Below are 214,888 nucleotides of genomic sequence, written 5' to 3' on the forward strand. Positions count from 1 at the left end.
TAAGATTTGGAGTGAAAAGAGAGGAAAATGGCATGTAGTTTTAAACAGGATAATCAGGATAGTTTTCTTTACCTAGGTGTGTTTTAGCAAAGACTTGAAGGAAGTGAAGGCATCCACCTTGCAGAGGTCTGGATGAAGAGCCTTCCTGGCCAAGGAGCAGCCAGTGCAAAAGCGGTAGCATATCTGACATGTCTGTGGAACAGCTGGGAGGCCATTGTGCCTGGAGCAGAGTAAACATGGGGAAGGACAGTAAACATGAGAACGGGGAACACAGGGCCTGGAAGGACATTAATGGTGCTCTGAGTGAGGCAGGGAGTCATCATAAGGTTTTGGGCAGAAGAGTCTCATGATATGACTTCTTTTTAAAAAAGGATCAGATCACCCTGCTGCTGTGTTGAGAACGGACTTTAGCAAGGCAAGCGTGGAAGCAGGGGGACCAGTCAGGAGGTTTCTGCAGTAAACAGGTGAGAGATGATGATCGTTCAGACCACCATCACCAGACTTATGAATGGCAGCAGTGGCGGCTAGAAGACAATAACAGAGGAAGATTTTTAAAATTGCGAGAAAAAATTATTTCAATACTAAAATACAAATACACAACAAAACTATCCATTGTGACATGAAGGAAGAATAATGTCATTTTTGACATGGAAGAAGGCACCACAAATTACCTCCCATGGACCATTTCACTAAAGGAAGATACTAAAAAGTGTGCTACACCAAAATGAGAGTGCAAACCAAGAGGGAGACGTGGGATTGCTGATTCTAAATTAGACAAAACTCTTACAATTTTGACTGAATAAAAAACACAACAGCATCATGAATTCTTTTTCACTAATAATCTTTTTCTAGCTAAACAAATAAACTTCAGAAGTACTTATAGTTTTCAACACAAAAAGACATGTCCATTTGAATATTATTTGAATACTATTACTGAATACTATTATTTGAATATTACTGACAGGTTGACAAATTAGTAAATACGACAACCAGTCAGATCTGTAGATTTTGGAAAGAATATGATCTATTTCATAGGACATAGCAATAAATTCTATCTGGGTGTCTTTAAGATTTTTTTGTAGGAATAATACTTCTAAGAACAGTTTTAAACAAATAATATAATAGACAAATATAGTTTTACTCAAATCTTAAGACTGGATGGGAGCGTAAAAATTGAGACTTTTGTAAACTTTTCCAATCATCATTTTATCAGGGTGAGTTTTATGATGCAGAGATTCTCTCTTTTATGCAACTGTAAGGAATGAGGGAACATTTTCCCAGTTTGATTTTTCTCAGATTTTTTTCACCAACTGTTAGAAAGGCCTGAAATTTTTAAGGCTAAGGATTGGAGTTCTATTAGCACTGAGGGAAAAAGATTGGCCAACCCTTGAAGCTCAAAGCTTACATTATGAAAATTAAAGGGCAGAATGTGATTATTGAAAAAGGAACTATAGGGCACGTAGTATTTTGAATCTACAGGATCCAGGAAAATGGGGAATCATGATAAAAGAAGAAAAAAAATCCCCAGGATTCTAGTGAAAAGAACCTCCATAATGGCAAGTATGCTACAGTTCTAGATAATCACCAGCCAGTTTAGAGCAAGAGGGTAGAGGTCTCTGGGAGGAAATAAATATGTTACCTGATATGTTGGATATAGTAGGAAGAGACCAACAGAGTGTAAGGAGAAATGCGTGATAGGTACATAGAATTCTAAGGAACTAAAAAAAGGAGGTTTTTACTGATTCCAGAGAAAACCAAAAGTTATAAAAGAATAAAAAATGTAAGTTATTATAACTACACAGCACAGCTATGAATATTATTCATATTATTGAATATGAATTTAACAAAAAATTACGATTTAACATTTTGAAAAATGTAGAAGTGAAGTGGGGATAGGAGGCAGGAGTGTAAGAAATCTAAATGTTCATTTTCTACTACAAAGATGTCAGTATATAATATCTAAACAGAAAAATATCAAGAAATAGAATAGAAGCATGTTATTTAGAAATAAGCTGGTAAATACAGAAGAAACAGCTACAAGGGTAACTTGGAGAGCAGGAATAAAAACTGGGTGGTTGGGCTGAGGTGGGGGACCAATGGACCTTTAATGAGCATCCCCATCTCTGTCATCACAATCCATCAACTCTCCGGGTCTGAGTTGGTGCAAGAAACTTAAAGGCTATATAGGGCAGGTCTGTGGTTCATCAATGCAAAAAAGATACTTAGGATTGGGGAGGAGATTAGTAGAGCAGATTTGGGCAGGTACTTAATGGCCTTACTTCTGTTCCTCTTCCATGAAGTTTCGGGGAAATAGGCAAGTTTGAAACAAGACAGGATAAGGGACAGACAACACTACTTCAAGGTGCAGTCAGGTATTTAAGGTTTGGAGGTAATGTTAGTTTTACTAGTGACCTACCCCCTTGACTCTACACAGCCCTTGGCTGGACACCTGAATCAATAGATTTTTCATCCTCCCTGATGTTGACCTATAGTTTCTGACCCTAGCTTAACAATCCACCTTGTCTGTCCTGTTTTCTGATTTTTCTGTGGTCCTCCTCTTGCCTTAACAACTTCACTCTTATCATTAATGTTCCTAACTTTGGCCTGGAAAACTGATCTGATTTTCTGCATTCTTGATTTTCTTCCAGTTTGCTGCATCTGTTACTTCCTTCATGCTAATCTGTTTCTTGGGCCACTGGTAACCTAACCTTGATTCTTTGGTTGCCCCATTGGATTCAGGATTTGGTTTAGTACTCATGACACTATTTCTGATTAATGCTGCCATGTGCTCCAAACTTTTCTCCTGACAGTGGTATTATTGTGCCAGTATTGGTTGGCTACTTCTTACAAGTGGTATTGGCCAAACTACACTTATGCAGCTAAACCAGAGGACTGAACAAGTTAGATCAGATGCTGACAATACAGAAATTAAAATGTGTTCCTAGAATGAACAAAGCACAATCGGAGACCCTTAGACCCAGACAGATCCAGACAGAACTGCTCTTTGTGTCGCTCCAACCCCAATCCCACAGTCAGGGGAGAGATTTTCAGAGGAGGAAAAAAGTCCAAAGAAAGAGCTGGAAAGGTCATACAGGGACTTCAGCTCTCAGAGGAGTTCCCTGAGTTTACTTTAGGGTTAGGAGGTTTAACTCTCAGGGCTCCCACAGTGTCTGTAAACCTAACTTCATGTTGGAATTTTAGAAAGCAAAGGATACTTAGGCCTCTGGATAGTTCACAGCCTCTCTAAATATCAGCACCACCTCACAGTGGATGAAATAGCTCTTGCCTGATTAAAGTTCAGTAGATTAATATTGAGACACTCATATTTGACATCAGGGATTCTTTCTTGACTTTCTTTTGCCTGGTTTTATTCAATAGCCCCGGAGTGAGTTAATTAAGATAAGACCAGAAAAAGAAAAAAAGAGAAGGAAGAAAAGAAGCAATTTAGTGATATACTGGCTCTAGGGGAAGGAAATCCACATAATTGCTTGTTCCTTCTTAGAGAGTCCTTTTAATAGATGGTAACTCTCATCCCTTCTTGGAAAAACAACAAAGAAAGGACAAGAAAGTACTGAAGACAATACTTGCCACTTATTGAGTGTATACTAGGTGCTAGGTCTTTGTACACATTAATTAAATTAATTCTTATATTAACCCAATGAGATGGGTGACATTTAATGAATGAGGAAAGTAAGATTCTGAGCCATTAAATATTATAATTTTCCCAAGGTCATTTAGTTGCTAGCTGAAGAGATGGGACACAAAACAAAGACTATATGATGCCAGAGACCATAATCCTAACTTCAAAGGCATATGCTCTTCCCAGCAACATTGGGAATAAAAGGAAATGATAATTTAAACTTTTAGGGGAACGATTAGGATTTAGATGATGTTCAAATCCAAAAAGAAATCATCTCCCTTTATCATTCAGTCAGGAAGTCAAAATATCTCCCAGGAAATCAAGTGAGAATTTCAATTGAATTCAACTAATATTTTATTGAGTGCCTTCTAATACCAGACTCTACACTAAGGTTTGGAATATATAAGAGTGAGTTAAGACAGGCATAATTTCTGCCTTCAAGAAAGCTGCAGCCATTTTAAAAGTAAAAAATATATGTATAGGGCTTCCCTGGTGGCGCAGTGGTTGAGAATCTGCCTGCCAATGCAGGGGACACGGGTTCGAGCCCTGGTCTGGGAAGATCCCACATGCCGCAGAGCAACTGGGCCCGTGAGCCACAATTACTGAGCCTGCGCGTCTGGAGCCTGTGCTCCACAGAGAACAAGAGAGGCAGCGAGAGTGAGGGGCCCGCGCACAGTGATGAAGAGTGGCTCCCGCTTGCCACAACTAGAGAAAGCCCTCGCATAGAAACGAAGACCCAACACAGCCATAAATAAATAAATTAATTAAAAAAAATTTTTTAATATATATGTATAATAATGATTACAAACAAAGAAGGGGAGCAAAAATCTGTGGGAGGGAAAAGCAAGGGTACTTTATAGTCTAGAACATAGAAGCTCTTGCTTAGGAGATGAAGGTTGAGCTAAAATGTAAATGATAATGTGAATTAGCTAAGTAATGGCTTCAATCTGATGTCACAAGTTAACCTAATGAACTAGAATCAGAAGAGTGACAAGCTCTTCTCAGGAGACATAGCACACACTACTGTGTCTCCTTTGCCAGAGCAGCAGAAGGGGAAGGAAGGGTAAGAAGAAAACAATTGAAATTTTAATAAATGTCAAAAGGCTACACATGGGCTGGCCTGACAGTATAGGATCCTGAGAGCCCCAGACACAAGGAGAGTCTGAAACATTCAACAACTATGAAAAGAGTTCATAGTTCAACTCTTTTATCCTTAACTGAGAGCTCATGAAAAAGACCAAGAGCACAGCAGGAGAATTGAGAGAGTCATCTGCTAAATCACAGGCATGCAGGGTATGCCTAAGACTGAGGACAGAGTAGAAAGACTGAGAGAAATGCTCTGTGCTCTGGATCCTGCACAAAGTATAAGACAGCAGCTGTCTGCCACTGGGAATGAAAGAAGAGACCTGAGAGAGGTTCCCTCTGAGGCTCATGCAAGCAGGAGCTGCTTAAGTCAAGGGCAGAGACGAAAACCAAGTGAAACCTTTCCACCTCCCCACCACCCCTACACACACACTCCAAGCCTTGCACCAAGCACTAGACCACAGCAGTCTGATGCTAAGGGAAGTGAAGAAGCATTGAGAGAGTCACCATTCTGAAGACACAAGTACACAAGTCTCCCTATATCTAAGGAAGGAGCAGCAGAACTGAGAAAGCCCTCTTACCTTCTGAGTATTGCCAAATAGGCTTGGCATTGCCAAGCATTGCCAATAGCAGTCTAATTCTGGAGAAAAAAAAAAGAAAAGCTTTGAGAGGGACTACCTTTTGGTGAAGATGCATAGACTTGCTAAATTCTGAGGCCACAAAAGGAGAACTGAGATATATGTTTGGCACTCCAGGCCTTATAGTAAGTACCAGACAGCATCAGGCCACAACTGGGAAAATGTGAAACCTATGGTTCCTTGAACATAATTAAAGCATTCACAAAACCCAGACCCAATAAATCACAGGCTAGTTTAATTTACTCATGTAATGACCTCACAGAAGAAGAGGAACGCCTTTTTCAGAGAGTAAATGTTATTTACCTTACAATCTACTATACTTCTACTCAGTGTCTTGCATTCAATCAAAAATTATGAGACACGCTCAAAAAATAAGAAAAGACAACCCATAATGAAATTATAAAATGGAACAAACCCAGACATGGCCCAGATGTTGGAATTATCAAACTGGGACTTTAAAATAATTATGATAAAAAGGTTTTTTAAAACGAATGAAAAAATTAACAACTTACATGAACAGATGGGGAATTTTAACACAGAGATTCATATTATACAAAAGAGTCCAATGGAAAATCTAAAAATGAAAAAAACATGATATTGGAGATAGAGAATACTTTCAGTAAGTTTACCAGCAAAATGGAAACAGCAGAGAAAAGAATCGTGGAACAAACTCAGAAGGATGTATTGGTGAATTCTATGAAACATTTAAAAAAGAAATAATAACAATATTGTACAAAAATTTCAAAAGTAGAGGAGGAGGGAACACTTAGAAACTAATTTTATGAGGCTAGTATTACCCTGATACTAAAACCAGACAGAGAAAAGAAAAGCAAAAAAGAAATGAAAACTGCAGACCAATATACCTTATGAACATAGATGTAAAATCCCTTAACAAAACATTAGCAAATTGAATCCAGTAATACATGGAGAGGATAATACACCATGACAAATTGGATTTGGCACCAGAATGCAAAGTTTATTTAACATTTGAAAATTACTCAATATAACTCACCACATCAACAAATTAAAGAAGAAAAATCTTATTATTTCACTAGATGCAGAAAAGGCATTTCACACATTTATGATAAAAACTTTCAGCAAGCTAATAAAAGAAGAAAACATGTGCAACCTTATAAAAGTCACCTACAAAAAACTTAGTATTATACCTAACAGTGAAATAGTAAATGCTTTTGCCCTAAAAAGCAAAGCAAGCCCTATTTACTAAACAAAACAAAAATGTTCACTTTAATCACTTCTATTGAACTTTATACTGGAGATTCTAGCTTGTACAAAAGGACAGAAGAAAAAAATAAGAGAAATTGGAAAAAGGAAGAATCGTCTTTATTTGCATATGACATGATTGTGTATGTAAAAACTCCTAAGGTAAACTATAAGAAAACTACTAGAATTAATAAGTGATTTTAATAATGTTGCATGATACAAAGTCAATATACAAAAATCTATTGCATTTCTATATATTAGCAATGAACAATTAGAAATAAATTTTTAAGCAGTACCATTTACAATAACATCAAGAAACATAAGATCCTAGGGATAAATTTAACAAAAGGTATATAAGACTTCTGTTTTAAAAAGTACAAAACAGGAGAGGTTTCAAGATGTTGGTGTAGGAAGATCCTGAACTCACCTCCCCCACAGACACAACAAATCTACAACTACAGGTGAAATAATTCCCTCAAAAGGGGCCTGAAAACCAGATAAACAAAGCCTCCACAACAAAGGGTAAAAGGACAGCATCCAGGGCTTCCCTAGTGGCGCCGTGGTTGAGAGTCCGCCTGCCGATGCAGGGGACACGGGTTCGTGCCCTGGTCCGGGAAGATCCCACATGCCACGGAGCGGCTGGGCCCGTGAGCCATGGCCGCTGAGCCTGCGTGTCCGGAGCCTGTGCTCCACAACGGGAGAGGCCACAGCAGTGAGAGGCCCGCATACCGCAAAAAAAAAACAACACAAAGGACAGCATCCAAATGAGTAGGAGAGGCAGAGACATGGTCTCAACAAGGAAAAACCCACACCCTAGCACAGTGATCCACAACCAGAAGGGACACAAAAGTATGGATCTTTTCCCTGAGGAGCAAGGGATTTGAGCTCCACATCAGGCAGCCCAACTCTTGGATCCTTTGTAGGAGAGACCCCCCCGAACACCTGGTTTTGAAAACTAATGAGGAATATGTCCAGGAAAACTGTGTAACTGCAGGGAACAACGACAACAAAAAGAAAACTTTTAAAGGGTTGGAGCATATGGTTGCTAGACCTTAAAACTGGCACAAAAAGCAACAGATTGAAATGCACATGGTCTGTGCGTGAAGGGAACCCTCTTACTAATTTTGAAGCATCTGCCAGAGAGGCAGGAAACATTTGGGATGTTCCCCAGGACTGAGAAATGAGCAGGAGCCCTTTTTGTTCTTTCAGGCTACTTTGCTAATACTGCCACTGGCTGGGCACCATCTTGGAATTCTCCCTCTAACCTGTTAGTGCCAGAGAGCACACACCACTAAGAGCCCTGTCCACTCCTACACCTTGGCTGGACCTCAGAGATGGCCCCACCATAGATGGCAGCCACAGGCAGACCCAGTAGCCACACTGGGAGCCAACTCACACAACAGCATGCTTTTGCAGCAGCTGTGGTCCCACCACAACGGAGGGCACACACGGCTCACATATGGGACATCCCTTGAGCACTTAGCTCTGGTGGCCAAGCAGGATTGCACTTCTGAGACCCACAGGACCTCTTCTAAATAATGCCACTCCTCAAGACCAGGAGAAATAGATGATTTACATAAAACACAGAAACAAATGCAGAGATTATGGTGTGCATACAAGAATGGCTAAAATAAAAACAATCTACATCAAATGTTGGGACTCTAATACATTGCTGTTGGAAATACAAAATGATGTAACCTCTTCAGACAACTCTTTGGTAGCTTCTCAAAAGGTTGAATATGCATCTACTATGTAACAGAGCAATTCTACTCCTGGGTATTTAACCAAAACAAATGAAAACGTATGCCCACAGACACCCTTGCTTATAGCAGTTCTATCCCTAAAGGCCATAAAATGGATGTGTTATATTCAAAGGAAAACTATTCAGCAATAGAAAAGGGGCAATGTATTGATATATACAACAACATGAATAACTTTCACAAACATTTTTCTGTGTGAAGGAATCCAGACACGAAGAGTGCATACTCTTTGGTTCCACTTGTATGAAATTCTAGAATAGGCAAATTAAGTTATAGTGGTGGAAATTAAATCAGTGGCTGCTTCTAGGAGAGTGGAACTGATTGCAAAGGAGTACAAAAGAACTTTCTGAGATGGTGAAAATTTTCTGTCTTGGCGTGTGTGTGGCTTATACAAATGTAAGCATTTGTCAAAACTGAAAGTTACACTTGAGATCTCAAAAAATTAAACACTCATTCCCAATCTCCACACATTTGGAAACTAGATAACATTTCTAACTACATTAGGGTTAACAAGTAAAGCATTATTAAAATTAAGTATCAATGAAGGCACTAAGTATCAAATCTTGTGAGACATACAAAGGTAAAGCAATACGACCCTCAACCCCTCATCTGTAATTCTGAATGCCCCAAATCCATGAAAGCCAATTTTTTAAAAAGTTTGACACCAAAGCCTGAACTGATGTGATATGAGGCTAATTATAGTCTTTATTATGTCAGTGTATATGAACACAGATTATTGGCACAGGTCTCACTGGAGATTATATTCAGTATATACCACACTGCCATTCTAATATCCAAAAACACTAAATTCTAAAACACATTTGAACCCAAGAATTTTGGATGGTGGAATGTGGTTCATGTAATATATAACCTTAATTAAATATACTAGTTTAAAAAATTAAAAAATAATGAGCTAAACGTTCCACACATAATAGAGGAAAATTTTTAAAACAGAAATGAATAAAATAAAAAACAAAGATATGACAGAAAAGAACAATAAACCAACAGCTGATTCTTTGAAAAGATTAATAAAATAGTCAAACATCTGGAAATACTGACTGAAAAATCCTAGAGAAATCACATATATCATCATGTTGAGAATAAAAAATGGGACAAAACTATAAAGGCCAACAGAGAGTCTAAAATTTATATATAATGTCAATAGTTTTGAAAACTTTGGTTAATGGGCATATTAGAAAAATACAAACAACAAAAATTAAAGAAGAAAGAGAAAATCTAAATATTCACTTTAACTGATCTCTTTTCTTGCCTTAGTGCATCAATGAATAGATGTTATGATAGTAGGTATTCTGATATTTTTAAAAAATCTTTTAAAATGTTACTTTATTAGTCCAGATTCTCCAGAGAAACAAAACCAATAGGATAAGGATACATAGATAGATAGATACATACATACATACAGAAATAGATAGGTAGATAGGGATGATTTTAAATTGGCTTGCTTAGTTGTGGAGACTGGCAGGTCCAAAATCTTCAGCGTTGGCCAGTCGACTGGAGACCCAGGGAAGAGTCAGTGTTGTAATTCCAGCCCGAAAGCCATTTGTTGGTGGAGGTCACTCTTTTGTTCTATCACACCTTCAACTGATTGAATGAGGCCCACCCACATTATGAAGAGCAATCTGTTTTACTCAAAGTCCACCAATTTAAATGTTAATATCATTGAAAAACAGTCTCACAAAAACATCCAGAGTAATGTCTGACCAAATGTCTAGACACTATGGCCCAGCCAAGCTGACACATAAAATTAATCATCACAGGGGCTTCCGGGAAATGGCAGAAGAGTAAGACGCGCAGATCACCTTCCTGCCCACAGATACACCAGAAATGCATCTACACGTGGAACAACTCCTACAGAACACCTACTGAACACTGGCAGAAGACCTCAGACCTCCCAAAAGGCAAGAAACCCCCCACGTACCTGGGTAGGGCAAAAGAAAAAAGAATAAACAGAGACAAAAGGATAGGGATGGGACCTGCACCAGTGGGAGGGAGCCGTGAAGGAGGAAAAGTTTCCACACACTAGGAAGCCCCTTTGCGGGTGGAGACTGCGGGTGGCGGAGGGGGAAAGATTCGGAGCCGCGGAGGAGAACACAGCAACAGGGGTACGGAGGGAAAACTGGAGAGATTCCCGCGCAGAGGATCGGTGCCGACCAGCACTCACCTGTCCGAGAGGCTTGTCCACTCACCCGCCAGGGCGGGCGGGGCTGGGAGCTGAGGCCCGGGCTTCGGTCGGAGCGACGGGAGAGGACTGGGGTTGGCTGCGTGAACACTGCTAGCAGGGGTTGGTGCACCACGGCTAGCCGGGAGGGAGTCCAGGGAAAACTCTGGAGCTGCCGAAGAGGCAAGAGACTTTTTCTTCCCTCTTTGTTTCCTGGTGCGCGAGGAGAGGGGATTCAGAGTGCTGCTTAAAGGAGCTCCAGAGACAGGCGCGAGCCGCGGCTAAAAGCGCAGACCCCAGAGACGGGCATGAGACGCTAAGGCTGCTGCTGCTGCCGCTGCTGCCACCACCAAGAAGCTTCTGGGCGAGCACAGGTCACTATCCACACCCCCCTTCCGGGGAGCCTGTGCAGCCCGCCACTGCCAGGGTCCCCGGTTCCAGGGACAACTCTCCCGGGAGAACGCACGGCGCGCCTCAGGCTGGTGCTACGTCACGCTGGCCTCTGCCGCCGCAGGCTCGCCCCACCCTCCGTGCCCTTCCCTCCCCCGCGGCGTGCGTGAGCCAGAGTCCCCAATCAGCGGCTCCTTTAACCCCTTCCTGTCTGAGCGAAGAACAGACGCCCTCCGGCGACCTACACGCAGAGGCAGGGCCAAATCCAAAGCTGAGCCCCTGGGAGCTGTGAGAACAAAGAAGAGAAGGGGAAATCTCTCCCAGCAGCCTCAGAAGCAGCGGATTAAAGCTCCACAATCAACTCGATGTACCCTGCATCTGTGGAATACCTGAATAGACAGCGAATCATCCCAAATTGAGGAGGTGGACTTTGCGAGCAAGGTTTATGATTTTTTCCCCTTTTCCTCTTTTTGTGAGTGTGTGTGTATGCTTCTGTGTGAGATTTTGTCTGTATAGCTTTGTTTCCACCATTTGTCCTAGGGTTCTATCCGTCCATTGTTTTTGTTTTCTTTTCCTCTTAATAATTATTTTTTTATTTTAATAACTTTATTATATTTTATCTTACTTTATTTTATTTTAATTTATCTTCTTTCTTTCTTTTGTCCTTCCTTCCCTCCTTCCTTCCTCCCTCCCTCCCTCCCTCCTTTCTTTCTTTCTTTCTTTCCTTCTACTTCTACTAATTCTTTCTTTCTACTTTTTCTCCCTTTTATTCTGAGCCGTGTGGATGAAAGGCTCTTGGTGCTGCAGTCAGGAGTCAGTGCTGTGCCTCTGAGGTGGGAGAGCCAACTTCAGGACACTGGTCCACAAGAGACCTCCAAGCTCCACATAATATCAAATGGTGAAAATCTCCCAGAGGTCTCCATCTCAACACCAGCACCCAGCTTCACTCAACGACCAGCAAGCTACAGTGCTGGACATCCTATGCCAAACAACTACCAAAACAGGAACACAACCCCACCCATTAGCAGAGAGGCTGCCTAAAATCATAATAAGTCCACAGACACCCCAAAACACACCACCAGACGTGGACCTTCCCACCAGAAATACAAGATCCAGCCTCATCCACTAGAACACAGGCACTAGTCCCCTCCACCAGGAAGCCTACACAACCCACTGAACCAAACTTAGCCACTGGGGACAGACACCAAAAACAACCAGGAACTACAAACATGCAGCCTGCAAAAAGGAGACCCCAAACACAGTAATATAAGCAAAATGAGAAGACAGAAAAACACACAGCAGATGAAGGAGCAAGATAAAAACCCACCAGACCTAACAAATTAAGAGGAAATAGGCAGTCTACCTGAAAAAGAATTCAGAATAATGATAGTAAAGATGATCCAAAATCTTGGAAATAGGATAGACAAAATGCAAGAAACATTTAACAAGGACCTAGAAGAACTAAAAATGAAACAAACAACGATGAACAACACAATAAATGAAATTAAAAATACCCTAGATGGGATCAATAGCAGAATAACTGAGGCAGAAGAACAGATGAGTGACCTGGAAGATAAAATAGTGGAAATAACTACTGCAGAGCAGAATAAAGAAAAAAGAATGAGAAGAACTGAGGACAGTCTCAGAGACCTCTGGGACAACATTAAACGCATCAACATTCGAATTATAGGGGTTCCAGAAGAAGAAGAGAAAAAGAAAGGGACTGAGAAGATATTTGAAGAGATTATAGTTGAAAACTTCCCTAATATGGGAAAGGAAATAGTTAATCAAGTCCAGGAAGCACAGAGAGTCCCATACAGGATAAATCCAAGGAGAAATACGCCAAGACACATATTAATCAAACTGTCAAAAATTAAATACAAAGAAAACATTAACAGCAGCAAGGGAAAAACAACACACAAGGGAATCCCCATAAGGTTAACAGCTGATCTTTCAGCAGAAGCTCTGCAAGCCAGAAGGGAATGGCAGGACATATTTAAAGTGATGAAGGAGAAAAACCTGCAACCAAGATTACTCTACCCAGCAAGGATCTCATTCAAATTTGATGGAGAAATTAAAACCTTTACAGACAAGCAAAAGCTGAGAGAGTTCAGCACCACCAAACCAGCTTTACAACAACTGCTAAAGGAACTTCTCTAGGCAAGAAACAAAAGAGAAGGAAAAGAGCTATAATACCGAACCCAAAACAATTAAAAAAATGGGAATGGGAACATACATATCAATAATTACCTTAAATGTAAATGGACTAAATGCTCCCACCAAAAGACACAGATTGGCTGAATGGATACAAAAACAAGACCCATATATTTGCTGTCTACAAGAGACCCACTTCAGAGCTACAGACACATACAGACTGAAAGTAAGGGGATGGAAAAGGATATTTCATGCAAATGGAAACCAAAAGAAAGCTGGAGTAGCAATTCTCATATCAGACAAAACAGACTTTAAAATAAAGACTATTAGAAGAGACAAAGAAGGACCAAGGGATCGATCCAAGAAGAAGATATAACAATTGTAAATATTTATGCACCCAACATAGGAGCACCTCAATACATAAGGCAAATACTAACAGCCATAAAAGGGGAAATCGACAGTAACAAATTCATAGTAGGGGACTTTAACACCCCACTTTCACCAATGGACAGATCATCCAAAATGAAAATAAATAAGGAAACACAAGCTTTAAATGATACATTAAACAAGATGGACTTAATTGATATTTATAGGACATTCCATCCAAAAACAACAGAATACATATTTTTCTCAAGTGCTCATGGAACATTCTCCAGGATAGATCATATCTTGGGTCACAAATCAAGCCTTGGTAAATTTAAGAAAATTGAAATTGTATCAAGTATCTTTTCTGACCACAACGCTATGAGACTAGATATCAATTACAGGAAAAGATCTGTAAAAATTACAAACACATGGAGGCTAAATAATACACTACTTAATAACGAAGTGATCACTGAAGAAATCAAAGAGGAAATAAAAAATACCTAGAAACAAATGACAATGGAGACATGACGACCCAAAATCTATGGGATGCAGCAAAAGCAGTTCTAAGAGGGAAGTTTATAGCAATACAATCCTACCTTAAGAAACAGGAAACATCTCGAATAAACAACCTAACCTTGCACCTAAAGCAATTAGAGGAAGAAGAACAAAAAAACCCCAAAGTTAGCAGAAGGAAAGAAATCATAAAAATCAGATCAGAAATAAATGAAAAAGAAATGAAGGAAACGATAGCAAAGATAAATAAAACTAAAAGCTGGTTCTTTGAGAAGATAAACAAAATAGATAAAGCATTAGCCAGACACATCAAGAAAAAAAGGGAGAAGACTCAAATCAATAGAATTAGAAATGAAAAAGGAGAAGTAACAACTGACACTGCAGAAATACAAAAGCTCATGAGAGATTACTACAAGCAAGTCTATGCCAATAAAATGGACAACCTGGAAGAAATGGACAAATCTTAGATATGCACAACCTGCCAAGACTGAATCCGGAAGAAATAGAAAATATGAACAGACCAATCACAAGCACTGAAATTGAAACTGTGATTAAAAATCTTCCAACAAACAAAAGCCCAGGACCAGATGGCTTAACAGGCAAATTCTATCAAACATTTAGAGAAGAACTAACACCTATCCTTCTCAAATTCTTCCAAAATATAGCAGAAGGAGGAACACTCCCAAACTCATTCTACCAGGCCACCATCACCTGGATACCAAAACCAGACAAGGATGTCACAAAGAAAGAAAACTACAGGCCAATATCACTGATGAACATAGATGCAAAAATCCTCAACAAAATACTAGCAAACAGAATCCAACAGCACATTAAAAGGATCATACACCATGATCAAGTGGGGTTTATTCCAGGAATGCAAGGATTCTTCAATATATGCAAATCAATCAATGTGATACACCATATTAACAAATTGAAGGAGAAAAACAATATGATCATCTCAATAGATGCAGAGAAAGCTTTTGACAAAATTCAACACCCATTTATGATAAAAACCCTGCAGAAAGTAGGCATAGAGGGAACTTTCCTCAACATAATAAAGGCCATATATGAAAAAACCCATAGCCAACATCGTCCTCAATGGTGAAAAACTGAAAGCATTTCCACTAAGATCATGAACAAGACAAGGTTGCCCACTCTCACCACTATTATTCAACATAGTTTTGGAAGTTTTAGCCACAGCAATCAGAGAAGAAAAGGAAATAAAAGGAATCCAAATCGGAAAAGAAGAAGTAAAGCTGCACTGTTTGCAGACGACATGATACTATACATAGAGAATCCTAAAGATGCTACCAGAAAACTACTAGAGCTAATCAATGAATTTGGTAAAGTAGCAGGATACAAAATTAATGCACAGAAATCTCTGGCATTCCTATACACTGATGATGAAAAATCTGAAAGTGAAATCAAGAAAACACTCCCATTTACCATTGCAACAAAAAGAATAAAATATCTAGGAATAAATTTACCTAAGGAGACAAAAGACCTGTATGCAGAAAAGTATAAGACACTGATGAAAGAAATTAAAGATGATACAAATAGATGGAGAGATATACCATGTTCTTGGATTGCAAGAATCAACATTGTGAAAATGTCTGTACTACCCAAAGCAATCTACAGATTCAATGCAATCCCTATCAGCTACCACTGGCATTTTTCATGGAACTAGAACAAAAAATTTCACAATTTGTATGGAATCACAAAAGACCCCGAATAGCCAAAGCAATCTTGAGAACGAAAAATGGAGCTGGAGGAATCAAGCTCCCTGACTTCAGACTATACTACAAAGCTACAGTAATCAAGACAGTATGGTACTGGTACAAAAACAGAAAGATAGATCAATGGAACAGGATAGAAAGCCCAGAGATAAACCCACGCACATATGGTCATCTTATCTTTGATAAAGGAGGCAGGAATGTACAGTGGAGAAAGGACAGCCTCTTCAATAAGTGGTGCTGGGAAAACTGGACAGCTACATGTAAAAAACTGGACAGCTACATGTAAAATATGAGATTAGATCACTCCCTAACACCATAGACAAAAGTAAACTCAAAATGGATTAAAGACCTAAATGTAAGGCCAGAAACTATCAAACTCTTAGAGGAAAACATAGGCAGAACACTCTATGACATAAATTACAGTAAGATCCTTTTTGACCCACCTCCTAGAGAAATGGAAATAAAATCAAAAATAAACAAATGGGACCTAATGAAACTTCAGTGCTTTTGCACAGCAAAGGAAACCATAAACAGTACCAAAAAGACAACCCTCAGAATGGGAGAAAATATTTGCAAATGAAGCCACTGACAAAGGATTAATCTCCAAAATTTATAAGCAGCTCATGCAGCTCAATAACAAAAAAACAAACAACCCAATCCAGAAATGGGCAGAAGACCTAAATAGACATTTCTCCAAAGAAGATATACAGACTGCCAACAAACACATGAAAGAATGCTCAACACCATTAATCATTAGAGAAATGCAAATCAAAACTACAACGAGATATCATCTCACACCAGTCAGAATGGCCATCATCAAAAAATCTAGAAACAATAAATGCTGGAGAGGGTGTGGAGAAAAGGGAACCCTCTTGCACTGTTGGTGGGAATGTAAATTGATACAGCCGCTGTGGAGAACAGTATGGAGGTTCCTTTAAAAACTACAAATAGAACTACTATAAGACCCAGCAATCTCACTACTGGGCATATACCCTGAGAAAACCATAATTCAAAAAGAGTCATGTACCAAAATGTTCATTGCAGCTCTATTTACAATAGCCCGGCGTTGGAAACAACCTAAGTGTCCATTATCGGATAAATGGATAAAGAAGATGTGGCACATACATACAATAGAATATTACTCAGCCATAAAAAGAAATGAAATTGAGCTATTTGTAATGTGGTGGATAGACCTAGAGTCTGTCATACAGAGTGAAGTAAGTCAGGAAGAGAAAGACAAATACCGTATGCTAACACATATATATGGAATTTAAGGAAAAAAATGTCATGAAGAACCTAGGGGTAAGACAGGAATAAAGACACAGACCTACTAGAGAATGGACTTGAGGATATGGGGAGGGGGATGGGCAAGCTGTGACAAAGCGAGAGAGAGGCATGGACATAGATACACTACCAAAAATAAGGTAGATAGCTAGTGGGAAGCAGCCGCATAGCACAGGGAGATCAACTCGGTGCTTTGTGATTGCCTGGAGGGGTGGGATAGGGAGGGTAGGAGGGAGGGAGACGCAAGAGGGAAGAGATATAGGAACATAGTGTATGTATAACTGATTCACTTTGTTATAAAGCAGAAACGAACACACCATTGTAAAGCAATTATACTCCAATAAAGATTTTTTAAAAAATCATCACAGTTACCTTTTCAGGATTATGAGAGAAGTAACATAATATGACATGTTTAACAAGTTGATTCTGGCTTCTGATTGAGAATAGACTATAAGGTGACAAGTGTGGACTTAGGACACCAGTTAGGAAACTACTGAATTAATAGAGACAAGATATGATGGAGGCTCAAGCCAAGTTGTTAGCCGTCAAGTAGTGAGAAGTCACAGAGTCCAAATGTAGTTTGATGGTAAAGCTAATAGAGTTTTTTGACAGAATGGATGTGGGATATAAAAGAAAGAAAAGAACAAAGAATAACTTAAAGATTCGGCATCCAAACTACTGAGAGTATGGAGTATCTTTCAGCTAACAGAAAAGGCTGTGGGTAGAGCAAATTTTGAGAAAAACTCAAAACTTTAAGATGTCAGATATACAAGTGGAGATGTTGACAAAGTAGTTGGTTTCACATCTGGATTGCATAATTCTGGATTTCATTTTATATTCTATTTGTATACTGAGAGTTATCAGTATACAAATAGAATATAAAGCACTGAGACTAGATGAAATAAAGAAGGAACTGACGATAGATACAGCAAAAGACCTGTAAACACCAAAGACCCTGGGCACTCCAAAATTAAGAAGTCAAAACATAAGTATTGTTCAGATCTCATAAATCATTTTTAAATAAAATGAAATTTTTATTGGAAATATCTTTTAATAAGATAGATTGGATCTTATATTTTCAATTAATGTATCTATGGATAAATAATTTACTAGTATAATGAGACAGGACTGATCATAAATTCTATTTCTTTTAATTTAATTTGTTTTAATAGGTATAGACACTGAGTAACAGTCTTCATAGTATGGGAATGAAAGTTTTATTACACCATATCTATCTATATATATATTTTTTAAGTTGATGTGGACCATTTTTTTTTTTTTTTTTTTTTGCAGTACGCGGACCTCTCACTGTTGTGGCCTCTCCCGTTGTGGAGCACAGGCTCCGGACGCGCAGGCTCAGCGGCCATGGCTCACGGGCCCAGCTGCTCCGCGGCATGTGGGATCTTCCCGGACTGGGGCACGAACCCGTGTCCCCTGTATCGGCAGGCGGACTCTCAACCACTGCGCCACCAGGGAAGCCCGATGTAGACCATTTTTAAAGTCTTTATTGAATTTGTTACAATATTGCTTCTGTTTTATGTTTTGGTTTTTTGGCCGTGAGGCATGTGGGATCTTAGCTCCCCAGCCAAAGTTCGAACACACACCCCCTGCATTGGAAGGCAGTCTTAACCACTGGACCACCAGAGAAGTCCCTATATATTTATTTATATTTATTTATATTTATTATTTTTATGTCAAAAATCCTATATGACCTATTATCAAAAATTTTTTAAATTAGATAACAACTAATAATTTAATTACATCTTCTGTTTTGTTGAAAGCAAAGAAGTGGAAATTTTATTTGCAAATGAAGCTGTAACCCAGAAGCAACCATTTATCAATACCACATTAATATTTCAAATTGTCCTATTGGTTGGAGCCACAGAGATTTTTTACACCTCAGAAAAATGTATCATAGTAATATCCTAAATGGGATATCCTGAATGTAAAGTGAGGAAAAAACAACTGTGAAAAAGAAGGTGGGAAAGTAATACCTGCTCCTTCAAAACAGGTGCTTTGTCAGGCAGATCAATTTGGGGAACAAGTATCAATATATATCAAAGTCAAAGATCTATTTCAGGCATTTTATTTCTGAGAAAGTCTTCACCTACCATCCAAGATTTGTGACCCTAGTTTGAAGAGTAGGATAAAAGGTGAAAAGGCTTAGAATCAAGACCAAATATGAAATGGTAATAATAAAATCTTGTATTTGCATAGGAAGTTTTAGGCTACAAAATGTGTTTATTTTCATTATTTCAATTGACTCCTTCAACAATCATGTGAGATAAGACAGAAGTACAGAACAACAACAACAACAAAAACCTTAGAATGTGGAAATATATTGTCTTTAAAAATGTGTTAGCAACAGTATTTGAAAGATTTGTTCTTTTATTTCTTCTCCTCTATATTCAGATACTATTATCAACTGACCTTCACCTAAACAGGCTTTGAAAGGAATCTGCATAGTAACACTTTACTACTTCCACACTGAGGTTTCATTAAAGCCTAAACTACACACACACATAAAAATATTCATCCACAAGAGAAGCTTACATAGAAGGAAAACAATACTGTACACCCAATCTACCTCAAGATATATGTCATCAAATCTGCTTAATTCAGAACCTCACTACTCTAAGCATTTTCCGTCACATCTTACTATAAGTATTAAAACTATGTCTGGAACAAAAAATTTTCCAATAAGTAAATTTGAGGATGAATATCTACACAGTAAATCTGATTCCTTCAATGAAGGTCCCTGCCTGACATGAATGCTTATTGGTACTTGTATCTTGATTTGGTGAACAGTGTCTTAATTTTATGAAGCCATCCATAATACTTCCACAAGGAGTTTTTTAAGAGTATGATAGATAGCTACAGTCACATTTTAAGTCCCTGAAAAAAATTAAATGATTCAGGAATGATGTACTTCAATCTATCCTGTGTTGAGAAATGCCAGTAGAACTGATAAGTGTTGTGGCAATGATATCATTATATATAGGCATACATTAACATATAATCTATAAAGTAAATTAAACTTGTGCTCAACTGGCACTGGTTTGATTTTTCTGATGTTGTGTAAAACCATATGGCTAAGAGATAATCACGTGTAATTTAAATCTTCAGCACCGGACTTCCCTGGTGGCGCAGTAGTTAAGAATCCGCCTGCCAATGCAGGGGACACAGGTTCGATCCCTGGTCGGAGAAGATCCCACGTGCCGTGAAGCAACTAAGCCCATGCACCACAACTACTGAGCCACATGCCACAACTACTGAAGCCCACATGCCTAGAGCCCATGCTCCGCAACAAGAGAAGTCACCGCAATGAGAAGGCCGCGCACCACAGCGAAGAGTAGCCCCCGCTCTCCACAACTAGAGAATGCCCGCGCGCAGCAACAAAAACCCAACGCAGCCATAAATAAATAAATAAATAAATAAATAAATAAATAAATAAATAAATAAATAAATCTTCAGCACCATGGCCAGCATCTACTTTGCCTGTAAGCCTCTGCATAGGCCAGTAATAAAAATCACAGGCATCATTTGATTTCAGAGGTTAAGGAATCCTTAGGTCAACCAACCAGCTATCCATATAATCTCTGCATTTCATCTACTGCTATCCAGACTCTGGATTGAATGACCAGCATCACCCTATGGTTATAGTAATATATACAGTTCACTTTGATAATGCTATTAACATAAATGAAAAACCAAGGCTAAAGCAGTCCTATAGCTCTGAAAAAAAAAAAACGTTTACTGTAAATATATTACTTTATTTTAGTGTCCTATATATGCCAGGTCAATTGATTTACTGACTTGACTTATTACAACATCCCTCCACTGCGTGTAAAGCAAATTGTTCTAAGTTTCTAGGAACTGAAATGGGCTGAGAAGGGAGAAAAAAATATGAGGAAGACACAATCCTTTATCTCAAGGAGTTAATATTTCAGTGGGTGATATACACAAGGATAGAGCAAGCTACAACACTGTAATAACTTCTATAATCTAGACAAAAGTGTTGGGGGAGTTATAAGAAGGAGCAAGTCATTCTATTTTGAGAATCTATCACTCTTTCTCAGGAGAGTTGAAAGATGAGTCAAAACGTTAAGGGGAGCTAAGCAAGAGAAGAGAAATCCAGAGAAAGCAAACTATGTGAGCTAAGCTATAGAAGAGAGAAAATAGATAGTGGTTTGGTGATTTAGAAGCAGTCTTATATGACTTGAAAAGAGAATATGCAGAGGGTTGACTGACAAGGTAATGAAGAGCCAGACTGAAAATGTCCTCAGATGGAATGCTAATGTATAGACATCCAATTATGATAGTTTAGTTTGCAGAGTTGGGGCAGAAATTTGTGTGGCAATAAACCAGTATCCTAAATAGTAAACACTGAATAGATGGAGAAATCAACATGTAAAATTCCCGCTGGACACATCAGAGGTATTTCAGTTCAATACCTCTCAATTAAAAGAAACTTTTTATTATGTTTAGCCAACATTTCTCCAAATTGGATTTACTCATATGAGACATTTGGTTATATGGGAAGAACTAACACTGAACAGATCTCTGGAGTTCCAAGATTACTTAATGGTAGCAGCAAAGAGTGATATGACGTAGGGGCATACTTACCATAATTTAACCAGAACTGGAAAGTCTCAAGCCCACCAAAATAGAGACCCCCTACTCAGGTGCCTTGGTGCCAAAAATTACACAGCTAATTCCTTTGGTATATCCCTCATTAACATCTTAGTGTTACAAGACTGTAAGAGACATATTCTTAACCATGAGAGAAGACTGCTGGAAAATCATGAAGACGAAAAAGTATGCACTAAAAGTTAGGAAGAAAGGAGATTATAGCAGAAGAATACAAGAGACAAACTTCACATATCTACCTACTGCCAGCCCTGAAAATACATTTGGTGTAAAAAAATACATTAAGCATCAAAACTCAATAATGTCAATAAACATTTACTAAGAAGCTACTGTGTGTCAGGAACACTGGAATAAAATACATTAATAAAACATGGATCGTGGTATAGTTTGAAGTCAGGGAGCCTGATACCTCCAACTCTGTTTTTCTTTCTCAAGGTTGCTTTGGCTATTCGGGGTCTTTTGTGTTTCCATACAAATTGTAAAATTTTTTGTTCTAATTCTGTGAAGAATACCATTAGTAGTTTGATAGGGATTGCATTGAATCTGTAGATTGCTTTGGGTAGTATAGTCATTTTCATAATATTGATTCTTACCATCCAAGAACATAGTATATTTCTCCATCTGTTTATGTCATCTTTGATTTCTTTAATCAGTGTTTTATAGTTTTCTGAGTACAAGTCTTTCACCTCCTTAGGCAGGTTTATTCCTAGGTATTTTATTCTTTTTGTTGCAGTGGTAAATGGGAGTGTTTCCTTAATTTCTCTTTCTGATTTTTCATTATTGGTGTATAGGAATGCCAGAGATTTCTGTGTATTAATTTCGTATCCTGCAACCTTACCAAATTCATTGATTAGTGGGATAGGGAGGATGAGAGGGAGGCTCAAGAGGGAGGGGATATGGGGACATCTGTATGCGTATGCCTGATTCACTTTGTTATGCAACAGAAACTAACACAGTATTGTGAAGCAGTTATACTCCAAGAAAGATTTATTAAAAAAAACAACAACTTGGATCGTTTCTTTGAAGAGTTTACTCTCAATTGGGAAAAACAGAGGGTAAAAAGATAATTTTGATATGATGTGGAATGTGCTCTAAAATAAAAACAGGATTCTGTGGATTCTTACTGTAATGCTTCATGCAAGAAGCAATAATAAAGCTGGGTTTTAAAGAGTGGTATTTTAAAAAATTTTATTGGAGTATAGTTGATTCACAATGTTATGTTAGTTTCAGGTGTATAGCACAGTGATTCGGTTATACATATACATGTATCCATTCTTTTTTAGATTCTTTTCTCATATAGGTTATCACAGAATATTGAGTAGAGTTCCCTGTGCTATACAATAGGTCTTTATTGCTAATCTATCTTATATATAGTAGTGTGTGTATGTTCATCCCAAGCTCCTGATTTTTCCTTCCTCCTGACCACATTTCCCCTTTGGCAACCATGTTTGATTTTGATATCTTTAAATCTGTTTCTGTTTTATACATAAGTTCATTTGTATCATTTTTTTAAAAATTAGATTCCACATATGAGTGATATCATGTGATATTTGTCTTTCTCTGTCTTACTTCACTTAGTGTGATAATCTCTAGGTCCATCCATGTTGCTGCAAATGGTATTATTTCATTCTTTTTTATGGCTGAGTAATATTCCATTGTATATATGCACTACATCTTCTTTACCAATTCATCTGTCAATGGACATTTAGGTTGCTTCCATGTCTTGGCTATTGTAAGTAGTGCTGCAATGAACATTGGGGTGCATGTATCCTTTCAGATTATGGTTTTCTCTGGATATATGCCCAGGAGTGGGGTTGCTGGATCATATGGTAGTTCTTTTTTTAGTTTTTGAAGGCACCTCCATACTGTTCTCCATAGTGGTTGCATCAATTTTCATTCCCACCAACAGTGCAGGACATCTCCCTTTTCTCCACACCCTCTCCAGCATTTACTGTTTGTAGATTTGATAATGGCCGTTCTGACTGGTGTTAGGTGATATCTCATTGTAGTTTTGATTTGCATTTCTCTCATAATTAGTGATCTAGCATCTTTTCATGTGATTTTTGGCTATTTGTATGTCTTCTTTGGAGAAATGTCTGTTTAGATTTTCTGCCCATTTTTTGATTGGGTTGTTTGTTTTTTTGACATAGAGCTGCATGAGCTGTTTGTATATTTTGGGGATTAATCCCTTTTTGGTCACTTTGTTTGCAAATATCTTCTCTCATTCTGTGGGTTGTCTTTTCATTTTGTTTATGGTTTCCTTTGTTGTGCAGAAGCTTTTAAGTTTAATTAGGTTCCATTTGTTTATTCTTGTTCTTATTTTCATTACTCTAGGAGGTGGAGCAAAAAATATTGCTGTGATTTATGTCAAATAGTGTTTTGCCTATGTTTTCCTCTAAGAGTTTTATAGTGTCCAGCCTTACATTTAGGTCTTTGATCAATTTTGAGTTTATTTTTGTGTATGGTGTTAGAGAATGTTCTAATTTCATTCTTTAACATGTAGCTGGCCAGTTTTCCCAGCACCACTTATTGAAGAGACTGCCTTTTCTCCATTGTATATTCTTGCCTCCTTTGTTGTAGATTAATTGGCCATAGGTGTGTGGGATTATTTCTGGTCTTTGGATCCTGTTCCACTTGTCTATACTTCTGTTTTTGTGCCAGTACCATACTGTTTTAATTATTGTAGCTTTGTAGCATAGTCTGAAGTCAGGGAATCTGATTCTTCCAGCTCCATTTTTCTTTCTCAGGATTGCTTTGGCTATTTGGGGTATTTTGCATTTCCATATAAATTTAAAATTTTTTTGTTCTAGTTCTGTGAAAAATGCCATTGGTAATTTGATAGGGATTGAATTAAATGTGTAGATTGCCTTGGGTAGTAGAGTCATTTTGACAATACTGATTCTTCCAATCCAAGAACATGGTATATCTTTCCATCTGTTTGTATCTTCAATTTCTTTCATCAGCATCTTATAGTTTTCCGAGTACAGGTCTTTTGTCTCCTTAGGTAGGTTTATTCCTAGGTATTTTATTCTTTCTGATACATTGGTAAATGGGGTTGTTTTCTTAATTTCTCTTTCTAATCTTTTGTTGTTAGTGTATAGGAATGCAAGAGATTTCTGTGTATTAACTTTGTATCCTGCAGCTTTACCGAATTCATCAATGAGCTCTAGTAGTTTTCCGGTAGTATCGTTAGGACTTTTCTAAAGAGTGGTTCTTATAAAGAATAAGACTGGTTAGGATTTTCTAGGCAGAGAAAATAGCACAAGCAAATGCATACCTGTAAAATAACATCCTTCATATAGAGAATAATATAGGGTTTTTTTTTTCTATATTATAAATTCCTAGGTAGATATTTACATGATGCAGGGGATCCTGAGACATTGAGAAATTCAGGATACTGTTTGTTTGCCAATAATAAATCCTTTGTTATGGTGATCCTTACGTTTTTGCCTTCAAATTTGTTGGTAATCACTTCCACTGAATTAAACTGAACATAATACATACTTATTTATTTAAATAACTATGTATTAAGCTAGTTAGTATAGGAAAAGCCAGAAAAAGCAGCAGTTGGAGAAGTAAAATGACATTATTATTTTAGATTTCAAGAATCAATATCAGGGCTTCCCTGGTGGCGCAGTGGTTGGGAATCCGTCTGCCAATGCAGGGGACACAGGTTCAAGCCCTGGTCCAGGAAGATCCCACATGCTGTGGTGCAACTAAGCCCATGAGCCACAACTACTGAGCCCGTGTGCCACAATTACTGAAGCCCGCGTGCCTAGAGCCCGTGCTCCACAACAAAAAAAGCCACTGCAATGAGAAGCCTGTGCACTGCAACGAAGAGTGGCCCCTGCTCTACGCAACCAGAGAAAAGCCCACGTGCAGCAACGAAGACCCAACACAGCCAAAAAAAATAAATAAATAAAATTTAAAAATAAATAAATTTAAAAAAAAGAATCAACATCAGGATGTCAGTATCTACATAAGGAAATGTATGTTATTGTAAGCCCAACTTTATAAAAGTTGATAATTCTCATATTAATTCAGTGGTGCACTCCACAGTAGTTTTATTTTTATTAAAAAGATTTCTTGGTTAAATGCAAGGCCTGAGTTTAATGGACAAATGATTTCTAAAAATGGGAAGGAGAAAAATCAAACATAAGAAGTCAAGTGCATTGATCCCAGTGAGGAGAGAAAAGAGTATTTGTGAAAGAGTGAATTCAGCTTAATTTAGTATATATTTACTGAACACCTCTGATGTATTACTGAACACTGTTTCAGAGCTAGAAAAGCAATAAAGATAGTCAGAGGGCTTGAAAAATACATAATCTGGCTATGGAGGCAGTTTTACAGTATGAACTTGTGACTAGCTACAAAATCAAAGACAAAAAAGCAATTATTTTTATTTGAAAAATTGGAGGGTCAGGGAAGTTTTCATAATGACATTAAAACTGAGTCTAAAGTGAGTTTATCAGGTGAACGAATGTAGAACGAAGAAGCAAATTTAAAGTGCATGTTCATGAAAATTTAAAGTTCATTTTTATTTGGGAAATGGCAAGTAATGTGGGATAGCTAGGGGTATCCCACACAGGGTTATGTATCATATGCTGAGTTTGGACTTTATAGATAATGGGAATTCATCAATAGTTCTTAAACAAGGGTATAATAATCAAGTCTGTGTTGTAGAAAGACAGGTTTATCAGCAAACAAAAGATTAGTTAGAGGTGAGAGAACCTCTAACTTAGAAGGCATTTGTAATTATTGAGATTGGTTCCATTTCACTAATAGACATTTTTTCTTTTGTTCCCAGGGCTTTGCACCTTCTATTCCCTCTGTATTCCTGTTGCCCTGACATCCCTTCAATGAGTTCAGAGTAACCACCATTTTCCCAAGCAGAGAAAACTCATTTCCCACTAGACCATAAAACCAGTGACTGTGAGGACCAGGCTGATCTCACTCACCATTGAATTCCTAGTACCTGGTACATAAACAGTTCTCAATAAATGCTTATTTTGTTGTTGTTGTTGTTGTTGTTGTTTTTGCGTTATGCGGGCCTCTCACTGTTGTGGCCTCTCCCATTGCGGAGCACAAGCTCTGGACGCGCAGGCTCAGCAGCCATGGCTCACGGGCCTAGCCGCTCCACAGCATGTGGGATCTTCCCGGACCGGGGCACGAACCCATGTCCCCTGCATCAGCAGGTGGACTCTCAACCACTGCGCCACCAGGGAAGCCCATAAATGCTTATTGAATAAATGAATGAATTCAGAGGTATTCAAGAGAGAGAAGCATCATGATTCAGTGATCAATTAAATTACATGTGAGGAATGTAAAAGTAGAAGGAATTAAAACTGATTCCAAAGTTTCTAATTCAGTCAACAAGATGAAAAGTGATACCATTAACTGAGAATAGGAATTCAGATGAGAAAGAATGTTTAAAGAAGAAAATAATGTGTTTTCCTTGGAGCACGATGAAAACTTAACAAGGAATGGAGCAGAAAGAAAGCGAGAACAAAGAGAAATTTGGGGATAAGTCAAAAGAAGAGCTGGTAATAACTGGTGGCAGCACATAAAAATATTATTTCAAAAGATCCATGATCTGGGAATCAGGAAGGACTGAATAACCAACTTGAAGTTCTAAGGAGTAGCCTGGGTTGGCGATTTTAACTTGAATTTTTACCTAATATTCACCAAAAAGAGTTTTTGTTTCTTTAGGAAGAGAGTCTAAAAGACAAAATCTAGTAGACCTGGAAGGGATGAAATAGAACTTACTGAAAAGTAGTACCAAATTCCAAATAGAACAAAACTGGCCTCTATAACTATGACATGTAATTGTAAAGGGCCTTTCCATATTTCAGCTAGAACTCTGAGATTTTCACACTGGAGTTGGAAGCTAGTTTGACAGTATGATAAATAAGATGGTTTCCTCTGAAGTGTTCTTTAAAATTTCTTTTTAGAGAGAGAGAGAGAGAATGTGATACCATAGACTATTTCATCCTATGTGTGGCGGTAATGGAAAGAACCAGCTGCAAAAATGTGACTCCTTTCTAGCAGCCAATATCCAACACTTCAAGCCAGAAAAGTTAACTTCAGAGCCTCAGATGACATAAATTTACTTATTGTCCTGCTATATCAATTTGATAAATACACAGAATAAAATTCTTTACCTAAAATTCTATACAGTAACTATCTTTGAGCACTTAACATGGTTCAGCCCTTTGGAAGGCATTGGGAAGAAATTTCAGGTAGTAGTATTCTCATTTTCAAAAGTAAAGATATTGTCATAGTCACTTGGAATGTTCATGTCTCCTCAAAATTCATATGTTGAAGCCCAAACCCCCAGTATGTCTGTATTTGGAGATGGGGCATCTAGGAAAATGATTAAGGTTAAGTTAGGACATAAGGTGGGGCATTGATCTGATGAGATTGGTGCTCTTAAAAGAACAGACACCAGAAAGCTCTTTCTAAAAAAGAAAAAGAAAAGCTCTCTTTCTTTCTCTCTCTTTCCAACTGCCAAACGTATGCACCCTAGAAGGACCATATGAGGATAAAGTGAGAAGGTGGTTGTTTACATGCTGGGAAAAGATTCTTTACTAGGAACCAACCTTGCATTACCTTGATCTGGGACTTTTAGCCTCCAGAACTGTGAGAAAATAAATTTCTGTTGTCTAAGTCACCCAGCCTGTAGTATTGTAGTATGGAAGTCCAAGCAGACTAATGCAGCTTGTAAGTAATAAAATTAGCACATGTGCTCAAGTCTTCTGACTCCAAATTCCAAGCTTTTCTACAGTGCCAAGTATTTTAAAATCTAATAATCCAGCTACACAAGAAAAATGCACATGAAATAAAGAAGAAAAGAAAACAAATGACAAAATGTTCAATGAAATATAATCAGATTAAGAAAGGGGGTATTATTGGAGATTTCATAAAGGATTTAAGGATTGGTACAACTTTGGCTAGATAGTAAGGAGACTGTTGGGTGGAAATGGTGGAGAAAATACCTAAGAAGATGCAGAAATGAGCCTGGAAGATTAGGCAGAAGGTTCTTACACTCCATGGGAGAACTGGGATCTGAAGCATGATTAATAAGGTAAGACTCGCTGTGGGCTTGAGATAATAGCAGAGCCTAGGGGATGTGCAGCAGAAGTACATTACTGTTGAAACCATCTCCATCTCTGAGGCAGCATTGGAGATTGGGTTATGCCTGGCAGGATGGAGCACCTTTACCTCAAAAGCCAGGGACTTGGCTGATGTCTAACCACCCTTAATTCAAGGTGCTCCTCTGTGAGTATTAAAGATTTAAAAACAGGAGTTTTACAAGAGGATACCTCACTAAAAATGAGTATCTAATAGTGTTAGGCATGGTCCAGAGTCAGAAAGCTCTTTAGGAATAGGAAACAAAAAGAACTAAAGAAAGGCCAGGAGTCTATGATAGGGATGGGTATCAAAATGTACCCAGGATTTGTTTTAATCAGGTATGGTGAGGCCAACAGATCAGGAATGACTGCTATTGAAAAGATGGTTTATTACTACAGTTCCCAGGAGGAGGGAGCACTCCATGGCTTGCAGGGGCCACACAACGAAAGCACTTGGATCAGTCAGGAGGCAGAGGGGAGAAGAAAAAATCATGAGGCAGAGACTTATTGGGGTTTTGAGAGGAGGAATGGGTTAAGCAGGGTAAGTACACAGTGGATAGTTTAGGATCAGATAGTTTGAATAATTCCAGTGGGTTCTAGACTATAGGGGTGTTTCCCAGTTGTCTGTTACCTAGTCGCAGGGAGACTATTGGCTTGGTGTATAAGAATATATAATGGGGGCTTCCCTGGTGGCGCAGTGGTTGAGAGTCCGCCTGCCGATGCAGGGGACACGCGTTCGTGCCCCGGTCCGGCAAGATCCCACATGCCGCGGAGCGGCTGGTCCCCTGAGCCATGGCTGGTGAGCCTGCGCGTCCGGAGCCTGTGCTCCGCAACGGGAGAGGCCACAACAGTGAGAGGCCCGCGTACCGAAAAAAAAAAAAAAAAAAGAATATATAATGGAGGTGGTTGGAGGTATGGGCTCTGATTGGTTGGTTTGCATATCAAAGGTGTGCTCACAGGCAAGTTGTTTGCTATCTTTAGGAACTAAATAATCCTGGGAAGGGCAGTTCCCCCCTGGGTCCTCAAGGATCCCACAATGTCAAATATAGGACATAAAAAATATGATTAATATTCAAAACACTATCCAAAACATGTAGAATGAAAGAGTGAACTGAAAGAATAGGTAAGGAGTCAGGAGGTGATGTGAACCTGATATCTGGGTCTTGGAACACTTGATTTAGCTACTTGGATTCAGATACGTAGATAGATGATAGATACATAGATAGGTAGATGGATAGAGTATGGTCAGGCCCCTCAAGAGGGTTGCTCCCTTGCTCTCTGTACATTCCCTGCCCGACCAGTGCCTGCTTCACCTATACTCTACTCATATGACTGACCATCCTGCATACTTGCCCCAGGCCCCAGCTAGTGACTCTCATTATCAAAGGGGCAGTGAGGGGCATGCCCCTCTACTGGTTTCCCTGGTAACTAATAAGCCCACCTGACATCAATTCCCCTATAACTGGTAATCTCCTCTTCCCCTCTCCCCTCCCCGGGAACAAAGACTACCCCGTGTCCTGCCTACCATCTGCTGAACACAGTGGGGTGTTGCTCTAGGACCCTGCTTCAGATGTGTAAACTTCCCCATCCATTAAACCATTGACATCTCTGTTGCTGACTCTGGGCTCTTAGGTCTTGAAGCTGGGCAAGCACAGACCTTGCAGGCCTGTGGGGCGCAGCCCAACAGATAGATAGATAGGCTTTTTTTTTTCCTTTTTTTTCTTAAAGGGGCTACAACATAACCAGGCTGAGTTTGGGAACAGCCTGTAGGTTGTTAAGAAAAATAGAAATAGATTCAAATAACTGCATTTTTTGGAAATTTATGAAGTCATTAAGGCCTAAGAATATTATGCTGGGTATGACTTTACCAAATCACGCCCTTGTGGGTTGAAAAAATTAATGTACCTCCAAATTTACAGTTATAATATTCAGGTATCAGCTTACTTAACTTTCAGTCTCTGGCCCAGTAACTTTCAATTCTGAACATATATTTGAGACAGACATGATTTTAAACCACATTTCATTAATGGGCTCTGTTTTAAACGAGTTTCTTTGTGTAAGTAATGCCACTTTGTGCTCGATTTGTTCAAAAGCTATTTAAAAATCCGTTGAACCTCAAATTCATTATTATGTCTTAATGCCAGTCTCATTTATGGAAATACATGTAAAGGAACAGAAATATTTCATCTCATTCTTTCTTTGCTTCCCCAAAGGGAGTTAATTGTGCTTCTTTAAAGCAAAGTGACAATTTCTGATATAGGTTTATTTAATTTTTAAAAAATTACATAGAACAATAAAACATGAGCGTTAATGAGAAACACATGTGAGGTTCCAAATATTCTGTAAACGAATGCAAAGTAATGTTCCAATCAACATGGAGTCAGATTTCCTGGCCTGTTCCTGCACATACGAAATCAGAGAATGCGAGAGGGTGAGCGTAGGTGTGTGGCCATTCATGACTCTGTGTGTATTTCCGTGTGTGTTGTGAAAGGCTTGTTTCTGCTGCAGCTCCCAGCAGCCTAGAGAAGCAATCTTTCACATGAAGCAAGACACACTCCAGGATATTAACACTCCACCATTTCCAAGAGCCTCTGTTCACACCAGCTCCAGAGTAAACACCAAGAAAGAAGGAGCCTCAAGCTGCTAAAAAGCAACAAAGCAACAAGGAGAAACAGTTCCAAATCCCATAAAAATAAAAAATGTTTCAAGAACAACTGCTCATTTGTTCAGTGAGTGCCCACAGAGCAGGAAGGTATATAAAACTCAGTACCCCTTAGATTTATAGGCAAATAACCATTATCTACTATGTGTAGATGAGTGTAGGATAATTTTATGCAAACCACAATAAGTAAATTCAAACAGTAAGAACTAAGCCTGCACAGTAAGAGCAGGAAGTTCAAGGAGAAAAAAAATAAGGAAATGGCATTTTCTGTTGATGTATCACCAACCTGGGAAATCCATTATAGAGCCAAAAACTGGAACAGGATTTTATAAAGGCATTGGCTTGAAAGAGAGCTATGAGTCCCTTAGGATTTGTGTGGTGACTTAATGCCTTAGGCAAAATTTTGCTCGCTAAGATCTAATTACTAATTGGCCTTACGTAGAGGATTATGGAGAATTAGTATATTGGGAGTTTTTACATAACAGAGTGTACTTGTATAAATTCCTTGGGAGCCTTCATGGTGTGTCCAATTTTTGAATGAATCATTTTCAATCAAGTATCATCAGGAGTGAAACACCCTAACCAAAGGAGCTTGGGATTTTATGAACTTGGGTCCCAGAGCAGTATAGTTTTCAAATCAAAGTAGTGCTTTTATAGGATTTTTCAAAAGCAGGATATTTGACTTTGGTCAAGTTTAAAATCTCTTTAAATTCTGTGGATTTTAAATTTGAAAGTGAAATCAAGGTTTTTTAGGTTCAGATTTCATTTACTTCTTATCAAATGTGGTTTCCTGGATGGAGGTGGGAGATGAAAAAGGCTTTCAAAGAATTACATAAAATGCCTGTAAATATATTCATTAAAATAAAAGCATCGATTTACTTCTAACAAACCATATTTTAAGGAGGCATGTGTCACAGAATCTGACATTTATAGATTCCATTTGAAAAGTATGTGAGCATAAAACCAGAGAGGAAAATGTTCTTAGAGCAAGACAAGTGTAGGTTTTAGTGAAACTAATTTTGTTTAAATGGTTTTGCTGAATTAAAAGGTCCAGTGACTTCACATCATGGGGTAGAAGCATAGCATATTAAATGAGCTTGCAGAGGCTTTGAAGTCAGAAATAACTGGGTTTAAATCTAGGCTCTGGAGGGAATGAGGAAGAATTGGAGGCAATGAAGGAAGCAAAGAAGGATAGGAAGAAGAGAGGAAGGGAGAGAGGGAAGTAGGAAGGAAAGAGCATGCATTAAGTAGACTCTCTGTACCAGGTCCTAATCAAGGTGCTTTCAAGTACATTTATCTTCTGCAGCTAGCTATGTGATCTTGGGCAAATAACTGTACCTCCTTGGGCCTCAGGTACCTTATCTATAAAAAGAACAACTGTTGTGAGATTCTAGGAAGATAGTAGTGGCAGCATAGTTTTTCAGCATAGTCCTCCTGTATCACCACATTAAAAAGAAAGCACCTAGATAGCAAAAACAAACATTCAACAAACTGGATAACAAGGTACAACACAACCTCAAAATACAAGCAGGTAGAGACAAACTACCAATAGTCACAAGACCTTTGTGTCATTGGCATCTGTGTGGGAGAAAGCAGCAGAAAATAACAAGGCATTTGATGACCCAAAGAATAAGAGAACCAAAAAACGCCCAATAGATAATACCTGAAAAGTACAACATGCCAATTTGAGAAGAGTGGCTGAAACTGAAAAAGATATTGTTCACTCCAGCAGCATGTGAGTGTAAAGCTCCTGTTGTAAGTTCTTTAAAGGTGAAGCAGTCTGCTATCTAGGAACTCTCACACTTGACACACGAGGGCACAGGTCTCTATACTGAAGAGAAATTACTGGGACTGGAGGCATGGTTTAGCAAGAAAGAGACAAAAAAGGAAGAAGATACTGATAATAGTGGGGAAGCTGAACAGAGCCAGAAAATCTCAGAAGGCAAGGTGCTATATTTTTAACACTGTATGCAGATAGCAGAAGGGGGAGGTCTGTGAAGTCAGAAAAATCTACTACTTTCTAAACATTCCAAATATAATTTTATAAGAAATGAACAACTTAAAATGTATCAAGGTCAAATCCCATATAATCACAATGAAATCACACCAGAAAGACATGAAAGATAGAAAAAAAGATCAAAACTGCAAATTATTCTTTCAGAAGAACCCAATCTATATTAATGATATAGAACATGAAATAACATAAATCAAAAGTAGAAAAGTCAGAAATAAGGTGATTCAATTCAAAACAGAATTAGAAATTTAAAATCTTTTAAAAATGTAAGCTATACTAGAATACATGAGTAAATAAATGCAACAAATAAAGAATTAAAATTAGAAAATCAAAAGGAGAAAAAATTAAATTATAATGAGATGAAGAGTGATAAAATGAATTTAAGAGAAAATGACATTTAAGACAGGCAAAGAAGTTGCAATATATGAGTATTAGGAGTCCCTGAAGATGAAAACCCAAGGAAAAGAGCAAAACAAATTTTTTAAATTATAATTCAAGAAAGTATTCCTGATATTTGTTGTTGTTGTTGTTTGCGGTACATGGGCCTCTCACTGTTGTGGCTTCTCCCGTTGCGGAGCACAGGCTCCGGACGCGCAGGCTCAGCAGCCATGGCCCACGGGCCTAGCCGCTCCGCGGGATGTAAGATCTTCCCGGACCGGGGCACAAACCCATGTCCCCTGCATCGACAGGTGGACTCTCAACCACTGCGCCACTAGGGAAGCCCCACCCGCTGATATTTTTTAAAAGGATGTGAAACTACATATTGAAAGAGCACACCATATAACTGATTATCCATGCAGAATAACCAACATCAAATCATAGTCTAATAAAATTACTAGACCTTGTAAAAAAGAAAAAAATTTTTGGCCTTTTATGCAAAAAACATGTGTGACTTATAAAGAACAGAAAATTACATTAACAAACTTCTAATCAGCAACACTTTATGCCAGAAGAAAATAAAGTAACATACTTAAGACACTTAAGACATTATTCACCAGAGACCTATCAATATGTTTTTAGAGAGAGATACAATTATCATCACCAGGGGGAAGTTGTTAGAGCTTAAAATTGATCAAGGGTTCATTATACAACTTATGATTGTTGTTATTCACATTTTGCTCTATACCTTGTGTATATTATAAATGCAAAATTTTCAAAAATGATGCATTGCGAAATTTTGAGTGAAGAAGAACTTTTCAGTGAATTTTCTGATTGTCTGAGCAACATATACTAGTGTCTCAAAAGATGATAGTTCTTCAGAATATAGTTCTGATTCAGACAATATGAATATTAGACCAACAAAAAGACAAAAAACCTTAGTGATTGATTCTGATATGGAAAGTGAAAATGAAATTCATGGTGCTGGAGAATGCTCCTTTGCTTCTACAGAAGAGTGGATTGAAGAGAATATTTCACAAAATTAGAAGACTTTACAGGTGTGTCAGGTGTAACTATTGAATGTAATAATCCGCAAAGTGTTAGTGAAATAACAGAATTAATTTTTGGCCAGCCAAAATAAAAATCGCCAGCCACACGTATTAGTTTCTGCAAAAATCCCCCAGTCAATAATGAGTTAAGGAAAGAAAATGTGAGCCAAGGATTTTATATTCAGTAATACTGAACTTCAAGTATAAAAAGCACAGACAACCATTATCAATAAGCAAGACCTCAAGGAATATTGCTCCCATGAGCACTTCCTAAAGAATATACTAGACAATGAGCTTCAGACAACCAAAATGACTAAAAGACACTGAATAAAGACTGGTTGACAACCTAGAAGAAATGGACAAATTCCTAGAAATGTACAATCTCCCAAGACTGAATAAGAAGAAATAGAAAATATGAACAGACCATTTACCAGTAATGAAACTGAATCAATAATGTTTTTAAAACTCCCAACAAACAACAGTACAGGACAAGATGTCTTCAGGCGAATTTCACCGAACATTTAAAGAAGAGTTAACACCTATCCTTCCCAAACTATTCCAAAACATTGCAGAGGAAGGAAACTTCTGATCTCATTCTACGAAGCCAGCATCACTCTGATACTAAATCAGACAAAAACACCACAAAAAAAAGAAAAGTACAGACCCAAATCCCTGATGAATATAGATGCAAAAGTCCTCAATGAAATATTAGCAAACCAAATTCAACAATACATTAAAAAGATTATACACTATGATCAAATGGGATTTATCCCAGGGATGCAAGGATCGTTTAATATGCACAAATCAATCAATGTGACACACCTCATTAAAAAATTGAAGAAGAAAAATCATACGATCATCTCAATAAATGCAGAAAAAGTTCTGACAAAATCAGATGTAGAGGGAACATACCTCTAGAGGGAACATACCTCAACCTAATAAAGGCCATATATGACAAGCTTACTGTTAACATCATATTCAACAGTAAAAAGCTGAAAACATTTTCTTTAAGATCAGGAACAAGACAAGGATGCCCACACTTGCCATTTTTATTCAATGTAGTATTGGAAGTCCTAGCCACAGCAATTGCACACAAAAAAATAAATAAATAAAAGAAATTCAAATTGAAAAAGAAACTGCAACTGTTTGCAGATGACATGATTCTATATATAGAAAATCCTAAAAATGCCACCAAAAAACTACTGGAACTAATAAATGAATTCATTAAAGTTGCAGGAAACAAAATTACTATGCAGAAATGTGCTGCATTTCTATACATTAACAATGAACTATCAGAGAAAAACAATCCCATTCACAATTGCATAAAAAAGAATAAAATGCCTAGGAATAAATCTAACCAAAGAGGCAAAAGACCTGTACTCAGAAAACTATAAGACACTGTTGAAAGAAACTGAAGACAACACAAATGGAAAGATATACTGTGCTCATGGATTGGAAGAATTAATATTGTTAAAATGACTATATTTCCCAAAACAATCTACACATTCAATGCAATTCCTATGAAAATACCAATGATATTTTTCACAGAACTGGAACAAATAACTCTAAAATTTGTATGGAAACACAAAAAAACACCAAATAGCCAACACAATCTTGAGCAAGAAGAACGAAGCCGGAGGTATCACACTCCTGGACTTCAAACTATAGTAAAAGCTATAGTAGCCCAAACAGTATAGTACTGGCACAAAAACAAACACAAAGATCAATGGAACATAATAGAGGGCCCAGAAATAAACCTAAACTTTTATGGTCAATTAATCTACAACAAAGGAGGAAGAATATACGATGGAGAAAAGACAGCCTCTTCAATAAATGGTGTTTGGATAACTGGACAGCCGCATGCAAGGGAATCAAACTGGACTACTTTCTTACACCATATACAAAAATAAACTTAAAATAGATTATATATCTAAATGTAAGGCCTGAAACCATAAAACTCCTAGGAGAAAACACAGGCAGTATGTTCTTTGATACCAGCCTTAGCTATATATTTTCAGTATGTCTCCTCAGGCAAGGGAAACAAAAGCAAAAATTAAAAATGGGACTATGTCAAACTAAAAAGCTTTTGTACAGCAAAGAAACTATCAACAAAATGAAGAGGCCACCTACTGAATAGGAGAAGATATTTGCCAATGATGCATCTGATAAGGGGTTAATATCCAAAATATACAAAGAACTAACACAAGTTAACATTATAAAGACCAACAACCTGATTAAAAAATGGGCCCTTCCTTCTATATCACTATATAGAGTTTTTTAGTACAATAAAATAGATTTATCCTTGGGCCAGCAGAAATCAGTAAAATAGAAACAAAGTAAAGGTATACTGAGGTAGAAATAAATAAAGGACTATCACCCAGCCTCCCTCTTGCCCACTGCTCTCTCTATGAGGAATACTATTAGAGAAAAAAATGCAAACGACCCAATTTCTGTATAGTCTTTACTCTAGTGGCCTACATGCAAAAAGTTAAATGTAGAACCTACTACTTTATGAAAAAGCACCAGTAATTTTATTTTATCTGGTGATTTCCCTCTTTGTCTATAGATATTCATTCAAAACTTATTTACTGAACACTTCCTATGGCCTGTTTTGCTTTTTCTTTGCTCTGAGTAAACTTAACAGCAAAATGAAAGAGTATGTGTTCCTTTAGTTATATTTGACTTTCCATTTCAGGCTTTTCATATTTCTTCAGTTTTAATGATATTATGAACTCAAAGGTATTGGCAACAGAATAACCTTGGAATCAATCCTAGCCCAACATCTCAATGTCTAAAAAAGAAAGGTATTCTGGGAGCCATGAAAATATTTTAATAAGGTAAAATAAAACCAATCTTGTTAAAAATGTTTAGGCTGTTAATGCTTCCTTAGTTCAGATAGAGGAATTTTCACCCGCTGTTCATTTGGTTATGGGGGAGAGTATTTGATAGAATTCAGTGAAGAGACCATTTAAAGTGAAGTACACATCACCATATCCCGAGGACAGCAAATGCTGCTAAGTGGAAAAGCAGCATTTTGTTTATTTTGTTTTTACTTTGTTTTGCTTTTGTGATGGCATGATAGCATCTTCTACTTAGAGCAGTGTTGACATTCTCTCAACTGACTCATTTGGAAAGAAAAAGAAGTTCACATGCCAATGAGTGGGAAAGGCAGGAAGAGGACTGATTTAACAGAAATATTTTACAATTTGTCAAACTTAGAGTAGCAGTATCTTATTTTTTACCTCTCCCTCTTAAAAAAAAAAGCAATATGGACAAGGTATTGAAGTGTGAACTAAAATGAGATGAATTTCAATTCCTTTTTGTCACTAACACACAGGAAAGATTCTGACCCTACTTCAACCATTTCTCAGGGTCTTTGATGTGTATCTACTTCCTCTCCTGATATGGTAATGATTACATTAAAGAGATATCGATTTGGCAGGAAATTTTCCAAATCAGAAAAAAATTATTTTTCCAGTATGCTATTATTTTTATGACACATGTGCTGTCTATACACAAAAAGAAAGAAAAAAGAAAGGAAGAAAAGAAGGGATAAAGAAGGAAAGAAGAGAAAGATGGGGAAGAGAAGGAAAAAGAAAGAAAAGTTAAACAGTCAAATAACATATGATTTAATTTCGGCCCCATACTTAAAAGGATGGAGTTACATCACTCGTTGGAACATCATATATTTCATCCCTGGAAGAAATATATTCATCTCTTACCCAACTTCAAAGTTATTGCTAACTGGCAGTTGCTAGGAACTGATCTGGAATGAATTGGCAGTTCTGGTTCTGTTCTTAGTGACCCAGAGGGTATGTCATAAACACTTATGTTATGGTAATACCTTTGTTAACGAGGTGAAGAGGAGAGAGCACTCTTTGGTGACCAAATAGCCTTCAACTCATTCTAGCAGAGGTATGCAGCAGTAGTTGTCATGCTCTAAACATTTTCTAATTCTGCTATTAAGGCTTTAGAAGAGATGTCTGATTATTATTATAGCCATTGCCTGAATTTATCCATCCAGACTACAAGTTTAGCTCTGAAGTGTACCTGGAACACATAATATGCACTAAAAAAAGTGTATTTAATGAGAGATTGGATTCACTTAAATATCTAACTCAAATGAAACTTCTATCATAGTGAGGGATTATGGAATTGAAGCAATAAATTGAAGATATGGTGCAGCATATTCTTTATAGAAAAAAATCAATAGGTAAGAGCAGTTTAAAATAATCCAGGACAAAAACAAAACAAAACAAAACTTGACATGGGATGTAGATGTGTGGGAAATATGGCTGAAACACCAATTACTTGTCCTCTGATTGCCTATTCATAGTTTTTAATTCCTCCAAGGTAAGGTCTGTATCTTATTCTTCTCATAGCTTCAATTCTTGGATGAGTGTATTGTGCAGAATAGATTTAAATGTCTGAATCCACACTCATCTCTTCAGTTTCTATAGAGATGCATTATAGCTCTATCATAGAATGTATTATTTTGAATTTTATTTCTTCATTTTGTGTGTATCCCTACTGGATGTAGATACAATTCTTCAAGTCAGGAACTATATCTATTCATTTTTGCATATTCAAGTCTAAAGTAATGCCTGCTCATAAATTTTGTTTAGGTTAATAAATACAGCTGATCTGGCTGGATATACTCAGATCCTCTTCTTCCCTCACCATGTCATGTGCACATCTCTAAAAGCACACACACAAAAGCACGGAACTTCCAATTGAACATGTACGTATATAACTACACATACAAATTCACAAACACAGGTGTTTTTGTGTGTGCATGAATGTGTGTGTACATGTATGACAAAATACATCTTCTATTTATACTGGATAATATTCATTCGACAGATGTCTTTAAGGATCATCAGGTTGACATGTATTTAAATAGCTGACACAATTATTGTCTCAAAGTATAGTTCAGGCTGTAAGAGAACACGGGGAAGAAAAAAAGCACAGAGATTCATTATTTTCCTAGTAGGCCACCTCCCTCTCTGTTCTGACCCTTGGAGAAACCTAATGAATGAAGTCATAGTTGTTGTCTTACATCATACTAGTTGAATGCAGAGATTACCACCATCAAGAAGAGGATGTATTTTAAAGGATCCTCTTAACTTAACTCTCTTTTGCATTAAGATGTGCAATGTGAGCTCAAATTAACTTGAAAAGTGAGAAGATGACCACATTAATAGCCAGTGGATGTGGATTCTTCGGACCACGATGGCCATTTGATGATATCCCAAAGGCAGTCACAAGGTAAGAAACGATTTTCTGTGAACTTCTGAAGCAAATTAGCATTGAAATTTAAAAGCAGCAGATATGGAGAAGAAAAAATGTGATTCTTACATCTCTGTTCTCTGTTGCTGTGTGGATAAAATATAGAACAATTAATACTGCTAAAATAATAAATTTCAACATATAATTTTTCTATATTAAAATGCGTTCATGGGGCTTCCCTGGTGGCACAGTGGTTGGGGGGGTCCGCCTGCCGATGCAGGGGACACGGGTTCATGCCCCAGTCCGGGAGGATCCCACATGCCACGGAGCAGCTGGGCCCATGAGCCATGGCTGCTGAGCCTGCGCGTCCGGAGCCTGTGCTCCACAACGGGAGAGGCCACAACAGTGAGAGGTCCGCGTACTGCAAAAAAAAAAAAAAAAAAGCTTTCATGGCTCTAGATGTGTGCAGAGAATATGCAAATACCACACTCTCTTATAGCAGGCTTTCCACAATTTTGCCCCTCCTGAATTTTCCAAATTTATTTTTCATTGCTCTCCTACTCAAACCTAACTCCCTAACTATCTCAACTACTTGCATTTACCTAAATATATACTGATATTTCATATGTTTGTGTATATACTATTGTTTATATATTGTGTGTATACTATTGCCCTTTCCTAGGATATCCCTATTATGTTTCTCTCGTAAGCAATTTTTTATTTATCCTTTTTGAGCCCTACTCTAAGCTTCTATCCACCATGAGTGGATTATTTCCTTTTTTGTGCCAACATTCTACTTGTTTCACATTGCCAATATGACAGTCAAGTTATCTGTTTACATACATGGTGAGTACTTTATGTGCTTCTTGAAAGCTGTAATTATATCTGATAAAGCAGGAGCTACCATTTGTTAGTTATCACTATGTGTCAAGAACTGTGACTGGAAATGTAATTTTAAATCTGTGATTTTAAAACTTTTGAATCACTTGTAAACAAATCACGTCCATAAAGTACAGTAAATGCAGTAGGAGAACAGAGAAAGTCTGGAACTTAAGAGAAGCTTCTAGGAGGTACAGTTTTGCAGAAGGAGAAAACTGATATTAACAGGAAGGTTTCCCAAAGCAATGCAGCCTGACTCCTGATGAATACAGGTGCGAAAATTCTCAACAAAATACTAGCAAACTGAATTCAAAAGCACACGAAAAGGACCATACAACCATGATCAAGTGAGATTTATCCCTAGATGCAAGGATGGTTCAATATACGCAAATCAATAAATATACATCACGTTGATAGAAAGATGACAATCATCTGAATAGATGCAGAAAAATCATTTGACAAAATTCAATTCTTTCATGATACAAATGTTCATCCAACTAGGAATAGAAGGAAATTAACATAATTAAGGCCACCTATGAAAGCCCACTGCTAACATCATACCTAACAGTGGAAAATGGAAGGCTTTTACTCTAAGATCATGAACAAGACAAGGATGTCCACTCTTGCCACTTTTATTTAATACAGTACTGGAAGTACTAATCAGATCATTTAGGCAAGAAAAATAAAAGGCATCTAAATAGGAAAGGAAGAAGTAAAATTATTTCTGTTTGCAGATGACATGATTGTATATTTTTAAAGCCCTAAAGATTCCACAAAAATCTGTTAGAATAAGTGATTCAATAAAAAGTTTCAAGAAACAAAATCAACATACAAAAATCAGTTGTATTTCTGTATTCTAACAGTAAACTATCTAAAAAGGAAATTAAGAAAACAATCCCATTCACAATATTATAAAAAAATCATTTAGAAATAAACTTCATGGAGGTAAAAACCATATACAATGAAAACTACAAAACATTGATAAATGAGAATAAAGAAGACAAAAACCAATGGAAAGACAACCCATGTTCATGGATTAGAAGATTTAATATTGTCAAATTTTCCACACTACCCAAAGTTATTTAAAGATTCAATCTAATCCTATAGAAATTCCAATGGCATTTTATTTTACAGAAGTAGGAAAAACAATCCTATAATTTATATGGAACCAAATGGTCCTCAAATAGCCAAAACCATCTTGAGAAAGAATAGCATACCTGGAGGCATCTTACTTCCTGACACATAGACAAATGGGACAGAAGAGACAGCCCAGAAATAAACAGATATTCTTTATTAGAGTGAGGAAGTCACCTTCTACTCTTAGTTTTCTAATAGGTTTTTAAATCATGAATTCTGTCAAATTCATTTTCTGCCTCTATTGACATGATCATACGGTTGTTCACATTTATATTTGCAATGTGGTAAATTATTGGATTTTCATATGTTAAACTAACCTTGCATTCTGAGTTAAACCCCATTTGGTCACAATGTTGTATTTTTTTTTATATATTGCTGATTTAATTTACTAGTATTTTTTTAAAGATTGTTACATATAAGCTCACTAAAGATATTTGTCTGAATATGATGGCAGGAAAATGCTGACCCTTTTATATGAGTTGGTAAATATTCCTTCATTCTTTATTTTCTGCATGAGTATGTAAGTTGAACTTATTTCTTAGAACTAATCAGTAAAGCTGTGCTTGGAATATTATTTGTGTGAAAAACTGTAATTAGGTCTTTGATTTCTTTTAAAAATACAGAGTTTTAACATTTTCTATTTCTTGTTTCAGTTTTAATGATGTGTATCTTTCAGATCTAGTATCTGTTGCTATCTCTCTGATCAGTTTGGTCAGGCTAGTGAAAACATAAATAAAAAATGAACAAAATATTTGAACAAAGACTTCACCCAAAATGATATACAAATGGTAAATAAGGACATGAAATATGCTTATACCATTAATCATCACAGAAATACAATTTAAATCAAATGAGATATCTCTACACACCTGTTAGAATGACTTGATTAAACAAACAAATTAAAAACTTGATAATACCAAGTGCTGGTGAGGATATGTATCAGCTGAAGTCATACATTGTTGGTGGGAAGGCAAAATAGCACAACCACTTTGGAAAACAGTTTTGCAGTTTCACAGAGTTATTCACACATTTGCTATATAACTGAACAATTCTACTCTTAGGTGTTCGCTTTCAGGAGAAAAGAAAACTTTAGTTGACACAAAAACCTGTATGTAAATATTTAGAGTGGCTTTATTCACAGTTCCCAAATACTAGAAACAACCCAAATGTGGTAAATGAATAAACTGTGATACATTCATACAATGGAACACTAGCTGACAGTAAAAAAGGAATAAATTAATGAAACACAATATGGATGGCCCCCAAATGCTAAGAGAAAGAAACCAGACTCGAAAGGCTATATCAAATATGCTTACATTTAGATGACATTCTGGAAAAAGGGAAATGATAGGAACAGAAAACATCAGTATTTATCAGAGCCTGATGTTGGGGGAACAGGATGACTCCAAAGGAACAGAGAGGAATTTGGGGGATGACAGAATTGCTCAATATTTTGATTGTGTAATGGTTACATGACTCGTGTACTTGTCAAAATGCATAACTGCACACCAAGAAGAATGCATCTTATTGTATGCAAATTATACCACAATTTAAAAAACACTGTATGTAATCTTCAATTTACTTTCATTCAATATAATGTTTCTAATACTCATTCATGTTGTCTGTATAGTTCTAGTTCATTAACTTTCTCTGCTGCATAATATTGTATTGTGTGAATATTTCAAACATATTTATCCATTCTCCTGCAGAAATATTTTGGAGTTGTTTTTCAGATTTTCTTTTTCTATTATGCACAACATTGCTCTGATAGTTCTGGAACAAACCTCATTGTGCACATATGTTATAATTTTCTGAGTTATATAACTAGGGGTAGAATTGCAGAAATTTAGAGAATATCCTCATTCAACTTTACAAGATAATGAAGACATTTTATTCTCAAGTGGTAGTTGCAATGAACACCCACACCTGAAATGTTTACTAAATCATTTCCAGGTTTTACATTTTCACCAGAATTTGGTATTGTTAGAATTCTTAAATTTTGCACCGTGGTCAGTGTAAAATTGTATCTTTTTATGGTCTTAATTGAGATCTTCCTGATTACTATTGAGATGGAACATCTTTTCATGTTTTGTTTTGTTTATCTTGCTAATACTAATTTGTTCTCTTCTTTGTCCATTTTCCCATTGGGTTGTTTGTCTTTTCCTTTTTGATTCATAGTGGATCTTGAAGCAGTCAATTTAATCCTTTGTTAGTTTTCATGTGATACAAATAGGTCACATCATTTTTTAACTTATCTTTTTTACTTTATGGTATCATGGTTAATAATTAGAAGTTATTAATCTTAATGGAGTGAATTTATCAATCTTATTTCTAGTGCTTTCTGTATTTTGTTTTAAAATTTGTCCTTAACTGAATGTCATAAAGATAATTTATATTTGCTTCTGAATGTTTTTAAAGTTTTCTCTTCTACACTTAAGTGTTTATTCAATGTAGAATTAGCTTCTGTACATGGCATGAGGTAGGGATCCAATTTAATTTGTTACACGTGCATAAACAATTGTCTCAAAAACATTTAATGAAAATACATTTTTCCCATAATGATCTGAAAATTCACTTCAGTCATATTTCAAGTTTACACATGTGCATGGGTCTGGTTTTCTTTTTTGTTTCACTTGTGTTCTCTCCCTATATCAATACTATACTTTGTAATTATTATTCTGATATGATATATCTTGATATCCAATTGGGTATGTTCCCCACTCTTTGGGCTATCTTCTTTATTTAGTTCTGCACATGAGATCTGTTCACCTGAAACAAAAATAGACTGCCACACATTTCTCCAGCAAAGATGTGTTTATTTGGGCTCAGCAGAGCATTGTAATTTGGGGTCTGCAATTGCAGTGAACCACTTGCAAGTGCCCCATAGGGCAATGCTTTTATAGAGAGGAAAAGGAAGTTGGGAAGGCTATAGTAAATAAAGAGTCCATGACTTTTCACTGAGAACTTGACAGGAAAGGAGTCTTTCTTCTTTCTGTTGGGCTCTGCTATCATCATAGGGCATGAGAGCTTCCCATTCTGTTTCCCAACTCTATTTAATTGAGATTTTCATTTATTAATTTTTTACAGATCTGACAGTTCAGTTAGATTCAGGTTAATTTTTGGCAAGAATACTTAATAGGTGATCTTGTGTGCTTCCTATTGCATATACTATCAGGTACTATGACTACTAATGATGCCTAGTTTACTTGTTTAAAATGCTGATAGCCAGATCTCCCCATTGTAAAGTAACATTTTTTCCACTTAGAATTATCAAGTAATCTGTGGGGTGAAACTCTACCACATTTTAAATTATTTTATAATAAATCAATGAGGTGCATTACTTCTTGGGGCTGGCAAAATAGTAACTGTCTATAATTATATTGTTCCAGTACTAGCAGGAATTTTCTGTAAAAAAAAAAAAAAAGAGCTTTCCCTCATTAAGAGGAGGTAAATTATGGTTTATTTCCAAAAGGCTTGGATTAAATGCTTAATTATTTCCTTTAATTACCAAGTTTCAGAGTAAGAATTTGATGCAGTCATTACCTTCAATGAAAGTGAGGTTTTGTTTTTCTGTTTTTCTATGTGTCGTTGAGTATCATTATGGACTCCTGTATTTTTATTACATGTTAAATCAACCACAGTAATTATTCCTTGTGAGGCAAATTACCTCAAAATTGACTACTGTCTTTTGGACACAATACCATTAGTATTTTCTTACTTTCAAGAATAAAATGCCTAGGCTCATCTTGTACTGTTCCTGCTATAGACTGACAGCTTCTCTAGTTCAGGCCCAGTTTCAGTTTATCTCCTTATTGGTCTAGTTTTCAGTTCTTCCTTTCTGGCCTCCGGGCATTTCCTCCAGATTTTTGTTGTTATTGTTTCAAGCTCAAGTATGCATTTTTTTCAATTCCAAATATTTATTTAGTGCCAACTATGAGCCAGATGCTGTTCTAAGGATACAGAAGTAAACAAAGCAAAATCTCTGATCTCAAGGAGCCTATATTGCAAGAATGCTTATTATATAAACTATGAATTTTAATAGATATTGTGATCTGGCAATATTAGGTATTGTAGGGGTTTTAAGGTAATGTAGCTATGAGTGATAATTTGTAAAATTTTATATCAGTTTTGAGAATGAATATTTGGGGAAAAAAAAACAACAACAGAAAATAGGAAGTCCAGTTAGGAAAGAATTGCAGTATTCCAAGTCTGAAATGGTTAGGCTAGTAGGTAGAAGGGAGAATGGAGAAGAAAGCTGGATTGCAGGAATATCTTGAAGGAAGAAAAGAAAAAATTTTGAAATAGTTTAATAAGAGGGCATGATACAAAGAAAGATGTCAAAGTTATCTCCATACAGTCTTCCCTGGAAGACTGGAAGAATGACTACAACACTGACAGAAATAGTGTAGCCTGTGTGAATGTGTGGGCGATAAAAATCTCTTAGTCGGTATGGACTGTGTCTATATTTAATATTCCATGCAGCGCACTGCATTAACTTAACTGCATCTGAAAAAGGCAGTGGAACAATGGTGTAGACACAGTGCAAGGTAACTAAAAATATAGAACTAGAAGCGAGTGACAGGTGAGAAGTGGGAGTAGAAATGCCTCCTTTGTTATCCCTAGAGCCTGGTTTGATGTCTGGCACAAAGCTGGCCCTCAATTAATATTTATTGAATAAATGAACGTAAGTTATTTGCATAGATGAGAAAGCTGAGCCCATGGGAATATATCTCAGAAAGAGGACTTTACTTGCTAAGGTTCAAAAACAGCCCTATGGATTCCACGTATAAGTGGTATCACATCGTATTTGTGTCTTTCTGACTTACTTCACTTCATATAAGAGATTGGCACAATACTGTAAATCAACTATATTTCAATAAAAAAACCAACAAAACATAAAAACAGCCCTTTGGCCCTATGGTCTGAATTGCCAACAGTTGCCTGTCTTAGAGGAAATGATTCCAAACGTAGCCCGAGTTAGGGATGGTTTAGGAGTTGTAATTTCAGGAGCTGTGTGTGTGTGTGTGTGTGTGTGTGTGTGCGGGGCAGGGGTGCATTCTAGATTTAGGATACCAAAATGGAAGTGAGAGATTTGCCCCTCGATCAAAGTTGATATTAATTGTATTCATTTCGTAAGGGTCAGCCTATCTGCACAAGTTCCAGCTTCTCAGTGCAATCAGTGCAGTTCCTTTTCCACAATGCCCCAAATACAAACCTTTCTTTACAGGTTACCAGCCGAGGGCCTGACTGCTCTAGAGCATTCTCTAATTAAAAGGTTAACGGATTTCCTTTCCCTCTTTTCAAGCGAAGGACCTGAAATATCAATTCGACTGACCGGGATGACTCTTTCAATTCCCATCCTCAAGGGGGCGGTGACCACGGAGCCACTCCTTAACCACGCGCGCTGAAATCTGCTGCAAATACCTTCACGTTCCGCTCCAGGGTGCGTCAGATTAGTCCCAAAGACCAGCACCGCATACTGAGCCTGCGCGTATTGGCGCCGCGGAGTAGGCGCATGCGCTTTGAGGCGGAGCTCATACAGGCCGCTCTGGGCGGGTCTGGGCAGCGCCAGCGTTTTGGGGCCTAGGAGCCGTGGGAGGAGCCGGCGGCTTCACCCTGGTAACCAGAGCGCTGTAGCTGCCCCGCCTTGCAGGCCTCAGGACTGTCATCGCCTTTGGGTGTGGGGTACTTTGGCCAGCGTCCCCGGAAATAGCCCCGCCGGCCTCTCTCAGACACTCCCATCCTCCCCACGCCGCCGTCGCCGCCGCCATGCAGGGGGAGGACGCCAGATACCTCAAAAGGTGACGACCCCCCAAGGCTCGGTCCTACCCTCCTTGCCCGGACCCTGAGGTTATTCTTAAAAGGTTCTTGGGTTGGCCGTGAGATGTCACTGGGCAAAGCTTACAAGAGGGGTGGGAGACAGGGGAGAAATCACGTAAGGGGAGGGGGGGAAAGGTGAATTAAAAAGAGGAAGGGGCCCTTAGGGGGTGCGGGTTTCTCCAGGCTCTTACCTGACTCAGCGGGGCCCTGACAGCATTGCAGATGGTTTCTTTGCTACATTACATTGTTCAGGGTAGAGGAACGAAGGGCGGAGTAAACTGCGTCTTCCTATTTTTCCCCGATACTCCGACTCTCCATTTTCCTTTAATAGATAAATCCTGTGGGAGCCTGGAACTGAAGTCTTCTGGCGCCTCTGTACTATGTCTCCAATTTGGGGTTCACTGCCATGGGGTTTTGAAATGAAGGGGAAAGAAGTGGTGGCTTTTAATTAATGGGAGACTGGATTGAGATGTTGCTTTCCAGTTTATTTCTGCTTTCCTCATCCATTTCACTGCCATGTATACAGTATAATTTTTGTAGGAGGTTCGTAATTATCAAGAGGTTTGTTCAGGAGCTTGACATGAAACAGGCCATCATTTCTTTAGTTTAAAAATATATGTAGTATCAATTACTCCTTAAAGAAAAATGTAATCTGTTGGGATTATTTATTTGACTCAGGTCAAAGATAAGATCATCCCTCAAAAAAGAATAACTCTCGCTGGACCAAGAGTTAGCAGTGATCCAGTACAAAAAAATATTTTAATTAGGAGTCTCCATTTTTAGCTAAGTCCCTGTTACTGATTGTGCAAATACCCTAGAAAGTCACATGTATTCTTTTGGACTCAGTTTCCTTACCTAAAAATGGGGCAAGTATTACTTTATGATAGGTATGAGGACCAAATATGAAAATGTTTTAAAAAGATAAAACATGCATGTAAGGTGGTGGCATCATTTCAATTCATAGTATACTTTTACTGAATGTATTTATCCCAGCTTGGCAGGGCCCTGATCATCACAGAAAGATCTAACCTTTAAATAGACTCTTAAAAGGGATTGAAATTATTGTAAAATCAATCAAGCAACCAACTGTATTCACTGTCTTTTTAGGCCTGAAGCATATATTGCCTGCCTGTCCCATTTTATAGAAATATATCTGAAACTGTTACATAACCAGAGCTTATCAGTAAAAATTTCAAAAAAGAATATGTAATCATAGCAAGTATATAGTCAGCATTTATTTCCTCACTGCATTTTACTTACATTGGTCATTTAAAATATCTTGATTGAAAATTTGGTGAAAGAAGAAAACAAGAAATTCTTTCTCCTTCAACTTTAAAATCAAGGTTGTTCTAGAGCAAAGAGTCACTATTACATCATTAGCTTATTTTCATGTAATGTAGTTGTGCCAGAAAATAGTTTTTCTTAGGATTCTGGTATCCTGTGGTCCCTTAGGCATCCTGTGACTTGTAGTTCGCAACCTATTGCTTACTTTTAAAGCTAAATTATGTGGAGTTCAACAAAAAAATCAGACAAGTCACTATAATGTTTGAAGTAAAATAAGGTCAGAATCTGGAAAGGCTGAAATATACACTTCTCAATTTTGTCTAATTTTGACAATATAAATAGTTTGCATTGCCTGCTTTCAGTTTAGAAATGTGCATCCAACATATAATCATATAGGCCCGATGGCTTATGATATGACAGAACATTCCATTTTAATGATTGATTCTTTGATAGTAATTACATATATTCATTCCTTTTGCAATATTTTTACTTTTATTATTTTGTTTTTAACAAGAGGGCAGTATGTTTTCAATCTAATTGATTCATTCTAATTTTAATTATTTAATTTCAGTGGTTTCATTGTAGCTATCACTGAGGAATCTCTAGTCTCTATATGTTTACATGTGTAATAGATTATAGAATCAAAAATGAGGTTTCATTTTTTGTTCTGCTACCCATTAGTGTTCTGATTCAATAGTGCTTAATACATACTTACCAAATAGTTAGACCATGCCTAGCATTGTTCTGATCACTGAGGAAATGATTAAATAGACACAGTTCATATCCTCAGTCAGATATGCACACAAATAAATAGACAGTTAATCTAGTGGGTTTTGTTTTTTGCCTCTTAAAACTCTCTGATGGCTTTCCATTGCTCTTGGAGTTACAGCACCAACCTTTTCAACTTCATCTCTCTCTGCTCCCCTCCTGCCCCCAACAATTCCATACTTCAGGCTTACAGAAATAACTTCTTTTAGATCCCTATGTGTTTCAGTGTTAGACTCCAAGTGCCCTTCCCATTGCCTGGTATTTGCCTTGTTCTTTATCCAGCTAACTCTTCATCTTACCTGTTTTAGCTTAAATGTCACTTTTTCTAGAAGGTATTTCCTGAGCTGCCCTTTCCCACCCCACAATCTGCCATCCAGGTCAGATATACCTGCTAGCTTCCATGATAGCTAATACCTTGTCTTTTCTCATTCTTACTATTTTATTGTTATTGTTTGTCTTTCCTGCTGGTCTATAAGCTTCAGAAGGGTAAGGATTTTTGCATCAGTATTCATAAAGGATATTCATAAATTATATTCAAAAATATATTCTGTTTTTATGGCGTCTTTGTCTTTCTTTGGTATCAGGGTAATGGTGGCCTCATAGAATGAATTAAGAAGTGTTCCCTCTTTTTCTAGTTTTTGGAGGAGTTTGAGAAGGATTGGTGTTAATTTGGTACAATTCACCAGTGAAACTATCTGGTTTTGGACTTTGTTGGGAAGTTTTGATCACTTATTCAACCTCTTATTTTGGGGGAATTCAGAATTTCTATTTCTTTTGTGTCAGTTTTGGTAGTTTGTGAATTTCTAGCAGTTTTTCCATTTCATCTAGGTTATCTACTTTGTTGGCTTACAGTTGTTCATAGTATTTTTTTTTTATTTCTGTGAGGTCAGAGATAATAGTAATAATGTCCCACTTTAATTTCCAATTCTAGTAATTTGAGTCTTCTGTCTTTTTTTCTTAGTTTAACTGAAGGTTTGTCAATTTTGTTGAACTTTTCAAAGAACCAACTTTTAATTTGTTGATTTCCTCTATTGCTTTTCTATTCTCTATTTCTTTTATCTCTGTCTTTATTATTTCCTCCCTTCTACTAGCTTGTTGTTTAGTTTGCTCTTTTTCTAGCTCCTCAAGGTGGAAAATTAGGTTATTGAGTTGAAATCTTTTCTTTAATTGAGATATAATTGACATATACCATTAAAATAGTTTCAGTTGTACAACATAATGATCCAGTATTTGTATATATTGCCAAATGATTACCACAGTAAGTCTAGTTAACATCTGTCACTATACAGTAACTTTTTTATTGTGATGAGACTTTTAAGATTTACTCACTTAGCAGTTTTTCATATATACAATATAGTATTATTAACCATAGTCACCATGCTGTACATAACAGCCCCAGGACTCATTTATTTTATAGCTGGAAGTTTATACCTTTTTACCAGCTTCACCTACTTCATCCACTTCAACCACTTCCCACCTTTGGCAACCACCAATTTGTTATCTGTATTTGTGAGTTCAGGTTTTGTTTGTTTTGCTTTATTTTTAGATAAAAATAAATAGTGGGATCATATGGCATTTGTTTTTCTATCTCTGACTTATTTTACTTAGCACATTGCCCTAAGCTCTATTCATGTTGCAAATGACAAAATTTTCTTTTTTTTTATGGCTGAATAATATTTCAGTGTGTGTGTGTGGGGTGGGGGTGGGTGTATACACAGATATATGTATATTTTATCCATTCATCCATTGATTGACACTTAGGGTGCTTCCATGTCTTAGCTGTTGTAAATAATGCTGCAGTGAACATGGAGGTACATATATCTTTTGGAGTTAGTGTTTTCATTTCTTTTGGATAAATACCCAGAACAGAATTGCTGGATCATATGGAAGTTCAATTTTCAATTTTTTTGAGAAACCTCCACACTGTTTTCCATAGTGGCTGAACCAATATAAATTCCTACCAACAGTTCACAGGCTTCTCTTTTCTTCACATTCTCTCCAGCACTTGTTATTTCTTGACTTTCTGATAATAACCATTCTAACAGGTGTGAGGTGATATTGCGATTTTGATTTTATATTTCTGATGATTAGTGATGTTGAACACCTTTTTATGTAATGTACCTGTTGCCCATCTGTATATATTCTTTTGGAAAAATGTCTGTTCAGATCCTCTGCCCATTTTTTGCTTAGATTGGTTTTTTGCTATTGAGTTGTATGAGCTCCTTATATATATATTTTGGATATTAATCCCTTATCAGATATATGATTTGCAAATATTTTCTCCCATTTGGTAGATTGCCTTTTAATTTTGTTGATGGTTTTCTTTGCTCTGTAGAAGCTTTTTGGTTTGATGTAGTACCAGTCATTTATTTTTGCTTTTGTTGCCTTAGTTTTTGGTGTCAGATCCAAAAAATGATCACCAAGACCAAAGGCAAGGAGCTTACTGCCTATGTTTTCTTCTAGGAATTTTATGGTTTCAGGTCTTACATTTAAGGCTTTAATCCATTTTGAGTTGATTTGTGTGTATGGTATAAGATAGCGGTACAGTTTTGTTCTTTTGCATATGGCCATCTAGTTTTCTCAACACTATTTATTAAAAGGACTGTCTTTTCCCAGGTGTATATTCTTGGCTCCTCTGTCATAAATTAATTGGCCATATATGTGTGGGTTTATTTCTGGGCTCTCTATTTTTTCTGTTGATCTGTGTGTCTGTTTTTATGCCAATATCATACTGTTTTGATTACTGTAGCTTTGTAATATAGATTAAAATCAGGATGCATGATGCTGCCAACTTTGTTCTTCTTTCTCAAGATTGTTTTGGCTATTCAGGCTCTTTTGTGGTTCTGTACAAATTTTAGGATTTTTTTGTTCTATTTCTGTGAAAAATGCCATTGAGAATTTGATAGGAATTGCATTGAATCTTTAGATTGCTTTGGATAGTATGGACATTTTAACAATTTTAATTCTTCCAGTTCATTAGCATGGAATATCTTTCCATTTATTTGAGTCTTTTTCAGTTTATTCCATTATTGTCTTATGGTTTTCAATATACAGGTCTTTCATATCCTTGGTTAAATTTATTTCTTAGGTATTTTATTCTTTTTGATGCGTTTGTAAATGAGATTGTTTTCTTAATTTCTCTTTCTGGTAGTTCATATTAGTGTAAGGAAATGCAACTAACTTATATACATTGATTTTGTATCCTGCAACTTTACTGAATTTGTTTATTCTAACAGTTTTTTGGTGGAGTCTTTAAGATTTTCTTTATATAATATCATGTCATGTGCAAATAGTGATGGCTTTATTTATTCCTTTTTGATTTGGATACTTTTCATTTCTTTTTCTTGCCCAATTACTTTGGCTACCACTTCCAATACTGCGTTGAATAGAAGTAGCAAGACTTGGCATCCTTGCCTTGTGGTTGATCTTTCAGGAAAAGCTTTCAATATTTCACCCATAAGTATAATGTTAGCTGTGGGCCTGTCATATACCGTCTATATTGTGTTGAGTTTCGTCCCTCAATACCTACTTTGTTGAGAGTTTTTATAATAAATGTATGTTGAATTTTGTCAAATGCTTTTCCCACATTTATTGAGATGGTATTATATGACTTTTATCCTTCATTTTGTTTGTGGTGTATCACATTGATTGATTCGTGTTTGTTGAACCATCTTCATATCTCTGGAATAAATTCCACTTGATAATGGTGTATGATTGTTGTTTTAAAGTATTGTTGAATTCAGTTTTGTAGCATTTTGTTGAGGAATTTTGCATCTGTATTCATCAGGTTTGTTTTTTTTTGGTGTCTTTGTCTGGTTTTGATATAACAGTAATGCTGGCCTCATTAAATGAGTTTGGGAGTGTCCTTTCCTCGTCAGTTTTTGAGAAGAGTTTGAAAAGGATTGGTGTGAATTCTTCCAATGTTTGACAGAATTCACCCATGAAGCCATCTGGTCCTGGGCTTTTTGGGGGAGGTTTTTGACTACTGTTTTAATCTCCTTATTAGGAATCAGTCTGTTCTGATTTTCTATTTCTTCATGATTCAGTCTTGAGAGGTTGTATGTTTCTAGGAATTTATCCATTTCTTCTATGTTGTCTAATCTGTTGGAGTATAATTTTTAATAGTAGTTTCTTGAGATCTTTTATATTTCTGTGGTAACAATTGTAATGTCTCTTTTATTTCTGATTTTATTTATGGGCATACCTTGTTTTATTGCCTTTTGCTTTATTGCACTTTGCAGATATTGCATTCTTTATAAGTTAATGTTTATGGCACCCCTGAGCCAAGCAAGTCTCTTGGTGCCATTGTTCCAACAGCATTTGTTCACTTCTTGTCTCTGTCACATTTGGTAATTCTCCCAATATTTCAAATTTTTTCATTATTACTATATTTGTTATGGTGATTTGTGATCAGTTATCACTTATGTTACTATTGCAAAAGATTATATCTTGCTGAAGGCGCAGCTGCTTAGCATTTTTTAGAAATAAATATCTTTAAAAATAAGGTATGTACATTGATTTTTAAACATAATGCTATTGCACACTTAGTATGTCACAGTATAGTGTAAACATAACATTTATGTGCACTGGGAAACCAAAAAATTCACATGACTTGCTTTATAATGATACTCACCTTACTGCAGTGATCTGGAACTGAACCTGCAATATCTGCAAGGTACGCCTGTGTTTGAGTCCTCTCTTTTTTTCTTGGTTAGCCTAGCTAAAGGTTTGTCAATTTTATTTACCTTTCCAGAGAACCACCCCTTAGTTTCATTGATCTTTCCTGTTGTCTTTATAGTATCTATTTCATTTATTTCCCTTCTAATCTTTGTTTTATCCTACCTTTTACTAACTCTGGGCTTTGTTTGTTATTTTTTCTCCAATTGCTTAAGATGTAAAGTTAGATTGTTTATTTAAGATCATTTTTTTGTTTCTTGGTGTAGGCATTTATCTCTATGAATTTCCCTCTTAGAACTGCTTTTCTGTATCCTTTAAGTTTTGGTGTGTTGTATTTCCACCTTTACTTGTTTAAAGGTATTGATTTCTTCTTTGACACATTGGTTGTTCAGTAGTATGTGCTGAAACTTTATGTGTGAATTTTCCAGTTTCTTCTTGTAATTAATTCTTAGTCTCATACTATTGTGGTTGGCAAAGATACTTGATACGATTGCAGTCTTCTTAAAAATATTAAAACTTGTTTTGTGGCCTAACATATGATCTATGCTTGAGACTGTTTTATGAGCACTTGAGAAGAATGTGTATTCTGTTCCTTTGGGTGGAATGTTCTGTTTATGTTTGTTAAGTTCATTTGGTCTAATGTGTCATTTAAGGCCAATGTTTCCTTATTAAATTTCTGTCTAGGTAATCTATTCATTGATGAAAGTGAGGTATTAAAGTCTCTTCCTACTATTGTATTGTTGTGTATTTCTCCCTTTAGGTCTTTTAATATTTTCTTTATATATTTAAGTGCTCCTATTTTGGGCATATAAATATTTACAAATGTTTTATTTTCTTATTGGATTGACCCCTGTATTATCATATAATACCCTTCTTTGTCTCTTATTACAGTCTTTATCTTAAAGTCTATTTTACCCAACATAAATATAACTACCCCAGCTTTCTTTTGATTTCCATTTTTATGGAATACGTTTTTCCATTTCTTCATTCAATCTGAGTTTGTACTTGCATTTGAAGTGAGTCTCTTGTAGGCAGCATATAGATGGGTCATTTTTTAAAACCATTTATCCACTCTGTATCTTTTGATTGGACAATTTAGTCCATTTACATTCAAAGTAATGATTGATAGGTAGATACTTATTGTCATTTTGTTCATTGTTTTCTGACTGTTTTGTAATTCCTCTGTTCCTCCTTCTCTTGCTCTCTTCATTTGTGATTTGTAGATTTTCTCTAGTGTCATTAGATTTCTTTATCTTTTGTGTATCTACTATAGGTTTTTGCTTTGTGGTTACCATGAGGCTTATGTAAGAACATTTATAACAGTCTATTTCAAGTTGTTAACACCCTAAGATTGAACACATTCTAAAGCTCTACATTTTTACTCTCCCCTCATTTTACGTTTTTGATGTCACCATTTACATTTTTTTAATCTTGTGTGTCTTTAACAAATGTTTGTAGTTATAGTTATTTTTACTACTTTATCTCTTAACTTTCATGCTAGCTTTATAAGTGATCAACCTACCACCTTTACAACATTTTAGATTATTCTGAATTTTACAACATATTTACCTTTACCAGTGAGATTTATATTTTCATAAATCTTTCAGGAAAACTATCTCTCCTTCAATTCACTAGGAGAACTTGGCTGTGTAGACTAAAAACTGGTTGGCAGGGCTTCCCTGGTGGCACAGTGGTTGAGAGTCCACCTGCCGATGCAGGGGACATGGGTTTGTGCCCCGGTCTGGGAAGATCCCACATGCCGCGGAGCGGCTGGGCCCGTGAGCCATGGCCGCTGAGCCTGAGCGTCCGGAGCCTGTGCTCTGCAATGGGAGAGGCCCACGTACCGCAAAAAAAAAAAAAAACAAAAAAACTGGTTGGCAGTTTTTTCCTCTCAGCACTTTGAATATATTTTGCTACTTCTGGCCTGCAAAATTTCTGCTGAAAATCTGCTGATAGTCTTATGGGGGTTCTCCTTGCACGCAACAAGTTGTTTTTCTCTTACTGTTTTTTTAAGATTCTCTCCTTGTCTTGGATTTGTGACACTTTAATTATAATGTGTCTTATTGTGGCTGTCTTTGGATTTATCTTTTTTTGGAACTCTCTGGACTTCCTGGATCTGGATGTCTGTTTCTTTCTTCAGGTTAATGGAGCTTTCAGCCATTATTTCTTAAAATAAGTTTTCTGCCCCTTTCTCTTCTCCTTCTAGGACCCCTCTATTGCAAATGTTGGTCTGCTTGATGTTAGCTTATAAATCCCTTAAGCTGTCTTCACCCCTTTTTTGTTCTTTTTACTTCTCTGGGTGTGTTCCGTTGCCCTGTCTTTGAGTTCACTGATCCTTTCCTCTGCTTCATCGAGTCTAATGTTGAAGCCCTTTGTTGTATCTTTAAGTTCAATTATTGTGTTCTTCAACTCTGTGACTTCCATTTGGTACTTTAATATTTTCTATCTCTGTTGAAATTCTCACTTTGTTCATCCATTCTTCCCCTGAACTTAGCAAGCATCTTTACGATCATTACTTTTAACTCTTTATCGTATACATCATTTATCTCTGTTTCATTATGGTCTTTTTCTGAGGTTTTATCTTGTTCTTGAAACACATTCCTCTGTTTCTTCATTTTCCTTGACTCTGTGTTGGTTTCTATGCATTAGATAAAACAGCCACCCCTCCCATTCTGGAAGGAGTGGTCTTGTTTAGGAGATGAACCTTTTTATTCAACCATGCCTAGCTCTTGGTTGTCTTTCAGACCTTAGTGATTGTCCAAGTAGCCTACTTTATTTTTAGTGCTCCCTCTGAGCTGAGTCCTGGGGTAATAACCAGTTAATAACTGTTTTTTTTCTTTCACTAATGTCTCTTTGAACTCATGAATACAAGCCCCAGTGGCCACCAGAACCAGGTGATCACCTGGGTGGCAGCCACAAAAACTGGGGCACCAGATAAGTGTACAAGCTCTCCTCCAGGATATACTAGTGCTCTGGAGTGGGACAGAGGGAGAGTGCTCTCCCAGGTCTCTGGAGAGGATGACAGTCAGCCTTTAGATGTGTTTAATTAGAAGCCTGCCGCTAAGTCCACAGCTATGAAGATAAGCTAACAGATCTCTTTCATAGAAAGATTGGTTGCCTCAGTCTGTTGCCTCTCTGCTGTGCCCTGGGAGTGGTAGCCAGTTAAGAACTCCCTTTCTCTGTTATGGTCCTGTGGGACCTGGGAACGTAAGCCCTGAGGGCCACCAGAGTCAGGTGATCTAGAGATGTCCCCTGGGCAGCAGCTGCAATAATCAGGGCACCAGAAGACAGCAGTACAAGCTCTTTTCTGGGAGATACTGGTGATCTGGAGAGCATAAAGATGGAACCTGACAGCCTCCAGTAGACTCATATGCTAAATTAGATGCTGGCCCCTCAGGCTGACCCTTTAAGATAAACAAATAATCCTTTTTAACAGAAAGTCTAGGTGGTTTTTAGTCAGTTGCCTCTGCACTAGGCTTTAGGGTGGGTGAGCTTGCACGTGCAAGCCCTTTAAGAACTGTTTCACTGTTTTGATATAGCCACTGGGGTCTCATGGAAGTTAGATGTTTTGGGGGCTTGTTTCTCAGGTGTAGGTCTTGAAAGTTGGGTTCCAGATGTAGGGTTCAAATCCTTCATTCCTCAAGTAGCAGCTCAGGTGTGAGTTTTTGCCCAGTTGTGGGTCTCCACACCAGACGTGGGGTTTATGGCAAGATTTTGTCTCAGTCTCTCTTATTTGCTTCAATGTGGGTTTTCTTGTTTGCTCAATTTGTGGGCATTGCTCAGCTAGTTTGGGTTTTTTGTTTTTCTTTTTTTTAGTTGTGGTGTGTGGACTCCCCCTGCATTGGGAGCCCCCTGCATTGGGAGCATGGAGTCTTAACCACTGGACCACCAGGGAAGTCCCAAGGTGGGGGCGGGGGGGCATTCAGAGGAAATTGTTTCATAGATGGTATAGACTCAGTGTGTCTATGGGAGGAGGTAAGTTCAGGAACCTCCTACATCACAGTCTTGAACACAAACCTGTAATAAACCCTTTTGACAGCAATAATTTTTAAAAAAACCTGTTAATGAAAAATAAAGGGATAAATTTTGTTTCTCTAGGAAATTGATGATGAATATGGAGCACAGTGTTAGTCAGCATCTGTTATCTGTTGTAGGGATCATAATGATATCATCGACCACATGAAGTCTAGAAACATCAGGATGTACTTTAGAAGTTAGTAGTTAAGAATACTCTGCCTGAAGGTGACAATTATCACATGTAGATAAAGAAAGGTATATCTTATATCAGTCTGTGAAGCATGACTTCATATTGAGATTAAAAAAGCAAAACTTTTTCTAAATCAATTTAGCACATTTTTGGTTCCAGTTTTCTTGTGCAGGTTAAAAAAAAAAAAGGTGAAGTAGACCTGTTATTAAGAAGGCTCCATTAGTACAAGAAATTTGCAGACAGTTAAAAGATATAAGTTTAATATCAATGTCATAAGATGCTACAAATAGTAAATCAGTTAATTCTAATAATGGGCTAAATTATTTCTCACCTGATTCATGGATTCCAAATAAAGCATTTGAAGTTCATTGTCACAATTGTTAAATATCTGACATCATTATGAATGCCATGTTAAATTCAGTTTAGAAGTATATTTATAATAGGCAGGAGATGGAAACAACCTAAGTGTCCATCATCGGATGAATGGATAAAGAAGATGTGGCACATATATACAATGGAATATTACTCAGCCATAAAAAGAAATGAAACTGAGCTATTTGTAATGAGGTGGATGGACCTAGAGTCTGTCATACAGAGTGAAGTAAGTCAGAAAGAGAAAGACAAATACCGTATGCTAACACATATATATGGAATTTAAGAAAAAAAATGTCATGAAGAACCTAAGGGTAAGACAGGAATAAAGACACAGACCTACTAGAGAATGGACTTGAGGATATGGGGAGGGGAAAGGGTAAGCTGTGACAAAGTGAGAGAGTGGCATGGACATATATACACTACCAAACGTAAAATAGATAGCTAGTGGGAAGCAGCTGCATAGCACAGGGAGATCAGCTCGGTGCTTTGTGACCACCTAGAGGGGTGGGATAGGGAGTGTGGGAGGGAGGGAGGTTCAAGAGGGAAGAGATATGGGGTTATATGTATATGTATAACTGATTCACTTTGTTATAAAGCAGAAACTAACACACCATTGTAAAGCAATTATACTCCAATAAAGATGTAAAAAAAAAAGAAGTATAGCATTTAAGATAAAATTGTTCATTTTGTGGTGATAATACAAGTATAAATTTTGATGAGGCACATTGCTATGGTAAAAGCAATTTTTCATACTAAATCAGCTATCAATAGCAGATGTGTACTTGTCACAGGTTGTATGTAGACATAATTCATAATTGTGTCCAAAAAGCTGGAATATTTTACCAACCAAAATAGAATTTGAAACCATGTTTGTCAATTTAAAAATATTTATATCATTCGTAAATATAGAGTAACTGAATTACAAAATGTTTTGAGCCTTTAGAGAACACTTTGTAAATCAGCCAATTGTCCTGCAAATGGTTTTGAACGTTTTGTGAGGGAATCTTGTAAATTTCATGCAATGTAAGTTAGAAATAAAGAATCAAGGTGATATATACAGTGGAATTTTACTCAGCCATAAAAAGAAACGAAATTGAGTTATTTGTAGTGAGGTGGATGGACCTAGAGTCTGTCGTACAGAGTGAAGTAAGTCAGAAAGAGAAAAACAAGTACCGTATGCTAACATATATATGGAATCTAAGAAAAAAAAAAAAGGTCATGAAGAACCTAGGGTTAAGACGGGAATAAAGACACAGACCTACTAGAGAATGGACTTGAGGATATGGGGAGGGGGAAGGGTAAGCTGTGACAAAGCGAGAGAGTGGCATGGACATATATACACTACCAAACGTAAAATAGCTAGCTAGTGGGAAGCAGCCGTATAGCACAGGGAGATCAGCTCGGTGGTTTGTGACCACCTAGAGGGGTGGGTTAGGGAGGGTGGGAGGGAGGGAGACACAAGAGGGAAGAGATATGGGAACATATGTATATGTATAACTGATTCACTTTGTTATACAGGAGAAACTAACACCATTGTAAAGCAATTATACTCCAATAAAGATGTTAAAAAAAAAAAGAATTAAGGTGTTCAACAAATGAAGTATCTAGTATTTGACTATATGAAGTTCTAAAGGCAAAGTATTCTTTTAAAGTCATTATATAGTAATTTTGGAAAGTATGTTACACACAGTATATATAATATGAGCTTAGTTGGTAATATGTGTATTTTATATATTCAGTGGCAGTGCCAAGGGGAACAGGGAAGAGGTTTATCCATCCCATAATCTCCATCAGCCCCCACAATGATATAAACATTTAATACTTGAGTCAACCTTATGTGAATTGCTCTTCAAATGTAGTTTTAACTCTACCAGATTGCTACCCTTAAGCCTCTTTAAAGAAATTCTAGAGCTGACATTCTCTCATTATATATTATTTACATATAGATAGAAAAATGTCTGGATGTGTATGTGCTAAATGGTAACAATTGGTTTCTTCTAACTTTTTCAGTTTATTTTTTCTCTTTGCTAATTTCTGTGTTGTTTTTTTTACAGTAAGCATAAATTGTATTAGTAATAAAAAATAAATATTATAAAATTAATTAACTTCTTTAAAACACACATACAGAAAAGAAAAAAGCAAATGAAAGCTGAAAAGCAATAGTGAGGTTCTTTGAACTATTTGATTTCTTTGGAGAAAGGCAAAATATCAGACCAGAGGATAACAATTATGCTTTTCCGTCAGTTGTTAATATGTGGAAGACCCTCTTTGAAAGTGTTGGTATAAGGTTACTCTTAGGATCTGCACTTACATTTCATCCTTATGATTCTCTTCAATTGGATACAGTTACACTCTCCTATATAAGAAGTTCAGTACTGGGGTTGCTCTCCATTTCATCAGGAAGCAAATATCTAGTTCTCTTTATAATTAGTTTCTTTAATGCTACATTACATATGTTTTTCAGCTCTCTTGCTTACTCTCTTGATTCCTGTGGTTTCTCTAGCTTTTGACTGCTAGTCTGAACTTGTATGCATTTATCTTATCTTTTGGAAGCTGTACCATTCTCTTTAATATGTGTGTATATATCTAATAACCCAACTCCCTGTTTTTTACTGGCCTACCTGGTTTTTGCTTTTATTCTTTATAGGCTTTGTTCTGTATGTCTTACTGTCAATTTAGTTGCTGACCTACCTAGACTCTAGCTTCTGTATATTTGATTTCCTACTCTGTCTCTACACTTGACTCTTAATCATTGTCCTAATACAGACTGAAGAGCCTTACCCTTGTTGTAATAAAGAATTCTGGTGAAAAAAATTTAAAAATTACATTGAAAATATGCATAATAAGCCAATTATTCCTAACTGAAGGAAAAGCTTTGAGTTTCTGTTTATTGGAATTTAAGGTGTTGTCATATTTCTATTCCTTCCCATTAGGCTAAAAGACCTCACTAGCCAGCTAGCTGGCTCGGACTACAGTGGGAAATTTTGCTTGTTTCCATTGCTTAATCTCCTTTAATAAAACTCATTTTATCAGATCCTAAAGTGGCCAATAACAAGTAGTGATTAATTCATTATTGTGGCAACATGGATGGACCTGGAAGATATTATGCTTAGTGAAATAAGTCAGGCGGAGAAAGACAAATACTGTATGTTTTCACTTATATGTAAAATATAAAAATAAAACAAATCAACGAATATAACATCACAGAAACAGACTCTGAGATACAGATAGCAAACTAGTAGTCCTCAGAAGGGAGAGGTGTAGGGCGAGGGCCAAAATAGGTGAAGGGGATTAGCAGGTACAAATAGCTAGGTATAAAATAAGTTACAAGGATGTAATGTACAGCACAAGGATTATAGCCAAAGTAAAAATATAAAATCACTATGTTGTACACTTGAAACCAGTATAATATTGTAAAGCAACTATACTTCAATTAAAAAAATTTGTTCTATAACTGTAGGGGTCTGGGGACAAAGTATATACAATCTTTCTATTGAAACTACTGATGGCACTATAATTTGAGATCTGTGACTATAGAATATAACCTATAAATGCTTTTTTGTTACACAACTTGTGTGTGATTTGAAGAATGATTTAGGTACTAATTCAATTTATATAATTATGTAAGATAATACATAATCAATATTATTTTGCAGTTTAGATAATACATGTCATTCTGTGATACAGTTAATGGGCCAATTATTGGGCAGTTTATTTTTTTTAATATAAATTTTGGGGTAGCTACCTTTGGTTTTGAATTGCTGACTTTTGGTTGAGGTTATTCTCTCCAAAACCATCTTAATTGTTTGTTTTATTCACTGGCTATTATGCATGATTCTTTGGGTAAATGTATTTTTTCTCAGAACTATTCATAAAGGTACTTTCTGCAAGACCAAGAATTACATGTACAGTACAGAGTTTACAGAGTTGGAGAAAAAGAGTTATTTCTTGGTCCAAGTCAAGAGTAAATCTGATTTAAATGCATATGTTAATCTAGCGCACATGTTTTTGGAACTAGGAACTAGATAAAAACCTTGCATGTTTTGTGAGCTTTTAATGTAGCTATGTCTGTTTTTATTTTATATTAATAGGAAAGTTAAAGGAGGAAATATTGATGTACATCCATCAGAAAAAGCACTCATTGTTCAATATGAAGTGGAAGCTACCATTCTTGGAGAAATGGGGGATCCCATGTTGGGAGAACGAAAGGAATGCCAAAAAATGTAAGTTTTCTTCATTTGTGCACATTTGAAAGTAGTAAACTTTATAGAAATCTGATGTTATTTAAACTTGCATAGATGATAAATGATTATGGTGTTCTTACAGACATACATTATCTCAGTGAAGCAGAGACTATATTAAATTATAAATATAGAGTATATTCCAGAGAAAATCATGTTTATGTGAGCATAATTGGAACCTAATGAAAAATACCTATTCTTATTTATCTCATTTAGTAAATGCATATAATAGAATATAACTTGTGAAATCAACTATAAAAGATATGTTTATATAGGACTTTTTAGCTTAATTTAGGAACTTTGTATCTTAGGGGATCCTGTGTTCTTTCTTCCCTGGAATTACAGAAAGTGATATGACATCCAGAATTCACAAATGGGGCATGTACCTTGAATTCATCCCTTAAAAATCTAGCGCTGTGAAAGATAATTAGTAATAGGACAAGCATTTTCTGACTAAATGAATTGAGCTTAGGTCTCCCAATGTTCTACACACTTTCCTTCCTGCTTTCATAGTACTTTCAGGAGTCCCTTGGGAACTGGCCTTCTTCATAAGTCTTCAGTTGCGCTGGCGATGATCTTGCGCTCCTTCCATAGTTTTATGGAAGTAGAGAGGGTCTGAGATCACCTAGTATTCTTTCCCAACTTTCTTCCCCCCATAGATAATTTTAATTTGGGAACTAGTTAAAAAGTTAGTGTGTTTTGGTGGTATTAAGTATATTCAGGATGCTAGAAGTGCATGTGATAGTATTTAGCACACTGAACAGCACTATATTTTAAATATATAGCAGTAGTTCTCAGCTGGTTAGGATTTTTCCCCCAGGGGACATTTGGCAGTACCTGGAGACATTTTGGTTCTCATAACTGGAGGGTGCTATTGGTATCTAGTGGATAGAGGCTGGGGTGCTGCGAAACATCCTACAATGCGTAAGATAGGCACTTACAAACAAAAAATTATTTGGCCCCAAATTTTTATAGTGTTTCAATTAAGAAACTTCATTGTATAGAAACCTGAAGAGAGAAGCTACCTACTGTCTTATTAAGATCTGTAGTCTCTCTTCTTATTTGGGTTAAAAGGCTAAATTACACAGATAATTCATTAAAAATAAACGAGTCTTTGGATAAGCCACTAGATTGAAGAGATATACACATGCACACATACATACTTACACTGTAGATTTTAACTCACATGCTCACAGTTTTTTGTGTTCTCTCACACTTTCTTCCGTTTGTGTGTTTGTTATTGCTGCCTAAATTTTGTACATTTTGAGAAAGTAACGTCTCTTGAGATTTTATTAATTTGACTTCCAAAGAAAAGCTAGCAGATTAGGGGGTCTTTGCCTTTAGAACCTCATGCATCCACATTTCATGAGAGAAATTTAGTTTTTAGTTTTTAATGGTGTAGTCAGTAGACTTATTCAATTAAAATTAAGTGAGGGCTTCCCTGGTGGCGCAGTGGTTGAGAGTCTGCCTGCCAATGCAGGGGACGAGGGTGCGTGCCCCGGTCCGGGAGGATCCCACATGCCGCAGAGCGGCTGGGCCTGTGAGCCATGGCCGCTGAGCCTGCGCGTCTGGAGCCTGTGCTCCGCAACGGGAGAGGCCACAACAGTGAGAGGCCCGCGTACCGCAAAAAAAAAAAAAAAAAAAAAAAAAGTGAGAATGTTGTTATTGTTTGAAAATCTGTAGGCTTTCTAGACAAGGGGTACATTCACTAGAGTCAGCCACCTGGAAAGAGTTACTACCAACTGGCTAGTGTAAGTGGATTTAAACATCAGTATGGGAAAAACCTCTGTAACCCAACTTTGTGGTATTCAACCTGGCTGCTCAAGGTTTGCAGAGGAATCATATTGTGGGAGCAAAAGAAGAATATGGTTTGTTCATAGTTCAAGAGGATTTATCAATGGTGGCAGCTGGGGGGTGAAGGTTTTGAGGGGGACACTCATATAGATTGAGATAGGTGTGAAATGAAACTGTCATTAAATTGTGGTAGTCAGTGCTATGGCTCAGGTCCAGAAGACATGTATTTCATTCTCCCTTATCGTATAAAGGAATGTATAAGCTCACCTTCAACAGAGTCCCAGTTTTCTGAACATTTCATTATGAGAAATCTATGGTTAAGGTCCAAAAATAATATGGGCATTTTAAAAATTTATTTATTTATTTTTGCTGTGTTGGGTTTTCGTTTCTGTGCGAGGGCTTTCTCTAGTTGTGGCAAGCGGGGGCCACTCTTCATCGTGGTGTGCGGGCCTCTGACTATCGTGGCCTCTCTTGTTGCGGAGCACAGGCTCCAGACGCGCAGGCTCGGTAGTTGTGGCTCACGGGCCTAGTTGCTCCACGGCATGTGGGATCCTCCCAGACCAGGGCTCGAACCTGTGTCCCCTGCATTAGCAGGCAGATTCTCAAACACTGTGCCACCAGGAAAGCCCAACATGGGCATTTTTTGGTATGAGTTTTTGGTATTACTAATAGGCATGGGCTGCCTAATGAAGGGGGCCTATTTTTTTATTTTAGAAATAATCAGTAAGCACACAGCTGACATTTTCTAAAAATTCTAGTCCTACATATTTTTTGTCTCTTTTAACAAGGGAAGGATTTAGGAGAGAGATGTACACACTAACAGAAGAGAATCTTTCTGTTACTTGGATGGAAAGAAGATGATGAATCAGATTGCTAATATATATATTGGTAGAAAATAAATCTAAAAAAAGATAGAAAAAATCTGCTTTATTAAATCAAGATACTACTGCATACCTATTAAAATGTGTAAAGTCTAAAACACTGATAGCACCAGATGCTGGTGAGGATGTAGAGCAACAGGAACTCATTCATTGCTGGTGGAAATACAAAATGGTACAGCTACTTTGGAAGTCATTTTGGCAGTTTCTTACAAAGCTAAACATACACTTACCATATGATCCAACAGTTGTGCTCCTAGATATTAACCCAAATGAGTTGAAAATGTATTTCTACACAGAAACCTACACATGAATGTTTATAGCAGCTTTATTTATAACTGTCAACAATTTTAAGTAACCAAGATATCCTTCAGTAGGCAGACGGGTAAACAAACTGTGTTGCATCCATATAGTCAAGTACTATTCAGCACTAAAAAGAAATCAACCATCAAGCTGTGAAAAGACACAGAGGAACCTAAATGAATATTGCTAAATGAAAAGCCAGACTGGAAAAGCTATATACTGTATGATTCCAACTGTATGACCATCTAGAAAAGGCAAAACTAAAGTAAAAATAGATTAGAAGTTGTCAGGAGTTCGGGGGTGGGAGGGGAGAATATGTGGAGCACAGGGCATTCTTAGGGTAGCAAAACTATTTTGTATGCTACTTTAATGGTGGATACATGAAATTATGCATTTGTCCAAGTGCACAGAACTATACAATACAAAGAGTGAACCCCAATGTATACTTAAACTTTAGTTAATAATATATCAATAGTGATTCATCAATTGTGACAAAGTTACCACACTATCACAAGATGGTAATAATAGAAGAAACTGTACTGGGGGAGGGTAGTGGGGACATATATGGAAACTCTGTACTTTCAGCACAGATTTTCTGTAAACCTAAAACTGCTCTAAAAAAACTAGCAGGAAAATTTCAAAAATACATGTTTATAGAGTTTCTTTTGTGCTTCTTCTCAATCAGATTTATGGAAACTCAAGATTTCCCAGTTCCTTGTTAAAATTAAACGTGGAGATGTCTTTTGAGAGTTTTTCTCTGAATAGACTTTTCTTTATATCTCTGCTTTCTGATGGGCAGCTAAAGTTATACAAAAATATTAAACAGTTTAAAAGATTTAAAAGGTAGGAACTTAAACAGCCAAATAAATTAGAGAAAAATTAAAATAAAGGGACAGAGTATTGCTAGGGTTCTTGTTACAGACATTAGAAGCCACTTTAGAAAATTCAAGCATAAAAGGAATTTATTAAAGGCTATTAGGTAGCTTATAGATCCCAAGAGGACCAGATTCGAGGATGACTATAAAGCTGTGAACAGTATTCAAATCACTTTACTAGACTTGTTTCAGGAGAGATCATCTGTATCTGAATAATGATTTCACAGATGCTAAGTGCAGGACATTTTTCTGAGGTCTCTGTCCCTGTTGCCTCTAATACCTTGAGTGTCTCCAAAAATTGGCCATCTTCACTAAGAAGTATTTCAACATAGTGGCTACTTTCTTATGTTTCTCTTTTTGAATCTAAGCTTTGCATGAATGCATCTGCTTTGCAAGAATCTTTTGCCACCAGTTTGAGTCTTCACCCTGAACCTAATTTTATGTCCTTATAGCTTTCTTTGGTGCCATGAATCCACGTAAATTGGTAGTTGTTTCCAGATTTTGAACAACCTTTACTTATTGACCTTCCAGTGAATCTCCTGGATTAAATTAAAAAGGAGGGAGAACCTGTTTTGTCTTTCTTTTTAATGTACTAACAGTTATAACTATATTTATTTGTTCTTCAGCATTACTCATATAGATCTTAAAATGCATCCTACTTTTTTTTCTTGTGTCTTCTATATAATTTCCATCAGAACAACCAAATCCGAATATATTAATATTGTGTCTTGCCCCTAACTGAAAAGAAAATGACTGTGAATATGGTCAAGAAAATGATTTATTTTTGGCAGTATGGATTTTCACATCTAATAATAATTAAAAACTTTATGTGATATCAGAAAGACTTTAAAAACAAGCTCTCTGGATATGCTATCCTGCCTAGAAGAGTCAGATGTAGATTTTACCATTCCTTTTGTTATCTTACTTGTCCAGCTCAAGGAAAATCATTGCTTTGCATTTTTTTCTAAGCCTAATTATATCTAATACTTTATTATATTTTACTAAAAGAGACTATGTTAGGTACATTTAAATGTTTTGTAAATTATTTAAAAGAAGTATTGTTTGAGTTATCACTTATTTTAATAATACCTGAGTTGGAAAATTCTGATATGCCTGCAGCATTCGTCTTAAGAGTCTCAATGCCAACACAGATATAACTTCCCTGGCACGAAAGGTGGTTGAAGAATGTAAACTCATTCATCCCTCAAAGCTAAATGAGGTAGAACAGCTGTTGTACTATCTCCAGAACCGCCGTGATTCAGTGTCAGGAAAAGGTAAGCAGAAGAATTCCTAACTTTTTAATGTAAAACCAGAGTTGTTTGACTATAGTTTGTACTTTTGATATTTGAATGGTGAGTTTTCTTTTGCCGGTGCTCTAAGTAAGTGAATGAAACAATAAAGAAACATACTAGTTTCCTACATGCCAGGCTTTATGTTAGATGCTTCCAAAATGATCTGTTTCATACTGTGTGTGTACACATGTGCTGAAATAAACAATAAAAAAGCAAATACCATATTGATTCTAGAATAATAAAAGGAGAAAATTGGGAGCAGAAAACCTGTTTTCTCTACCCCAGCAACTAGATTTATATTTTCTAAATTTTTTATTGACATTTAATTGATAATTTGGATTTCTTATTTAAATGTTAAAATATATGTCATATGCATAAGTTTTGTGAATCTTTGTTAGGAAAACATTACCTTTTCATTCCTAAACGTCTTTGTTGTTACCATTCTTCTATCTTTAATTACCTCATAAAAGAACCAAGCCATTAAAATATTAGAGCTAAGCAGTTGATTATTTATAGAAGACATTTTCGAATAATCCAAACCCAAAACAAAACGAGAGTACAGACATTTGAATGGAAAGTCATCTCAGATTATTCAGTGGTTAGTTATTCCATTTCATAGTATTTTTTAAGTTTACATATATCTCTCTTTTATCATTGGTGAATTCTAAAATATGATACCCTTGAAATAACTTATACTTAAGTTTTGATTGTATTAAATAGAAAAATGAAAGAGAAAATTCATTTGGACTTTTTTCAGATTAACCAGTCTTCTCTCTCCATCCACAGCAAATAAAATGCCTTGTGCCTAATATATACTTTTATTAATTGGCACTGTATATAGTATCTAACATACTATAGCTGTGAATTTATTTAAAAGCAAAAATGAACATTTTGAATTTGATTGTTTCCAACTACATAGCTGGCACTCAGTGTATCCCTATTAATTATTAATAATAAGTGCTATAAGGAAAATATTATCAAAAATTTTATTAACTATTTTTTGATACGATATTCCTGTTAACAGTGTTACTAAATGATGAGAGATAGCTTCAATAAGTAAGTGAGAAAAATAAATTCTATGCTCCTTTAAGATGTGTGTGTACTTATTGTAGGTTGTACAATATAGTTAAAATTGATCTTTCCTAATGCTAAATTAATATAATTCCAAGGGCATTTGTAATAAAATATCTTTAAACAAATGAAAACCCTTTCACTGAGTTTTCAGAGTAAATCAGTCTTCTTACCTCCTTCCCCAGAAATTAGAGGAATATGAGGAAATTTTCATATTATCATAAGCAGATAAATTAATTCAAATCAATATGTTTCTCTATATGGATATTAATGTTTGGAGGCATATATGAAATGCTATACTATAGTATATGTACACTTATTTTTTATTTTTCTGCGGTACGCGGGCCACTCACTGTTGTGGCCTCTCCCGTTGCGGAGCACAGGCTCCAGACACGCAGGCTCAGTGGCCATGGCTCACAGGCCCAGCCGCTCTTCGGCATGTGGGATCTTCCCGGACCGGGGCACGAACCCTTGTCCCCTGAATCGGCAGGTGGACTCTCAACCACTGCGCCACCAGTGAAGCCCTGTACACTTATTTTTAAAAACTATTCCATTTTCTTTCTTTTTTACTTGATATTCACTATTTCAAAACCAGAAACCTAGCCCTAAAAGTGGTTGAGATAAAACAATAATAGTTATTTGATTATGTGATTCTTTACCATAAGTATTTTTTTTTCTTTGCTTAATTAAAATCACTGTCATAGTAAATTATCTGTTTAAGGAAAAATCTAGCTGTTAAGAAAACATAACTTTGGGCTTCCCTGGTGGCGCAGTGGTTGAGAATCTGCCTGCTAATGCAGGGGACACGGGTTCGAGCCCTGGTCTGGGAGGATCCCACATGCCGCGGAGCAACTGGGCCCGTGAGCCACAACCACTGAGCCTGCGTGTCTGGAGCCTGTGCTCTGCAACAAGAGAGGCCGTGATAGTCAGAGGCCCGTGCACCACGATGAAGAGTGGCCCCCGCTTGCCACAATTAGAGAAAGCCCTCACACAGAAACGAAGACGCAACACAGCAAAAATAAATTAATTAAAAAAATAATAATAACCACTTTAAAAAAAAAAAAAAAAGAAAACATAACTTTGTCCATAACGGCTACCTTCCTCTGAAAACAATCAGGGCTAATTCCTATTATATGTAAAACATTTGCTAATTATAGAATCAAAAATTTGATACTACTTGAACTTATTTTAATGTACATTCATTGCTTAGATTTTTGATGCAGATCAGAGCAGTGAAGCATTTTTGATAATTTTTTTTACAAAATGAAGTTCTGCTATGAATCAAATAATTCAACATAAAAAATGACTCAAAGTTGTGTTCAACACCTTTGAATACCTCTTTAATTCATTTGGGAACAAGTGAGGATTAAATTAGCACAAATATGAAACATTTGCCTTTTAATTTATGATCCTAATTTTGTTTAAAAAATCAGCAACTGTATTTTAGCTTTTTAACTTTATCCAAGTTATTTCTTTTCCTTTTCCTTTGTTAATTTTTATTTTAGTTTTTTATTACTCAACTCATGAGTTTTTCTTTGCCTTATTGATTTTCCTATTCTTAAATGTGAATTAGGAAAAGAAAGAAAACTCAAAATGGAGTATTCTGCTTCTTGTTGGCAAGTCTGGCTATTTGCATACCTAAAATGTTAGCCAAAGAGGAAGTTTAAATTGCTACCTGACATAACTTGGAGATTATTTATAGATTTTATTATACTGTCTGTGATATCCTTATTAGAACAAATGCATTATAGATGAACATTTTTTATACATTGGAAAAAAGGTTATTTCATAAATTACCCATTTGAAGATCCCCAACTTAGCTAGAATTAAACTCAGCTGCTGAAAATAAAAATTACCCAGAAACCTAAAAACATTGCTCTTCTCATAAGAAAAAAATCTTTTTACAGAAAAAAAAGAAAAATCAAGCAAGCCTAAAGATCCACCTCCTTTTGAAGGAATGGAGGTAAGACTGTATTTTTATCTAATAGAGAATTGATTCTAAGGTATTGCTTTTTACCATCAATAATTCATACAATCACATTAAACAAATGTGGAATTTTAAAAAATGGTTGAACTTAAACTACCTGAAAAAGGTAGAAAATCAGTATTTAATAAAGGCAAAAATTATTAGATGTGTCTTTTAGACATAATTTATTTTGATAACTAAGTTGTGAAATGTTTTAAATATTCTTATTCTACTATGTTTTAAAGTATGTTTAATTTATTATGGTAGATACTATTTTGAATTACATTTAAGATACTTTATCAATATAAATAGGCCAGTTTTAGAGTTTATGTACATCCCATTTTATCATATGGTTTATGACTACTTTCACTCAGGAGTCCTATCACCCAAAGGTCTAATTTCCCCCTCTACAAAAGGATGGCAACTGTAAGTCCTTTGAAAACTTGTCTCTTACTATCAAGGGCAGTTTATTGATCACAAAATACCATTCCTTTGACATTGGCTCTGTTGAGCATTATTCTTTTAGAGTACTTCCTTCCTCTTCCTTTGTTTCAGATTGATGAAGTTGCTAACATTAATGACATGGATGAGTACATTGAGTTATTATATGAAGATATTCCTGACAAGGTTCGGGGTTCTGCTTTGATCCTACAGCTTGCTCGAAATCCTGATAACTTGGAAGAACTACTATTGAATGGTAGAATTTATAGACTTGAATTTATAGACTTATCTATAAATATTTAAAGTAGAATTATTATTGTGAAATATGATTTTTTAAATTTATTATCATAGAGGGGTAAGCCAAAATTATTATATCAAGCTTAGGAATGCACTTATTTTCCAGCTCTTTATTACTTTCCTTCTTACTCAAATTTCTTAACATGTGGGCATAACATTTAAATATTCTCTGGAGGACTCACTAATAATTTAAACCAGAAAAGTAAAGCATTAATGGTACTGAATCTTTTCTTTCTTCTATTCTGGAAGACTTTTTATTTTTTCTTCTATTCTGGAAGACTTTTTATTCTTTCAATTAGGATACAATATCAGACTTTTGACATTTGCACATGTATGTATATGCTTTTATTAAATTACAGTTCCAATATTAGTTTTCTTTTAATAGCACAGCCAAAAATAGTAATCTTTTAAATTTCATTTAGATTGATTTTGATACCAAGTATTTGCTTTCTTTTCATTAGAAGTGCTGGGTAATAAAAGAAAACAGAGATATAATGCTCTTAAAACCTTTTTTCTCAGTAATACCACTGTAGAATACCGCTATAGAGTTATTATGATTTTCTGATTATACTTTTGCCAAAAATAAAATATGGAAGATATTGTTATGATATGATTTCCATCACATGTGAAGGAATGTGATGGAAATCATATCAACACTTTGTAGCATGGAAAATATATCCAGAGATCTTTCCAGAGAGTCATAGAATATTACCAATATTCCAGTTAGGAAATTTGTACATTTTAAGTATTTTCTAAATTATACAACTCATATATTAATATATTCTTTTTAAAGAATTAGAGTATTACAGATAAAACCTCCTTTGACCATTAGTCTATAATCTGTTAGAAGTTTGGAGTGCATTCTTCCAGATCTTTTCCATATATTTATACATATATATATAGGTTTTTTTCCTGTATTAAAGAATAGAGTATTACCTTATATGAATTTTTATGTTAATTATATCACACCTCTTACTTGGTAATTTTTTCTCCATGTAGTAATGGTTCAAGATTATATGCATATAGATACATACAATGTAATTAGTTTTGAACTACTTTTGATTATTGTATTTTATGAAGTTATGCATATTCTTTAGCCATTCCCCTTTTGATGGTCATTTGGTTGTTTCCAAAGTTTTCAGTAGGGAACTATAGTGAACATCTTTGTTCATATCTTATATACACAGGCAAGGGTTTTTTAAGTGTGTGTACACAGAAACAAAGGTCATACAGAAATGCAGGTCATAATTTCTTAGGGATATTTCTGAATTGTCCTCCAAAGTGGTTGTACCACTGTCTCTCCAGACCAATGGAATATGAAGGCTATAAAACTTAAACATTTTTGCCACTGCATTGTTGGTAATAAACAATATCTCTTTGTTTTAAGTTGTATTTGCCTGATTAATGAATTTGATCTTTTTCTCATGTCACTAGACTTCTGGAATTCCTACCCTGTGAAGTTTGAATTTATATATACATGTGAATATATGTATATTTATATATGAGTATACATTCTTTTTCTTTTATATATATGTATTATATATACAGTCATCCCTTGATATCCATGGGGGATTGGTTCTGAGGCCTGCCAAGGATACCAAAATCTGCAGATGCTCAAGTCCCATAGTTAGTCCTCCATATCCTTACATCTGCAGATGCAACCAACCACAGATCTTGTACAGTTGACCCTTAAACAACATGAGTTTGAACTGCCTGGGTCCACTTATGCACACATAAGTTTAAACCCATGTTCAAGTATAAATGGGCCTGTGCAGTTCAGACCCATGTTGTTCAAGGGTCAACTATACATCCTTTTTCTTTTATGTACTTAGAAATAGTTTTTTTCAGTCTGTCTTTTTGTGTGTGTGTGTGACATATCTTTTTCCATTCTTTTACTTTCACCCTATTTGTGTCTTTGAATCTGAAGTGTTTCTGTTGTAGAATGCATACAGTTGGATCATATTTTTTTAATACATTCAAATAATCTGCCTTTTGATTGGCGTGTTTATTCTATTTACCATTAACATAATTACTCATAAAGGATTGTCATCTAACACTTTGTGTTTTCTGTATGTCTTTATCTTTTTTCTTCTGTTTCTCCATTACTACCTTCTTTTGTGTGAAATTTTGTCTAGTATACCATTTTAATTCTTTTGTTGTTCCTTTACTGTGTTTTCCTGAATTATATTTTCTAAGTGGTTACCCTAGGATTACAGATACCATCTTAAATTTTAAAAATCTAGTTTAAGTTAATGCCAACATAATTTTAACAATATACAAAAACTTTCCTTCAGTATACCTCTATTCCCACCCCATACCTTTATACTATTATTTCATACATATTACATCTGCATACATTATCAGCCTATCAGCAAGTAATATAATTATTGATGTATGCATTTGAAAATCAGATAGAAGAAGATAATACAATAAAAAATATGTTTATAATGTCTTTTATATTTATAGAGTTACCTTTACCGGTGCTCTTTTTTTCTCTGTTTGGATTTAAGTTACTCTCTAGTGTCCTTGCATTTCAGCCTGATGGAATCCCTTTAGTATCTCTCATAGAAAAGGTCTACTAGCAACAAATTCTCTAAGTTTTTATTTACCTAGGAATAACTTTTCTTCTGTTTAAAGGGTAGTTTTGCTGGATATAGAATTACTGGTTGACAGTCTTTTTCTTTTACAATTTGAATATGTCACCCCACTGGCTTCACGTCTGCATGGTTTCTGATGTGAAACCAACTGTTAACCTTATTGAGGACCATGTGTACATGTTGAACTGATTTTCTCTTGCTACTTTCAACATTTGCTTTACCTTTGGCTTTTGCCAGTTTGACTTATGATGTGTTTAGGTGGTCATATCTTTGAGTTTATCTTGCTTGGAATTTGTGGAGCTTCTTGGATATGTAGATTAGTGTTTTTAATCAAGTTTAGGAAGTTTGGACCATTATTTTGTTAAATATTTATTTAGCTCCTTCCTCTCTATCCTTTCCCCTTGGGATCCCCGTGTTAGTAAGCTTGTTGATGTCATATAGGTCTTTGAAGCTCTATTTATTTCTTTCTGTTCCTCAGACTGGATAATCTTAATTAACCTGCCTTTACATTTGTTGATTTTTTTTCTAATTCACATCTGCTGTTAGGACCATCTAATGAATTTTTCATTTCAGAAATCATACTTGGAACTTCAGAATTTCTATTTGGTTCATTTTGTATAATTTGTATCTCCTTATTGATATTCTTTGTTTGGTGAGACGTAATTCTCATACCTTCTCATATTTTCCTTTAATTCTTTAGACATCATTTCCTTTAGTTCTTTAAATATATTTACAGTAACTTCACATAATTTAAAATCTTTGTCTCATAAGTTCAAAATGTGAGCTTCCTCATGGACAGTTTCTATTGAATGCTGTGTTTTCTGAGTATGGGATATACTGTCCTATTTCTTTGCATGTGTTGTATTTTTTGTTGTTGTTGAAATAATATTGGGGCAACTCTGGAAATCAGATTTCCACTCCTTTCCGGACTTGTTATATTTGCTGTTTATTTGTTTAATGAGTTTCCTGGATTAATTAATTATGTAAAGTCTGTATTCTTTGTCTCTGCAGTCACTGAAGCCTCTGCTCAGTTAGTTTAGTGGTAACTAATGATTAGATAGAGATTTCTTTAAATGCCTGGCACAGAGTTTCCCAGCCTTTGCTGAGGGGCTGTGGGTGTGTACATGTGGGTGGGAGGATGTCTTCAGTGCTCAAGGAAGTAGTTTACAAGCCTTAGCCTTCAATTGCTGCTTGAACATTGCCTCAAGGTTGGCCAGAGACGAGAGATTAGGCTCTTCTAGGTCTTTCCCTGGTATGTGCACATTTCTACATGTGTGCCGGGCCTTCTGGAGTCCCAGGAATGTGTTGGAGTCTTTCAAAGACCCAGTGAATATCTCATTTCCCAGTTTTTTCTTTTAAAGTGTTTTGGTTAGCCTCTTGTTACCTCAAGTTGGCTAGGCTGCTGCTGCACATAGCTGCAGTGTTGCTGCTGGTAGTTTTCAGCAAATGCCCTGGGTCTAAGGCTGTTTGTAAGAGCAATCTCTGAGTCAGGTCAAATAAAGCCAAACCATGGGAATGGAGCTTTTCAGCAAGTATCCTGATGGATAAGATATTGACAGTTCACTGGAGTGGGAATTTGGGGGAGCACCACACTGTTCTACTTCCTCCAACTGTTGCTGGGCTACTGTTTTTCACAGATATCATGGTTGTGATACTGTTGGTTTTCAAAGTTTCCACAAACTTGCACAGAGGGGATGGATTAGGGCAAGTTGAAATGCCACAGAGCTCACTGTTCTTACCAAGTCAGCCATATTTCTTAAATAAACACTTCTTGAGTTTTTGCAAAACTAATTTCCAGAGTTCTAAAAGAGTTGATTTTGAAAAAATTTACCAGTATTATATTTGCTTATGGAAGAGTGGATTTTTGCAGGTCCTTACTCTGCTCTTCCTAAAGTCCTTGGCCCTGGAATTCATTTTTGTTGAAAGTGACAGGTAGAGATGTAATTTTACTTTTTTCCACATTGTATAGCCAGTTATTCCAACTTAGTTATTTTTTTGTTAACATCTTTATTGGAGTATAATTGCTTTACAATGGTGTGTTAGTTTCTGCTTTATAACAAAGTGAATCAGCTATACATATACGTACATCCCCATATCTCCTCCCTCTTGCGTCTCCCTCCCACTCTCCCTATGCCACCTCTCTAGGTGGTCACAAAGCACTGAGCTGATCTCCCTGTGCTATGTGGCTGCTTCCCACTAGCTATCTGTTTTACAACTGGTAGTGTATATATGTCCATGCCACTTTCTCACCTGGTCCCACCTTACCCTTCCTCCTCCCCATGTCCTGAAGTCCATTCTCTACGTCTGCATCTTTATTCCTGTCCTGCCCCTACGTTCTTCAGAACCACTTTTTTTCTTTTTTTTTTTTTAGATTCCATATATGTTAGCATACAGTATTTCTTTTTCTCTTTCTGATTTACTTCACTCTGTATGACAGACTCTAGGTCCATCCACCTAACTACAAGTAACTCAATTTTGTTTCTTCTTATGGCTGGGTAATATTCCATTGTATATATGTGTCACATCTTCTTTATCCATTCATCTGTCGATGAACACTTAGGTTGCTTCCATGTCCTGGCTATTGTAAATAGAGCTGAAATGAACATTGTGGTACATGCCTCTTTTTGAATTATGGTTTTCTCAGGGTGTATGCCCAGTAGTGGGATTGCTGGGTTGTATGATAGTTCTATTTTTAGTTTTTTAAGGAACCTTCATACAGTTCTCCATAGTGGCTATATCAATTTACATTCCCACCAAAAGTGCAAGAGGGTTCCCTTTTTTCCACACCCTCTCCAGCATGTATTGTTTGTAGATTTTTTGATGATGTCCATTCTGACTTGTGTGAGGTGATACCTCATTGTAGTTTTGATTTGCATTTCTCTAATGATTAGTGATGTTGAGCATTCTTTCATGTGTTTGTTGGCAATCTGTATATCTTCTTCGGAGAAATGTCTGTTTAGGTCTTCTGCCCATTTCTGGATTGGGTTGTTTGTTGTTTTTGATATTGAGCTGCATAAGCTGCTTGTAAATTTCAGAGATTAATCCTTTGTCAGTTGCTTCATTTGCAAATATTTTCTCCCATTCTGAGGGTTGCCTTTTCGTCTTGTTTATGATTTCCTTTGCTGTGCAAAAAAAAGCTTTTAACTTTCATTAGGTCCCATTTGTTTATTTTTGTTTTTATTTCCATTTCTCTCGGAGATGGGTCAAAAAGGATCTTGCTGTGATTTATGTCATAGAGTGTTCTGCCTATGTTTTCCTTTACAACTTTTATGGTGTCTGGCCTTGCATTTAGGTCTTTAATCCATTTTGAGTTTATTTTTGTGTATGGTGTTAGGGAATGTTCTAATTTCATTCTTTTACATGTAGCTGTCCAGTTTTCCCAGCCTCACTTATCAAAGAGGCTGTCTTTTCTCCATTGTATATTCTTGCCTCCTTTATCAAAAATAAGGTGACCATATGTGCATGGGTTTATTTCTGGGCTTTCTATCCTGTTCCATTGATCTATATTTCTGTTTTTATGCCAGTACCATACTCTCTTGATTACTGTAGCTTCGTAGTATAGTCTGAAGTCCAGGAGCCTGATTCCTCCAGCTCCGTTTTTCTTTCTCAAGATTGCTTTGGCTATTCGGGGTCTTTTGTGTTTCCATACAAATTGTGAAATTTTTTGTTCTAGTTCTGTGAAAAATGCCATTGGTAGTTTGATAGGGATTGCATTGAATCTGTAGATTGCTTTGGGTAGTATAGTCATTTTCACAATGTTGACTCTTCCAACCCAAGAACAGGGTGTATCTCTCCATCTGTTTGTATCATCTTTAATTTCTTTCATCAGTGTCTTATAGTTTTCTGCATACAGGTCTTTTGTCTCCTTAGCTAGGTTTATTTCTAGGTATTTTATTCTTTTTGTTGCAATGGTAAATGGGAGTGTTTCCTTCATTTCTCTTTCAGATTTTTCATTTTTAGAGTATAGGAATGCAAGACATTTCTGTGTACTACTTTTGTATCCTGCTACTTTACCAGATTCATTGATTAGCTCTAGTAGTTGTCTGATAGCATCTTTAGGATTCTCTGTGTATAGTATCATGTCATCTGCAAATAGTGACAGCTTTACATCTTCTTTTCTGATTTGGATTCCTTTTATTTCTTTTTCTTCTCTGCTTCCTCTGGCTAAAACTTCTAAAACTATGTTGAATAATAGTGGTGAGAGTGGCCAACCTTGTCTTGTTCCTGATCTTACAGCAAATGGTTTCAGTTTTTCACCATTGAGAACGATGTTGGCTGTGGGTTTGTCATATATGGCCTTTATTATGCTGAGGTAAGTTGCCTCTATGCCTACTTTCTCTAGGGTTTTTTTAATCATAAATGGGTGTTGAATTTTGTTGAAAGATTTTCTGCATCTATTGAGAGGACCATATGGTTTTTCTCCTTCAATTTGTTAATATGGTGTATCACATTGATTGATTTGCATATATTAAAGAATCCTTGCATTCTTGGTATAAACCCCAGTTGATCATGGTATATGATCCTTTTAATGTGCTGTTGGATTCTGTTCGCTAGTATTTTGTTGAGGATTTTTGCATCTATTTTCATCAGTGCTATTGGCCTGTAGTTTTCTTTCTTTGTGATATCTTTATCTGGTTTTGGTATCCGGGTGATGGTGGCATCGTAGAATGAGTTTGGGAGTGTTCCTCCCTCTGCTATATTTTGGAAGAGTTTGAGAAGGATAGGTGTTAGCTCTTGTCTAAATGTTTGATAGAATTCACCTGTGAAGCCCCTCTGGTCCTGGGCTTTTGTTTGCTGGAAGAGTTTTAATCACAGTCTCAATTTCAGTGCTTGTAATTGGTCTGTTTATATTTTCTATTTCTTCCTGGTTCAGTCTTGGAAGGTTGTGCTTTTCTAAGAATTTGTCCATTTCTTCCAGGTTGTCCATTTTATTGGCATAGAGTTGCTTGAAGTAATCTCTCATGATCCTTTGTATTTCTGCAGTTTCAGTTGTTACTTCTCCTTTTTCATTTATAATTCTATTGATTTGAGTCTTCTCCCTTTTTTTCTTGATGAGTCTGGCTATTGGTTTATCAATTTTATCTTCTCAAAGAAACAGCTTTTATTTTTATTGATCTTTGCTATTGTTTCCTTCATTTTTTTTCCTTTAGTTCTGATCTGATCTTTATGATTTCTTTCCTTCTTCTAACTTTGGGTTTTTTTCTAGTTGTTCTTCTTTCTCTAATTGCTTTAGGTGTAAGCATAGGTTGTTTATTTGAGGTGTTTCTTGTTTCTTGAGGTAGGATTGTATTGCTATAAATTTCCCTCTTAGAACTGCTTTTGCTGCATCCCTTAGGTTTTGGGCCATTGTGTTTTCATTGTCATTTGTTTTCTAGGTATTTTTGATTTCCTCTTTGATTTCTTAATTGATCTCTTGGTCATTAAGTAGTGTATTGTTTAGCCTCCATGTGTTCGTATTTTTTACAGATTTTTTCCTGTAATTGATATCTACTCTTACAGTGTTGTAGTTGGAAAAGAAGCTTGATATGATTTCAGTTTTCTTAAGTTTACCAAGGCTTGATTTGTGACCCAAGATATGATCTATCCTGGAGAATGTTCTGTGTGTGCACTTGAGGAGAAAGTGTATTCTGTTGTTTTCGGTGGAATGTCCTATAAATATCAATTAAGTCCATCTTGTTTAATGTATCATTTAAAGCTTGTGTTTCCTTATATATTATTTTCATTTTGGATAATCTGTCCATTGGTGAAAGTGGGGTGTAAAGTCCCCTAGTATTATTGTGTTACTGTTGATTTCCCCTTTTATGGCTGTTAACATTTGCCTTATGTATTGAGGTGCTCCTATTTTGGGTGCATAAATATTTACAATTATCTTCTTCTGGGATTGATCCCTTGATCATTATGTAGTGTCCTTCTTTGTCTCTTGTAATAGTCTTTATTTTAAAGTCTATTTTGTCTGATATGAGAATTGCTGCTCCAGCTTTCTTTTGGTTTCCATTTGCATGGAATATCTTTTTACATCCCCTCACTTTCAGTCTGTATGTGTCCCTTGGTCTGACGTGGGTCTCTTGTAGACAGCATCTATACAGGTCTTGTTTTTGTATCCATTCAGCCAGTCTATGTCTTTTGGCTGGAGCATTTAATCCATTTACATTTAAGGTAGTTATCGATATGTATGTTCCTATTAGCATTTTCTTAATTGTTTTGGGTTTGTTTTTGTAGACCTTTTCCTTCTCTTGTGTTTCCTGCCTAGAGAAGTTCCTTTAGCATTTGTGGTAAAGCTGGTTTGGTGGTGCTGAATTCTCTTAGCTTTTGCTTGTCTGTAAAGTTTTTAATTTCTCCGTTGAATCTGAATGAGATCCTTGCTGGGTGGAGTAATCTTGGGTGTAGGTTTTTCCCTTTCATCACTTTAAATATGTTCTGCCAGTCCCTTCTGGCTTGCAGAGTTTCTGCTGAAAGATCAGCTGTTAACCTTATGGGGATTCCCTTGTATGTTATTTGTTGTTTTTCCCTTGCTGCTTTTAATATTTCTTCTTTGTATTTCATTTTTGGTAGTTTGATTAATATGTGTCCTGGCGTGTTTCTCCTTGGATTTATCCTGTATGGGACTGTCTGTGCTTCCTGGACTTGATTAACTAATTCCTTTCCCATATTAGGGAATTTTTCAACTCTAATTTATTCAAATATTTTCTCAGAACCTTTCTTTTTCTCTTCTTCTTCTCGGACCCCTATAATTCAAATGTCGGTGCGTTTAATGTTGTCCCAGAGGTCTCTGAGACTGTCCTCAATTATCTTCATTCTTTTTCTTTATTCTCCTCTGCAATAGTCATTTCCACTATCTTATATTCCAGATCACTTATCCATTCTTCTACCTCAGTTATTCTGGTACTGATTCCTTGTAGAGAATTTTTAATTTCCTTTATTGTGTTGTTCATCATTGTTTGTTTGCTCTTTTGTTCTTCTAGGTCCTTGTTAAACGTTTCTTGTATTTTCTCCATTCTATTTCCAAGATTTTGGATCATCTTTACTATCATTATTCTGAATTCTTTTTCAGGTAGACTGCCTATTTCCTCTTCATTTGTTTGGCCTGGTGGGTTTTTACCTTGCTCCTTCATCTGCTGTGTGGTTCTGTGTCTTCTCATTTTGCTTAACTTACTGTGTTTGGGGTCTCCTTTTCACAGGTTGCAGGTTTGTAGTTCCTGTTGTTTTTGGTGTCCACCCTAGTAGCTAAGGTTGGTTTAATGGGTTGTGTAGGCTTCCTGGTGGAAGGGACTAGTGCCTGTGTTCTGGTGAATGAGGCTGGATCTTATCTTTCTGGTGGGCAGGACCGTGTCTGGTGGTGTGTTTTGGGGTGTCTGTGACCTTATTATCATTTTAGGCAGCGTCACTGCTAATGGGTGGGGTTGTGTTCCTGTCTTGCTAGTTGTTTGGCATAGGGTGTCCAGCACTGCTGCTTGCTGGTCATTGAGTGGAGCTGGGTCTTAGCGTTGAGATGGAGATCTCTGGGAGAGCTTTTGCCATTTGATATTATGTGGAGCCGGGAGTTCTCTGGTGGTCCAATGTCCTGAACTCAGCTCTCCCACCTCAGTGTCACAGGCCTGACACCTGGCTGGAGCACTGAGACCCTGTCAGCCACACGGCCCTTTTCAGAAGAAAAGGGACAAAAAAGAAAGTAAGAAAGAAAAAAATAAAATAACGTTATTAAAATAAAAAATAATTATTAAAAATAAAAGAATTAAAAAGTAATAAAAAGAAAAAAAAAAGAAGGAAAGAAGGAAGAGAGTAGCCAAACCAGAAAACAAATCCACCAATGATAACAAGTGCTAAAAACTATACTAAAAAAATACCCCAAATGGACAGACAGAACCATAGGGCAAATGGTAAAAGCAAAGCTCTACAGACAAAATCATACAAAGAAGCATACATGTACACACTCACAAAAAGAGAAAGAGGAAAAAAAAAATATATATATCATTGCTCCCAAAGTCCACCGCCTCAATTTTGGGATGATTCGTTGTCTACTCAGGTATTCCACAGATGCACAGTACATCAAGTTGATTGTGGAGATTTAATCTGCTGCTCCTGAGGTTGCTGGGAGAGATTTCCCGTTCTCTTTGTTCACGCAGCTCCTGGGGTTCAGCTTTGGCTTTGCGTGTAGGTCTCCTGAGGGCATCTGTTCTTTGCTCAGACAGGGCAGGGTTAAAGTAGCAGCTGATTAGGGGGCTCTGGCTCACTCAGGCCAGGGGGGAGGGAGGGGTAAAGAATACAGGTTGAGCCTGTGGGCTGCACAGGCTGGCATGACGTTGCACCAGCCTGTCACGTTGCACCAGCCTGAGGCATTCTCCTGGGGAAGTTGTCCCTGGATCACAGGACCCTGGCAGTGGAGGGCTGCACAGGCTCCCTGGAGGGGAGGTGTGGCGAGTGACCTGTGCTTGCACACAGGCTTCTTGATGGCTGTAGCAGCAGCCTTAGCGTTTTATGCCCATCTCTGGTGTCTGTGCTGATAGCCGTGGCTCGCGCCGCCGTCTCTGGAGACAGTTTAGGCAGTGCTCTGTACCCCCTCTCCTCTCACACACCGAAACAATGGTCTCTTGCCACTTAGGCAGGTCCAGACTTTTTCCTGGACTCCCTCCCGGCTAGCTGTGGCGCACTAGCCCCCTTCAGGCTGTGTTCATGCAGCCAACCCCTGGGATCCAACCGAAGCCCGAGCCTCAGCCCCCGCCTGCCCCAGCGGGTGAGCAGACAAGCCTCTTGGGCTGGTGAGTGCTGGTCGGCACCAATCCTCTGTGCGGGAATCTCTCCACTTTGCCCTCTGCACCCCTGTTGCTGTGCTCTCCTCCATGGGTCTGAAGCTTCCCCCCCGCCACCCCCCATCTCCACCAGTGAAGGGGCTTCCTAGTGTGTGGAAACATTTCTTCCTTCACAGCTCCCTCCCAGAGGTGCAGGTCCTGTCCCTATTCTTTTGTCTCTGTTTTTTCTTTTGCCCTACCCAGGCACGTGGGGGGTTTCTTGCCTTTTGGGAGGTCTGAGGTCTTCTCCCAGCGTTTAGTAGGTGTTCTGTAGGAGTTAGTTGTTCCACATGTAGATGTATTTCTGATGTATTTGTGGGGAGGAAAGTGATCTCCTCGTCTTACTCTTCTGCCATCTTGGAGGTCTCTCCTCAGCTTAGTTATTGAATATTCCTCCTTTTCCCAGAGATTTGAAATGGTTTTTCTGCTATATGCTGGCCAGTTTTTTATTCAATAGATACTTCTTGAAAGCTTATTCTGTGCCAGATACTGTTCTTATATATTCATAGATATGTTTTGATGCTCTTTTTTCTTTTCCATTGATCTGTTTGATAATTTCCATACTAATATCATACTGTTGTTGTTATGTTTTGTTTTGTACTTTGACTAGAGTTTTAGAGTATGTAGGAGAAATGTTCCAATTTGTTGTTTTCTTTTTTTTAATGTGGTGTTGCTGGTCTTTGTATGTTTTCTTATATATTGTTTTGAGATCACTTTATTATATTCTCTGAGAAAATCTTAACAGAATTTTAATTATGATTGCACTCAAATTATAAATTAATTTTGGGTTATATTTTGATCTGTTGTAAACTTTGTAATTTTCTTTTGGTTTATTTCTTCATAACCTGCTGTGTATAATTCCTATAGCTGTATTTTTATTGAGACATTTTTCTGTTCTTTAGTAAAGAAGAAAAATGCTGAATTTGTGACATTATAGTACATCATTTTCCAAAGTATATTCTAAGAAATGCCGTATCCTCTGGATTATAAGGATGAATGCCTTTGGAAATACTGGATTAAGCAAAGCTAAACCAGATTCTTTATTAAGTAGGACTTTTTTAGAGCTTTTGCATATTACCTATTTATTTGACTTCAGAATAATTGTGTTCAAAACGTATATTATACCAGTGTTCTGTATTATGAATATGAATAATACTGTGAAATGCTATTATAGGGTGTTTTTAAGTTTGTATAAAAAAATTCCTCACTAAGTGGATTAGTAATATAGTAAATTCTTGTTGTTTCATAATCTGAATGGCCAGAAAGCTCAAATAAATGAAATACTTTCATTACCATAATAAATACTTATAATGCAGTCTACGAAGTACAATAGATCCTCAATGCCTATTATAGAAAGTTGAATTATGATCACTATATAATACACAGATATTTTAATTTTTAATGATTTTCAAGATTTAGTCAGCTATGTAACAGTACTAATTTGACACTAGTCTCATTACTTTATGTTTACTTAATGTATAGTAATTCTCATTAATCAATTCATTACCTTTTTCAGGAAAAAGGTGTAACAGGGATATTTATCAATCTATCCTAAAACTAGTTTCTTTAAAAATTTTTTGCTCTATTTATGTCCGTTGGCATCAATTTAACATGACATTAAAATATTAGACTTATTTTTCTGTGTATAAGTTTTATTTGATTATTAATTTGCTTTAGTGAAGTCAGTGTTAGCCTGCTTTAAACTGCTCATTATTTTTTTAGACTTAATCTAGTTTTTCACTTATTCATGAACACATTAAATCAGATGTTAAAAAAAAAACTGGCACTGCAGTAGCAAGTGGAAATGAAAATTAAGAAATAAATTTTTTTATTGTCACCCATAGTATACTTACTATGTTACTTTATTTAAATCATATTTTATTTTTCTATTTACAGTTAGACTTAAAGCTGCATGTTGTGAGTTTTAGTATTTCAGTTTTAAAAATAGCTTTCTGTGTTGGAAAGAAGCATCCTACTTTTTGTCCCAGTTCTATCTTAGCTTTGTTATTTATTTATTTATTTTTAACATCTTCATTGGAGTATAATTGCTTTACAATGGTGTGTTAGTTTCTGCTTTATAACAAAGTGAATCAGTTATACATATACATATGTTCCCATATGTCTTCCCTCTTGTGTCTGCCTCCCTCCCACCCTACCCATCCCACCCCTCCAGGCGGTCACAAAGCAGCAAGCTGATCTCCCTGTGCTATGCGGCTGCTTCCCACTAGCTATCTACCTTACGTTTGGTAGTGTATATATGTCCATGCCTCTCTCTCGCTTTGTCACAGCTTACCCTTCCCGCCTCCCCATATCCTCAAGTCCATTCTCTGGTAGGTCTGTGTCTTTATTCCTGTTTCACCCCTAGGTTTTTCATGACATTTTTTTTTCTTAAATTCCATATATATGTGTTAGCATACGGTATTTGTCTTTCTCTTTCTGACTTACTTCACTCTGTATGACAGACTCTACGTCTATCCACCTCATTACAAATAGCCCAGTTTCGTTTCTTTTTATGGCTGAGTAATATTCCATTGTATATATGTGCCACATCTTCTTTATCCATTCATCCGATGATGGACACTTAGGTTGTTTCCATCTCTGGGCTATTGTAAATAGAGCTGCAATGAACATTTTGGTACATGACTCTGTGTTATTTATTGATAGTAGACATTTAAAACCAACTACCCTTTATATCAGAGGCAAGGTGAGTGATCATTTTTGTACATCCCCTTTTTCTTTAGAAACTGCCCTTGGTGCATTAGCAAGAGTCCTCAGAGAAGACTGGAAGCAAAGTGTTGAGTTAGCTACAAACATAATATACATCTTTTTTTGCTTTTCCAGGTAAGTGTAAAACTTAGGAAATAAAAGTACTGATCTATATCTATTTCTCTCTGTCTGTGTCATTGATTTAGATAGTAGATCACTAGTTTTCTCAGTCTTCTTATGTATCTAACTATGCTCTGCCTCTAAACTTCTATTTCCGATTCTCTGTCCTCTTTGTTGTTCTGTCTTTCTTTCAGTCTACACTAACCAATGCATATACATGTACAGTAGGATGATATAATGGTTTAGAGTTTAAGAGTTATGGGCTCTGGAAATGGACTCTCTGGCTTTGAATCCAAGTCCTGCTGTATATTAGCCATGTGATCTTGGTTACATTACTTAACCTTTCTGTGCTCAGTTTCCTCATCTGTAATTGTGGATAGTAATAGGAGCATCCTCTTCAGGAAGGTATAAGAAAAAAGCCTGACACAGTGTAAGTGCCAGTAAATGTTACTGTTTTATATACAGTTGATCCTTTTTTCCACTAAGTATGTACTACCATACTACACGGTCCCCCAGTTGAAACTGTGGATGCAGAACTGCAGATATGGAGGACCCACTATAAGTTATACTTAAATTTTTGATGATACAGAGGGTTGGCACCCCCTTGCATTGTTCAAGGGTCAACTCTCTGTGTGTGTGTGTGTATACACAATATATGTTTGCAAACACATACCTGTTATGTATTCATGTATTTTATTTATACACATATATTCTTTAGAAGGATACTTATTGAGACATTGTGAAAAGTTTCTCACTTCTCAGAAATTCTAGGGAATTTCTTGCCTCTGTTCTAAAAATGTGTCAGCATTAGCAAATAAATATTTACTGAATAAATACTTGGATGAATAAATTGTCTAGGAAACGTATGTAAAACCTGATGGCTAATACTTCACTAGTTTATTTCCTGGTATCAGTTTTATTCAATAATAGTATTGTTATATTATTAGTTTTGTTAGGTGGTAGTCTGAAATTTTATTTTGAGGGTATCTGAATAGTTAAAATGGTGGTTAATTACAAAAATGTGTTTTGTGTAATTTCTAACTTAAAAATAATTACGTTTCAGGTAAGTGTTGTGTGTTAAAATATATTTAATCTCACAATTTCAAGTCTTCCTAGTATACTGTGGGCATATTCATTTATTGAAATACGTATATCAAGTCTCTTTTACATTGTTTGTACCAGTGTTTATCCAAAACAGATTTCCTGAAGTCACAAAATGTATTCCTTTAAATACATACTAAAAACTCTTCTTTAAAGCTTTTCTCAGTTTCATGGACTTATCACTCACTATAAAATTGGAGCTCTGTGTATGAATATCATTGATCATGAATTAAAAAGACATGAGCTTTGGCAAGAAGAACTTTCTAAGAAGAAGAAAACTGATATCCTTTGAAGCGGCATTTCACCCCACTGTTGCCTATTGCTGTGAGCTTTGGATGGAGAGGATTTTGTTTTGTTTGTCATTCACCTTACTTGAAAAAATGCAAGAGTGTGCGCTGAAGGTTAAGATGAAGATTGAAATTATCAAAATGAATATAGTTTTACATATTCTTTTTAATCTTTTTACAACTTTGATTAGGTGATAAGCTAGAGGGAATAGATAATAGTGGTCTTGGATAACTGAATTGGTGAGTCTCTAAGTGACTGTGCTATTTTGTCCCTCAAGATCCTTTAGTTAGCTGAAGTCTGGCTCACCACTGTTTCTTACATGGTTTTCTCTGTGTAATAAGGTGACTTTGATTGGAATGAGTGTGAATTTGGTGAAGAACATAGTTTTAAATTCTATTTTTCTAATTATTAAAAAAGTATTTTTGGACTTACATACAAATTTGAGATGCCTGCAGAAGCATAGAACCTGTGAAAGGAACCTTAAAAAGAATCAGTTTTAACCTTTCAATACAAGAATCTTTTCTGCAACTTCCCTTACAAATCGATTATTTAGTCTCTTCTTTATCATGTCACTGCTTATTGATTTAGCTCATTCTGTGTTTTGACATTCTATTTATTATAATGGTTTTTTGCTTAGTGTACTAAAGTCTACTTCCCAATAACTTCTATCCCTTGATTCTAATCTTGCATACTGAAGCAATATAGAATAAGGATATTTTCTTCAATATCACATTTCTTATATATGAAGATATTTGTCATATTTCTTCTACAACTTTAATTCTAAATTGAAGGTCCTGGCTTATTCATATCTGTCTAATATGACATGTTTTGCAGATGACAAGTCATATAGGTAACTTTCTTTTGAACCCAATATTTATTGATCTCTTTTAAAAAGTAAAAATATTATTTCTGTTGTGCCCAATATCTCATGTTTTCTACCTCCCCTTCGTGGAATACACAAGGCACTATAAAAATACACCCTCACACACACACACAGATTTGACTTTTCTTAATTAGGATCTTTATAGGTTTAGACATTTTCTGTGTGTGCTGTAAGCTTCCGACATCTAGATTGGTGTTGACTTAAACCATGTGGACAACTCAATAATCCTGGAGACTTCAGGTCATTTCTTGAGTCCCAAGTTTCCTGAATATACCTAAAATTCATTGAAACTAAGGAGGGGGCAGGATACAGAGAGAACCACTAATGGGACTTTTAGCAATCATTAATTTATACTTTGTGATTGCTTGGTGACAAGAACTGATCTTTTAGGACATATCATATTCCTATAAATATTAGACACCATTGAATGTAAGATACACCATTATTTATGAACCACTACAAAAGGAGAAAGATGCTTCCAATTAAAACTATGACATATCATGGATTATAAGATATATTCAAATTCTGGAGATGTTAAGATGTGCAAAAAATGTGTCTCAGAATCAATGGATTACAATAATTGAAGGAATATAAAAATGACCTATCAGAATTTTGGCCATTTCTCCTAAAATATTTCTATTTTATTAAGTCTTAAGTTTCCTTGTGTTGTGATGCAAGTAACATTCAACAAGGGGGATGTTTTTGAGCGCTTGGGGATCCTGAAGTCATACTGAAGTAATTGGTTATTTCTGCAGGTGTCCAAGGGACTATTTGGGGCTATAAGATATAATTTTTAAATTTTGTTTTTCTCTAACTTTGGGATATTTCTCTTTTTGTATGTAGTCTGAAGAGGGTGCTAAAAAGCTTTAGATATAATCAACGTCCTTTCAATATACTAGACATCTGTCCGAAGTGGAATTCACTATTCTTATTAACTAAATCATTCTTTAAGGCTATAACCTTTTTGATTCATGGACCTATTTTTTAATCTGGTGAAAGTTAGAGACTTGTGCACATACCTAAAATACTTACCTACAATTTCTGAGGATTCAAGTACTTGGTGAAGCCTAAACATGTGTTCACCCAAGGTCTGCAAGCACATGCTCGAGCACTTGGTTAAGAAGATTTGTTATAACACAATTGTGCAGGGAATAATATTTTAATTAAACTATTGGTTACAGAAAATAACTGGATAAAATTGCACATAAAATTTATTAGCACTGTTCTTCATAGTATTTTTCATTAGGTTTTCTTTGCTTCAATGAATATGGATGATCCTTAACTTGTTTACTTGATGAAGACCCTGAAAACCAAACCTTGAGAAAAGATTATGAAAAAACCTTTAAAAAATACCAGGGGCTTGTGGTAAAACAGGAACAGCTCTTACGAGGTATGAATACCTAAGCAATGAGAATGCAACAAAGTTCTTACTACACATTCAGCTTGTTCTATTTTTGTCAGATAAATAAAGCTAATACCAGACTAATTGAAAGTTCCGTGAATTTTAATGTACTACAGAATCTTCTGTCTTTAGCATTGATAATGATGTTTTAAATTTCACTCCACTATCTTTCTACCAAAAAGCCCCATTCAGCTCTTAAATGTATAAATTACATTCTTGAAATTGTATTAATCAGAAAGGATTTTTTAATCCAATGTATGACCTTTTCAATAATAAGAATCTTGTCTCTCAAACCCTGCTATATGTATCTTATATGGTGACAATTTTGTTGCTTTCCTAGGAAATTGATGAAAAACTTTTCAAAATATTTCTCTTTAATAAAAAATAGTCTCCTCTTTCTGGGGTTTGTTGAGAGATTTAACAGTTCAATAGTATGGTTTCTCAGTCATTGATAGGATGCAAAATCTTATGTCGTGAGTAAGAATGATGTGGGACTTTTAAGTGTGCATTCAATTCCTGCTCTGTAGCTGACTATTGATTTTTTCCCCCAGCTTTATTGAGATATAATTGATATATAGCACTGTGTAAGTTTAAGGTATACAGTGTAATGGTTTGATACAATATATGTTCCAGAATGTTTACCACAATAAGATTACTTAACAAATCCTTCTCCTCACATAATTACTATTTTGTTGTTGTTATGGTGAGAACATTTAAGATCTGTCATAGCACCATTCAAGTATACAGTACAGTATTTTTACCTGTAGTCACCACGCTGTATATTAGATCCTGGAACTTACTCATCTTATAACTGAAAGTTTGTACTCTTTGACCACCATCTCCCCATTTCCCCCACAACCCAGTGTCTGGTAGCCATCAATCTACTCCTTGTTTCTGTGAGCTCAGCGTTTTTAGATTCCACATATAAGCATATAAGTGAGAACATATAGCATTTGTCTTCCTCCATCTGACTTATTTCATTTAGCATAATGCCCTCAAGATCCATCTTTATTGTGGCAAATGTCAGAATATCGTCCTTTTTAATAAACAAGTAATATTCTATTTTATATATATTATATATAATGTATAAGTAATATATGTTATATATTTTATATAATATTTTATATAAAATATACATCACATCTACTTTATCCATTCATCTATGTATAGACACTTAGGTTGCTTCCACATCTTAACTATTATGAATAATGCTGGAGTGAACATGGGGGTGCAGATATCTCTTTGAGATCATGGTTTTATTTCCTTTGGATATATACCCAGAAGTAGGATTGCTGGGTCATATGGTAGTTCTGTTTTTAACTTTTTGAGGAACCACCATACTGTTTTCCAGAGTGGCTGTACCAGTTTATATTCCTGTCAGCAGTACACCAAGGGTTGCCTTTTCTCCACATTTTGCCAGCATTTATCTCTTGTCTTTTTTTTTATTTTTAAAGAAGATGTTGGGGGTAGGAGTTTATTAATTTATTTATTTTTGCTGTGTTGGGTTTTCATTTCTGTGCGAAGGCTTTCTCTAGTTGTGGCAAGCGGGGGCCACTCTTCATCGTGGTGCATGGGCCTCTCACTGTCACAGCCTTTCTTGTTGCAGAGCACAGGCTCCAGACGCGCAGGCTCAGTAGTTGTGGCTCATGGGCCTAGTTGCTCCGTGGCATGTGGGATCCTCCCAGACCAGGGCTCAAACCCGTGTCCCCTGCATTAGCAGGCAGATTCTCAACCACTGTGCCACCAGGGAAGCCCTATCTCTTGTCTTTTTGATAATAGCCATTCTGACAGGTGTGAGGTGTTATCTCAGGGTAGTATTGATTTGCATTTGATGATTAGTGATGTTGAGCATTTTCATGTGTCTGTTGGCCATCTGTACGTCTTCTTTGGAAAAATTTCTATTCGGATCCTCTGCCCATTTTTTAATTGAGTTGTTTGATTTTTCGATGTTGAGTTGTGTGAGTTCTTTGTGTATTTTGGATATTAACCCCTTATTGGATATATCATATGCAAATATCTTCTCTCATTCTGTAGGCTGCTTTTTCATTTTGTTGATAGCTAGCTTCCTTTGCTGTGTAAAAGTTTTTTAGTTTGATGTAGTCCAATTTGTTTGATTTACTTTTGTTTCCCTTGCCTGAGGAGAAAAATTATTGCTAAGGTTGATGTCAGAGAGCATACTGCCTATGTTTTCTTCTAGGAGTTTTATGGCTTCAGGTCTTACGTTTAAGGCTTTAATCCATTTTGAGTTTATTTTTGTATATGATGTGAAAAAGTAGTCGTCCAGTTTCATTCTTTTGCATGTAGCTGTCTAATTTTCCCAACACTATTTATTGAAGAAGCTGTCTTTTAGCCATTGTATATTCTTCTTGCCTCCATTGTTGTAGATTGACCACGTAAATGTGAGTTTATTCCTGTACTCTCTATTCTGTTCCATTGATCTATGTGTCTGTTTTTGTGCCATACCATACTGTTTTGATTACTGTGGCTTTGTAGTATAGTTTGAAATCAGAGAGCATGGTATCTCCAGCTCTGTTCTTTGTAAAGAACAAAGCTGGAGATATTGTTTTGGCTATTCGGGGTCTTTTTGTTTCCACGTACATATATATTTTAAATTGTTGTATTTTCTTTTTGGAGTGATCCCTTTATCATTATGTAATGTCCTTCTTTTTCTCTAGTTACAGTCTTTGGTTTAAAGTCTATTTGTCTGATATAAGTATTGCTACCCCATTTTTCTTTTTGTTTCCATTTGCATGGAATACCTTTTAACATCCTCTCATTTTCAGTCGGTTTGTGGCTTTAGATCTGAAGTGATTCTCTTATAGGCACCACATGCATGGGTCTTGTTTTTGTATCCAGTCAGCCACTCTGTGCCTTGATTGGAGCTTTTAGTCCATTTACACTTAAAGTATATTGATACGTATGTACTTTTTGCTATTTTGTTCATTGTTTTGGGTTTTTTTTTTTTAACAGTCCTTTTATGGTCCCTTCTTTTGCTCTCTTCCCTTGTGATTTGATGTCTACCTTTAGTGTTATGTTTGGATTCCTTTGTCTTTTTTGTGTGTGTTATCTATTATAGATTTTTGGTTTGTCGTTACCATGAGGTTTTTATATATATATATATATATATATATATATATATGTTATAAACCTTATGATACATTATTATTTTTGTATAGACAGCCAATTTTACTTTAAAGATATTTAAATATTAAGAAAATAACCTTATATGTTTACTTATATAGTTACTATTTCCACTGATTCTACTATTTTTTGTTAGATTATGTTTCTGTCATCATTTTCTTTCTGTCTGAAAGATTTCCTTGTATATTTCTCACAGGATAGATTTACTAATGAATTATTTTATCTTTTTACATCTGAGAAATTCTTTTTTTTTCTTTTTTGAAATATTTTTACTGGTTTATAATTCTAGGTTGACAACTTATTTCTATTTTCTAAACATACTGTTACACTGTTGACATGCTTGCATTGTTTCTGATGAGAAGTCTGCTGTCATCCTTATCTTTTCTTCATCTATATATGAGGTTTTTTCCCTCCGGCTGCTTTAAAATGGTCTCGTCATCATTTGTTTTTACCAGTTTGATTATATTGTGCTTTGGTGTAGCTTTCTTCATGTTTCTTGTTCTTGGATTTCACTGACCTTATTGGGATTGTGGATTTATATTTTTTATCAAATTTGGAAAATTATCAATTATTATTTCTTCAGGGACTCCAATTACAGGTATATTAGGTCACTTGACGTTTTTTCCATAGTTTACTGATACTCTACATTTTTGCTGTTGTTTTTTTTCTTTGTGTGTTTAATTTTGGATAGTTTCTAGTTATGTCTTCAATTTCACTAATCTTTTCTTCTCCAGTCTCTAAACTGCCGTTAATTCCATTTAGTATACAATCTCAGGCATTGTAGTTTTCATTGCTAGATGTTTGATTTAATCTTCTGTATATCCTCCATGTCTCTACTAAACTTTTAGAAAATTTAGAATACAGTTATATAACTATTTTGATGTTCATGTTCGATCATTCTAACTGTGGTGTCAGTTCTAGAACAGTTTCAGTTAGCTGATTTTTCTTTTCCTTACAGGTTGTGTTTTCCTGCTTTTTTGGAATGGCTAATAATCTTTGATTGGAGGCAGGACAATGTGAAATTTTCATTGTTAGGTGATGGATATTATTTTATTCCTATAAATATTCTATTCCTGAGCTTTATTGTGAGACATAATTAAATTATTTGGAAGCAGTTTGATCCTTTTGGATCATTCTCATAAGATTTGTGAGTTTGGACATGAGCAGCATTTAGTCTAAAACTAATTATTCCATACTACTGAGGCAAGGCTCATGTGAGAACTCTACCCAGTGGCCCATTAATTATGAAGTTTCCAGTATAGCTGGTAGAAAGAGGCATTATTTCCAGCTCTGTGTGCATGTCATGTATTTTTTCTTCTAATTCTTTCATTTTGTTCTGCCCCCAGCCTCAGATTAGTAACACATGTGACTAGTCAGTACTCTGCTCAATATGTAAAGTAGACCTCTGCAGAACTCTGGAACTCTTCTCTTTTTGAAGCTCTGTCCTCTCTGGTATTCTTTTCTGTGAACTCTAGCCCCCTTGGCTTTCCTGGTCCCTTGGTTCCATCTCTTCATTCAAGAATTCTTTGGGGTTCTTCTGGGATTTTTCCTTATCTGTTTCATGACCTGGAATCTCTCAAGACAGTATTCTGGGCCAATCATGGGCCAGGTCATTTGTTTCTTATCTCTCTGGGATAACTATCCGTCATCATCTGGTGCTCAGTGTCCTGAAAACCCTTATTTTAGTCTTTTTGTTGTTGTTGTTATTGTTTCTGGTGAGGGTTTCCAATCTGGTCCCTGCTCCTCTTATGTATTAATTTCCCAGAGTTGCCAAAACAAAGTACTGCAAACTGGGTGATTTAAAACAATAGAAATTTCACAGTTCTGGAGGCTAGAAAGCCAAAATCAAGATTTCAGCAGGGCCATGCTGCCCCTGAAGACTCTAGAGAAGAATCTTTCCTCGGCTCTTCCTAGCATTTGGTGGCTTCTGGCAGTCCTTCGTGTTTCTTGGCTGTGGCTGCATCTGTTCATTCTCTGCCCACATCTTCACATGGCCTTCCCACTGCATCTGTCAGTTATGTCCTCTCTTCTTATGAGGACCCCAGTCATTGGTTTCAAGGACTACGTTAATCTATTATGACCTCATCCTAACTAGTTACATCTGCAAAGACCCTGTTTCCAAATTACTTCGAATTCCTAGGTTCTGGGTGGATGGAAATTTGAGGAGAACACTATTCAACCCACTTACATCTGTCTTGGTTGCAAGAAGAAGTCTACTATATGCTTTTCCAACACAACTTTAAAACCTTTTATTAGTGCCTTGCATGGAAAGTCAGCATGGTGCAATAGTGTAAATGTGTGAGCTTTGGTTTCTGGTGGGTTTTCTTGCTGTGTGGCTAGGGCAAGGTATTTAACTTCTCTGAATCTGGGGTTCCCCATCTGTAAAAATTTTTATAGTATTTCTTGCCTCGTAAAATTGTCTTAAAATGGGTTACTGTTTCTATATCAACTAGTACAGTGCCTGGCATATAGTAGGTACTTAATTAGTGAGAATTGCTTTTCCATTTCAAATATTTGTTAAATAAAAGTTTATACGTATGCATATATATTTTTCATAAAGGTTTAGAGATGGTTTATAAGAGTACATAAAATGAAATACTAAAAAAATTGAGCAAAATCAAGACAATAGGAGAGCAAAAAGACTATATTGGCCATAATATTCTATGTAATTCTGACAGAAAACTTTCAGGTTTAACTCTGAAGCTTCCTGTCAGTCAAGGCCAAATGGAAAACATTATCTGTTACATAATCTCATTGTCAAAAGGGAACAATTAAATGAGTTTCTTGTGAGAATGTAAGCATTTTTATTACCAGTATCTAAAAGAAATTTTACTTAGAACTAGTAGACAGTGGCCTCAACTTTGGTTAGTGTAACAGTTATTTTACTGAATTTCATATGGCCGTTTTCTGTAGACTATCAAAAACTCATTTTGAATATGAAAAATAGGTTTTAGTATCCTTAAATTCAGCTCTAGCTGTACTCTACATTTTTTAGCACAGCAGCCCCTAATTGTTGAAATTTTACCTTGTTTTCTACATGCTTGCCTGTTTTATTATTTGCTAACATATACGTTTAATTGACATTTGATTACAATTAACCTCTTAGCTCCAAGAGGGTAGGAATCATTGACTTATTTTGGTTATTGTGTCTTTCTCAGCATCATAAGAATATTATTTTATATATAAGTTTTGTTTCATATAGCATATATATCAATAATAATAGTTTTCTAATGAATAAATTAACTAGTTAAAATTTTCAAGATAATATACTATCTTCTACATCTGTTACTTTAATGGGTAGAAATGATTTATTAAATTGTTGATTCAATATGCCAGTTATTTAACTCTCATTTATTTTACTTTCCTAGTTGCTCTTTATTTGCTTCTGAATCTTGCTGAGGATACACGTACAGAGCTGAAGATGAGGAACAAGAACATAGTTCACATGCTGGTGAAGGCTCTTGATCGGGACAATTTTGAGCTGCTTATTCTAGTTGTGTCATTTTTGAAGAAACTCAGCATTTTTATGGAGAATAAAAATGATATGGTAACTTACATTGAAACAGCCCATGTTCACCATTTTTGAGTTAGAATATTTTGATAAAAAGTAAACACATTATCCCCCTACTGAGATAATTCTAAATGAAAATTTTACAATGGCAGTAACTCACTTAAGTGGCTTCATTAAGAAATATATTTCATATTAGTTAATTATCCAGATAATTAAAGTTTTCTGGATAAAAATATTCTCCTAATATATTGTACAGAATGAATCTTTCCATATTAAACATAATATATAGAAAGTAATTTTAACTTTAGATTGTGTTTCAGAGTCATCTGGCCTTATTATTTTCCCCTAAGGTACTTTTCTCCTGCATTTCTGGTATTAGTGTGTGGAATTACAGTTTAGCCCAATCTGTTTCTCATTTATTATTCCAATTGGTAGCTGCAACCTGTTGATTCTGCTTAAGTATCTCTTGAAGCTATCTGTTCTTTCTATTCCCAGTGCCATTGTGTTAGTTCATGCCCTCTTTATTTATACACTCTTCATTTCTTGTTTGAATCATTACAGTAGGTTCCTATTTGCCATCTTACATTGTGTTGATGCAGTTGTCTTTGAGAAATAGTACAAATTGATCATATATTATTTCTGCAGCTGAAAAATATGTATAATATAGAAATATAGAGAGATGGAATAAAAAAATCTGCTTTTTTCCATGTCATTAAAAAGTCTTTGTAAGCACAGTGTTATATTAAATAGATCATACATTAACCATACCTTGCCTTCAGATACTTAAGTTGTTCATAATTTTAGCTATTATAAATAAGACTTCAGTGGACACATTTGTACATGCATCTTTGTCTGTATTTCTGTTTATTTTCTTAGGATAGATTTCTCAAAATGGAATTATTGGATCATTGGCTTTAACTCCATTGGAAACTATTTTAGAACTGCATGTTAATACAAGTCATTATGTGACTGTGTATTATTGGTATAAGTGGATTCTCCTTCAGATAGTCTAAATATATAGTAGTTCTACCTGTTCTTTTTCCTTCTTTTAAAATCTAATGAGCTAGGAAGTAGCTTATGCTTATTGAACAATATGGCATGCTCTTTGAAAACCTGAGACTGATTAATTAGATTTAATAAGTGCCTTGAATTCTGATACTTGGAATACATGAAATTTTATTTTATCCACAGATATTTAGTATGTGTCATTTTCATCATTAGTTTTGATGATGATTGATGATCACTGTGTCTGATACTCTTTTAAGATTGAATTTACTTAATCAAAAACATGTTTTTGTTTTTATCAATCTTATATTCAAGAATAATATGACATGGTGATATATATACTCCTGAGTATAGTTAGAGTGTGGCTAAGTAGTCGCTTCTCCTTGCTGTAAGTTGAAATATATTCTTCCATTTATGTGTTTAGAATAAGTTCACCTTTATTAGGTTTGCAAAATTCAAATTGATTTGCCATAAGCATGTGTCTACTGTGCATTGCTTAGATTTGTATTTAGATAATACTCTTCTTATGTGTTTATTCTGTCAAAACTGATCTCAGGTATATAATTAAAAATTATTTTCTGGTAAAATCATAGATTCAGAAAATAGAATATAAATTGTCTCATCAAACCTCAGTTTTTATTGGGGAGGAAAAACAGGTTCAGAAAAGGTAATTCATCCAAGGTCATAAGAATAATTTGATTGGCAGGGTTTTTAGGGTAGATGTTATGAATTTCATCTTTTATTGTGGAAAAGAATTCATTTTATTCAAGGGTGTTGTATAGAATTAGGATTTTTAGAGCTCAGCTGGACCTTATCTCTATGTTTACATTTTGTAGATTAACTCCTAGTTTTACAGATGAAGTAACAGAGGATTAGAGAGGTTAAGTAATTTGCTCAAGGAAATATCTCCAGGATTCGGCTTCCTACTCCTTTTCTCTGCCTCCAAGGCAAAATTTATTTTTGTTTTTATTTTATATTGTTTTTTTTAAAAAAGATTTTTAGCAATACTAAGTATAAGCAATTTTTAAATGTTGGCTTTCAGAAACACTGAAAAATAATTACTTAAAGGTTGAAATAAATTTGCTTGTCAGTTTGATAAACTGTCACTTTGTAGAGAACTTTTAATAAAAGTACTAATTAACTATAAATTCCATTTTAGAGACATAAAATTAAGAGGGTTTTGCATGTTGAGACAATGACTAAATTTAGCTTTGGGCATTGGGCTTTTATCAGCCAGAAACATGATTAGAAGACTGTGTCTAGTGTTTAACTATCTGATTGGGCTACATGTTTTACATTCCATTCTTTGCAATGGAAATACAAATTAAAAAAAAAAAACTCTCCAAGTTACTTTATTAAGTTTGCCATAACCACCAGTGTGTACTGTTGCTGTTTTGAAAGAAAAATATTACTTAATATAATTAGTAACAGATGAAGCCTGTGGCATTTTTATTTAAGAGGGATGGAGGGGAGGGATGACTGATCCATTTGTGAGGTTGTATTATTTATTTAAATAAAGTGTTCATTTTACTGTTATAATGAACTAATACTGACCTTGCTTTTTAGAGTTATATATTTTAAAGGAAGTTTACTTTGCATAAAAAATCTTTCAATTAATTATTTAAATTGAGTTTTCGTATTTTTTATGTAAATACAATATGATTAAAAGGGAATAAGTCATATTAGAATATGAATTTAAGAACAACAGAGAGGATATATATTCCTTGGGTTGCTTATTTTCTTATTAAGTTTTGAGACTTGTTTTTGTATTTTGAATATAAGTCTTTTATCAGTTATGTTTCCAAGTATTTACTACTTTTCTGTGGCTTGTGTTTTCATTTTCCATGAAGAGCAAAAGGTTTTAATTGTTATGAAATCAAGTATATCAAAAAAAATTTTAATAGATTGTATTTTGGTGTTATATCTAAGAAATCTTTTCTTTTTTTTTTGTTTTTTTTTTTTGTTTTTTTGAAATCTTTTCTTAACTCAAGGTCACAAAGATTTCTTCCCGTGTGTTTTTCGAGGAGTTTTGTAGGGTTTGTGGTGTTGTTGTTTTTGTTTTAGTCTGTGATCCATCCATTTTTACTGAATTTTGCAGATGGTGCAATGTATAGATCAATATCCATGTTTTGAATATGGATTTCCAATTGTTCCTGCACCATTTGTTGAAGAGACTATCCTTTCTCCACTGAATTGCCTTTGCACCATATTGAAATTGCCTTTGTACTGTTTTTGTTGAAAATCAGTTGGCTATGTATGTGTGGTTTTATTTTTGGACTCTTTTCTGTTCCATTAACCTATGTTTCTATGCTTTCGCTGATACATTTTTGTCGTGATTACTGTAGCTTTATAATCTTGAAATAAGGTAGTGTGAACCCTCAAATGTTGTTGCTGTTTTTCAGAATTATTCAGGCTATTTCAAATTCTTTATCTTTCCATATATTTAGAATCAACTAGTCTATTTCTTTAACAAAATATCCTGGAATCTTGATTAAGATTGCATTGAATCTATTGGCAGGATACAGTATATTGACTGTATTGAAGTTTCCGATACATGAACATGGTATAACTCTCCATTTATTTAGGTGTTTCTTGATTTCTTTCATCATTTCATAGTTTTAAGCATATGTATTTTGCACATATTTTGTTAGATTTATACTTAAGTGTTCTACCATTGTAATGGTAGCTTTTAAAAAAGAATCAGTTTCCTGTTGTTGAATGATAGTACATAGATATACAGTTGAATTTTGTATATTGACCTTATGTCCTGTGACCTTGCTAAATTCATTTTTTTACTTGGGATTTTCTAAGTAGACAATTATATTACTTGTAAATAGAAAGTTTTATTTTGTCTATTCTTAGCTATATACTTTTAATTTCTTTTCTTTTGCCTTTTTTTTTTTTTTTTTTTTTTGGTCTTACTGTACTGGCTAGGCCCTCTAGTATGATGTTAAAAAGGAATGCTGTGACTTGACATCCCAGCCTTGTTACTGGTTTTAGGAAGAAAACAATGTCTTTTACTATTAAGTGTAATTTAATATAGTTTTTTTTATAGATACTTCATTGGTTTAAGTAAGTTCTGTTCTAGTTTGCTGAGAATTTTTATCAGGAATGGTAGTTGGATTCTGTCAAATGCCTTTTCTGCATCAATTGAGATAATCACATGGTATTTCTTCTTTAGACTGTTAATGTAGTGAATTGTATTGGTTGACTTTCAAATGTTAAGCCATTCTTGCATTCAGCAGGTAAACACAACTTGGTCATGATATATTGCCTTTTTATATATTGCTAGATTTGATTAGCTAATATATTGTCTGTGTTTATGAGGGATTACTAGTTTATAGTTTCCTTATGATGCCTTGGTCTGGTTTTACTATTAGGGTAAGTCTGACCTCATAGAATGAGTTGGGAAGTATTCCCTCTTCAATTTTTTTGGAAGGGTTTGTGTAGAATTGGTGTTATTTCTACTTAATTGTTTAATAGAATTCACCAGTAAAAAAGTCATCTGGAGGTAGAGTTTTCTTTCTTTGAATTTCTTTAATACCTATAAGACTATTCAGGTTATCTGTTTATTTTTGAGTGGTAGCTTTGCAGTTTGTATCTTTCAAGTAGTTTTTCCATTTCATCAGTGTTGTCAAATGTATAGGTGTAAAATTTTTTGTACTTTTTCCTTCTTATATCTTCAGAGTCCAAAGGTCTGAAGTGACTTTTTCTGTTGCATTACTGATATTGGTAATTTGTTTTTCTCTCTTTCTCTCTCTTTTTTAATAGGTTAGTGGTTTATCAGTATTATTAATATTTTCAAAGAACCAGCTTTTGGTTTCATGTTTGATTTTTGGAGGATATTTTCACTGAATATAGAATTCTAAGTTGACATACTTCATAAATATCTCTGCATTGTTTTCTGGGTTGCATAGTTTTTGATAAAAAGTCTGATGTCATTCTTATCTTTTGTCCTCTATATATAGTGAGTCTTTTATTTTCTGCCTGCTTCCAAGATTTTATCTTTGATTTTCGAAGTTTGAATATGGCCAGGCACACAAGTGCATGTGTGTGTTGTATTCTACTTGGGGTTCTTTGAGCATGTATCTGTGTTTTTGATGTCCTTCATTGTTCTTGGAAAATCCTTAGCCATTATCTTTTCAGGTATTCCTTTTGTCTCTTTCTGCCTGTCTTCTACTGGCTTCCAGTTACACATGTTAATCCATTTGGTATTGTCTCATGGCTCTTGAATGCTGTGTTGCTGTGTTTTGTTCTTCTCGTTTTTATTTTTTTGGGGGGTGGGGTGGGGTTGAGTTTGGAAAATTTCTATTGACCTACCTCTGGGTTTACTAATCCTGGCATTAGCTATATCAAGTCTACTAATGAGCCCTTTGAAGTTTTCCTTCATCTTCGTATTATGTGTGTTATGTGTTTTAAAATTTAATTCTTTTGGTATCATTTTTTTCTGTGAGATTATCTGTGTTTACATGTGTTTTTCATCTTTTCCAATAGAGCCTTTAACATATTAATCATAGTTATTTTAAATTCTTTGTCTAGTAATTATACAAGTCATATCTGAATCTGGTTCTGTTGATTGCCTTATCTCTTATCAATGGGTTATTTTCTTGCTCTTTCAAAGTATCATAATTTTTTGTTGAAAGCTAGATATTATGTGTAGATTAGTAGAGTGAGATAAATATTATTTATGTATGGAAATGGACAGACCTTTATTTTAGGTCTTTAATGTAGGGGGGGATTAAGTCATTTTTGTCAAGAGTTTAGCTATATTTGGTTATCCTCCAGGCACCATTAGCTTCAAATTCATCTAGCGTTTCTTTGTCTTTGGTAGAGTATTGATGGTCAGAGGATTTTTCTCATTGTTCATGTTCCACCCTCTATTTCAGGCTTTCCTAGCATGCCTGTGACTCAAAGAGGCTTTCTCCTCATTTTAACTCTCCCCCAGTAATATACTGCTGTTATTTGTCACTTGGCTTTTGCTAATCTGGTGCCAGGGGCAGGGAGGGGATAAGAAAAGAGACTTTTTCCATTGTTCTAATTTAGTTTCAGGCTGGTCTTAGGCTTATCCTGTGTCCATGGTTTTCAGCAATGGGGCTTCCTAAGTCATCCTGTCAACACCTCTCAGGAATTTTTCTCTGTTTCCTTGCCCCAGCTGCAGTGGGTCTTCACCTATGCTTCAGATGTGACAGGATTTGCCATACTTCCCCAAGAGGCTTAAGTCTTTTTTTTTTTTTTTTTTTAGGGGAAATGGGAGAAAAAGATCCAGACAGGATTTTATGCCTTCTCCCCCGTGGCAGCTGTGCCCCTCTCCCAGACCCATGCCACTGAGGGGAAGTTTTCTTCCATCTCCTGTCCTATCCCCAGTTTTTCTTGTGACCCTCTGATAAGGTCCTTGGAAAAGAGCTTGCAAGTGGTTGCAAACTCCCTGAGCATCTGTAGCTTCAGAGTTCTACAGTCTCAGGCTACTTCACATTTGGCCTTTAGCTACTTGTTTAAAAGTTTTTGTGCAGTCTTCCTAGCAACTTCTGTGGCAGCTTTCTCTCCAGTGCTCTGCTCCATATAAACCAGTGCTCATGACCCTTATCTCCTTGGGGGTGCCTATTTTCCTTATATTTCAGGCCAGTTGATTTCCGTGCAACCTCAGCTCTCTGGTTTTTTTTTTTAAGTTATGATTTTGTATTTGGATTTTTCTTGCAGTTAGAGTGGGAACCATATCCTTTCCAGATTTTTACATCCTTAGAGGAAGTTTGAGATTCTGCTTACTTTTCTTAATCACTAATGCCTCTATCTGACTAATTGCATGGCATTTTAGTTAATCTGACTACTTCTGTTTTCGCCTTCTTCCAATATATTCTCTACTTTGTAGTCAGAATGACAGTTTTTAAAGAGCTTCTTGAATGTTATATTTTCCATGTTACTTCAGGGCCTTTGTACACTGCTGTTTTTTCCATCTAGACAGCTCTTTCCTCTGCCTCTTCAATTAACGTTAGCTAATTTCTGTTCATCCAGTACGTTGTTCTTCCTCAGAGAAGCCTTCCTTGACAGCTCCTCACACTGAGATTATATCAGGTTTACTCCTTATATTCTCTCATGGTACTCTGTTTATTTCTCACATATAATATCACAATTTATACAGTTACAATTAGATAACTGTATAATTGTGTGTGAGACGGTTGTTTTGGTTTTTTAACTGTATTTCATGCTCTCTAGAATATAAGCTCCATGAAGACAGGAACCATTTCTTTCTTGTTCACCAAAATATACCCAGGGCTTAAATTAAGAAATATTTTTTGAATGGATAAATAAATAAAGCTGGAAAAGAAGTTATACACTGTAATCAAAGAAGCTACTGTAAGAATTACAGTTTTACATAAATGTGACAAATATTTGTCCCTGGCCTCTGTGGAAATTATTGTGTGAAGTTAACGAATGAATCCTGCAGCCTGCTTGGAAGACTAAACTAAGAGAAAGGGAGAACCAAAGTTAAAGAGTCTTTGGAGATGGACTTGTACTTTTTAATAAAGAGCTCTAGGATATGACTGCAGTGTGGCCATGGAGTATAGATACAGGTCTGAAGGAAAAATTGTTGTTGGTTTGTCAATTTACCATTTAAAAAAAATTGCTTACTCCTTGGCATGGAATGAAAGGAAAAAAATATATTGAGGCCTCAATTATTAATGTGATTTTTATGAGGTCAGTGAAAATTTACAATAAAGATATGGGAAGGGTGGTATAAATAAATGCTTTAGACCTCCCATAAAAGAAAAAGTAGAGCAAGGTTATTCATAAATATTTTGGTAATGAACAAGAAAAATATGTAGTTATATAGAATTTCTCTCCTTTTTTGGCTGTTTCTTTGTAACAATGATGGGAGATATTTTTATAACCAAATTTTTCTGATTATTACTTTAAGAAATGTGAGTACAGGGCTTACACTACCAAGTAAGTTCTGTCCTCTGATTTCTCATCCTAAAACAAGCTCTCTTGAGGCAATTTCATAATCTTCTAGAGTGGGGATCAACAATCTTTTTCTGTAGATGGCTAGAATAATCTGTATTTTAGGCCTGCCCTTCATATGGGCTCTGTTGCAACTACTCATCTCTGCTGTGTAGCATGATAGCAGCCATAGACAGTTTATAAACAAATGAACGTGGCTGTGTTCCAATAAAACTTTACTTATGAAAACTGAAATTTGAATTTCAAATAATTTTCATGTGTCATGAAATATTTTTCATTTTTTTTCAACCATTTAAAAGTGTAAAAGTCAGAAACCATTTTTAGCTCTTGGGTTGTATGAAGACAGATGGCAAGCCAGATTAGACCCCACTAGCCATAGTTCACTGATCCCTGTTATAGAGTTTAAACTATTACTCGTAGCCCAGCTTCTCTTCTGATTTTTGAAGATTTCCAAATATCCACTGAATATCATCTCAAACATGACAAAACTTTTAGTAATTTTTTGCCCTCCTTGTCCTACACCTGTTTTTCAATTTAAAGATCTTAGTTAATGGCACCTACATCCACCTTATTGACTATGCAGAAAAGGAACCTGAGATTGCTCTCCCATAGGCCTTCTTTCAAGATTGGCCCTGGGCTGGTGTCTAGAGACTTGGACTCAGGAGTGTTCTCACTGTTTCCTAACTCATACGTGTAGCTTACTCTTTACACAAGCAGTGTGGCTTAAGCTAAACACCTGCTTTCCTTCTCAGGGTTTGGAATTTTATTTTATGCTAGGCAGAGGTTTCCTATGTGACCAGCCCCGAATAAAAACCTTGGACATCGAGTCTCAGTCTCAGTTCAGTGCTGGAGCATGTTCTGTGTGATTCTATGAGGAGAGGGTTCTAAGAAGCTTACACCTGGCTTCTTTCAGACTTTGCCCCCATGTGCCTTTTCCCTTTTCTGATTTTACTTTGCATCCTTTTATTGTAATAAATCATAACCATGAATATGACTATATGTTGAGTCCTGTGAGTCCTCCTAGCAAATCGCAGGACCTGGTGGTGGTCTTGGGGATCCCCAACACACACTGACCAAGCCAAAAGCCTGAAAGTCACCTTCAAAGCTTCCTTTTCACTTCACATTCAAATGCTTTGACCATATCTTCTAAACACGTCTCAAATTATTTTTTCCTCTTCAACATCTTTGTCCTTTCTTTGATTCAGACCTTAATCACGTCTCACCTGTCTAAGGTAATATATTCTTGTGCCTGCCTTCAATCTCTACCTATTCCAGTCTGTCCTATACAGTGCCCCTTATTTTCACATTTTTGTGTATGTTTGTATGTATGTATGTTGGATGTGTATGAATACATATGTATATGTGTGTATTATATTTATTATATATTATATTTATTATATTTATCTTTATATAAATATGTGTGGTTCTAGTCTGACCACATCACCCTCTGGACTTAAAATCATTCAAGGCCCTCTACTGCCTAAGGAATAATGTTAAACTTCTTAGCAGAGCATTAAAAGCTTTTTGTGATCTGTCCAACGTCTGTCTGTATAGGCTCCTGCCACTTCCCAACATATACTTTATACTATGGCTATATCAAAGCACTTGCAGTGCCTCAGACCAGCTCTTTTATGCATAAATGCCTATCCACTGTATTTTTCTTCTATTTGGATTACCAGTGTCTTTACCAGAGAGCAAATTATTATACATTGTTTAGAACTTTGTTCTGAATTTAGTCTTTTCTGTTCTTCTAGGTAGCTTGTAGCTCCTTCTACATTGTTTCTAGAGCGCTTCATGCATTCCACTTTTATCATATTGTATTTAAATTATTTGTTTTATTTCTCTGCTGTGTTTTTAGACTGGAATCCTTAAAAGCCAAGACAGAATCTTGTTTAATCTAGCACAGGGTCTGGCACTTAGTAGGTGGAGTCCATAATGTGCTTTCAAGAACCCAAAGTAATTTGTCTTCCAGTTGATGCTATGAAATGAGGGAAGGAAGGGATGAACTGGAAATATATATTTCCTCCTGAAACGTTTGGTTTCAGAGGGGCTTCCCTGGTGGCACAGTGGTTGAGAGTCCGCTTGCCGATGCAGGGGTCACGCTTTCGTGCCCCGGTCCAGGAGGATCTCACGTGCCGCGGAGCGGCTGGGCCCATGAGCCATGGCCGCTGAGCCTGTGCGTCCGGAGCCTGTGCTCCGCAACGGGAGAGGCCACAACAGTGAGAGGCCCGTGTACCACAAAAAAAAAAAAAAAAAAAAAGTTTGGTTTCAGAGAAGTTTACAGATTAAAATGAGAGTAAATAAGTTAACACATAGTTACTTATAAAAAATATATACATGAGGGTAAAAACAATGAAAAAATAATTCTTTGTAATCTGTTTTGTTGTATTGTGCAATAGAGCCTGACTGCATTTGTATTATTACTTTACATAGGTGGAAATGGATATTGTTGAAAAACTGGTAAAAATGATACCTTGTGAGCATGAAGATCTGCTGAATATCACCCTCCGACTTCTACTGAACCTATCCTTTGACACAGGACTGAGGAATAAGATGGTACAAGTTGGGCTGCTTCCCAAACTCACTGCACTCTTAGGTATGCTTTTTAAAAATTAACGATAGTGTTGCTTGGAATTTCCGACATCACTAGAAAATTTAAGTCTGTCTTGAAAAGTCTGCTGAAAAAAAATCATTGTGTATATGTTCTTTGATTGGGTACCTAAATATAAGCAGAATGAATGAAAAATGACCTGTGCTAGGATTTCCATGGTGGTATAGAATGAAATGGAATAGGAACTTTTAGCTGTTTGACTTCATTTACCCCTGTGAAAATGAAACCAGAGTGAAAATATAAAAATACTACTATGGGAGCAAGAATGAAAAATTACTCTCTCTTCAGCATTTTTTTAAAAAGCAGGTATTGTTTAAGTTCTTATATTCTGCCATACCTTTAAAATACTCCTTACCAATATACAAATGTATGGAGCCTTTTTGTCATCAAGTAAAAAAGGGCATTTTTATATAGTGTCAGAAAATATTATATTGGAGGATTCAGTTTATACATTATTTTCTTTCAGCTATTAGCAAGATATCTATATAGTGAGGATGGATTCAAGAACTAACTCTTCTGTGCTCATACATAATGCTTCTCATGCATAATGCTTCTTAGCAAACTATGTAAAAATGCTTTTTGATCTGTTAAGTGTCTGTCTTCATAGGCACCTGCTACTCCCCAACATACACTTTATACTATGTCCATACTGATCCCCTTACTGTTCTCTAAACAAATTCTTTTATGCCTCAGTGCCTGTCCACCTGCTTTTTTCCTCCACCTGGAATGCCGTTGCTTTTCTTAACGAGAAAGCAAAGTTTTACTCAGCTGTTAAGACTCTGTTTCTTTGTTTAGCACTGCAGCTTCATTCTTTTTTTTTTTGTAGCTTTCTCCATATATTCAAATATTTTTAAGCAGTGGAATAGTTGGAATGATTTAAAATTAAGTTTATTCTTAGCTATCTAATATCTGCGAATCCAGTCTAATTGACATCATCATTTGTTTTTTACAATACTAGAAGTAAAATTTATTGAATGTTTACTGTGACAGTTATTTTGCTGTGTGCTCTGTTTACATTATCTTATAGAATCCCCGTCTGAGATCTTTACCCAGGATTACACAGTTAGATAAAAGACAAAGCTCAAATTCAAACTCAGGTATATCTGCTGCCAAAGTTGGATTTATTAACTACTATAATAAACTACTATGTATAATAATATTAAGTTAACTATGATTAAGATAGGCAGCACTATAATTTAAAATTTCAGTTCTCCAAGTCCCCTTAAAAAAAGTTTTAAGGAAATTTATTTCTTACTTTTTTTCTCAGAAAAGGAAAACCTTTAGTCTGTTAGTCAGTCTAAGAACATTTGGTCCATTGGCCAGTCCACAAATATTACACAAGAGTTTTATTATGCATTTTAGAAGAAACTCTATTGAGGAGCACTTTCAAAAACTGCTTTTGGGGAACCAAAGAAATACTAATATCTAGTGAGGAAACAGGAAAACTTTAAAGTAAACTTGGTGGGCCTTGAATTTAATTTATGTGATCCTTTATTTATCATAAATCTAGCAGAATTATATATCGAATATCAGGTTAGATTCTTAGTGTATGAAGATGATAAGCTAAAGTCCTTGTCCTGAAGCAATTCATAGTCTATTTGGTTTGTTCAGTATCCAGTCACCTACTTTAATGAAACAAATAATTTAAAAGAGATTTTGGGGAAATTACTCATAGGGTACTCATTTCATATTTTGTTAACAAGTAGTAAATTTTGGCATATAAGATATTCAATACAAAAAATATTTCTTTCATCTCTCCTAGAGTTCATTTCTTGTGTCAGACTGTCTTATTAGAATTGTCACTTTTTCCTTTTAAACATGTCACGTTGGGCAAGTTACCCAAACTCTGATTTGATTTCCTCATCTGTAAAATGAAGATAATAATTATAACCAACTTAAGTTATTTTGAAGATTAAATGAGCTATTGCATGAACGTGCTTAGACAGTACCTGACATATAGTATTTTCTTAATAAGTGTTAGCTATAATCATTTTTATTACTAACATCATCATCATTATCATTTAATGTGAAGTGGATGTTCTGTAAGTGTTGCTGACTTACCTTTCTCTGAGCACAAATATCCTTATAGATATTAAATCGCTGTTAACAAACAAGGTAGCTTATTTATTTTTACTTCCCTGTGATATACGTGCAGTTTAATTCAGTTTAAGTCAGTAAAATGTTGCTAATCTGCTATGGCAGAGCATAATGCTAAGCACTGTAGAGAAATATTTTTCAATCTGTAGGTATATTGGAACTCAAAAGAGAGAATGTTTCCACATTGATACTTCATACATAAAGTGCCATTTGAGATGGACATTGACAGATTTGTCTTTTTAACAAGGTGATATTTACAAAGGAAGGAAGAATAGAGGCTGTAGAAAATATTTCAGATAAAATGATCAATATTACCTAAGGCATAGATGGCGCTAGGCCAGTATGAGGAACAATAACTAAGAAAATAGTGGGAGATAAGTTTGAAAAAATGGGTTCGTATGCTTATGTGGCATTATGAAGTTTAAGGCTGTGCTAAGTGTTATACTTAATATAGTTGATGATAGTAATCATTGCAGGTTTTTGAGCTAGTTGGGCCATAATCAGAGTATTGCCCTAGGGAAATTAATCTGGCATCATTCTACTGGATGCACTAAAACTAGAGTCTAAAGAAGAGAACAATAGCATGTTGTGTTAGCAGGACAAGAAGTAAAGAAAACCTGAATTAAGGAAGATGTGGTATGTCAGGTATGAGGCAAAAGGAAAGGGCAAAAGAGACATGTCATAGGTAGACTTAATATGACATGGCTGCTGTTTGGATATGGATAATGGTAAAGAATTCATAAAAACTCAATGCCTGTTAGAATGTTAGTGCCAGGAACAGAAATAGAGAAGTGTAAAGGAAGTAATTTGAGGACATCAGTGATGGATTTAGTTTGAGATATGTTGGAGACATCTTAGACAAAGATGTTCAGTAAGCAGATGGAAACATAGGTCTAGAGCTCAGGAGAGGTAGGAGTTACAAAAAGAGAAACTTGTCCAATAGATGAGTAAAACTGGAAATCGGAAACCACTAAGTGAGCTATAACAGTCAGAGAAATATGATTATTTTTCAACAGATACATAAAAAAACAGTTAAATTTAGGCTGTTCCTGAGAAGCAGTGATGTTCTTGGAATTTTCATGCAGTAGAGAAATGAAGAAACTGAGTAGGAAGAGCAACTGAAAACTTTTTACTTCCTTTTCACTCATTCTTTCAAAGTCATGCTTTATTATTTTCTTTGAAATATTATGAATTCCTAGGGCATCAGATTTTGCTACACTAGGGAGAGTAAAGAGCTAGTATTATTCTAACCTTACATTACATAGGTAGGAATGGATGAGATCTTAAAAGTTTCCACCTCTGTTCTTAGCTGATCTGTAAAAACTGATTGAAAGCAAAATAATTCAGTTGACATGTTTATGGTTAGCCTGGCTTATCTTTCTATAGCAAGTAAAAGATGATGACTAAGTAGCATTCCTCATGAAAATATACACAAAAATTTTCGTGGAGAATAAATTTAAAAAAAAGAAAAGATATTGTGATTTGAATAATTGTTAAAAGTAAAGAGGAAGTTGGTAACGACTCGGCTCTTATGCCATGTGAGGAACGAATATTCATTTATAAACTCATGAAAACTTTTCATCTATCTGAGAGCTACTAAGTTGACTCTAAAATCATTCCTGTTTAGGTAAAGATTTAGTATGTCATACTCTTTTTTCCCCCCTCTCTTTTGTTGCCCACAAGCCATTGAATTTAAGCAGTTTGTTTTTTCAAATGTTCATTTTTCTTTTTTTAAACATCTTTATTGGGGTATAACTGCTTTATAATGTTGTGTTAGTTTCTGCTTTATAACAAAGTGAATCAGCTATACATATACATATATCCCCATATCTCTTGCCTCCTGTGTGCCCCTCCCATCCTCCCTATCCCACCCCTCTAGGTGGTCACAAAGCACCGAACTGATCTCCCTGTGCTATGCGGCTGCTTCCCATTAGCTATATATTTTACGTTTGGTAGTATATAGATGTCCATGCCACTCTCTTACTTTGTCACAGCTTACCTTTCCCCCTCACCATATACTCAAGGCCATTCTCTAGTAGGTCTGTGTCTTTATTCCTGTCTTACCCCTAGGTCCTTCAGAACCACTTTTTTTTTTTTAATTCCACATATATGTGTTAGCATACAGTATTTGTTTTTCTCATTCTGACTTACTTCACTCTGTATGACAGACTCTAGGTCCATCCACCTCACTGCAAATAACTCAATTTCATTTCTTTTTATGGCCCAGTAATATTCCATTGTATATATGTACCACATCTTCTTTATGCATTCATCTGTTGATGGACACCTAGGTTGCTTCCATGTCCGGGCTATTGTAAATTGAGCTGCAGTGAACATTGTGGTACATGACTCTTTTTGAATTATGGTTTTCTCAGCGTATATGCCCAGTAGTGGGATTGCTGGGTCATATGGTAGTTCTATTTTTAGTTTTTTAAGGAACCTCCATACTGTTTTCCATAGTGGTTGTATCAATTTACATTCCCACCAACAGCACAGGAGGGTTCTCTTTTCTCTACACCCTCTCCAGCATTTATTGTTTGTAGATTTATTTGATGATGGTCATTCTGACTGGTATGAGGTGTGAGGTGATACCTCACCGTAGTTTTGATTTGCATTTCTTTAATGATTAGTGATGTAGAGCGTCCTTTCATGTGTTTGTTGGCAATCTGTGTATCTTCTTTAGAGAAATGTCTATTTAGGTCTTCTGCCCATTTTTCGATTGGGTTGTTTGTTTTTCTGATACTGAGCTGCATGAGCTGCTTGTAAATTTTGGAGATTAATCCTTTGTCAGTTGCTTCATTTGCAAATATTTTCTCCCATTCTGAGGGTTGTCTTTTCATCTTGTTTATGGTTTCCTTTGCTGTGCAGAAGCTTTTAAGTTTCATTAGGTCTCATCTGTTTATTTTTGTTTTTATTTCCATTCCTCTAGGAGGTGGGTTAAAAAGGACCTTGCTGTGATTTATGTCATAGAGTGTTCTGCCTATGTTTTCCTCTAAGAGTTTTATAGTGTCTGGCCTTATATTTAGGTCTTTAATCCATTTTGAGTTTATTTTTGTGTATGGTGTTAGGGAATGTTCTAATTTCATTCTTTTACATGTAGCTGTCCAGTTTTCCCAGCACCACTATTGCAGAGGCTGTCTTTTTTCCATTGTATATTCTTGCCTTCTTTATCAAAAATAAGGTGACTATATGTGTGTGGGTTTATCTCTGGGCTTTCTATCCTGTTCCATTGATCTATATTTCTGTTTTTGTGCCAGTACCATACTCTATTGATTACTGTAGCTTTGTAGTATAGTCTGAAGTCTGGGAGCCTTATTCCTCCAGTTCCATTTTTCTTTCTCAAGATTGCTGTGGCTATTCGGGGTCTGTTGTGTTTCCATACAAATTGTGAAATTTTTTGCTCTAGTTCTGTGAAAAATGCCATTGGTAGTTTGATAGGGATTGCATTGAATCTGTAGATTGCTTTGGGTAGTATAGTCATTTTCACAATGTTGATTCTTCCAATCCAAGAACGTGCTATATCTTTCCATCTATTTGTGTCATCTTTAATTTCTTTCACAGTGTCTTATAGTTTTCTGCATACAGGTCTTTTGTCTCCTTAGATCGGTTTATTCTTAGGTGTTTTATTCTTTTTGTTGCAATGGTGAATGGGAGTGTTTCCTTCATTTCTCTTTCAGAGTTTTCATCCTTATTGTATAAGAACGCAAGAAATTTCTGTTCATTAATTTTGTATCCTACTACTTTACCAAATTCATTGATTAGCTCTAGTAGTTTTCTGATAGCATCTTTAGGATTCTCTATGTATAGTATCATGTCATCTGCAAATAGTGACAGCTTTACATCTTCTTTTCTGATTTGGATTCCTTTTATTTCTTTTTCTTCTCTGATTGCTGTGGCTAAAACTTCCAAAACTATGTTGAATAATAGTGGTGAGAGTGGCCAACCTTGTCTTGTTCCTGATCTTAGTGGGAATGGTTTCAGTTTTTCACCATTGAGAATGATGTTGGCTGTGGGTTTGTCATATATTGCCTTTATTATGTTGAGGTAAGTTCCTTCTATGCCTACTTTCTCTAGGGTTTTTATCATAAATGGGTGTTGAATTTTTTCAAAAGCTTTTTCTGCATCTGTTGAGGTCATATGGTTTTTCTCCTTCAATTTGTTAATATGGTGTATCACATTGATTGATTTGCATATATTAAAGAATCCTTGCATTCCTGGTATAAACCCCAGTTGATCATGGTATATGATCCTTTTAATGTACTGTTGGATTCTGTTCGCTAGTATTTTGTTGAGGATTTTTGCATCTATTTTCATCAGTGATATTGGCCTGTAGTTTTCTTTCTTTGTGACATCTTTATCTGGTTTTGGTATCTGGGTGATGGTGGCCTTGTAGAATGAGATTGGGAGTGTTCCTCCCTCTGCTATATTTTGGAAGAGTTTGAGGATAGGTGTTAGCTCTTGTCTAAATGTTTGATAGAATTCACCTGTGAAGCCCTCTGGTCCTGGGCTTTTGTTTGCTGGAAGACTTTTAATCACAGTCTCAATTTCAGTGCTTCTGATTGGTCTGTTTATATTTTCTGTTTCTTTGTGTTTCAGTCTCAGAAGATTGTGCTTTTCTAGGATTTGTCCATTTCTTCCAGGTTGTCCATTTTATTGGCATATAGTTGATTGTAGTACTCTCTCATGATCCTTTGTATTTCTGCAGTGTCAGTTGTTACTTCTTTTTCATTTCTAATTCTGTTGATTTGAGTCTTCTCCCTATTTTCTTGATGAGTCTGGCTAATGGTTTATCAATTTTGTTTATCTTCTCAAAGAACCAGCTTTTAGTTTTATTGATTTTGCTATCAAATGTTTATATGTTTTTTGCTTGATAACTTTATTTCCTCCTTTGCCTTCCACTTACAAATCATGGAAGCAATGACAGTCATGTGTAGTAAACAAAAGAGAATATCTTCTGATATTCCAGGATTAAGGAAAGGGAGAAAACGTACATACTGAAGAGAAATTAAAATATACTAGAACAGTGCCTTCCAACTTCTATAAAATGCTTCAAAATGTCTACACATGTTCAGAATACCTACAAGTATTTCACATGCTTTTTATTTAATTATTTAATGCCACTGTTATTTTCAGTTGTTTTTCATTTAAATTATGGGTTAAATAAGCTTATGTAGGCCCTTCCTTTGTGTTTTTGTTTGTTTTTGGTTTTTTTTGGCGGTACGAAGGCCTCTCACTGTTGTGGCCTCTCCCGTTGCGGAGCACAGGCTCCAGATGCGCAGGCCCAGTGGCCATGGCTCACGGGCCCACCTGCTCCGCGGCATGTGGGATCTTCCCGGACCGGGGCACGAACCCATGTCCCCTGCATCGGCAGGCAGACTCCCAACCACTGCGCCACCAGGGAAGCCCTGTAGGCCCTTTTATAAGATGAGCCTATGGGGGAAAAAAATCTTCCAAATTCCAAGTAACTGATTCTGTATGAACTTTTGGAACATAACCATTTTGTAAACTTCAGAATTGTTACTATTTTATTAAGTCCTCAAAATAGCCCTTTTATCCATCACTTCCCAGAAAAACCTATTTATTAAATGTATTAGTCAGGAGGACAAGCCTATGATTATTAATAAATAACCCTAATATCTCAGTAGCTTAAAATAGAAAAAAGTTTTATTTTTTGCTCATATTTATATCCACTATAAGTAAGTAGAAACTGCTGGTTCATGTTAGTATCAGTCAAGGACCCACTAACAAAGCCTCCAGGTCACTGTGGCATCGGGGAAGGGAAAACAGAGAAAATGGATAATTGCAAACTTAAAGGCTTCCACTTTGAAGTAACAAATATCATTTTTGTTTACATTTCCATTGATAAAGCAAATCACATAGCCGTGTAGAACTTTAAGTGGGGTAGGCAAATGCCTGGAAGGATTAGAAGTGGAACATTGGTAAGCATGCAGCCTAATGATCCTGAAAGATATTTAAAAATTTTTCTGAATTTTAGCTGGGTTTCCAGGATTACCAGAATCTCTTAAAGAGTATATCCTGAGACATTACTGCAAATATTACCGTATGTAGTATACCTTGCCACTGTAGTGGCACAGAGCACTTTGAATAAAAGCTAGAATTCTGGAGCCAGACTATATTGAATATTGGCTTTATCAGTTACTAGCTATGTGATATTGTACAAATTACTTAACCCATATGTCAGTTTTCTCATCTCCGGTATGTAGATAATAATGGTACATATTAATAGGGAAGGGTTAAATGATATAATGCAGTAAATATTAGTGAATATAAAAATATTATAAGTGAAATTAATGTAAATATATGTAGAACACAAATAATTGTTATCCAGAAATGGGTCTTTTTTGATAAGTATGTTTTCCAGGCTTAAATCATTAAGGGTATTTAATCATTTTGTATTTAAAAATTGATTCCATTGTTCTTAAATATTTTCTTAAGTTTACCTTAATACATAAACATAATTTAAATTTTTATTGAGAAGCAGTATAATGTTGTAGGGGTTAAAACCGTGGGGTTTGGAGCCAGAGTGCCTGGCTCAAGTGCTATATAAGTAATTGCTATTTTTTTCATTATCATTGATTCAAATTTGTAATTCTGAAGATAATTTATTATACAGGGCTGTAAATATTACTATGCTCAAGTACTTCCCTTTGCTAAATGGCCCCAGAATGCTATGTATTTTTAATTTTTATATACAGTTTTTCTGTTTTCCTCACTTGTCCTTGGCTGTCACTTCTCATTTCTTTTGTACCAGCAGCAATTCCATGGCAGCAATTTTCCTTTCCTCTAATGATATATTTCTAATCTCCTGTGGTCTTGGAAACCGACAACTGAACTTATTTGAAATGTGTATTTTGTTAAAAATGAAATTCCAAATGAATGCCCAAAGGGTTCTCTTCCTAGTAACATTTATTGCATGGACCTTGTAACATTTCTTTTGACTGAAGAACCTATTTTGTTTGATTGTACTCTTTGCTGTGTTCAGAGAAATTATATGTAGTGTATACTAAATGATTTCCTGGTAAGTGATTAATAGAATGGTTTTTTTTACATTTGTTAATGTATATGTTTTATGTGCGGAAAATTAAATCAACTCCTAACACAATAAACTAAACTTCTCAATTGAGTAGTTCAAGATATATTTAATATCTCTCATTTTTGGCCACTACAATTATATAGAAATTGGAATTATAGAGAGCATAGATTTTAAAGGCATAGGAAATAATTCATCTAGAGCAGTGCCTTTCAAATATCTTTTACCCCAGACTATAGTATTATGTTGTACATTGCAACCCAGTACTCACATGTGTATGTGATGTATATGTATGTGTATGTATGTGTGTATATTAATATACACTATATTTTGTGATATATATTACACACTGTTGTAATATATGTAATTTTTTAAACGTTCATGAAGCAGTATTTTGCCATTTCTATGTGCAATGCACTATATTTTCTATTTTTTCTATTCTTTTTAAATTCTACTTATGACTTAATCATTGATTTTATGTCCTCTGATTTGATGTTCAGTTAGAAAACTGAAATAGGAGAAGTGATTAGACATATTTTCCTTCAAATCTTCAGAAATATCACTGTCTCTTTTGGATTTTTAATGTGTTGAACAGTAGATAATCTAAATTATCTAGGTTACTCCTTGGCTAGTACTTGGAATGATTCCGTGGAATTGAAATTTTTTTTGAAAGGGAAAAAAAAACCTTCTGTAAATCAAATATTTAAAGAATTTGAGGTATATTCTCTTCACTGTAGTTATGGAGAAGGAATTAAAGAGCATATAGTTTATAATATGACTGGTCAGTTTGCTTTTTTCATTAGATAAAAATTCTTTGTTCATTATATGTTCACGTTGACAAATGACTGTCTGAATTTAAAATTACCCATTTATATATAGAAATCAATTTTTAAAAGATGCAAAAAATGTAGAAGCACTTTTGTAGAGCTATACATCTGGTAGAACTTTTCAGAAGTGATTTTTAAGGGATGCTGTTTCAACTGGAAATGCTATCAGATATTAAGTAGGTTTTCTTTATTATTATTTGGGGACCCCATAACTGAAAAATCTTTTTATACTTAATAATAAATTATTTTAACTAGAGTATAATGAATCATGAATATTTCAGGCTCTAATAAAGCTGTGCTATATGAACATTTAATCCCCTTCCCTTGTGTCCTGAAACATTTAACTAGTACATTGCGACCCCTGCTGTTGTGAGAATTGCCAAATAACTGGAAAAAAAATATGTACTTGAGGAAGGTTTTGTGATTTGAATAATTATTAAAGGTAAAGAAGTTATGTTATAGCTCAGCTCTTTTGCCATGTGAGGCTCTGAACAGAACCAAATATTGTAGTTCAACAGAACTAAAAATTATATTGATATTGTTTTATCATATGAGTATTTCATTTAGAAATTTTGAATTTAGCTTTTTCCTTTGACATCAGGAACACATAAAGGGATTAATAAGGAATTTTAGAAATCATCATTTAAAATGTTCTTTCTCAACTTATCCTGAAATTAATTTGCTTGAATAGTTTTGATCTTTTCCTAGGCATAGAGAAAGAAGGCATTATTTCCCCAAATATTTCAAAATTTTTACTTGGGTCCTTGGAAAACCTTATATCTAAAGGTTATAAAATCTTATATCTAAATTCCTTTGTTTTTATTTTCCTAAATACCACCAAAATTATTCATTTCTTATTTCATTTTTTGATATTTTATTTTCCTAAGATTTCATAAAGATCTTAAACTTATCTCTGCTTAGTTCAGTATCAATCTATAATCTTTTCAGTACTATTAATCCCTGTACGTGACATAGTTTCTTATGCTTAGTAACTTTATGTTACCATCTGGGAGACCTATCATAGCCAATGGTTTCATCAATTGTGATTATTTGCAAATTGAATTGGACCTACGAAGTTTGGCTTTACTTATGTAATTGTTAGACAGTTTGTTCAGGTTTTTTATGATATTGAGTTAACTTTTTAAAGTGTTCAAAGATTTTTTGGCTCATCTAGGAATCAGATCATTAAAAAAAATATTCCCTTGTCATAAGTCCTTAAACCGTTTGACATTGATATGTCTCAAGAGTGCTTCCTTATGTCAGAATATCCTGGGTTGGGAGATGGCAAGGAAATTCCTTGTCGTAGTGTATTCTTCAGTTCCCTGGAGAATGCACTGACAGTGTTTCAAAAGTAACTTGAAAAACTAAATTTTCTTAGCTTTCTGTCAGATGCAACCAGGCAAATAATGTTTTTCTTATTTGCCTCTCAGTTGGTTTGGCTTGGATGTTTCATAGCCTGAGTATTGTTTAATGTGCTTGGGGATGATGTTAGCACAGAAGCAAGCATAAAAATACAACTGAAATGTATTCTTTGGAAGATCCTAGTTCAGCATGACATCGCATCGTGCATAAAGCTTAAACATCACAGAGACAGTGTATTACAGGGTCCATACTTAATAATTTTATTAAAAAACTGCCAAATTTCACTGATGAACTCTTTGGGACAATTTTGAGTTAAATGACAGTTTTTCTTCCCCCTTTGTGGATGACATTGATACGTATTTTAAATTGAGTGATGTCTGAGTTTTCATGTCAGCCTTTCAGTTTTTAACTTGATTTTCAAAGGAATTTAAACTCACGGGAATAAACCTTACAAAATATACAGGTCTTATCCTATAAACGTGAATTTTTGGATTTGTTAAAACAAAAATAGAATAGGCACCACAACCTAATGGTTAGGCAGATTAGGTAGCTACCTGTAAATTATAGACAATCACCACTTTCCACACTTTCTCTGCTGTTTTATAAGTTCCCTGTTTATTAGGTGATTGTTGTAATTCAATGATTAGTGCATCAGTTCTCAAACTTTTGGTCTTGGGACATTTTAATACTCTCAACAATAACTGAGGACCCCCAGAGATTTTTTGTTTATGCAGAGTTATATTTATGGATATTTATTGTATTCAAAAATAAAATTGAAAAAGTGTTACATATTTATTTTAAAATAACCTGCTACATGTTAACATAAATATTTTTATGAAAAATAACTCTTTTCTAAAACAAAACAAAAAATACTGAGAGGAGTGGACATAATTTTACTTCTGCAAATCTCTTTATAGTCAGACTTAATAGACAACAGCTGGCTCTCATATCTCCCTCAACAATATGCTGTGAAATCGTATGTCATATATGTCACATATATTATGTCATGTAGCCTCTTATGAAATAATGAGAGTAAAAAAATGAAAATAATATATTATGATTGTTATAAAAATGGTGTGACTTTGTGGATCCCCTTTCGGGGTCCTCAAACCACATTTTGAAAACCAATGAACTAGAGCATTCTTTTAAAGCTTTTAATTCCCATTAAATGCAAACACTTCTGGCAGTAACAATACATCAGGAGTCTCAAACTAGCAGGTTAAATGTAGCTAGAAGGCATGTTTGGTTTTCCCCAAATATATTTTCTTAATTTTATATTTGGATTTCTAGGCAAGACCCAAACACTCCCGTTTCCATAGGATAATCCTTATTTTCTCTTATACTTAGACATTTAGTTATATTTCTTTCCTTGCCCTTTGGACCACTCACATATTAGTAACAATTTCTTTGGTGCTTCGTGAAGGGAGTTGGGGGATGGATGTCATGGTGTAGGAAAATGGAGGTGGAAGACCCTGAGCACAGAGGGACAGAAACATACAGAAAATTCTGGATAATCAGTACTAGACCTTTAATGCTGCCCAGCAGTCATACTACATTTTCTTTGTCTAGTCACTCTTTTAGGTGAGAATTTCATTTCTCTACCTTCTTCTAAATCCAACACCTTATCCTCATCCTCATCTCATTACCTTGTTTTGCTTCCTGTTTCACTGAGAAAATAGAAGCAGTCAGAAAGAATCTCCATGAGTTTCTCTTGCCACAGTTACCCTCCTGCCTACATCTGTGTCTATACTTTGCTTCTACTCTTACCATAAGCCATGCTCCCTCCCTATTTCATTCTCTCAGCTACTCAAGATTCTTGCTCCAGCAGTTCTCCTCTCTGTTCCACATCATTAATTTTTCCCTCTCTATGAGATCATTCCTATTGACATACAAATATACTATTATTTCATCCATCTTAATATTCTTCTTGACTCTTCACTCTTTTACCTTTAGCTGTCATCTCATTTCTTTTCTTCCCTATCTGTGTAAATTTTGATTCCTTTACATTTGAGAGTTGTGAATCTATGCTAATTTGATGAAACTAATTTTATTGGTTATGGCAGAAATATTAGGATTCCTAGATTCAATAGCACATTGTCGTGCCTGTTTCATAATTCCACATGAATCATTTCAAAATGGATCCAAATGTTAGACCATATTCTCTTCAATGGAAGGTAAATTAGAGTTTCTAAGGTGCTCGACATGGATATAAATTTTTCTACATTCTGTGAGTAGACCCAGAATGGTTTTGAGAGTAAGAATGGCACCTGATTCATCTTGATCTAGATTACATTAGGTAATCTGGGTTTCAGGGCATTTTCCAAGGCTGTAGAAAGATTTTATCAACATGTAGGGAGTCAGACCAGGTCAAGAGTTAAGTGATAAATGTTTGATTTCTTCCGGTTAAGACAAGTCTGATTTCCCTTATTGTTGGATATTGCCAGAGTAGATACTGTTAGACTCTAAACTTTGATCACTTAAAAATTAAGGGTTATTTTCTGTGACCATTCTGTCATATGTCCTTAAAAGAAAATTGAAAAAGTTAAGTTCTGAACACCTTTGAAATTCCCCCATAATGTTAAATTTACTTTTTTCATTATATATTAATGACTTAATTTATAATTTTTAAAGTATCATAAAATGAAGACATAAAGCTTGTCTTTATTTTTTAAAGAGAATAATGTTTTATAAATGACCTTTTCTGACTTATTAAAAACTGGAAATGGTCAAAATATTTTCCAGTTAGGAGGTATTTTCCATTTTTAAAAAACTAAGTTGCGTTTATGATGATTTCTTTAAGAAACTTAAAGTAGATTTTTTTTTATAACTTCATTTGGCCTGTTGATTACAAAACTGTTATGGAATTTCACACATCTATTTCAGTACGCAGCTCGTCATAGACTACTGCACTGTTTCTCATTTTAATAGGCCTCATTTATCCTATAAATAAACCTACATTTTCTTACCTGATCAAGTGAGCAAACAATAGGGGTCAGATGTGGCAAACACTTTAACAGAAAGCACATGTCTGGCCGTCAGGGTGAAGTAGAGTCATATCAAGATTGCTTGAAGTTATTAATGGCAGTAAAATTTATGCTTCCTCCTGTTTTCCCAATTAAACCAAGAAGCCTTTTTTCTTCGGATTCTTCTATCACCAGCTGGTTCCAATACTCTGTGTGTGAATATTGCCTGGGGTCTCTTCATTTCTAGGTGGTAAAAGCTGACCAAAGCACATTAAGTCAATGATGTGGACCTGTAGGCTAGAAAGCAGCCATTGTTAAGGGCTTTATTTTGGCCCATATCTTTTGTACTACAAGTATGCATATTTTGTAAGGTGTATTATAAATAAGTTGTTGTAGATAAACAACATGCTACATGTCTGTAGTGTTCTTTTATGCTCTGGATAAAAGAACACTACAGACAAGGTAATAAAATAATTGAAACATGTTGAAAATATTTTAAAAATAAACTACATGGCGAAATGTACAGTTGTACATACTAAAAGAGAGTGAAATATATCAAAAGTGCTGAATTTTAGAGTACTTATTTCATGAATACATCTTAATGTGACAAAGCTATTAAGCTTAATGGTAGATTTACAATTTCAGTTTCTTATAGTTTTTAAATTAAATAATTTAGCACAAGAAACATTTATCCATGAACCACTGTATCACAAAACTATTGTTATGCTTGTTTTCATACTGATCATCATAACCTATAAATTCTGACATTTTCCCCCCCGTACTCATGGTTAAAAAACCGTTGGCTTTTATCTATTCATTTCAAATCTCTGTTAGATTTGACTGAACAAATCCATTCTAGAAGAGAAGACTATCCAGTAGAGTTGCAATCTTAAAAATTGGTCTTTCCAAATTCAAGTTTTAACTAAGGCCGTCTGTCTAGTCATGCTGGTTATGTATCTGCAGTATGTGCGCTAATAAGTTAAACATAAAATGATATGGAAATGTGTACAAAAGATCATCTAATCTACCTGCAGTATATTTTTAGTGTATTTCAGTGTAGTCAATATATGTGTTCAATAATTGTTGCAATTATCTTTTTTTTTTTTTTTTTTTTTGCGGTACGCAGGCCTCTCACTTTTGTGGCCTTTCCCGTTGCAGAGCACAGGCTCCAGACGCACAGGCTCAGCGGCCATGGCTCACGGGCCCAGCCGCTCTGCGGCATGTGGGCTCTTCCCGGACCGGGGCACGAACCCGTGTCCCCTGCATCGGCAGGCGGAATCTCAACCACTGTGCCAGCAGGGAAGCCCTGCAATTATCTTTTAAGTGGTGGTTTTGCCTGTGGCATTTTAACTATAGTGGTAGAGCTTTAAAGGCTCCAACTCTACAGTAAACTTAAAGGCAGTTGTGATTTTTGAAGTATGTTGTACTCACATAGACTTTCTAGGGGTAATTTATCACCTTAATGCTGCTCTGTTCTAATATAGGGGTGCTTATATCCCCACTTCTCTTATCTTTTCATGGACCCTTTGTGACTTCGAAGGGAGTTTTCTACTTTGAACGAAGACATGGAGTGCAGAAGGGAATGAGAATCTGGCTAATAATGTGACCCATAATTTGTGTTCTCACTCTGCTTTTACCAAGTATTGGGCTGGGTCTACTGCAGCAGTGGAAATTTGGCTTTGAGTTCTGGTGTTCAGAACTCATATTTCTGCTTGACTGAACTATGAATAGAAAATCCCAAGTATCTTACAAAATTAGTAGCTAAATGGTGTTTTTACTAATCACTTCAGAGATGGAAAAAACTGAAGACATTTTAAAATTCAAAACCCATCAGCATGTGCTTCCCCTTTAATTGGCAGAAAATCGATTGTGAGAGCAGCCCAGAGAGCTGACTTTTTTTCTCCTTCATTTGCTCCAGCTGAACTACAGCTGCAAATTTCTTTAAAAAGAAAAAAAAAAAAATCTTGAAGGTATAAGTGCAATAATTCCCACAAAATCAGTTGCTGGAGTTAATGACCAGTTTGTTAAGGCATTAACTGCCCTCAGCTGGAAATGACCAGTTTTGAGGGGAATGGCTGCACAACTGCTAAGATAATTCAGTAACGCGTTCAAATAATGATCCAGCTAATTAACAGTGAGTTTCTATGGAAATCCTATCGAAGTACTTATGGCCTCTGCATTTAATAGCTGGTGAGTTCATCGTGATTCATGTTTATTATCATAAATACCAAAGGAATCATAATGACTAGGCCATTTTATTTTCACCGTGGCCTTATTACTTGAACAGATCTGACTAAGCCACCTATAGTCATTAAGGACCTAGTTCTCAAAATATTCAGTCTTTTCACTGCTCTGCTCAAAATTCACAGAGCCTTTGGTGCTATGCCAGCATAGCGACTATTGGCAGACTGTTTTAACTTGGGATGCCATTAGGGAATAATTGATGTCTGTAAGTCTTAAAGGAGCCCTTTTGAAATGTCTGCCATTGGTATGATGTGGAGAAATCATAGTTGGTTAGCTGGAGTTTATGGTGGTTCATCATGAATTCTTATGGGAAAATCATAACTCCCAGCCCCAAATTCGTTTAGGATATGCAAGATTATTTTTTTGAGTTTTATTTTTTTAAGAACTTAGATATCCAATGAATGAAGAAGACTATTATTAGCTTATAGTAAGGGATAAGCTTTAATTTTACTTGGACCATTTAATCTCTCTTAATTTCTGTTTATTGCTATGTGATCTTTAAATTAGTCTTTAAGTAATAGTAAATGTTGGCTGCCAGAAAGCCTCTACTTTCTGTGTGCAGCTGTGTTTGAAGAGATGAATTTAGGTTATTTCCAGACATCTTCCCCCTCCAAGTATTCACTTTTCTCCTACAATATTTTGTCCTTTTGCTGTAGCTGTCAGATATCTGCTAGATACCGTAAAGTTATAGGCTGTGTTTTTATCAAGCAATTAATCACTTGCATAATTATTTATTATTCAATGAATATGATACCTGTGGTTTATATACTATAATCTTCCTTCATACATTGCAGTTCTTTAGAGGAGATTGGAAATATGTGATTTGAAACAAGATATGAATTAGAATCATCAAGGTAACATATGGGTAACAAGCATTTATAAAATATTTCCATCTTTTTTTCTGAATAAAAAACCAAGTGTCATATTGTATCTTTTTTCATTCCCTAAATAAATACAAAGTGAGAAGAAAATCAATTTTATAGGTATTTGTAAATCAATTGATTGAATTCTAGGGAACCTTTACCCAGATAAAATCGAGAAGATGTATCAGCAACTTGGGTTATATAGACTTCTGAGTACAATATTGTAGTCCCTTATATCTGTCATCACCTCCTTTCACACTTTCCTCAAGGGAAAAAAAAATATCTCTGGTCATATTCCAGTTTCTTTTGTTTGGTTGTGCTCAGCTCAAACAAATGGGGAAACACCTGTACGTTTTATTTGCCTGGGACATGAAACTTAAAGGTAAATGAAGTAATATAGCTAATAGTGAGGTTTGTCTTCTGTGTTCTCAGACTTCTCTCTCTGTGTCCTTTAATCTTTTTGTACCCCGTCGCCTCCATAACTATTCCCCACTCGAGGAGTGAAATTAAGTTCTGTTACAGACAAGGAAGCATGAAAGAAGGAAGAGAGGTTCACAGTGTGTTTGTGGTAGTGGTGGTGGAGGAACACATACTGATGACAATAATCTATCCTTTGATTATTTTCTTTTCCCAATTTTTGTTCTGATTAAGGGATTTATGACCCATGAGACTGATGAAGGGTCCTTATCAGATACTGGTCACTGAGTGGAGCCTTGAAGGATGCGGTGACTCTCCTAAGCCCGTACTTTGGGTATAGCAGAGCTTTATAGGAAAGTGACTAGGGACAAGTGGCTCAACCATAGGCTCAGAATATACCTGTGAACCCTGTCTAGCTCATCTCAGAGGAATCTTGGCTGCCTCTTAAACCTACATTACCTCTAACTGTGGTCAAATCTTGAGGATAGAAACCACAAAGACAACATATATAATAGGGGAATGTGAAAATAGTGTTCTATTGGTAAAACAGAAAAATGTTATTATCAACATAATAATACTAAGAAATGACATTTATTGATTCAGTTTATTGTGTGTCAAACTCAGTACTAATTGTTTTACCAGAATTCTTGCACCTAATCTTCACATAACAACTCTTTGAGATAGGTACAGTTGTTATTCCAGTTTCACAGATGAAGAAACTGAAGCACAGAGAATTTAAATAACACTCAAAAGGCCATTTATGCTAGTAAGTGGCAGAGCCACAAGTTGAACCCAAGCAGTCTGCCTCCAGAGCCTGAGATTTGAACCACAGCATTTTACTGCCTCTGTTTACCATTCTACTCAACTTTTAAGCTTCTAGCACCTTGTTTTTCTCATAAAATCAAACACTGCTTGATAGCAGTTCTTGTCCAATTCAGTGAGAGTGAGTTTCAGAACTGCTATATAGATCTAGTCCCCCAAACTGCTTGGGGGATAATGCAGTTTGTCCCTGTCAAGATCTTTCATCTATTGGAACCTATTGCATCTGGGCTCAGGTACTCTGATAAATAACTGATTGTTTTTCTTCATTTCATCTCCCCTCTTCTCTTCTACCATCTTCTCACCTCTTTCTCCATAGAGTCCCTTCTTAACTGCATTTCCTTCCGGTACTGTGCCACTAAGGAATGATGATAATAATTTATGTTTATTTGGCATTATTTCACCCTTCCTGCTGCTTCCTGGAAGGCTTAGTAGAGAGTACATACACACAGGCTTTGTAGTCCGACCTAGGTTTGAATCTCAGATTCACGAGCTCTGTTTCCTTTTGAAGGATTCATAACCTTAATGAATGTCATTGCCTCATATCCAGATCAAAGATAATACCTACCTCTTCAGTTGTTATAAGGGTTAAATGAGAAAATACATGCTTAACATACAAGAGGAACTATCAGTTTGCTTAACTCTTTCTCTCTTCCCTTCTCTCAAAGAATTGTAGTTATAAAAAGACTGGCTATCCACGAATCTTTTGGGATAGCCTTGTAATCCTTGAGTTTCTGTTTTCTTCAGTCCTTTAGTTTTAGCACATTTTGGGGGCATGATAATCATTTTAGGTAAAGATTATGGGAAATTAGGCATATGTTCAGAGACTTTTTTTTAAATCAAACTTTATTTTCTAGAGCAATTTAAGGTTCATAGCAAAATTGAGCAGAAAGGACATTAATTTCCCATATACTTCCTGCCCGTCCCCCCAGCCTCCCACCTTTTTTAAAATTAATTTTTATTGGAGTATAGTTGCTGTACATAGGTTTTTAAATAGAAGATCACAGATAAAGAATTAGGAAGGTACGGGAGTACTGCAAGGATCTTTCACTTTTGGCCATGAGTATGGGGAGAGAAGGAGAAAGAGAAAGCACACAAGAGCAGAATTAGAACTGGCAGTAGAATGACTCATCCTACTTTTTGAAACTAGATATTTAGTTTTGCTGTGGAAAAAGAAAGTAATATAAATTATTGTTGAATTTGAGATGTTTCTTGCATATGTTATTCATCTACGTTTTAAAAATTATTGTAATTTTAGGACTTTTCTCTAGACTTTCTATTCTGTCACATATCCTTTATCCTGAGTTATCCTTTGGAAGTGATATAGATATATAATCATATATATATATGTGTATGTAATTTGCTCTAGAAGGACCTTCCTTGTGGTTCTCTTTATGGGGTACAGATCTCTTAAAGGTGAATCTTTCTTTCCTCTCACCTTAAATAAATTGATGTACCACTTTAGAACATTGCATTTTAGAATCCTTTCATTGATAACCAGCAGTAGACAGACAATCCTCAAACATAGAATAGTGTCCTTTTTCATTCTTAGTTCCACACTGAATTTTAAAGTCTGATTATTTACTTTGATGTTAAAAAATCTTTTATATTGGATATTGATTTCTATGTTTCTTCTACCATTTATTTAGTAAGTTGTGTGACTTGGAATCCTACTTTTCAGTGAATCCATTACATAGAGAAAATATTTTCAAATAATATTTTGAAAAAATTAAGTAGGACTAGAACCTACCCACAGCTAAACAACATATAGAAGGAAACTGTAATAGCAGGGAAAGAGACTGTGCCTTCGGAATATGAGTTTGCTGTAGGAACTTACTTGAAAAGATATTAAAATACCTCAGTCCCTGGAGGAAAATACTGTGAAGTATAATCTGACCAAACCCCTAAGGGATACTTTCCTCTCTGGAGAATAAAATTGGAATTTTTCATTTTTAATCTATGTATCATGCAAACTGATGCAAAGATTTGTTTTCCTATGGCAAGTGTGTTTTATACTAGAATAAGTATAAATGAATGCCTTCGGCGGTGTAAAAATGTGATATATTAAAATCTATGAGTCTTTTCTATTTAGATTGCTCTGATCCCAAGAACAAAATACTGGGGTTGGGAACACCCAGTTAGTCTCTACTTTTCTCTTTTTTGGAGTAATTTCAGTTTTTGCATTACGTTTTCCTCCAGATGTAGTTCCTACATATGTTTTATTCCAAGTGGTTAAGTTAGTGAATTCATAGATTTTTAGTTAAGATGAAAATGTTTACTAGTATGTATTCATCTGATGAACATATGCTAGATTTTATTGTTTTTGTTTTATGCCAAGAAGTCATTTTTACATTGATACTGAAAGCCATAGGAAATAGGCTTTAGCCAAACAATTTAAAAAGATGCAAAAGTCTTGATTTTTAAAAATTCTGTTTTTAAAATGTGTTTTATTCTATCATATGTCAGTGTATCTCAGTCTTTTATACCTGATACTATCATCTTACTTGAAAGACCGTTTTACCTTAGGATATAAAAATGTTTGAGAGATACTGTAATATACCTCTGGTGAAAATTCTGGAGTCAGAGAAACCTGTGTTTAAAGCCCTGCTCACCCACTTACAAGGCTGTGTAGGAAGTATTTATTTTTCTCCAAGTGTTAAGTTCCTCATCTGAAACATAAGGATGATAAAATTTATTTGACAGATTATTTTGAAGACTCACATTTTTCTTCCTTACCATATGAAATATTTTTTTTAACATATAAGCTCCAGGAAAGCAACAGGCTAGAGAGAGGGTCACTATATGTTTTTAAAAAACATCTGGAAACTTAAAACACTTTTGTGTCAAATCTGAAAATCTTGTAGAGCTAGTAATTTCTGTCTTTGACTAAACGTGCTTATTTTTTCAGTTTTAGCCTCTGATTTTTTAAACATAACATTGTATTTTTTTCCAGCTTTATTGAGATCTAACTGACATATAACAGTATGTAAGTTTAAGGTGATGACTTGATATATATATATATTGCAAAATATGTAAGGTTAGATATAAGGGTAGTTAACTATAAAAGTTACCACTTCAAGATTAGTTACCACATCCATCACCTCACATAATTACTTTTTTTCTGGTTGTAAGAACTTTTAAGATTTACTCTCTTAGCAACTTTCAAATGTACATACAGTATGTTAACTATAGTCACCAGGCTTTTTAGATATTAAAAATAGAATCAATCAGCAGGTATTTATTGAGAAACTTCCATATGCTATACTAAGCCTATAAGAATACCAAGGTATGTCCCCTAAGAATTTCTCACCACCTCATAAAGAGATAACCTAATATCTGAAAAATTCAATAAGAATATAAAATAGTATTTTTAAAAAACACAAAGTATTTTAGTAATTTTATACTATGGTAGACACAAGAATAAAGGTGCTGAATTTATCCTCCATGTCACAATATATTTAAAATTTTCTTGATATGTTATTTATCAACTAAATTTATGTATATCCTTGATTTTGTTTTAAAACTCCAAATATCTCCAAGGATTTCTCATAGCCCAAACTTTTTAAAAATAATATTGTTTTTTGGATAAAACCTTTTAGCCAAACTTTTCTAGCTCAAGTTTTGTCACTGACTTTGAGATCATAAATAGATCCTTAAAATATGGTCTTTCTGGAAGCATGTAGAAGAACTACATGGCATATTAAAGTCCCATTTTATTTTTCAAATCTATGATATATCATTCACTTTTCTTTTTTCAGTTTCAAGGTGTACGAAACTAGAATAATCTTACCTCAGAAGTTCTGAGACAATCCTTAGACTATGCTTACTCTCTCTACCCTTTAGCATTTTATAGTCATGTATTTTTTTTTCCATCTTTATTGGAGTATAATTGCTTTACAATGTTGTGTTAGTTTCTGCTGTACAACAAAGTGAATCAGCTATATGTATACATATACCCCCATATCCCCTCCCCCTTGAACCTCCCTCCCACCCTCCCTATCCCACCCCTCTAGGTGGTCACAAAGCACCGAGCTGATCTCCCTGTGCTATGTGGCTGCTTCCCACTAGCTATCTATTTTACATTTGGTAGTGTATATATGTCCATGCCACTCTCTTCGCCCCAGCTTCCCCTTCCTGCCCCTGTGTCCTCAAGTCTGTTCTCTATGTCTGCGTCTTTATTCCTGCCCTGCCACTAGGTTCATCAGTACCGTTTTTTTAGATTCCATATATATGCTTTAGCATACGGTATTTGTTTTTCTCTTTGTGACTTACTTCACTCTGTATGACAGACTCTAGGTCCATCCACCTCATTACAAATAACTCAATTTCATTATTTTTTTATAGCTGAGTAATACTCCATTGTATATATGTGCCACATCTTCTTTATCCATTCATCTGTTGATGGACATTTAGGTTGCTTCCACGTCCTGGCTATTGTAAATAGTGCTGCAGTGAACATTGTGGTACATGTATCTTTTTGAATGATGGTTTTCTCAGGGTATATGCCCAGTAGTGAGATTGCTGGGTCATATGGTAGTTCTATTTTTAGTTTTTTAAGGAACCTCCATGTTGTTTTCCATAGTGGTTGTATCAATTTACATTCCCACCAACAGTGCAGGAGGGTTCTCTTTTCTCCACACCCTCTCCAGCATTTATTGTTTGTAGATTTTTTTGATGATGGCCAGGCCATTCTGACTGGTGTGAGGTGATACCTCATTGTGGTTTTGATTTACATTTCTCTAATGATTAGTGATGTTGAGCGTCTTTTCATGTGTTTTTTGGCAATCTGTATGTCTTCTTTTGGGCATGTATTTTTTTTTAATGTAGCAAATACTATTCTACTTCGTTTATTATTTGTTATTTTTCCAGTTTCTGATTCATAAAAATTAAATATACTTTTCATTTACTATTTCTTATACATTATCACTGTCAATTAAATGTGTTTATCACATATTTTGATAAAACAGTAAGGATGGGGAGGCCAGTGGCCAAATCTACATTTTAGTGGGCTACTGGGAACAATTAATTCTTAGGTTTGTGGTTAAGTTTTTCAAAAGTATACCTTGTAAAATACACATAATCTCTTGGAACTTAGTGATATTTCATAGATAGTGTGCTCCAAACTTTGGAATTGAAATAGGGAGCTCAAAATATTTTCTACGGCTTCCCTGGTGGCGCAGTGGTTAAAAGTCCGCCTGCTGATGCAGGGGACACGGGTTCGTGCCCTGGTCCGGGAAGATCCCACATGCCGTAAAGCGGCTGGGCCGTGAGCCATGGCCGCTGAGCCTGCACGTCCGGAGCCTGTGCTCTGCAACAGGAGAGGCAACAACAGTGAGAGGCCTGCATACCACAAAAAAAAAAATTTCTAAATTAGGGTTATATAGTGATTTTTTTTGATTCAGTAGCTTAAAAGTTGTAATGCATTAATTTGAGTGTGTTATACAAAAAAAATTAATTTCTTTGTGGTCATTCCCATGCATGGCATAATATAAAATCTCACCATATCCATGATTTCTTATTTCCAGGCAATGAAAACTACAAACAAATAGCAATGTGTGTTCTTTACCACATAAGCATGGATGACCGCTTTAAATCAATGTTTGCATACACTGACTGTATACCACAAGTAAGTGCTTTAAGTGTTTTTTTAAAAAGGCATTCAAAAAATATGTTTTTTACTTTCTTCCCTTGATTTGCCAGATAGGTTTTTTTCTTTAAAAGTCCCCTCTTAAAAATAATATAAATTTGTTATATACAATCTGGAAAGTACAGAACATTATAAAAATGAAAGTAACTTTCTGTTATCCCAAACCCAGAGATAACCATTTAAAATTTTGGTACATTTTCTTCTACATAGTTAAAAAAATACTGTTTTGGGATTATATGCCATATGTAATTATATATTGCTTTTTTATCTTAATATATCGTTAAGTACCCTCCCATGTCACTGAACATTCTTCATAAATTATTCATAATAGTTGTATACTATTTTATTGCATAAGTGTACCATAGTTTAAATATTGTTAAATTGTATAGTTAGGTTTTTTTCCAGTTTATCACATAAAAACTGATGTAAGTAAAAGTATGTAAACAAATGAAATAATGTGGAATAAATATCATAGTATGTAAAAGCTTAACCACATCTTGATTTTTTCTTTAGTTTAAATTCCTAAAAGTAGAATTACTAGGTCAAAAGGTATTTTGTGTATTTGACACAATATGGCCAAATTACCTTCTAAGAAGACATGAGTTGATTTTTTTCCAACTGTCACTTCACTTTGAACAGCACTGGATGCTATCATTTCTCTAAAAATGGAGTGTCTCTATTTCTTTTTATTTGCATTTCTGTGGATATTGGTGAGGTTGAACATTTTTCACATGCTTATTGTTGATATTATGTTATAAATCATTCATGTCCCTTGATAATTTTTCCATTGGCATGTCAATATTTTAGGATTAATAAATAATATCTCTATATGTAGTAACTATTTTAACTCCTGGTCGTATTACAGACATTTCCCAACTTTGTCATTTGCCCTTTAATTTTGTTTGTGGTTGACGGTTTTAATTGCTTTGCGTTCTCTGATGGGAAAATGCTTCATCAAAATACTTTTATTTGGGCTTCCCTGGTGGCGCAGTGGTTGAGAGTCCGCCTGCCGATGTAGGGGACACGGGTTTGTGCCCCGGTCCGGGAGGATCCCACATGCCGTGGAGCGGCTAGGCCCGTGAGCCATGGCCGCTGGGCCTGCGCATCTGGAGCTTGTGCTCCGCAATGGGAGAGGCCACAACGGTGAGGGGCCCGCGTACCGCAAAAAAAAAAAACAAAAACTTTTATTTTTATAGCACTGCTCTCAAGAAAGATTTTTGCCATAACTCAGTTGCTTGATACATTTCATATGTTCGGTTTATTTGTCTTGAAGGAGTTTAGTGATTTTTTTTCATAGACTATAATGGTGGAGATTCTATACATGTGTAATTTTTTTTTTTTTTTGCGGTACGCGGGCCTCTCACTGTTGTGGCCTCTCCCGTTGCGGAGCACAGGTTCCAGATGCGCAGGCTCAGTGGCCATGGCTCACGGGCCCAGCCGCTCCGCGGCATGTGGGATCCTCCCGGACCGGGGCACAAACCCGTGTCCACTGCGCCACCAGGGATATACATGTGTAATTTTACGCTTAGGGAATTTACATTCATGGAATCACTATTGTGCCATTAATCTTCATTAAACTGAGCTCTACTAATTTGAATAATATCTGATGATTGGAACACTAGTTAGGCTGATTTTTAATATTATTTTTATAATATGGCTTTCTAAAATAGAAAAAGCAAAATCGCAGGATGTATAATATACAATAAAAATAACACTTTTAAAAGACACTTTAGAAGAATATGTATAGTAAGTCATACTTATTAAAGTAATCCTCTTAAGACTCCTACTACATAATTCCTTATTAGCCTAATATAAGTTATTAAATGTATATTATTTTAGGATTAATAGTAGTAATTAATATTAATTACTAATATTTATTACTAATTAATATTTATTACTACTATAATTAATTATTACTAATAATAGTAGTAATAATTATTATGTAGTAAAAAACAGGCCATAGTTTTTCTTTTTATTAATTCTTATTAATCCTTCTATTCCTCCCAAATTAATAACACGGTTCTAAAAATTGAATTTGCTGTTCCAGAATTTTAATACTTTATCTACACGCAATTTAAAAACTGATAAACTCTCAAGGATAATTTCTTAGGCTTTTATACCAGGGGAAAAACTAATTATGCTTGTTTACAGAAAGTAGACATCCTTCAAATATGCAGCATATTTTATCTAACAAGGCAAGGCTTCTTATAGAGATAACACATGTCAGACTACAGCTGATACAAAGTGTAATCAAACTCTTTGTCAAACAAGTTGTCAATAAAAGAGTAGCCATGTCAAAGGGAGATTACAGGTGATTTACTACAGTCTCACTTCATATGTTCCAAGGGGTTTTGCTTCACAGTTTCAAAGGGTGTTCCTTTTCCAATCCCATTTAATGTCAGAACTTCATTGACTACAGGATATGAATTGGAAAGCAGTGATAAAAGAATAATATTTTTGTCTAGATTGACTGTTTTTATCTAGATTAGATTTTAAAGAGAATAACATTAAATAAAAGAGAAATAAATGTACACTAAAAAGAGATGGAAAACTTTTTTTTGTTAAATATTTAATTTGGAGTTACCCTTCCCTCTATACCCTAGAATTTACAATCTCAAACATAAAATGTGAAACTTTATTTTCAATAAATAATCAGAAATAAAAGCCTGTTTAAGTTACTTTTGAAACATTATTATTATTGCAGTTGAAGACTTTGTAGAAGATTCTCCTGTACCTTTTCAAGGACAACATTCATGCATGTTTCCTTGCCAGATAATTTTCTAACATCAAACATTTCTGCAGTGGGGTTTTCAGAACATTTATGGTCTGTATTTCATGAACAAAATCTTTCAAAATTCATTCAATGGTCAATGTTTTGGGGTTTTAGTTTATTATATTTTGTTTTTAAAGCTCAACCCTGGTAAGAATAGTGAGGGTATGTTAACAAATTATGTTGTAAACATCCTGAAACTTTTTAGTATGAGGCCATATTTTGAGAAACCAAATGGTACTCTAGAATAGTATGTTTGTTCCTAAAGTGCTATCCAGCCTATAACTTATACTTTGTAAGGCTCAACTTTGGCATATTTGGGGAAAAGTTGACATGGTTTGATTGCCACCCAGTACCAATTGTAAAAATACATTGTAAAATAAAAGAATCATGGAAAGCAAATTTGGGATTACATTGAAATTTCCGAGCTTCCTTCAGGAATTAAAACGATACTCCTCTCAGAATATTGACTCCTTGAAGTAATGTTTATAATACTAACAAAGCTTTAAACTCATTTGTGCTAGCAACTGATTAACCTACTTGTTAAATAAAACTATATCTGAAGTTTGGAATATTAATGTAATACTCTGTTCACTTTGAAATTATGCACATTAATTTTTGTTTAGTAAATATTGTCAAGTATTACAAATGAATTTTTCAAATGAGAAGCCTAAAGTAACTTTGAAAGTAAGAAAGCAGTGGTTCCATTGTCATTCATATTCATTTCAGTGATCAAAAAAAATGTGGGATATGGTCATATTCTTTAATTCCATTAGATACATATGTAAAGGAACTTTATAAACTGAAACACTGTACAAAAATAAGGTGCCATTTGTAAATGCTTCTCATTATTTTGGAACCACTCAGAGTCCAGTTTAAATACTCCCTTTCTTATATGTGTTTTATAGGATAAACCTATACTTTTGAAAATTTCATCAGAATTTTATTAGTCCAAATAAACAATGTGTTAACATTGGGCTCATGGAATAGCATTTCATAAATTAGATTAACCTTAAGAGGTTGTATCTAGTGCATGATCATGGTCTTTTGGGGGAAAAATGATTCTATTGATTTCTCATTCTTAAAGAGCTGGACTTTGGTGGAAATAGACTGTGAGATGCTCTAACATAAGCCTATAATTAGAGTTCACTTTTGTAAAATATTTAACATTCAGAGTAGATGTTATAAAGTCAACATGGCTCATAATCTCTCCCAATATTATGTTGCTTTGCTTCTTTTGTACTTTATTGCCTCTAATTATCCAATATATTCTCATTTTTTCCCTCTATTATGACACTATTTTGTAAAACTTGGGGGTCAGGGCAAGTCTTTCTTTATGTATGATCTTAATGGTCTCAGTGGGTGAATTGTTCCAGGTAAGCGTACTTGGGGATAACCAGGAGTTAATGGTTGTATTCTAATAATAGTTAAGAGTACACATTAACAGTTCATTGTTATTTAGACCTCTAAGATGCATGTTTTGTTTAAATAGGTGCAAATGCCATCCAGATGCTTATGAAAGTATTTATTGGTAATAGAATGGCCAAAGTACATGTTTAGGTAATGATGTCATGGTGTTATTTAACATTTTACCTAGAACAGTGCGCAAGAATCTTCATAGTAATCCACATGTTTTCTACCACAGTTGTCCTATTTGGCCCCTCTTTGATCTACACGCTTCTTTTGAGCTGAATGCTGGTAAACGTCCTTTCTGACAGCCCCCTTTGCTCCTGCCTGCCATTATCTGCTGAAGTTCAGAAACCAGAGCATCACTTCAAACAGCAGAGTTAGGGAGTAGCCAGTCAGAAGAGATTCCTGAGGCATGCAAAGTTCTGCCATAATCATTCAAAGATGTTTGGGTAGCAGGGTGGGGGTGGCAGAGGTGTATGTGAATACAGAGAGCTGTAGGGGTTGGCCTCTGGTCACTGGTAAATAAGTGAAGTCAGGTGCCAGAGAGTCTAGACACAGTGATTTCAGTCCTGGGTCTTTGGTATCTGATACTCAATATGGGACTTGTCTGATTGAACACTATTGCCTCTTCATTGCACAGGCTGAAGCCTTTTAGTGCCTTCCTGTTAAATTAGTAAAAGATGACAATGGACATAGTTAAAACAGAACAAATCTAGTTTTAGTATTTCCTAGTTGTCAGCAATTACACTTACTTCTGAAGTGCTATGGGTAGCAGTCAAAGACAGTGTTGCACGTAGAGCTTGAACTAAACTATTATTTTAAAATGTGAACACTTTAAAATTGAAATGTTTCTCTTATTATGAAAAACTAACTCTATATCATGATGTATTTCATTCACACTTAGTCCTGATTTCTCTTGATTTGGGGATGTAGGTGTTGGATAAGGTTTTAAACCATGCATTATTTTTTAAAAAGCTAGCTCCTGAATATTTCATCACAGGACTTAATGTGGAAATTACAAAAACAAGGCAAAAACCCTCAGCTTCTAACAAATCACCCTGTAACACCGTGCTTAAGGGCAAATTTCATACTACAAGGTTAATTTCAAGTAAACAGCAATGGATATTTTGCCTTGCTAAGCATTGCATTGATGTAACAAACACACTTTTGTTATTTTTAAAAAGCTTCTTGTATTAGAAGTTTGGAAGAAATCTATAATGGGTTTTTGATTAGAATGTGAAAAACATACTGTATATATTTACATTTTTAGAGGATTGTCACCTACATTTTTATTAATTTGTAATTTAATTTTAGTTGGCAGTTAATAGGTAGCAAAGTCTGTTAAAAGTATATCCAATAAATTAAGATTATTTTATCTTTGCCATAGAATTTTTTTGTTCTACAACATTATTAAGTGTTAGTGATTAAAGATTCCACTAGCAGCAACATTGGTGTTAAAGAAGTGCTCTCTGGGAAAAGGCATGATACATGCCAACCATTCACCAGCTATAGTGTTTTTGTAGTTCTCAGCAAATAGTGAATTTTATATATATACATATAGTTTTGTTAGAATTATATCTAAGTATTTTGGGGAGCAATTGTGAGTGGATTTGCTTTTTTAATTTTGGTTTCCAGTTGTTCATTGCTAGCATACAGAAATAAGATTAATTTTTGTGTGTTCACCATGTAGCCTTTTTGAAACTTAGAAGTTATTTGGAACTAACATAGAGAATAACCAAAACAAGATTTAACAAAATAGGGTCTAACCAGTCAGCAAAGGCATGTTGATCTAAAAAGGTATCCGCCGAGATAAAACATAAGAAATTTTTAGGTTATAAATTTTAGGATTGACTTCCATATGTTGTTAGCAATTTGAGTAAGAGAAAAATATATTTATATAATATGCACTAAGTTAATTTGCTATTTACCAATAATAGTAGACAAGCTTCTCAAAAGTATAGCTTAAGGTTTGTTCATTTCTCCTTTATTACATAGCAACTATCTCTCATCATGACAAATCTAGATTACTGCTAAATGGCATAAGTGGCCTGCCTTTTTCTTCCTACTTTTCTGTCCGCTGCTTCTCAGACCCATCTTCCCTTTCTCTCTCTCTTTTTTTTTAAATAAATTGATTAATTGATTGATTGATTGACTTTTGTCTGGGTTGGGTCTTTGTTGCTGCACACAGGCTTTCTCTAGTTGCAGCGAGCGGGGACTACTCTTTGTTGCAGTGTGTGGGCTTCTCCTTGCAGTGGCTTCTCTTGTTGCGGAACAGGGGCTCTAGGCACGTGGGCTTCCGTAGTTGTGGCGCACGGGCTCAGTAGTTGTGGCTTGTGGGCTCTAGAGCGCAGGCTCAGTAGTTGTGGCGCACGGGCTTAGTTGCTCCACGGCATGTGGGATCTTCCCAGACCAGGGCTCGAACCCGTGTCCCCTGCATTGGCAGATGGATTCTTAACCACTGCACCACCAGGGAAGTTCCTTCCCTTTCTCTTATCATTAAGTAGAGTTCGTTTCTTATTTTATACACACTCCCAAATGATTGGGTCCAGCTTTACAGGTTCAGTTATCAACCATAAATGGCAATGCCTAAAATTATACCTTCAGTCCAATCATGTCTCCTAAACTTGTGTTTATAACTTTTACTGACTATCTGCACTAGACTGTCACATAGGCAGCTTAAATTCAGCATGTCCAAAACCAAAATTACTGTCTTCCCTTTAAAGTTTTCTCCTACTTTGGTTTCTGTCTTTTGGTAAATGTTAGCACCACCATCCATGTTGTTGTTTAGGGCAGAAACCTGTGAGTCATCTTTGACCCTTCCTCTCCCTTAACCCCAACATCTAGTCAGTTATTAAATCCCAGTTTGATTCTCTTTCCTAAATACATCTCTGAGCCATCCCTTTTATCTCTATCCCCACTGCTCTACCTAGTCCAGGCAGCCATCATCATACCTCAGCTTTTCCACTAGCCCCTTAGATGGTTTTGCCACATTTTCTTACCCTATTTCAGTCTATTTTCTACATTGACCAGATTTTTTCGAAATGTAAATCTTATCCTGACACTTTCCTTATTTGGAAGCCTTTAATGTCTTCCCATTTACCTTAGGATGAAGCCCAAAATCCTTAACGTGTACTTCAGAATCCTGCATGATCTGACTTTTACCTTATCTCTTAACACTATTTCCCTCACTCCAACCATGCTTGCCTTCTCTTAATTCTTCAGAAGAATGACTTTTTTTCCTGCCTTGTAACCTTTGCACAAGCTATTTTCATTGCTCAGAATGGTCTACTTCCACACAACATTTTAAATTCCTTAAATGCAAAGGCTTTATGTAATATTTCTCTTATATTCTCCAGTGTACTTGGAAGTTCATATTGAATGCTGAGCATCTAATAGTTCATTAAGCATTCAGTTATTCAGTAGTAGAAGCCTACCACTTCTATGTTGAAAATGTAATTGTATTATATTATTTCCAACATACAATCTAAGGTAACATACTGTGATTAAATAGTGCCTGTGGTTTTTTGTGTGTTTGGGGGTTTTTTGAGTAAAATATGTCTTGTGCTTCTTGCTAGTTAATGAAGATGCTCTTTGAATGTTCGGATGAACGAATTGACTTGGAACTCATTTCTTTCTGCATTAATCTAGCTGCTAACAAAAGGAACGTACAGCTTATCTGTGAAGGTTAGTGCCTTTGAGCTTCATAGATAACTTCTACCATATGCTATTGGCATATGATGGAAAATAGATAATAAGGAATTAAGAATTATAGTAAACATGTAAATCCTATTTTTAAGTAGTTTTAAAAATTATAGCTATAATCCTTAAATGTCAGACTCAGAATATTCTTACATCATGAGTAGAAACGCTTACCCTTTAGTAACATTTTATAAACCATTTGGTCAGTTACCCTTAATTGAAATTTGATTTTTAAAAATATTTTCTAGATGAAATAAAACTTTTTATTTGCAAAGCAATCTGTTACAGTGTAAGATGTTGCAATACAAATGTATTAGCTATTTGTTTCTATAGTATCTTCATAAAATGATTCATCATACATTATGATATTTCAGAGTTTGCTCAATAGTTTTTTCATATTTGAGAAGTATACATGTTCATTATAAAAAGTACAAATGAGCAAATAGGAAAAAATTAAAAATTTTACTCCCACTATCCAGAGATAATCATAGGTAAGACTTTGGTATATCGTTCCATATGATTAAATACTTTAATAAAACATAATTGCCAGTAGCTGCAAAATAATCCATTAACGTATTTTCCATAGTTTAATCTGCTAGTTTGTTGCCACTTCTTTTCTGTTACAAGCAATGCTACAGTAATTTTCCTTTCTCTGAATCTTTCATGTTTCCATTTTTACATTCTTAGGATAAATTCCTAGAAGTACAATTTTTATGGGTCAAAAAGTATTTACATTTTAAAACTTTGTGGTACATATTTCATATACATACTGTGCTTCCATTTATGTGAAATTCTAGAAGAGGCAAAACTAATCTGTATTTAAAAAGAAAAAATAAGAAAAAGGGGAAGAGGAGGAGGAGGAAAAGGAGGAGAAAAGAAGAAAAGTAATTGTATTGGGGGACTAAGATTGACTAAGAACAAGGGAACTTTCTGCATTGAATGGAAATATTCTGTATCCTGATATGGGTACGAATTACACAGGGGCATACATTTATTAAATTTAATTGTACACTTAATATTTACGTATTTTCTGTGTGTAAATTGGGGTTTTTTGAGAACCAAAAATTTTAAAAATCATTAAATTTAAATGAACCTTTATTGGGGGAATTTTTTTGTTGTTATTATCAGGAAATGGGCTGAAGATGCTCATGAAGAGGGCTCTGAAGTTCAAGGATCCATTGCTGATGAAAATGATTAGGAACATTTCCCAGCATGATGGACCAACTAAAAATTTATTTATTGTAAGTATAGTTTTTAGCTTTCTGTCTATTAAAATAGCCTGAGAATTAAAGCTTTAAAGTGCTGTGTCTGGAAATATAACTCTTCCTTAGCTCTTGTCAAATATTAATTCATGACCCAAGTTGGTTTTTCTTCAACTTACTTGTAAGTTTAGCTCCTAGAAATCTCAACCTAAGTTTTAATGTTGTTTTTGTTTTACGAGCCCTATCCCTAACCTTTTCATCCTCACTCAAGTTTGCTTGCCTTAAACCAGTCCACCATAGTCTCTCTTAGCAATTTAGCTCAAGGTTATTAAAACAAGAGAATCACATTTGATACTTTTTCTTCCTGTGGGTTAAATTATTAGATTAGTTCTTTTGCAGAAATCATATTTTAAATTTGTATTAAAATTCTGTTTTATTCAGGATTATGTTGGGGACCTTGCAGCTCAAATCTCTAATGATGAAGAGGAGGAGTTTGTGATTGAATGTTTAGGAACTCTTGCAAATTTGACCATTCCAGACTTAGACTGGGAATTGGTTCTTAAGGAGTATAAGCTGGTTCCGTACCTCAAGGATAAACTGAAACCAGGTCTGTGCTAAGTATTTCACTTCTGCGTAATCATTAAGTTATTTCTTTCTGTTGTGGATAAGGCAGCTAGAACAGTATTTTGTGACCATTATCGTACTACGTAACACATTTTCTTCCCACACCTCTAGGTCTAGCCCTAGTTCCCCTAGTTCGTTTCTTTCTCTCAGAAAGGCAGTCACTAGTTCTCCTCATATATGTATGTACTCTCTTCCCTAACAATATGTTTTTTTAATATTAGTTTCTCTTTCCTATCCTGCCTTCTTATTTTTTTTATCCTGCCTTTTTAAAATTACTAAATACCATCCCGCTCTACACGAGTTCACATGCACACACTAAGTTCTCTGAGGGATTCAAATGACTCTTCTGTTTTCTGTGTTTACATTGTCATTCATTTGTATTTTCCAAGACTTATCTCCACCTCTCTACTGCTCCACCACCACGAACTGTCATCATGGAATGGAATTCCATGAACATGGAATTTTGGAAAAAGGACACAGTTATAAGCGTGTTAAGGATTCATAAGAACTGATTTAATAGCTTTTAGTATCTTTTCTGTGAATTCGAATTTTGGCAATATAAAAGGATTTGTATCAGGACATTTCAATGAAAACTTTCTGTGATTTGACTTTACTAGGTGCTGCAGAAGATGACCTTGTTTTAGAAGTGGTTATAATGATTGGAACTGTATCTATGGATGACTCTTGTGCTGCATTGCTAGCCAAATCTGGGATAATCCCTGCACTTATTGAGTTGCTAAATGGTAAATTATAATTTATCTTAATTTATTTTTGTGCTAATATATAAACAAGTTATAAGTTTAGATTTTTAAATGTGGAATCTGCAATCATGAAATATTATTTATATTGTTGCATTACTCATCTTATAGCAACTTAAATTATATAGTTAGGAAAATGAATTAAATATACCTTTACTGGGATTAGATAGCATAGTATCAAATAGCTTTAGGTTGCAAAGTTAAGAATGTTGCTATAAAATGATTCAAGACCAATTTTACAGACACTACCCTCCTCTTATCAGCCTTGAACAACTAATATTCCACCATTTCTTCTTTATGTTGGGCTTTGTTTTGGTTGAATTGGATCTCCTATCTTGCACAAACCCTTTTTTTAATATCTTGATTTCTAATCAGAAAAGTTTATTTGGAAGCTAATTCTAATGATCATATTCCCTCCTAGATCCATATATAGTATTGTCCTCTAAACTTTCTGCGGTGAAGAAAATGTTCTCTATCTGCACTGTCCAACACATGTGACTACTGAATACTTGAAATGTGGCTGTTGGGACTGAGAACCTGGAGTTTAAATTAAATTTAATTAAAATTAACTAGCCACAATGGCTATGATTACAGTACTGGATAGCGGAGGCCTAGATAGTCTTCCCCTTACCTTTGTTTTGCTCTTAAGGGCCCAGGTTTCGTTTTCCATATTGCATACAAAATTTGTCTGACTCTAATAGTATTTTATTAGGGCCAAGTTCTCTAGGAGCTTGTGTTAGTCTGCTCGGGTCACCATAACAAAATACCACAGACTTGGTGGCTTAAACAACAGAAATGTATTTTCTCATAGTTCTAGAGGCTGGAAAGTCTATCAGGGTGCCAGCCAATTTGATTCCTGGTGAGGTCTTTCTTCCTGGGTTGCATAAGGCCACCTTCTTGTTGTGTCCTAACATCCTCATATGGCAGGCGGGCAGAGGAAGTGGGGGAGAGGGAGAGAGAGAAAGCACGAGCACACACAAGTGCTTGGATATCCCTTCTTATAAGGTTACTAATCTTATGGGATCAGGACTCCACCCTTATGACCTCATTTAACCTTACTTATTTCCTTATGGCCCTATCTCTGAATATAGTCACATTTGGGATTAGGGCTTCAGCATATGAATTTTTGGAGGGATGCAATTTGCTCATAGCAGATATACATTAAAAGTAGCTAATTAGTATAGAAGTTAAAAATACTAATATGGAAAGCTTAAAAAGACCCTCTAATCTCAGTCTTCCCTGTACCAGGTATAATACATAATGAAAAATACACAAGTTGTGAGTATGTATAGCACAATGAATTTTCAAAATGAGAGCTCTCATGTTATTCCCACTCATATAAGGAAATGAAACATTACCAGCACCCTAGAAGTCCCTCTCCTGCCACCTCCCAGTCATTACCACCTTCACCAGAGTGGTTTCCATTTTTCTTTTTATCACCCACAGATGAATTCTGCTTTGGTTTTCAGCTTTTTAGAAATAGAGTCTTGTTTCTTTTCCCCTATGAATGTGAGGTTTGTGTATGTTTTGTACAGAACTATGTTTCTTTTTATTGCTGTATAAATAAATATACCACTATTTTCCCTTTCTACTATTTATTGATAGTAGGGTGGTTATTTTTGTTTGTTTTCTTTTCTAATCTATTTATTTATTTTTTATTGGAGTAAATTTGATTTACAATGTTGTGTTAGTTTCTGCCGTACAATGAAGTGAATCAGCTCTATGTATACCTGTATCCCCTCCCTCTTGGACCTTCCTCCCCTGCTTCCCCCACATCTAGGTCATCACAGAGCACCAGGCTGAGCTCCCTGTGCTATACAGCAGGTTCCTACTAGCTATCTGTTTTACCCATGGTAGTGTATTTATGTCAAACCTAATCACCCAATTCATCCCACCCTCCCCTTCCCCCCACGTCCATATGTCCGTTCTCTACGTCTATGTCTCTATTCCTGCCCTACAAATAGGTTCATCTGTACCATTTTTCTAGTTTCCACATATACGTATTAATATACGATATTTGTTTTTCTCTTTCTGGCTTACTTCACTCGTATGACAGACTCTAGGTCCATCCACGTCTCTACAAATGACCCAATTCCTTTCCTTTTTATGGCTGAGTAATATTCCATTGTATATAGGTACCACATCTTCTTTATCCATTCATCTGTCAGTGGACACTTAGGTTGTTTCCATGTCCTGGCTATTGTAAACAGTGTTGTAGTGAACATTGGGGTACACGTGTCCTTTTGAATTATGGTTTTCTCAGGGTATATGCCCAGTAGTGGGATTGCTGGGTCATATGGTAGTTGTATTTTTAGTTTTTTAAGGAACCTCCATACTGTTCTCCATAGTGGCTGTATCAATTTACATTCCCACCAACAGTGCAAAACGGTTCCCTTTTCTCTGCACCCTCTCCAGAATTTATTGTTTGTAGATTTTTGGATGATGGACATTCTGACTGGTGTGAGGTGATACCTCATTGTAGTTTTGCTTTTCATTCTTCTAATAATTAGTGATGTTGAGCATCTTTTCATGTTCCTCTTGGCCTTCTGTATGTCTTCTTTGGAGAAATGTCTGTTTAGGTCTTCCACCCATTTTTTAATTGGGTTGTTTGTTTTTTTGATATTGAGCTCCATGAGCTGTTTCTATATTTTGGAGATTAATCCTTTGCCGTTGCTTCATCTGCAACTATTTTCTCCCATTCTGAAGGTTGTCTTTTCATCTTGTTTATGGTTTCCTTTGCTGTGCAAAAGCTTGTAAGGTTAATTAGGTCCCATATATTTATTTTTGTTTTTATTTTCATTACTCTAGGAAGTGAGTCAAAAACCATCTTGCTGTGGTTTATGTCAAAGAGTGTTTTTCCTATGTTTTCCTCTAAGAGTTTTATAGTGTCTGGTCTTACATTTAGGTCTTTAATCCATTTGGAATTTATTTTTGTGTGGTGTTAGATAGTGTTCTAAATTCATTCTTTTGCATGTAGTTGTCCAGTTTTCCCAGCACCACTTATTGAAGAGGCTGTCTTTCCATTTTATGTTCTTGCCTCCTTTGTCATAGATTAGGTGACCATATGTGCATGGGTTTATCTCTGGGTTCTCTATCCGTACCTTGATCTATATTTCTGTTTTTGTGCCAGTACCATACTGTCTTGATTACTATGGCTTTGTAGTATAATTTGAAGTCAGCCTGATTCCTCCAGCTCCATTTTTCTTTCTCAAGATTGCTCTGGCTATTTGGGGTCTTTTGTGTTTCCATACAAATTGTAAAATGTTTTGTTCTAATTCTGTGAAGAATGGCATTGGTAGTTTGATAGGGATTGCATTGAATCTGTAGATTGCTTTGGGTGGTATAGTCATTTTCACAATGTTGATTCTTCCCATCCAAGAACATGGTATATTTCTCCATCTGTTTATGTCATGTTTGATTTCTTTCATCAGTGTTTTATAGTTTTCTAAGTACAAGTCTTTTGCCTCCTTAAGTAGATTTATTCCTAGGCATTTTATTCTTTTTGTTGTGATGGTAAATGGGATTGTTTCCTTGATTTCTCATTCCTTGATTTTTCATTGTTAGTGTATAGGAATGCCAGAGATTTCTGTGCATTAATTTTTTATCCTGCAACCTTACCAAATTCATTGATTAGTTCTAGCAGTTTTCTGGTGGCATCGTGAGGATTTTCTATGTATAGTATCATGTCATCAGCAAACAGTGACAGTTTTACTTCTTCTTTCCCAATTTGTGTTCCTTTTATTTCTTTTTCTTCTCTGATTACCGTGGCTAGGACTTCCAAAACTATGTTGAATACGAGTGGCAAGAGTCGACATCCTTGTCTTGTTCCTGATCTTAGTGGGAACGGTTTCAGTTTTTCACCATTGAGTATGATGTTTGCTGTGGGTTTGTCATATATGTCCTTTATTTTGTTGAGGTAGGTTCCTTCTGTGCCCTTTTTCTGGAGAGTATTTATCATAAATGGGTGTTGAATTTTGTCAAAAGCTTTTTCTGCATCTATTGACATGATCATATGGTTTTATTCGTTAATTTGTTAATATGGTGTATCACATTGATTGATTTGCATATATTGAAGAATCCTTGCAGCCCTGGGATAAATCCCACTTGATCATGGTGTATGAACCTTTTAATGTGTTGTTGGGTTCTGTTTGCTAGTGTTTTGTTGAGGATTTTTGCATCTATGTTCATCAGTGATATTAGTCTGTAATTTTCTTTTTTTGTGTGATATCTTTGTCTGGTTTTGGTATCTGGGTGGTGGTGGCTTCGTTGAATGAATTTGGGAGTGTTCCTCCCTCTGCAATTTTTTGGAAGAGTTTGAGAAGGATTGGTGTTAGCTCTTCTCTAAATGTTTGGTAGAATTCGCCTATGAAGCCATCTTGTCCTGGACCTTTGTTTGTTGGAAGATTTTTAATTATAGTTTCAATTTCATTACTTGTGATAAGTCTGGTTATATTTTCTAATTCTTCCTGGTTCAGTCCTGGAAAATTGTACCTTTCCAAGAATTTGTCTATTTCTTTGTGGTTGTCCATTTTATTGGCATAGAGTTGTTTGTAATAGTCTCATATAATCCTTTGTATTTCTGTGGTGTCAGTTGTGAGTTCTGCTTTTTTCATTTCTAATTTTACTGATTTGTATCCTCTCTCTTTTTTTCTTGATGAGTCTGGCTAAAGGTTTATCAATTTTGTTTATCTTCTCAAAGAACCAACTTATAGTTTTATTAATCTTTGGTCTTGTTTTCTTCATTTCTATTTCATTTATTTCTTCTCTGATCTTTATAATTTCTTTCCTTCTACTGACTTTGGTTTTTCTTTGTTCTTCTTTCTCTAGTTGCTTTAGGTGTAAGGTTAGATTGTTTATTTGAGATTTTCCTTGTTTCTTGAGGTGAGATTAAATTGCTATAAACTTCCATCTTAGAACTGCTTTTGCTACATCCCATAGGCTTTGGGTCGTCGTGTTTTCATTGTCACTGTTTCTATGTATTCTTTTATTTCTTCTTTGATTTCTTCAGTGATCTCTTGGTTATTTAGTAGTGTGCTGTTTAGCCTCCATGTATTTGTGTTTTTTACAGTTTTTTCCTGTAATTGATGGGCTATTATTATAAGTAATGCTCCTATGAGCATTCTTAAGCATTTCAATTAGTGAACATATTTACTCATTTCTGTTAGACACATACTTAGGAGCAGAACAGAGTACACATATATTTGGCTTTAGAAATAATGCCAACTACTTTGTTTTCCAAAGTAGTTGTGCCAATTTTCAGTCCCACCAGTAATGTACAAAAGTTCCAGTTATTCTACATCACCAACATATTTTGGCGTACAGCCTCTTTAATTATAGCCTTCATAGTGGTATCTCATTGTGGTTTTAATTTGCATCTCCCTAATAATTAATGAAATTGAGTACCTATTTGTATTTATTGGTTATTGGATATGGCTAATAAAGTGAAGTGCCTATTTAAGTCTTTTGCCCATTTTTCTCTTCTAAATCTTTAAAAGTTTGAATTGTAAATTCTTTTACATAATGCATTTTCATGGTCATCTAGAGATAGTGCCTCCATATTTGAAGTATGTCTACAAATAGTGTATATGTATTTGTTTTGGTGCACCCTTCACACAGCCAGGAGTTTTCAGATTAGAAATAATTAAAAGACCAGGTAGTTGGAAGGTGAAAGTAAAGATAATGTAGTTGGCAGAATGAGAATGAGGATTTTGTGGTGAGCTGGAGAAAGTTGAAACAAAATAATCTGGGTCCTTGAATTGCTGTCCATTTTGATTATGACTGAGAGTTAATAACAGAGCCAGCTCAGTGTTTTACTGTATTTTGATGTTCTCTGACATGTGGTTATCACAGGCAGAGGCTGTATACTACTGTTTTTATGAAATATATGGATTTTCAAGATTAAAACCCTTGGGGTTAAGTGGGGGAACACTATATACCAAGAGAGAAATTAATAAAATTTTAACCCAAGTAGTCTAAGAGACTGGTACTTTGGCAAGTTAGTGAGGAAAATTATTTGGAACAGTTGGACTTTGAGAGGACCACAATTTATTCCACACAGCTAGTTGGATGCTCTGTTGACCTGTAAATCTTTGTCTAACAGATAGCACTGATCTGTTGCCAAGAGTTGTTAGCGGACTATTAGTAAATCAAATTTCATAACCAGTATCTAAAAATTGGATTTCTATAAGTATTTGCTTTTGCCATTACATGTATTAATCAGTGGTCATCCACTATCCTGTTAAAGTCTTCTTTTCATGATAATAAACATTTCTTAATTAGTTTGTATGATTATGTAACATTCCTTTTTACTAGTATAATTGATTGGAACTAAAATTACTTTATTACTTCATACCAATAAGTAAAGTTTAATTTTGTTAACATTATTCAACAAAGAAAAAACCTGTTTATAACAGTCTAATTTCTACCAAAAACTTAGAAGACGTGATTTTTTAAGAACCATTTTTCTCATGTGAGGTCAACATTATAGAGACAAAATAAAACCAGGTATATGTTACAAATTAGAATTATTTGAAGAATTTTTTTATGAGGCACCAAAATAAAAAAGAAGTTCCCACAGTGCTGGTAAGTGTTGCCATGTCACACTGGGGACTTAGAAGTTAATTTAATCAATTTCTTTATACTTGGTGGCAAAAAATAGCAAAAATTACAGAAAAGCACCATTACTATTCCCTTAAACATGTCTTGTTTCTCAGTTCCTCCTAAATACAACCTTTTGAGATGAACAGTCTCAAGTAGTGTGGTTTGGACCCAGAGATGATATAATTTCTCTCTTTAAACTCTTATTTTTTATTTTTATATTTCAAAGTAAATTAACCTATTTAGTTTAACCACAACCAAATTAACTAAAACTTCTGAAAATATATTATTATGAAATTTTTTGACTGATCACCATCATGTAATTTAGAAAAAACACCTAAGACGTAAATGATACAACCCCACCCGTATATTATAAATAATATAAACTAATTGTCCTTTACCTGTCTCCTTGTCACCGTTAGTTTTTCTCATTCTTCATTTTTCCCCTCAATGTTTTTCAATTTTGTATATAATATAGTATTCTTTTATTTGAAGTTTTCTGTTTCTTTTCAGCTCAACAAGAAGATGATGAATTTGTGTGTCAGATAATTTATGTCTTCTACCAAATGGTTTTCCACCAAGCCACAAGAGATGTCATAATCAAGGAAACACGTATCCTTCAATGTTTACCATAGATAATGACACTTCACATATTAAGAAAAGATGCATTTTTAGGTATTTTTTCTTGCAAGTATTCAAATATTGTAGAAAATATCAAGTTTTGAAATAAATTTAGAGGCACGCTATTATTCATAGAAGCTATTTACCCCAAATCAGTATTATATGTAAGGTACATTGGAGAACAATTTTATTAACTTGTCAGGTTTCCTAAAAAACCTAACAAATATCTCATAACTTCCTTCTCTATTAACATAACTTAAATGTCACAGGTTCCTAGGACTATCCTTAGTCCTCTTTTAATCTTACCTTATTCACTATACATGGGAAAACACATCTACTGTTCCCATGACTTCAGCTCCTATGCTACTTATATGCTAATAAGTATTTGATATCTTCGAAACCTCTTTCTTGGGTCCCAGGCATTTGTTGCTAACTGCCACCTGGATGTCTTCCACCTACCTAAGGGGGCATAGTATGGCCTATAAAGCATTATAATTAAATAATATAATATAATTAAATAGCCCTAATTTTAAATGCACTTACTAGCTACAGGACATTGGATAAGTTACTTAATCTCCTTGAGCATCTTACATCTATAAAATGGCCATAATATTATTAAAATAAAAAGACCTCCTATTATTAAAATAAAAAGACCTCCTATAGGATAGCTGTCAGTACTAGTGGATTTAAATCATCTATAATAGTTCCCAACACAGAGAGGTACTCAGAAATTGGTATTTTATCACTATTGCATCCAAAAGGGTATTCAATATTGCTAACATCTACCTCTCAAAAAGTCTACCTTCTGTATTCATGGTCGATAATAAGTGTCATCCATCCAGTCCCTTAGTTGAAAATGTTGTGTCTGCTGTCTCTTTTACTACACATAATTAATCATTCATTTATTCTGCAAACATTTATCAAGTTCTGACCATCTAACAGGTACTGTTTTAAGTGCTAGACATATAGAAGTGTCAGTCCCTGTACTCAAGGAGTTTATAGTCTAATTGGAAGGCTAGATAAGTAAATCAATATAAAATTAAAATCCAGTATAATCAATGTCATAAAGGTATGTACATCAGGCACAGGAGAGGATATATATAAACCAAGTCTGGGAATGTCATGAAAGGCTAGCAGTGGATGTGGTATCTAAGCTGAATCTTTGTGATTTTTGTTTTTTTTCAATTGTGGTGGTCTGCTCATTTGTGTACAAAAAAAAAAAAAAACTGCTTTCAAATACTGCATAAAATCGTTCATTACCCATATGAAAAATCTAAATTGTTTTTTGCATATAGCTCTTCATAACCTGACCTTAACCTATTTTTCCAAAGTTTCCCCTTAAGCATAAGGTTAAAATACACAGTTTCTCTTAGCATACCAAATTTCTCATCATTTATCAGACATTACCCTCACTGTCATAACTTATTCCCTCTTCGTATGCCTTGTCAAACTCAGATGCATTTTTCTCCTTTTTTTTAACCTGACAGTCTCCAACTCATCAAAGATACGTTTATAAGCCGTCTTCTCAGTTAAGCCTTTCTAATCCTGTGCCTACCTTCTTACCATTGGGAGTAATTTCTTTATTTTTCACCTCTAATAAAGTACTTTAAATTACGTATTTATATGCCTGTCTCTACCAAAAGATTTTGAGCTCCTCTAGCTCAAGGACTGGCTTTGTCTTCCTTTTATCCATACCCAAAACTTAACATAGTACCTGCCATATGGTTAGAACTTGTTTAGTCAATGAATTCATGAGTCTAAATGGTTAATGCTCTTTCAAAATTTAAAATTTAATTGGGATACATTTTTATACACTAGGCTATTGCTCAAAACATTTTGAGGCTCCTCTGGTGTTCAGAGCCAATAACACATGCTTTAAGTATTAACATTGCCTTGCTTTTGAGGACAAGTTGAATTTCTGGAACCATATAAGGTCTCCAAGAGTCAAGTCTGATTAAAGCAAGTTTAATTGAGAAATGTTCATTTTCCTAAGGGCTGTCAAAATGCAAATACTACTTTGCTGTAACAGCATCACTAGAGAGAACTCTTTTTATCATAAAGTAATAAATATTTTTAAAATGTGGCTTATAAACTAACTCTCCCAGAAAGATAAATTCGAAATACACTTTTGAGCAATGTTAACATTGTTGGAATAACTTTTCAGCTGTGTTCCATGGAATGTGTTCCTTTAGAATTAATAGTTGCTTAATGAAAAAAGGTTCTGTGATAAATGAGTGGGAAACACTGAGTTAAAGTTAAACAGATATTATTGCTGCAGGGTCTTCTTGGAGCCTTTAATATGCTTTTCTGGGTTGAGAATCTCTAAAAGAATATTTTATGTAGAGAAGATTTATATAACCGCAGAAGTCACTGTAAGAAACACATATTAGAAAACATTAAAGTGAAAGTATAGCTTTTTCTAGGTAACTTCTTTGGAAGACAGCCCCTTGTTTATGTGTCATCTCATAGTGTTTCTTCCTTAGGACTAAAGAAGAATGAAGCGTTTAAAGTACGTACCAAGTGCCTGACACACAGTGAATAAGTGTTACCTCTGTTCTGGTCTGTCTGTTTTAAATGTACTCTCACTACCTTATTACCAAAGCTCACACTATTAAGGCTACTTGTATTTGATTTTTTCTTCTCAGTGTAACTTTCTTTTCATTTTCTCCCAAGTGCGATTTTTGTTAAGCCATTGAATCTAAAGTCAATACTTCTTAAATAGTTATTCTGAAGAATATAACATGTTGATAATGGTGGGAGTGGGAGATAAAAGATCTGCTGAACTAAATTTTTACAAAAGCATCAAGGAATATTAGATCTGATGCTTTAGTCCACGTCTTAAGATTGGATAAAGATTGCTGAAGGGCTTCAGCGCAATATTTTGGTTTTCAAAAAACAGGATTTTTGTTGATGTCAATGATATTTGAGTATGTCTCATATTTTGTAACATAGTTTAAAATTATTATTTAAACATTTCACCATAATTTTAAGCATTTTACTGTGATTTTTCTCTATGACACCAATATACTTAAATATTTTATAAATTTATTTATTTATTGTATTATTTATTTTTGGCTGCGTTGGGTCTTTGTTGCTGCATGCCGCTTTCTCTAGTTGCGGCAAGCGAGGGCTACTCTTCATTGCAGTGCGCAGGCTTCTCATTCCGGTGGCCTCTCTTGTTGTGAAGCACAGGCTCGTGGCACGTGGGCTTCAGTAGTTGTGGCACGTGGGCTCAGCAGTTGTGGCTCACAGGCTCCAGAGCACAGGCTCAGTAGTTGTGGCGCACGGGCTTAGTTGCTCCACGGCATGTGGGATCTTCCCGGACCAGGGCTCGAAGCCGTGTCCCCTGCATCGACAGGAAGATTCTTAACCACTGAGCCACCAGGGAAGCCCTTAAATATTTTAAATAAAATTTATTAGTCAGGAAATCATTGCTTTTTCCAATTTTTTAAGTTAGAAAATCTGATCAACATTATTTGATAAAATTTTTAATGGAATGAAAGAAACTTGACATTTTGAAATGGTTGGTGTAGACTTATTTTAGGTAAATATATGATTTATATTAAGATGTTTGAAATAATAAAAATGGCTCTCAGCACAACTCATAGGAATTGAGAACCAGTGCTATAATAATAATTAATTTTCATATAATCCTAACAGTTTCAACATGAAAAATAAAACAACCCAAATTAGACTAGATCCTTTTAGATTCCCCCTGAGAATTCCTAAGAGTTTCCTAAGAATTTTATTTTCATCTTATCTTTTTTTTTTTTTTTTTTGCGGTACACGGGCCTCTCACCACCGTGGCCTCTCCCGTTGCGGAGCACAGGCTCCAGACGCGCAGACTCAGCGGCCATGGCTCACGGGCCCAGCCTCTCTGCGGCATGTGGGATCCTCCCGGACGGGGGCACGAACCCGTGTCCCCTGCATCGGCAGGCGGACTCTCAACCACTGCGCCACCAGAGAAGCCCTCCAATTTTTTAAGTTAGAAAATCTGATCAACATTATTTGATAAAATTTTTAATGGAATGAAAGAAACTTGACATTTTGAAATGGTTGGTGTAGACTTATTTTAGGTAAATATATGAGTTATATTAAGATGTTTGAAATATTAAAAATGGCTCTCAGCACAACTCATAGGAATTGAGAACCAGTGCTATAATAATAATTAATTTTCATATAATCCCAACAGTTTCAGCATGAAAAATAAACCAAATTAGACTAGATCCTTTTAGATTCCCCGAGAATTCCGAAGTTTCCTAAGAATTTTATTTTCATCTTATCCTCACAAAATCCACGGGTAGTATGTAGAGTAGGTCTTATTTATTTATTTATTTATTTATTAAATAAAAGTTTATTGAGCACCTGTTATATTCTCAGAGCTGGGGATACCATAGTGAACAAAATAGACCAAGTCCCTACCCTAATGGAACTTATATTACAGTAGAGAAAAGAGGCAATAAACACCATATTCTTTACAGATTTTTCTAAAAATGAATTTGAGTGTACACAGATATATTTTTCTGTATATTTTTTTACATTTTAAATATATCCCTTTTATTCCCCCCCAAAATAGTAAGTAGCACTGATGAATAGAAGATCTGGGTTAACCTCTGTCTTTGCCACTTGCTATGAAACTTGATAAAATTTTTTTGGCATTATAATCATTGCCTCAAAAAATGTCATTTGCTTGTACATATGTGCTAGAGTTTCTTGTCAGAAACTTGTGGCCTTTGTTTCAAATAGTTTTAACCAAGAACAACTTTAAGTATTGGAGATTATAGCTTTCTTTCTTCACTGCCTCTTTCAGATCCATTGAGGTTTCTTTATTGATTTGAGTTTTCTTTATTCTTCCCTTTTCCCTTACTTGTTATTTATACATTCCATTTTTTATTTATTTCCATTATTTATCCCTATTCCATTTTCTTTTGTGTTAGTCTTAAAGTTCAACGTGCATTCTCACCAAGTTCTAAATGAATATATCTGTTCTTCTACTTGTAAGTCTAATGTCTCCACTTCCATCGTCCATGTTATTAGTTGCTCTCTAGTATTGTAATTTCACCTCATTTTTAGAACATAAAATTTTTATAACATTTTAAAATTATTATTTTGATTATCCCTTTTTAAAAACCAGTGCTTATTTAGGATTTATACTATGTTAAATAATATAGTATGTTTCCTCATTTACTGTTTTTTCTTGAATTCATTTCCTCTATTTTTCTGCATTGATTTTCTTTCATAATTGATTACATTCTCTTATACTGCTTAGTGAACATCTATGAATAATAAATATATCTGTATCTGAAAATAACTCGTTTGTCCTCTTTAATAATAATTTAGCAGAATATGGAATTCTAGATTTCCAGTTATTTTCCTCAGCAATTTGAAGGTATTTTTCCACCTTCAATTGCTGCCAATGAGAAGTCTGTAGTCTACTAAATTATCTGTCATAAAGTCTGATGACAATTTACTCTTTTTTTCCCTTATAAGTGACTCGATCTTTTTGCCAGGAAGACCAAAGTATGTTTCTGGGTTTTTTTAAAGCCAAGTAGTTTTATTAGAATTTGACTTGGTGTTCATCATCCTTGCTTGATTTTTCCAAGTATGCAAATATAGTCTTTCAGTATATAGTTTTGTCTTTTTTTTTTTAATTTTAGGCAAATTTTCTTGAGTTGTAGTTTATAGTATTTGTTCTGTTGCTTTGGTTGTCTTCTTTAGAATATCTATCAATATTATGTTGGATCTTCTTTGCCTATCTTTAGTATCTGTCATTTTCTAATCTTTTAAATTTCTTTTCATTTTTTAAAATTTTACAAATTTTCTTCTTTTTTACCTTCTGTTTAACTTAGAGTTTTATCTGTTGCTTTTATTTACTCTTGCATTACTATAAACTTAGTTTTTATATATTTGAAATGATTTTTATGTTTATTTTTAGTTATTTCTGGAATTGTTTCTCTGAATTTTCTAATTCTGATTCATATTGTTCTTTCATATATATCTATTGATTTCTTAAATTCTTTTATTTCTTTTTGAAATATTGGCGTTGCAGCTTTCAGCTTTTATGTGAAAATGTCTTATGTTTTCTCTTCCTTATAATAACCATACCCATATATGGGATTTGACTACGATTCTTTTCTGTTGTTGTGCGAAATTTTTTGTATGTGAATTTTTGTGTGAAATTAATTTTTCTGAACTTTTAGGAGGGTCAGGTCAATCAAAGTTTCACAACTATGCAGCTATAGAGCTCCTTCTTTAGTTACTTTCACAAGTTTCATGGTTTCAAAAATATGGCCTTGGATGTTCTGAGATTTACTGGCTCTGTTTTCCTTACCCATTTTTATCTAGTTCTTTTCCCCCCCTTTCTTATCCCTATTATCCATGTTTTTTAAATAAATGAAATATTAAATATTTTTGGTCATCTTGTAGTAATGATTTTATTTTAAAATTTGAAGTTAAATTTCAGATTAACATTTGAATTTAGAGAAATGCAGGATTCTCTAACATGATTGAATAGCTGCAATCTCAAACACAGTTTGTTTCTTTAACCACTTTTTATTTAGAGGCTCCAGCATACCTCATAGATCTGATGCATGATAAAAATAATGAAATCCGAAAAGTCTGCGATAATACATTAGATATTATAGCGGTAAGTAATTTTTCTTCCTACACCAAGTATAATAGTCTTTATTTTGTGGGCGAAAGAGACATTGTACACCTGTTGAGAGCTTTGCATTCAATGTACGCACTGAATTTGAATTTTGGTAAAGTTCAGAAGATGCAATGATACTAAATTCACTTTTTAATTGAAGTATAGTTGATTTACAATGTTGTGTTAATTTCTGCTGTAAGCAAAGTGATTCAGTTGTACATATACATACATTCTTTTTAATATTTTTTTCATTATGGTTTATCACAGGATATTGAATATAGTTCCCTGTGCTATACAGTAGGACCTTGTTGTTTATCCATTCCATGTATACTAGTTTGCATCTGCTAACCCCAAACTCCCACTCCATCCCTCTCTAACCCCCTTGGCAACCACAAGTCTATTCTCTATGTATGTGAGTCTGTTTCTGTTTTGTAGATAAGTTCATTTGTGTCATATTTTAGATTCCACAAAAAAGTGATATCATATGGTGTTTGTATTTCTTTTTCTGATCTACCTCATTTAGTATGATAAACTCTGGGTCCACCCATGTTGCTGCAAAGGACATTATTACATTCTTTTTTATGGCTGAGTAGTATTCCATTGTATATATGTACCACATCTTCTTTATCCATTCATCTGTCAATGGACATTTAGGTTGTTTCCATGTCTTGGCTATTGTGAATGGTGCTGCTATGGACATAGGGATGCATGTATCTTTTTGAATTATAGTTTTGTCCAGTTATATGCCCAGGAGTGGGATGGCTTGATCATAATGGCAACTCTATTTTTAGTTTTTTGAGGAACCTCCATACTGTTTCCCATGTGGCTGCACCAGCTTACATTCCCACCAACAGTGTGGGAGGGTTCCCTTTTCTCGACACCATCTCCAGCATTTGTTACTTGTAGACTCTTTAATGATGGCCATTCTGACTGGTGTGAGGTGGTACCTCATTGTAGTTTTGATTTGCATTTCTCTAATAATTAGTGATGTTGAGCATCTTTTTATGGCCTGTTGACTATCTGTATGTCTTCTTTGGAGAAATGCCTGTTTAGGTCTTCTGCCCACTAAATTCACTGTTTAAACGTTATTAAGACCTTTGGCTTTCAACTTTTAAGTATAGGCTCCTTACTTAAAGAGGTTTTATACATATTCAGAGTTTTAGGTCTGGTCTAAATGCCATGTCAGAATCACTTGTTTTTCAGAAAAATTATTGCAGAGAAGCAGTTTTGCCAAAACTCAACACAGTCAACTTTGCAGTTTGGCCATTACATTTTTTTAATAAATCTTATATCAACTATTTTTTCAATTCTTTGATAATTTTTGTTGTAGACATAGATTTGTTTTATAAGTTGCTTTGGAATGATGAAATACCCCCAAATTTTAATGTTATTCATGACTTTAGAAGTTTTTAAAGTATATGTAACTGTAAGAATTCGATCAGAGGGATAATCTGAGCCCTGGATTAGAAACTTGCTCACTGTGCAGACTTTTTTTCAGACATTGTGCTGTCCTTCTGCCTGGACTTGACCCTTGTACCTGGGATGTGCTAGATGCTGGATTACTTTGAATATTTTTCTCACCTATGGTATACACACATGCACAACCTACTTCCTTCTTTGGACTGGATTTACACTGTTTATTTTGGCTCATCCTGTAAAAAATTTCTTGAATATAGCCTATACAGTAGTTTTTCAAAGTTTTACTTAAGTGTTTTAAAAGGATCAGAATAGCAGTTTAAAGAATCAATTAACACCTTCCTTGAAATCCTCTAAGTTGACATTTCTGCTAGTGATTTCATTACAAAGTCAGATTACCACCAGGTACTTTCTGGTCCATTTCATGCATTTTATTTTAGAAATTCATCTTATTTGATTTCATCCGTTTTTTTGGATTTGACAAAATATATCATTACTGGTTTAAAACTAAATCTTTAAACCATTATTGGCTTAAAACTAAATCTTGACATTTTAGCTTTGATATCTAAATTAAAATAGGGAAGCTTTATGTATTAAATCATTGCTTCACCAAGATGTTTCATACATATAAGCCACTGATCACAGGGTTTAAGAACAATATCATGACTCATGTACTATTTTCTAGATCAGTAATGTCATTGTATATAAAGTATATAGTATAAAAGTAAGAAACTTCTTAAAGTTCTATATCTGATTATCTTACCTTAAGCAATGAGGAAAAGAGAGAGATGTCAGTCTGTTATGAATTACTTTTATCATACTTTTAAAATTACCTTCTTTTGAGAAAAAGTAGATGGAAGGTAAAAATATGTTTAGATTTATGTATTAGGTATGTTTGGTTTAGAATACAGGCTAGTGATAGTTCCAAAAGGCCAGCTTAGTCTTATAAAAATATTTATTGTAAAATGTGAATTTATTTGTCATAAGATAAAGTTTTCATTCCCAATTATTTCTAAGCTCTGGGCTCAAGCCTCTCATTTTAAACAGGAGTTATCAGGAGTTATCTCCACCCTGTGTCTTCTGTCCTAGCTCTCTCTTTCTCTCTAGAATCAACATTTTGAAAAAAATGTCTACATATTACTTCCTTCACTTCTTCACTTTCCCATCCTCCTTTCTACATTCCCCTTTCTCCTTTCTACCAATTCTTGCTTCTGCCTCCATTACTGCATTGAAGTGGTGCTTACGAAAGTCACCTTGACCTTCATTTTTCTAAATCCAATGAATATTTTTAGTCTTCATTTTACTTCGTTGATCCTACCCTCCTTGCAAGAACTTATAAATCCTGGTCAGAGTTAAAATATAAAATCACAAAGAAAATTATTTTAGATTATTACATTCATAAAAAGCCTTGTGAATAAGAGGACTTCCAAGAAGAATCAGCAAAATGAAACTGGTGATACGTCAGCTAGCTCTGTCTGGTTCCCTAAGATGCTGTCTGATCATGTGAGTTAGTATAAAACAAATTTGAACAAGTAATCTGAAAGTTCACCTAATCTCTCTATACCTCTCTACACTGGACTTACAAAGTAAGTATTTGATGTGGTGCCAAGTAATTTTAGATTGTTTCATTTCATACTTTGTAAAACTTAAGTCTAAAAAGATACTCAGAAATACTAGAGTTGTTAAACTGAGAATATTTAAAGATATTCACATGTGAATTATTCATGTGATCTGGAAGTCCTATGCTGTGCTACTCAACTGAGTCATAGTCATAGCTGAGGTTCTTAGAAGAGAAGGAAGTAGTCCAATACAGCTGATAGGTGGGCACCAGACTCTGGAAACATCCCATGTTCTGCTAGAAGAATGTTTTTTTACCTTTCTGCTATTATACACCTTGTAGGATTCAAGGCCCTGGCTCAATTTTATCTTGGTAATAGGAAACTGCAACACCAGGGGCAGCTTCTTCCCAAAACATTTTTCTTCCCTTGTCAGTTGAGTAGGGATTCTGATCTTAGATTAAACTTTTGGCCTCTATGAAGTGGCAACTTGATCCAATAGAGTATTGCATTTAGAATACAACTGATTCTAGTTCTCTCACCTGCTGAATAATCTCAGGCAATTTATTTAACTTTTTGAAGATTTAGTTTACAGTGACACTTCTGAGGATTAAAGAAGTTAGAGAAAATATATATGAGCATCTGCCACATGATGGTCCCTCAATATGTTTTGTTCAAACTAAACCAAAATTCACACCAAGTTGTGAAGTTTATATGTAGATTAAATATCTGGATCAACGTTTCCTTTCCTTAGTACAGTTAATTATTTATGTTATTTTCTGTTCAACTTTTAAAATGATATGGGAAGATAATCTGTTCACAGTTTGGATTTAAACTCTGGAAAGTTATTTGGAATATATATATTTTGGCCAGACATATTTCTATTTGTAGTTTACTGTAAGATTGTCCTGAAAAATGGCTGAATTTGGCACTTTAAGACTTCATGTCAGGGAAGTTAACAGAATAGGTCAATTTACTGAAAGGTGTTGATTGGGACAGTGTAGAGAAATAGGAAGCTACCTTTGCTAGTGTAGAAGTGCCCCATGTGTTAAATTACCCATGTTCTGAATCTGTGGTGACTAATTTGGATTTGGACTCAATTTATCAGACCAAACCAGACTAACCTCAGACCAAAGTTATACTGGTTTGCTGGGCCTCATTTGGAAGAAATTTGAGGAGTGGGGCATTTTAATGCATCAGTAAAAAGACAGCTTCTCAGGTCCACTTGGGACGTAGCTGCCATTCTTTAGTTCTTTGAGCTCAGACTCTATTACTGATCACGACGCAGGGTGTTATTTGCTTGTCCCAAATCTTTTTAAAGAGTAAAACAAGAGGAAATTGACTTAATTTGAAACAGGAGAAACTTTGATTAGACACAGCAAAGATGATGAAACACTAGAAATAGGCTGTCAAGGGAGAATGTGAAGTCTGTCCAGTTAACATTAGTAACAGCTAAATAACCAACTTTCTAAAATAGTTTGTTAGAAACCTGCCTAAAATGGAAGTAGATGATCTCTTAAGACTCTTTTTTACCTCTAGATTTTGATTTCCGAGTATTCTTGGCATGGCTATGATCAAAAAAATACAGAAAGAGTGGGAATATTTGTAGCTTAAGGCAATTTATCTTTAAGAAAGCAAACTTCTTGCACTCAAAACAAACATCATGGAATAATACCAAGAAAAATTAGATGCCTTGCAAACCTTAGGGAAATATGCCCTCTGCAGTAAAGTATTCTTTCCCCAAATTATAGAAATGTTACATTAGTGATGAAGTGTTTGATGTATTTAGGCCCAGGCCCTCAATTGGTGAATTGAAACAGATATGTGTTCATAGTACTCTTTGTACTGTAGAGGATTACATGTTTGGTGATGCAGTCTCTGTTGCCTCATCAGCAAATTGTTGCCTGTCTGACTAGGCTTTGCATGTAGCTTTGGGAGGCAGGGAATGGGGTAGCTGCAGAGAGGAGAACGGAGGCCAGGAGAGAGGAGCCTAGCTTCCTCATCTTCCAAGGGAATTATACAGCAATTGATCATTGCCTTTTCTCTTCCAAGACTTGAAGATCATCAAGGGAAGATCAGAACCCTCTATACATAGAGAGCTTCTAAAAACCCAATTAGATTTTTATCCCTCAGTCCTTCCTCAGCTTTGTATGAAGTATTTGAGAACCTCAAATTCCTCCCCAATTAGTAAACAATTTCCTCCCCTGACATTACTGGGTTGTCAAACATTTAATACATGTTTATTAAGCACATACTGTGTTCCAGACAACTAAGGTTGACACTGGGAATAAAAAACAACACGAAGTCTCTAGAATATAAAAGTTTACAATCTAGACACCAGGATACTGTCGTCTAGACATGAACTGGCCTTTTAGGAGCAGTACTACTACATGGGCTGTCAATAGATATTCTGTACTAATGCATTGCACATTGTATCTACAGGATGTTTATGGAGAAGGGAATGTACCTAGGTTCTCTGGTAAAATACTGATGTCTGTTGCCTTCTAGCCAGCCACAGGCCTACATGTGATTTGATACTAACACAGGTTTGTGTCACTAAGATTTTGAATGGCAGCTTTTTCTCTTTTAACTGTTAATTTTGATCATTGGCAAATTGTGTGTATTAAAATAATCTGGAATTATTTTAAACTACGAAAACAAGGTGCTATCTTCATTCTAGGATAGACACAATTATATTTAATAAGACTGGTATATTGAAGTGAGATAAACTAATGTAGGTTTACATGTAACCTCTAAGACATCAACTGTCATAGTCCCCTCAAAAATTACCAGGGGAAGCCTGTGTCAGACAGAAAAGGTGGATTTATTAATAATAAACGTCTAGCAAAGGAGAAAACTTTTTAAAAATATCTTATAATATCTTTTTTTTTTTTTTTTTTTTGTGGTATGCGGGCCTCTCACTGCTGTGGCCTCTCCCGCCGCGGAGCACAGGCTCCGGACTCGCAGGCTCAGCGGCCATGACTCACGGGCCCAGCCGCTCCGCGGCATGTGGGATCTTCCTGGACCGGGGCACGAACCCGTGTCCCTTGCATCAGCAGGCGGACTCTCAACCACTGCGCCACCAGAGAAGCCGTAAAAATGTCTTATAATATCTTGAAAGGGAAGTTATAGAGAAAGTTTCATAGGGTTAGGATTAGCGTTAGCTTAAAACTCAGGTTATTTCAGGACAGGATTTCAAAACCATGAATGGGTAGGGATTGGTAAAATGGGTAGAAGGTTTTTACTTTTAATTGGCTTGCAGGTTGGTTATGGGCACAGAGCGGGGATTTTCAAGTGAGTTGTTGACAGAAACTTCTAAAATGTTCTTTCCAAAGCAGGTGGAGTTGGTTCTTGCTTGTTCTACAGTCTTGGCAAATTTTCATTTCTCAGATTTGTAAGTTTGATGTTAATTTCTCAATTCCATACAGTCAAATTGGGCTTCGTGAGATAAACCCAGTTGGTTTTAGTGGTTAGCCCTCTTATGGAGTTCATTTTTATATTGCATAAATCTGAAAGGCAGAAATTTAAGATATTTTTCTAGTTTATTAGAATTTACATGCATATATATATATATATATATATATATATATGCATGTGTGTGTATTCCCTACCAGTATTATGCATGTTACTTTATTGCTTTTTTAATTGTCAGCAGTTGGATTAAAAAAAAAAAGCATGGTATGAACGAAAAGTCATGATTCCTTGCTTAAATAAATTTTATTTAGTTATATCTTTTACTCTGTGGACATGATATTTGAAATGATATTACACAGATGAGCCTCCTCAGTGCTTTAAACAGAGGTTGAAGAGATAATTGTACTTTGAGGTCTGGTTAGAAAATGCCATAGTCAAGACTAAAGGGCAACATTTGAGACAGTACTATTGAGAAACAGGTAGTATGTGCATAAAAGTCAACAACTCTATTATGTATGTGTGTTTAATTATGTATTAGATAAATATAGATAATATATACATATCATTGGGAGAAGTATTTTCTAAGCTATAAAAGGCATCTTTTTAGCAGCTACTACCTTAATCTTAATGAGCAACTAAATTACTCTAGATCTGCTTTAATTTAGTATGAAGAATTGTATTAAATAAACCATATTACATTCTCAATTAGGGGGCAGCCACGTTAAAGGAGAAAGGAAAATCTGTTTTCCATCAGTTACGTTAGAACACAAAGCAGATCTATGTAGCTCTGTGTTACCCTGTAGTGTGTTAATCAGATACAAGGTGTGACGGAAGCCAGTGACAAAGAGTTTTCCTGATAGTGAACAGGCTCTGATAATAAGCTGGTTAAGGCTTCATAATGTTTCAGTGGTTTAGTAGTAAACAAAATGATATAGGACTTCAGAAAGGATGGCACATTCCATATAAAATCAAACCATACTTTCGTGACACTTTAGAATTTATGAAAACTAGTGCTTAAGGTCATAATGTCAGGAGCTGAGAAGAAAATAAAAGACAAAGCATGTGTACCTTTAAATACAAGACAAACTAGAGTCCCAAAGCAAGGATATCAGGGTGTACTCCTTGTGAAAAGAAGCATTTCAAAAATGAAGAAAAAACAACTATATTCCTAGAGTATTTCCACAATAGCTTGATAAATTTTGATGACATTTCTTGCCTGTGTTTGAGCTATGACATCCCTGAATTCCCGTATCTATTTTCTGATACTGAGGGGGCAGTGATATAAGAGGGAAGTAGGGATTTGGGGGAGAGGGGTTAGAGGGAATTGCTTTTAATTGATATATGTTGAATTTATTAAATTTTGATACAATATTCATTTAGAATTGCTATGTAATTTTTAAAAGATGACCTCTGTATATTGCTATTATTCTGCAGTTTTGGGGGATAGTTATTTCAACAGCTTTATGAGGTAATGGTATTAATTATAGATTTGTATTTGAGGAATTTTAGAACTTGAATAAATCTTAGATTTGTTTCATTTTACAATTGAAGAATCTGAGACCAACAGATTTTAAAATACCTTTAGAAGGTTGCATATTTCTGTTAGTATCAGAACTAGAAGGAGAACCCAGGTCTCTTGGCCCTTATCCAATGTTCTTTGTATTATACCATACCACATTATTAGTGTCTATAAATTCAGACTCTGAGACACAAAGAAAGTATGACTTTGCCAGGGCTATTAAACTATACTCACTGAGCATAGATACAGAAGATAGCTGAGACTAGGGATTCCAGAATATGCTGGTCCACTGGGGCATGATAAAGCTTTCACTGGTTTTCACTAAAATGGAAAAGAGAGGGAAAAGAAAAAAGTGTGTGTGTGTGTGTGTGTGTGTGTGTGTGTGTGTGAAAGTGAGAGAGGAAAGAGAAGAGAGAGACCAGAACTGGGGAGGAGTTGTAAATGTAAAGTTAAAGTATTTTAGTGTTGGGAAGGTATATCTTTATTTTGAGATCATCTTTCTCACATTTTTAGTCTTAAAATGGCCTTTCTTTTATAAAACAATAATAGTAGGTGGAAGTTGATTTACATTTAATATCAGTCCCACAGATTTACTTTTTTAAAAAAATTAATTTATGGGTTTCCCTGGTGACGCAGTGGTTGAGAGTCCGCCTGCCGATGCAGGGGACATGGGTTTGTGCCCTGGTCAGGGAAGATCCCACATGCCGCGGAGCGCCTGGGCCCGTGAGCCATGGCCGCTGAGCCTGCGTGTCCGGAGCCTGTGCTCCACAACGGGAGAGGCCACAACAGTGAGAGGCCCACGTACCGCAAAAAATAATAAATAAATAAATATATTCATTTATTTATTTATTTATTTTTGGCTGCGTTGGGTCTTCATTGCTACACGCGGGCTTTCTCTGGTTGCGGTGAGCGGGGGCTACTCTTCGTTAAGGTGTGTGGGCTTCTCATTGCAGTGGCTTCTCTTGTTGCAGAGCACGGACTCTAGGCATGCAGACTTCAGCAGTTGTGGCACTCAGGCTCAGTAGTTGTGGCCCGTGGGCTCTAGAGCACAGGCTCAGTAGTTGTGGCACACGGGCTTAGCTGCTCCACGGCATGTGGGATCTTCCTGGACCAGGGTTCGAACCCATGTCCTCTGCATTGGCAGATGGATTCTTTTTTTTTTTTTTTTTTGCGCTACGTGGGCCTCTCACTGCTGTGGCCTCTCCCGCTGCGGAGCACAGGCTCCGGACGCACAGGCCCAGCAGCCACGGCTCACGGGCCCAGCCGCTCCGCAGCATGCGGGATCCTCCCGGACCGGGGCACGAACCCGTGTGCCCTGCATCGGCAGGCGGACTCTCAACCACTGCACCACCAGGGAAGCCCTGGCAGGTGGATTCTTAACCACTGCACCACCAGGGAAGTCCCAAGTCCCACAGATTTACTTTTGAACCTTTCTAAAATCTAAAATTCTTGGGACCACTGTCCTAACCTATTAATTCACTACGGTTGATAAATAGATCTTCAACATCCATAAGCTAAAATATTTAATTTTCAAGAAATATGGAACATAAAAATCAGTGTTTCAGAAACATAAAGATGAAAAATACAGCATCATATAGCAAAACTGTACTATCTTTTTTGATTCTAACCAATTTGCTATTAAGGAAAAAGAAATGAAAATATTTAAACAAATATTGCATTCCTCATAACATCCTTCATTCCAAGATGCTACATTTGGTAAATATTCGAATACCTGAGGCTGCATTATCACAAACTAGAGCAAACCTTTATGGCACAAGTATAATATCTTAATAATGTTTTATACTTAGCCTCTAAATTTAAAAATGCATATTTTAAAACATCCTCCAAAGTTAGCTGTTAATATTAGAATTAAGAAAGTCACTGAAAACTAGTATATACCAGTATTTATTGTGGTTCTAGCTAAGGTAAAGATATTAGGGTATTTTTTCTATAATTTTCAACTTTCAGTCAGGAAATAGTTTTATAATGGAAATAGTTTTATAATCATAAAACTCCAAATGTTTTCAAAAAGTCATAACTGCTTGAGACTTTAAGGCCTTGATACTGTTTGGTCAGGGTTTTTTGCCATTTTCTTTCCTATGATCTATAACAAAAAGCTCGCTGTATTTAATGAGTCTCAAGGCCATCTTTTGTGAAAACTCCACATGTCATTGTAGTGGATTCATTGTAGTAGGAATCTGTAATTGTTGGATCTTCTGCAGAACATAATTTTCTGTATCCTAAATGATTACTCAGCTTGGTATAGAATAACATATTCTGTTTCATATTTACTGAGGGAGAAACTTCTGTTTTTGTTTTTTTTCTGAAGAGCTGAGAAGACAACCATAGTTGTTATCCAGTAAACAATAATGTACGTGTTACTCATTATGTTAGTCATAGAAAAGTAAGCCTGTTGTTTTATTGTACAAAAATACTTAAAATAAGAATAAAATTATCTTTAATAAAGAAAATAGTACAATCTATATCATTGTTACTGTACCTTTTGGCCTTATAATGTTAAGAGATGCCCTGGTTCTGTGGGTTTGCTCAGTCATAAACTGACATTAAAAAATAATCATAATAAAAGGAAGGCAAAAGCTTTAAAGGAATTCAGATCAGCATAAGGGTAGTCTTATTAAATCTGATGCTAACTCACTGCATTGGAAAATCAGCTTTCCCAAGACACTAAGAAGTCAAGCTTTAGTGTCACAGGCTAGCCATGGAGTCTCATGGATGTTTTTGGTTTGTGTGTTTGGACTTCTGTCAAATATAGTGTAAATAGTCTTTAAACAAAAAAACTCAGGCTTGTGTGTGTAGGTTCATTAATAAGAACATTGCAATAAGTTTAAAGGGTAATAAGGCTTAAGTTAGAAAGGCTGTTGTTTGTGATGAAAACAGCTCATTTATTACACATTTCTACATTTATTAGATGTATTTTTATTATTAAACTAGAATAGTAAAATCTTACAAGAAGGGTAGAGATGATAACTCATAGAATAAGCGTGAATTTTCTTCTTTGTGCAGAGCATTACTTACTAGGCCAAATACATTTTTATGGATGTGCAGTTTAAGGATTTATTTTATTTTTTTGGCCACACCATGCAGCATATGGGACCTTTGTTCCCTGACCAGGGATCGAACCTGCGCCCCCTGCATTGGAAGTGCAGAGTCTTAACCACTGGACCACCAGGGAAGGATTTACTTTTTTAAATTATACGTACCCCTGTAACCTTTCACAGATATTCACAAGAAGCAAGTTTTAGCCTTAGTGGAATAGCAAACCCCATATTTTACATGCTTTGGGTGCTTGATGATTTCAACTTCTGTTCTTACACTAGGAATCCACATGCTTGAACTTAAATTATAATAAAACATTCAAATCATATGTCTATCATCTTCCTTGGATACTTCTTCATTCAGATAATCAAATTTTAAATTTTTCTACCAAAATGAAAAGTTAGTTTTGTACCTCTTGCCAAGTAAAACAAACTGCTATTCATGAAAGAAACAATACCACTCAGATTAGTTCCAGTATTTAATGTAGATCTAATAGGATATCTAGTATTATAAGGCATATTCTATTAAATATTGTGATTATAACAGTTGAATTAATGTTTATTATTTTAAGTAAAATGCAATAATATTTATGATAACTTTTATACAATTTAATTTTAAATAATTATATTAGGAAATAAACTGACAACTAATAGGAATTTTAATAGATAACCACTAGAAAGAATGAACGGTTAATAATTTGGTGGCAAAATTGCCATTAGCAGTACCATAGCCAAAAAATATCTTCTACTTCCACCAACCTAAGTTGAAAAGTAACATCTATATAGTTTCAGAGTTGTACAGTATAGAACACACAGTCTAACAGCTGACACTGCTAAGAGATATATTGATAATGTGAAACTTAAAATTTAACAAGAAAAATTTTGATAATAATGAATACCTTTATTATAAAATTTCATATGTATTCTTACATCCCAGAAATTTATTCTGTGATGACAGTTTTTGACTTCAGCCTTACTTGGCTTTGTATGAAAATTGCTCAGCATTCACCTAAAATATATATTTGGTCCACCTCTTAGTTATCCTGATCATCCTAACTATTGGAGGACAGTAGTATTGCCTGGCACCTTACCAACTTAAAAAAAATATATAAACAAAAGTGTTAAAGAAAAGACAGAGGAATTTAAAACTAAGAACCCGGTGATTAGGATGACAAGAAATACCTGAAGCCTTTTTTTCCATCTAAGTCATCAGTGGTACTGTCCATTAATTAAGTGAATACACTTGTCAGAAGTAACCACAACCTGTGGAGCTAGATAGGTTCAGCTGTAACTTTTGTAATAATTTGCCTACTTGCCCTTCAAAAACACGCACCAATGAAGTTCTCTGTCAATAGATGCTACAGATACAATGAATAAGCCACAGTCTTGCTCCTCAAGAGTTCATGGTTAAAGCAGGAGATGTTTAAAGAAATAATTATGACCAAATAAGACATTATTATTTTGTGGTTGAAACAAAATTGAATTAAATTCTGCTATTTGTTTTTTGTAGTAAACCATTTCAGTTTTTAGGAGAAATTCTTTAATAGTGCATTTTTTTCCTACTGAAAAATTTTATCTAAACAAAAAGATACAGCGAAAGATGTAATTTTAATGCTCAACCACCTGTCATTAGTGCCACAGTAATTATAGCCACAAAACTCTTTGGAAGCTGAAGTCTGGTTGCTTACCTAAATTCTAGTAATACTTAGATAAAGAATTTGTGAAATTTGAACTTTTCCAGTTTTTGCCATTGCCAATGGCGATTGGTAATCCAAACAGAGATGTCTTAATATATGTAATAAATTGATTTTTATTGATTATCGTGTACAGTAGTTCTGAACAGGTACTTTTAATGTTTTCTCTGACCCAAACAAAGGCCCCAAAATTCTCTTCTTATAAGCTAAATGTACTGCTATCTGAGTGCCAAGGAAGTGCCTTCATAAGCTTACATAAAAATAATTGACTTTGTTTGCAATAGGAATATGATGAAGAATGGGCTAAGAAAATTCAGAGTGAAAAGTTTCGTTGGCATAACTCTCAGTGGCTGGAGATGGTAGAGAGTCGTCAGATGGATGAGAGTGAGCAGTACTTGTATGGTGATGATCGAATTGAGCCATACATCCATGAAGGAGACATTCTCGAGAGACCTGACCTTTTCTACAGCTCAGGTAAAATGATAACCAAAGCAAAAATAAGTCTGTGTGTGTGATATAAGTAGGGATTTTTGTCTGCCAACCTTGCTCATTCTCAAGCTTTGTAAGCACTTCTTTTAGTATATAAATGGCCTTCTGCTAATGATTTTAGACATAACATCAGTACACACACCAAGCAAACCTATTAACTCACCATTATTTTTTTCCAAGTTAGTCTTTGATGTGATCCCCATTAAAAAGGCTGTGTTTGATGTGATCCCCATTAAAAAGGCTGTGACCAGGAAAATTAATTGCTCTTAGTTTATTATTTTCTAGAATGTGTAACTTAAAATGACATCTTCAAGATTTCTGACTTCTGTTTGAAAATGTGATATTTTTCTCTATTCTGCATTTATTTAAATGTATAATTTACTAATTTATGTTTTCTTTTCCTGTGTGTTTCATTTTAACAGTCTCATTTTGCCATGGTTTTGCTTTATTTTCGAACTAGTAACCCCTGTTTGGTTCTCTGGTTGGGAAGATTTAGACACTTTATAGCAATAGTTTTTTCATTCTAAACTCTTGCTAGTATTTTCAAGGCAAAATTTAATTTTTACATAGATCTTACATACCCTTGTTGATTCTGCCATCCTGCCTTTTTCCAGGGATTTTGGTAAGTTTTTGCATATTCTCCCTTTTAATGTGTTGCACTGTTACCAGTATTAATTACTTCATTGAAGTAATTACTTCAATTAATTACTTCATTGAAGTCATTTAGTTGAAGAGACAAAAGAAGGGATTTCTAACTAAGATCTGTAGCAGGTTGCAAATAAAAAGCATTTAAAGTAATTGTATCTGAATTAATGGCTCACCTTTTTTTCCTACTATGTATTCATTCATATATTTTTCATAATTGTATGCTGTGCATATTGCCCATAAGGCTGCATTATTTTTATATTTGATATAGATACTTGAATCCTGGAAAATTGGTACTTTACTTTGAAAATTAAATAGATTTCTTCCTAACTGAACTTTACAGTAGTTATGAAATACTGCTTTGAGTTTCAAACCAGATGGAGTAGATGATTAATTTCAACCAACCAGAATTTCTTAATTTAATAATGGCAAGCAGCTGTTCCTTACCTAGTCAGATATTCATGAAGTAAAATGATGTAAAATATATATGATGTGAATTTTTTGATAATAGAAATCAGAATTTCTTGGAATCAGGTTTCTTGCTTTGAAAATTGATAGATAGCTACTTTTCAGTGTGAATCAATGAGCAGTTTCCAAAAACGAATAAAACTTGTAACCACCTCAGTATTTAACTTTGTTGTTTTAATACAATTAGAATTTCAGAACAGATTTCTAAAAAATTATACCACTTTTCCAAAATTAATTCATTTAAGTTGACCCCTTAAAATGAAAATCATAACATTTTTCTGTGAGATACAATTAAAATGTACAACCTATGCTTTTGTGAGAAATCTGAATTGTACACATTTTTATATATCTAAATTTAGAAACAGCCACAGCTGATGGAAAAATAAATAAATCTAAGCATTCGAGGGGTGAAATGTTATCTTTAGATAGCCTCATGGTTGTTTTTTTATACCTATAGCCTGATGATATGGTACACACTTGACAGCAGAGATTACATTGCTATGAGTTTAAAGATAAAATTCTCATATCAAGCCACCTGTACTTTTTTAGTTTATTATTTTACCTACTTTATTTTTCATGAATAGTTCATCAACTAAGTGAGTCTCTGTGGTGTTTTTGATATGTGTCATGGAAATCTCGACAATGCTAGTCTCTTGTCTTTTACTGTGTGCAGTTGTATCTTCAGAAACATCAGATAAATTTGTAACACTGCAGATTTGTTGGGATGCTTTAGCAATCTTACTTAAGTCTCTGGCTCTCCATGAAACTTTAGGCAGCTTCTGATAAAAGCAACTGTAGTAGTTTTTCAACCACAGAGTTTAAGCTAAATGGCCAGTGATACCCTGGTCTTATCTTTTATTTAAAAATGAAATAGCATTTGCTACTTCCTGGTCATTAGTATTGCCCTCTATGCTTTCCAACTGTTAGACATGTCAAAATGTATCTGTTTCTTTCTTGCTATTATTTTAAAAAAAAGGACCCTCATTCTGTTATCTGAAATAGGAATCTACTTATACATCTCCTTATAGTTACATTATTTTTTTTTCTTAGTCTAAAATAATTGTGATTGCAGTTACTGACTAATTTCCTTTTCTATCATGAAAATGATGCTGTTTGCTGTAGTACTTTTTACCCACAGAGGAAGTATATTGTAATTTATAAAGCTGTATTGCTACTACACATTTCTAAATTATTTGTTACTTTTTTGCTGTTGTTCTTCATTCATTGTGATGAATCTTATCCTTAGCATTTATTATGTAACTATATTACAGAATATGAAACTTAAAATGGTTTATTTCTGTCTCAGGATCATTGTAAAACCATAATTTTCATTTACCTATGTGTTTATGTGATGTATCTTATCAGGTGTAGCCAAATAAGTTATGATTTATCTATTTTAGTCATTTCTTTTTCTCATTTTCTTCACTCTTTATATCTGTTTCCTCCCACACAGTCATGATTTCACTTTTAGCTAGTTCACCAAAGAGCCTAATACTACATTTTCATTTGACTTTTAGAAATAAAGTTTACTTCAGTAACAATATATAAGAAGATACTGAGTTTTTGTATTTGTTTACTTTTATTTATTCAATATGTATAAGCCAGTTTTTTTAACTGAGTTTCAGAAATCAGAAAGTTGATAAATTATCTATGCTGGCAGTAAATTTGCTTTGATTTCATTCTTGTTCCAGTACATACCCCATTTTACTCATAACCACATTTATCATCATTACTTAGAGCACCTCAAGAAGGTGTGTTATATAACTATGGTCTAAAAGGTTTCATGTAATTTAATAACCTAAATGTATATAATGCTCTACAATTTACAAAGTGCTCTGGTGTATATCCTCTCTGTCTTCTATTTGTTCTCTGGGCATTTAAATGTTACATGAAATTCTTTGATTCCTTGTTGCTGTCTTTGAAACAGTAAGGTTAGAGTAGGAGCTTAAGAAGGACACTCCTAGATTTATCTGAATACATGATTACAACCAAAAATACATGATTCCTTTTCAGTATTTCTATAAAAATTAATTTTGGTTACAGAATGCTGAGAAACAGTTAATTCCAAAGAAGTTGAAGTACTTGAGTTGATGATTTAAGATATAATTTAACTTCTATACTTCATTATAGTGAAGAATGATTGCTCATATTACAGAGTTACCTAAATTTTGTCAAGTCATTAAAGGGCAGTGTAGAAGCTGTAGTTTACCAAATGATTAGGATTATTAAAAATTAAGTTCAGAAATATAAGTTTACTCTTTATTCACATAATATCAGGCTTATTGTATTACTAAACTTACTGTATTCTAGGTTTACAAAATTTCTTAAACTAGTTGTATTCTGGGTTTATAAAATTTCTGGCTGAATCTTTAAATTCAAATTTTTTCTGGTTTCATCTCTATTTGATGAGATCCCCGTTTGTAGTTCCCTGTATTCCATTTATCCTTCTTACTCATTTTTCCCTTTGAAGACAATGAGAGCTTTGAATCAAAATGAAGATGTTGAGAATTTGACAACAGTTTTTCATTTAAGTTCTTCCTCATCTGATTCACTTCACTAGATCGTGTTTCATGTAATATTAACTTTTAATGTATAATTCAGGTATGTTTATTTGGTTGTATTTATATGAGTGTTATATTTCTGAGTGTTAGAATCTTTTATGCTGCTGGCATGCTGAATATCTTTGTATTCATTTTCAAAGTGTGGTATACATTTTATTTTGGCATTACTTAGCTTTGTTCCTCTAAAATTGGCAGATTTCTTAACTCCTGATCCTAAATTATTTGGTTTTAATTTAACAGAGAAACTTGTTGATTTTTGTGGTCTTCACCTTGTTAATTTTAGCCAAACTTTCACAGTCTTAGATCCATAGAAAATTAATTTTTTTAGCCGCTTAACTCTCAATCTGTGGTGTCTTGGCATTCCCATAATTTCATTTTTTGTAACTTTTTTTGTGTTTAGCTGGACTTTTGGTTTATAGAATTTTTAACTTTTAGAGGACACAGAAACTGGACTAAATATTACATACTTTTTAGCTACCTCTTAAGTATTTTAAATTTACTAAAGTAATAAGGTAAATACCAGAGGTATTATTAACAATTCAACAATTAAATAATAATGCAAGTCTTTAGTATATGGTATGTAACAAATGGATATATGTAACAAATGAGTAGTACAGTACAGGAGTCTTATGGAAATACCAATTATTTTTACCTATTCATTTCCCAACTCTATTAATTTTTACCATCTATTCGATTTTTAATACCCTTACTCCTAAACAGATTTTATCATTTAATTCCCAGCTGTCTATCAATACTCAAATCAGTTACACCTCTGCCTCCCTCCCTTCCCAAGTAGGATTTTCTAACCTCTACAGAACACAGTAATCCTTCTGTAGCTTTTTCAGCCTCCAGCGTTCATTTAGTAGGTATATCCCTTCCTGTTGTGTATCATTTATTAATGAAATGTATTATTTAATTGCATCTTAAGTGTCTATTTGTATTTCACTTAACCTGAAATTCCTGAAAACAGAAATGATGTATTCTAAGTTTTTCCACAGGACCTAGCAAAGTATTATTGCATGTGGTAGGTGTAAAATGATTGTCTGGTGACTGAATAATTTGCTTACTGTGTGCCAAATTTATAAACTATGTTGTGGATACCACCTAGCCAACAAGTGACCTAGAGGTCACTTACCAACCCAGAGTACTTTCAGAAAAGGAAACTTTAAAAGGCTTCAGAGCTTTTCAAATAGTAATTACAAAAGCCATATACTAAAATATATTTGTTCTATGCATAAAACAGCCCTGAGGCCATCACTTGGATCTTTTTTCCTCAGATTCTTCTTATTCTTAACTTACTCATAATTCTATCAAAAATAGGTCATCTGGATTCTTAGATTGGAGCGAATGAGAAAGTAGTATCACTCTAAAATCAGCAAGAAGTAATAATAAAGACTTAGATTTAGGAAAAGGAGCACTTTATAAGCAAAGAAAAAGTACTCAAAAAGCATAGTAGTGTAGCCACATAGCATAGGTAGTCAAATATATCTAATAACCTAGGGCGTTACTACATAATAATTGATGTTTATAATGAAGACTGAGTTACCAAGAAGTTTTAAAATTATATTCAGTATACTTTTTAAAAACACAGGAAATATAAAATGTATTTTCAAGGATTTCTAACCCAAGTTTGTGTGTTTGTTTTAAGGTTTGACACTTAAAGTGTCAAGCATTGCTTATGTAAAAATTCACTTATTTGAAATGTATAATTCCCTAATCATACTACGCAGATGAAGCTGTCTGGGTATAAAATGTCGGACATACTAGAGTGTTGGTCTTTACCGGAACCATGCTATTTAATGTCTCTTCTATTTCCTTACTCATTCTGTTTCTTAGCCTGGAAGGTTTATTGTCCCTCCCTATCCTACCTCATCCCTTAACTTTTGTTGTCTTCTCCACAAAACTGGAAGCCCCTTGAAGGCAGAGATTTTCTTATTCATCTCTCTAATAAAATAGTACTACCACATAGTAGATGCTCAATAAATGTCCAATCATTGTAAAAGAACACTTAAGTATGTATGGTCTTCTGTTCATACTCCCAGAGAGAATTGAATATCATGCTAACATTTTTCTTCCGGATTAAATATACAGGTTATTTTCTATTGTGTTACTTGATAGAACAGTTTCCTTTTTATTCCCTGCAAAGATGTTTCACTAGTTACTATTTTCTTTCATCCTAGATGGATTAGTTGCCTCTGAAGGAGCCATGAGTCCAGATTTCTTCAATGATTATCACCTTCAAAATGGAGATGTAGCTGGGCAGCATTCATTTCCTGGCAGGTAAACAGTCTTCCAAGAAAAATCTAATATATGCTGTTCCCCTTGTTTTTGAAAAGCTAAAATTTTCTTCACTTCCCATTTTTCTTTTTCCATTAAAGAGTAAAAAAAAAAAGAATCCTGAATATTTTCAAGAACATACTCATTTGATTTTAAATTAACTTATGAAGTCACATTTTGTATGTAAAAAAATGAAGATCACAGTTCTAAAAAAAAAATGTGTGTGTGTGTGTGTGTGTGTGTGTGTGTGTATATATATATATATATATATATATGGGGTGTGTGTGTGTGTGTGTGTATATGCTTCCTCACTTTGGAAAATACAGGCTGTCTATTGAAATAGACAGTACTTTTGCCAAATTAATGACCCAGATTGTTTCGTAAGTGTTTTCCAAAGCCAATAAAATATAAAATAAGAACACAATACATGTATTTTTTTTAAACTTTGTTCTTTTTTTTTTTTAACATCTTTATTGGAGTATACTTGCTTTACAATGGTGTCTTAGTTTCTGCTTTATAACAAAGTGAATCAGCTATACATACACATATATCCCCATATCTCCTCCCTCTTGTGTCACCCTCCCTATCCCACCCCTCTAGGTGGTCACAAAGCACCGAGCTGATCTCCCAGTGCTATGCAGCTGCTTCCCACTAGCTATTTAGTCTACATTTGGTAGTGTACATATGTCCATGCCACTCTCTCAGTTCGTCCCAGCTTACCCTTCCCCCTCCCCGTGTCCTCAAGTCCATTCTGTAGTACGTCTGCATCTTTATTCCTGTCCTGCCCCTAGGTTCTTGAGAACCTTTTTTTTTCCTTCTTTTTTTAGATTCCATATATATGTCTTAGCATACAGTATTTGTTTTTCTCTTTCTGATTTACTTCACTCTGTATGACAGACTCTAGGTCCATCCACCTCACTGCAAATAACTCAATTTCATTTCCTTTTATGGCTGAGTAATATTCCATTGTATATATGTGCCACATCTTCTTTATGCATGCATCTGTCAATGGACACTTAGGTTGCTTCCATGTCCTGGCTATTGTAAATAGTGCTGCAATGAACATTGTGGTACATGACTCTTTTTGAATTATGGTTTTCTCAGGGTATATGCCCAGTAGTGGGATTGCTGGGTCATATGGTAGTTCTATTTTTAGTTTTCTAAGGAACCTCCATACTGTTCTCCATAGTGGCTGTATCAATTTACATTCCCATCAACAGTGCAAGAGGGTTCCCTTTTCTCTACACCCTCTTCAGCATTTATTGTTACAATACATGTATTTTAACAATTATTCAGACATCACCGTTTTAAAAAGTTGATGCTTAGGGCTTCCCTGGTGGCGCAGTGGTTGAGAATCCACCTGCCGATGCAGGGGACACGGGTTCGTGCCCCGGTCCGGGAAGATCCCACATGCCGCGGAGCGGCTGGGCCTGTGAGCCATGGCCGCTGAGCCCGTGAGCAGTGGCCGCTGAGCCTGCGGCCATGAGCCTGTGCTCCGCAATGGGAGAGGCCACAACAGTGAGAGGCCCATGTACCGCAAAAAAAAAAAAAGTTGATGCTTTGATTAAATTAAAGACTTTTCCTCCCTGCATGGCATTCAAATAAAATACTTAAGGGAAAAAACCTAACATGCCAGCATTGTTGTACAATTATAGTAAAGTTTCCCTCAACAGATATCCTGCTTCATTACTGGTCTCATAGATTTTTTAAGTCTTGCCAGAAAGTGTAAATAGTAGTTTTCCCTTCATATCATTGCTAGAGGTGTAATATTTTAATTTAGGATGACTATTGAAATTTCACATTAAAATGGTCCAGTGAATAGATGTAGTCTTTTTGCCCTTAAGACTAGTTTTTTTCTTTAGATTATTGATTTAATTTTCTCTTCTAAAATTATAATTTTATTAACATAAATATTTATGTTTGGAGGATGTGTTTAAGAATACAATTGTGACCAATGTGTTACAACTCTTGAATCATCGCTTGTAGTAAGCCATTTCAATTCAATAGTAATAATTATTGCAACCATTATCAATTATGTATAATTTATTTTGCAAATATTTATTATGTTTATTTTAACTTACTTAGCAAGATTTTTATAATGTCTATTTTCATAGACATTTTAAAAATGAAAAATCAAGGTTCTAATAATTTAAGTAACCAACTCACACATGTAGGATGATAGAGAAAAAAATTTGAACTTAGGTCTATATGTCTTATGATCTTTCCAGTATAACACGGTACCTAATTTTGAAGGAAACGTAGCATATTATAGTGACTTTTAAGTGTTTTTTTGTTTTGTTTTGCCACAACCCATATTAAGAAATACCTTTCATATTGCAACCCAGTGCACACATACATATTTATATATATACATATATGTATATGTGTTATATATATACACACACATATATATAAAACAAAAAATTCTTAAAACAGTAATTACTCTTACTATCTGTAATGCACAATGATATATTCTGCTTTAGTCTATTCAATTTTATTTTTAAAATTCAGATTGCAGCCCACTATATTGATTTCACAACCCACTGTTGGTCGTGACAAAATTTAAAAGCATAGTGGAAAAATACAGGGGTATTTTATGAAATGCAATAACCTTAGTTATTCAGTAGTTCTGAACTTAGTTCAGTAGTCTTTAGTGAACTTAAATAATAACACTTTAGAAATAGTTTCATTGGTGTACTGGATTGTCATGATGAGAAACAACTTGCCTTAGGAAAAAAAATTAAACATGGTTAAATACCAGAAGCATATGGCTTTTGATTACTTCTGATGTCTCTGTCTGTGTTAGCTATAATTATTTAAATAGAGATTCTCTTTAATTATTATAACTATTATACTCCATCATGTGACAATTCACTGTACAAATGTTTTCTGAAACATAATTAGAAAGGGAAGAAGTTATTTCATTATATAATCCTAATGTTTATATTGAAAATTTTTGCTGATAGCATTTAAAAGATTAATTTTTCTGCCATTTATGTTTCACTATGAACAAAACATTGTTTTGTGTGATACGAACCATGCGTTACTTATTTGAGAAAGACATGATTTTTTTCTATAGTTATGTGATTTTAAAGAACCTGAACATTTTCATTAAAATTGAATATCCAAAGGAATGAACTTGAGCTCAACTCAGCAAAATCTTTCATTTCTGGTTTTCAAAAATGGTCATTTTATAAAACAATAAAGATGTTTAGAGAGATGGCTATACTCAAAGATTAAGTTATGTACTGTGTCCAAAGATTTCAGGATTTTATTCCTCAGTTCTGTTAACAAGTTGTTTTTTAAAAGACTGGGAAAGTTCTCTTACCTTTGTGCCTTTAGTTCCTTTTCAAGAATAAAAATGTATAAGTAGCTTTTTTCACATCATAAAAAACACATCACAGCTATGTTGGTTTAAAGGATTAGTTAATAAAACTTCATGTAGACTATATATTTTTTCAAATCAAGAGTGATATACTTATTTATTATAATCATTTTGAATTGAGAATTGTTTGCCCTTTCAAAAGAACTTCCCTTGAGAAAGCTAAGTCTTTCATCTCTTGTCTTTTGTAATTTTTCAGGCCTTAAATCATGTAACTGTATCATTTTCTCTTTGTATTTCCAGAAGAAATAATTTACTATGAATTTCCTCAGTTTTTTTCTGAGTAACAGATCAAATAAAAAGGGACTCTAAATTTTATCAGCAGATATACAGAGAAAGCTTACAGTATAACCAAAAATTCATAGTTGTTCTTTGCTACATTTTTTATTGACCTTCTCTAGAATCATTTACTCTTTCTTTTATGAATCATTTTTGTTGTTAGGATTGTCTTCTAATAGGATTTCTTTGTTCTTCTTTGATAGCAACAAACCATGGACCTTAACTCTGGCTTATTTTTTTTAATTCTACAAAGATTTAAGTATTTTAAATTGTTCCATAATTATTCACATATTTTGGCATGATAATTTTGATGCATAATGTCCCAGATGTGAAATTTTAAACTAATGGCTACCTTTAGGCTTCTGATATCCAATAGGTAAATTTAAAACCTATTAGACTAAATAACATTGACTTAAAATGATGCTTTTGAAATATTTCATTTTAATTGATTTTAAGCAAAATGGGAATATTTTTGAAAAATGTAGACAGAAGGTGTTGAACTCTTATTCTTCATCTTTACTGTGAATATAAGAATAAGCAGACTTACTGAACAACATGAAGAATTTGGGTTAATTATGAAAGAATAATGCCTTGATTGAATTTTGAATATTGAAAAAGCTGATTTTAAAAACAGGAAATGTTATCTATTTTGAGGTGGTTTTTTTTAACATCTTTATTGGAGCATAATTGCTTTACAATGGTGTGTTAGTTTCTGCTTTATAACAAAGTTAATCAGTTATACATATACATATGTTCCCATATCTCTTCCCTCTTGCGTCTCCCTCCCTTCCACCCTCCCTATCCCACCCCTCTATGTGGTCACAAAGCACCGAGCTGATCTCCCTGTGCTATGCGGCTGCTTCCCACTAGCTATCTATTTTACATTTGGTAGTGTATATACATCCATGCCACTCTCTCACTTTGTCACAGCTTACCCTTTCCCTTCCCCATATCCTCAAGTCCATTCTCTAGTAGGTCTGTGTCTTTATTCCCATCTTACCCCTAGGTTCTTCACGACCGTTTTTTTTTTTCCTTAGATTCCATATATATGTGTTAGCATACGGTATTTGTTTTTCTCTTTCTGACTTCACTCTGTATGACAGACTCTAGGTCCATCCACCTCACTACAAATAACTCAATTTTGTTTCTGTTTATAGCTGAGTAATATTCCATTGTATATATGTGCCACATCTTCTTTATCCAATCATCTGTTGATGGACACTTAGGTTGCTTCCATGTCCTGGCTACTGTAAATAGAGCTGCAATGAACATACTGGTACATGACTCTTTTTGAATTATGGTTTGCTCAGGGTATATGCCCAGTAGTGGGATTGCTGGGTCGTATGGTAGTTTTTTTTTTCTTTAAATCAGGAAAATTGTCCAGATGACTTAGAAATTCTTTCCCTGTTCTTCATCATATGTCTTTGATTAACAAGCAGTGTCAAGTTAATTGGAATAGTAATAATATTTTAAAAATGTATAAAATGTGAATTTTTATAATTACCATTGTTTCTAATGATTTGAGAACATGAAACAGCATACCAGTGCCAAGTGGCATGCTATTCAACCAGTAATCGTGACTTTTCAGTCTTTGTGGATTTTTAACATGTCAGTTTCAGTGGGTTCAGATAAAGTAGATGATCCCAAGTTTCTGCAAGGTAAAGAACAAATTTGTAATTTGTGTAAGAGTTTTTTTTTTTTAATTGTTCACAGAAAAATTCTTCAATTTCTTCCTAAAATAACCATGTTTAGTAATGGGACAAGTCTGTTAAAATGGGGTAACTGAGTCAAATTTAGAGTATTGTTTAAACAGTTCAAATTGTATATTTCTTAAAATCCAACTCGGGGGGGTCCTTCTTAATCTGAACGTCTGCATTTTTGTAATATAGCAGGGCAGTTTAATTGGAAACAGTGAAAACTGTTAAACTCATCCATCCTATTCTACGAGGGAGACTGGATGTTTGATAAAATACATACTGGCAGTTGGACAGCGAATCCTGGGTTTTAGACATGTGTCACTATCAGTTTGAACCTCTTGGCACCAGAATTTCCCAACATTTTGAGGTAATGCAAAGTGTATTAGGGCTCCAAGGCATTAGCTATAGAGTTGACATTGCCAGAGGGTCAGATGTAAATCTTCCCCTCCCAAAACCTGAACTGGCGTTAGAAAGTAAAGTGGAACTTGCTATTGAAGCTAATTAAAAATAATAGGAGTAAGACTAGCCTTTTTTCCCCTTATATACAATGTATCCATACCATATTTTTGGACAGTTTTTTTTTTATTATAACTCTTACTTTTCAAGACTAACAAGAACCTCATGTTGAGTATTTTTAAACTGCTTCCAGCTTTTACAAATCAGTTTTTGTTGCAGTAAAAATGGTCCATTTTTCTTTTATAAGAATCCAATTTTCATAAACTGGAAAAAAATTTCAGAGACTGCTTAGGTTTCCTTGGGGCTTTGAAAAATATTTTTCAGAGGGCCTGAAGATCTTCTCTGTGGTTGGCACAGTGATGTCATCTACTGACCATTTCACTAGAGTCAGAGATGAACTAGATGTGTGCATTATTGAGCCATCTGAATCTTACACTTTCATTTTCTGTGTATATGCCTGCCTCTTTTTTTTTCTTTCTTAGAGTACTTGGTGATTAACTTTTCTGTTCATTATATGTATTATATATTTCACATATACACCTTTTATTCTGTTCTCTCTAATATATTTTCTTTGAAACATTAAATCACAGTTGAAACATCAGTTGCACTTTTTAAAATTTTACTGACCAGAACTAACACATTATTTTCTTAATATATGAGAAATAATCTTTTATCCAAAATTTTAAATGTGTAATTTTTCCTAAGACAGGAACTCTACCTGTAAAAATTAGACTTATTTCTTTGCTATAGGCCACCTTCATTAAACTCAGGCATTTAGTTAACTCAGTTATTTCACTTGAGAAAAGCAACCTTAAAGTTAAATATTGCCTGTCTAAAAGGCATTGTGTAGTATTTACTGACCTTTTTTATTATTCCTAGAACTATATATTAGGGTATTATTTCAAAGCAGTTATTCAAAAGATAAATCAAATTATTGTCTATATTACAACCCTTAATTTGGCAATCGAGAAATTCTCATATATTGAGATAAAATTAAATATGCCTATAAAATCCCTTATTTGATAAGTCCTATATCAATTTTAATTGATAAACCAAACTCTTCCATTTGTTCTAATAGTTTAAGTTTTAGTGACCTTCATTACTGTGGCAGTAATGTTGAAATTATGTGGAAGGATCAAAAGAAAGTGAAAAGAACCTCGTAGAAACATTTCCCTTTGATAGATATTGGAGACCAACCATTTGTTCAGCAGCATTGTAAGAACTAAATGAATTATAAAATACTTATTAAATCTTTTAAAGATAATCATCAAAAAAAACACTGCTTTATTTAGTGTGTAGCTTTTTTGTTCCTAATTTCTTTATAACTTTTTCTCAGAGGAGAACATGCTTCATGAAGTCTTTAAAAAAAACTCCTGACTTTAGTTAGTAATTTTTCCAGACATGATGAATATAAAATAAAGCAGCCAGATTCCGTTTTCACCTATCAGTTGCCAAAGATTTTCTAATGCTAATACCCACACATGGGAGCAAAGAGGCACTCTGACACACTTCTTGTGGGACTTAAATGGACAAAACCTTTGTGAAATATATTTGGTAACAGAGAACAGAAGCCTAAAATTGTATACTTCCTTAATTCTGTAACTTCATTTCTAAGAATTTATCCTCATGAAATAATCAGAGATAAAGACTGGATAAATGATTGTGTGATTTCTATCAAGAAAATAGATACATTGAGTATCGTGAGATACACTTACCTAATTGGGGAATAAATGTTATTTTTAGTACCTACTTTTGTGCCACATGATTTTGTCCACGTATTAGATTAGTGTTCTGATTTAAGTAAATATGAAAGTCAAAATAGGTAAAAATAGATATTTAGCAATAGATATTTACTTTATATAAAATTCATCTTTTTAAAGAATTGACCCCAGAGACCTTTTAATTTGCTTTTTTCTTATTGAGAAAAATTTTGAATAAAACCATTATTCACCTATGATGTTTTGACAGCATAAAATTGAGTACACCACTGCCACATCTGTAATTCTAGTAATGAAAGCTGACAGTATGTTTGAAATATTTGGTCATTCCATTTATATTTTTTGCATGTATTAAAACATTATTATTAACAGTGCATAATATTTAAAAAAAAAACCTTGCTGAATGCTTTGTTCAGGCACTGTTATACATTTTATTTACTCTTTGTTTTTCATGTGCACATTTGCGAAGTTCCCTAATACTTGTTCTTAGCTGTATCTAAGTTGGGATATTTGCAAGAGTTGCTTCTCACTTTAAATGGAATTTTGTTAAATCATGATTAAAACATATACAGCAGAACCTCTATAGAAACCATGGTGTTGGGTAACAAGACAATATCCTGTTTACTTTTAAAAGTTACTCTGTTTCAGGGTATATGATTTGATCTAAAAATATCCAGATCTGTGCAAATGTTTATTATAATTGTATTTAGTTGTCCAAATGACATTGTTTTTAGTATGTATAAACATGTATTTCACACTCAGTCATAATTGCTACAGCTAGGTATAACCAATAGAAATAATCTTAAGTTCTTCCCACCTTCATTAGTATTAACCAATCAAAAATGCATGGTATAAATTTCTTGAAATGAATAAAACCATTCATAAGAAATAATACTATATGACAGGTAAAATCCCATCTAAGGTAATGAAGTGGTTAAATCTGTGGGATGGTGAAAACAGGAGAACAAGAGTGGCAATAGCTGTGTGACACAGTTCTGATGAGAAAATCAAACCAATGCAAATAAATGGTTTTTTATACTATGAGACTTGCTGTAACACAATCCTTACATTAAATCACATTACATTTTTTTTCTCTCTAAATACTCTCATAACAATTCTGCTAGTTATCTTTTCTTTTTTTTTCAGAAGATGGAATGTCTTAGGAGACTTGTAAAAGTTTTAAAGAATAAAATGTTTAAATGTTTTTTGGCCTAAATCTTAGTATACCAGGACTAATAACTCGCATGTAGCTAACACATATCATCATATGTCTCATTTGACCATCAACCGTGTGTGAGGTATATAGGGCAAAGAGTAGTATTGGCCCTATTTTAACAAATGTAGAAATTAAGACTCAGAGATTTTTAAGGGACTAGCCCCAAACCAGTTAGGTAATAAATAGTGACGCCTTTAAGCTTGGTAAGAGCCAGCATTCTTAGTATTACACCATTACTGCCTCCAAAAGGCAAGCAGATATATTAGTCTTAATAGTGAACTGTGCTTTAGAAAGTTTTAGAGTAAGTGTTATCAAACTTCAGAGTAAGATATGTAGGTTTTTTTGTGTGATACAATATATTGTTTACTTATTTTGCTCTAATACGCTGTATATGGCTTACTGCAAATTGGTATTTAGATTGCTTGGAGAACAAGTTGCTAAAAATTTATTAACACATTAAGTAACTAATTAGTTCACTACCATTAAATTCTTTTAAGTAGTTCATTAAGTTCGCTACAGATTAATCCAGTTGTATAAAAAATGAGGATGAGTGAGATAATCTCAGTCTAGAAGGGTTTATGTCTCATGCAAATCATTTATTTAGCTAATTAATCAATGTTTATATACATGATGCTATTATTTTATGCCTATAAATGAATCTTCATATATTAGTCTTAGTTGACTTATTTGTTTAGACTTTTTAATAGAGAAAACTTCTTTCTAGCCATAAAAGGGCAAGGAAATTCGGTTCCACTGCTTGGACACTAATGATTTGCATTTCCCAAGGAAAATTGAATTAGGTTTTATTAGTAAATTGGGCCTATAACTTTTAAGGCCAGATTCTATTAGATTATCACACATCAGCATTAGCAAATTGTAAACTTTACTGAAATATAGAAATACAAGCCAAAAACCAAGGCTAAGAATCCTGTAAACCTGTAAACCTGGGAAGATGTTTTATCCTAGAGAAATTATGCTGACTTGAAAAAGTATTTTAAGCGATTTACTTTCCTTTGGAAATTTAGAAACAAGAGAAGAAGTTGGTGACAGGCTGCTCTCATCAAATTCATGTTAATTTTCAATCTGGTGATCTGAGCTAAGTTTTTGGAGGTATGCATGTTAGCTATTTGTAAAATCCAAAGATGCTCCCAAAGGAAACCAAATTTATTGTCACTTTATTAGGACTTCCATTTAGGAGAAGAAATTCAGCATAATTGAGTTTATAAATGAAAAAAGTAATCTGAATATGACTAGATCCTGTAAAAATGTTAACACATCAGTTATGGTATAGCTTTGTACTAGAAGAAATGAATGGGAGTTAGTCCATTCATGACTAGGAAGTTCATTATATCACCACCATTTAAGAGTGATTATCCAATGTTAAAGTTCATACATTTTTATACATATTAATAGCATTTTTGTTGGCTGTACAGATATATAAAAATTAGTTATAAATTTAAAAAGAAAGTAGAAAGTCCTTAAGCAAAGGTGACTGCTTTTATGACATATTTGACCCATGAAATGCTCTTATTTTCAAAAAAATTATGGGTTTTTTTTTAAAGGGAATAGGATGTGGATTACCATTACAATATTATTTGTTTATTTATTTTTTATCTATGGCTGTATCAGGTCTTAGTTGTGGAACGCAGGATCTTTCGTTGCAGGATCTTTTGTTGTGACATCTTTTGTTGCGGTGCATGGGCTTTTCTCTAGTTGTGGCACGCAGGCTCCAGAGCACATGGGGCTCTGTAGTTGTGACATGTGGCACTGTAGTTGTGGAGTGCAGGCTCAGTAGTTGTGGTGCGTGGGCTTAGTTGCCCCGCGGCATGTGGGATCTTAGTTCCCGACCAGGGATGAACCTGAGTCCCCTGCATTGGAAGACATTCTTAACCACTGGACCACCAGGGAAGTCCCAGATTACCATTACAAAGTCTTGCTTATTCGTAGTCTAATGAGAAATTCAAAATTATAAGCAATTTGGTTGATAAGCACCACCACCCCCTCCAAAAAAATAAAAGAGAGAGGAAAACAGAGCACGTCATCTTTTATTTCCCTTAAGTCTGGATTCAATGATACTGAGCTTACTTCTAAACTCAGGGACGGGGTTGATTGATTCTAGCCCATCTGTGTTTTGATTGATGTAACAATGTGATTTAAGTATTTATGAATAATTGTTTAAAAGTCCCTATATTAGAAATATTAAACATATATTAGAAATGTTAAACATGTTTTTTCTTAAATATTTTTAAAAAACAGACGAAACCCAAAGCCTATGGGTTTTTAAATGTAATATTAATTTATTCCCGTTTCTCCATATTGCCCATAGTCCTACCAGATGTGCTATTACAAATAGCTCACCCCTCAGATATGAGCCATATGGGCTCTGTAAACTGATTTGCACTTATTTTGAATAGGAATTGTACAGATTACAAATGAATAATTAAGGTAAATGTATATTGCCAAATAAATCTAAGAGCAAAATATTAAACTGTAGTAAATGAGAAAGGAATGTGCAAATGAAGACCTGCCTGTTTTAATAAGTTTAGTGGTTACCTCCTCAGTTTCAACCAAAAGAAAAGAGTTTTTTCTTTTTTGTTGTTGTTGTGTTTAAAAAAAAAAAAAGTCTTTAAAACTGCTTACAGAAGTATCTAAGACAAAAACAAGGAAATATAATGTTCTAAACTCAGCCAGTCCAAACCATTTGAGCTGCTATGACAGCTCATAAAACTGAGAGTAGTTTTTAACTGGGCTCTGTTTTACATTGCCAAAGTGAATTTTCCTTGCAGGAAGTAGCCAGAGGGTTTATTTAGTTTCCAATCCAAGGCTTTGATCTTTCTGTACTGTCACATCTCGGGTTACATAGCCCTTTTTCACTGCAGTAAATCTGCAACCGTTAATGAGAATAAAATTTCCTCCTCCTTGCTGATCACTTGCTGTTAAATGCCAAAGCACAGCCAACTGCATATTTGCAGATTTCAGCTACAATGTATGAAAACAGGGCAATCAGTTTAAACTTGTTGTCTTTGTAATTCATTTTATTGGGCTTTCTTCCTTTTTAAGTGACCTATTTTATCAAGTAAGTGGTTGCAAGGCCAAGCCTGGGAGAAAGATTTAGAATGCTAATAAGCTGAGAGGAGAAAGGTGTGCACGTGTTGGGGAGGCAGGGTACCGGAGTGGTTGCACATGCACGTGCACTGCCATTAATGTTCAAATTGGGTCTGCTTTCGTGCTCTTGAAAGACCCGACCTCTCTTTCCACTCAAATAAAGTAAGCTGGTTTGTTGTTTCTTTGATTATGTTGTATGTTCAGTTTCAACATAAATTTGTACTTACTGAGTTTATTTAATAAGTCAGAACATTACTTTTCACTTTCAACTTCAGAGAAGATTTCATAGTATTTAAAGGAACTTAAAGGATTTCAAAAAACTTGATCTCTACGTTGTAAGAGCTATTCTTAAAGTAAAAAGAACATCATTATAAGTATCCACTGAACCATCTTACCAAATGGGTCCTTACAAATATTGGAAATATTATAAATATCTGTTGAATAAATCAATGGAAATTCAAAATCACATTTAAGCAAGCTGAATTTTATACACTATTAAATATATGCATCTTCAGACTGAAATACAATAAAATCTCATTTTTTACTGCAATGAAACCTCTCAGTTGAAGCATTAACTATTTGATTCAGTTAATATACGTTGTTAAATTTATTTTTCACTTATACCTTTTATCTTTACTACCATCTTATTTTGTGGTTGGCAACTAAACTTATCTCTGTCAAGAAATTCACTTTTAGAATGCCATTTTAGACGATAGCCATTGATAAATATATTTTATTAACATATGTTGATATAGATCATATTAATATACATAAATATGAAATATGCTAAAATACATGAAAGAAAGAAATCAGCTTCTATTTTCTCACCATTGAAGCCAGTTACTACTATCTTATAGCTGTCTGTTTTCACAAAATAAGTTATTTCTATTTTCATAAAAATCAAAATGTTGGGATAAATCGACAGTGCATAATACCCATTCATTGATTTAGACAACTATCATAGAAACAATAACTGAAAATATATTGAAACACAGAATAAGATTTCTAACTTGGGGGCAGTAAAGTCAGATCTGATAAAACAGAGGACCCATTTTGGGGAAAGTGTCAGTTTTTAGTTACCCCAATAAGAAAGGAGGGTAAGAAAAGAATGGCTTGAAAATTTTAGGAGAGGGGGAGGTACAGCACTACCCTAGGCCTTTTCAGAAGGTATTTAGTATAATGTAGAAATGCTGAACTTTAAAATTATAGCTTGTACTTTTTTTTTTTTTTTTTTTTTTTTTTGCGGTACGCTGGCCTCTCACTGCTGTGGCCTCTCCCGCAGCAGAGCACAGGCTCCAGACGCGCAGGCCCAGCAGCCATGGCTCACGGGCCCAGCCGCTCCACGGCATGCAGGATCCTCCCGGACTGGGGCACGAACCCGTGTCCCCTGCATCGGCAGGCGGACTCCCAACCACTGTGCCACCAGGGAGGCCCAATAGCTTGTACTCCTAGCATTATTGTGTTTTCAAATAAGCCTATCTATGTGTACTTAAATTGTAACATGAAAGTTTGCATGTGGGCAAAAAATGGTAGAAACTAAAGCAGTTTTAGATACTGTATCTGAGGGTGGTGGGGACTGTTCGAAGTTTGCTTCTTTGTTTTTCTAATACTTTAAATCTGCATCAGACAGTCCACAATCCATCCAAAATTCTGGACATGAAAGTCCACAGAAAATTTCTGCACAAAATAAACATATTTTTTTAAGTTTTTGTTGTTATTTAAAAAGAAAAAGAAAAATCTTAAGTAAGTGAAACTGCTCCAAAGAGTTTGTTTCTGTAACATGAACCGTCCAGTCCAGTTTTAAATGAAATTACTGGAAAGGAATAGAAACAATGCAGGCTTCAATGCCGTACAGACTCAATCTTTATTCTAATTGTATAATTTGAAATATTATTCTCTAAAATGATTTCAAATCTGTCTATAAACTGAGATATGCTGATTAATAGTAATGCTGGCATTTATTGAAATATATTTACTGAGTGCCAGGCAGTATGCTAATTGCTATCATTACATCCCTTATCTAATTTGATCTTCATAACAGCTCAGGGAAGGAGACATTAAGAAAACCCAAGCTTATTGAGTTAAGCAACTTGCCCAAGTTATCTCCCCACCTCTCAGTGTTCTACTCTTATTTTTACCCCACCTCACTCTCTTCCCTCTGTTACAGGCAAGGAAGTGCCCTTTTTTTCAAAGTCCAGTTGGTTCATTTTGCTCGGAACCCCATTCCTTCTTACCTTCCTAAGGACTTCTTTCATGTCACCGCTCTTTTCCCTTCTACTAGATCGTTCCTGTCAGAATATAAACACAATGTGGAATCTCCAACGTTAAACTCTCTTTGCCCCAAAATCACATTCCAGCTACTACCCATTTCTCATTTCTCTTCATACAGTGCATCTCAAAAGACTCCCATTCACTCTTCTATTTCTCCAGTTTTGTCACAATCGCTAGTAATCTTCATATTGCCAAATCCATGGACCTTTCTCATCTTTAACTCTCAGCAGTGTTGGACACAGATATCCAGGCCCTGCTTTTTGAAACTCCCTTCTTTCAGCTCTCAAGATACCCTGTTTTTTTTAATTTTCCTCCTAAGATCTTCTCCATTCCTTCCCAGTGTTGTTCTCTGCTGAATATTCCTCCTCCTTTTCACCTTTAAATGCTGGTTACTTCAGGACTTCAACCCTGTTCTCTATCCATATCCTTTTGGGGAGCCCTCTTTTCTAATTTCACCCACTACCTAGAGGATTTCATCCAGATCCCATGGCATTAAATACTATCTGAAGGCTTGTATTTTTATCGGATGCCTCTCCTCTGAGCACCAGCTTTATTCCTCTCACTATTTAACATACTCAATTGAATGTTTAATAAAATCATCAGACTTAACTTTTGATTTCCTACATGCAAATAGGTGCCTCCTCTAATCTTCCATCTCAGTAAATGTCACCACCATCCAGTAGTTCAAGCCATAAACTTTGGAGTCTTCCCTGGTTCCTCCCTTTTCTTCACCATTACCACTCTCCCCAGTGCAAACCATCTGCAAGTCCTGTTGTTTTCATTTCTAGACTGTCTGAAATTTGGGCTTTTCTTTCCATTTCCACCGTTAGTACTCTAGTCCAAGCCACCATCATCTGTCACCTGAACCATTCAAAATAGCCTCCAAATTAATTTCCCTGCTTCTGCATTTACCTTCCCTTGCAATCCATTTTCCCCCATAGTAACCATTGTGATCTTTTTAAAGTGTAAATCAGATCATTTCAAATGTATAATGTGTAGTATTTATTAACTATATAATCAAGATGTATATATAGGGCTTCTCTGGTGGCGCAGTGGTTGAGAGTCCACCTGCCAACGCAGGGGACACGGGTTCGTGCCCCGGTCCGGGAAGATTCCACATGCCGCGGAGCGGCTAGGCCCTTCAAAAGGCAGTTTTTTATGTTATGTAGGTTACTAAAAAATTACCTATATAGCATAGGCTCCTACCAACAATTTTATAATACAAGCACATAATACTATATATACTTTTTTTTTTTTTTTTTTTTTTTTTTTGCGGTACGCGGGCCTCTCACAGTTGTGGCCTCTCCCGTTGCGGAGCACAAGCTCCGGACGCGCAGGTTCAGCGGCCATGGCTCACAGGCCTAGCTGCTCTGCGGCATGTGGGATCTTCCCTGACCGGGGCACGAACCCGTGTCCCCTGCATCGGCAGGCGGACTCTCAACCACTGCGCCTCCAGGGAAGCCCAAAATATAATTTTTTGAGATGACTTAAAGTATCCTATTTATTATTCTTTATATCACTTTTTAAAAACATCTTTAAAGGTAATAGTATTATCGTGCTTAGAAAAATAATTAAGGAATTAATACTAAGTACAGTGTCAGTTTTTATACATCAGTGGTCTTCAACATGTTCCTGCTAACTTTTGTGTTATTCTCACACCTTGATTAAATAAGGGTGTGTGTATGTGTGTCCCAATGAAATAAACATCTTAAACATTTTTGATTTGTCCTTAATCTTTAGAGGACACAAATTAATCATTAGAGAAGAATGCCGTAATGTCTTAAATAGACACTTTTTTTTTAAGAGCATGCTATTTTGAGTGTTGAATTTGTTAACTTCTGTTACAAAAGATTCTACCTTTAACATTTTCTTACAGAAGAAAAAATCAGATAATCTAAAGACAATAGTATTTGTCAATTATATCTCAAAGCCAGAAAAAAAATAAAAATAATTTTAAAAGACACTGTGATGAATTTTCTTAGATTAAAAAGTAAACAGATTTATAGATTCATATTTTTGCATTTTAACCTAAGCAGTGCAATATTTGACAAAGAATCACATTATTATTAAAATACAACCTCCTGAGTTATATAGGCTGTTTAATAAGACACTTTTTTGTTTTTGACACTGATCTTTAATGGTCTGGTAATTCACTAGAATTTAGTTACTTCATTATAACAGTAAGCACTTTGGAGGGATTAGTTCAGACAGTAGCTTTTCATAGCTTTGTAATAGAATGTCTCTTTAGAAACACATCAATGCCCTACAAAACATAATTTGAATAATTGTGAGATTTGAAGAGACATTGTATCAAAGAGTTTGATTTAAATGTTGGGTTCTGATGCATCCCATCTCATGAGCAAAGGTTTACGTAGGTAGGTAGGTAGGTAGATAGGCAGATAGATATTCCCAAGGAAATAAGTTACAAAACATTTTAGTCCTTGAATGTTTTTTAATGCTGATGTCATAGCTGTTGATGAATTCTCAAAACTTTTAATTGAAAGGGTTTTAGATTTGTTAAAATCATTAGGTTTTCTCATTTTTTTAAAAAAGGCAGTAAACCTCCATTGAGGGTTATGGAAATGGAAAGGAAGTCTGGAGTTAAGGGGATTAATTATGACCTATAATCCTGTGGATTTTACCTGTAGGGATTTTAGGCCAATGTGCAGTCTTTCAGCAGTAGCCCAAATCACTTGGTAATCTTGTAAGTACTCAGCGCCTCTGCCAACTAAATATAACTCAGACCTACTTCAGAGAGGCAAATGCGGCATTCTGTAATAGAATCTATTTTCAAATGTGGCCTTGTTTCTGTATTTGAGAAGAAGGGTTAGTATTTTTCTAAACTTTATACTTTTATCATTAAAGTTAATTATTGGTGAGTGTAAAATCTATGTATGGCTATGTTGCTTTTTACATAAAAGCTACACATTTCAGACTAGAGAGGCACGATCAACAAATGGTTTCTTGTGCCTGTAATCAAAGTTAAACATTTTAAGTAATTAGTCTTTTGAATAGACTTATAGAGAGGAGCATAATTAATGATTTTCTGAATATCATCTCTTTTGTGGACATAAGTCAGCATTCTATCTCAAATAATATACCATACTTTAATATATTTTTAAGCCTACTTTCTTTGTTTAGCTTTATCTTAAGTTGATACATCCCACTTTTTCAGAAATTCTTTCCATTTCAGGTTTTTCCAGCCAAAAACAAAGCACCTTCGTATTGGCCTGTCAGAAATTAAAAGGCAAAACAATCTTGAAAAGGAATCCGGATTCCTTTTTCAGTGGCTAATTTAGCGCCCCTCAAATGTGAAAGGATGGGAGGAGGCTCCTATGAACATAGTTAGGCAAGTAAATTTTTAAATTGCAACTGTAACTTAAATTGATACAAGAAACCCCACAAAGCTATATTTACATGGGTACTTAAACTTCATGTGGAGATCTCTTTTGAGGTGGCAAATAAGCAGGAGTTCTTAAAAGTCTCAAAAAGTTTTTTAAAAAGGTTTCTGGGTTTTAAGGACTTTATAAATATTGGGCTATTATAGTTCAGCTCATTCTCTGTATATACTAAGGGGAAAACAGAAACTATGTCAATATCCTACAGTTGAATTTTGCCTTTTTCTTCTAAAATCTGAGGGAGAGAAGTACTATTTGCCATCAGCAAGTGTGCACCCTAGTCATTTTAAATCAATTTGTAATCTTTCCTTGTCCTGCATACTTGAAGTAATTAATATAGATATACCTATGTGCTAGTTGGAAATACTGCTTAAAACCCTACACTGCCTTTAATTTAAAAAATGTATAGTGCATTCCCGTCTCCCTGAAGAATTCTCCTCATGGTTACCCAGCTCTGCTTATGTGTCCTGTATTGTCAGATTGGCACCACCCCAAGACAGTGAACATCACAGAATGAAGATACCCCACCCTAAACACTTCTGTGACCCTGTGCCCTTTTCAAAGAAAAGCCAACACTACAACATTAAACCTAAGTGCAGGAATGTATGCAGTGTGGGAAGTGATGATTTGTGTGAAATAACTAAAAACCTTACCCTTGATTTACTACTTTCAAAATAAAGTCCCTGAATATAAAATAAGATGAAAAAGCATGTAAAGAGACTTTCCCAGTATTATTCATCCCTAAAGGTGTTGTATCGTTTGCATCTATCTTGACATAGAATCTGAAGGGTTTTGATTGAATAATTTTATTTATACAAGCAGTCCAGTCTCACTATGGTAAAGGAAGATATGATTGGCCATGGCATTATTTTAGTGCAACAACAGTTAGTTGCCTATGTGTAGGCATAAATCTCTATGAATTATGTAAGAGCCCTGTAAAGGCAAACAGAAAGCATGTGTAAGAAGCATGCCAAGTATGATAGAGTATCTCTTAACAGTCTAGATTATATGGCAGGAGCCAGCATTTCTTAAGTATTTTCTAGGGAAGCCTCTATCATTTTCATATGTCATAACAATAACACCAAGTACATACTACAAGAGTCTTTGTACTGTTCTTGTAAAAGACCTGGAAATATAATAATCTCAAGGCAGAGAGATGTTAAAAGGGATAGCCATTATTCTTACTTTACCAAAAAAAAAAAAAAAAGAAATCATGACAAAGAAAGTTACAGATTTAGACGGAGACGAGTTATATCAGTAGAGACATAAATTATATCCAGATATTCTGGTTTTGAGGTCATTGCACCCCACTAACTTTAATAAAATGCAGGAGTTGTTGATAAGTTCATACTTAAGTTAGTGTAGCTGAATTTGTAAACATAATTACTAGTCCTTAAATTAAGGGAGAAAAATGCCCTTGTACATCAGTGATAAAGGAAAAAAAAAGTATGTTTCCTTATGTTGCTTTAAAAATAATAATTTTAAAATATGGTAATAGGGCGAAGTCAGAAAAGTAATTGTTAGAATCATATACTTCTGCATTGAAGTCTACACGGAATTTGCTTGGTGTCAATGCAGTGTGTGCAAAAGGTGCTTAGCCCCATTCTATGAAGAAACTGTTAGAAATACCTTGTTTCATCATCAGAAGACTGCAGTCTGGTTGATCAGGATGACTTCAATCAGTTTGTGTCTTGGCAATCTAAAATTAGCCTTAGACCTAAGTAGAAAATGAATTTACCTTTTTTTGTACAGACCTATAATATAATAAATACATTATCAAGGGCCAAGAGAGTTTATGAAATTTAAGAGTAGAGATTTACTTTAGTAACTGTTCTTCTAGTGCTAAATGCATTGCTGGTGTATTACGTAGTATATGGAGATCCTAAGTGCTCTAGAGGATACTAAATAACTATTAAATATTTATCTGACCTGTATTGATTACTGAAATTACTGAAGGCTGAAAGTATCTATATAACACTGCCCAACATAGATGTTTTAATTATGCTAAGTGAAATAAGTCAGACACAGAAAGCAAATACTATATGATATCACATATGTGGAATCTAAAAAATACAGCAAATTAGTGAATAAAACAAAAAAGCAGACTCACAGATATAGACAACAAACTAGTGGTTACCAGTGAGGAGAGGGAAAGGGGAGTGACAAGATGGGGTAAAGGGGGGAAAAAGTGGTTTTATTGGATTATATGAAATCATGTGTGTAAAACTTGAAAATTGTAAAGCGCTATAGAATTTAAAGAATCATTCAATTTAAATTTTTTATTAAAAGAATAAAGTATCATAATAATACAAGGAAATGCCTGTTGTATATTTGATATTATAAACTTATTTTAGAATCGAACTTTCAAACTTTGATGCTTAGCTACTTAAAAACATGCACTTTTAATTTGTTTAAATATAGTTTCTATTATCCATACTTGTGCCCTCAATTTTAGAAAAATATTACTTAGTCTGATTTAGCTACATAAAAGGTCCTTATCAATCACCACTTGATTTTTATCCGCCAAAGGTAATTTGCAGGCTATTTAGCCTAAAAATTATTGAGACAAATAAATGAATAAGTAGACTAGGGCATAAATTGGAAACTTTACATTAAGCTTATAAGATTAAGCTTAATAAGCTTAATAAGCTTGATAAGATTTTTGAGATTTTTTTTACAACTAACATTTATATACCTCTTATGAAATGTAGTAAAAGAAAAAGTTTCAAAGCGATATAAAAATATTCCAAACCGTATTATTTAAGGACGTCGGACAAGGTTTTAACAGAAGCTTAACATTAATTTTTAATTTACAAGAGACTGATATGTCAGTAGGGGTAGCATGCATGTTAGATAGTGGTATTACCTCTTTGATTATATCCATATGTCAGATTTCTGTCTGCTTTATAAAGAATGATGGGGAGTTGATATAGCCCATTATGTATAGTACTTGTGATAATTTTAGGTTCTATTCCATCTCTTGAACTTGTTCATTTTGATAGTGCATTATCATTCTAAGATTCTGGTTGGTGTTTAAATTTCAGTAACTGAAGGTCATTATTCATATTTTAACTGGACTAAAAAGTTTTTAATGCTAGCATTAACTTTTGAATTATGCTCGAGCTCTTAGACTTTACAGCATGTTTAGTTTCTTTTCATTTCTTATTAGTATTTTTCAGTATTAATAGTCTCCTGCTCCCACCTCCAGCAAGAACTCTCCTCTCTGTTCAACATCAGAAACATTTTCCTCTTTGGCATGTGCTTTTAGTTCCCCAAGCAGTATAAGCAAATTGGAAAGTTCAGCTGTCATTCTTGGAAGGTCATAGATCACACTAGCAGCCTGAGTAATCCAAGAGGTTTTAAGTATCATAGCATTTAGTTTAAAGTGAAATTTGCTCTGACAGAGCTGGCAGACCAATAGGAAAAAGAAATATTTGTGCTTGGAGAAGTGCATATGTAGAGACCAAGAGTCTAACTGATGGCTGGAAGTGATTTCAGTCTAAAAAAACAAATCATTAAGAGAGTGCATAGGGGTAAAATACACAGTTCATATTTTAAAGAGTCTCAAAATGAACCAGCAACTAAGGTTAGCATTACATAGTAATTAGCTGTGGTGTTCAGACTTTAACTCACTCAGTACCAGACAGTATGGTTAAACTATCACTGTGAAAACATCGCTACTTAAACTCTCTACTTTAAACCTACAGCAGTAATTTTTGTACCTTAAAAAACCAAAGTATTATGACAGGCTATATAAATGTTGAACCAGTAACAGACAAACAATTATTTAAAAGAGGTGCTAATGACTAAGTTTATTGACCTAGGGGTTAGTTAAGCAGCTCAGCAAGTTCCCTTAACATTTGGTGGTGTGAACTGAGGCATTCCTTGATATTATAGAACTGCTAATTTCAAGAAGTCCTTGTACTTAATTGAAGAAATGCAAGCTAAAGATGACAAGATGGTATACTTTCATTAAAAGATTGCTATAAAAATTTTGAGACCATTATAAGTTTCAGTAAATATTCACTTCAGCATCATCACATCTGATGGCTTCTATTAGGCACCTATTAGAGTATTTTTTCTGTTAATTGCTACAAATAAGGAAAAAAAATCTTCTAATGGCTCCAGTTATTTCTTTCAAGTCATTGTTCTGTTCAAGAAAGCCAATTTTGAGTCACAGGAATACAAGGTTTATAAATTCTTTCCTTAGATGTGCAAAGCAGATTAATAAGAGTAGAATAGAAGGGACTCCAGCAAGATGGTAGACTGACCTGACTTGGAAGGGCCCCCTCCTGTATAGATATAGAAAGGGTGGACAAAATATAACCCCAAGTGACACACAAACACAAAAGAACCACCACAAGAATATTGAACTAGGTATAGGTTATATGGTATAGGAAGATAGAGCTGAATTCCCTATATAGAGCCTGGAACTTCAAAGGGATGCCTTTTTCTCATCAGTTGAAAAGAGGACTAGATGATTTTAATTCACCAGCCCAGAGAAGTGGCTAAAACTTGTCTTCTGCCCTAAGACCCTAGAAGAGGAGGATAGTCACCCATGAGGAACAGGAATCATATGCTTGCTTCATGAACACGCATGGGGTCAGAATTTATACTATACATTTAATTCAGGAAACCCCAAGTCAAGAAATTATCATTAAAATGGCTTCAGGACAGTGAAATTCCAGGACCTTGGTATATTATAAACAAATACAGAACCTCTCTGTAGAAGTATCTCGAAGCTCAAGGGCCAGCAGACAGGCAAAAAAGAAAAAAATGACTAAGCTTGTGAAGAAAGGGACCGTCATGAAGAAGAATTGTCAGAGGCAACAGTAAAAGAGTAAGGATGCCCAAGAACTGGAGTTAATAGAAGAATCTCAGTGAGACTATAAATTAAAAAAAAATAATAAAAAGGGATAGAAGACTTAATCCAAAGATGATATAATATGAAAAAGTACCAACTGTAACATCTCCACATAAAAAAATATAATCATTAAAATAGGCTCTGGAGATGGGTTAAATAACAGATTAAGATGTATAATAAGTGTAAATTGAATGGTATTAGAAGAGCGTCAGTGAAATGGAATTTCTTTCCATTTGGAATAAATCAGTGACTATTTTACACATGCTTCCTCCATCATTAGTACAAATTAGTTTTTATCTGAAGCATCTCAGTATAGTAACTAAATTGAAAGGATTTGTCCCCAAGATGGTATTTTCCCCTTAGAACTGACAGATGTCTTTTTCAAAAAAATTTTTTTAATAAGTTCCAGATGAGTACATTAAATACAACCTCCCACTACTCCTATCATTTATAATTTTGAAGAAAATGTTACTTAGTTTGTTTTCACTAAAAATGATTCTTTAAAATTGATAACCATGCATATAAAAGATTAAGAGTAAAAGAAAACTAAATGGAAAATGACAGCTAAACTTAATACATATTGGTGAAACTCATTAAAAGACTGCTTCACTCTGCGCATTTTCTCTATAATACAAAGGCTCAAGTCAAAAGCAATCAGTAACACTTTTGAGCAACCTAAAATATATATTATTACATTTAAATTTATAGAAACAAGATGCTATTGACAGGTTCAATGAAAATTTTAGAAGTTTTCCTATAATAGTAGTACTTTAACATGCAAGTTCATTACATTTTTCAGTGTCCAAGACAATCAGCATCTTCTCTCATTTTTATACGCCTCCACATTCACAAAGCTTTTTTGCATATGAATGATAGTGATTCCTATTTAACTCTAAATTGTTTCACATATATAAAGACATCGATTATATGAAAAAGCAATGGAAACCACATTCCATCAATGTTAAATATGCTGAGAAGTTTAAATTTGATAAAGCTTGCTTTAAAACTTTGTAAAAGTACGGTACTCGGTGATAAAACAAGCTCTCCATCTAGCGGTGGATCTCTAAATTGCAAACATTTAGATCTTGATTTAGTAATACGTCACTATACAAATGTTAGGTATGATTTTATAGGCATTATGTCAGTCAATCCAGACTTCTCTTATTGCTATATATGAATTTCAAGAAAAAATGGTCTCTTCTGCCAGAATAGCCCATCTCTTCCTGTTCAGTACAGGGACAAACTACTTCTACAGTTTGATTTCATCTACATGGAATACTACAGCCTCTTATTTATTTGATGAAACATATCCCCATATTAAAGGGGCAAAAATTGTTTCATTCCAGTTAACTATAACCTCAAATTTTTGGCCAGTTTTGAAGTTCTTTCTCTTCATTCTCAGTTCCCAAATAGTAAATGTATAACTTAAAACTCCATTTCAAAAGAGAAAAGATACCATTTTTTGTCATGAAATGTAGCATATTTGATCATTGTTAGTTCTGCCAGTGCCTCTACAGACTCGCATTACTTCACATATGGACAGCCATAATATTCTTAAATGTTCCCCATCCTTTTGCCTCTCAACCCCTTGTTCCCCAATTATCTTTTTGAAACACAGAAGTAAGTTGTTCTTGGTCCCCTTCTTAAAAACACTGACAGCTCTCCAAAAGTATGTGGTTCTTAGTATGGCATGTGAAGAGCTTTTAAAATCTAGTCCTGACCTCCCTTTCTAGCTTTATCTTCTGCTACTGCTTACATTGCAAACCTAAGACTTTGACCATAACAAATCATTTGCTCTTCTTCAGCCCTTTCTCTTGCTCAGGCTGCCACACCATCAGGAATTATCTCTCTATCTCCACATGTGAAATCCTACTTGTCCTTTAAGATTCATCCATTCATGCAATCAAACACTTTTTGAAATCCCACGCCATGTCAGATACAGCACTAGATGCTGGTGATATAGCAATGAATAAGATAGTCCTTACCATTCATGGTGCTTACAATCTAATAGGAAATGAAGACAAAAAATAAAATATAATGTCAGGAAGTGACAGATACATTAAAATCAAAGCATCTTCTATAAAGGCTTTCTAGTTCTTGAGATCCTTCTGTAACAATTTGTACATATCTCTAATATACTCTCACATTATTTTATTTGGTCCTATTCTACTCTGTAGTAATTTATAAATGTACTAGGGTAATACAACACATTATTATCAGAATTTTGTTCCGTATTAGTTGCCTCCAATCCATGGTCAGGGACCATGTCTTGTTTATTATCGCCTTCCAAGCAACACATCTTTTTTTTTGACATTGACTTCCAACACTATACTTAACACATTGTAGAAAGTCATGTACTATTTGAATGGATGGGTGGATGGATGTACAAAAGATCACTATTACGTAGACCTAAATTTCCCATGACAAATCATACTTAAGCTGAAATTACTCTGATGATAAATTTATAACCTAGTTGGAAAGGAAGATAAACATACTGATTTTGGTTCTATGATCAGTATATTGGAGTAATTAATAAAAAGAATGAACTGTTCTAGGAGACTGTTACTAAATTATTTCATGCAGTGTTATAATGTCCTGGAGCTGTATCCTCCAAAAAATGTTAGGTCCTTTGACTTAACGATCCCAAAAGAATTCCAGCCTTCAGTATTATCTTATGGATCACAAAGATAGGTAGTTAATAAGTGTCATTGTTCCCTACTTGTAAGTATATTGTCATAAAGGATTTTGTCGTAGGGAGAATAGAATCCCCAAAGAAAGACCCAAGCTAAAAAGATGAAATTCAACATGGTAGTTGTAAGTTATAAATTTCATGTGTGTCTGTATGTATATACACACACAACTATACACACACATATACAGTCAATGTAAGCCATTTTGTGATAATGACTCCTTAAAAATTTTGTTCAGGATCAACACAGTTTTGGCCTACATTAGCAGAGAGTCAGAAATGGGATCTCGTTTTTATCTTCTGTACTGGTTTCAGACCATATCATAAGTACCACATTGTTTTCAGCTTCTTTATTTTAATGTTAATACTGAAAAAATTGAAATACTTTAGAAAACAAATGATTTTAGAGACCATGTCATGAGGATTGATTAAATGAGAGTTGTGAAATAGTCATATTAAGGAATAATTAGACTTCTTGTATGGTTTGAGAAGGTAATTCTAGGACTCATAGAACCAGATTTCAGATGGGTGTTAATGAAGAACTTTCTCATAGTTTGGTAAGTCTGTAGAAGGAACGAACTGCCTTGACAATGTAGAGTTATGGAGGTGTTATGACAAGAGCTGTATAGACCCTGTCAAGGATGTTGTGAATGAAAGGGTACACTAGAGTATTTCTAAAAATGTTTCCAAGTCAAAGATTCTATGAGCCTATGAAAAGAGAACTTGGCTTGAATGTATCCTTTTTTTTTTCCCTGTGTTATTCACTAATATATTCATTATGTGCTTTGCATTCATTTTGCTGACCTGGAAATTTCAAAGAAGAAAAAGACTTGTATTGCTTTTATCTAACTTTAATAAAATAATGATAATACTTTTGACTTATGCAGCACTTTTCACCCAAGGATTTCAAAGGGCTTTACAAATATGCACTAATTAAGCCTCACAAACAGCCAGAGGTAGGTGATTTTCTTTCCTTTCTACAGGAATGTCAATTCTGACACAGAAGTTTAATCAGAGCCTCGGAGTGCCTAGGATTCCTTACTGGCTGCCATTCCCTTTGTAATATGCTGCATGTGAAGCATCACTTGTCATGTCTGGATTTCTTTTTTTCACCCTTCTCTGAATCATCTCAAGTTTAGAATTCTAATGAATGATGTTGAAAATTTGTTTGAAGCCTTGTAAATATTACAGAAAACTTAGTCTTCTGCTTGCTGAATGCTAATTAGATTTCTAAATGTTTGTTTAAAAATAAAACCTAGGTGTGGTTTTATATTTGTTGTTGAATTTTAAATATATATTTTTTACTTATAAAGAATTTGTCATTTTTTCTAAGTACCCCAAAATCATTGTTCTTAGGACATAAAAGTTAATGGCAGATGGATTTGGGGGCCTTACCTTTCCTAGTTGTCTTTTCACAACAAACAGTGACCATTTTCTTTAGACTAGAATTATATATTTTCAAGAAGCAGTATTGCATTTTGGTATTTTTCTAATTTAAAGGTCCAAAATATATCTAGACATTGAGGATAAAGGTTAAATGACGCTACATAATTAGTCTTGTAAAGAAAAAGTGGTCTAGTAGTAGCATATTCTACTCGAAAGGGACACACAGCTTTTTTATATAGTTTAGGAGTACCAGGAAGAGAATATGTGCGTATGGAGACACACATGCAGTGTTGGATTAAATTCCAATATAAATAGCCAAATATACAAACTCTTCTCTGAAGCAGGATGGTCACACAGGGCACGCGCAGGTACAGCATATCACAACTTAGTTTCTGTTGGTTCTGAGGGTCCCTGTTGAGGGCATGCAAGTGGCTTTAATACTGTGTACTCTTAAGTCAAGTCTTAGTGGATCAGGAAAGGACAATTTTTGCTGTGATACTTCCTTTTATATTCACGTTTCTGTCCCCTTCCAGAAGAATTTATATAATCCATCTGCTTCTGTTGGGAAAACTTACATTAGGCTCTCCTGGTTTGAACCAGATTCAGCATTAACAAGGCTACTTCCTTATCCCAAGGGAGAAAGTAGAGTAAGAGTTCACATGTCCCAGAAGAATATCTATCTCCAGGTTTTAACAGCCTGAAAAGTCCAATTTCCTCACTATATTAGAACCAAATGAGAGACTAAAGAATCAAACTATTCTGTATCAGAGTGAATTTTATTTAAAAGATATTAATTGTAGGGATATGGTTGATCTTTCATGATACAAAAGGATATAGAACTTAGAGTACCACCAGAGTACCCACACTGGTCATAATGTTTCACATATTCTTTAAACAGCGATTTGATCTATGATACATGATGGATAATTCCAGAAAAGCTCATTTTAAGAGTTGGTCTCAAATTCTCCTATTTGAAAAATTTCCCCATATGATATTTATGGAAGTTCACAAAAATTTGGTTTTTACATTGTAATACAGAAGTCTCTGGGTTAACTATTGAGTGCATAAATAGAAGTTTATTGCAGTAAACCTGCAGGCTCAGAAAACTCAAACTCAACAGTGTTCAAGATTTGGTCTTACTTTCACTGACTTGGGGATGCATATTCTTACCAAAAATTGTGGCTAACATATTTTTTAAAAATCCATTTGTCAATTTACAATGAAAGTATAACCAGCAGGCAGATCAGATATGTCTTAAGTTTATTCTTTACCCTGTTGGCAAGCCATATGAGAAAACAGTAATCAGAAATTTGTTTATTGGTCATAGAAATTAAAAAGTTTTGCAGTTTGAATGTGTAATAACTTTAGACTCAGAACCTTTGTTAATGCCCCTTCCTCAATGAGGACAAGCCTGCCAAAAAGGTCATATATTCCTGATGGTGTTATAGGTCACCCCAAGGGATTGCTTGGGTTGGTTCCACTACAGCATTGCCTCTGAGGAGCTCCTTGTTCTGTGCCAACATGGCTGACAGACACCCTTCTCAGTACCGTCATCTTCTTTTAGGTAGAATTACAGTCATATTGTTCCTCTGTGAGATGTTCTGTTTTGAAGGTACTTTCGCATATTTCTTCACTGATCAACCATATGCCTCTTGTTTCCAAGTTCTTAAAAGAGATCTCACCACAGCCCCTAGATTAATAAACAAAGACAAAATTAACTTGAGTTTTACCGAAGTCTGCTGCTATTCAGCCTCAGAAGAGATGCTAAAACATGTAAAGAGTGGCTGAAGGCAGGTAATAAGTAGAAAGCTGAAAAAGGAAGGAGCTGAAATCCACAAGCTCTATAGTCATCCTTTATATAACTGAGAGTTGTTTAGATACATGAGTATTTGTTAGCCTTAGTGCTTCAACAGAAAATTTTTCAATGGCCAACTTTTCCTCTAATTTTAAACTGATACAGGTGTGTCTTAGTCGTGGGCTCCATTAATTTCTAAAACATCTTTAAAGCTACCTCTAGAGTAATATTTCCCTTCATCAGAAAATTTAATCTTTCTTTCCATGGGACCAAAGTAGGAAAAGCATACTTGTATTTTGCCATTTCAAAATAAAATTCAGACTTAAAACTTTCAAACAACTTTTAGAAATTACAGACACAGTTTTTGATATAGAAGGAACCCAAAAGTTTGATTTGTCCAGGATCATTCACTACAAATGCTAACCTAAACCTTATATTTCAGAAATTCCATTCCCCTAAGAGGTAGATTCACATGAATTATATGCCCTTTACTTTTAGTATTTAATCCTATTCCAACACACACACACACACACACACACACACACACACACACACACAAATTATTTAAAACCTTAACATTTTAATCGTTACTTCTAAAGTGTTTTAACTTAATCTCACTTTGAGTTGTGAGAAGAAATCAGTGCCTGTATGAATATATTTTTTAATCATATTGAGATTTTGCTGATAAAGGGAAAAGTATCTTTCCATCTAGCATTATCTGGAATAATCTTAAATCATTTAAATATATTCATTTTTTTCAAAGCTTACATTTCTGGGTTATAAATAATTTCTTTTGATTGGAAATAAGCTCACTAGCATTCACTGCATGCGCTATGCATGAGCATGTTATAGCTGCCATATTTGCCTGGCAAAATAATATCTTGTCATTTCGCTAAGTGTTTAATAATTCTCTGACTCTTTAAAAGTACTTTTTCTTCTAAATGTATTAATAGATGAAAGAAGAATTTTTAAAGTAACATCAGTTTATCTGTGTTTCAATCCACCTTTTTAACTCTGAAGGTTATCTTTGGGCTTCTGTTATTTCCATAGAATAAATTTATCATTTATAAATTTATAATTATAAATTTGTAATCCAAAATTTATAATTTGCTTGCTGTAACTCAAAACATGTACTATTTAGTAATTTTTTTGCATTGAGGAGTCAGAAGAAGAATTTGCATATCAAATCTGGTTAACTTTCAAATTTTGTAAAATTCTTTGTCTTCTTTTAGTCATAGGCTTATGGTATGATTTGGCTCAAGTGAGAGTTTACTGCTAAAACTCAATTGCATGTCCTTACTAATAGTGGATTAATCCTATGAAATAGAGATCTTATTATAAATAACAAAACTCACTTTACTACAGTTTTAATTTTATCATTCCCTAGCAGTGTATTACTGATAGTTGCTAACATGTAAAATATTTTCACATTCTGGCATAAACGCCATGTATGAGTGTAATTCATTAAAACGTTTCTGATCTCTCTTTCTCTTTGTCTTGAATGGTACCTGATGACAGAGGTTTTCAACATTTTTAACAGAAGTTATTAGAATTAAATATTTATTAAACACATTTTTATGACTACAGTAATTTAAAGAAGAAAAAAAGTTAATGATAGCCAGCCACATAAGTCACTTTTGCTGCTAGGAAGAGAATTTTGGAGGTATAAAGTACCAGGCCTCTTCTTTGACCTGCATTGGAATGAAAAATATAATAGATTATTCCTTTTTTCTCTTTTTAGCCTTGGAATGGATGGCTTTGGCCAATCGGTTGGCATTCTTGGACGCCCTGCCACAGCTTATGGATTCCGCCCTGATGAACCTTACTGCTATGGCTATGGATCTCGATAAAGTCATCCCTCTCCATCTGTGCTCTCAGCTTAGAAGAGATCTGTGTGGGTTGGGTTAACTTTGAATCTTGGCCTAATAATGCATGTTGATACTATTGCGGGTCTGTGTTTCTTTTTACTTTTCCATACTGTTAGCTGCAGGTTAACTTCGACCCCTTCCGTCCTGTGTTAAGTACAGTTGATGCTTGACACTGTTCACTCATCAAACCACATCCTGATGCCGAATAATATTTACCATGAGACTCAAAAGTGAATGCTGAAAAGCAACTAGACTGGAAAACAAACACTACATTATGTACATTAATTGACTAATTTAATTTCTATTAAAAAGCATAAAGTACAAATGAATTAGCAAAAGTCATGTGTTTCTATTTAATGTGTTTTATTAGGAGTTACATGCTTATGTAGAGTGCATATAATTTTTTTTTCCTGTCCTTTTTTTCCCCTTATAAACTCTTAAGTATTTCACGTGATATATGCTACCTTTAAAATTTATAAAAAGAGTATCACCTTTTTATTTCATGCCATGTGCCTGAAACGTTGCTTCCCAAAGTTATTAACTATGATTTTTTGATTAACAGTGGAACATATGCCATAATTATGTTATATGTGAGTAGAGTTTCTTCAGCAATTAATTCAAATTAATTTTGTCTTTCTGATTTTTATACAGAAAACCTAGGACATCTATTAGTATACATGAAACTAGATTGGCATTGGGTTTTTTAATTTTATTATTCATGAAGTTTAAAATATGGAAAAGCTAATTATGTCTCACTGAAGAAAACTAAGGAACAAAATATTTTGCTCACTTAGATACCCGTTTCCCATTTGTTCACTTGTTTTTACAAGATTTAGGTAGTAAGAAATGGAAAGACATAATAATGAGTTGTGAAAATAACTCATGCATGTTATAGTATGGAAATATTTACTTGAAAAACAGAGCAAATTAAATAATTACAATCTACAGATATTTCCTTGAGCGCCTGCTGTGGAAGAAATTATATGAGGCTTTGAAGTAAATACATAGATCAAAGACAAGAATTTAAAATCTCATTGGTCTACTATACTAGTTATTGGGCTTCATTTATATTTTAAGCATAGAATAGTAGAGCTGGAAAGGACCTTTGAAATAATTCAGTCCATCTATTTATTTGGGAAACCAATCCCATAGAGATTTAAAATATAGTCAACAGATATTAACTACCTGCTATGTATAAGGAAGTATATCATGCTCCTTAGGGAATAAGTGAATCTAAGATATGATCTGTGTCTTTGAACTCACAACCCAATTGATCCTTCTGAAAACATGTATTTGTCTTGGTTTCTATTTTAACTATAGAATATTAAAGCTGGAAAGGGCCTTAGAAACAACCCTATCAAACTCTTTCAGTTGGAAAAACCATGCCAGGAGAAATTAAATGACTTCCCCAAGCTTATGTAGTTAGTCTTTGACATAACCTGTCTTCATGCTTCCAATTCAGTAACCTCAATTAGTAAGTATCGTGCCTTATTACTTGTCATATGTACAAAGTATAAATACAAATAAGTGACATTATTAGAAAGATAAAGCAAACATTCTATAACTTAACTTCCCTCATACCATTATAAACTGATTTAGGAAGAACATCCACAACAATTCATAACATTTCCAGGGCTGGTCTCCAGGGTTTACATGCACATACACATTCTCCCTGTATATTTTTTTCATTATTTTAGGACTTCACAGAATTAGAAATTGTGATCTTTCCACTCAAGCATGGGCTGATTTACCTTTGCATTATTTATGAAGGAAAATTTTACTAAAGGAATAAGGAAGAATATCTAAAATTCTTACATACCTCAGAGAACAAAAGGTTTTGGCCTTGGGCACTTTTAGAAATACTATTTATATGTAAGTCAGATATCCTGGACTTACCAGATTTTGTCTACAAATTAAAGTCATGTTTACTTTAAGAGCTAAATTGCCATGGCCTCAAGCCATAGTTTATAGCTGGAAATTATTTCTTCTCAAGAGTTTTCTGCCGTTTCTGAGAGTTCCCTAAGGCGCTTTCTCACATGGGGCCAAGAATAGGTTCCTCATGTTTCGTTTCCTCCCCTTGTCCCTACACTGCTTCCTCTAGGTTGTTCATCTTCATGAGATCACAGCTGCCCTCTTCTTGGGAGAGCCACCACTACATTCACTCAGGACTTGGGGAAGAGAACACTGCTCCACCCTTTCCTAGCCCCTTCCATATGTGTGACACACCTATTGCTTAATTCTGCACAGCACAATAGAACTGAAGCCATATATCCTGTCATGACTTTACAGAAACCTCAGAAATGGTAGATGAGGTACATCACACAAAATAACTTGCTACTATTACTAGTTGTAGCTACGATCAGAGGTTACAGTCACTAGGCTCTCACTTGGTGTTATGTTGCAGGGCTTACTCCGTGCCACCAGAAATATGCCAAGAATCTTTAGGACTCAAAGACTAAGCCAAATTGTCAGAAGGTCTCAGAGAAAAGAGGATGCTTTTTCTTCAACCCAATTGAAGGCCTATTTTTCAGAGTCTTTGTTTCTTGTTACAAGATTTTTTATTAGCTGCCTGATCTTCAGGATTTTAAAGACCTTGCATATTTTAAGTCATGAAACAGAGAAAAAGAGAGAAATATAAATTGATCTTCCTACTTTTTGCCGAGTGGTACCTGGAGGGTTTTTTCCAAATCTAGCCAATTTGTCCTGGTTATTGGCAGATCTTCCCAAATTCTATCATTGAGGATACATCAACGTTTTTAGTGAGGTGAGTTTGTCCTTTTGTGTCTTTGTTGCTAGTTTAATGAGAATTTGGAAAATATGGTGTCTCCTCAGATATCTAAAATCCCACATACACATTATAGCCAGGTACCTGACAGTCTACTAGATTGAAGGGATAACATTAAGCTTCAATATATGTTCTCTATGGAGTATAGCAGAACCTCCCGACTATTTGGGATAAAGACTTGCATGAAATAGAGAGGCATTAAAGAATAGAATTAATAACACTGAGAAAAATCAGTGATAAAGAAAAATTTGATAAGCTCTCTGAGAAGGCAGAAGAAAATAACATAGATTAAATAATATATAAAAAATAATATAGAAGATAAAAATCAGAGCACCAATATTTGGCTGGTTGGTTTTCCAAGAAAAGAGTTTTTGTTTTTTTAAGGTACAGGAATAACAGCCAAAGATAATAGAAGAAAATATTACTGAGCTGAAAAGGATTTTTATCCCTGCAATATGTGAACCATTTTTTAAAATGGATACTGACATCTATTTTGACATAGAGAAGTTCTTGATAAAAATGAATTAAAATTTCCATAAGAATCCTGAAAAGAAAGACAAAATACCTTCAGAGAAATTGACTGCCCTTAGACTTTTGACATTAAGTGGCAGAAGATAGTGGAGTCTGATCCATAAGGTGGTTTCAGTGAGATTTAGAACTCAAAAATACCATACTTGATCAATTTCTTCCTTCTTTTTTCTGTTTTGTTTGTTCTGGGTTTTTTTTTATTTGTTTATTTTAGTTTTTTGTTTTGTGAAGGAGATGGATATTCTTAAGTGAGAAAAATCTCATAGGAAAACAAAATGGCCTATATGGTCTGAGCCTTTTGTAAAGAGAAATCTCCCCTAAAAATTCAAACATGTTTGAACATCTTTGAACGTGGAGTTCAAACTTATACTATCTGTATAGTATTGGAAACCCTGGAGCACCTGGCAGAAACAAACGCAAATCTCCAGAGAAATATACCTTCAACCCAGGTTTCACAGGATTCTCACAGATGGAGATCAACTGAACATGCGCTCACATGGAAAGATTACAAAGCACATGAGGAAAGAAGCCACAATGAGAGAGAAAGCAGAGACAACAAACAAAAAGGCGCCTTCCCCCAGCAGATATTGGAATTTTCATACAGAGAATATGTTTAAATGTGTTTAAAATATTTAAAGAAAGGGGATGTTAAACATGGTCAAGAAATAAAAGACAAATGGGAAACTAGAAATATATTGATATTTCAAGTTCAATGGGTGAGTTAAATTAGACACAGTTGAGTAAGATAATAAAGTTAGATTTTTGAAAAAGTAGCCAGAATGTATGAGTTATAAAGATATAGGAATATAAGCAATTATGGGACATCAAATATAGGTGGAAAGTTCTAGAAGAAGAGAATAAAGGGATGAGGCAATACTTGAAGAAATAATTTTCTAAAATAACAAAAGATGAATATATCTTCAAAATGAGTGTCTTAGTCTGTTTAAACCACTAAAACAATACCACAGACTGTATGGGTTATAATCAACAAGCATTTCTTTCTCACAGGAAGTCCAAGATCATGGTGTTGGCAAATTTGGTGTGGTGGCTAGTAAGGACCCACTTTCTGTTTCATAGATGACACCTTCTGTGTCTTCACATGATGAAAGAGGATAAGGGATCTCTTTGGAGCCTCTTTTATAAGAGCACTAATCCCATTCATGAGGGCTCCACCCTCATGACCTGAGCACCTTCCAACAACTCTATTTCCTAATATCAACCCACCTTGAGGGTTAGATTTCAACATATGAGTTGTGCAGGGGCACAAACATTCAGGTCACAGCAATGAGGAAGAACACCAAATCTGAAGACAGGAAACACACACACACATATAGATGTACCAGCATGGAACTGAAGCATATCAAAGAAAAAGAAGAAAAAATCCAGAGAGAAAGAAAATTTACAAAGATACTATAATTGGGCTGACAATGATGGAAGCAAATAGCCAGTAGAAGAATATCTTCAATGAGTTGATAGAAAATAACTGGTCACCTATAATTGTATATTCAGTTAAACTCATTCCAGTATAAAAGGAGATTGAGTAAACATAAGCAAGCTTCTGGTTTTGCCAGCAATCCTTGGCGTTCCTTGGCTGGTAAATGCAGCACTCCAGTACCATCACTATCTTCCTTCTGTGTCTTCACATCATCTTCCCTCTGCATGTCTGTCTCTGTGTCCAAATTTCCCCTTCCTATAAGAATACCAGTCATATTGGATTAGGGTCCACCCAAAGATCTTATTTGAACTTGATTACCTCTCTAAAGACCCTATTTCCAAATAAGGCCACTTTGAGGTACTGGAGTTAGGACTTCAACATATATTTTGGAGGGGAGGCAATTCAACCCATAACAATATGCATATGCCGAAGAGTGTAGGAATAAGTTTCCTTTGTCCCACTGATGTTTTATAATCTCTGCTCGCCAAATTGCTCGAAACCAGTGATAAACAGAATATCTTAAAAGCAGGCAGAGGTTCAAAAAAAATAGACACGTAGAGTGGATCAAAGATGAAGATGGCAGCAAATTTCTCATCAGAAACAATGTAAACAGGGAGACAGTGGAGCACTATCTTTAACAGTAATGAGAGGAAAAATTGTCAACCTAGAATTCTATACCCAGTGAAAATGCTTTCCAAGAATGAAGGTGAGAAAAGACATGTTCAGGCATACAAAAGCTGAAAGAAGTTATCACCAGCAGAGCCACACTACAAACGTTAAAGGAAGTCTTTCAGGCAGAAGAAAAAATGATACCAGATGAAATATGGATCTCCACAAAAAAACTAAGAGCACTGAAAAAGGTAGCTAAGGGGCAAATATTTCCTATCTTCCTGGTGTTGGACTTAGAAGCTCCTACCATAAATCACTTATGGCATGGGGTGTGGGGGAGGAGGGTAGATAAAGGAAGGGAAAGGAGGAGGAAAGGAACAGAGGAGGAAACAACAGGAGGAGGAGGTAAAAGAGAAGAATGTCTGCTTAGTATTAGGCTAGTGAAAGGCTATGTGACTGACTTTGGCTCTCCAGAAGAATCTTAATTTTCCTGTCAGGTATTTTCTCAGGAAAATTAATTTCTTCTCACAAAGAGCAAATAATCACATCAGACTACAGAGTTCTGCCCCAGCTCATGTTTGGGATGATTCTCTTTCTCACCCATCAGTAGGAGTAAAATGATGCTTGCTCAAACTCCATTGAATAATTTCGCTAGTTCAGTGGATCTCAAACATTAGCTTACATGAGAATCAAGTGGAGGGCTTCCCAGACCACATTTCTGGGCCATATCCCAGTATTTCTGATTCAGTAGGTCTGGGATGGGGCCCCAAATTTTGCATTTCTAGTAAGTCCCCTAGGTGATGCTGCTGCTTCTGATACAAGGACCACACTTTTGAGAACCATTGCATTAGTTCATAGGGTGGGTACTATTTTTTATACCAGTATGCATTCAATAGAATCACCTGAGGAGTTTTTAAAAAATTCAGGTACCGGAACTCCAGCTCAAACCAATTAAATAATAATCTCTGGGACAGGAGCCCAAGAATCATGGTTTAAAAGTTCCTCTGGGTGATTTTAATGTACAGCTAGCGTTGATAATCACTGATTTACAGGAAACCAGTAAATATGCAGGGACTCCCACATGGAGCATGTTTTAAATGGCTGTGTGCACGTCCATCCACCTAAGTTATAGGTTGTGGATGAGTAGGGATGTTGTGAGCATGAAATTCCTGTGCTGGTAGATAACCATATCTGTAACACTTATTGCAGCACATGTGGCAGATGCTGATGTTTTGATGCTCCTATAGTTATTATATGTAATTCAGGCACCAAGACACAGGGATTCTGCTTCCACATAAAGCAGCCACAGCAAAAAGCACCAGCCTGAAAACCTACAAACACACAATGCAGTACACACAAAACCAACTGCCCTAATGGTCATCACAAATGGGGGTTGAGTTGCACAACTGGTCGTAAGTATTGTCATTGTCCCTGAATACAAGTGTAGGGCAGTAAGTCAATACTGCTTCTTGCCACCTACATCAGAAGTCCTTAGAATCCATCTACCATGTTCCCTCGGAAATAGTACCCTAGGAACACAATCCTAGGACCTATTTGTAGTATCTGTCAAGCTGGGACACCAAATTAGAATATATTTGGTTGGCTTTCACTAGTTTAGATCCCAATTTTTACATGTCAGTTACTTATAAGGGTGGTGCCCAACTCTCAGGATGTTGTCTGAACCCACCTTCCTAATACTTCCATGAAAAGAATCAGTGATGGATAGAACTCCTGTTTCCTCAGTTTTCCTTTTTACAGGCTCAGGGTTCAGGTTGCAGCATCTATTTCAAAGAGTTGCTATATTTAGAAACTTCTTCCTCATCAACTGAGTATCTACATATAACACCAGTGCTTGTGATTGTTTTCCTACACCGGTTTTCCTTTAATTACCTAGCCATTTTGTTTTCATCTCTTTGACTGTAGGTTAGTCCATTATTTATAGCCCACCAGCCACGTGGCTTCCTGTGCTGTCTGTATTGAGATTGCGTGGAGCTAAGCATATTGTGCCAATTAGCTTAGTCCTTCTACAAGGGAATCATCAGAGGGAAGCAAGAAGCCTAGTGTTTAACCTAATTCCAGGTTATGGTGGCATTGCTATCCTTGACCCACAAGTAGTCTTTGTGTTTCCTCTGTTCATCCTGCCAGTGATGTTTATTTTTAGCAGAGGCTCCCCTCTGATCTCAATTGACATAGCCATCCCTCAGAATAGGAGAGGACCAGTGTTTGTCTTGCCACCTGCTTGTGAACGTAATAGTTCGGCCCTTTCCTTAAAGCACCATTGTCATTTTAATCAGACCAGGATCTAGGCCATCATTCTGGACTGTTCAGAGTTTTAACTGATCCAAAGTATAATTAGAAGCTTTGCTGCTATGGCTGTAGGCACCAGACCCATGAGGGCTTTCAATTCACATAGGTCCAACTAGATAGAAAGTGGTTGTTTTTCTAAGGATATGAATTTGTCTATGTCCCCTGAAATTCCTTACATCAAAATCCCACTGGTGGCTGCTGCTCTTTTCCTGACCCTACAGGGATCATCCTGAGATCTAAGATCCAAAGCCCACTGTGAGTAATACCACTAAAGAAAATTCTGGGACAGATAGAGTCAGCTATTTTTAATTGGTCTTATATCATTCAGAGTTTGATCAGGAAAACAGAACCACTCTGAGTGATATAGCATATGGAATTTATTACAGGAATTAGACTTTATATAATTGTGGGAGCCAATAGAGAAGTCTATGAAAAACTGCTTCTTCTTAGTTGTGCAGGGTTTGAAGTTGCTATAGGTCAGCTGAACTAGCAGTTGGGAATGGAATAGAGAACACTCCCGGGGAGCAAATCTAGACCTTAACTAAGGAACACTCCCTGACCCCAAAGTAAAAGGAATTAGCAAATGCTCCTGGCAGGATTTCAGATTTGCCATGAACCAACAATTCCCATTGCTCCCCTTTTTGAGTAGGAGTGTCCTTTGTGGTTATCCTGTCCCTGTCTCACCACTGCATATTGGGTGGGAGTAGAGGGGTGATGTGGCAGATAACTTACTTCAGTTCACAAGTCTCTGGATCAAGAGAAGCCGTAATAGAGGAGAACCTGAAAATCACACCCAAGGAGTCTCATCCTCACCTGAATATGATTTTGATGAGAAGCTCCTGTACTTCAAGCCAGAGCCTAATGCCATAATGGTAGGTGACTTTTGGGGGGAAAATTAAGTATATTTTGTATGTGGACAGAGTATAAATAATGTGGTCATACGGCTATGTGTATTGATTGAAAAAGATGGCCATGGTATTTTTCTGCTCCTCTCAACGTGAGACGGACTCTGTTTCTTCACTTCTTGAATTTGGGCTCACCTTGTATCTTGCTCTGACCAATACAATGTGGCAGAAATGATATGCGAGTTCTAGGGCCTGCACCTCAAGAAGGCTTGCAGCTCCTGCCTTTGCCCTTGTAGAATGCTCCCTGAGACTGACATGCTGTGAAAATACTTGGAGCCCAAACATCCCAGCTGTCTCAGCTGAGCTGCCCACCCCAACCCTGCTGACATATCACCAAAACTCAGTTATGTGAAGGAGCCCAAGTTAAGTCCAGAAGAAGGACCTCCCAATCAACCGAAAAACTGAAAAATGATAAATTGATGTTGTTTTAAGTCTGTAAGTTTTGGGCTGCTGTGGCCGATTGTGTTTTCCAATGATGGCCCCTCTGATATATCCCATCCCACACGCTCATCTAACAAAGTGATATTGACACTCCCCCCATCTAGTAATGGAGTCTATGTCCCCTCCCCTTGAGCCTGGGTTTCAACCAACTGCGTTAGCCGAAGTGTTGCTACATGACTTCCTAGGCTGTCATAAAAGTACTTTCACTTCTGCCTTGTTCTCTTGGAACCAGCTGCCATGCCGTGAGAGGGTCCAGCCACATGGAGAGGCCAGGTATAGGGGTTGCAGGAGATGGTCCCATCTGAGGTCCCTGCAGACAGGTAGGTTCAACAGCTAGAGGTGAATAAGCCTTCAGAGGATTCCAGCCTCCCCCACACCCCCGCCCTCAAACCCCCGCAGAGGACACCGCATGAGCCAAGATGAGCTGCCCTGCCAAGCCCTGCTCAAACCCTTACAGATTTGTGAGCAAAAAGAAAAATAATGTTGCTGTTTGAAGCTCTTAAATTTGTGATGGTTTGCTATGCAGCAATTGATAACTGATATAAATTAT

At 35.2% G+C, this 214,888-nt stretch overlaps 1 protein-coding gene and 1 non-coding gene across 4 annotated transcripts; one reads left to right on the forward strand and one right to left on the reverse strand.

Moving 5' to 3' along the window:
- Positions 1-47,594: 47,594 nt before the first annotated feature.
- Positions 47,595-205,666, forward strand: KIFAP3 (kinesin associated protein 3). Of its 3 annotated transcripts, XM_027086350.1 has the most exons (21): positions 47,671-47,893; positions 63,315-63,446; positions 68,434-68,588; positions 71,585-71,640; positions 72,199-72,340; positions 86,506-86,605; positions 87,848-87,972; positions 90,154-90,252; positions 96,774-96,952; positions 107,312-107,474; positions 131,658-131,758; positions 139,535-139,643; positions 140,787-140,899; positions 141,302-141,467; positions 142,102-142,227; positions 149,353-149,451; positions 156,021-156,106; positions 169,049-169,238; positions 175,108-175,207; positions 201,167-201,235; positions 205,202-205,313. In XM_027086350.1, the coding sequence occupies exons 1-20, from the start codon at positions 47,862-47,864 to the stop codon at positions 201,210-201,212; spliced, it is 2,319 nt and encodes a 772-aa protein (XP_026942151.1). In that variant the 5' UTR covers positions 47,671-47,861; the 3' UTR covers positions 201,213-201,235; positions 205,202-205,313. The 3 variants fall into 3 exon arrangements, with proteins under 3 accessions (XP_026942150.1, XP_026942151.1, XP_026942152.1); XM_027086349.1 differs by lacking the exon at positions 201,167-201,235 and having other exon boundaries at positions 47,595-47,893; positions 205,202-205,666; XM_027086351.1 differs by lacking the exons at positions 86,506-86,605; positions 87,848-87,972; positions 90,154-90,252; positions 201,167-201,235 and having other exon boundaries at positions 205,202-205,666.
- On the reverse strand, positions 167,135-167,207 carry TRNAG-UCC (transfer RNA glycine (anticodon UCC)). The gene has a single exon. It is a non-coding gene; the product is annotated as a tRNA-Gly (tRNA).
- Positions 205,667-214,888: the final 9,222 nt, after the last annotated feature.

The sequence above is a fragment of the Aethalodelphis obliquidens genome, unplaced genomic scaffold (genome assembly GCF_003676395.1).
Source record: "Aethalodelphis obliquidens isolate GAN/ISIS:26980383/991018 unplaced genomic scaffold, ASM367639v1 scaffold55, whole genome shotgun sequence".
NCBI lineage: Eukaryota > Metazoa > Chordata > Mammalia > Artiodactyla > Delphinidae > Aethalodelphis > Aethalodelphis obliquidens.

Coding starts and splice junctions, on each gene's coding strand:
- KIFAP3 (XM_027086349.1), top strand. CDS start 47,862: ATGCAGGGGGAGGACGCCAGATACCTCAAAAG. Junction 63,447..68,433: donor CGAAAGGAATGCCAAAAAAT/GTAAGTTTTCTT, acceptor ATATGCCTGCAG/CATTCGTCTTAAGAGTCTCA. Junction 72,341..86,505: donor GGAAGAACTACTATTGAATG/GTAGAATTTATA, acceptor CTTTTTCTTTAG/AAACTGCCCTTGGTGCATTA.